We start from the raw sequence: 275,196 nt of genomic DNA on the forward strand, positions 1-275,196 counted from the left end.
GCAAACCGGAGGATGGAAGATCTCTTTCCCTCTCTTTATGGCTCTGCCTTTCAAATAAAAAAAATCTTAAAAAAAACTGAATTTAAGGCAGTTTTCTGGCAAAATTTGGAATTTGGTAAAATTTCCCTGTTTCCCCAGACTCCTGGTTCATTTTCCTCCTTGCCTTTCCTGTCCCCAAGGCCAAGCGATTCTCCCTGAACTGCCCCACCCCCCATCAGTAAACTTCCCTTCTGATGCTCTCCTTCATGCTGACCAGAGAAATAGTGAACAAACACCGTGACAGTTTCTCTCAGAGGCGTCCACATGTTAGCTAAAACCCAAAAGGCAACCAGGAACCCCGGTTCCCTGCGCCACCCCAAGGCCAGGCACTTACCGCATGCAATCTCCTCCCACTCTCTCCAAGCCCGGGATAGTAAGCACTGCCACCCTCCTCTCTTACGCTAGAAAACCGAATCCCAGAGCACAAGACAGCTAAGTGTGTGGACAGCCAGGGTTCGAGCCAGTCCAGCCTGGATCTGTGCTGCTGTTCACACCGTTGCCTCTCTAGGAGCTGTGCCCTCCTCCCTGGCATCCTGAAAGCACCCCCCCTCCCTGTTACTTCACTCCTGCTCTCTGCTCCCACACTGCCTCACCACAGTGCCTTTGTACACCTGCTGTTGCCTTTTCTGTCCCCAGTGCTCAGCTGAAAGGCGCCTCCTACAGGAGTGCCGCCACATCTTCCCACCTCTCCTTAATCACCACTCCCTTTTGTGCCTCGAGGGCTCTCAGGGTATTTTGTCCCATGGTATTGCATTTGCTTCCTCTTCTTTGGGCCACAACTGCACGTCTGTTGCCCCCACTTTATTCCATGTTCTTTCAGCCCAAAGCATATCTGATTCAGGCCTGCGGCCCCGCAATGTGCTTGGCATACAGGACGGCCCCAGTTTAGGTTGTTTAAGTGAAGTAAACTCACATCAGTGATGTCCCTCGGTCCCAAACTGGTAACTCCACACAGGTCTGCAGGACTGAGGCTGTGACCAGGTGTGCAGCCCTAGGACCTGTGGTCCAGAGCTCAGCCAAACACAGCCCCAGGCCAGTTCCCCAATGACACCACTAGAAAACTGAGCCCCAACAAGCAGGGATTTGTCAAGCTCATGTCAAGGGGCTGCAATGGGTTAAGCCACCGTCTGTGACACTGCTGTCCCATATCCAAGGACTGGTTTGAGTGCCAACTGCTCTGCTTCTAATCCAGCTTCCTGTTGATGTGCCTCAGGGGCAGTGGATGATGGCCCAAGTGCTTGGATCTCTGCCACCCACATGAGAAACCTGGATGGAATTCTAGCTCCTGGCTTTGGCCTGGCCCAGCCCTGGCTTCTGGTGGGCACTTGGGAATGCAGAGAGCAGCCCTCGCCAGACACGGAATGCCACGGCCTTGATCTTGAACTTTGTGGCCTCCAAAACTGCTAGAAATAGATTTATGCTCCTTATAAATTACCCCCAGCCTCAGGTATTTTATGATAGGATCACAAATAAACTAAGACAGCCACAGTGCCCAGATATTTTTAAACGTTATGTTCCTGTGAGGGTGTTTCTTTTACTGGAGGTGGGGGGTGAGATTAACATTTAAGTCCACAGAAGTGGAGTGAAGTCAATGCCCTCCCTAATGTGGGTGGGCTTCGTCCCATCAGCTGAAGGCCTGAACACAACAGACTGAGTCTGGACTTGAGCGTCCACTTTGGCTTCTCAGTGGCTCTCCAGCCCACTAATCATATGAGCCACACTGCTTAAAGCACACACATCCATATACATACATGCACACACATGCACACAAATACAGGCATGCGCACATGCACACATATACACACACAAATACATACATACACACATGCACACACATATGCACATATACACATGTCCTATTGGTTCTGTTCCTCCAGAGAACTCAAAAAGACAGACACCCTCGAAGTCCTGCCTTCTTCCAGGGGGAAGCATGGCCACAGCACTTTCTTTGTGCCTCTAACACAATACATCATAGCTATCTTGTCCTATCTACTGAGTACAAAGTAGGAAAGAATATGTATATACTGAGTACCAGCCATGTGCCAGGCACTGTACTGGGGAGCGTGCGCCCATCCACTCATTTATCCACTTGTTAATGCACTCGGTGCGGATTCACTGAGCATTTGCAGGGTGCCTGGCAGTGGTCTGGGCCCGGCGTTCGCTCGCGGTGGCCCACAGACCAAAGTCAGCCTCCTCACTGCTTGCTTAAGGAAAGCTTTGTTGGAACGTAGGCGTGCTTGGGTGATTCCCTACGTCCACGGCAGCTTTCCTTTGGGAATGACGAAGCTGTGTTGTGGTGACAAGGTCCTCTGCTCTGTAAAGCAGGAAGGATTTTCTGTCGGATCGTTTATAGAAAGTCTGGCTCCATCCCGTCAGGGCGCTGGGAAACTTGCACTGATGAAAACACCCGCACCTTCCTGGGGCCCCATTCCACTGGGGCTGGGGTCGGAGGTGGGCATGCAACACAAAACCACCGAAGAGTAGGCAAGATGCCCGGGGATACGGGCAGTGGAGCAGAGGGGAGGGGCGGAGTGCAGCCTGTGCTGGGGCAGGGGCGGGGTGCTGTGCAAAGATAAGACGATAAGACGGGAGGCAGTGCCCGGTGCAGACTTGAAAGAGGTGAAGGAGTGAGGGGCCGGGAGGGCAGGGCAGGCAGGGACAGGGGCGGGGCGGAGGGAGCCACCAGGTGGAGAAACCAGAGACACCAGGCCACAGTGGAATACAAATGCGTGTTAATGCCACGCTGAGCTCCAGGTACCAGTGCCCTTCAGCTCTTTCCCTGCATAATCTCAGTCCCCTCCTTAATGGTGCTTAGCTCATCACACGCTTAGTCTCACCAAAGCAAGGTCTCAATATATTTCTGTCACTCGTACTGTAGAGCGCTTCCCGCTGACAGTATTTGTAATCATGATGTTTGCCTAAATTTTTTTTAAAGAAAGATTTATTTACTTATTTGAAAGGCAGAGAGAGAGAGAGAGAGAGAGAGAGAGATTTTCCATCCTCTGGTTCACTTCCCAAATGACTGCAATGGCCAGAGCTGGGCTGACCTGAAGCCAGGAGCCAGGAGCTTCTTCTGGGTCTCCCACGTGGGCACAGGGACCCAAGCACTTGCCCCATCTTCCACTGCTTTTGCAGGCACATTAGCAGAGAGCTGGATTGAAAGTGGAGCAGCCCGGACTCAAACTGGCACCGATATGGGATGCAGGCACTGCAGGCAGAGGCTTGGCCTTCTGTGCCACAGCGTCAGCCCCTGCTTGATTGTCTAACAGTTCCAGCAGGCTGGTGACCATGTTCTGGAGTAGCCAAGGGCCAGCAAGTTCTGGTCATCTACTCCAAGTCACAGAGCCAGAGAGAGCTGCAGCTGGACAATGAATCCAGGTGTGCCTGGATCTGGACAGCTTTGGAGGCCAAGGACTCCCCCTCAAGGAATGTCTTACTCATCACCTCCACTCACAGATAAGCCAAATCCTCCAAAGGACAGATGTGTTGGAAGGAACTGAGTTCTCATCGTTCTTCCAGACAACAGCGGTCAGATCCACTGCCAAAATCAGACACAAATGCAGACACTCAACCTGTGCCTTTGTCCTGGAACCCAGGGCAATGTCCCACACAGAGCCAACCCACAGCAGCTACTGGAAAAGAAGTCCTTGACTGAGAGGGTGAGTCTTGCTGCTTTTGCTTTACGACATTTATAGAAGGTCACTGCTTATGAGTTGATGGACTTCGTTAGAGAACCATCAATTCAGCAGCTATGTATGGAGAGTCACTACATGCACAACCCAGCCAGCAGGGCTGGAGGTAAAAAGGGTATGGCCTTGCCCTCCAGGAGCTAGCAGGGTAGCAAGGGGAAAGAGATGAATGTTTTGTATTTGCTACATGACCTACTGTGTGCCGGGCATCACGCCAGCCAGGAGCACTGTCATTCACATGAGTAATAAGAATGGCAAACACAGGACCTGTACCGTGTGCAAGGCACTGTGCTAAGCCCTTCATGTGGGCCAGCCCACTTCATCTTCATCACAGCTCCCGAGGCAAAAGTCACTACTATTTTAAGGATATGGGATCTGAAACTCAAGGAGATTGAGTAGGAAGTCAGAGAAAAAGAGAGGATTTGCATTCAGGTAGGTGTGCCCCATTACAAGACACAGATGTCAACAGGAGGGTCCCTGCCAGTGAGAGCTTCAAGGAAGAGCTCCTGTGGGTGCCACTGAGGGGCCAGTGCTGTGGCATTGAGGATAAAATGGCCACCTATGACATCAGCATCCCATATGGGCACTGGTTCAATTCCCGGCTGCTCCATTTCTGATCCAACTCCCTGTTAATGCACCTGGGAAAGTGCCAGATGGCCCATGTGAACTCCTGGCTCTTGGCTTTTGCCTGGCCCAGCACTGGCCATTGCGGCCATCTGGGGAGTAAACCTGCAGATGGAAGATCTCTCTCTCTCTCTCTCTCTCTCTCTCTCTGTAACTCTGTATTTCAAATAAATAAATCTTTAAAAATAATAATAAATAAGAGAGGGTGTCATTGAGCTGTACCTGGCACCAAGCAAGGGATTGTACAAATGTGACGGTGATGAGATGGTGGTGATAGTTACAGGGATTGGTGACCACAGTCTAATTCTGAGGAATCTTGATTTAAACAGAGTTCCAGCCACCTTTTGGTCACCAGCCATCCTAGACTTAAGCATTGAACAAGCACAGCAGAGGTGAGCTCTGGGCCTGGAAGAAGGGGTCCCTGAATATAGGAAGGAGTACACATCCCAACAGTGGGGACAGAGTTCTTGTAAGCCGGAACATCAGCGGCAGGTTGATGCAGATGAGGGAGCCATGGGGCCCAGGGTCAGCGTGGGAGAGCAAGAAAACACACATGGGTTGAAGGCAGGTGGCATGCTTCCCATAGCATCTCACATGGCACCCCCACAATACCCTGGGAGGTGCTGCTGTGAGTCCTGTCTTACTGATGAAAGAATGGCTTCTGGTTTGCCAAGGTCACACTTGCCAAGGGATGTGGCTGGGTAGCTTCCAAGCCAAAGTCTCTGGACTACAAAACCGTCTTCCCAGCCCCAGGCCAGTCTGGGTGGGCCAGGCTGGGATAAGGGTACATGACGAAGGGACGGGGGTCCCCGTTACCTGCTCCCTCCCACACTGTCCCGATCCGGGCTATTATAGGAGTCTCCGGCCAGGCCCCCCTCCCATTCTGATCCTCCAATCTGAGCACACACCTCTGGCAGAGAAACGCTGCTGACACGAGCTGGCCTGGCCTGACAGCCTGCCGCTGCTCACCCTGGGCAGCTCCTGCCTGCGGTGCCAAGAGCACATGTCCGCACTTACAGCATCTTGTAAAACGCCCAGAGGAGTCGGGGGTGGGGGTGGACAGAGACTCACTCCTCACAGGAGGAGTTCCAATGGTCTCAAAGACAGGAGCACACACTCCCAGCCCGGCCCAGCAGCGATGCCCCCACCCCCCACCCCGCCGCCGCCGCCGTACGTTCACCATGCCTGGTGTGCTCTGGGCCCTGCTCAGAACTCTGTTAGCCTTCCTCCTCACCCTCAGAGCAGCTCACTGGGCCTCTGATCAGAAAGCCCTCCCCCTCCACTGGGCAGCCCTGGCAAGCGCCTCCCTGTTCTTCAGGGTCCAAGTCCATCCGGGGGATGCATTTCACCTTCCCCGGCCCTCGGGAGGCTGCTCCTCCAGCGTTTTGCTGCTCCCTCCTCACAGCTTGTTGCCACGGGGCGCTGTGCCCACCCTGTTGAGAGACAGCCTCTCCAGGAGGCTATGAGCTGCTGAGGCCAGGGAGGGCATCGTTGGCACGGGCAATGCACACCCAGAGTCCGTCGTGGGGCTGGGCTGCGGGCACGGCTGCGTCCTCAGGGCAGGTCACAGGCTGAGAGGCAGACAACCCACCCTCTCTTTCATCGGCTGACACAGTGAAGCAACGGTGGCCCCCTGCGCTGAGCCAGGCCTCCTGCTCCAGGCTGAGGATACAGAAAAAAAGCGAAACCTGGGCCGCCCGCCAGGAGCTCTCGGTCCGGCCAGGGGAGTCCCCCAATGCCTGCTCTGTCCCCAGGGCCGGGGCATCCAGGCAGCTGTGGGATCTTTTTCTTTTCTTTTAATGTTTACTTATTTGAAAGGCACAGTGACAGAGAGAGAGAGAGAGAGGGAGAGATCTTCCATCTGCTGGCTCACTCCCTAAATGGCTGGAATGGCCAGGCTGAAGACAGAAACTCCACCTGGATGTTTCCCACATGGGTGCCAGGGGAAAAGCACTGGGCCATCTTCTGCTCCCTTCCCAGGGGCATTTTCAGGGGCTGGATTGGAAGCAGAGCCGTGACTGGAACTCAGGCACTCCAATACGGGACATGGGCATTCCAAGCAAGGTTTTGTTTTTGTTTTAAGATTTTATTTATTTATTTGAGAGGTAGAGTTACAGACAGGGAGAGGGAGAGACAGAAAGAAAGGTCTTCCATCTGCTGGTTCACTCCCCAAATGGCCACAACAGCCAGAGCTGGGCCAATCTGAAGCCAGGAGCCAGGAGCTTCTTCTGGGTCCCCCACACAGGTACAGGGGCCCAAGCACTTGGACCATCTTTCACTGCTTTCCCACGCCATAGTAGAGCGCTGGATTAGAAGAGGAGCTGCTAAGACTCGAACCCGGGGCCCATATGGGATGCCGGTGCCAGTGCTTAGCCCACTAGGCCACAGCACCAGTCCCCCAAGCAGTGTCTTTTTTAATTACTTTATTTATTTGACAGATAGAGTTAAATAATGAGAGAGAGAGAGACAGAGAGAAAGGTCTTCCTTCCGTTGGTTCACCCCCAAAATGGCCATCAGGGCCGGAGCTACGCTGATCCAAAGCCAGGAGCCAGGTGCTTCTCCTGGTCTCCCATGCGGGTACAGGGGCCCAAGCACTTGGGCCATCCTCCACTGCCCTCCCGGGCCATAGCAGAGAGCTGGACTGGAAGAGGAGCAACTGGGACAGAATCCGGTGCCCATATGGGATGCTGGCACCGCAGGCAGAGGATTAACCAAATGAGCCATGACACCAACCCCATGCAGTGTCGTAAGCACTGTACCAAAGCCAATCCCTCTCATTTTCTTTGTGATGACTAAAAAGTAAGTGAATGAATGAATTTATCTGTGTGGGGGTTTTTCTTGGTGTGGGGAGACTCATAGGACTTTGCTTATGAATGAGCTCCGATAAATCACTGGCATCCAATAAACTGCTGCTTACTAGACTGGTGGAAAGTTTGCAGAGGAAGGTGGTAGCAGCCACAGAGCTACATCCTGATCTTTATGACCCTGGGGTCTTCAACACCAAGGACTTTCTCAGTGGGGAGCAAATGTCCTGTGACCATGGCAGCCTTGGCGGGGGCTGCAGACCCACAGCAAAGTGCAGCTCGGGGCCAGCCTCGGCCTCCCGAGGGGCCGTGAGCACGAATTAGTTACCACTGGCAAGTGCTCTGAAGATGCAGGGTGCACAAACCCCACAAGCCATTAGGTCTCTCCACGCTGCACTACTCCACAGCCCAAAACAGCTAATTGAGAAATAATTAACACCTCGGGGTGCGGAGGACGCCGCCTGGCTTTTCCAATATCAGAAGGGATGTGTGTGCTCAGGGAATGGGGAGAGAGGGAAGGCTACTTTGACTACGTGGGTCCTAGGCATTCGGAAGACTGTCCCGTCCCCGAAGGCGAGGAGTGGGTGCATCTGGCAGAGGAAGCCTCAGGCACTGGGCTCCCCGGGCAAAGGGAGCCACAGTGCTTCTGTGCAGGACAAGCCAGGCTCTCAGACACAAATGGCTGTGGTCCACCCCAGCCCTCCCCCAGCTGCTAGCTGGGAGGCAGATGCCAGCCATGCACTGCCCCTAAGAACAGCACGCTGCGCCATGCGCCCCGGCCCCCTCCCCAGGCTGTCAGGTGCCTTTCCTGAGGGTCAGCCATGGAACTCAGGTGTATGTTAGACTCATTCTGGAGCTGGGGCTGGCGCTGTGGCGTAGTGGGTAAAGCCACTGCCTGCAGTGCTGCCATCCCATATGGGCACCAGTTCAAGACCCAGCTGCTCTACTTCTGATCCAGCTCTCTGTTGTGGCCTGGGAAAGCAATAGAAGATGGCCCAAGTCCTTGAGCCCCTGCCCCTATGTGGGAGACTCAGAGAAAGCTCCTGGCTCCTGGCTTCAGATCAGCGCGGTGCGCTGGCCGCAGTGGCCACTGGAGGGTGAACCAACGGCAAAGGAAGACCTTTCTCTCTGTCTCTCTCTCTCACTGTCCACTCTGCCTGTCAAAAAAAAAAAAAAAAAAAAAAGGAAAGAAAACAAATTAATAAACAGAGGGTTTATTTAAAAAAAATCATTCTGGAGGGCACCCTAAACTACTGAGGCCTGGGGTGATTAAGGGGAAGGGTGCGCATGGCGAGTCAGTGCAGTCAAGGTTGAGAACCACAGCTCCGGTCTGTGTTAGGAGCTGTAAGAAATGCAGATTCCTCCCTTTCTTCCTTCATTTCTTTCTTTTCTTTAATATTTACTTATTTATCTGAAAGGCAGAGTTACAGAGAGGCAGAGGCAGAAAGAGGTCTTCTATCTGTTGGTTCACTCCCTAGTTGGCTGCAATGGCTGGAGCTGGGCTGATCCGAAACCAGGAGCCAGGAGCTTCCTCCGGGTCTCCCACGTGGGTGCAGGGGCCCAAGCACTTGGGCCATCTTCTACTGCTTTCCCAGGCCGTAGCAGAGAGCTGGATCAGAAGTGGAGGAGCCGGAACTTGAAGCAGCGCCCATACGGGATGCGGCACTGCAGGCGGCGCCTTCACCCGCTTTCCTGGCTTCAGATCCGCCCAGCTCCAGCCGTAGCAGCCATTTGAGGAGTGAACCAATGGATGGAAGACCTTTCTTTCTGTCTCCCTCTCACTGTCTGTAACTCTGATTTTTAAATAAATAAATAAAATCTTTTTAAAAAGAATACCTGCAGGCATTGGCAAGGTACAGTGTGATGTTTCAGTCGATGTGCACCATGTGTGGGACAGCACAGCCGCCGAGCCTTTCTTGAGATGCCCACACCCCATCCTGGGGTGCTGGGTTTGCATCTCTGGTCCCGATTCCACCCATCTGCTGCTGCAGACCCTGGAAGGCAGCAGGCGATGGCTCAAGTAGGTGAGTCCGTGTGAGAGCCCCAGATACCGTCCCCAACTCCTAGCCGACCCCTGGCTATTTCAGGCACGTGGGGAATGAACCAGTGGATGGGAGATCTCTGTCTCTCTGCCCTCCAAATGTAAAAATAAATGTTGCTGAGGGAGCCCAGGACTAAAAGCAGGCCAGACTAGCGCCACCCACAGCTCCTTCGCAGCAGTACACACTAAACAGAACAGGGGGAAGCCCCTTGTGACAAACGCTTATCAATGATGACAAGATCTAGGTTTCGGTAAGAACAAGCTAGAAAAGGCTCCGTTAAGACTCAGCCTTGGCTGGCGCCGCGGCTCAATAGGCTAATCCTCTGCCTAGCGGCACCGGCACACCAGGTTCTAGTCCCGGTCGGGGCACCGGATTCTGTCCCGGTTGCCCCTTTTCCAGGCCAGCTCTCTGCTGTGGCCAGGGAGTGCAGTGGAGGATGGCCCAAGTGCTTGGGCCCTGCACCCCATGGGAGACCAGGAGAAGCACGTGGCTCCTGGCTCCTGCCTTTGGATAGGCGCAGTGGCGGCCATTGGAGGGTGAACCAACAGCAAAAGGAAGACCTTCTCTCTCTCTCTCTCTCTCTCTCTCTCTCTCTCTCACTGTCCACTCTGCCTGTCCAAAAAAAAAAAAAAAAAAAAAACTCAGCCTTCAGGGGCCGGCACTGTGGCGTAGCAGATACAGCCATTGCCCGCAGTGCGGGTATCCCATATGGGAGCCGGTTTGAGTCCGGCTGCTCCACCTCTGATCCAGCTCCCTGCTAATGCTCTTGGGAAAGCAGCGGAGGATGGCCCAAATGCTTGGACCCCTGCACCCACATGTGAGACCTAGAAGAAACTCCTGACTCCTAGCTTCAGATCAGCCCAGCTCTGGCCGTGGCGGCCATTTGGGGAGTGAACCAGTAGATGGAAGACCTCTCTCTCTCCTCTCTGTGTGTAATTCTGACTTTCAAATAAATCTTTTTAAACAAAACAAACAAACAAACAAACAAAGACTCAATCTTTACGGTAGCCAATGTGTAACCACTACCTTTGCTCCTTGGAGATGACGTGGTAACCACATACACACACCTGGAGACTGGGAGACTTTGTTCTTCTTACCTAAAAGAACCTTCTCTTCTACTTCTCTTCTGTCGACACCAGGGCCCGGACTCGGACTCTCTCACCACTTCTGCAGCACCACCAGGGCTCGGCTGCTCATCGGTTCTTGTCTCTGTGCAAGAAAGATGCTGGACGCAGACAGAGTAGTGGTAAGTGAGGCAGCCAAGTTTAAAGAAGAGAAACAGTGAAGGAAGTCCAGCTGACAGACCAGGCAGGCACCTCAGTGAAGACCTGGGAGCCCAAGCTGCACCCCGACCACAGCTTACAGGGATGCCACCCGTGGGCCCTCCTCCTCCTCCCCACACCTTTTCTGAGGCGTTGCTGCGTGGAGGACTTTCTGGGTGCGAAGTCTCCCCCAGCACCTCACTGATCTGAACCCCGGAGGTGTTCTATCCACAGGAAGTACGTGGCCAGTGAACGAGCAGACGAGAAGGCGATCTGAGCATGGTTTGTTGGAAAAAGTGAAGAGACAGAAATTCCTTCACCTCATGGACCAGGCTGGCGTCTCACTGGGGGCCCAGTCTGCACTCAGACCAGGGTTTTTATGGACATGAGGGTGGGTCCCTGTTTCTTCTCCCCTCCTCCCTCTTCTGGGAAGGTGTGAGGGGTGGGTATGTTGAATTCCCCTAAACAGAACCCTCTGGACAAGAGTGGCCACCAGAGTTCCTATCTATCGGAGAAGCAAACGACTCCTACAATGCAGGGATTCTAAGCTTGCAGGCCAGCAGCATCACTCCCTCAATTCACTGAATTCCTTTTGATCAAGGACAGGTAAGGACACCTTGGGCTGGGGGGCACAGACAAGAGGCCGGGCCCTGCTTTCAAGACTTGTGTCCTTGGGGCCGGCGCTGTGGTGCAGTGGGTTAACGCCCTGGCCTAGGGTGCCGGCATCCCATATGGGTGCTGGTTTGAGACTGGCTGCTCCACTTCCGATCCAGCTCTCTGCTATGGCCTGGGAGGCAGTGGAGGATGGCCCAAGTCCTTGGGCCCCTGCACCCACTTGGGAGACCTGGAGGAAGCTCCTGGCTCCTGGCTCCTGGCTTCGGATCGGCGCAGCTCCAGCCATAGCGGCCAATTGGGGAGTGAACCATCAGATGGAAGACCTTTCTCTCTCTCTGTCTCTCCTCTCTCTGTGTAACTCTGAGTTTCAAATAAATAAACAAATAAATCTTTAAAAAAAAAAAAAGAGGTAAAGGAGCAAATGCAGGATGTTAAAAAAAAAAAGACTTGTGTCCTTGTTCCATTGCACATGGTTATTTTCTTTAAAACTTCTCATTTTCTTTGGCTCCTCTTACACACATAGGCTATTTTCTACCCAGCTACCTTAACACCACTAACAATCCAGCTCCCTGCTAACGCACCTGAGAAACCACTGGAAGCCAGCCCGAGTGCTTAGGCCCTGCACCCGTGTGGGAGACCCAGAAGAAGCTCCCATGTCCTAGCTTCAGTGGATGGAAGATTTCTCTTTGTCTCTCTCTCTCTCTGTAACTCTGCCTTTCAAATAAATAAATAAATAAATAAAATAATCTTTTAAAAATTAATTGTATTACACAATACTGTTTACCCTGATCATCGAGTTCTTTAAACTCAGCCCTGCTTAAATATCACTGTATTGTCTTATTGGCTACGTCATCTCTCTAGATGCATTGAATGCCGGCATCTTGTCTTTCTGCTCACTATTCACAGGGTCCACAACAGGGATTCATACACAGAAGGAGCTCAAAAAATGTTTCGTGCATTAAAATTTGGATCGTGTTTTAAAGATGTCTTGGGCATTGTAATAAAGGTGCCTTTTCCCAGCTAGTCACAATTTGAGTTATTTATATTGACAGTCTGTTAAGGCAGCGTGGATTAGAAAACGCGTTCCCAGGGCGTTGTCATGGTTACACAAGGCGGCAGCCGACACCTATTCAGAGTGGGCGGGGCCTGACTCAAATACTGAGAAGTCGGCTTTGACCACAGAGTTAACACCTCCCTAATTCCTAGAGGGCACTTCCGGAACGGTAATTCCTCATGGCTGCCCAGAGGCCGATCTATGATTCGGGTCCTCTCTCTCTTTGGCTAAACTTCCGGAAACCCTCACACGGGTTTAGAGTACGGGCCCCAGTGGCCCCGCCCCCGCCCCGTGAGCCGGCCTTACTATTGGCGAGAAAAACGGGAGGTGGGGCTTGGGGGCCTCTGGCGTCTGCGCACTGGCCCGGCGCCGCGGTCGCCGGGCGGTGCAGTCGGTGAGCCTGGGCCAGCGAGAGGCGTGCGAGACGGGCAGGGCGGCGGGGTGAAGGGAGCCTGAGCGGGAGACCAGGCTCTTCCCGCGTGCGTCCCTTCCTGGCACTGGGGCGGGTGTCAATCGCGTCAACTCTCGAAAGTGCTCCTCTCTCTCCTCTCGATTTCCTCCGTTGTACCCGCGCTTCCGCGTGGTCTGCCGGGCGTGAGAGTCACCTCGGGGATCTCTGGTGCCTGAGCCGACTTCCCGTTTTACGTGTGGGCAGGCTGAGGTCCGGAGACTGGAGTGCCTGGACCGGGTTCTCACAGGGACCCGGGGATGAGGTTTCTAGTGCTGTTTTACGCAGTGTGCTCCGGGAGGGAAACTGGCATTTGGAGGCGGGAACTTGCGTTGATGGTGTGCCCCTGCCCTCATTGGCTGTGGCACCTGACACACCTTTGAGAGTTGGGCATAATAACAGCAGTTTGTGCAGCTTTCGTGATTTGCTCGAGGGGCACCGTGATCAGAGAACCTTCCTAACACGAGCGGGCGTGCAGGGGTGACAGGCTCGCACAGAGGAGGTGCTTGCTAGAAATGGTAGTGATCGAATGACTCGGGCTCTTTGCCAGTCTGAAGCGCTGGACTCTTGAGTTACTCTTGGGTGTGTGGTCTGTGCAAAGCCTTGAAAACGTAAGGTGATGCAAGTTCTGTGTGTAAACCGAGGAGTCTGAGAACAGGGCTCCAAGCTCTTATTTAAATTATTCCAGTAATTATACCATTGCAGTCATTTGCCTTGCTCGGCAGGAAATATAAAGAATGTAAATACTGTGTGTTGTGCCAGCTCCTGAAATGTAAAAATGTACAAAACCCCGTGAACTGGTAGTTTGCTGGAAGGCAAAGACACAGAACGCTCATTCCCAATGCCTGGTGCACACAGCTTCTCACGTAGTTGGGAATTACTGCCAACCTGTCCCAATACAGGCCACCATACAGGTGTGTGTGTGAGAGCACAGGGAAAGGGGTGCCTTCTGTGTTGCAATGGGTTGGAGAAAGCTTCTTGGGATAAGTGAGGCTTGAAGGATGAGTTCAGGTTGCTGGTGTTGGGGAAGGCTGGCATGTTCCCAGAACAGTGAGCTGTTTGGGGCATGTTAGTGCAATGGCGGGATAAGGAGCTGGAAAAGGTGTGTTTGGATCAAAATATGAAAGGCTTTGCTGCCATTCCAAGACAGTGATGGTGGGGAGCCATTAATGGAGTCTGAGCTGGGGAGTGGTTGGATCAGTTATCTTTTAGCTGTGATATGGAGACTGGACTGACAGGGTCAAGAATTATTCAATTCATTGTTCACAGAGTGTTTATTGAGAATGCTCCATGTCCAGACACTGCTGGAAGCTGCAGATACAGCTGGGAATAAAATAGACATGGTCCCTGCCCTCATGGAGTTTACAGTCTAAATCCGTGCAGGTGCACACATGGGCTCCTGGCCTGGTAGTGCCTACACGCCTGGGAATGTGTTAGAAATACACATTTTTCTGCCCACAGCCAGGCCTGGTGAACTCTGGAGTTGGGCTGCCCCACCAGTGGCTGTGGTGCTCGGTTACATTCCAGGGTCGCTGGGCTGCCATAATGCAGCAGGTGGTACTGGAGGGTTAACCCAGGGTTGAGGCAGTTAGGACCAGCAGGGAGTCAGTTTGAGGGAGGTCTTGAACAGGGTCACTTGCTTTAGGAGTCAAGGGTGAAGGATTTGCTGGCTTGGGGTCTGTGGTTGGACCACAAGTGCAGTTGGATGGTGGCAGGCGTGAATCTGCTGTGCGTCTCACCTCTGTGGCCCAGACTTTGCCACGAAACTGCACTAGGCAGTGCCTCCCCAGTTCCTAATGTTTGTGCAGTGCACAGAGGAATTGGATGGGGTCGCATGAGGTTCGAGGGGGCCAGCCGGAGGCCCCAGGCAGCTGAAAGCTGACGGTAACCAGCTAGGGGCCCAGCTCCCAGAGCTGTGACGATCCGCAGCCATTCTCAGCACTGCTGGGGAACTCTGCTCCGTGGGCTGTGCTGGGAGGCAGAGGGACTCCTCTGTTTGGCAACCCAAATCAAGAACCTTAAATGAGTTTATACCCTGTGACTCAATTCATTCCATTCCTGAAGATATCTCCCAAATATATAGCAAAAGAGAAGCCTTCTGTTCATTGTAGATTGTGTACAACAGAGAAAGCTGGCAACTCTGTGGTAGGAGAATCATTTCTGATAGCGTATTGCTGTTAGACACGTGTGGCTATTCGGTGCCACATGGAGGAACATATGCACTCACTGGACAATGTCATGTGCTGAGGATACAGGGGGAGGAAGCTGGAGGTGGTCTTTGCCTGCACAGAGGAGCCTGTGGGGAAAGACAGGCAGCCTGATGAGCAGCCCACCCCAGGGACAGCTGGGAAGGGACTGGTAAGTGACAGTGGCTGTGCAGGAGGAGCCAGGCTTCGGGGGCTGGGGAGTGGGACAAGGAAGGGTTCTAGAGCCCAGGATGGTAGCCCTGAGGCCTGCAGGATGGCTGGATGTGTTCTCTAGGGGGTGAGTGGTCAGAGGAGGCTTGCTCAGATGGGGCTGAAGTCAGAGGCTTAGGCTTTATTCTAAGAGCAACAGAAAGCTGGTTTTTCCCTCCTAATTTTTAGAAAACATTTATTTTCATTTTGTATTTAAGGGCAGAGAGAGACCTCCCATTTGCTGGCTCGCTCCCCAAACGTCTGCAACAATTGGGGCTGGGCCAGGCCAGAGCCAGGTGCTCCCAACTCCATCTGAGTCTCCCACTCAAGTGGCAGGGACCCAAGTGCTTGAGCCATCTCCTGCTGCCTGCCCCCCGCCCCGCCCCGTTTTCTGTAATAGTAACAGTAGCCAACACTGACAGTTAAGTGCCAGATACTGTTCTGAGAACTTTCCCCAGCACTCTGAATTCCCACAATAAACCTTCATCTTTGCAGATGAAGAAACAGCACTGAGCGGAGTCCCAGGCTACCCAGGGAACAGCCAGAGGGAACCCTGCCTGGGACCCAGGCTGTCTGATTCCAGAGCCTCTGCAGTCACCACACAATGCTGTTTCTCCACAGCGTGCTAAGTTGTCTTTTTTTTTTTTTAAGACTGGTTTATTTGGAATGCAGAGTGACAGAAACAGAGATATTCCATATGCTGCTTTGCTCCCCACATGCTTGCAACAGCTGGGGCTTGTTCAGGTCAAAGTCAGGCATCAGAAACTCCATGCGGGTCTCCCATGTGGGTGCAGGGGCCCAAGCACTTGGGCCATCTTGTGCTGCCTTCCCAGGCACATCTGTAGGGAGCTGGATCAAAAGCAGGGAAGCAGGATTTGAACTGGCGCTCCAGGATGGGATGCAGGCTTCCCAAGCTGTGGCCTAACCTGCTACATCACAGCGCCCAACTGTTGTTAGGTTTTTATTTTTTAAGATTTTTTTTAAGGTTTTTTTTTTTTTTTTCTGTTTAAAGACAGAATTACAGAGTTTGGGGGTTGGGGGAGACAGAGAGAAACCTCCCATCTGTTGGTGTACTCCCCAAATGCCCACAACAGCCAAGGCTGGACCAGGCTAAAGCCAGGAGCCTAGAACTCCATATGGGTGCAGGGGCCCAAGCACTTGAGCCATTTTCCGCTGCCTTCCCAGGCACATCAGCAGGGAGCTGGCTGGGAAGTGGAGCAACCGGGACACCAACTGGTGGTCATATGGGATGCCGGATCACAGCAGCAGCTTGACCACAATGCTGGCCACTCGATGGGTTTCTATAATAGAAAAATACTGAGTTTTCTTTTAATGGAAGTAAGAGGCTGTGAGAAGTAAGTAAAGCTGTGACCTGATAGGATATTAGAAATGGGAGGGTTTGCCTCTGCGAATCGGTGGCTGTCTTCAGGTGTGCTGGCGCCTTCATGGTGTTGGAACCCAGTTACGTCATTCCCACGTGGCTCTTTTGCTCCAGGTGCAGTTCCTCTCCTGCTGGGCTGTCATGGAAGGGCTGCTAGCAAGATGCAGAGCGTTGCCCACCCTCAGCGTCCTCACTGCTTGCAGCCGCCAGCTCTCAGGACGCACGCCCTGCAGGTCTCACCACTGCGGCCCAGGGAGCGGGCAGCGCTTGCTCCTTTCTCGCATCTTCCAGCCACAGAACCTGCGGGAAGACCAGGCGCTCTCCCTGGAGAGCAGATCTGGTGAGCTGACCTGCAAGAGCCAGCGGCTGATGCTGCAGGTGGGCCTGATCCTCCCGGCAAGCCCCGGCTGTTACCACCTCCTGCCCTATACCGTTCGGGCCCTGGAGAAGCTTGTGCGGCTGATAGACCAGGAGATGCAGGCCGTCGGGGGGCAGAAGGTCAGCCTGCCCAGCCTCAGCCCGGCGGAGCTCTGGCGAGCCACCCAGCGGTGGGACTTGATGGGCAAGGAGCTGCTCAGACTTCAGGACAGACACGGCAAGGAGTACTGCCTGGGACCCACTCACGAAGAAGTCGTCACAGCCCTGGTCGCCTCCCAGAAGAACCTGTCCTACAAGCAGCTTCCGTTCCTGCTGTACCAGGTGACGAGGAAGTTTCGGGACGAGCCCAGGCCCCGCTTTGGGCTTCTCCGGGGCCGGGAGTTCTACATGAAGGATATGTACACCTTCGACTCCTCCCCAGAGGCCGCCCGGCAGACCTACGGCCTGGTGTGTGACGCCTACTGCAGCCTCTTCAGCAGGCTGGGGCTGCAGGTCATCAAGGCCCAGGCCGATGTGGGCAGCATCGGCGGCACGATGTCGCACGAGTTCCAGCTGCCGGTGGAGGTTGGGGAGGACCAGCTGGCAGTGTGTCCCAGCTGCGGCTTCTCGGCCAACGTGGAGACGCTGGATTCATCGCAGACAAACTGCCCCGTGTGCCAGGGCCCGCTCACAGAAACCAGGGGCATTGAGGTGGGGCACACGTTTTACCTGGGCACCAAGTACTCCTCCATCTTCAGGGCCCAGTTTACCAATGCCGAGGGCAAGCCGTGCCTGGCCGAAATGGGGTGCTACGGCTTGGGTGTGTCCCGGATCTTGGCTGCCGCCATCGAAGTCCTAGCTACTGAGGACAGCGTTCGCTGGCCGGGCCTCCTGGCCCCTTACCAGGTCTGCCTGATCCCCCCTAAGAAGGGCAGCAAGGAGGCGGCGGCCACAGAGCTCACGGAGCGCCTGTATGACCACATCGCAGAGGCGGTGCCCCAGCTGCATGGGGAGCTCGTGCTGGACGACAGGACCCACCTGACCATTGGAAGCAGGCTGAAGGACGCCGACAAGTTGGGCTACCCCTTTGTGGTGGTTGCGGGCAAGCGGGCCCTGGAGGAGCCTGCCTGTTTTGAGGTTTGGTGTCAGAACACGGGGGAGCAGCTCTTCCTCACCAGAGAGGGAGTCCTGGACTTGCTGACCCCAGTGCAGGTTGTGTGAGGCCCCGGGTACAGCTGGGCACTGTGTACGCCTATGCTTGCTCAGGCTCACCGACGAGGAGACCATGTTCGCAAAACCCACTCAGAGCCAGTCACTGGTCACATTATTCCTATCGCAAGTCCTTACCTGATCCCCCTCTCTGGACTCCTGTGCTGACAGGTCCACTCCTTTATATTCCACTGTCGAAGTCTCTGTTGGGAACTGAGAGCTTCCCTTGTGTATGATGGCAGAGGCTTATGGCCAAAGGGACCCCCCCCCACACACACACACACAGTCTTGTCATGGGCTGTTGGCTGTATTCGGTCTGGAGAGCAGGCCCTCCAGGCCCCCTCCACTGAGAAGTTGAGCTGAGTGTGGGAGAATCAGGTGATCTGACTGCCGCCAGCTCGCTGGTGACTTGATGCAGCCCCTCCCTGCCTCAGTTGCCCCATCTGGCCACAGCCATCAGTGGGCACACCTGGTCCCTGTGACCCTGCAGCATCTAAGCTTTCCAGAGAGTCGAGAGCATTGGTTGATGGCTCCAAAACCACCTCCACAGGCCTGGCCCCGCCGGGGCGGCCTAGCACCGAGATTTCTATGCGTTTCCAATAAAGTCAGCCCATGGCATTGTGCCTCACGTGTTAATTTGCAACAGTGGCAACACCTGCCATTTAACTAGAAACTGGAAGTTAAAGCTTTCCAGGTGGTTCTAGAGTGCGTCAGAATCGAGACTTCCTACTCCCACTCTTTCTATGCTGCCCAACACCCCCCCTCTCCTCCCCAGAAATTTTCACGGTTGGGAAAATGCTTTTAGCTGTCTCTTCCCACAGGAAGAGCAGCAGGCCTCAGCGGGTCTGGCCCTAGGTGCTGAGCTGGATCCGCAAGCTGTGATGGGGACAGTGTTCTGAGCTGCTCTCTGCCTGATTTCTGTGGGAAGCTGGGAGTGGGCTGGAGCTGCCACAGCGAGCCGCCCAATCCCGTCGCAGCTCCACGGTAGTCCGACATAACCAGCGTTCCCATCTTTGCGTCTCTGAGGTCTCTCAACATCCAAGTCTAACAAGAATCTGTCAAGGTCAGACTTAAAAGCATGGCCTCCTGGTGCCTGCCCAGCAGCTGCGGCACGTGGCTTCCTCTGCCTCCCTCGTGGAGCCCTGCCCGGGTCCTCCTCGTCTGACGCACACACGGCCCGTCGGATGCCACTGCAGCCTCTTGTCCTTGCTGGTGAGCCTCCCTGAGGCCAGGAGCTCGAGCTGCTTCCTAGCACCCCCCGTTCTTGTCTTGGCCAAAGCTTCCTGGCAGCTTTGTTAACTCTGAGAGTAACGCCACCCCCACCAGCTTGCCCAGTGCAGAGCTCTGGGCCCAGGAATCCCTTGGATACTTTAGCTTTTCAGGCCAGGAGACGAGGATTCTGAGTGAACCCCGAAAGGCAAGGCCGCTGGGCAGAGGCACCTCCCCCTTACACACAGGAATCACCCGGGGCCCACCCAGAGGCTCTGGGCAGCATGGAATGCTCCGGGTGATTCTGGACTGCCGCTTCCTCCAGGCCCACTGGGAGCTGGGCATCAGCAGAGGATTCGAACTCTGCTTTCAGTAGCCTGGTCCTGTGTATGTTGAGGGCCTGCCACGTGTCGCTGTGCTGTGAGGCCCGTTTATATGCAGTTTCCAGGCCTCAAAGCTGAGCAGGAAACAGGCTGCATTTAAGGAGTTCACGCAGGACACATGGCTGTTAAGGATCAGAGCTGGCATCCGGGCACTGGCCAAGACCGAGCCCTTCCCACTGCACTGCTTGGCTGTGCCTGGGCAGGAGGGATTGTAGCAAACTTGGGATTCAGTGGATCTGTCTGTTAGCCTCCAGTACGTGAGAAACCAGAATGCATGCAAATGGTGCTTTAAATTATGTTTTTTTAACTTTAAATTCAAGCTCCAGAAGCTTGTGTATTTCTGGAAGGCCAGCCTAATGACACTTAAAAAAACAGATTCCTGAGGCGGGAATGAGCTGTGCCATGCCATCTGACCGGCAAACGCCGCCTGTGAGCTGCCAGGGCTCCCAGGTTTGCTGAAACAGGTGCCTGTCCTGTCACACAACAGGGAGACGAATACAAGGAGGGCAGTGATCTGCCCGAGGTCACGCTGAGTAAAAGCCAGGTATCCTGATCACTAAGCCCAGGCTGCTTCTGATAGCCAGAGGGAAAGATCAGAGCCTCGATTCTCAGGGACCGTGATCTGAGACAAATGACTTGCCCTGGGGCCAGCGCTGTGGTGCAGTGGGTAAAGCCATCGCCTGCAGTGCTGGCAACCCATAGGGGTGCTGGTTCGGGTCCCGGCTGCTCCATTTTCCATCCAGCTCTCTGCCATGGCCTGGGAAAGCAGTGGAAGATGGCCCGAGTCCTTGGGCTCCTGCACCCGTGTGGGAGACCTGGAAGAAGCTCCTGGCTCCTGGCTTAAGAATGGTGCAGCTCTGGCCATTGTGGCCAATTGGGGAATGAATAGCAGATGGAAGCTTGCTTGCTCGCTCGCTCACTCGCTCACTCTCTCTCCCTTTCCTTTTCTATGTAACTGACTTTCAAATAAGTCTTGCCTTCTGTGTGGCACGTTCGTCACTCGAGATGCCTGTGGTACCTGCTTCGCAGGGTGGTCTGGGGCTTTGCCAAGCCCATGTGCATGAAATGCTTAGTCCTTGGCCTGCACTTGAGAAACTCTTACAACAGGGCAACTCGGGACAGCCTGGCCCTGGGAGCTCAGGTTCTGCAGGTAGCTTTGTTGTCTCAAGACACGGAGCTTGTTCTCTGGATAGGACGTTTTGCCGCCTTCCCGGGGACAGCCACGAGCAAGAAGTAGGTAAGGCATGCAGAATGGGTGGCGATCCTTAGAAAAAAGCCGTTAGCACGCACACTGTGTATCTCTTGCTGTAACCTGATGCAGTGAGGGTCCTGGCAGAACAGCAGGTACAGGGCTGTCTCCACTGCCTATCCCTTGGGGCGATGCTGCAGGAATCAATACTTGGGGACAAAGGCTGGTGCGTAACAAGTGTAAATCAGGCTTAGAATGTAAATCCAGGGCTCCATTAATATTCTGTGTTTTAATGGAAGAAACACTTGCTGAGCTATCAATAAAGGAGCTTTGCAGAAATCTGCTGACAGTGCCGTTCCCTTAACTGTTCCAATGCCAGGTCTCCAAGGAGTTCCCGCAATATAGTTCTAAGAGGCCCCAGCACTTTTTAGAATGGATTCTAACACAGCCAAGGCTGTAGAAGGCTTTGTTTTGGAGTTGGGAGGATTCTTAAAGTTTTCTATGTAGAAAATGGGGAAATGTTTTCATGATTGCAAGTTTAAATGACATTAGCAAAAAAGTAAAAGTATTTTACTAATTTGAAGAGTGACAGTGTGGGGTTGGCGCTGTGGCGCAGTGGGTTAAAGCCCTAGCCTGCAGCACTGGCATCCCATATGGGTGCTGGTTCAAGTACCTGAACCTGGCTGCTCCACTTCCAATCCAGCTCCCTGCTAATGTGCCTGGGGAAGCAGCAGAGGATGGTCCAAGTGCTTGGGCCCCTGCACCTGTGTGAGAGACCTGGAAGAAGCTCCTGGCTCCTGATCCGGCTCAGCTCCGGCTGTTGCGGCCATTTGGGGTGTGAACCAGCAGATGGAGGATCTAACTCTTTCAAATAAATAATAAAAAATAAATCTAAAAAAATAGAAGGACAGAGTGACCTGTAAGAGACAGAGTCAGACTGCCTGGGACACTGGAGGGCCATATGACCTTGCACAAGGCACTTCCACAGTAGCCCACTCCCCTGTAGGTAGCACAGGCCTCACCAGCCCCCTGCAGAGCACCCAGCTCCTGGGCCCACTCAGTCCTCCCTCCTGGCTCTGGGAGACTCGCTGCAGCTGCAGGGCCTGCGGACTGAGGCTTTGGTGCTGTGGGTGTGGCCAGGCACACTCACTAAGCAGGCTGTGGCTGGGTGTGGGGCACACTTGGTCCCAGAAAACTTTTCGTCCTTCCCTCTGCAGGGCCTTGCCCGTGAGGAAGCCCAGTGTGGAGGGAGGTCCTGTGCTAAGCACGCCAAAATCAGAATGCCAGCAGAATTCAGAGGAGGCACAGCCGTGGGCTGGGAAGGCCAGGAGCCTTCCTGGAGGAGGTGTAAGGTGGCCATGTTGGGCTTGAGCCTGGGAACGCTGTTGCTGATTAGCAAGTGAGGGCCTAGGATTAGGACACTGGTTTATTTTATTCTTCCAATCACTAGTGCCTTCATTTGTTCACCCCTCCATCCACTCAGTGCACCGTCAGCACACACACACTGAGCTCCCACTGGGTCAGCTGCCGGGCAGCTATCTGGCCCCTAGGGTGGGGAGCTCCCCTGCTGGAGGGGGAAGCGTCTGGAGGAGGGGGCTGGTGCACGAGAGGGGCCAGCTCTCCTGGCAGGCGGGGCACACTTCTCAGATAGGTGAGTTTGGGGTGGGAGCACGGGCAGAGTGAGGGCAGTGTGCTGTTAGGGGACTGTGGTCCGGTCTGTGTGGGCAGTGGGGAGGAGGAAGCCGTCAGTGGCCAGGGTTGGGCAGCACCAGCATATGTGGGCACACTGCCTTCAGAGCAGCCCTTCACGTCCTGGGCGGAGGATTCAGCTCTCGCCTCTCTCTGAGCCCTCTAAGCAGCAGTTGTGCCGACCTCGGGGACGCCGTGCCCAGCAGCGGGACCTCCCCAGGACCCTGCTTCCGGCCTTCCTCCCCTCCTTCTGGGGCACGCACATCTGGGCAGTGCTTCTGTTAGGCGAGTCTTAGGGAGGCACTTGCGCAGCCCAGGCCGGTGCTGGGCCCCTGGAGCATGCTGGGCATCAGGCTAAGGCACGGAACGTCCTCATCTCACACAGGCATCAGGGCACTTCCCGACCCCCCATGTTTCCCTGGTATTTTTGCTTCAGTTTACAGACTGGGGCTCACAGCGTTAAGTGACGTGCACACAGCCCTTACGCGGCAGAGCGGGATATCAAGACCCAGGCTGCGCGCTGGCTGGAACCCTGCCTGCTGGTGAGGGCTTACACCTCCTGCTGCTCAAACAATGGCCCCTACAGAGGGGCGGTACTTTCTGGTGCACTGTCCCCATCTCTTAGAGGGACGGACAGAGGCCCAGAGAAGGCAGGTCCTGAGCTGGCCCCATCAGCAGGCCCTGGACCTCTGGCTTTCTACCCAGGACTCACATGGGGCCCATCTCTGCAGCTCCACCTCCGGGACTTGGGGTTTCAAGAGGTGACTCCTGAGGGCTGAGTCCGCTCATGCAGAGGCCCGCCCTGCATGGGGCCATAGAGCCAGGAAGGCTCCTCCTCCAGGGGTGAACTTCCCAGGCAGTGGGCTGTCCTGGAAAAGTGACCTGAGGCAAAGACTAGTGCTAACTGAGCATTAACACCAATGCGGTGCTAGCCATTTCCCCCTCACAGCCGTCCTCTGGGCAAGTATACAGTTACCCCTCCTGATGGATACGGAGACTGAGGCACAGGGCGCTTAAGGAGAGCACTCAGCGTCACACCGCTGTCAAGGCGAGGCCTGTTGTGCTGCCCGAGAGCCCGTGCTCTCCACCACTACGTCCCAGCGGCCTGCAGTGGCAGCATCCAGAGTTCAGATGCGGATGGCCCCGTGCCTACCAGTCGCTGCCAGCCACAGGGGCTGCGCCACGGGCAGCGGCTTTCCTCAGTACACTGTGGGCTGCATCCAGAGTGGTCTCCTCCCCTTCCACTTCACGTGGCGCTGCCTGTGCCTCCTGCAGCCCGGCACTGCTCACCTTGTCCCAGCAGGGGAGCACCTTAGCGCATGAGGCTGCCTGGGTAACCAGACGTGAGGTCCCCTGTGGCAGGCTTCTGGCCCGGCAGCTGAGACACCTAGATCCCAGACTGCTGTGCCTGGGTTCAAGTTCTAGCTCTGCTCCCAATTCCAGCTTCCCCCTAATATGTACCCTGAGAGGCAGCAGGCGAGAGCTCAAACATTTGGATGGCATTCCCAGCTCCAGCCCCAGTCGGCCAGCCACTGTGGGCATTTAGGGAGTAAGTCAGCAGATGGGAACTCTCTTTCTCTGTGTATCTTAAAAAAATTTTATTTGAAAGGCAGAGTGACAGAGAGAGGGAGACACAAAGGTCTCTTATCTACTGATTTACTTCCCAAATGTCCTTAACAGCTGGGACTGAGCCAAGCCAAAACCAGGAGCCTGGAACTCCATCCAGGTCTCCCACTTGGGTGGCAGAAGTTCAAGTACTTGGGCCATCTTCCACTCTTTTCCCACGCTCATTAGTAGGGAGCTGGATCAGAATTGGAGCAGCCAGGACTCAAATTGGCACTCCACGATGGGATGCCAGTATCCAGTGTTGCAGGCAGAGGCTTAAACCTGCTGCACCACGATGCCAGCCCCTGCGTCTTTCAATTTTACAAAGGGAGACAGGTGAGGAGGCCCTAGCCAGGCAGTGAGAGAAAAGGCCCAAGTGTGGCCAAAATCAGGCTCGGGGAGGCTGGACTGGCAGGGCCCTGTGCCTAAAGGCCAGCTGCATGGTTCTTGGTAAATATTCCACAGCCAATTTCTCTTCCCCAAACATACGTAACAGAAACCCCCTACTTAGCCCATCTTAAGGCAGGCAGCTGGTTTGAGTTTAATGATGTTTTAGTCAGATTTGCTATAGTAACAAACAACCCCCAAATCTCGGTGCTTATTAACTTCTCGTTCATACCACACCCAGTGGCTGCAGGCCACTGCTGCAGCTCAGATCCACTGTGGCACCCAGCTGAAGGTACAGCCCCTATGTGGGAAACGTGCACAGGGCAGAGGGCACCAGCACGAGCCCACCACAGAAACACTCTAGCTGGTGTGGACTTGGCAGGGCCAGCAGCCCTCTACACTTGAGGTAGGCAAGAACACTCCCTCTGGTGGGGGGAGTGGACACTGCAGGAGCCCCGGGGACTACACGAGGGTGAATAAAATCCTCCAGGAAGGAACAGACGGCTGCAGACAGAAAAGCAACCCATGACCATGACCACAGGCAAAACGGTTTTTAGCTTAAAAGACATAAAATCCTAAAATGTAAAAGCTGGGCAGGAACTCAGAGGCCAGTGCTTAAGTCTGTCCAGTTCTCTTCACTGCAAAGATCAGGGAAATGGGCACACTTCCCAGGGGTGCCAAGGATCCTGGTCCATACGGTCTTTAGAGCAGAAAGATGGGGCAGCCCCATCTCAGTCCAAGGCTTCCACAGCGCCCCTAGACAGCCTTCTCTGTGCTCAAGAAATGATCAGGGCCAGGTCTCGCGGCCTGCAGGCAGCTCGGGGGGCAGCTTCCCTGAGGTGTCGTGGTACTTCAACACGGGATCCTGAGTCAGTCTCCACAGCGGCGTGACCACTGCTGCAGAGGGTCCCCTCAGAGATGGAGTCCAAGGACGCCAGGACCAAGGCACAGAGTTCTGTCAATAGTTTGGCAGAGAGGCTGCAGCTCCACCCCTACCACGATGCCAGGACGGACTGTCCCCAGGGCGAGAGACACAGAGCGCAGGCCTCGAAGCGTGTGTCTGGCTGATTCAGGTGCAACCAGTTCCTGGCTGAGGAAGGTGAGCACAGAGATCCAGGGCGCCTGGCTCCACTGCCGGGCTGGGTCACTTGACCTGGTGCACCTTCCTCCCTCGGAGGTAATTCTTGCAAAATGGAGAGGATCCAACAAACACCAGAAATGCTGGTGTCAGGGCTTTTACAAAGTACCTGTGGTGAACCCAACACAAGAAAGGGGCTTAGCTGAATTACAATCTTTATCACCCATGGCCTTCCCCGCAACACTCAAGGTGGACCGCTGGAGGCGAGAAGGCAAGTGTGGCATGTTTGCTGGTTTGGTTGGTTGTAAACCTGGCAAATGAGCATGACATCCTCCTTTACAACTTAGCTGGATCCCTGCCGGCAGCCCTCAGCATCCTGTGTGTCCATGACACCCAAGCAGGCTTTCACTCATGCATTCAACACTGAGTGTGCAGGGCAGGCCAGGCCCTGTGCTGCAACACCGAGATTAACAAATGAACAAACAAGAACACTGTCCTTTCCCTCAAGCTCAGTCCTGGGGGGAGGGAGATAAGGAACCAATTAACGACAGCAATGCACGACAGCAATGCACAACTGTAGACACCTCTGTGAACTACAGTGTTAACCCCAGGAGGCACAATTCCCTCTATGGGGAAGCAAATCAGGAAAAGATCCTTGGCAGATGCCATGTCTGAACTTGGCTTTAATCTGGGGAAGGGTGAGGGTGCGGGGGCCAAAGCCAGAAGGTGCAGTCTGCTGCTGCTACAGCAGAGAGCTAACACAGCAAGGCGGGCAGGTCTGGGCCTCCGGGCCTGCCCAGTGGGCTTAGTTGTGAGCAGGCTCCACTCAAGTTAGGGTCTAGAGCCTCCAGAAACTCATGCTGGAGAGCCTCTTGCCTGTGTTAGTAACTTAAAAAGCGATCACTGCCAACAGCATGCACTGGGTTTCCTCCACAGATCAGTCTGTTCTCTGTTTAGATCTCTCTTCATGTTTTGGAGATGGGGTAGGATGAACCTCAGGCCTTTAAAGAATTCTCGGTAATTTTCTAACAATGGAGAAAATGAACAGCTGAAAAAATGACTGTAACTAACAGAAGAGACCTGGGACCAGAAGGAGAAAATACCACCAAGAGAGGTGCTGATCAGATCTGAGAAACCTTCCCCGCCTGCCCACCAAGCCAAAGCAGCGGCAGCTGGACATGCGAACCCATCAGCCGGCGCCTCCCCTGCTCCCACCCCCGCCGCCTCTCTCCCCTCTGCAGTCCAGCCCTCTCTTCCCCACCTAACGACCTCAGGCCTCACCATGGAGCTCCTGACCCACCTACCATTCTACACTTGACCTAAACACCCCGCGACCCCACACAGCCCTGTGAAGATGACCTTCAAGCTCCTTGGCGGGGCATTCGAGGCTCTGGTGCGTGCTCCCAGTGAACGACTCAGCCTCATCCCCTGCCGCACCACACTCCCCTCCTTCCCTAAGACTGGGGGGCGGGAAGCATTTGCTTTGCCCAAAATTAGGGAACCCAGAATGCCCAAAGCTGCCGAGGGGAACAAGCGCCAAACCCAGCTTGCAGCCCCCGCTCGTGGCTGAGTTGCCCCCTTACGGCGGGACTGCCCCACGCAGCTGAAAAGCACCTTGGCTGCTGCTCCGTGTGACAGTCAGCTGTCAAACCTGGGAGAAACCATCCCAGCCTAGAGCTGAGCAGACAGCCCCGCCCCTGAGCCAGAAAAGGAGGGCGGCTCTGCCCTCCCTCAACAAGGCACTTTCCTGCGGCAACCTCAAGGGACGCGGCTACAACCAGGAAGAGGAGGCTCAGCCCAGCGGTCTCGGGTACGAAGCAGGCAGCTGTTCTCTGCTCACACCAGCCCCCTCCACTTCATCTGGGCTGGCATCACACTGCAGCCTGATTGGCCAATGGTCCGGGGCAGTCTGTGGTTGCTGTCTGTGCCAGGGCAGAAGGGAGAGCACACAGGGGCAGAACGAGAAGCTGGCCAGATGTCTGGGATGGGGCCTGAGCGTCTTCCCAGGTCCCTTCAGCCCTGAGGGTCACTCACCTCGGGTGCTGCAGCACCTGCAGCAGGGTGCTCTTGGGAGGTACCCGGTAGAGCTCTGCCCTGTCCTCGTCCTCAAAGTAGACCTGCAAGATTAGCAGCGGGAAAAGTCACACAGCCAGGGGCTTCCGCAGCACGAGGCCCCTTCAGGTGCTGCAAGCTGAACGCCCCCTCAGGAAGAAAAGTTTTCCAATGACACAGCCATGGCTGAGAAGGGAAACATCTCGCCAACGTCACCGAGAGTAAACAGAGGAGCTAAGACCCATGCCCAGGCCTAGGTCACCTGCCTGTCCTAGAGCCTTAGGTGTGGGGAGAAGAAGCCGTGTGGCCCAGAGCAGAGGAAGCACCTGAGTAGGGGGAGAAGGGGTTTGGCAGGGGGTCAAGGCCCGTGCAGAGCAGGAGGCCATCTGCACACGGGACTGGCCATGGTGGGAGGGTGTCGGAGTGGGACCAGCAGAACAGGACATCCATACTGGGAGCCGCCAGCTTGAGCAGCGTGAAGAGGGCTTCCAGGGTGGGCATCAGAGCCCAAGAGGGCTGAGGGGGTAACCATGCCTGGGGACATCCAGTATAGGGTATCAGGGTCCAACCAGGGAGAGGGCAACCTCCTGGCAGCAGGATGAGGACAGTCATGCTGGGTGGCTGATACTGTGGGGTGCTGGGGTCTGGTCTGCTAGACTGAGGAAGGCACCCAGGCTGGGGCACCCTAACATGGGGAGACAAGAGTCCAAGAAGGGTGTGGAAGGTGCTGCGTGGACGAAGGGCCAATGTGACACTAGGAGAGTGATGGGGCAAACACAAATAGATCAGGAATCACGAAGGCACTGGTACAAACACAGAAAGGGAGAAAAATCCTGCAGTGTTGGATTAAACTGGAGATGCCAGAGTGGGCATGTGGCCCACAGTTTAGACACTGGCTGGGATGCCCACTCTGCACATCAAAGTGCCTGGGTTTGAGTCCTGGCTCCACTCCCAATTCCCAGCTTCCTGCTAACGCACGTCCTGGGAGGCAGGTAGTTGGGTCGTTGCCATCCACACAGGAGACCTGTACTAAGTTCCCGCCAACAGCCCCAGCTGTTGTGAACCAGGGGAAGGGTGATCTCTCTCAGGATGTCTGTCTCTCTGTCTCTCTGCCTTTCAAATAAATTTTTTGAAAAAGAAGAATCAGAAAGGCCAGTGAGACCTCAGCTATTTACACACACACACACACACACACACTCTCTCTCTCTCTCTCTCTCTCTCTCTCTGCCCCTAAGCTGTGAGGCACTGAGAAGGCACTTGAACAGTGAGGCCATCCTTAGCGTTAAGCAACAGGCCTGCTGCACAGAGATCTTGCATCCTAAGCACCATTCTCCACTAACAACCAGGACTCCTTGGAAGAAACGGCTGGCTGCAAATCCGGGCAGGCAAGCACAACCTAACTCCAGTCCATCCTGTGCAGGAGACAAGTGCTTCCCAGTGCAGACCAGCCCACAGGACACAGAAACAAACTGCAAGGGGTTCCCACTGGCCTAACCCGGGATGATGTGAGCACAAAATCCACAAGCCTAGTAAGAGAGCATAACTCACGGAATAAAGTCACTGACGTAAACAACTGTTGAGGGTCTGATGAACGATGGCTATTCACATCATTTCAAAGAACCTCCCTCAAAACATCACTAATCTGAAGGGGAAGGAGTAAATACGGCAGAGCAGCTTCGTAGGCCCCACCTCCGCCGGCGACCAGAGTGCTGGCACCAGTCATGGGGCACGTGGAAATCCCGTACCACCTGATGGGATGCGAGGGAATACAGCCTCCTCTCCGTGGTATTCCTGCCAACCACAGCCTATCCCGATCGGTCACATGGAGACAGACAAGCCCACGCTGACCAACATCCCACAGAGTCTATCGCCTACAGCCGCCAAAGTTGTGGAGACCACGCAAGTGGAGGAGAGACCAAGGAACTCTTCCACACTGAAGGGAACCGGAGGGCTGTGGTCACTAACAGTGCGCGATTCTGAACAGGTCCTTCTGCAATGAACAACGGGACTAGGACAATTTATGAAGCCTGAATGGAGTCTGAGGGCTTCACGGGCAGTGTGCCAACATTAGCTTCCTAACTCCGAGGGCCACTCGAGGATGGTGAGGGAAACACCCTTGTTTGTAGGCACTCACACTGAAATACTCAGGGCCGACGGGTCACATTCAGCTGGCGTCCTGCTCCCAAATGATTACAGGCTGATCAGTTCTTGATGCTGTAAGTTACCTGTGGGTGCTTTACATCCACAGTGGAACAGTATTCCACCTCAGAAAGGAAATTCCAACACACACTACAGTGTGTGTGAACCCTGAAGACCCTACGCTAAGTGAAGTAACAAGCCAGACACAAAAAGACAAATACTGCATGACTCCCCTCTTTTGAGGGACCTATAGGAATCAAATTCAGAGTGACAGAAAGTAGCACAGTGGTTGTCAGGCACCAGGCCGGGGGAAATGAGGAGTTACTGTTCAAGGAGCACGAAGTTCTGGGTCAGGAAGACACCTTACCTCTAAATTAGCAGGGCAGTATTTTTGCTCCAAGTCCCAAGAGGGCGTTTCACCAAACATCACCATCAGGTGGTCAATAAACCTAAGGATGTAACATGGACTTTTTGAGCTTCAATAACTCATAGTCTGTTTTCCCACATCAGTCCCCAGACAGTAATTCACAGAGAAACCAAGAATGTGCAATGTGAAATGCAGGCTTAATCCATTTTGATAGCAGTGCCCAAAGAAGGTATTACGGGTCTTTTAAAAGTTTATGGAAAATCAGTATTATGAAAAAACTGTCTGAATTTCCAAAATTTTTACACTTGGGACAGGTATTGTGGCACAGCAGGTTAATCCCTACTGGAGTGCCTAGAATTGAGCCCACCTCCACTTCCAATCCAGCTTCCTGCCCTAAGAGGCAGCAGGTGATGGCTCAAGTATTTGGGTCCCTGCCTCCCATGTGGGAGACCTGAATGGAGTTCCTGGCTCCGGACTTCAGCATGGCCCAGCCCCATTTGGGGAGTGAACCAGTGAACAAATTCTCTTTTTATTGCTCTTTCAAATAAATAATACATCAATTTTTGCAACAAAATAAACATATCTTTTAATTCCATGTTCCAGGACCTTTCAAAAGTATTCTCCTATGTGTATTACTTGTCAGAGTATAACATAATTTTATATAAGTGGACTCAGACTTAAGAAATATGTCTTACATTAGCCATGCTCTAAGCATTAACCCTATGAAGTAATACATTAAAACTGCAAGTTATGTTTTTCCTAACGAATACACTTAAATGACTGTGCACACACAACCTAAAATGACTTCCTATCTCACCAGCAGTGTGTGCCACTCTCGGGCAAACACAATACTGAGTGTCACTGGCACAGGCAGCTCAAGAGGAGACTGCATCTGTCACTGCAGTTCAGTCAGCTAAGGGTGGAAGGGTGGAGAGGTGACATCAAGCCAGACTGAGACCCTCTGAACTCTTCTCTCCCCTCCTCAACCAAAAATCCACCTGTGTCTGTCGCCAAGAGAGCATGAAAGAGCAGAAGGCTCACGGGCAAGGAAGTACCTGGAATCCTCGTGAAAAGCAGAGATGAAGTCCGACTGGGCATGCTCGGGATACAGAAGGAGCACAGGCCAGCTCAGCCTGCCCTGGTCATCTAAACTCAGCCGGGCTCCGTAGGGGTTCTCAGAGCTGAGTCCATCCAGGAAAATCTCCCCTGGGCCTTCTGAGGCCGAATCTTCATCCTGATTCACAGCTTCAGAAACCAGCCTGATGTTCCTAGCCTAGGTTAAAGACATAAATATACATACACACACACACACACTTTATTATGTAGGAGGCTGCAAACCCACGTCACTGAAATTGGGAAAGCCTACCAATTTGAGCTCTTTGAGGGCCAGCTCCACACGATTCATCTTCACTATCCCTGAGGCCTAGCACACAGGAGGCACCACTTGTTTAACTCGCCTTCACTACCGTGTGCCAGACCCAGTGTCACAGAGATGAGCTAGACATGGGGCCCAGTCCTCAGGCCTCCACTAGTTGGGAGATAGCTACGGGGATAATTAGATAAGGTAAGGAGTTGAGCTACAAGAACTGCAGACAGTAGGATAGTTAGTTAGCTTGGGGGCTGCAGGTAACTGGGAAATGTTCAAAGACCTTGCCAAGCAGAAAGCTCTAGGGGGCAGGTAGAGCATTCTACAGCACGCACAAAGGCATGGAGAAGAGCCAGAGTGTGGCTACAGAAATGCCAGACACTTCAGTTCAGCCAGGCCATGGGATACGAGTACCGTGCATTAACTTAATCCTATCTCAGGGGGATGAGCTAAATCAAGGGTCTGAAGTACAGGGTCACCTTTCATGTATGCATGTGGGGCTTCCTAAGTTAGAGTACAAAGGGAAACCACATCCATTCGGAATGACCTTTGATGATAGCCCCTAAATCAGGGGTGGCCAAACTTTCTCCTAAAGGGTGGGGGCAGATGGTCTCTGCTGAAATTAGCTAATCACCTCTGCCACCCTAGTGTGAATGCAGCAATAGATAATATACAGACAGGCAGGGCTGTGTTGCAATGGTTTGCTGACACATGTCTTTACCCATCAGTAAAACACAGCTTGCATGGCTTTGTGCACTGTTAAGAGTAAATCAAATGAAAGTCTAAAATGCAGGGTTGGACTCAAGAAGAGCTAAAAAAATTTTAAGTCGTATGCAAATGTCTGAGCATTCCAATATCCTTCATTTAAGAAAATGACCAAGTCCCATATGGTGAATGAGGATTAGATGGAAAGTCTGCAGTACGGGTTGTTTAAGCTCGTGCTACCTGGTTCACGTAAACAGCTGCCTGTCCTGAGCCCAGCTCAGTAGTGTTTAGTTCTCAAAGTCAACAAGTGACTCAAATGGATGTACAATTTAGCTGAACAAAGGGTGAAATCAAAAACCTACTGCACAATCTCCCAGCACATATCCTCTCCCTGTGAAGGGCAGGCAAGTTCAGATAGGTGACTTGCAGGGCATCGAGTTAAAGCAGCCTTGGATAGATGGCATCCATTTCAAAATGCATGAGAGACAGGGAAGGCGAGGCAGAGTTTTGCGCTCATAGTTTGAGGCGCAAAGTCCTAAAATTCAGCCTTTCTCAGGAGGCAGTACAGCACTGTGGTGAAGAGCAAGACCTGGCTCTGCCACGCATTTGCTGCATGAGGCTTCCTCCCTCTGACCCTATTTCATCACCTAGGAAAAGAGGAGCAAGACCTCGTTCAGACGGCCGCATGATGAGTAAGTGAGGCGAGGCTGAACTTGGAGCAAGTGTTCAGTGTGCGTTCCTGAGACCAGCACATCCACACAGTTCACTGAACTCAGGAACTTTGTCCCACTGCGGCATGAAAGCAGGAAAAAACAAGCACATCCATTCAGGTGAAGCATCCCAGCAGAGGTTCCCAACAGGCTCTGCAGGAGTACTGAGGGGGTCAGCAGGGCTGCAGGGGCCCAAGCATTGAGAACTTACCTTGACGGCCTGCAGCAAAGCCTCATTCTGAGTCTGTTCCTTCTTCTCTTTCAACTTGGCCTTCCTCATATCCCTTTGTTCAGTTCGCTGAAAGAGATCCGACCCATCAGCTCCAGGGAGCCGGCTCCCAACCTACTACCTCTGGTCTCCAGCCAACACATGCTCCTGTGCCAAGGGATGCCAGCTCAACAAACTACAAAGCACACGTTTAGGTTACCCTAGGTTGTCGGGTCTAGAAGCAGTGTAAATTTATACCTAGTCCCTGCACCCAAGAGTTCAGAACCTACTGGGGTACAGACCAGTGAAGAGGTGTGTTGCACATTACTCTGGTAGTGTGAACAGAGTGCAATAAAAGAGAAAGAGCATTCTCCACCGAAGGATTGGCACCAGGATACACAAGTACACTATGGTGAACCAGAACTTCTCTGTTGTGGCTAGACAACAGGACAACACTAGAAAAACCCAGGGCAAGAAGCTATCAGAGGCACTGCCTTTTGTGCAACTATAACCCACAAGAGAAAGGGACCATCCATCTACTCAATCTGCCCGAGATATAACTGATCTTGCTCTTACTCTCAGAACTGTGAATTGATAGGAGTCAGCAAACATTTTCTTCTATGCAGGGTCAGGTCACAATTATTTCAGGCTTTTTGGGTTGCATATAGTCTCTGTGGCATATTATCTGGTTTTGCTAGCTTATTACCATTTTATAAATGTGCAAACATACTTAGTTCACAAAATATACAAAAATTACTGGATTTGGTTGACGGGTCAGTTTGTGACTCCTGCTCTAATGAATGCCCTGAAACATCCCTCCTCTTCTCCCCAAGAGCCAACACAGTTCCTTTCTTGTAAAAAAGTAACCCTTTCAGGGATACAAGCTGACACTTCTTGGCCATTCCCTCGCTGATCCAGTGTGCCAAGGGAGAGCTGTGCAAATCCTTCCTGAGGCCAGGGAGTTTGGTCACACTTTCAAGGGTGACTCACGACAAGGAACTTGTAGGATCTCGTCCAATTCTGCCTCCCAGCTGAGCTAGACCTGCCTATGGTGTCTGCTCCACATCAAAGAATGATGAGGATAGATGACTAAGAAGGACAGCTTAGACACTGTCCCTCTGTCCCAGGTTCTTTTCACTCTGATGTACAGGATGCAAGTGGGTATATACAGCTTCCTGCTACCTCATGTGGAATTTGGGGTTTCAGCAGGCCCCCAAAAATGAAATGTCCACCCATTCAGAACCTGAAACTGGGGTATGCTTTTTTTTTAAATTCAATGTTGTTGAGGTATGATTTACAGAACAGTTTTAAGTACAGTTGGATGAGTTTGTATACACTTGAGTCTACAACATGGCAATCAACAGAGAACATTTCTACCTTAGAAACCTCCTTCAGGCTGGCGCCACGGCTCACTAGGCTAATCCTCCGCCTAGCGGCGCCGGCACACCGGGTTCTAGTCCCGGTCGGGGCGTCGGATTTTGTCCCGGTTGCTCCTCTTCCAGGCCAGCTCTCTGCTGTGGCCAGGGAGTGCAGTGGAGGATGGCCCAAGTCCTTGGGCCCTGCACCCCATGGGAGACCAGGATAAGTACCTGGCTCCTGCCATCGGATCAGCGCGGTGCGCCGGCCGCGGCGGCCATTGGCAGGTGAACCAACGGCAAAAGGAAGACCTTTCTCTCTGTCTCTCTCTCTCACTGTCCACTCTGCCTGTCAAAAAAAAAAAAAAAAAGAAACCTCCTTCATGTTTCCTTCCCCCTCCCATCAAAAAGATAAGTGTCTTTTGATTGCCAAGTAATATTTCATGGCATGAATATACCACTATTCGCTGATCACTCCCTTGTTGCTAGACCCAAGAGTTATTTCTGGGTTGTGATAAAGAGAACAGGCTACAAATCTCACACAAGTATTTTGTGAACATTGTCTGCATCTCCTTTAAGTAAATACCTTGAAGCGAAATTGTGAGGTCACAGGATAGGTGTACAAAACTGCAAAACTGATTTCCAAAGTGGCAGCACCATCTTCCATCCCATTGGCAATGCAGGAGAGCTGCAGCTACTGCACACCTTCAACAAAGTTGCTGTATCAGTCCTTCTAAAACTTTAACCACTTTTAGTGGCTGTGAATTGGGATCCCACTGAGGTTTAATGTGCACATCCCTGATGATTAACTATGTTATACATGTTTTCATGTCCTTATTGTAAATCTTCTTTTGAGAAATATTTGTACATTTTGCCATAAAATTTTTAAATTTTAGTTTGTCCTTTTTGTATGGAATTGATTCCTTTATGCATTCTGGATATAAATCCTTTGTCAGATATCAGATTACAATTATTTTCTCCCACTCAGTGGCCTGCATTTTAGTTTTCTTAACAATGTCTTTTGTAGAGCAGAAGTTTTTATTTTTCAGTAAATCCCATTTGTGATAAATTTATGGTTAGTATATATATATGTATATATACTTGAAATCTTAATTGAAACGAAATTCAGTGTAACATAAAATTAATTGGCAATTCAGAGATTCCCAAGAATCCTGGAACTTTTCAGTCACTAAAGAATCTCGTTTCCCAGCTTTTTCTTTTAAGCTTTCCAGTAAGCCTATTGTTTCCCCCAAACTGTTATCCACTGTCTCAGCGAGCCGCCATCTTAAAACAATCGTTCCAACTGTTTCTGACAAATAACCCCACTTCCTCCTACCTCGCCTTTCTCCTCAGCCTGTGTGAACAAGCTTTTCACACTGGGTGAGCCACAAGTCAGGTTATATAGTCTATGAGTGGGCTTCCAGGAAACCACCAGAGTATCAGATGACAATAGTTTACAGTGACCTACAAAACACAATCTGGAGAAGGCTAATTAATGGTAATTAGCAATGCCAATTGGCTGCTAACAGTCACCAACCTTCAGCTTGTCTGCTTTGGCCCTCACTTCCAGAAGCTTCTTCTCTTTGGCATCTATCTGCAGCCCCTCATCGCACCAGTTCACAGCCTCAGCAAAGTGTTTCAGTTCCAGATGGCATAAGGCACCTGCAGAACCCAAAATCCTTAGGATCCAGTAACAATACACATGGAAAAAGCCTGCCTTGAGCAGGACCTCCCACCCCTACCAGCCACCAGTGGCCACTCTGAAGGGAAAATGGAAGATAAAGCCCCTTATACCACAGTTCCCAGACAGGGAAGAATTTTTCCGTGTCCCAGATCACAAGGACACCCAGGGCCCATTCAGCTCTAAACGCCTGTAACTGTCCCTGGCATTAACAACTCTCAAAGTGGTGAAGGCTGCAGCTGGGAGGCAAAGAGCACAGGCTTTGGAGACAGATCTGGGCTGGAAACCCAGTCCTGTCGTTCACCAGCTAGACCCTAAACAACAGGCTCAACGCCCCTCACTTCAGGTTTCTATATGCAAGCGGCAAAAGTAAAGCCCATCTCAGATGACTTCTCAAGAGAAACAAAGCAGAATTTGCCTGAGCAAATTCATCAAGGTAGCAGCAAGACAAAGTCTATCTTAATGCTGTGCTTTATGGCTACCAAGTCAAGCTGCCTCTCCTTCCTATTAAGGTTAATTTTTCTCTGGTTAGCCTCTTTGCACTTTCCACATAATTAAAAATATAACTGTATGGGCTTAGACTTGAGTTAGAACCTAGCCCATCTTCCAGAGATGAGCAAAGTAAGACTGAGTGTCTTGCCAAGATCACAAAGTGAGATAAAACCGAAGCTGAATCAAGGACTACAGACTCAGACTGCGTTCCACGGGGCCACACTCAATGCATCTGGCAAGCTTTAATCAGCACCGCCCCTCCCTAGAGCTGAGGGACATGGAACCACTTACCAGCCCCTAACTAGGAACATCTAAAGAGGCTTAACTTCGATAAAGCCTTTTAAGCTGGTCCGTGGAGATGTAAGGAAGATTAATATGTGATGAATAAATTAAAGTTTGCAAAGCACCTCTGAGCATCTCAAAGAGAAGGTGAAGTATAAAAGTAATAAAAGCACTATTATTACATAGAAAGGTCAGACTCTGAGAGGAAAAAATAATCGGGGAACATCTCAGCATTAGAGTTATCAGCAAAGGTCCCATAACTTATCTTTTAATTAACATTAACGTGGCATTTGAAGATCTCGCCTTTCAATCAGCTAATTTGGAAAAAAATCAGAATGTGGCTTTTGGAGCTGCTTTGTTTAATTAATTTTATTCCTTATTAATTTAAAATGAGGAATTTCAATTTCTCTACAAAGTCTTAAAACATAAAGGGTTAGCTCACTGTATGAGAAATTATTTTTAAAGTGGCATATGCTATTGATAAAGAGCAGGGAGTTAATATCAAGATTGCAAACACAAGGCAACTTCATTAGTATCCTGAAACCTTAATAGCAGTGCTTAAATGTCAATTTTTGGTGCGAGTGCCACCTGTCCCACAATGACAATCACACTGTAGTTCTGTGACACTTACCTCTTATTATTGCTTTGAGGTGGCAAGGTTTCAACTTTCTGGCAGCTGTCACATCATTGAGAGCAGAGCGAAAATTGCCTACAGAAACACCATTTAGTGAGAGAGACAAGTTTTGAGATCAAATGTTTCCAAAAGTTTGTAATGACAAAGACACTCTTGTTCAATCTTGGAGAAATAGAAATCAGGCTCTTGAAAAAATTTGATTGTGCTCAACAAGAGCCTCTGAGAAATTTACAACCTCAGGCAATACACAGAACTGTAAACAGCACATGTGGAAAACTGTCCACCACCACTAATGATTAGGAAATCCAAATGACCGATATGAAATCAGCGAAACTTAAACAACATCCAGTGAAGATCTAAAAAAGGCCACTTAGGGTAAATTAGATCTAGAGCAAATTAGCCAGCACTTTGTACATATATGCTGACACAATTTTCTTCTAGGAAATTATCCTTAAAAACACTTGTACAGATATGCAAGAATAAATATAAAAGCATATTAAACACAGCATTAGTTAAAAAAAGAATGAAACAGGTCTGCATGTAGGAGGCATGGTAGGATGTCTGTGCTACACTGTTTTAAGTGGTGTTTCCATGTATTTAACAAGAGCCTACTTTTGTAAAACAAACTAAATATATACATACATGTGTCTGTCTACATGTGCATTTTTTTAAAATAATGCAATCTCTCCCTCCCCCTCGACCTCTCTCTCTCCCTCTCAAATACACACACACACACACACACACACACACCAGTTATCCAACCTGGGAAGAGGGCATGAAGTAGACTTCCACTTTCTAATATAAAGACGATTTAATGGTTTAGTATTTACCAATCAAATTCACTTCCAAAACTCTAGCCCAAAGGTCAGTAAAATTTTTCTGTAAAGAGCCAGAGAGCAAACATTTCAAGCTTTGCAGGCCACATGTGGTCCATTGCATATTCCTGTTTTTTTTTTTTTAATTAATTAACCTATTTATTTTATTTACAATGCAGAGAGAAGGAGGCAGGCAGGCAGGCAGAGAGTTCCTATCCACTGGTTCACTCCCCAAGTGGCCACAACAGATGGGCTAGGCCAGGCCAAAGCCAGGAGCCAGAAATTAAATCTGGGTCTCTCACATAGGTGACAGGAACCAAAGCACAGAAGTCATCACCTGCTGCCTCCCAGGGTGCGCACTAGCAAGAAACTGGAATTGAAGTGAGGCCAAGGGGCCGGCGCTGTGGAGCAGCAGGTTAATAACCTAGCCTGAAGTGCCAGCATCCTATATGGGCACCAGTTCTAGTCCTGACTGCCCCACTTCCCATCCAGCTCTCTGCTATGGCCTGGGAAAGCAGTGGAAGATGGCTCAAGTCCTTGGGCCCCTGCACCCACATGGGAGACCCGGAAGAGGCCCCTGTCTTCGGATTGGCGCAGCTCCGGTCGTTGCGGCCAATTGGGGAGTGAACCAGCGGATGGAAGACTCTTTCTCTCTGCCTCTCTTCTCTGTGTAACTCTGACTTCCAAATAAATAAATAAATATTAAAAAAAAAAAAAAAGAAATGAGGCCAAGACTTGAACTCAAATACTCTGATATGGGATATGGGCATCCCAAGCAGCATATTATCCACTAGGCCAAATATCTGCTCCCCCTTCCTTTTTAATAATCCTTTTAAAAAGTGAAAAAGAGGCTGGCACTGAGGCACAGAAGGTTAAGCTCCACCTGCAATGACAGCATCCTATATGGCTGACCTACTTCCCATCCAGCTTCCTGCTAACGTGCCTGGGAAAGCAGTGGAAGATAGTCCAAGTACTTGGGACCCTGCACCCACTCCACTCCCACTCCACGTGGGAGATCCGAAAGAAGCTCCTGGTCCCTGGCTTCAGCCAGGCCCAGCCCAACATTAAGTCATTTGGGGAGTGAACCAGTGCATAGAAGATTCTCTCTCTCGCCTTCTCTCACTGTGTCTCTGCCTTTCAATTTTAAATAAATAAATAAATCTTAAAAAAACAAAACTAAAAAACATTTTTAGTTCACAGCGAGCCAGGAGCCAGACATGGCCTGCAAGTCACAGTTTGCCAAATCCTGCTTTCATCTAAAGAATAAACAGAATTACTGGAATAACTTCATGACAATCTTTGTTCATTTCTGCATTTTTTAAAAAGACTAAAAATGAAAGAGTGGCACTGTGGCACAGCAGGTAAACCTGCCACCTGCAACGCTCACATCCCATATGGGAGCTGGTTCAACTCCTGACTGCTCCACTTCAGATCCAGCTCTCTGTTAATGTGCCTGGGGAAGCAGCCGAGGATGGCCCAAGTTCTTGGGCCCCTGAGTCAACTGGAAGATGCAAATAAAGCTCCTGGCTCCAGGCTTCAGCCTGGCCCAGCCCCAGTCATTACAGCCATTTGAGGAGTGAACCAGCAGATGGGTGATCTCTCTCTCTATCTCCCCCCGCCCCCGTAACTCTGCCTTTCAAATAAATAAAATAAATCTTCAAAAAAAGAAAAACAGAAAACTAAAAGCAGCTTATATACCCATCAGTAGTAAATAGCAAAGCAAATAGCATAAATAGTGGTGTGTTCACATGAGGCAACTTTAACTATTAAAACAATATGCACAAATCACTTTTAATGACAGGTGAAACTTATAAAATAAAGCTGAATACAAAATTGGAAGAACAGCATGATCTCAACTATGTGGGGAAAAATGCATCTTAAGGGGATGCAAGGACTTCTGGTTAAATGCAGCAGCCTTAAAACAGACATTTGGCCAGCGCCGCAGCTCACTAGGCTAATCCTCCGCCTTGCGGCGCTGGCACACCGGGTTCTAGTCCCGGTCGGGGCGTCGGATTCTGTCCTGGTTGCCCCTCTTCCAGGCCAGCTCTCTGCTGTGGCCAGGGAGTGCAGTGGAGGATGGCCCAAGTCCTTGGGCCCTGCACCCCATGGGAGACCAGGAAAAGTACCTGGCTCCTGCCATCGGATCAGTGCGATGCGCCGGCCACAGCGCGCCGGCCATTGGAGGGTGAACCAACGGCAAAGGAAGACCTTTCTCTCTGTCTCTCTCTCTCACTGTCCACTCTGCCTGTCCAAAAAAAAAAAAAAAAACAAAAAAAAAAACACAGACATTTAACGCAGCCTGTGTCCCTCCCCTCAAAAAGCCACAAACCCACAAAGAACACAGAACACAAGCTCCAGAGTTGTACTGCAGGCACTACAAAGTGCTCGGCCCGACAGCACTGGGTGCCCCGGGAAGCGGGCTGAAAACCTACCCCAGCAGCACCCACACGCCCGTGTTCCATACGCCTCTGCTGCAGTGCCCCTCCTCCCGTGGCACACTGGCGGTTTACTATGCAGTCAGTAGACAGAGGCCTCTGCACTGTGACCCCAGGCACAATGGTGAGTCAGTAAAGAAATTCTAAATATCAAGCCCTTAGCTCTCTTCCACTACTTGGTTCCCAAAACACCAGCAGCCAGGATTTCCACACACACACACACAAAAAAAAGTTTAAGAATTTCAGGAAATTTCAGAGACACACAAGTTTCCATACAGAAAGGGTTCCCTGACTAACCAGCACACAGGACCCTACCATGGCACAAGGTTGTGAAATTTCAGCACATTGGGGATAAGAAAGAAAATCCTAGAAGCCTCAAGAGAAAAAAAGAGAATGCCATTCAAACGATCAGGAATCAGAATAGTTCCAGGCTTCTTAACAGCAATACTGGAAGTTAGAAAACACTATGTATCCAAGTACTATACATTGTGAAGGAAAACGATTCCCAACTGAGAAGTCTGTACCCAGCCGAATATCAGTGAAGTGTGAGAGTCAAATAAAGTATGTTCAGACACACAAGGTTTCAGAGAATCTACTAACGTCTCCCTTCTCAGGCAGCCGCTCAAGAAATGTGTTCCACCAAAACACCGAGTACCCCAAGGAGAGAAGTGCAGGAGCCAGGACACTGGGATCAAACACTAGAGGGAAGCGACTGAAATCCCCCATGAAGGAGAGGGGTGATCCCAGGACAACAGACGTGCCCCAGCACAGGGGCAACCAGTCCAGACCGGACCAGGTCAGAAGGCTCCAGAGACGTCATCAATAAGGCAAAACCAGTAGAGCACTTGATGAGGCAGGGAATGAGAAATAGGGGGGAAGCACAGGGCTCAGTCAGTGATAATCAGCACAATGAAAACCAAGAAATGTACTCATCAGGACACAGATTAACTTAAGAAAAGCACAGGTTTTGTTTATTTTAAAGAAAGAAAATGATTGAAACAGTCAACATGGCTCAGCTGTGAATAATATTTACCTAGTCGTAATAATAAAAACATTCAGGGCCAGCGTTGTGGTGCAGCAGGTTAAGCCACCACCTGTGATGCCGGCTTCCCATATAGGCACCTGTGTGAGTTCCGGCTGTTCTGCTTCTGATCCAGCTCCCTGCTAATGCACCTGGGAAAGCAGCAGAAGCTGCCCCAAGTGTTGGGGCCCCTGCACCCATGTGGGAGACCAGAAGGGGTTCCAGGCTCCTGGCTTCAGCCTGGCCATTCAGAGAGTGAACCTGCTAATGGAAGTCTGACTCTCTCTCTGTCACCCTTTATCTTTATAATTCTGCCTTTCAAATGAAAAAAATCTTTAAAAATAATATTAATAATAAAAACACACAAGACCACATATACATGAGGGCAGGGTGGAAGGGTGGGTGTGCAACTGTGGTGGCAATGGTCAGAGCAAAGTGCTCACTTCCACAGTGGGAATCAACAAATGGATAATGCCCCAAACCGAAAAATCAAAGTAGCAGCATTGAAAATCTGTTATTGGGGCCGTGCTGTGGTGTAGCAGGTAAAACCACTGCCTGCAGTGCCGGCATTCCATATGGGTACTGGTTCAAGTCCCGACTGCTCCACTTCAGATCCAGCTCTCTGCTAAGGCCTGGGAAAGTAGTACAGGATGGCCCAAGTCCCTGGGCCCCTGCACCAACATGGGAGACCTGGAAGAAGCTCCTGGCTCCTGGCTTCGGATGAGCATAGCTCCAGTCACTGCAGCCAATTGGGGAGTGAACCAGCAGATGGAAGACCTCTCTCTCTCTCTCTCTCTCCCTCTCTCTACCTCTCTTTCTCTCATTGTGTAACTCTGACTTTCAAATAATAAATTTTTAAAAAATTAAAAAAATAAAAATCTGTTATTTACTATCTGATAGTATATATGAAAAGAGAGAGCTAAACAGTTGGGTGTGCATGTCCCTGGGTGGAGGGAAATGGTAGGAGAGCCAGTCAGGGGACTGATGTTTTCCTTTTTTTTTTTTTTTAAAGATTTATTTATTTCACTTGAAAGAGTTACAGAGAGAGAGAAGGAGAGGCAGACAGAGAGAGGTCTTCCATCTGCTAGTTCACTCCCCAGATGGCCGCAATGGCTGGAGCTGTGCTGATCCGAAGTCAGGAGCCAGGAGCTTCTTCCAGGTCTCCCATGTGGGTGCAGGGGCCCAGGGCTTGGGCCATCTTCTACTACTTTCTCAGGCCATAGCAGAGAGCTGGATAGGAAGTGGAGCAGTTGGGACTCGAACCAGCACCCATATGGAATGCCGGCACCGCAGGCGGCAGCTTTACCTGCTACGCCACAGCGCCAGCCAGGACTAATGTTTTCCTAACAAGCCTTACAGAACTACTTGACAACTTAACCTAAATAACTATGGTGCAAACCAAGACCAAATTTAAATAAATATGGCCAGAAATATCTACAATGAATGCACAGTGGCCACCTGTTTGTGGGATTATGGGTGATTTTACTTTTTTTTTTTTAAAACCTTTCTGTATTTTTCAAAGTTGTTACAATAAACATTACTTCTTCTGAATTTTCATTTACTTATTTTCATTCCATCTGAAAGGTAGACAGAGAGATCGTTCCATCTGCTGATTCACTCCCCAAATGCCAAAGACGGCCAGAGCTGAGCAGGCCAAAGCCAGGAGCCCAGAACTCAGTCCAGGTCTCCTAGGTGACTGGCAGGGACTCAAGTACTTGAGCCATCACCTCTTGCTTCCCAGCGTAAGCATTAGTAAGAAACTGGATTGGAAGCAGCTGGAAGCAGAGGCACTAGGACTAGAACAGGCATGCCAATATGGGCGGGTGGCCATCCCAAGCAGCATTGTTTTATAAGATTTATTTATTAGTCTGCAAGCAGAGTTACAGAGAGAGGACAGACAGAGATCTTCTATCCACTGGTTCTCTCCCTAAACAGCCGTAATGACCTGGGCTGTGCCACACCAAAGCCAGGAACTTCCTCTAAGTCTCCCACATGGGTGCAGGAGCCCAAGGACTTGGGCCATCTTCTACTGCTTTTCCAGGCCATTAGCAGAGAGCTGAATTGGAAGTGGAGCAGCCAGGTCTTGTGTCAGCACCCATATGGGATGCCTGCACTGCAGGTCGTGGCCCAACCCACTGCACCACAGTGCTATCCTCCAAGCAGTGTCATAAAAGCTACACCAAAGAGCTGCCTCTGTATTACTTTTTTAATAAAAGTTACCAAAATACGCGTATGTCCAACTCAACAGCTAACAGTCCTAGATATTTTTTAATTAAAAAAATTTTTTTCACTTGAAAAGCAGGGAGACAGAGAAAAAAAGACAGATCTTTCTTCCACGGGTTCACTTCCCAAATGCCTGCAACAGCTGGGCCTGGGCCTAGGAGCCTGGAACTCAACCTAGGTCTCCCACATGGGTGGTATGGACCCAAGTGCTTGAACAGGCACTGCTGCCTCCCAGGAAGCTGGAATTGGAACGCAGCCACTCTGATAACAGGATGCAGGCAGCCTAAGCAGCATCTTACCGCTGCACCAAACACCTGCCCTACAGTCTCGGGTTTCAAAAGCAGACATCCATGCATATGAAGTTACGGTCATGCACCCTGTACAATAAAGAGCAGAACTACATTCACAAGATAAGCAAGACTGGCAGCCCAGGGCCAGTTTTACAAAAATACTCACAATCATCATCTGGATACAATCAGATGGGAAACCATTTAGTCACCCTCTCTGCGGTAGTGACTTTTCCTTGAGATCTGTTCTTTACACATAGTATTTTGATACAGTATTTTCCAGGTTGCCTCAACTCTTCCTGATCAATCTCTCTTTTGGGCCACTTCATCCACCACTTCCCTGTTGGCGATTCCTATAGTTTGTTCAGCCACTGTTTTTTTTTTTGTTTTTTTTTTAAGATTTATTTATTTATCTGAAAGGTAGAGATACAAAGAAAAAAGGAGAGAGAGATTTTCCATCCACTGGTTCACTCCCCAGATGGCCACAACCTGGGACTGGGCCAATCCAAAGCCAGGAGCCAGAAGCCAGGAGCTTCTTCCTGGTCTCCCACATGGGTGCAGGAGCCCAATGACTTGGGTCATCTTCCACTGCTTTTCCAGGAACATTAGCAGAGAACTGAATCAGATATGGAGGGCTGGGACTTGAACCGGTGTCCCTATGAGATTTCGGCATTGCAGGCGGAAGCTTAACTTTATTGTCACAGCCTGGCCTCCATCTGCCACTGTTCTTTCTCCCCGTGTACCTTCCCTGGGAAGTTTCTGGCCACTAGGCTTCACCATCTCCAGGCCAAGCCTTTCCCTTACGTTTCCCATCAGTCCATCCAGGTGCATTCTGGACTCTCCATCATGACAGCTCATAGGTACCTCAAACCTGACATGTCCCAAAGAAACTTAATAATATCACTCATGCCCACCCTGACTTCCTAAAAGCTGCTCCCTCTAGACTCCCTATTTCTAGCGGCGGTATACTCTCTTCCCACTGGAAACCAGGAAGTCATCCCCAATCCCTCCCTAATTCAACATGCCCAACCGCTTTGACCAATGTCACTTCTCCCAAATCCATCTTTTATCTGCATCCTCTCTGCCACTGCTTTCCTCAAGGTTTTCCTCTTCAAATCCACCCCCCACCCCGCTCCGCAACATGCTAAGGTGGTCCGCTGCAAATCTGCAGAAATGCAATGGGACACCCACCAGAACAAGGCCTTCAATGGCTCTTCCCTGACGATGCACCAAGTCCAAACTCCTCAACACGGAACCGATCTCCATGACCCAGCCCTGCCAGTTTCTCTAGCTGATCTCACAGCTCCCTACCTTGCTCTTCTATTTGGCAACAATGATTTTCCTGAATTTCTCTAAGCACTGCTCTCTTCTGATGGAATGTTTCCACCACCTGCTTCTACCTGATTAATGCCTATTCTTCTTACAGTCTCATTATGGGGTCACTTGCTCCAGGAAGCCTGAAGTAGTGCACCTCATGCATACTCTAGAAATGGTCCCTGTCTCTACACTGTGCATGCTATATTGTAACTCTTTCACTGCCAACGTGACTTTGCATCCTGATCCCAGCACCAAATACACTTAGAGACAATTTATTTTTCTATAATTACTATTCTATTCTACAGTTTCTGAATCCATTGTCTAGAAATACGCCACTAACCTCACCTACCTCACATAGTTGCTACAAGGTCAAGTGAGACAATGAACACGCAGTGCTTTGCCAGCTGCACCAGTGACACATCAATGAAGGAAAGTATGATGATCACACATCTGCTCCTCTCGTATTACACACACACACATTTCTTTTTCTGGAGGGGCCGACTTTGTGGCATAGTGGATAAAGCCACCACCTGCAACACCTGCATCCCAGATGGGAGCTGGTTCAAGTCCTGGCTGTTCCACTTCCCATCCAGCTCCTTGCTAACGGCCTGGGAAAGCAGCAGAGGATGGCCCAAGTGCTTGGGCCCCTGCACCAACATGGAAGACTCTGAAGAAGCTCCTTGGCTCCTGGCTCTGGCCTGGCCCAGTGCTGACTGTTGCAGCCATTTGAGGAGTGAACCAGTGAGTGGAAGACCTCTCTCTGCCTCTCTCCCTCTCTCTGTGTAACCACCTTTCAAAGAAGTAGAATAAATTAGGGCCGGCACCACGGTTCAATAGGCTAATCCTCCGCCTGCGGCGCCGGCACACCGGATTCTAGTCCCGGTCGGGGCGCCGGATTCTGTCCCGGTTGCCCCTCTTCCAGGCCAGCTCTCTGCTGTGGCCAGGGAGTGCAGTGGAGGATGGCCCAAGTGCTTGGGCCCTGCACCCCATGGGAGACCAGGAGAAGCACCTGGCTCCTGCCATCGGATCAGCGCGGTGCGCTGGCCGCAGCACGCCAGCCGCGGCGGCCATTGGAGGGTGAACCAACGGCAAAGGAAGACCTTTCTCTCTGTCTCTCTCTCTCACTATCCACTCTGCCTGTCAAAAAAAAAAAAAAAAAAGTAGAATAAATTAAAAAAAAACATACATTCCTTTTTCTTGCAAGGCATTTTGGTATTATTAGCCCTATAAACCACATCTGTAAGCCCCTCATCAGAAACCAAGTAGCTCTTGTTTGCAGGATAGTATCTAACAGGAGGTAAGAGCTTAAGACACAGTTCCTGATCGAATAAATAAAAGAACAAAACAGCTTTTGAGACAGGCCAGGACTTACTCATTTCTACAATGCCAGAGCCTAGCAGAGAACAAAGTCCTGTTTCTCTACAGAATGAAGGAAATGCTCTCCCCCAGGAGTAAGAGACCAAGTTTCTGGTCCAGGTTCTGACACTAATTAAAAGAACCTTTTCTGGGCCAGCACCGCAGCTCACTAGGCTAATCCTCCGCCTGTGGCACCAGCACCCCAGGTTCTAATCCCAGTTGGGGCGCAGGATTCTCTCCCGGTTGCTCGTCTTCCAGTCCAGCTCTCTGCTGTGGCCCAGGAATGCAGTGGAGGATGGCCTGAGTCCTTGGGCCCTGCACCCACATGGGAGAACAGGGGGAGGCACCTGGCTCCTGGCTCCGGATCGGCACAGCACGCTGGCCGTAGCAGCCATTTCGGGGGTGAACCAACGGAAAAGGAAGACCTTTCTCTCTGTCTCTCTAACTCTATCTGTCAAAAAAAAAAAAAAAAAAAAAAAAAAAAGAACTTTTTCTGGGCTGATGCTAAACCAGAGGTTAGTTGGCCCCAATAATCTATAAGGTCTGTATCCCTCTGACTTTTTAAAGTCTTAGAATGAAACAGACTAAGGGAGAAACCACTTCAAGCACACTGTGGCTGGAGAGAAACTGCTGAAATGGTGATGAGTCCCATGGACTCACTGTGTTTACACTGTAGGCCCTGTTCCCTATCAGCCCCTCAGAAATGCCTGACATCACACCTAGGTCCCCTGAACATTCTGTGGTAAGAAACACAGGTCTAACACATAGTTTTGAGCCCTGGCTGCTTCACTTCCAATACAGCTCTCTGCTAATGTGCCTGGGAAAGCAGCGCAGGATGGCTCAAGTGCTTGGGCCCCTGCGCTCATGTGGGAGACCCGGAAGAAACTCCTGGCTCACGGCTTTAGTCTGGCCCAGCCCTGGCTATTGCAGCCATCTGGGGAGTGAACCAGCAGATGGAAGATCTCTCTCTCTCTCTCTCTCTAACTCTGCCTTTCGCATAAATAAATAAATCCTAAAAAAAATTTTTGAGAGAATAGAAACTTGGACTCAAAAATCTCAAATCATACTGATTCAGGTATCAAAGACCTTTGTAGGTCACTGATATGTCACTTATCTGGGTTCAGGCAGGAAGAATTATACAGTCCATCCTGCTTTCCTTTTTACCACATCTATCTGGAAGGTCAGAGCTCAATCAGAATACACTATCTTTAGGTTTCTGGGAAAAACAGCACCTCTTTCTCTGATACTCTCAAGCTTTCCATTAGCCCTCATAGTGGCTCTGACTGTAAGTTAATTCTTCAGATCACTCACTAATGAAAGAAATTACCCAGATAGTACTGTGCTGCTGCCCGGTTCGTATAAAGGACAGCATTCAAATCAGGATCTGCACATTTCTTCTTCAAACCTTCCGTGTACGAAATCACAGCTTTCTTGTAGTCTTTTTCTTTAAAGTAATCGTTGCCTTCATCCTTATAGGTTTTGGCCTGTTCTGCAAAGAAGAGGAGAAGTAATCACTACTTCCTACTTTTTAAAAAAGGCTCCCCAAAAGTCGCTTCTAAACCAGGTAATAAGGTAATACATGATAATCCTAAAGAAGAAACCCAATATTGACCAAAATTAATGTTACAATAAAAATGGGAGTCAACATGGAGAAACAAAGTCATGCAAACTTAGTGATGTAATCAATTTCAAATGCCTGGCAGGGGAAATTACTAAGTGCTTACCCCACCTCCAAAAAAAAAAAAAAAAAGCATTAAAAAAAGAACTATACTTATCCTAAAGAAAGAGGGGGATACTATATTGTTTTTGTTTATTCTGTGGAGTGAAAATTCTGTGTGTCCCCCATCCCCTCCCACCAGGAAGAACCCACAAAACTGTCAAGACTCAGTTCAGATTTCCGGTCCAGTGTGAACCTACTCCTGCCTTTCTGTGTTCCAACTGCACTCCCTACAGTCGGAGTACACAGCCACATGTCGGACCGACCACACACACACCTCTCCTGATTCCTCAGGATAACATGGCTTCTCACTGGAGCCTGCCCTTTGAGGCCAGGAACTATGTCTTTTTTTTCTTTTCTTTTCTTTCTTTCTTTTTTTTTTTTTTTTTTTTTTTTGACAGGCAGAGTGGATAGTGAGAGAGACAGACAGAGAGAAAGGTCTTCCTTTGCCGTTGGTTCACCCTCCAATGGCCGCCACAGCTGGCGTGCTGCAACCGGCGCACCGCGCTGATCCGATGGCAGGAGCCAGGTACTTATCCTGGTCTCCCATGGGGTGCAGGGCCCAAGCACTTGGGCCATCCTCCACTGCACTCCCGGGCCACAGCAGAGAGCTGGCCTGGAAGAGGGGCAACCGGGACAGAATCCGGCGCCCCGACCGGGACTAGAATCCGGTGTGCCGGCGCCGCTAGGTGGAGGATTAGCCTAGTGAGCCACGGCGCTGGTCATGGAACTATGTCTTATTTGTCTCTGTATCCCCAACACCTAGTAGGCATCCAAAGACGTATGAGTGGGATGAAATGTGACAAGTTAGCTCAGGCAACTACTTGTCATCTTTAAGAACTTTCTGACTCACACTTTATTTCAGCTCCATAGAAACACACAACAAGGGTTAGTCATGCAAGATACCTTCTGGAGATCGCTCCTCATCAAAAATAATTGACTGCAGGCAAGCCAAGTCGGGATTCTCCTTGGGGTCAATTTCTGCAGGCGCTTTCTTCATAAACAGGGGGATCTTTTCAAATTCCTGGAGATCATTAAGAAATGAATGAATGACATGAACAAGATCTTCAATTAGTAGATGCGATTTCATGACTCATTATCAACGTTTTCTTTCTCACAATAAATTTTTTTTTTGACAGGCAGAGTTAGACAGTGAGAGAGAGAGACAGAGAGAAAGGTCTTCCTTTTTCCGTTGGTTCACCCCCCAAGTGACCGCTATGGCCAGCGGCCGGCACTCTGCACTGATCCAAAGCCAGGAGCCAGGTGCTTCCTCCTGGTCTCCCATGTGGGTGCAAGGCCCAAGGACCTGGGCCATCCTCCACTGCACTCCCGGGCCACAGCAGAGAGCTGGACTGGAAGAGGAGCAACCCGGACAGAACGGGCGCCCCAACCGGGACTAGAACCCGGGGTGCTGGCGCCGCAGGTGGAGGATTAGCCTACTGAACCACGGCGCCAGCACATCATCATGATTGCCTATCTCCACAGGCCTCAGTTTCCCTTTTGTAAAATGAGCATGGATGGTAACAGCACTTGGCATAGCAGGTACAGCCACCGTCTGCAGTGCTGGCATTCCATATGGGTGCCAGTTCCAGTCCCAGCTGCTCCACTTCTGATCCTGTTCTCTGCTATGGCCTGGGAAAGCAGTAGAAGATGGCCCAAGTCCTTGGACCCTTGCACTCATGTGGGAGACCTGGAAGAAGCTTCTGGCTTCAGATCAGCCCAGCTCTGGCCATTGCAGCCATCTGAGGAGTGAACCAGCAAGTGGAAGACCTCTCCCTCTCTCTCCCCCCCCCCACCTCTGCCTCTCTGTAATTCTGCCTTTCAAATAAATAAACCTTAAAAAAAAAAAAAGAGCGTGTAAGGAATAACCTAATCTACGATCCTATCGAGTCTCATATCCTATAGGTGTTAGTGGCTGCCACTCTGGGTGCACTTACACACCCACCATCTCATTTCATCTCTGCCACAAGCCTAGACGATTAGTGCTCTAGGGAGAGCAATTTTATAGAAAAGGAAACGAAATCAGAATGCTAAGTACCTTACCCACTATCAGAGCTGGGGGGGGGGGGGGGTCATAGACCTGACCCCAAACCCGGGACTCGCTAACGTACCAACGGCTTTAGACTTCTCACAACCTCGAGGCCTGTTTTTTACACTCTACTACAAACCACCCATCTGCCGGCAGCAACAGAGATCTGGGCGTGAGAGAGTCACGCCAAACCAGGGAGCCTCAGGGGTCGGGACGACCACCCCAAACGCGCGCAGAGACCCCCTGGGACGCCCACCTCCTCCCACTGGTCCTCGTGGAAGCCGCCACGGTAAGGCTGGCTCTGGAACTTTTCCAGGAACGAGTCCATGGCGTTGTCGTCGGCAGCGTCCGGCTCAGAGCGCTCCATGACAGCTCCCCAGTTCTCAAGCGCCGGTCGCGAGGTTAAGCAGCGCGCGCTCCTTCCGGCAGCGGCGGGCGCCCTTCCCTCAATCCTCCGGGCGGCTCCGACCCACGCGCCCAAGGTTCCGCCGGCCTGGGGGCGTGGCCGGCCCGCGCGCCTCGGCCCCGCCCCTCCCGCGTCCGGGCCGTCCCTCTGCTGTGCCTCAACCCCGCCCGCCCCACGCCCACAAGTCCCCAGGATCGCTGCATCCGCTCCGTGTTGTCACTCAACACATATTCAAGCTCCCGCTGTGTTCCCGGCGGGTTACGTCCAGGGGTGGACCTGGTGGGGAAAGCAGAGAACAGGGCCTGTGGGGAGATCCGCGGGCGAGAGTCACTGGGGCAAAGTTTACTCGGGCCGCGAAGGCCGAGGCGCCTGGGCGTGCGGCGCTGGACGGCAGCTCTCCCCGAGGAGGAAGCAGGTGGGGCAGCTGGGGGAGGCCGGGGAGATAAATCCTGAGGCCTTGGTGTTCGGATGGGATGCGACCTTCGGCAGTGTTTTCAGGAAGAAATGACTGGTCAGTGTGTCCGTTTCTGAACTTGACCCCCAGCCCCACCCCCAGCTGAGATGGAAGCAGGGTCTCCAGTCCAGGTGAGGCAGCGCCCCCGACCCAGCCGCTGCGGCTTCCTGCAGCCACCCTTACCCAGCAAAGGGCTGCCTCGGCCATGGGGAGCGCCCACCCTGGGCTAGAATGAAAAGTGCACAGGCAGCAGAAGCAGCCAAACCAGCACCCGGTCCCAGTGCGCACAGCGGACGACCTGGGACGAGAGACAGATTTCAAAACGTTCATGAAAAATGGAATTAAATGATAAAGATTTTTTTAAAAATTTTATTTATTTGAAAGAGTTACACAGAGGAAGAGAGGGAGGGGGAGGGAGAGAGGGAGAGAGAGAGAGAGAGAGAGATGTCTTCCATCCACTGGTTCACTTCCTTAAATGGCCACACAGCTGGGGCTGGACAGGCTGGAGCCAGGAGTTTCACCTGGGTTTCCCACATGGGTGCAAGAGCCCAAGCACTTGGACAGTTTTCCGCTACTTTCCCAGCACATTAGCAGGGAGCTAGATCAGGAGTAGAGCAGCCGGGCCTCAAACTGGAGCCCATATGGGATTCTGGCCTCACCGGCAGTGGCTTTACCCACTACACCACAACACCGGCCCAAAAGATAAGGATTTTTGGTGCAAAAAAAAATTGAGATCCATGCATGGTTTTTCCATAATATGCATTTTCCATGAGTTTTTTTTTTAAAGATTATTTATTTGAAAGTAGAGTTACACACAGAGAGAAGGAAAGGCAGAGAGAGAGAGAGAGGTCTTCCATCCACTGGTTCACTCCCCAGTTGGCTGCAACGGCTGGAGCTGCACTGATATGAAGCCAGGAACCAGGAGCTTTTTCCAGGTCTCCCATGCAGATGCAGGAACCCAAGGATCTGGGCCATCTTCCCCTGCTTTCCCAGGTCATAGCAGAGAGCTGGATCAGAAGTGTAGAAGCTAGGACTTGAACCAGTGCCTATATGGGATGCCAGCACTGCAGGTAGCAGTTTTACCTGCTACACCAAAGCGCCAGCTCCTTCCATGAGCTTTTTGAAGACCCTTCTTATAAATATATCAATTTTTCACATTGAAATAAATTTATATATTTTTTAAAAATATTTATTTTTCATTTATTTGAAAGGCAGAGTTACAGAGAGGGGGGGGAGAGAGAGAGAGAGAGAGAGATCTTCCATCCACTGGTTCACTTCCTAAGTGGCCACAACAGCTGGTGCTGGGCCAGGCTGAAACCAGAAGCCAGAAGCTTCTACAAGGTTTCCCACGTGGGTGCAGGGGCCCAAGGACTTGGGCCATCTTCTGCTGCCTTCCCAGGTGCATTAGCAGGAGCTGAATCAGAAGTGGAGCAACCAGGACTTGAACCAGCACCATTATGAGAGCCAGTGTTGCAGGTGGTTGCTTAACCCACTATGTCACAGAGCCTGCCCCAGGCCCACCCCTCCTTAACCTATTAAACTGTGTCCTTGCTATAGAAAGTAAGCAAGAGAACTGGCCTGCTTCCTCATAATCCATCAGGCTATGGTGAGACATTGTGGGTCTGCTTGGCCATGGAAAGGGTTGTGGGAATGGACCACCCTACTTTTGACTCCCTCAGGCAGAGAATCCCAATGGCCTTGACCTACTATTTATTGGAGGATGGTTGTGGGACCAGCATCATGGGTTCCTCATGCCCGGCAGGGGTTTAGATGAGGTGCTTCTCAGGCCAAGATCTCTTGTATATGCTCCAGGGAGACCTCAGCCTCACCCCCACCCCCACCCCCAAACACAGGTGAACCCCACATCTGTTTCCATCTAAGTGCCCTCCGCCAACCTCCAGCCCTGCAGCCGTCTTATTCAAATTGCTGTCATAGAACACCTTAGACTCTGTGGCTTATAAACAACACACATTTATTTCTCACAGTTCTGGAGAATGGGAGTCCGAGATCGAGGCGCTGACAGTTTCGGGGTTTGCTGAGGGCCTGTTTCCCGTCTTTTCGCTGTGTCCTCACGTGTCAGAAGGGACAGGGCTCTCCGGAGTCTCTTTCTTTTCTTTCGTTTTTTTTTTTTAAAGGCACCCATCATCATTTCAATCACTCCTGTTCCCTTTTATTTTATTTTATTTTTGACAGGCAGAGTGGACAGTGAGAGAGAGAGACAGAGAGAAAGGTCTTCCTTTACCGTTGGTTCACCCTCCAATGGCCGCTGCAGCCAGCACACTGCAGCCAGCGCACCGCACTGATCCGAAGGCAGGAGCCAGGTGTTTCTCCTGGTCTCCCATGCGGGTGCAGGGCCCAAGCACTTGGGCCATCCTCCACTGCACTCCCTGGCCACAGCAGAGAGCTGGCCTGGAAGAGGGGCAACCGGGACAGAATCCGGCGCCCCGACCGGGACTAGAACCCAGTGTGCCGGCGCCACAAGGCAGAGGATTAGCCTATTGGCGGCGCTGGCCCCGGAGTCTTTTTCATAAGGGCACTGATCCCGCTCCTTAATCCCTAATCACCTCTTAAAGGCCCCTACCTGCTAATACCATCACTTTCAGGATTAGGATTTCAACATAAGAATCTTAAGGGGGCATAAGTATGCAGCCGAAGCAGCAGGCAGCCAACCAGCATGTTGCACAAGTCCCCCAAACTCCTCCCCTCCCCCTGCTCCCAGCCAACCTGCACCTGGTCCAGGGTTCACAGCTCAGTGTGGTGGCACCATGGCTCAGTCACCCACCCCGAAACCTGTATGCTGTCCTTGACACCACCCCTTCCCTCCTTCTTCCGTTAGCCAAGAGGTCCTGGGCTCCCTTCCTCATTCTCCCACAGATCCAGTCACCCCTCCGTCACACCCTGCAGGGCCCAGGTCACCCTTCCTTGGCAGTGTGTGGCCGGGTCAGTCCTGGCTGTTGTCCACCATCACCACCCAGCCCTGTTGCCACACTGCAGGCTACACTTTCTTCTGCTTTCTCTAGTTCACAGACTTTTTTGTACCCCAGAGCCCTCCTCCCTTCTGGCTCGGCCCTAATCAGTATTCTGATGTGATTCTAAGTTTGTGACTGTGCTTGCCAAATGTGAATCCCTCTGTGGACACAAGTGCCGTAGACTTTTTACTCCGCACCTGGTCTTAGATCCCGTCCACGGTGACACCTGTACCCCCACGGCCTCTGACAGCTGAGTGGGACCCCCAGCATTCACTCCACCAGGACGAGTTCCCAAGCTGCCTTCTCTCCAGGGCACTACAAAGAATGCTGAATAGACTTCATCATATTCTCTCTCTCTCTCTCTCTGCCTTTCAAATAAATAAATCTTTAAAAAAAAAAAAAAAAAAGCGAGGCTGGCGCCATGGCATAGTAGGTTAATCCTCCGCCTGTGGCACCAGCATCCCATGAGTGCTGGTTCTAGTCCTGACTGCTCCTCTTCCAATCCAGCTGTCTGCTGTGGCCTGGGAAAGCAATAGAAGATGGTCCAAGTGCTTGGGCCCCCGCACCCATGTGGGAGACCAGGAAGAAGTACCTGGCTCCTGGCTTCGGATCGGCATTGGCACAGCTCCAGCTGTTGTGGACATTTGGAGAGTGAACCAATGGAAAGAAGATCTTTCTCTCTGTCTCTCCCTCTCACTGTCTGTAACTCTACCTCTCAAATAAATAAATAAAAATCTTAAAAAAAAAAAAAAAAAGGCAGGCATCTGCGCCATCTCTCCCAGGTTAGCAGCCCGCAGGCCTTCCCAATATTTCCCGGTGAAGTCGTCAGTTTCCTCTGCACCACCTACAGGGTGGCAGTGGCCTTGGCCTCCTCTCCTCTCTCACACTAGGCTCCATCTGCAGCTGATCCTTGGGCCCGTGTGTCCCACTCCCCTCCACACATGCTCACCACAGGATTGTCTTTCCAAACCTCCTGGTGCGGGGGTGGGGGGGGGGCTCTTCCCTGGGACGCCGCTACCCAGCCCCCTACTGGCCTGTGTGCCCCTCTGGACTCCATAGCCCCCATGCCTCCCTACAGTGCTCTTGGTGTCTTTATATGGCTCTGATAAATGAAGCCCAAGTCTCTCTGCCTCAGCCCTTATGCCATCTGACTCTTGGCTGCAGGGGCTGCGCTGTGCCTTGCAGGGTACTTAGCAGCACCCCTGGCCTCTGCCCACTAGGCGTTACTAGCACCCCATGCCGACACTGCCTGAAGTGTCTCCAGATGTGATTAAACATCCTGGGGGCTAAGTCTCCACTGGTGGAAAACCTCTGCTTCAGACACCTGTTCAGGGCCTGGGCTGGGCTCGCCCGTGTCTGGATCCCCAGAGCCCAGAAGCGGCCACCCAGGTCAGGTACTCCGGGAACAGTGCTGGAATCCATAGTGGCCTTGTCCCAGGGGTGGGGCTCAGATCAGGTTCTGGGATGTGCTGATGTCAGGGGAGGGAGGGAGTCCCTCCTTCCCCTCTCCTTTCCTTCCCTTCCAGGTCACCCAAACCTTCACCCCCTTTTGTGCTTAATGGGGAAGGACTTATGGCAGACTCGCTGTGTGGCCCTGGGCAAGGCCCTTGTCCTCTCTGAGTCTCGGCCTCCCCACCTGGACAGTGTAGACGCAACGGTCTCTGTGCCTCACTCAGCATTGCCTGAGCCAGCAAATGAAGGCCCTGCTCCTCCTGGATTGGTTGCATGGGGTGGGGCTGCTGCTGCAGAGCCTGTAGCTTCCCCCGAGAGGACACACTCCTGCTGGAGGGGTAAGCCATGTGGCGTTTATAGCAGGTGTGGCTGGGCGTGGGGCCGTCACTGCTTCAAGGAGATCTTCCAGGAGCTCAGGGCCTGCAGGATCCAGGAGCGCCGCTGGTGGGAAGTGGGCAGGTCCTCACAGCTGGGGCTCCAGCGGTGCGTGGTGGCCGGGTCGCACACCCACGCATCCCCATGCGGCAGTGGCCAGGAGTTCCGCCAGCAGCTGGCCAGGATGTGCTCCTGGGCCTGCGCCGCACAGATGCACACGGATGCTTCCGGGTCGTGTCTCAGGTTTTCCAGAGCTGCCTCGTGGAAGGGGAGAAGTCACCTGTTCAGACCAGGTCCCCACAGGGCTCTCCGGCCTCATTCTTCCTTCCCACCACTAGGCCTCGGCTTAGGCATCCTCTGCCCAGCATTGCCTCGTCGATTTTCCCTTTCCCCCTTCACACTGTTCACATCTTTCAAAGGCCTAAAGCCAAACCTGCCTCCTAAAGGAAGCCTTCCTGCACTGTGCCAGCCTAGGTTCCTGCCCCTACCAGCTTCTCCGGTTACAAAGTGAATCTGTGCCCCTGACAAGTCTGAAGTACTTGCCTAGCACTAAATGGTTTGGGGTCTTATTTGGAGCCTCCCTTCTTAATGAGACCGTAAGTACCACAGCATGGGCCATGCGTTCTGTCTCTTATAACCCTGCAGTAGCTAATGTCGTCATCACCCTGGATGAGGACGGGGCACTCAGCTGAGCTGAAGACCTTTGCCTGAGCATGCCCTCCCCCCACCCCCCGCCCCCGTGTGTACTCTGCTCTAGGCCGCAGCAGCCGGGCGCACTCACCAGTCTTCACTTCGTTCAGGCGCTCTTCCGTCATTATGCCCTCCATGCAGGGGACCAGGGACCCTGAGCACAACCCAAGAGGTCAGGGTATTCCCGCCGTGCCACCTCAGCCCAGACTTCCCAGAGAAGTACCCCCCAGCCCCTTCAGCCCCACACATAAGGACACAACAGGGGAACTCATCCCTAGGGCAGAGTCCCCAAGACGGGTCCAGGGGGCAGTGATGGCACCAGCACAGGGGCAGGATCTGGGCAGCAGCCGGCTCTGATGGTGCAGCCCTGGGCTGGTCTCTCAGTGGCGACACAGGGAGATGCTGCCTTGGCTGGCCACTTCTCCCAGGAGTTTGAGCAGCCATAACTTGGAGGACATGAGGCACCAGGCCCACCTGTCAGGCATGGCTGTCAGTGGCACCTCTGCTGGGGCTGACCCTCAGCTGGGCTGGGTACAGGATCTGCCACCTCGGATCCCTTGGCCACGCTGCTCTGCCCTGCCTGCTCCAGCCTGTGCCCTGGCTCCCGGTGCCCACAAGGCCTGAATGAGCCTGATCTCACTTCTCCTCCTGGCCAATTCCTGTTTGTCCTCAAATCTCAGGGTAACAGGTGGCTCCTGGGGAAGATCCTTCCTGCCCCGGCCCCAGGATAGGTTAGACGTCTCTCTGGGATCCTGGAGCATCTGAGCTTTTCTCTGTTGACCCTGTGTTGTGTTTTCCTTGTGATTTATGACTCTTTGTTTCCCACCATATCAGAAGTCTCTTCACCCTGGTGCCAGTGGGGAAGAGCTTGGGAGGAGTGTATCCCTCCCAAGGATACACTAAAGTGGCAGGGGAAATCGTTGGCATATATGTACTTCTCAGGACCCAAAGGAGGTGAGAGTTGGTGCATTGCACTGGAAGCTGTCCATGGGCAGACTGGGCTCTCCTCAGCTCTGCTGCCCCAGCCCCAGCCCTGGCACAGAGAAGATCCCAGGGTGTGAGACACTAACATTTTGAGGAGCGATTAACGTGGAGCAAGAGTTAAAGAAATTGGGGGCTGGCGCCTTGGCTCACTAGGCTAATCCTCCACCTGCGGCGCCGGCACACCGGGTTCTAGTCCCGCTTGGGGTGCCGGATTGTGTCCCGGTTGCTCCTCTTCCAGGCCATCTCTCTGCTGTGGCCCAGGAGTGCAGTGGAGGATGGCCCAAGTGCTTGGGCCCTGCACTCGCATGGGAGACCAGGAGGAAGTGCCTGGCTCCTGGCTTTGAATCGGCACAGTGTGCTGGCCGTTGCAACCATTTAGGGGGTGAACCAATGGAAAAGGAAGACCTTTCTCTCTGTCTCTCTCTCTCTCACTGTCCATTCTGCCTGTCAAAAAATTAAAAAATTAAATAAAAAAAGGAAGAAATTGGGGCCAATGCTGTGGCATAGAAGATTAAGCCTCCACCTGCAGTGCCAGCATCTCCTATGGGTACTGGTCTGAGTCCCGGCTAATGAGCTTGGGAAAACAATGGAAGATAGACCAAGTGCTTAGGCCCCTGCACCCATGTGACCCAGATGAAGCTCCTGGCTTCGGCCTGGTCCAGCCCTGGCAGTTGTGGCCATTTGGGGAGTAAATCAGTAAACCAGTGGATGGAAGACCTCTCTCTCTCTCTCTCTCTCTCTCTCTTTCTCTCTGTAACTCTGCCTTTCAAATAAATAAAATAAATCTTAAAAAAAAAAAAAGATTTAAAGAAATCAGCCTCTAGGAAACAGGTGCACTCCCCAGCTTCTTCCCGGGGAAGCCACCTCAGAGCCACCCCCTATCCTGAGAGTCACCCCTGTGCCCCATCAGCATCACCTCCTGAAGACTTTGTTTCTCTAGCCCCACACAGAGTAGGAGTCAACCAGTGTCTGCTGAATGGTGGATGCATGAGTGACCGAGGGCATGGCCACAGCAGATGAATCGGGGAGGGGTGCTAACAGACTCTTCACCTGGCAACAAGGTGTCCAGGTCCCTGGTGAAGGGCATGTGCTCTGTGGGGGAGGGGCCTAGGGGATGCTGGGGGGATTCCAGGCAAGGTGAATCTGCTATTTGTTTTTTTTTTTTTTCCCCAGAAAGGCAGGTGCTGGAAAGTGGGAAATAAAAGAATGAAGGTGGCTAGCATGGTGCACCCTGATGTAGCAGGCGCCACCTTTAAAACCAAAAATCCTCATCCAGTGTGTGGAGCAAGTGTCAACCCCCATCTTACAGATGACGAAACTGAGGCTCAATGGGAGCCCCGCAGAAAGGAGATCCTAGGGCTGAGACTCTGCTGCCAGGCACCTGCTGGGCTCGAGCCCATGCTGCTCTCTAGGGCCAGCAGCAATTCCGCTGCACAGTTGCCAAGGCTGGAGCTGCACAAGGGCTTCAGGCTGACTGTAGCCTGTGGCCCACTTCCTAAGCCATGTTCTAAGAGGAGAGAAGACCATCCTAATCAGGGCACCATGACTGTCCCCAGCCTGTGAGGAGGCATCCACCCGGGTCCCTGCAGGGCTGGCAGCCTGGGAGGCAGCAAACTGAGGAACAGGCAGTGTCTTAGCAGCAGGACCAGAGACGCCAAAGCCGCTTACCTATGAACATGACTGAGGACTTGCGGAGGGAGGCCCGTGGGCTCTTGGCGTACTCCAGACTCTGGCTGAGGAATGTGAAGGCACTGTCTCGGTGGGCGTTCACCTGGGACAAAGAGATCCCCACAAAGTGTAGCCCCCAGAGGAACTAATCGCTGCCCCCCACCCCCGAAGCTAGGAAGGGTGACACTGCCAGCAGCCAGGCCCCGGCCCCTGCCTCCTAAACATCTCTGTTGCGCCTCCCTTGGCCTGAGCTGAAGGTGACAGTCACTGCCATGGCCTTCCTGCCCTGGGTGTCTCCCCTTCTGATCCATGCTCTGCTGCAGCTGGAGGGAGAGTCTAAACTACAGGCCCAGCCTGAGCTGGGAAGGGACAGGGCAGGCGAGGGACACAGTAAGTAAGGGGACACGGCCGACTGGGGCCGAGGACTCGAGCTGTGGAGCCATGGGGAATACACCAGAGGGCTGGGGTCTTAACAGCCCTGAGAGCCAGGCAGGAATGGGGCTTGGAAAGCAGGGGGCAGTGACGAAGCAGGGTTTGGGGCACCACAGGTAGACAGACGTGGCCCAGTGGACTACTGGGAGGCAGTAGTCCAGCTCAGCTCAGAGACTGAACCCCTGTGTGTTGAGGTCTCAACTCCCAGGCCTGGTCTGCAAGGCCCCTTCCCAGCCTCCACTCCCCCTGGCCTCCTCTTGCCAGGAACACGTGCTCCGTCTACTCCAAGGACACGGCCCTGCCGTCCCCAGATATGTATCCTGCCCAACTCGTGGCTCCTGTTTGGAGCGCCCTCCCTCTCTTGTTCACCTGGTGAATTCCCTCACGTGTTTGCAGCCTCAGCTCAGATGCCACCTTCTCCCTGAAGCCTTCCACAGCCCTAAGCAGAGCCCATCCTATCACCCTGGCGGTTCCACACATGTCCCTGTCACAGTGCCTAGGACACGTGTTATGACTACCAACACCATCTCTCCCACTGCAGGAGAAGGGGCTGCCTCGCCCAGCGCAGAGTTCTCAGGGCCTGGCCTGGAGCAGGTGCCCAGCAAGTGTCAAATGAAGGAACGAACAAACACATGAATATGTGACTGACTCCTTCTCAAAGCTAGAGCTAGAGGTCGTCCTTCAGATGAGCAAAGCTACTGGCAGCTTGGAAAGCAAAGAGGAACTGAGAATCCAAAGGGGACTATTGCAGGAGGTCAAGAGCTGGCGGCCATAGGCCCAGTCGCCTGCAGAGCAGTGACCAGCACAGCGTTTTAAACAAGCTGTATTCATTTCTATTAAAGTCATAGTCTTTCCTGTACGGCTGGAGGACCTGGCTGGTGCAGGCTGTGTGGTGAGCTGGAGCTCCCTCCTCCTGCCTCCCTTGTCATTTGTGATTCCTGTCTGTCTGGCTGGGCACTGACCACTGAGAGCATATGAATTAGTGACCCTGGCAGAACACTTCATCCAGATATCTTCTGTCCTCTGTAAAGTGATGGTAAGGGGCAGGCGTTTGGTGTAGCCGTTAAGACACTGCTTGGGACACGTACATCCCGTGTTGGAGTGCCTGGGCTCCACTCCTGATTCCAGCTTCCTGCTAAGGTGTACCCGGGGAGGCAGCAGGAAGTGATGCTGCCACAAGGGAGATGATAGCTGGAGTTCTCAGCTCCTGGTTTCAGCCTGGCCCAGCCCAGTTACTGTGGGTATCTGCGGAGTGAATCCAGAGATGAAAGAGTTCTCTCTCTCTCTTTCTCTCTCTCTCCTTAACTGTCTCTGTCTCTCTGCCTTTCAAAGAAATAAAGATTTTTAGGAGTCTGTGAGATCTACTGGTTGGCTGGATTCAGGGTCCAGTGCAAGTGGTCCTTGGCCTGCAGTCAGGGTGGGAAATCGGAGTCAGAATGGTTTAGGATACTGAAGATGGACAAATGTGGAGGGAGAGGAAGGACCCAGGATGAGTCTAGGCTTCTGCTTTGGGAATCTAGAAGGACAGAGTGGAATGGAGAGGGAAGGCCATCAGGTGGCATTTGATACAGCAGTTAAGACATCACTAGGGGCCCACATCCCTTATAGCAGTGCCTGGGTATCAGTCTCAGCTCTGCTCCCCATCACAGCTTCCTGGGAGGCAGTGGGTGATGGCTTGAGTAGTTGGGTCCCTGCCACCCACATGGGAGACCCAGATAGAGTTTCTAGCTCCTGGCTTTGGCCTGACCCAGCCCAGGCTATTGCAGGCATTTGAGGAATGAACCAGAGAATGGACTCTCTCTCTCTCTCTCTCTCTCTCTCTCTTTCTGAATTTCAAATAAAATTAAAATAAGTAAATAAACACTTTTAAAGAAAGAAATGGGGGGCTGGCCCGGTGGCATAGTAGGCTAAACCGTCTGCAGCACTGGCATCCCATGCGGGCACTGGTTTGTGTCCCAGCTGCTCCTCTTCTGTCTCAGCTCGCTGCTGTGGCCTGCAGGTGTTTGGGCCCCTGCACCCATGTGGGAGACCCAGAGGAAGCTCCTGGCTCCAGGCTTCAGATCAGCCCAGCTCTAGCCATTGTGGCCATCTGGGGAGTGAACCAGCCGATGGAAGACCTTTCTCTCTGTCTCTCCCTCTCTCTATCTAACTCTACCTCTCAAATAAAAATAAATAAAATCTTTTTAAAAAGAAAGAAATGGAGTGCCATAAGTTTGGAAGAGACAGTGCTGCACGTGGAACAATGTGGGCCTTTGGGGAAGAGTGCCGGGAGCCACCAGAGCGAGCCTGGCAGTGGGGAGAGGAATCGGGGGTAGAGATGGCAGTGCTGGAGCCAAGACTGTGAGGTGGGAGCCGAGCCGGGCGGCCAGCACGGGGCACAAGGTGAGGGCAGAGGGGAGGACAGAGCCCCCTCCGCAGCCCAGGGGCACTCACAAGGTACTTGCAGATTTTGGTCACGGCCTGCTGCTGGTTGTCCCAGGGCTTCCGGCTGTAGGCTCTTTTCGGCAGCTCCCATGCCATGAAGTAGGAGCAGCGGAACAGGGTCTTCACGCATTTCTGGGGGAGGCAGTAGGAAGAGAACACCAGAGCCATGCAGTTCAAGGGCGGCCATAACGTGGACAACAAAAAGAACATGTGAGAACTGGCTCTGTGGAGACCTGGCGCTGTGGTGCAGCGGGTTAAGCCGCTGCCTTTCTCCCAGCCTCCCATACAGGCACCGGTTCAAGTCCTGGCTGCTCTGTTTCAAACCCACGTCCCTGCTAATGCGCCTGAGAAAGCAGCAGGAGATGGCCAGGGAGTTCATGGCTCCTGGCTTTGGTCTGGCCTTGATGCCATTTGGGGAGTGAACCAGCAAACAGAATCAATCTCTCTCTCTCTCTTCCTTTCAAGTAAATGAAATAATTTTTTTTTTTTTTAAAGAAAACAAGCTAGGTTGAGGAAAACCCATTCCCCTTGAAAACAGGCAGGGATGGCTGTGGGGAGGAAGACTGCTGTGTGGGGTGTCTGGAAACACGTGGCAGGAGTCACTTTGCAGCCGTGCTTGGCCGCCCCGGCTTGCTCCCTGCAGGGAGGCCCAGCCGCAGGGGGAGCCGGAAGCTGGAAGCCGGTGCGCCACACTCACCTGGCCCACCTTGGCGTTGCCCTCCTGCATGATGAGTAGCAGAGGCACCAAGGTGCTAAGCAGCTGCTCCTCCACGGCCTGCGTGCGCGGCGAGCGCAGCTTCTGGACCACCTTCCCGTACAGGTTGATGCAGGAAGAGCGCACGTCCTCTCTTGCCTGGTGCAGACCGCAGGCTCAGTGGCGCTTCTCCTCCCGGAAACCCTCATTCTGCAGGGCCCACAGGGCACCAGGGACTCGCAGGTGAAGAGCAGCCGAGGCCACAGTGGGGCTGCTCGGGACCCCTGTCGCCCTCACCCAAGCCTCGTCTGATGGTTTCGTCCCTGTTCCCAGCCAAAGAACAACTAACCTGAACGGCGCCTGAGTTCCTAGCAGAAAAGTACTCCCTTCTGCTGGGACCAGGAAAAAAAATATGTGGACCCATCGCCCTGAGACACCTTCTCCAGGGAGCCTCGGTTACCGAGAAGAGCTCCCTCCATGAGAGGCAGTTAAACAAGGAAGCGTCTGTGCGAACATAGACCAGTTGGAATGAGGGGCCATTCCCCTGGGCTGGCTTGGCCCCGCCCAGCTCCCAGTAGGGCGTGGCACGTATTCCTGCTCCCAGCACGGCGAAGGACCACCCCACCATGTGCCACTGGGTCAATCCCTGCTGCCCCCCTCCCCGCGGGACTCCTTACGTCACTGAAGTGGGGCAGCAGGACCTGCAGCATCTCCACGTAGACAGAGCTGTCTGCCAGCTTCCGGTCCTGCCCCTTGAAGATGGCCTTCAGGTTGTGGACTGCCTCCACCACCAGCATCCCATCCATGCTCTTCAGCCCTTTCACCATGGAGGGCAGGAGGGCCTGCACCTTGGCCGTCTGTGGGCCAGGAGCATTTGGGTTAGCAGGTGGGAGACCCGGCCTCAGAGCCATTGAGATGAACTTAATGGCCCAATCCCACCCCCAGGCCTTTGCCTATGCCATCCCCCTGCCTGGAAGCCCCCGCTCAAGCTCCTAAAGCCCTCCCTGGCCTCGCTCCTTTGTTGTTTGGTCCCCTCCCTGGAACCAGGCGGATGGTACCCTGTGTTGTTAGCTCCCTATGTCCTGTCCCTGCACCCTGGCTACATAATGAGCTGCAGCAGTGCCTGGGAGAGAAAAACAAAGCACTTTTTTAAAGTGCAAATGATGTACCATCTAGCCCTCAGTTTCTTGATCTGTGAAGTGGGAATAATTCTGCCACCCATGCTGTTCTTACACTCATCACCTTTAGGATTACTGCAAACAACTTGGAATACAAACTATTGAACAAAGAATAGCATATTTAGGAATTATTAAGCCATACCAATTTTGCATATGGAACCACTGAGGTTGAGATAGAAATGGGCTCTCGTTCCAGCCCCCAGCCTCTGAACCATGGGGATGACCAATCTCCTCCCGGTCTCCAGCCCAGGGCCGGCCCTTCTCAGTCCTTTCCACGCACCTTCTCAGTCCTGCGGGCCAGGATCACCAGGCCTCTGATGGACAGCACCTTCATGATGGGGTCGCGGTGGCCCAGGCCTTCTGCCATCCGCCCCAGAGAGTACTCCTCGGGGATCCGCCGCACCTGCTCCATCTGGAGGAGCTGAGAGAACAGACAGCAATGACTCCCAGTGGCTTCCCCCGTCCTGGGGGGTGCATGTTGGATACGTGGTAGGCTCAGCCCCTACCCAGAGCTTCAGCCCGGAGACCGCCCCAATGCCCACCAGTGAGAGCCTGACTCTGAGCTCCCTGTTACAGATCCTGATAAGTGGCCTGGACCTCCCCAAGTGACAACCATCAGGTGATTAAGAGAGTGAGTTCTAAAATGGCCACCAGCGGGCGAGTGGATGAGCGATGTGGAGTGTCCGTACACTGGAACATTGTTCAGCCTTAAAACACAGTTCTGACATGTGCTACAGCTCAGGGAAAAGTTGGAGGCATCGCAAGTGAAATGGCCAGACCCAGAATAGGACAAATAGTGTATGAGCCCACATCTGTGGGGGCCCTAGGACAGGGAATGTCATAGAGACAGGAAGTAGAATAAAGGTGCCGGGTGGGGAAGGGGGAGTAGGGAGTGAGGGGTCAGAGGGCACACTGTTCTGGGCGGGGAAGATAAAACGCTGGGATGGAGGGAGGGGACGGTTGCACACAATGTGGACACACTGAATGCCACTGCACGCATAAGAATGGCTAAAATGGCGAGGTTTATGTTGGGTCTATTTTACCACAATTTCTTAAAAGACCAAAGAGAGACTGAGGAGCAGCACGGTATCTCATAGTGGCACTGACTCCACTTCCCATCCAGCTCTCTGCTAATGCACCTGGGAAAGCAGCAGAGGATGGCCCAAGTGACTGGGCCCCTGCCACCCCTGTGGGAGACCCAAATGGAGCTCCTGGCTCCTGGCTTCAGCCTGGCCCAGCCCTGGCTGTTTCAGCCATTTGAGGAGTGAACCAGTGGATGGAAGATCGATGTGTGTGTGTGTTTGTGTGTGTGTGTGCGTGTGTGTCTGTAACTCTGACTTTCAAGCAAATGAATAAGTTTTTAAAAAGAGAAAGAGGGAAGGGGGTGGGGCGGGGAGAGGGAGAGAGAGAAGGGGGGAGGGAGAACTTAGAGCTCAGATGTCTGAGTTTGAATCCTGAATCTGCCATCTGAGAGGCGTAGCCGGGGGAAAGCTACTTCAACCTGCCCTCCGCTTCCTTCTCCCCATCAGGGCGTGAGAACTACCTGAGGGGGATCAGTGGGAGGGTGAAGTGAATCAGCATGTGGAAAGCTCAGGAACGTGCCTGGGTCCATAGCCAGAAACCATTGCATCTGCTACTGAATCGCCCCTGCCAACTTCCCCTAACTCGTCACTCCCAGCACCCACGAACACCAGCACCAGGGTGGCTTCTGTGTCCCCTGCCACACCAAGAATTCCTCGAGGCACGGTGGTGTCAAATTCAGGCTTGTCTCTCTGGTGCCTGGCACACAGAGGCACCCAACAAAGGTGGTGCTTGCCTGGGCACCGGGGCAGCCTGGGCAGAGGAAGGGGATGGAAGCCTGGAGAGAGGAGGGGAGAAGGCGGTGGGTTGGGGGGCTTATGGGGAGTCCCCATTCAGGGCAGCCATGTTCCTGGAAAGGTTTTGATGGCTGAAAGGTGCCGTCCGCACAGTGGTGTGGACAGAGGCCTGTGAGCAGCCCGCCCTGCGCCTGGAGCCCAGTCAGTACCTCCACAAAGAAGGCCGTGGCCGTGATCTTGTGCTTCTCGTCACCGTGCTCCAGCAGTGGGATGAGCAGGTAGAGGATGCGGCACAGCTCCTGGCAGGAGTAGTGCACCATGGCCCTGGGGTGGGAAGGGCGAGCAGTCCCTTCAGGCTCTCCAGCCCGGGGGGAGGGGCCTGCTGAGTGGGGGCCCCACGCCAGGGCACCGGGTTTCCCACAAGAGGCCCTCTAGTTGAACCGCTTCCTTTCACAGAGGCACAGAGACCCAGAATGAGCAAGTGACTTGCCCAAGAGCACAGAGCAAATCGTAAGACAATCAAAGAGCCCAGGCTACACGCCCTTTCAGGAGGTAGAAACAGGAAAGAGGGGATGTGAGAGCCACGCACACAGCCGCAGGTGGCAGCCACACGGTCCACTTCCTCCCTTCAGAGCAGGTTCCTGTCATTACCCCCATTTCATAGATGCCGAAAACAGAGGCTCTGAGCACGAACCACCCCAGGTCACAGGGCTGGAAAGTGGCAGAGCTGGAGCCCCAGGGCTCCCCAGTCCAGCTGCCTCGCTCCTTCTATTAAGCCACCCAAGCAACTAGCAGTATCGGCACTGCCTGGGAACTTGTTAGAAATGCATGTTCTCGGCCAGCGCCGCAGCTCACTAGGCTAATCCTCCACCTTGCGGCGCCGGCACACCGGGTTCTAGTCCAGGTCCAGGTGCCGGATTCTGTCCCGGTTGCCCTCTTCCAGGCCAGCTCTCTGCTGTGGCCAGGGAGTGCAGTGGAGGATGGCCCAAGTGCTTGGGCCCTGCACCCCATGGGAGACCAGGAAAAGCACCTGGCTCCTGCCATCGGATCAGCGCGGTGCACCAGCCGCGGCGGCCATTGGAGGGGGAACCAACGGCAAAGGAAGACCTTTCTCTCTGTCTCTCTCTCTCCCTGTCCACTCTGCCTGTCAAAAAAGAAAAAAAGAAAAAGAAAAAAAAAAAAGAAATGCATGTTCTCAGGCCTCCAATCCAGACACGCAGGGGAGGGGCAGCAGCCAGCGTTTGCCAGGCCCTGCCGATGACTCTGAGTGTGCTCAAGTCACGTGCTCCCTGAACCAGCAAATCCAGCCAGGCACGGCCACAGACAGGCAGGCAGCCTAGAAGGAGACAGCTGGGTCCCAGCACCGGCGGTGTGATCTGGGGCCGTCACTTACCATCTCCCAGGTCCTCGTGTGGAACACTGGGATAGGAATGGTCTGTTTCATTAGTCCTGGTGAGGGTTGGCCTGGATCACCACATAACACCTCTGCACGATGCTTAGAGCACAGGGATTGCTCAGCAGAGGGGGTGGCGTGCTGAGACCCCCAGGGAGATCCTGGGTGCTCAGTGCAGGGCTGAGCAGCAGGCCCTCCTGTGGGAGTCACAGCACCGGAATCAAGGTGCATCCTCCACGGCCCCACGGGAGGCTGTGCGTGGTCAGGGGAAGAGCTCCGCTCTGGGCCAGAGGCCATTCCCCAGCTCTGCTGCTTCCTGGCTGTGTGACCTTGGGGTCCTGCCTGGCCCTCTCTGCACCTTTGGGTGCTACTACACAAAGTGCCCCGCCAGTCACCATAATGCTAGTCAAAGCCAATCTGTGGCCTGGTGCTTTCCAAGGGCTTTGTCTTCCCACCCTGGCCCTCGGAGGTGAGCCTCGTCATTTCGCTGCTCCTGAGGCAGAATGGAGAGCTGGCGACGGGCAGAGGCAGCTTGCCCCAGCTCAGCGGGGATCCAGATGCAGGCGTGCCATTTCCAAGGCCACACTTACAAGTACTAGGTTATGCAGCTCTTTCTATATTAGTATGGGGATGAAATTCATGGTACTTAAGTTCCATCTCTCACATGTGTATGATCCACCTCCTGGGCAGAGAAGAGGCAACAGGCAAAGGGCGAGAGGGATGCAACCCAGGTCTGTGGGCAGCTCCACGGGGCCCCCGCCTCCCACCCCGAGGGCCCGGGCTCACCTTGCCAGCAGTGACACTCCTCGGTGGTGGTTCTCTGCCTGCCCCATGAGCTCCCAGCCCCCCTGGTCCTCCAGAAAGGTGGCCTCGTACGAGCAGCCCATCTTCAGCAGTAGGGTTTTCACCACCTTCACCACCCAGCTGCCAAGACAAGGGCGCAGACCCCTCAAGTGCACCTGCAGGCCAGGCCTCCCTCCACCCGGCCTCTCCCACCGAGGCCACAGCCCAGGCTCGTAAGCTTCTCTCTACCGTGTTAATGGTGAGACTGGGGTGGTCGGTGTGTCCACCAAAGGTGGCCTTTCACACATAACCTTGGCTCTGAGAACAGGTAGAGGAACAGAAGCAGAGCTCACCCCTCAATCCCTGCCTGCCCCTCCATTTCTCCTGAGCCTTATTCACTGGGGGAGAGGGAGGGCCTCTTTCCTTTCAGAACACAGAAAGTGTAATTCCCAAACTGGGTGCCCAGCAGAAGCCCCTGGGGAGCTTCTCTCGCTGGGGGCTGACCAGGGCTGCAGCGTGAGCTCAGGAAGCGCTGCCCTAGGGCACTGCCACTTCCTGGCATCCTACCGTGTGCCTGGCCAGGCACTGGGTGTTCACGCATGCAAGCAAAGCGAATCTCAGAGGGAGCTCTGTGGCTCTGCAAACCTTGACTAAGATAAAAACTGAGTGTGTGGAGTAAAGTTTACATGGCAACGAAGTTTTCCGGAAGCCTAAACATTTGCTTGGAGAGTTTACGATGTTCTTGTGTGGACGCACACATCCAGGTGACACTGAGGACTGGGGGTGGGATGGGGTGGGGGTGGGGTCTCATGATTCCAGACCAAGCATTTTGGAAATTGGTTAATCCTGTAGCTGGCGCAGTGGTGCAGTGGTGCAGTGGGTTAAAGCCCTGGCCTGAAGCACTGGCATCCCATATGGGTGCCAGTTCTAGTCCCGGCTGTTCCTCTTCAGATCCAGCCCTCTGATATGGCCTGGGAAAGCAGTAGATGATGGCCCAAGTCCTTGGGCCCCTGCACCTGTGTGGGAGACCTGGAAGAAGCTCCTGGCTCCTGGCTTCAGATCGGCACAGCTCCAGCCGTTTTGGCCATCTGGGGAGTGAACCAATGGATGGAAGATCTCTCTCTGTGTCTCTACCTCTCTCAGTAACTCTGTCTTTCAAATAAATAAAATAAATATTGTTTAAAAAAAGGAATTGGTTAATCCTTAGGATTGTTCTTCAGTTTCATGCTTTTGCTTTTTCGGTGGCAAGGATCCTGTGTGGCCCAGAGGCCGGGGCCATGGGGAGCATTCAGCCTCCGTACTGATTCTTGGAAACTGTGCTGTTGGTGACCTCCCCTAGCAGCAAGGTCTCCCGCATCCAGGGTTACACACAAAGGCAAGGAGAGGGAAGCAGGCCCCAGGAGCTGTCCAAGCTCTCCCATGTCCCTCCAAGGTCAAGTGCTGAGTGACTCAGCTGAGATGTCAAGGCTTCTGTTTGGAGAAGAAAAGCTATTCTCTTCCACTTCCAGCATTAGCACCTTCGACACAGGCAGCACGAGCCGCCCGTGCATGCTCTGTGCGTGACTTGAGGTCCCAGGAGCAGTGGCCTGGGGACAGCACAGAGCTCACAGGGAGGAGCACACACGCAGGCCGGGCTTCCGAGCACAAATCCGCAGCATTCCTAGCGTCTCCTCTCCACTCTTTGCCCTCACTTCCTCAGTTGGGCTCCAGATTTGGACAAAACTGACCATCCCCAGGCCCTTCCCAAAGCTATACCTGTAACTGGCCCAAACAACAGGAGTCAGAGGGGAAGGGACTGAGGAACTTGGCTGAAGTTTCTGCAGAGGCCGGACTGAGGCTTTGGGGAAGAAGGTGGTGGTGGTGCGATGTCTTTTTCAGCTCCCAAAGCCCCACACTGCAAGTGTCCCCCTTCCTGGAGGTTTTCTCAGTGACCTGGAGCAGGGGACGCCTTGAATTCTCATTGACTCTTGCTGCCCGGGGCTGGGGGGGCCGGGCCAGGAATGCAGCCTGGAGCTGTTTCCAGGCGGTGTTTGGGGGTCAGGTGCAGCAGTGCATCCTCCAAACCCACACCAGGGGCAGCGGGGCTGGTGTCTGCAGAGCTAACTTGGCACTCCCTGTGGTGCCCCCCGCCGCCCCTGTGTGCACTGAGGGCCTCTCCATCTTCTCACTGGAGGCTGGAACTCCAAAGACTCCCCTGGGCCCATGGAGGGGGCCATATCTTGGTGTGTTGGCTTCTGCTGGCTGCTATACAAATCACCAAGGACTGGGTGGCTTCAAACAATAGAGGTGTATTCTCTCTGAGTTCTGGAGGCCAGATAGCCAAAGTCTAGGCATTGCACCCTCTCACGCTTCTAGGGGAGGATCTGGCTCACCCCTCCCAGCTTCTGCTGCTGGCAGCCTCACTGCTCACCCCATGTGTGCATCTTCACAGCCTGCACCCTCGGGTCTCTGTTTCCTCTCTTCTCCTGTGCACACCTGCCATTGGATGCAGGGCCTGGCCGGTTAATCCAGGATGCTCTCACCCTGAGATCCTTAACTACATCTGCAAAGACCCTTTCTGCAAACAAGGTCACAGTCACAGGTTCCAGGCAGACATATCTTCGGTGGGGGGCACTGCTCAGCCCACTGCAGCCAGGCAGCGCCTGTGGCCTTTCTGGTCCCCTCAGCCTGGACCTCACCCGCCTCTACTTTTTCTGCTTCCCAGGTGTTTCCATGACACAGAGCTGAGATGGCCATGCAGGCTCTCTTCCAGCCCCTCCTGTGGTCCTGGCGGAGCCAAGCTGTCCATGCTGGAAACCGCGGCCTGCGTCACTCCACAGAGAGACCTCTCCCACGATGTGCCCGCGCCCTTCCTTTCCTCCTGTTTGGTTTTGCCCAGCGTTATCCACCCCCAGCTTTCTGAGTCAAGGGCGCTGCTCCCCAGGCAGCACTTAGGAGCGTGGGGGGGCCCAGAACCAGGCCACACGGCCAGCACGTGGTGTAGCACTGGGACACCGTCCTATTTGGCCCTTGTGATTTTGCTCTGGGGCAGGAACCACTCACTTTCATGGGCAAGAAAATCAACTGCCAAGGGGGTGAACTCAATTCACCCAGAGTACAAAGCACGAAGTCATCGACTTGAACCCAGGGCCTTCTGACACCAAGCCCAGCTGTGCAGCTGCTTTCTCTCTGACCTTCTGAACACAATGTGTGAGCCTAACACACAACGGGAGTCAGAGAGGAAGGGACGGAGAAACTTGGCTGTGTAGAAAGCTAGTTTCTGGGGGCTGGCACTGTGGCATAGTGGGCTAAGCCTTTGCCTGCAGTGCCAGAATCCCACATGGGCACCAGTTCAAGTCCCGGCTGCTCCTCTTCCAACCCAGCTCTCTGTTATAACCTAGGAAAGCAGCGGAGGTTGGCCTAAGTGCTTGGGTCCCTGCATCCGCATGGGAGACCTGGAAGAAGCTCCTGGCTCCTGACTTCGGATCTGCCCAGCTCTGGCCATTGTGGCCATCTTGGGAGTGAACCAGTGGATGGAAGATCTTTCTTTCTCTCCCTCTCTCTGTAACTCTACCTCTCAAATAAATAAATAAAATCTTTTTTTTTTTTTTTTTTGACAGGCAGAGTTAGTGAGAGAGAGAGACAGAGAGAAAGGTCTTCCTTCCATTGGTTCACTCCCTAAATGGCCGCCTCAGCCAGCGCTGTGCCGATCTAAAGCCAGGAGCCAGGTGCTTCCTCCTGGTCTCCCATGCGGTGCCGGGCCCAAGCACTTGGGCCATCCTCCACTGCCTTCCTGGGCCACAGCAGAGAGCTGGCCTGGAAGAGGAGCAACCAGGACAGAACCGGCGCCCCGACTGGGACTAGAACCCAGAGTGTCGGCACTGCAGGCAGAGGATTAACCTAGTGAGCCGCGGCACCGGCCAATAAATAAAATCTTTTAAAAACAAGAAAGCTGAAGTTTCTTAAGGACAAAAGAAGACAAAATAATAAAATAATTGCAGGTTAAGAGATCAACACACGGAAATAAAAATGCCCAGTCTGTTGCCTTCATATATAAAGAGCTCTCACATATCACTAAGAAACATCCCCAGCAGCCCTATATGAAACTGGGCAAGCGCCAAGAACAGATTGTTCACAGAAACGGAAACACAAATGCCGTCAAAACCTTGACCTCACTCAGATGAGAACTGCAAACTAAAACTTCAGCTCAGATTGGCAAAGATAAAACTCTCTCAGGACCCATTGTGCTGGCCAGAGTGCAGGGAAGTGAACACTCTGGACCCTGTAGGTGGGGGTCCCCCTGGTGTGCCAGGCGCTTCGGGAATTACTTCCTCTTCCTCTTCCTCTTCCTCTTCCTCACTCAATGGATGAGAACCTTCCCAGCATGCATTGCCATGCCACCCTCACACTTTATGCAGCAGCCTTTTGCTGTGCCCATTCTGCTTTCAGGAAGTTTCCCACATACACAATCACGCATGTGCAGAAAGCAGAAAAACTGGCTGTAGCATTGGCTGAGAGTGCGGGTGGCAGGGGAGCCTGGTTGGATGCAGTAGGTGCACTGGAACTCTGTACCTAGAACACCACAGACAGCTCTGCAGCAGAGATTTCCAAGATACAGCATGTGATAAAAGCAAAAATGTGTAGCCAGCTAAGGTACGCTACCTCTGGTGTAAAAAATAGAGAATATAGGGGCCAGTGCTGTGGCACAGCAAGTTAAAGCCCCAGCCTGCAATGCCAGCAGCCCATGTGGGCACCAGTTCAAGTTCCAGCTGCTCCACTTTCATTCCAGCTCCCTGCTAAATGCACCTGGGAAAGCAGTGGAATATGGCCAAAGTGGCCGGGCCCCTGTACCCGCATGGGAGACCTGGAAGAAGCTCCTGGCTTCGGATCAGCTCAGCTCGGCCATTGCAGCCATTTGGGGAGTGAACCAGAGGATGGAGGATCTCGATCTCTCTCTCTCTCTGTACCTCTCTGTAACTCTATCTTTCAAATAAAAATAAATCTTTAAAAAAAATAGAGAATATAAGTGCAAGCTCTAATCCCTGCATAGGCCATCTCCGGAAGGGCATGGAAGAACAGGGTCTTTGGGCAAGGTCACGGGGAGGTGGCATACCGTGGTATGAAGGGAGGGTCTCCCCCACAGGTTTCTGTATTAGACCCTGGCACCACTGTGAGGTATTAGGAGGGTGGGCACTTAATGCCATTGTGTTCCAGTCACCAGGGTGTGGCCCCCAGGACTGAACAAGAGAGGAGACACACACTCTCCCGCCCTGCCAGACGATACCTGAGCTACCTTGGGTCTCCACCAGCAGGAAAGCCGCCCCCAGGTGCAGGCCCTTGTCCTTGGACTAGAACTGTGAACCAAAATCAACCTCTCTTCTTTATAAAGTGGTTCGGCTTCAGGTGTTTGATTACAGTGATGGAAAACAGACACACACGGGACAGGCATGGAGAATGCCTTCCCAGCTTGCACCAAGGCGCATGTTGCCTATTCCAATACTTACTGACAATGAGATGACACACACCTGACGCAAACAGCATCTCAGGGCAGGTGCTACGGTGCAGTGGGTTAAGCTGCTGTTGGGATGCCCACATCCCACATCAGAGCGCCAGTTCAAGTCCTGGCTAACTCCTTTCCTGATCCGGCTCCCTGCTAATGTGCCTGGAAAGCCAGAGGAAGATGGCCCAAGTACCTGCCATCCACATGGGAGGCTTGGATGGAGCTCCTGGCTCCTGGTTTCAGCCTGGCCCAGATAGTTTTGGACATCTGGGGAGTGAAGCAGTAGATGGAAGGTCTCTCTATCTCTCCCCTTCCCTCTCTCTCCATCAGCCTGCCTTTCAAATTAATAAATAAATTAAATAAATTCTTTTTAAAAATACAAACTCTAGGGGTGGAGGATAAGAACTTCAATGGCTGTGAGCTCCTGGGGGAGGGGAGCTCCTGGGGGAGGGGAGCTCCTGGGGAAGGGGAGCTCCTGGGGAAGGGGAGCTCCTGGGGGAGGGGAGTTCCTGGAGGAGGGGAGCTCCTGGGGGAGGGGAGCTCCTGGGGGAGGGGGAGCTCCTAGGGAAGGGGAGCTCCTGGGGAAGGGGAGCTCCTGGAGAAGGGGAGCTCCTGGGGGAGGGGAGTTCCTGGGTCCTGGGGGAGGGGAGCTCCTGGGGGAGGGGAGCTCCTGGGTCCTGGGGGAGGGGAGCTCCTGGGGGAGGGGAGCTCCTGGGTACTGGGGGAGGGGGAGCTCCTGGGGGAGGGGAGCTCCTGGGTCCTGGGGGAGGGGAGCTCCTGGGGGAGGGGAGCTCCTGGGTCCTGGGGGAGGGGAGCTCCTGGGTCCTGGGGGAGGGGAGCTCCTGGGGGAGGGGGAGCTCCTGGGGGAGGGGAACTCCTGGGGGAGGGTTATTCTCTCAGCCCAGTGGCAGGCACACAGAGCAGGTGCTCACACATTGTCTCTCCCTGGTTGCCCTCGCTGGCGCACGCCCTCCCCAGCTAGCAGGATAGAGAGAGGGAAAGGAGCGTACCGCACAGGGACGAAGACAGGAGGCTGTGCTTGGCTCTTGGCACTCTTGGCGTCCTTGTGGGCAGCCGCACGGCTAGGCAGGTTGAGGCCAATGTGGTAATGCACCTGGATGAGCAGTGCCAGGAGCAGCTGCGGGTAGATGCGCCTCACCCGGCCCATGCAGCTGTTGACGGACAGGAGCTCACACAGGCCGCTGGCTGCCTGGGGGCAAAGGGGAGGCTGGGGGTGCTGTGGGCCCACCTTTCCGGCTCTCCTGCCTGGGGCAGGGTGCCCAGCCCCACCTCCAGGCCCCTGACCCCTGGCTCTCTAGTGGGTCTTGCCCCAGACCAGTAATGAAAGCCCCCTCTCTTAGCTATGGCCCAGGGCTGGGACCTTAGAAACCCTGGAAGAATCGCAGTGGAGGCCCCCCCGCCACCGCCCCATCCCACTTAGGGAGAGGTGAAAAGGCCTGACCCTATTTTGCAGGTGAAGAGGGTGAAGTGACTGCCAGGATCACCCAGACCCCTGGGGACAGAGCTGGAACTCAAACCCAGGTTTTCTGTTGTCCTGCTCCCTGCTCCATCCTCCTTGACAGCACAGGCACAGAGAGTATGGGGGGAGGGGGTGCCAGGCCGGGCTCCTCGCCCTGGGCTGCTAAACTACACTGCCCTCGCCCCAGCAGCAGGGAGAAGCAAGTGCCAGCCTGAAGCGGGAGCCTGGCTCAAGTCCTAGCCCTGCGCTCGAGGCTGGGTGACCTTGGGTAGCTTCTCCATCTGTCCCTCTAACTCCAGGTCTGGCCTGGCTCTGACCTTCACACTTGGCCCCTCAGGTCCCATCTCACCCACCAGCATGGAGGCTGGGGATGGCAGGTCAGGCGCACAGGGCCTGAAGGAGTGCTGAGGGATGAGTAGAAGTTAATTTGGTGGGGACCATTCTAGGTAGAGGGAACAGATGTGCAAAGGCCCTGTGACAGAAGATAACACAGCAGAGGTATGACGTCTGGACCAAGACCTGCGAGGCTGGCAGAAAGTGAGCAAGGAGACCCTGGAGTGTGGCGAGGCTCTCGTGGGGCGCAGGGCCTGGCAACACAAGTGGTTACACTGGAGCTATTGAGGGGAGCAGACTCTGGGCTTTGGTACAGGTTGGAGGGGCAGGAGCGGGAGCAGCCAGCTGACGTGGGCCACGCTGGTGTGGGGCCAGGCAGAGAAGAGGCTTCCTGACCAGGAGCCGCCCTTGGCCAGGCGGCCAGGAGCACTTCGCCAATTTGTATCACCTGAACGAAGGAACGAGTCATTTCCTTTAACCTCCCCAGCTGCCATGCGGGGCCCATACTCTTGTTTCTCTTTCCAGGAGGAGAGACTGGGCCTCAGGGAGGTGCAGTGACTACCCAGGGCACAAAATAGTAACACAGCAAAATCAGGACCTAGACTAAGGTCTGGGGCTGCCTGCCTCGGGTTCCGTTTCCACCATCCCAGGCTGCTGCTGTCACCACAGGGGGCACTGACACTAAGGTCCACTGAATCACAAGCAAGAACCCCGAGGGCAAGTCCTTGGCCAAGTGCAAGGCCGCTGGCTCGCTGCTGGCTGTGGGCGGGGAGGGACAGGAAGTCAGGTGCACTGAGCCTGGCGGGAAGGAGGAGCGGGCGCGGGTGGAGAGACAGTGGTGGCAGCAGGCAGCCGGGTCCTCACCGCGAGAGGCACGATGGAGGCCCGGCCCTTCTTAGTGACGGGCTTCTCCTTCAGGCTGGTCAGCAGCAGGTCCAGGAGGTCTCGGACGTCACAGCTGGGCTTGCGCAGGATCAGCTGCCGCCACATCTCTGCCCCGTTGCTGCCAAGTGGTGGAGTGATGGGGTTAAGGGGCACCAGGGCAGTGGGGGCCCAACCAGCCCCAAGACGGTTTCTCAAGGGGCAAGCTAGGAAGCCAGTGCAGTGGCATCCACGGGCAAGCCAGCAAGGCATGCTCCAGGAAGCCCGGCCCCAGAGGCAGGGGGCTAACAGTGATTGAAATCCTATTTCCCAGGTGCTTCACACACGAGTTCTACTTCAGCAAAAATTTATGGAGCAGCTGCTGTAGACCAGGCGGCAGGCAAGTCTCCGGGGACATGCAAGGCCGCTGGGTTCTCACAATGACCCTCAAGGTGGGTGTTGTTATGTGCAATGTGCAGATGTGGAATGGAGGCTGAGAGAGGTACAAGGAGCTGCGGGGCCAAGACGTGACCAGATCTGCTGCCTCCCAAGCCTTTGCTCCTTCCTCTACGCCAAGGAGCAAAAGAACCGAGGCCACCACCCGCTTTGGGGCCTGGATCTTGCCTTCCTCGCCTGCATCAGGGAACGCCCACCACTGTTCCACAGAAGGCAGCACCCCAGCCGGCCAAAGCATCAGGCCCACAAAATGCCAGCCTGCAGCACTGCCATCACAGAGAGCAGAAAGTACTGGTCGGGCTGTGTGCTAAAGGGTTCATTAACAAAGCCCTTCCCCCACCTTCCCCTAGAAACCTGATAAAGATAGGTGTCAACTATGTTGCTAGGCAACATTGCTTCCAGCAAAAATGACCGCTTCACACCAAGCAAGGTGGTGAATGGGTACATTGCATCGGGCCAGGGAGGAGCTGTACGTTAACTCCAAGAACCACTAGGGGCAGATGAGAGCCATAAGCGTTGAGGAACCTGGGACTCCTACAGCTGGATTTGCCTCTGTGGGCACCAGGGAAGCAAACCCTCCAGAGTCGTGCTGAGAGATACCGGTCTTGGTGAGGCCTGTGCCAATTTGGCCAGCTCAGCGCCCGCACTGTCTTCCCTCACACTCAAGCCCAAGACACCAGTTTCCAGACCCAGGGCCAACACCAGGGTAAGGAAAGGGAGCCAGGCAGCGCAAACTTTAAGGAGGCCCTCGCTCCTCCAATGCCAGACCCTGGTGCCCAGCTGGCCTCAGTCCTGTGCCTGCTCTTCCTGGGACAGCTGCAAGGAGGGGCTCCTGACACTGGGTGACTGTGATGCCAAGTGTGCCCCCTGGGAGGCTCTGGGAGTCTGAGTATTTAGTGGTGGGAGGAAGCACACCCCGGGCAGGTGGTGCTATCAGAAACAATGATTCTCTTGCAAGCAGGAGGACTGGCGGGGGGGTGGGGATCAGTGGGGCCCTCTCCATCCCAAGTGGTCATCTTGGTTTCTACGTACAACGTCACTGTCCTTACTGCACACCTCGGGTGCACAGCTCTGCACACAGAGCCTTTACATTGACTCTCAAACAATCATTCCCCAGTGTGCCTCCCCCACTGCACTGTTTCCATCAGCCAAAGAAGCTGTGGGAGCCCTTCCTGGGCCAGACAGGCCACATCAGGCCCATGGCACCACGAGCTCCCTTAGGGCAATGGCGGAGGAGGCGCCCCTGCACAGTCCCAGGCCTGGCCATGCGCCGGCCCAGCTGTGCCATGACTGCTCTCTGGGTGGGAACATGGGGATCATTTTCTCCATCTGCCTATGGGAGAAAACTCTCTGGGCAGGCAGGCTGCCCAAGACCACCAGCAGGGTCAGGACACACCCTCAGCCTGCTTTCAGCGACATCACTGAACAGGCTCCAGGCTGGGAGTCAGTCAGCTTAAGTTTAGGTCCTTGCTCTGTTGCTTGCTCGATGAGTGCTCACAGCAAGAAACAGTTTCCTCGTCTGTAGAACGGGGCTGTGGTGAGGAGGAGCGACCGGGCTCAGGCTCAGCACTGACACCCAGCAGTGCTCAGTGGTTGAACACGCCCTGCAGATCATGGAGGGGCACTCTGGAAGGGCTACACGCTTCTCTGGGCAGGAGGAGGTTTGCCAGTTCAGGGTGGGGCTGCTGCTACCCTTGGACATGCAGTGACTGGGAGCCCCCTCACTTGGTACCTGTCCAGCGGGAGGGGGCACATGAGCAGGGCCACCACGACCTCGGTCATGAAGGAGCTGGCCAGGAGGGAGACGGGCAGCAGGGCCACCTCGCGGGCCCGGGGCTCCTGGATGTGGCTCAGCTGCACGTAGATGCCCTGCATGATTTCCGGGATCTGCAGCAGAGCCAGGGCAGCCGTGAGGGGCAGGAGGGAGACATGGGGGGAAGGGAATGACAGAAGCAGGAAGGGAGACAGGGTGGTGGTGGCAGAGAGGACCTTTGCCACCCTGCCCTGTCCCAGTCATGCCAGGAGTGCAGTTTTGCGAGCTATGGTCAGAGAAAGAAACCTGCAAGGCAGGAGTGCCAGCCAGTTCCCGCCCGGGTGCTCCAGGAGCCCACAGCCCCACCACGATGCCAGGGCTGTCCCACGTGACAGCAGGGGACAGGAGCGTGTGTGCCAGACCCCAGTGACAGCCCAGCCCCCGGCCCCGGGCCTTACCACCTCCAGCGCCCTGTGGCGGTACCACTCCAGGACGGAGCTGAGCGTGACCTCCGAGGCCAGCTGCACCGTCTCTCCCGAGTCCTTCCCCCGCGCCTCTGCACTGCCCTTCAGCCCTTCCAGGGCCGCCAGCAGCAGGTCCTTCACCTGCTGGGGCCCCAGGAAGTCTCCAAACTCCTGAAACAGAGGCACAGAGGTCCTGCCGCTGAGGGCCAGACCCCACCTGGCTCCCTGGAGCTACAAAACTAGGGGCAACGAGGGCCCTACCCTCAGAACAGTGGGAGGATCGGGGGATAGGAAGCCACCGTGCCCTGGCACCGCCTGCAGGAGGGCGCCCTCGTGCTTGTGTGGTGGGGGAAGGTTTCCAGCACAGGCCCGGGGTGCCCCCCGCCCCGCCCGACAGTCACCGCGATCACACGCAGGATGTTCTGACACGGGCTGACGGGGTTGTAGGGCCCCAGGAAGCGCTTGTTGCTCTCATACAGCTCCTTCTTGTTGGTCTCTTCCTTATCTCTGGCTCCTGCAAGGAGAGGACCTTCTCAGCGAGGCCTGGCCACCCTGGAGTTCATTTTTTAACTTCTCAGTAAACCTGGCGCCCAAACCTTGCGGAACCAGAGCAATCAGTTCCTTCAGGGAACACCTCCAGGTGGCCGGCGCCAGGTCAGCAACCAGAGCCCGCTCGGCATCCCAGAAGCCCCTCCTGGGTGTCCCTTCTGGTCACGGTCCCACTCCCGTGCCCAGGGCAACTGCTAGCCTGGTTTCTCAACCCCTGGATAGAGTTTCCTGCTTTTGAACTTAACATAAACGGACTTGTATACTATGTTCTCCTTTGGATCTGCTTCCTCTGCACAAAACACGCCAGGGGATGAGAGGTATCTACACGGCGGCACCCGGTCTTCATTCATTCATTCCTTTATTCATTCTTAATGCCATACCATTTGCATGGTCTGCGGACATGAAAATATACACATCCGTTCTACCAGTGATGGACAGGGGCTGGCAGCCATTCTGCACGGTGCAGCTGTCAGCGTTCGAGAGCGTGTCTTTCGGCAAATCTCTCTACACTCGTGTTCGTTACACTCCTAGCAGTGGAAAGGCCGAGCCGTAGCACAGGCATGGGCTCAGCTTCAGGAGCTGTTGTTGAGCCATTTGCCACAGTGGGAAGCCATGATGTTCCTATTGGCTCTGAATGAGGGTCCCTATTGTCCCACATCTCGGCCATGCGTGGCTCTAAGATTTTATCCTCTAGTGGATGAGACCGTCTTTGGACTGTAATCTCCTTACCCCCAAGCAGTCCCAACCCCCTCCTCTGCCTTTTTGCTTTAGTCCTTATCTCCACCTGACTTACTGTACATGTTACTGTTCGTTTTGCTCACTGTTCCCTGACAACAAGAACCCAAGCTTACCAAGGGGAGGGGGTGTTTCCTTCATCTTTTTTTTTTTTTTTTTTTTTTGACAGGTAGAGATATCAGTAGTGAGAGAGACAGAGAGAAAGGTCTTCCTTCCGTTGGTTCATCCCTCCAAATGGCAGCTACAGCCGGCGCTGTGCCGATCCGAAGCCAGGAGCCAGGTGCTTCTCCTGGTCTCCCATGCGGGTGCAGGGCCCAAGCACTTGGGCCATCCTCCTCTGCCTTCCCGGGCCACAGCAGAGAGCTGGACTGGAAGAGGAGTAACCGGAACTAGAACCCAGCACCCATATGGGATGGCGGTGCCACAGGCGGAGGATTAACCAAGTGAGCCACTGCGCTGGCCCCGTCCTTCATCTTTTTTCACTACTGCATCCCTCAAAGCACCGGCATCTGGTGGTGCCACATCTTCTGATGAATGTAACATATCTCAGGAACACTTGCTCAGCCCTTGCGATAGCCTGGTCTGGGTCCCACCTGGATCTCCTCCGGGTATGCAAGACACAGGTGCAGCAGAGGGCCACGAAGGCACCCACTGTGTGCTGTTTGGACAGGGAAGGGGCATGAAACCCAGAATTAAGCAGACCTAGGCTCAAATCCTAGCCATGCTGCTTTCCACGGCAGAGGGACCTCTAGGAGCCATGTCACTGCTCCAGGACCTCACGGTGCGGGGTCGGCCAGGGTCGTCAGATAAAATACAGGATACCCAGTTGAAGCTGAACTTCAGGTAGACAAATAAGTTTTGGTGCAATGTGTCTTAGCTATATTAAAAGTTATTCCTTATGTATCTGGGGTTTGAATTTAACCAGGTGTTGGATAACTCGGTCATTACCGTTCCTCCCCTCGAGGCTGACGACTGTGCACCTTCACTCAGGAGGCACAAGGCGCTCCCAGCCCTGCGGATGACAGCCCAGAGCCCAGCTCTCCGGCCCCATGCGAAAGATCAAGGAGAGCAGGGCCACCACTCGGCGCCCTGCAGGTCAGAGGAATGGCGACAGGGAATGGGGTTTGACAAGTGCGTACACTGCGCCACACGGCACAGGTTTCTTTATATGTGCTCTCACCTACGATCTCATTGAACAGTTCACAAAGCCTACGCGTGATATGCATTCTGGAATACGCTTTTCACGGATGAGGAGATCCGGGCCTAGATAAGCAAAGTGCTTGCCTGAAGTCACACGGCTAGGAAGGGCTGGAGCCAGGTCATGCGCCCTGGTCACTCTGCTACCAGAGTCAGTGGAGTATAAATAAAAAGTATAGAAAAAGTTTATATGGAGCATAAACAGTGATGTATAAACAAAAAGCCAAGCTCCTTGGGGTTTGGGGCCCAGCTGGGAGAACTCTGGAGAAATGGAGACAGGAAGGCGGCGAGAGAGCCGAGCCTGTGCAGCTCTCGGTGCAGTAGCGAAGGGCACCTGTGTCAGCCGTCCCACATCAGCAGCTCCCTCCCGGAAGCTGCAGGTACGAATGCTCTCCCTCCTACATCAACAGATGCCCACTGAGTCCCACCATGTACCAGACCTGGAAAAGCAGCCATGACCAAGACACAGCCCTGCCCTCCTCTTCTGAGGGGAAGAGAGACAAGAAAACAAGACATTTGGGCCATCACACCTGGCATACACGGTGCCGTGGAAATGTGAAAGTGACAGTCACATTGGAAGCTTGAAAGGATGAGCTAGAGTTCAGGCAGAAAGAATCGCTTATATCCAAACGGGCTTGTTGGCAGACTCTGCCCCCTGGTTCTGTGGGGACAAAGGCTTCCCACCAGCCTCCACGGTCCCCACCGAGCCCTGCGCTGGTGTCCTCCCACTCCGAACCGTGCCTAGGGCAGCCAAGGCTCCAGCTGACTCCCAAGCCTGCCGCCGTGAGAGCTTACGTTTCTGCAGTTCCAGGATGGTATAGAGGATGATGATGCCGTCCAGGGCCTCCCGGCCAATCTCCTCGTCAGGGTCTCCGATACGGAGGATGAGCCTCCCCAGGAGGACACCCAGCGCCGGGAACCCCGAGGACATCTGTGGGTGTCACAGTCTTAGGGATTGACTCTTAGGGGTTCAATCATGCTATATACAGTGAGCAGCCCCAGGCAGTCTGCCCCAATAGCACCCTCTGAGCTGCAGGCGTCTCCTTAGGGAGTCCGTCCCTCCCAGGGGTCACTCACAAAGAAGGGCAGGGTCAGAAGCGTGTGGTTGAGCACAGAGACGTTGCTGTTGACAGCCCGCGCTCGCTCGTGGGCCTTCCCAGAGTTCATCCAGGGCCCCAGAGGCTGTGGGGACAAGGGCAAGACTTAGAACTGACGTTGGCTGCCAGCCCCTGCTGCTGGGCGCTGGGGGGACAAGCCAGCCTTTGCCAGTCAGCAGGAGGGGCCTATAGGCAACTCAGCATGGCCCTCCTCTTCCTGGGGCTTGGGGAGGGGCCAGGGTCCCAAGAACCGAGATGAGCACTAACCAAACCGGAAGAAGGCAGTCAGTGAGGAGGGAGGGAAAAGACAGAGAGCAATGAGGATGGAAGAAAGAGCCAGGACAAGGCTGGCGCCACGGCTCACTAGGCTAATCCTCTGCCTTGCGGCGCCGGCACACCGGGTTCTAGTCCCAGTCGGGGCTCCGGATTCTGTCCCGGTTGCCCCTCTTCCAGTCCAGCTCTCTGCTGTGGCCAGGGAGTGCAGTGGAGGATGGCCCAAGTGGTTGGGCCCTGCACCCCCATGGGAGGCCAGGAGAAACACCTGGCTCCTGGCTTCGGATAGGCATGGTGCTCCAGCCGCGGCGGCCATTGGAGGGTGAACCAACGGCAAAGGAAGACCTTCCTCTCTGTCTCTCTCTCTCTCACTGTCCACTCTGCCTGTCAAAAAATTAAAAAAAAAAAAGAAAGAAAGAAAGAAAGAAAGAAAGAAAGAAAGAAAGAAAGAAAGAAAGAAAGAAAGAGACAGGACAAGGTGGAGAGAGTGGAGACACCAGGGCAGCTGCAGCTGCGTGGGGATACAGAGCTTGGAGGGGTGGGAGTCTGCGCAGGCCCAAGAGGACATGCTGAAGTCAAACCAGTCCTGGGTGCAGCCCCCCGCTGCTCCTAGCCTGCTCCCCATTTTCCTATGCCCGCTCTCCCCTCCTTCTCCACCGAAGCCCACGCCCCACCCCTCGCACCTCCAAGATGCTCTTCAGCCCAGCCGGAGTGGGGTCCTCAATGAAGAGAGCATTGAGCAGCTTCTGCAGAGCGTCCAGGGTCTGATGGTAGAGTGTCTGCGGACAGGAGGAGCCCAGGCTGCTAGGGGGCCCCGGAGCCCACGCCAGCCCCAGACAACCCCTGCGTGTGACAGGAGGGGAGGGGGCACTTGGACCCAGGAGGGCTGCTTTCTGGCCCCACCTCTGAGAGCAAGCGAATGCCTGACATTGGGCAAATAGCTTCCCTCCTGAGGGCTACAGCTTCCTTACTGAGAAATGAGACACAGCGCTTGCAGCTCCCACCTTAAAGGCATAGCACGTACTGAGACCTGCTAGGGGACACAGGAGCACGTGCCTGGCAGCACGCACAGCCCCATCACTCTGTCCTCAAACTTTTTCTCACTTTGCAAGCGAAGAGGTACTTGTCCACGTTCGTGCCACAAAGAAGTTCCACAAAGAAGGAATGATTTAGGGGTTGGAGGGGAAAGGCTCTAGGACAAGGAGAGCTAGCTGAGGACAGGGTCAACCTCACGTCCATCATCTCCCAGGGGAGTACTCTGACTCTCCGTCGCAGGGCTGCTCCTAGACCCAAACAGATTTTCCAAGTTGCCTTTGAGGGAGCCTCCCTCCTCTGTCCAGAGCCCACATCCTTGGGCCACACCACCTTCCTGGAATTGTCTGTCGGGCGCAGGCAGCAGACACAGGCTGGGCAGCGGGTTTGATGCACTCGGGGAAGACCCTCTCTCCTTTGCCTCCCCTCCCTCTGCCGGCCCCCAGTCTGTCTGCTATGCTGTCACTGACCAGGCTTCCATAGTCCGCACACCCTCTGAAGCTAAAACGTTCCAACACCCCCACCGCGCAAACCTCACTGCCAGCTACGACCTCCAAGGGCCGCTGATAGCTGTGCGGCACTGGCCTCTGCTGGCCAGACCTGGAACTGCAGCAGGCATGTCCTCCCCCACTGCAGATTCTCTGCATTTTTCGCAGGTCTTCACTCAGCGCATGCGCCCCAGAATCCAGCCGCCTCGTGTGTGTGTGTGTGTGTGTGTGTGTGTGTGTGTGTGTGTGTGTGTGCAGGCTCGCTTCTCAGAATTCTCGCCTCGCGTGGACGAGGTCACCACGCAGCCCGTGCCCACAGGCCTCTGCCTGCAGCACTCCTTCTGCCAGCCCAGCTAGTTAGCTCTTCTTTCACTTTCCGCTCCAGCGTGGTGACCCCTGGCACCATCTAGGCCATGCCCCCTCCAGGCTCTGTGCAGCACGGAGCATTTGTCTTGTCTGGGACGTTCACCCCTGGGACGATTCTGCACGTATTTGTGAGATTCTTTGATTATATCCATTTGCACCATCTCCCTCCTACTGTTCCACCCTCTAACTCAGCATGATTGAAGACGCCCCACCCTGACCTGAGACCCAGCTCGCTCCATCACCCCACTGGCCCCAGTCCGCCCATCCTCTGCCCATTGCTCCGGGAGGACCCCCAGAAGTTGGAAGATGCCCATGCCAGCGGTTTGAGGCTCTGCTTCTCTGGTCTCAGCCCCTTCCTGTGGCCTCCCTGCCCTGGCCACCCACTCTGGCCATATTGGCCTCTGCTAGCCTACCGCTCATAGGCAGGAGGGGGCGGCTATCAGATGGAGGGGACTGACCCAAGGCGACACAGACCCACAGCTCCTCCCAGAGGCCTTTGCTGCTCCTGGCCAGCCTGTCTCTCACTCTGACAGCACCGAGGGCCCTGAGGGCCCCCTCCCCGACAGGACCCCGCCTCACCTGGATGACCTCAGCTTTGGCCTCGTCCTTCTCCTGCATGGCCTGCACAGAGGGCAGGGAGAACACGCTCTGCACACACGTGTTCACCAGCTCCGACCGCTCACGCACACCCAGGATGGGCTGGGTGTGACTGCCGAGAGACAGAAAGCCAAGGTGCCCGGTCGGGGAGGGGCTTGGGCTGAGGATGCGAGGCTGGGACAGAGGCACTGGGTGTGGGCCTGGGGCAGCCTGGGGTTCAGATCCCCAAGGGGACAGATAGGTGGGGAGAGTGGGTGTGGAGGGCGTGGCCAGGAAAGGGCGCAGGAGCAGGGTCCAGGGTACAGAGGAGAGGCCTAGAAGAGATAGGCAGGGCCCCGAGAAGAGGGAAGAGGTCGGGGGGGGGGCGGGGGACAGAGAGGGGCTGTGGGCACCTCAGCTGCGTCAGGGTCTCCATGGCCTGGCGCCGCACGGAGCTCGAGAGGGAATCCAGCGGCTCCTCCTGGATCTGCCTCTGGACAGGGGGCCACAGAGGGGCCCATGACGGGGGGTACTGGTGCAGACCACCCCGTCACGGCAGCCTGGGCGGAGCTCCCATCAGCTCCACATCCTGCCTGGCCCTCCCCAGGGGCCTGAGAGCCAGCTCACTGCCAGAACCCCATGCTGAGCCCTCGCCCAGAACACCCCAGCCCTAGCCAGCCAAGGCCCCAGAACTGTCTCCCATGACCTCACGGTGGGAGGCGTGTTTAAAGTACAGCCTGGCCCCAAGCGAGGGACACCAGGCACAGCTTTTGAGAACTGCTTGGATACCTAGAAAAGTGTCCTTCAGATCCTCACCGTTGATCTAGTTCCTATACACAGTAGTTAGGGAAATGAAGGTAGAGGGGTAAGGATTCTTTTTCCTCTGTCTCTTTGAGAGTCACAAAGCCAAGTGCAAGTTTGGAAAGCTCAGAGGTTATCCCTGCCCAGCTACTCTTTGGATAGCTGGGCAGAGACTGTATTCAGCAAGGGGATGAGGAAGGAGGAATTTCCGGGATAAGAATAATAATAACTGCTCAGGTGCACAAGGATTAGCAGTGCGATAGCCATTGGGCTGTGTTCTTCCAACACCTGTATGACACAGGTACGTCATACCCCTTTGTGAGATGGGAAGAGTGAGGCTCAGAGAAGAGTCATCCAACTTCCTCAGGTGGGTGGAGGGCAGACGGAGTGGAGCTGAGGCTCACGTCCAGGTGTCCTGGCTCCCCATCTCCCTTTCTGTCCTCTTCCCACCTCACCCCCCCCCCAGTCTCTTCAGTGGCTGAACTTGAGAATTAGCCCCCTTTCCACCCCAGCGCCACAGACCCGCATGTGGCTCCCGCACCATCATCTTCTTCATCATGGTCTTCTTCTCTCCCCCTTCCAGCGGATCCTGATTCTTCTGGAGGGTGATGCCCTTCTCCACCTTGGGGGCGGCAGAAGGCGAAACCTCAGGATGTGAGCCCCACTGAGCCCACATGCCCTTAATTATCTGGCACCTGTGGGCAAATGAGCCCTAGATGTCAGCCCCGACTTGGGGTGGGATGAGGACTGGGGAAAATCAGGGTAGGGGGAATCCTGGAAGCCAGCATGTGGAAGAGGACCACATATGAGGGGCTGTAAAGCACTCCCTCTTTTCCAGGTAACTTTAGGGAGGGACAGAAAAGGTCCCTACCCCTCAATCTGAAATTCCACCAGGAGCAACACTTCTTAAGGCTTTCAAGTGCTCACAAGACAGACCACAGCATTCTGCCATTGAGGGAGGGAACATGTTAATAATGGTCTATTAGTTCCCATTATCTTACAGCAGAAGGCCAAAAGATAGCCAGGAAACAAGCAAATCAACTTCATTTAGTGGAGAAAGTGAAGCAAGTTAAACCCATGGAGAGTGTGGGGTTAGAGGCAGCCATGAGTTCCATCCCACTGAGGGAGCCCAAGCTAGGCTCTGAAAGAATGGAAGACCGTGTGGAAAGAGGCCCTGGAAGGTGAGGGGTCATCATGGATGTTCCAGACTCCCCCCACTCCACCCCAGGTGACCTCAATCTATACTACATGGAGCAGAACAACCACCCTGCTGAGCCCGGTGGACTTCAGACTCCAGAGAAATTGGGCCCCTCTAACCCTGACTCCCCCAGTAGTCACAGTGCCAAGTTCCAGTGTAGTTTGTTAGGCAGTAACTGACAACTGAAACTGCAAGAGAGATGGAGGAGAGTGGCTGACTCAGACTGAATTGGTCCAGGAAGGCCTCTCGGAGGAGGTGACTTTTAGACTGAGTCCTGAGTGAGTAGAAAGCTAGCCACATCAAAGACAAGGGAAAAGACTGGAATGGCAGGTCACTGCTGTATCCTGGGTGCCTCAAACAGTGCCTAGTATATAGTAGGCGCTCACTAATGTGTTAAATGACAGTAATAATCAGTCTCGTCTGTGCAGGCACCATGCATTACCTAACGCAGGCCTCACTTCAACTTTTCCGTGCCCGTTTGATGGGTGAGAAGCAGCTTCCTGGCAGAGGAGACAGGTGCAGAGTCCCAGAGGTAGGAGTGAATCTGGTGTGTGAGGAGCAGGAAAAGACCAGAGTAGAAGAGCAAGGCAGATGACTAGAAGAATGCCAGGGGGTGGGGACAAATGCCGCCCAAACGCAGGGTCTCTTACTCCCGCCAGACTCTCCCCAGCCCCCGTCCTGACTGCTCAAGACTGGAGCTTGTCTCTGAAGCAGCCTGGGGACAAGGCTTCCCTCCCTGAGCCCTGGCCTGGGTGGATCCACCCGCCGTCCACCAGCCGATCTTGTCCTCAGTCCTGTGGGTCACTCCTGCTGACCGGCTGCTCCAGTCTGCCCCTGGCCCTCCCCAGTGTGCCACTGCCTGGCCCAGGCTCTGGCCACCCAAGGCCTCCTGTAGGCATGGGCCTGATCTGGGGTGGGTCTGACTGTGTCCTGAAAAAGTTCAGTTCCAGCCGTGGTGTCCTTTCCAGGGCTCACCCACGATCTTTCAGTGAGCACCTACTATGTAGCCAGCACTGTCCTCGAGGCTGAGGATACAGCTGTGACTGCGACGGACAGAAACCCCTGATCTAGGGAGGACACGAGTCAGTGCAGGCGACAAGTGAGAAGTTGGAGGGTTTAGTGACAGGTCAGGGCCACAGACGGCAAAGAGCACTGGGGGGGTGGGGGTGGGAGAGGAGCTGGGAACTCAGGGCTAGGGTGGGGGCTCCAGAGGAGATGTGCCAGGGCCCTTCCGTTACCAACCTCTCTCTTGTCTGGCCCCTTCGTCAGGCGCGAAGTCACTTCACTGAAGGTTCCTGAGCATCACGTCCGGAGGAGGAGAGGGGAGGGAGGGTAAACAGTGCGCCCAGGGTGCCAGAGCCCCAGCCCCTCCCCCACCGGACCCTGCACTGCTCCCTCCCGCAGCAGCCACACCGAGCTTAGTCACCCCCCCCCCACCAAAACCCTCCCGTGGTACCCACTTCCTGCAGTGTGAAATGGGTAGGGGCTCCGGGGTGGGGGGGGGCCTTCACTGTGGGCCCTTCCTAGTCATCCCTACCGCTCCCCATCTCCCTCCCCAGCGTAAGCCCTCGCCCACCCCCAGCAACCCCCTCAGGGCCCTGCTGCACAGGGGGTCTCCTATACCTGGGCCTCCACTGGCCTCCAGGTCTCCTCCCCTGCCTGCCACTCCTCAGGGAGGCCCCTGCTGGCCTCCAGGCTCGGCGAGGCCCACTGCACTGCCCCCACACGTGCCTTCTTCCCTCTCCCAGCAGCTGCAATCCCTAAGTAAAGCCCGGTGAGGCATGGGCTGGTTGTCAGCCTTGACCTCCTCTGCTTTCTTCCAGGAGGCTGCCCATTCCATGCAGCCGGTGAGGCTGAATCCTGCACGCCCCGCCCACCACTCCTCCTCCACAGGGGGCTTGGAACCCATGATTGGCCATGGTGACTGGTCCAGGGACGGGCAATTGGCTGAGTAGGACCAGGAAAGCCCTTTATTTAAGGGTTGAGAGGGACCCCAAAGAAGAGCCGGTCTCTCCCTCTGAGGTCAAGTTCACGAGGGCCTCCAAGTGCCTGGAACTCCATGGTCATCTTTGCCACCGGACGCTGGCAGAAGATGGAGCCCAGAGGACGAAGTGAGCAGAGCTAGAGCCAAGATCTTGGCTTCTCAACCCATCCTTGTCTGAAATGAGCCAGGCTCCTTGCAGGGAGTGCCCAGGAGGAGTCTGGGACCTCTTGTACCGAAACCGAGGGAGAGGGCTCCAGGAATGATGGGGGCCGTGTCAAAGGGGAAGGGGCTCCCCTGATCAAATGGAAGACAAAGGGAAGCAGCACAGGGTGGGCCACTGAGTGAGGCAGGAAACCACTTGTCTACCGACGCAGACGCAGATGCACGAACGGAACGTCGGATGAGCAACAGGGCCTCTACCCAGGGCGGGACAGGGCTTTCCCAGTGAGATCAGCGGCAGCAACCTTCTCCCCTATGCTATGAACACCAGCAAGGGCACAAAGCAGCCGGGACCGGCAGCTGGGGCGGGTGCAATAGGACCACCTGGCCTCGAAGCGCATGGCCCGGCTCTGGTCACCAGGACACCTGAGCAGCCCCAGACCCAGGCACAGGGAAACAGTGGCCTGTGCTCTGCAGTCGTGTCCAGGACACGGAGCCAGGCCTGGAGGAGGCCGGGCGCACGGGACCAGGGGACATTGAGACGAGAGAGGCGGATCCGGGCCTTCAGCTCCAGCGAACATCGCTAGGAAAATGGGTGATGGCTGAGTGGGGGCTGAGGGGTAGGTGGCAGCTGTGTACTGAGAGCAACTTCCTGACGGGGGAATCTGTTTCTTCCTTCTGGTGCTAAGAAATACTGTGGGGCTGGTGTTGTGGCCTAATAGGTTAAGCCACCGCCTGCAATGCAGGCAGCCCATATGGGTGCCAGCTCAAGTCCAGGCTGCTCCTCTTCCCATCCAGCTCTCTGCTGTGGCCTGGGATAGCAGTGGAAGATGACCCAAGTGCTTGGGCCCCTGCACCAGTGTAGGAGACCCAGAAGAAACTCCTGGCTCCTGGCAGCCTGGCCCATCCCTGGTGGCTGCAGCCATTTGGAGAGTGACCCAGCAGATGGAAGACATCTTTTTCTGACTCTCCCTCCCCCTCTCCCTCTCCCTCTCCCTCCCCCTCCCCCTCCCCCTCTCCCTCTCTCTCTCCCTCTAACTCTGCTTTTCAAATAAATAAAAAAATAAATCTTAAAAAAGGAAGGAAGCCGGCGCCACGGCTCACTAGGCTAATCCTCCGCCTTGCGGTGCCAGCACACCGGGTTCTAGTCCCGGTCGGGGCGCCGGATTCTGTCCCGGTTGCCCCTCTCCCAGGCCAGCTCTCTGCTGTGGCCAGGGAGTGCAGTGGAGGATGGCCCAAGTCCTTGGGCCCTGCACCCCATGGGAGGCCAGGAGAAGTACCTGGCTCCTGCCATCGGATCAGCGCGGTACGCCGGCCACAGTGGCCATTGAGGGGTGAACCAACGAAAAAGGAAGACCTTTCTCTCTGTCTCTCTCTCTCACTGTCCACTCTGCCTGTCAAAAAAAAAAAAAAAAAAAAAGGAAGGAAGGAGGGAAGGAAGGAAGGAAGAGAAAGAGAGAGAGAGAGAGAAGAGAGAGAGAAAGACTCTGAAATTCATGGGTGGGGAACATCATCTGGCTACTTATTCTCATGTGATCCAGGAAGAGCAAAACATTTTATCCAATACTTTGAACTTTTCTGTAAGTTTTTTCTTTTATTTTTTAAGTATGTGAGAGAGAGAAAGAGTGAGAGAGATCTTCCATCCACTGGTTCACTCTGTCCCCAAAGGCCCACAATAGGCAGGAGTGGACCAGGCCAAAGCCAGGATCCAGGAACTCAATCCAGCTCTCCCACATGGGTAGCAGGGACCCACCTAGCTGAACATCACCTGCTGTTTCCCAGCGTGTGCACCGGCAGGTAACTAGGACCAAGGGCAGAGGTGAGACTAGAACCCAGGCACTTGCTCTTATCTGTTGCACCAAATGCCCGCCCTAGTTTCTTTTCACAGTTAAGCAAATACTTATTAAGCATCTGCTATGTGACGGGAACTCTTCCAGGTGCAGTTAGCAAAAGCGAACAAAATTTTTGCTTTTATGGAACTCACAGTCTAATGGGAGTAGGCAGACAGATCAATAACGACCAAAAACATACATCATGCACCAGGTGAGGGTAAATGCTGAGAGGAGGCAGAAAGAACAACGCACATTCTTACGAGATTTTACTGTTTAAATTCTGAAAAAGAATGAAGGACAAAACTTGAACTCGAAAGAGTCTTCCATTAGCAAAATTCACTAAAGGAAATTCGAAAGGGCCTACTTCAGACGGGGAAGAAGTGAAACCCTGGTGGAGAGTCTGAGATGCAGTAAATGGTGAAGGGAAGGAACGAGGTTAACACTTGAGTGAATACAAGAACACTATGTAAGATAGTAATCGGGCAGGCATTTGGCCTAGAAGCTCAGACACCCATATCCCATACCCAAATGCCTGGGTTTGAGACCCAGCTGCTCCTCTTCCCATCCAGCTCCCTGCTGATGGCCTGGGAAAGCAGTAGAAGATGGCCCAAGTGCTTGGGCCCCTGCACCCACGTGGGAGACCTGCAAGAAGCTCCTGGCTCCTGGCTTCAGATCAGCTCAGCTCTGGCTGTTACAGCCATCTGGGGAGTGAACCAGTGGATGAGAGACCTCTCTGTCTCTCTGTCTCTGTCTCTGTCTCTGTCTCTCTCTCTCTCTCTCTGAAGACTCAGAGAATCGATTCATGATTGCCTAGGGCTGGGGTCTTGGGTTGGGTGATGTCTAAAAGGTACAGGGTTTCTTTTGGGGGTGAATAAAATGTTCTAGGGGCCAGCATTGTGGAGTAATGGATCAAGTCACCACCTGCAATGGGGGCATCTGATATGGGCACCAGTTAGAATCCCAGCTGCTCTACTTCTCATCCAGCTCCCTGATAATGCACCTGGGAAGGCAGCAGAAGATGACCCAAGTCCTTGGGCCCCTGCACCTACATGGGAGACCTGGAAGAAGTGCTTGGCTCCTGGCTTCTGATTGGCTCACTGACGGCAGTTGCAGCCATTTAGGGAGTGAACCAGTAGATGGAAGACCTCTCTCAGTACCAAGTAGGAATTGTCTTAGAAAATAAGATATGATTCATGACAGCAGAAAAACATATCATATCTAGGATTAATCATCAGAAAATGTACTAGACCTTTATGGAGAATTTCTTTCAATTCTAGTAAAGCAAATATCCTGTGTAAAGGAAAACTCAAATAGGCAGATAAATGAATAAAATTCTAATAAAAATACCAGCAAGATTTTTTGAAGACCTAGACATCCTAAGATGTGTTTGGAGGAATGAAGGTCTATTAAGAGCTAAGTCAATTTTGAGGAGAATTTGGAAGAGGAATTCTCACCCTAGCAGATAGGAATACAATGTCACAAAACCACGGTCACTGTTTTAAAATCACCGTATGCTATTGGTGCATGAACAAACACGAATGGACTGGTGGAAGATAGTCATAGCATTGGAAGCTGCCAGGGCATTAATTTATAGCACTCCTGCATGTCAGGAGTGAGGCGCGGGCTCTAGACAGGGCCTCATCAGGTGAGAACCTCCAAGACCCAGCAGACGTGAGCTGAGCCTGCAGCCTGCCTGCTCCACTGCTCAAACTTTGGCCAGAGGGCCGGGGCTGTGGCACAGTGGCTTGACGCCCTGGCCTGAAGCACTGGCATCCCATCTGGGCGCCGGTTCTAGTCCCGGCTGCTCCTCTTCCAATCCAGCTCTCTGCTAATGCACCTGGGAAGGCAGCAGAAGATGACCCAAGTCCTTGGGCCCCTGCACCTACATGGGAGACCCAGAAGAAGCTCCTGGTTCCTGGCTTCAGATTGGCGCAGCTCCGGCCATTGCGGCCAACTGGGGAGTGAACCATCAGAAGGAAGACCTCTCTCTCTCTCTCTCTCTCTCTCTCTCTCTCTCTGCCTCTCCTCTCTTTGTGTAACTCTGACTTTCAAATAAATAAATCTTTTAAAAAAAACTTTAGCCAGAGACATGAGGTGTGAAATTTACCCAGAGAGAAAGAAGTGTGCACTTCGAATGGAAGGCCAATAATTTGGAGAGAACAGAAGTATTATCATATGTGCTATCACTGCTAAGGAAGTTAAAGCTCAGAGAGGTTTAGTAGCTTGCCCCAGGTCACAGAGCTACCAGCAGGAGAGTGTTAGATCTTTCCCTTGAAATAAACATGCTGACATGCTGTCTGTTATCTGTGGCCTGCTGTTCCCTTCTCTCCTCTCTGTTCCCTTCCTTGCCCCATAGATCTGAATGCAGATTTCTAGGGCTGTCGCCCACTCATGCCTAACTCACCATCCGGGATGCTTCGGAAGGCCATGGTGTCTCTGTCCCCAGCGTGGGTGGTGGGGAGCCCCAGAGGGAGATGGCCCACCTCCACACTGGCCCTCTCACCCCAGCTCTCCAGATTGTCATCAAGGACCATGGTGCGGATGCTGTTGTCCTCGGAATAATCCTGCTGGCTGCTCAGGGTCAAGGTCGAGGTGTCACTGAACATGAAGCTGGAGCCCACGCTGAGGGTCTCGTTGGAGCCCAGGATCAGAGTCATGCAGGAGGGTGGCGAGAGGGAGGCGATGGGTCCTTGGACGCTGGAGTGCAGGCTGATCCCATCGCTGGAGCCAGGGATCAGGGTCACACACGAGGCCTGGGTGAGGGTCATGTTCAAATCGGATCTGGAGTGGCTGTTGGAAGTCACATCGATGGTCCCCTTGGAACTTGAGCTCCAGGTTGCACCAAAGGCGCCTCGGGAAACAGACCCGGAGAGGTTATGGGCAGCCAGCGTGACCGTCTCACTTGAGTCTGGAGCTCTGTTCAGATCCAGCTTGGAGACGTTTCTTGAAGCCACACTGAGCCGCTGTGTGGAGTTGGGATCCAGAGAAGTATTTGAGGCTGGCAGGAGGAGTGCTTTGGAGCTTGGCCGGGAGATGCAGTGGCCTAGCACCAGGGCCTCTCCTGAATGGGCCCTTATGAACGGGTTTGATTCTGGTCTGGAAGGATTGGTGTTACTCTGACCCAAATCGAAATTCCTGCTAGAGAGGCACTTGAGGGCCTCCTCTGCACTTGGGCCAGAGAGGATCCCTGAGCTCTGAGCAGTGGCCTCAGGGGAGCCAGAGCTCAGAACGGGGCTGGAGGCGGAACAGAGGGCCCCCTGGGAGTCGGACCCTGAGGCATGATTGGAATCCGGGACCTGGGCTTCACCAGAGAAGGAACTGGCGATCTGGAAGGAGGCTGGAGCCACGGCCCTGCTGTCGTCAGCGCTGGGGTTGCTATCACACTCCAGGCCAAGGGCCCTCCCTGAGACAGGAGTCAGGGTGGAATTAAGGTCTGGGATGAGAGCCGAGCCAGGACTTGGAGGTGGATTCAAGATAGGAATGAGGGCCACGTCTGGGCTGGCCCCAGGGACAGTGCCGGAGGCTAAGTCCAGGGCCCCACGGGGATGGACACTTGGTGGCACCATTGGCTCTTCAAGCTCCAGACTTGCCCCTGGACTCAGAGCCATGTCCAGTCTGGAGGTCTCTCAATGCCACTGCCCCTTTCTCTTCAATAGCCAACTGCTGCGCTCCCTGCAGTACTCCTGGAAGGGAGGAAAAGAAGACAAATGCAGCCAGGCACCAGCTGTGGACACGGTGCTGTGGCTCTCCACTCTCCCTAGGCTGAGGGCTCCCACACTGTGACAAGGCCCTTGGTGACAGTGTCCAGCTCACCTCCCCAGCCTCTTCCCACGCCCCTCCCCTCCTTGATCTCCAGGGCTTTAGCCGTATCCCCTGAGCTCCCCTCCCTGGACCACAACCTGCTCCCTCTAGGCTGAGGGCCCGAGGCGAACGCAGCACCCTTTGTTTGGAACATCTTCCAACTGCCTTTTGCCAATTCCTGACTCCTACAATGTCAAGAACTACATATAGGAGTGTGGGGCATCTTTTTTTTAAAGATTTATTTTATTTATTTGAAAGGTACAGTTATAGGGGTAGGGGGAGATAAATCTTCTATCTGCTAGTTCACTCCCCAAAATGATTACTGCCAGAGCTGGGCCAGGCCAAAGCCAGGAGCCAGGAGCTTCTGATTCTCCCACATGGCTGCTGGGGCCCAAGCACTTGGGCCATCTTCCACTGCTTTCCCAGGCGCATTAGCAGAGAGCTGGATCAGAAGTAGAGCAGCTGGGACTCAAACTGATGCCCATATTGGATGCCAGCATCGCAAGTGGCAGCTTAACCTGTTATGCCACAACCCCGGCCCCTAGAACTATTGTGCAAGAGGCCATGGCACTAGATTCTCAAAGCCAGTGGCAGAGCTGCCTACAGCCCTTAGTTGTTTACCTGTTCCAGGTGAGGCAGACCATGCGCAGAACCCTGGGCAGTTGTCAAAATCTGAGCCTGCCTCAATCTAGCACTCTAGCTGCTGGGTGACGCCCCTCCCCAACCTTCCCATCATCCCCCACCGCAGCCCCCGGACCCTCCAGCTCACCTGCGTGCATGGTGTTCTCAAGCAGGAGTAGGGCCCTGGGAGGAGAGGCAAAAGGAAGTCAAGTCAGGGGAAGAGCAGCTTTTTTGTTGAAAAAGTCTATGGCCCGGATGTGCACACCTGTTAACCAACCCCCACCTACACACACCATATACACATCCACCTGCCCCATCTCTGAAGAGAGTTCAAGGACAGGAAGGTCACCCGCCCTGCTGGCCCTCTGGGCACCCGAGATCATCTGCACGCCCCCACGATTCAGTCATGCACTGTCTCACTTAGTGGATCCTTTCATGTGCAGTTTGATGTGTAACTTAAAGCTGAGTTTTGGAAAGATTTGGAGACATCTAGTCCTGAGTGCAAATCCCACCTCATCCTCCCACTAGTCTGAGTGAACGTGGGCAGGAGAGACGCCCCCACCCAACCCCACCCCCGGCCTTGCCCTCCTCATCTCTACTCTAGGAGGCATAAAGCCTTCCGCCCAGGGCCCTGTTGCCCCCCTGCCTGGCGCGGAGCACGTGGCCCACCGACGGCCTTAGCTAATGTCTCTGTCTACTGGGCACACAAGTGGTCACACACAGCTTTGCATCTGCTAGGGAAGCAGGAAGCATTCACCTACATCCGTGTGTGATTTTACCCTGACGCTAAGGAAGTAAACATTTCAAGGCGCCTTATTTCACGGTCCCCTTCCAAAGACCCTAGACTGAATTGCATGCTAGTAATTTTTGCTTCTTTTATTTAAAGGGGGCCTGGATTCTCCCATGTTCATCGCGCCCACCTGTGCACACAAGTACACACACACACACACATATAGACCATCATCATCAGTGAGAGGCCTGTTGGACTTGAAAAAGATGCAGCCCACGAGGCGGAGAGTATGACCTTGGAAAACCTGATTTGGGCTCTGGAAGACAAGAACAGGGCCTTCCCCCGGACCCAGCAGGCGAACACCATCGGGAAACAGGCAGAAGGCCGCAGGTCTCAACCCTGGCTGACCTCCCTCTTCTCTGGAGAAACCAGAGCTCCCTCCCCAGGCTCTCCTGTTCCCTTCGTGCTCCTCCCCATCCACCTTGCAACCAACAAGTAAGTCTTCAGTGCTGACTGACAGTGGCTGGGGCCACCCAAGGCTTGCCCACCACCAAATGGACACTGTGCAGAGAGAGCAATGGTGACTGATGAGGGCCCAGGAGGAAGCCAAGGGAGCTAAAGAAGCCCATGACTTGCTAGCGACAACCACAGCTGCCCACCGGCCTTTGACCCCAAGTCCTGGGGTGCCGAGTGGGGGAGGGCAGAGCATGGCCATGAGACAGATAGTCCTGGCCAAGACTGCAAGAATCACTGACTGACCACGTCCTCGCTCCCCAGCCTTAGTGAACACCCGAGCCTTCAGAAGACAGACACATTAGTCACCCAGGGAGTCTGTGTGTACACACAGCACCTGACGCTAGGGCAGCTCATACCCAGAGACTCCCAGCACAGAGTCTCCACACACCCCCCCCCCCCCCACCTACTCTCATGGCAAGGAACTGGCAGCACCACCCAGACCAGAAGCACAGTGTCGTGGACTCCAATCTTTCTCACTTGCTGCACCTGCATTCTGCCAATTCTGACACTAAAACCACTCTCAAATCTCTGCCCATCTCTCCGTCTTCACCGCCATACCCCAGTCCCACCCCCATTTCTCAGGGATGGATCTTGGAGTTTCTCACTCAGTAGGAACCCCTGTATCCAATCAGCTCCCAACAAACTATTTTCCAAGGGTAGCCTCAAAGATCTTCAAGACTGCATGCAATGGGGGCTGATGTTGTGGCGTAGCGGGTAAAGCTGCCGCCTTCAGAACCGGCATCCCATACGGGCACTGGTTCAAGTCCCAGCTGCTCCACTTCCAATCCAGCTCCCTGTTTATGCACTTGGGAAAGCAGTGGAGAATGGCCCAAGTGCTTGGGTCCCTGCACCTGCATGGGAGACCCAGATGAAACTCCTGGCTCCTGGCTTCAGCCCAGCCCAGCCCCAGCCACTGCAGCAATTTGCAGAGTAAACCAGTGGATAGAAGATCTCTCTCTCTCTCTCTCTCCTATCCCACTCCTCATCCCCCTCCCCCCTTCCCTCCCCCTCCCCATCCCTCTCCCTCTCCCTCTCTGTCTATAATTCTGCCTTTCACATAAATTTTTTAAATTTTTAAGGAAAAAAAAGAAAAGATTTCACATAGCTGGTGGCAGGTGTAATGGAGACAGTGGAATGAATTTGAAGAGGGGGAAGAACAATGAGGAAAGAATAATCTCATCAACAAACGGTACTGACATGAAAAAGTGGGAAACTGGACTCCTGCCTCACGCCAACGTGAAAATTAGCTCAAAATGGATTAAAAGCCTCAAGTTAAGAGCCAAAACTACAAAACTCTAGACAGAAAACATGGAGTAAATCTTCATAACCTCAGATTTGGCAACAGGGTTTCTTATATATGACACCAAAAGCATAAGCAACAAAGAAAAACATAGATTAATTGGACGCCGCCAAAATTTAACTTTTGTGCATTAAAATATAGCGTCAAGAAGCAGAGAGACAATCTACCAAATGGGAGAGAATATTTGCAAATCACATACCTGATAAAGGTCCAGTGTCAAGACTGTATAAAGAACCCTAGAATGCAACAACAGGAAGACAAAACCCAGCCAAAACCTGGGCAAACAGCTTGGAATAGACACCTCATCAAAGATATATACAAGCGACCAGTGAGTATATGAAAAATAAGTTGAATGAAGGTCGTCACTGGGAAATGAACGTCAGAACCACAAGGGTAAACCTTCCCCTGCCCACTTAGGAGGGCTGGGCTTCAGCGGACAGCAGTGAGCGTTGATGCGGATGTGGAGGGGCGAGGCTCCTCACACACTGCAGGTGGAACGGAACGGTGCAGCTTCCGCAAAAGCCGACTGGGTGGCTCAGCCCCAAGGGAAACCGAATCACACTATGACCCAGCACATCCACTCCAAGTTGACCCCAGACGTCTACTCTAAGCTCCAAAAGAACTGGAGCTCTGTGTCCCAACAAAAGCCTGTACACAAACGTTGATAACAACAGCATTCACAGAGCCAAAGATAGACACAGACCAAACGCCCATCAACAGACGAACAAAATACGTACCCACACAAGGAGCTAGTCAGCCACAAAGAGCAACGAAGTATGTGCACATGCCAAACTTGAATAAACTTTGAAAGCATTATACTAAGTGAGAGAAGCCGGCCACAAATTATACTAATATTATATGAAATATCCAGAGTGGCCAGATCTACAGAGGCAGGAAGCAGACTGCAGTAGACAGAAGCAGGTCAGGGAAGGGGAAGTGACCACCCAAGGGCCCAGGGTTTCCCTGTGGAGTGGAAGTGGGTGGTGGTGTGACGATTGCACAACACGAGTGTCCTGTGTGTGCAGCAGTTTTATTCTATTTACTTTGTGCCACAACTTGTAAGGCAAACGATGGACAAGAGTGTACATTGATTCACTTTTCTCTGCTCCTCCCTTCTAAGATCAGCCAAATAGTCTAGAAATAGTTCGACAGACTACCATAAAAAGGACTGTGAAAGCTGAAAGGAGGCAGCAGACTGGGGGAAGGACGAGAGAGAGAGAGAGAGAGAGAGAGAGAGAGAGAAAGAGAGAGTTCCCGGGTTGCATTTTGTTTGGCCTGCAATGCAGAGCTGCCGAGAGCACAAACACACATTCAGAAGAAGAAAAGAAGCCTGCTCTCTCCAGGCAGGGGACCAGGAACGTGGAAGCCCAGTGGAGAGGGAGCCCCAACCCCCAGCATGTGCCCAAGCCCTACTCCTTCCTGGGGCAGCCCAGGCCGATCTACCAACAGCGGCAGTGTCATCAGAGCCCTGCATCTCCAGGCCTCCATACAGTGGCCGAGAACTTAGCAGACGCCACAGCTCCTGGGCCGCCGGAGCCAGGAGGCAGCCCGGGAAAAGCCTTCTGCCCCTGCAGGCAGCGCCAGCAGGGCCGAGTAGGAGCCAGCCCTGTTGCACCAGAAAAAATGATGCAAACCGGGCCTCTGAAAACTGTCGCTGGAACCACAGTTCACAAAAGTGGGCTGGAACCTGCACATTGAACTTTAACAGGTTGAGGGTAAAATAGATTTAAGCAGGAACAAGAATATCTTAATATAATACCTGTTAGGAAACTGGCACAGTTGGCCGCATGGCCCAGCTACCTGAGCCAGGCTCCACCCCCATCCTAATGGGATTGGCTGCTCCTGCTTCCCTGCCCGCCCTCAGGCAAAGTTTTAAAAGGGCCTGTTCCTGAACACGTGCTCTCTCATCCTTCTCTCCCGCTCTATCTCTGCTCTGCTCCCTGCTCTCTCTTGCCCCTTCTCTCTTGGCCCTTTTCTCCTGCTCTCTCTCGGTTCCTCTCTCTAGCCTCCTCCTCTTGGCTCTTGGCTCTGCTCTCCTCTCTCCTCTGCTCTCTTCTCTCCTTGCTAGCTCCTCTCCTCTCTGTTTCTCTCTTATATTCTCTTTCTCCCTTTTTCCTTCACCGCCCCTTCACTCCGGTCTGTAGGTTGTTCCCCAATAAACCCTTCCCCTTACTCCGGTGTCCGGTGTGCTTTGTGACGGCTAACATTAAGATATAACAATACCCACAATGCCAGGATGCAGTAAAAAATCACCTATCATACCCAGAACTAGGCAAATCTCATCTTGAGAAAAGATAATCAACACTGACACAGATAATCAGATATTTGTGACCGGGATTTTCAAGCAGTCATTATGAAAATGCTTCAATAAGCAATCGCAAATCATCTTGAAACAAGGAGGGAAAAAAACAGAAAATTTCAACAGAGAAATGAGTTATTTTTAAAACAGACATTAATTGACATTAAGTTATTTAAAAGACAATAACAAATTTTTGGTTTCATTGAAGGATAGTTGATATACCAAGAAATTGTTCATATTTAATGTATACATATTAGTGAGTTTAGACATATGCATACATGCACAGTACTATCATCACAATAACCATAGCACTCCCCAAAATGTCCTTGTGTTCTTTTGTGTTGTTCACGTGTCTGTGTGTTTTTGTGTTAAGAATACTTGGCACGGGGCCAGCACTGTGGTATAGCTTGTAAAGCCACCGCCTGCAGTGCTGGCATCCGATATGGGTGCTGGTTCGTGTCCCAGCTGCTCCACTTCCAATCCAGCTCTCTGCTATGGCCTGGGGAAGCAGAAGAAGATGGCCCAAGTCTTGGGCCCCTGCCCCCACATGGGAGACCAGAAGGCTGCTCCTGGCTCCTGGCTTCAGATCAGCACAGCTCCAGCTGTTGCAGCCATCTGGGGAGTGAGCCAGCAAATGGAAGACCTCTCTCTCTCTCTCTCTCTGCTTCTCTGTAACTCTGCCTTTCAAATAAATAAATCTTTAAAAAAAAAAAAAAAAAAAAGAACACTTGGCACACGGTCTAGGCTCTAGACGTACTTCAAAGTGCACAGTATCATCTTGTTAACCACAGGCACCATGTCATATAGGTCTCTACAGCTTACTCATCTTGCATAGCTGAAACATGATAGCCACTGAAAAACACTTCATCCCTCATCCCTCATCCTAATAACTGACTTAAAAAAACAAACCTGATGGATGGGCTCAATAGTGGAGATGACAGAGGATAGAATCCATAAAATTTACTGAATGTAAGCAACAAAAAGAAAATGGAAAACAACCCAGAAGCTCAGGGATCTGTGGAACAATGGGAAAGTATTTAAATCCTTATTATCAGAGTTCCACCAGGAGAAGAGAAAGAGTGATGAAAAACATTCAAACAAGTACTGGCTGAAAACTTCCTAAAGTTAGTCAAAGATGCAACATGTAGACTCGGGAAAATGAGCAAACCCCCAAAACGAGGCAAACCTAAAGAAACCCACGCTGAAACATTTCACAATAAACTGCTTACAACTAGAGACACTGGAAAACAAGCAAACAGGTACCTCTCCGAAACAGCCAGAGAGCATTACCCAGCAGGGAGCGCCCTATTTGAATGACAGCCGATTTCTTATCAGAAACCTTGGAGGTCAGAAGGGTGCCTGGGGAGGGAGGAGCTGTAAAGGTCTTCGCAGGGGAAGGAGGAAGTCACGGGGTCTGGCCGTGATGTCCCCCTCTTACAACCCTCTGTGACATCTCTCAGGTTCTCAGGCTTAGAGGTGCGGGTGCTGCTTATATTTCCCCAACAGTAGACTTCCAGGCCCCACACTCAGAGACCTCACGTCCTGTCTCTTTGATCAGCCCTCTCCCTATCCGCCCTCTCCCAAAGGATAACCACAGAGCTGGTGGCCAGGCCACCGATGGCGGCTTGCTGATCTGCAGTCTGATATCTGGGCTTCTCTGGCCTGGGCTCTGAGCCTAGAAGCCTAGCGCCTGCCATCTCCCCAGCCACATCCACTTCCTTCCCTGCCCTTCACCCCACAATGAGACCACTCTGAACTTCTCCCAGCACCTCAAGGGCATCGGCAGCCCTACTGCCTGGGGACCTTGGCAGCTCCTCTCCCCTCTCCTTTCAGCACTGGTTTAGCTGTGACCTCCTCCAGGAAGTCTTCCTGGGACCTCCAAATGTGGGTGAGGCCCCCTCCTCTTGCAATCCCTTTGTGTCAGAGGATCACTCTGTTTTACTTACAGGTCTCCACTCCAAAAAACCAGTGTGGTGAGTGTCTGGCTATGTTGCTAGTGCTATTTTCCAAGAGTATAGCACAACACCTGGCATATAAGGGAGGTTCAAAAAACATCCACGGGGTGAGGCAATGAATGAGTGAAAATTCTTCAAGACAGATATCATCATCCTCCTCCACTGGTGGGTTAATTCCAACTGTGTAAGGGTCTAAAGTCTCTTGAATTTTGCAGAGTCCCTGGCAAATGGCAGTGATGGGATTCAAACCCAGATCCTCTAAACCCACAGCTTCCCACATAAGACCACAGAGATTCACAAATCTCTCCATGGAACAGTGCCTCTTGGTCCTCATCCTTCATACATCATTCCCTCTGCCCCTCCCAGACCCCTACCCTAGAGGAAACGTTCGCTGGAAACAAGACAGCTCTCCTGGTGCCCAGCCTCGGTGCCACCTCCAGGGCTGGGCAGTCAGCCAGGCCTGGCTCCCACACCTGCTCTGTCTCTCAGCAGCAGCCCTGTGGGCCCGGCAGGTGGCCTCACCATTCTGAGCATCCGTCTCCACATTTCAGATGGGACGATGTTCACCCGTGACGGTGACAGCCGCGTGGGGCCCAAAGCAGCCTCCACAGGGCACCCTCCCTACCTCCCCTTCCTCCCTCTGGGTGAAGGAGGGGGGACTTGAGAGGAAGACAGAGTCTGGTTTCCCGTTTCTCTGCCTTCTCACTGCCTCCCTGCACACCCTCCTCCCTCTCGGCTCCCCCCCCAGCCCCCGCCCACCACACCCTAGGGCCTTGCCAGCGGGAACTCTTCTCTGTGAGCCTTGAGCTGCCCTTGTAAAGGTCACCGCGGGTTACCTCCACCTGGGAAGAGAATTCAGCTCTAAGCCAAAGGTATGAAGTTCTAACCTTGGGGTTACAGCCAGAGGGGGGAGAGACTTCCACACGGAGGGGTGGGGTCCAGGTGGTAATAGGCTGTGTTGGCTGCCCCCACCCCTGGGACTTGCTGAGAGCCACCTCTCAGCTTACCTAGGTCCCCGCACCCGGGCTGGTGGGGTGCTCTTTATGAAGTCACCATGAGCCCCAAGTCCCAGCCAATGAGGCCCCTCCTGCTCCTGCCCGCCAGGGCAGGTGTCCTGGAGAAGGAGGCTCTGTCTCTAGACCCTGCCAACCGCCTGGAAAGGAGATGCAGGTGGAGTTCTTTGCCTGGCCTTCCAGGCTTCCCCCTCAGAAGCTCTCGGACCTCAAAGCTCTGTTTATCCCAAGGTGACAGAGGCTTGGGGATCAGGCAGTCCGTGGAGGAAACGGAGACCCACAGAGGGAACCTGCTGTCCCAAGGCCGCGAGCCCAGAGGACTATCTGTGTGCCCAAGTCCTCGGCCTTCCGTCTGCTCCGCCTTGCCTGCTTATCCAGGCGCAGATAAGAGTCGGGAGCAGGCTAAGGATGGGGCCGGAGGGTGGGGTAAGCTCCACTCCACGATAAGACAACCAGGACTCTGCAGCTGTCGTTCTCCAGAGCCCGATCTAAGTTGATTACGAGTGCCAGGGCCTGGATGGGGCCGCTTCACTGGGCGCCATTTACAAACGAGAGTGGGGCTGTGCAGGAAGCTGCGCCCCCACTTACCCAGGTCAGTGAGTGGGTCTGGACAGTCTAAGTCCTCAGCCCTGGCGCTGGTTGGCACTTGGCGGGGACCTTGCGTGAGCAGGACACGGCTGACGGCCACTCTCCTGCAGTCCTTCCTGTCCGTCTGACCTCTCCCGTGCCCCTCTGCTGTCCACACCTGGTCCCAGAAACTCAGTTCCCTCCGACTGCATCAAGGGCCTTGTGCATCAACAGCTCCTCCCCACTGGCTTCTTCCCTGTGCTCCACAAACCCGGCCAAGTTCTCCGTCTCTCGGCACAAACCCTGACCTTGAACCTGCTCTTTCTCCACAAGCCTCTCCCTAGGACCCAGTCTGACTCCTCCCTCTCCTTCCCGGGCCTTCTGCAGGTAATCAACCACCAAGCTTCCGATTTCACCTCAAATCTGCCCTGTCCTTCCAGTCCCGCCCTCTCAGCCCCAACTCGAGTCCTCCTCGTTGGAGCTCAGATTCTGGCCAGTCCGCCAAGTAATGCCCACAGGGAGGGACTGTTCTCTCCTGGCCACCTGCATCCCGCGCATTGTGCCCCATCGCCTCGCTGTCTGCCCGCTGCCTTCTGGGTCCCATCCGAGCTCCGTGGTCTGGCATCAGGGCCCCTTCCCACTCTGCCCCTGCCCACCTAGCGGCTTGGCACTGCGCCCTTTTCGAGTTTTTGACTTGTACTGAAGTATCATACGCATTCAGAAAGATGCATGCATCATGCCAAGTTGGGTGAATTTTCACCTGGTGGGCGCACCCATAGCTAGAAAGAGGCATTACCAGGACCCTTCCTTGGCCCTCTCGCAGTCTCACAATCCCCCCAAGGGCAACCCCTTGCTGACTTCAAACACCATAGTTTAGAGTTGCATGTTTTTGTTCTGAATGCAAATGAATTCTACAGCAGTTCAGTCTGACTTCCTGGGCTCAGTGCTGTGTCTGTGCAAAGTCACATCTGCTTACACCGCGTAGCTGTCCCTGCTTCCAACTGTTGGCTCCCCCTGGTCTCTTCCAGCTTTTGCGTTTTATCCAGAAGCGACTTGGCCATTACCAGACACACAATCTCTTCTTTCCCACTTTTATTTTTTCTCAGTCCCCGCTTTGTTTTGGATTACTGCATTCTCACTCCTTCTCCTTTCCGTCTTGGAAGTCACGTAGTCTGTGTCTGTTTTTGAGGGCTTCTGTAATCATTTTAATATTCATATAAGTATTTTAGATAGCAAAGTCTAAAATTAATGAATAGTGAAATCCTCTTGTGTAAAATAAGCAAATTAGTAACACAAGCACCTGACAAGACTATTTCCAGTTGGCCAGCTCCCAACTCTAGGTCATTGTTTTTCCTTATTTTAGTCCTCTTCTACACTATAAACACCACCAATTAGATACTATTATGATTTTTTGCAATCAATGTTTGTTTCCATTTAACATTATCTCACCAATATCTTGACTGACGATTTTAAAAATCAATTCTTAGTCCTTCCAACTGGGATCAATTTCCTTCTGCCTAAAGTGTCACATTTATAATGTCCTCAATAAGAATCTTACTAAGGAGCCAGTGCTGTGGTGTAGTAGGTAAAACTGCCACCTGTGATGCCAGCATCCTCTATGGGCACCAATTTGAATTTCAGCTGCTCTACTTCTGATCCAGCTCCCTGCTAATAGCCTAGGAGAGCAGCAACAGATGGCCCAAGTGCTTAGACCCCTCTCACTTGGGAGACCTGGATAAAGCTACTGGCTCCGGGCTTCGGTCTGGCCCAACCCCAACCACTGCAACCATTTTGGGAATGAACCAGCAGATGGAAGATCTCTGTGTGTCTATCCCTCTATCTGTAACTCTGCCTTTCAAATAAATAAAATAAATCTTTTTTTTTTAAACAAAAGAATCTACTAATGGTAAGCTCTTTTAGTTTTGTTTGCCAAAAAGCAAAATTCTTTGCTTCATCCTCATTCTTGCAAATATTTTCATTACATGCAGGATTCTAGAATGCTGCTGTTTTATGAGTACTTTAGGATATCAAAGTTAATATCCCACTGTCTGCTGAGAAGCCAGTCTGCCACATTTTAGTAATCAATCTATTCTCCCTGACAGCTTCCAACTAGTGTTCTGCAATTTTCTTTAAGATTTATTTTTCTTTATTTGAAAGGCAGAGATACAGAGAGAGGAGGGGGAGAGAGAGAGAGAGAGAGAGAGAGAGAGAGAGAGAGAGATTGAGAGAAAGAGAGATTGAGATCTTCCATCCTCGTTGGCAGGAGCTGGGCCTATCTGAAGCCAGGAACCAAGAGTTTCTTCCTGGTTTCCCATGTGGGTGCAGGGGCCCAAGCAGTTAGGGTGCTGCTTTCCCAGGTGCATTAGCAGGGAGCTGGATTGGAAGTAGAGCAGCCAGGACTCAAACCAGTGCCCATGTGGGATGCCGGTACTGTAGGCAGAGAGTTAACCTTCTACACCACAGTGCCAGCCTCAATGTATTCTGCAATTTTACTGTGCCATATATAAGCATGGATTTCTTTTTATTTTTCCTACTTCAGATTCACTGTGATTCCTAAATTTGGGGATTGGTATTGGTCAATCATTTTTAACATTTATTTCATAAATATTGAAAAATATTTTTTTTGACAGATAGAGTTAGACAGTGAGAGAGAGAGACAGAGAGAAAGGTCTTCCTTCCGTTGGTTAACCCCCAAAATGGCTGCTAAGGCCAGAGCTGCACCGATCCGAAGCCAGGAGCCAGGTACCTCCTCCCGGTCTCCCACGCAGGTGCATGGCCCAAGCACCTGGGCCATCCTCCATTGCTTTCCCGGGCCATAGCAGAGAGCTGGACTGGAAGAGGAGCAACCAGGACTAGAACCTGGAGCCCATATGGGATGCCAGCGCTGCAGGCGGAGGATTAGTCAAGTGAGCCACTGTGCAGGCCTTGTTTTTTTGTTTTTTTTTTTTTTATTTTTTTTTATTTTTTTTTTTTTCCTTGTTTTTGTTTTTAAAGATTTCTCGGGGCCAGCACCATGGTGCAGTAGGTTAATCCTCTGCCTGTGGCACCAGCATCCCATATGAATACCGGTTCTAGTCCCAGCTGCTCCACTTCCAATCCAGCTCTCTGCTGTGGCCTGGGAAGGCAGTAGAGGATGGCCCAAGTCCTTGGTCCCCTCCACCCACGTGGGAGACCAGGAAAAAGCACCTGGCTCCTGGCTTCAGATCGGGCACAGCTCTGGCCATTGCAGCCAACTGGGGAGTGAACCAACGGAAGGAAGACCTCTCTATCTCTCCCTCTTTCTGTAAAGCTACCTCTCAAATAAATAAAAGTCAGAATTAAAGAGAGGAAGAGACAGAGAGAGCTCTTCCATCCACTGGTTCACTCCCTAAACTGCCACAAGTCAGGGCTGGATCAGGCTGAAGCCAAAAGCTAGGAGCTTCATCTGGGTCTCCCAAGCGAGTGCAGAGGCCCAGACACTTGAGCTGTATTCTGTTGCTTTCCCAGGCACATCAGCAGGGAGCTGGATGGAAGTGGAGCAGCTGGGACTTGAACTGGCGTCCACATGGGATGCCAGTGCTGCAGCCGGCAGCTCAAACTGCTATTCCACAGCGCTGGCCCAGAAAATATTTGCTTTGCCGTCCTTTTCTGCTCTTCTGCAGCTCTGATGAGATACGTGTTAGTCCCTCCCTCTAGTCCTGTCCTCTTTGTCTCTTAACCTCTCATTTTCCACCATTTTGCTTCTCTATGCTAATTTCTAGACATCATTTTCTGTTCTTATCTAATTCTCTAATCACCCGTGTCTAATGCTAAACCCCATCATTGTGTTTTTAATTTTATTTTTCATCTCTAGAAGTTCTTTTCAGCTCCATCTCAAATCTGCTTGATAATTTGCTATAGTCTACTGTTGTTCCTTATATTTTCAAGCTTGTAAGTTTTTTCACTAGATATATTACCCTAATCATTTGGATTAAGTCAGAGAGAGGGAGAAACAGAGAGAGAGAGATCTCCCACACACTCACAACAGCCAGGGTTAGGCCAAATCAAAGGCAGGAACAAGGAACACCATACAGGTCTCTTGTGTGTGTAACAGGAACCCAATCCTTGGGCCAGCATCTGCTGTCCCCCAGGTGCATTAGCTGGGAGCTGGATTGGAAGTAGAGCAGCTGGGACTCAAACTGGCGCTGATAGGGATGCTGACGCTGCAGGCGGAGGCTTAGCCTACTACCCACAGCGCGGGCCCCTATCCATTAGTAATCACTAAAAGAATTTTTAAAATCCCACCAATCATCTATACCAAAATTGGTCGGTAGGTTTACTTCTCTTTAACTGTCCGCAGGGCAGCACCTCCTGTGTGACAGTGTGTCCTGTAAGAATCTCTACTTTGAAATGGGTCCAGGCTCCACTCTCTTGCCAAGCTATCCTGAATAGCCATCAGCCGGAGGCCAGGGACCAGGGCTCAGGTCCGTGCCACTCCTCAGGACAGAAGTCAGGCTTGGCTGTGGCCTACCTCTCAGGGCTCCTGCTTCCATTTGTGGGTCTTTACTATATATACGAGCTGGGATGCACTTGAAAAGAACATTTTTATTTCACCCTGCATTGTTGTGTTGGGAGGTCTGCCCATTGCTTCAAGTTCACTGCCCTGCAGGCCTTGGTCCCCAGTTCCATTGCCTGTCATTTTCTCCTGCCTGATTTCCATTTCCAGAATACAGAAACACTTGGGTGATGTATCTGCCCCTGTGCTTTTTCTGTTTATGAGGTTCCTTCCATCTAGGATGCCCTTCCCTTCCGTTCTTCCGACACCACCTGGTAAACTCTCACTCATCCATCAAAACCCAGCAGTATCCTCTCCAGGAAGCCCTCCGTGATCCCATCCCCCACAGCTGCACTAGCACTTCCTCTGCTGCTCTTGCAGCATTTATGGCAGGGGACTACCAATCTCTGGGTCCCTGCCTATTTCCCCATGACACTGCGAACGTTCTAACAGGGATCACTTTGTAGTCATCCTTGCACACCTGGCGTTAAGGCAGCCAGGTAGATATTAGCCCATGAGTGCAAAAGGGGCTGAAGACAAGTTCTAAAGGAAACAAGTGTATGTGCGATGGATGGAAGAAGCGAGTCCTGAACGCAGGCCCCAGCCTCTGGTCTGTCTCCCCCAGCCCAGGGTCTCCTTGCCGGTCCTTTATCCAGAGGAATTCACGGACTTGCAGGAGGGCCAGAGCTGGGCAAGGTGCTGATCACTGGACCGAAGGAGCCGCTTGCTTCTCCGTAGATAAGACGGCCGGTCTTGTCGGGAGAGGTTTGCTTAGGGGTGATTGATGCACAAAGTTATTGATCTTGCGCTATAACCCTGTGAGCTGGATTTCGGCCCCCTCCCTGCAGGCAGCTCAGGCGAAGCCCATCTGCCCTTCCCCAAGGGAACTGCTGAGGCATTGTGGGAGAGAGCCCATGCCCAGAGAGCCCCCCACCCAGGACTACCCCAGAGCAGGTGTGGCAGGAGGAGAAACCAGGACCCATCCTCAGGTGCCGAAACAGCCTGGGCTCTCCATCCCTTACTGAGATGCTGGCCTGGTCCCTCCACTTTTCCCAATAAAGTTCTTTGTTAATCAGCTTCTTCGTTAATCTGCTCCTTCGCTGGCCTCATACTCCCAGGCTGAGTCCATCTGCTCCCGGCAAACCCTGCATCTCCTCCCGCCTCCCTGCTTCCATCAGGATTTCTGGAATTTCAGCGTTGGGCTGCAAGCCCCCAGCACGGCCTCTTGACCTCGCTCTCCCCCTCCCCCTCCCCTTCCTCTGCCTCCCGTAAGCTGCTTCCCAGGTAGTAAAGCTTCTTACCTGCACTGCACAGGTGCCCCCTTGGCGTCTTCCCTGCCCCCAGCTAATTCCAGTTGCCTCCTGATTTTCTAGCAAGAACCACTTCACCCGGCCCCTTCCCTGATCCAGCCCAGCGCAGTCCCACAATGCTGTTCACTTCTCTAAAACCTGTCAGGAACAGGTGTTTGGCCTGGCGGCTAAGCCACCACTTGGGATGCCTGCATCGCCTGCTGCAAAATGCCTGGGTTCGAGTCTCAGCTCTGCTCCCAGCTCCAGCCTCCTGCACCCTGAGAGGCAGCAGGTGATGGTTCAAGTCCTTATGCTCCTGACACTCATGTGGGACACCTGAATTGAGTTCTGAGCGCCTGGCTTCAGCCTGGCCCCGCTGCAGATGTTGTAGGCATTTGGGGAAGGAAGCAGCAGATAGGAGCTGGCTTGGTGGCTCACTCTCTCAAATAAATGAAAGTGAAAAAGTAAAAACCTGCCTGTCACCAGCTGACTCTTCCAAGCTTGGAACCAACCCCACTCTCCACGCTTACCTCCCACATGTGTCCACCCAGGCCTCTTGCTTGACACGTGGGCCTTGTCCCCCATCTCTGTGCAGGTGCCCCAGCATTTTGTCCTCCCGCCAGTGGCCTGGAGTGGCTCTGTTCCTTCCTAGCCTCTCTGGGGTCAACCCCACCCAGCATGGGCAGGGCAGCCCCAGGTTGGCTCCAACCCTTTGCAATGAAATTAGGCGGCAGATCCCAAGAGCCTCACACGTACACTGGCCCTTTGACCCTGTCACTCTGTTTCTGGGGAGCTCACCTAAGGGTGTGATCGGGAGAGGGGCCAGAGGCGCTCAGTGGAGCGTTCGTGTGATCCTGAGTGTGCACAAGCCAGGTGTCCAACATGGTAGGCAGAGGTTTAACAAACTGCCAAGACAGCCATGGTGGGAGTCATGGCACGTCCACTAAAAAGAGAACTTCCACCCTGCAGGGGACTCCTGGGAGGAAAGCCGGAGCCCAGCTCACAGTTTCTGAGTTGTGAGCACCTGTGCAGTAATGACTCCTCCTTACCCAGCAGCTCCTATGCGCCAGGTGCCGTCCTGAGACATCTTCGTGGCTTAATTTATTTGAGCCGCTAGACAACCCTACAAGGGTATAAAGGAGGAAACTGAGGCACAGGAAGATGAAATGCATGGCCCAACTCAGCTGGGGAATATCAGGAACCCAGGCATCCCAGGGCCTGCACACTCGAGCCGTGCTGCCCTCCCCGCACAGCACAGCCTTAACCACTCAGAAAGGGGAACAGAAGCCAAGCTCACTGGGGTGGGCAGAACACCGGTGCCCAAAGATGTCTATATCCCGGTCCTGTGAGCCTTGGCTGTGTGACTATACACGGCAAGGGAATTGTGACATTTGCCCCTTTAGGATGAGACCCCCCAGGAGTATAGGGGGGCTCAGCATAACCATAAGCCATCTTTAAGTGGAAGCAAGAGGCAGAAGAGAGCCAGAGAGATGGCCTTGTGAATGGCGCTGGGCACAGCCTGCCTGGCTTTCAGATATAGGACTGAAGGGTGGGCACTTATGGTTAAGACACCTGTTGGGAAGCCCTTGTCCCATAGGAGAGCCCCTGGGCTCAAGTCTCAGCTGTGCTGTGTCCTCCCACTTCCAGCTACCTGCTAGTGCACACCGGCAGGCAGCAGGGATGGCTCAAGAAGTTGGGTCCCTGCCACCCACGTAGATCTGGATGGATTTCCTGGCTCCCAGACATTTGGAGTGTGAACCATCAGGTGGGCACTCTGTCTCCACATCTCTCTCCCTCTCAAAGTAAAAAATAATAATAATAAATAAAAAATGCAGGGGTTACAAATATAGGAATGAGAGGTGGGTGTTTAGCACAGAGGCTAAGACCTCGCTTGGATGCCCATATTCCACATCGGAGTGCACGGGCCCGAGTCCTGGTTCTGCTTCCAACACCAGCTTCCTCCTAACGCACACGCTGAGAGACAGCAGGTGAAGTGCTTGGTTCCCCGCCACTCATGTGGGGGACCCAGAGTGAACCGGTCGATGGAAGATCTCTCTGTCTCTGCCTTTCAAATAAGAAATACATAAATTATTATTAGTATTAGTAGTAGCAGTAGTAGTAGTATAGGAATGGGACCCCAAGCCAGAGAGTGCAGGCAAACCCTAAAGACTGGAAAAGGCAGGGAAACAGAATATTCCCAGGGCCTCCTGCAGGCACTCAGCCCTGCTGGCAACTCAGTCATAGCCCAGTGACGCCTACTGCAGACTGTGAGCTCCAAAAGTGTACGATAACAAATCTGTGCCGTCTGCACCACTAGGTTTGGGATAATCCGTTAGAGCAACAAGAGGGAATTAATACATCCACCAAAAAAAGCACAACCAAGCAAAAAGACCAACAATAAGCGTGCACAACAAAATGAAGACAAGTGGCACGGGCATGTGCTTCCATCCCATGTTGGAGAGCCAGCTGGAGCCCTGGCTACCAACCTTCTGATCCAGCTCCCTGCTCATGCGCCTGGGAAGCAGCAGAGGATGCGCCCCTGCTCCCACGTGGGAGATCCAGGTGGAGTTCCTGGATCCTAACTTTGACCTGGCCCAGCCCTGACTGTTGCAGCCATCTGGGGAGTGAACCAGCAGATGGAAGACTGAACCAGTGGAAAGATCTCCTCTCCTCTCCTCTCCTCTCCTCTCCTCTCCTCTCCTCTCCTCTCCTCTCCTCTTTCTCATTCAAATCTTTTTATTTTTTAACGATTTATTTATTTATTTATTTGAAAGGCAGAGTTACAGAGAGGCAGAGAGAGAGGGAGGTCTTCCATCTGCTGGTTCACTCCCCAAATGGCCACAAGGGCTAGAGCTGTGCTGATCCAAAGCCAGGAGCCAGGAGTTTCTTCCAGGTCTCCCACATGGGTGCAGGGGCCCAAGGACTTGGGCCACCCTCCACTGCTTTCCCAGGCCATAGCAGAGAGCTGGATCAGAAATGGAGCAGCCAGGACTCGAACTGGCGCCCACATAGGATGTTAGCACTGCAGGTGGCGGCTTCACCTGCTATACCATAGTGCCGGCCCCTCAAACAAATCTTTTTAAAACATAAAAAGAAGTGGCAACTGGTTAATGGGATTTTTTGTTTATTAAAAAATTTTCCAGTACCATTTTTGTACCTCTTTTAGTTATGTTTTAGTTTTGGTGTTTTTGTTTTATTTTGTTTTGCTTTTTGCTGCCACAAACCACACCAAACACTGGAGTTAGAGGAAAGGCTGTCAGGTGAAGGAAGCCCAATGGGCAGGGGGGAGAGGGCGAGAGAGTAAGAGAGAGAGAGAGAGAAAGAGAGAGAGCATGTCCATCCTTTACAAGAAGAAAATCTAAGCTTTTATTTTCCCTGGAGGAGATCCTGCCCATCTTTCTTCATTTTTTTTTTTATATTTTATGTATTTATTTATTTTATTTATTTGAAAGGCAGAAGACAGAGATCTCCTATCTGCTGGATCACTCTGCAAATGCCCACAGCAGTCAGGGCTGGGCCAAGCCAAACCCAGGAGCCAGGAACTCCATCCAAGTCTCCCTGTGGGTGGCAAGGACCCAAGTACTTGAGACATCGCTTGTGGCCTCTCAGGGTAACAGTAGCAGGAAGCTGGAATCGGAGTGTAGTCAGGACTGAACTCAGCCCACTGATGTGGGACGCAGGCGTCCCAACCGGCAGCTTAACCACTGTCCGTGCTTCAAGGTGCAGATAAAACAGCACCTCCAGCAGGAAGCTGCCAGGGCTCTGCTCCCATGGCCCTAGTGTTGCAGATGGATTCCAAAAGCCTGAAGGAGCAGGGTCTATGTCAGACTCTCCCCAGGGACCAGCAGGCCCCAAAGTGTACGTGTGAAAGACCATGAACTGGGCTGGGGAACCATCAGCCCTGTTCCCCACTGAAGGAACGCAGGCTGCATTGCATCCCCCCTCCCCACAATGGGCTTCTCCAAGATCAGCAGAGGGCAGGCAGACGGGGAACACAGCCTCTCGGGGCCAGGTGGGCGGGCCTCCTGCGGCACCACCACTTCGAGACACTTCACATCAGAGCTGTTGGGAGCTCCTTTGTTTTGTTGTTGTTTGCTTGTTTGTTTGTTTTTAAGATTTACTTTATTTATTTGAAAGGCAGAGTTACAAAGAGGCAGAGGCAGAGAGAGATCTTCCATCCTCTGGTTCACTCCCCAAAAGGCCGCAACAGCCTGAGCTGTGCCGATCCAAAGCCAGGAGCCAGGAGCTTCTTCCAGTCCCCGACGTGGGTGCAGGGGTCCAAGCACTTGGGCCATCTTCTACTGCTTTCCCAGGCCATTAGCAGAGAGCTGGATCAGAAGTGGAGCAGCCAGGACTTGAACCGGCACCCATATGGGATGCCAGCGCTGCAGGTGGCGGCTTTACCCACTACACCACAACGCTGGCCCTGCTCCTTTGGTTTTGTCTCCTCTCTAGCATGTTATGGAATGGGGATGGGGTGTACCAAAGTAACCTGGGTAACAAAGCTGAGACCGAGCTTCCACAGGCCTTTGGGGCTTTGGTGCCATGGTGGGAGGAGTCGTGTGGTTTCTGGGATGCAGGCGTGGGCTGTGCTAAATTAGCAGGACGACCCGGCAGGGAGGGGCAGCCAGGCCTTCCAGCTCCCAGAATCCCCTTCCCAAAGCAATGCTGAACACGAGCTCTCCCTCTCACCCGACAGGGCATGGCCCCCATCTCCTGTAGCCCACGGCCAAGCTCTTTGATCAGCCCAACCCAGATCTGCTCAGCATCCCAGCCGCTTCTCCTGCCCCCCACCCCCTGACCTGCCTGGCATCAGGCTGTCTGGGTCTCACACCTCGCCACCATTCCATGCTCGCCAAGTCAGCCCAGGCCAGGCCTCTCCCAAAAGCCCCTGGCCACCCCGGGAGGCTGGGTTCTCCTCGGCGCTGCTGATGCCCTTGTCTCCGTGGTCCCGTGAGCCCCACCATGCCCACGGTCATTCTGCAGGCCTCACGGCCTTACTGGCAAGAAGCCCCCACCCAGGGCATCGGCTGGGCCCCCCACAGCTCCTGGGTTCTCCTCTCCAAAGAAACACTAGCTGGGGGATCCCTAGAGCCCCGTGCAGAGAGTGGCAGAGGCGGGGAGCGCAGGGGCTTAGCTGTTTCTGGCCCAGCAGAGAGACCTCAGAGCATGGAATCCTTGCAGGCAGGGCTGCCTTCCTTCCAGAAACCAGAGGCAGAGGAAGCCCTGACTCCAAGATACAGCCTTAGAGGGAGACGGCAGAGCTCGGGGGCCCAGAGCCACGGGCCCCGCTCCCACAGGGGCCTCCCTCGCACCCAGCCCCACGGCAGCCGGATCCTTTCTGGGAAAGGGGCATGGTACTGCCTTCTTGGTCAGAAATGATCCAACCCCCTCCCCTGTGGCTGTCCTGACCCCCTACCCCCCACTGACTCCTCCCCCTTTCTGTAGCCAGCCGCCCCCTGGGCAGCTCTTCAGGGAAAACCATCGCTGCCAGGACCCCACGTGGCCTGGATCTCTCTGACCTGACCACTCCTGCACCCCGTTTCCCTCCAGCTGCCCCCGCCCCGGGCGGCATTCCAGTCTCTCTCTCACACATGCACACACACACACGCATGCACACTCACTCTCACACTCACACTCAGTCCCCAGGCGCCCTGCTGGCTTTCCATGCGGACTTCCAGGAGCTGAGGTACCTGCGCACATTACACACAACACTGGCCTCACTCATACCCGAGGGTCCCTGGAGCCTCGCGCTTGGTTCCCCTCCCAGAGCCCCCTCTGCCTGCACGTGTGACTCAGCCCCCAGCCGTGGACTCCCTGACCCAGGCGCTGTTCCAGGAGTATCCGTTCCAATCTCAGGCAGATAGTCTATCAGCCACATCCCTCAGGCAGATCTAATCTGTCCTTGTCACTAACCCTTGCCTGGCCCGGGATTACAGGGGCAGGGCAGAAAGGCCTGGAGGCAGATGAGAAAAGGCGGCAGAGATCACCCAGCCGGCTGCCCCCTTTCCCACGGGGCAGGGGTGGGGGAGGGGGTAAGTGGCCCAGAGAAGGGCAGATGCTTGCTCCAGGCCTCCAGGAAAGCAGGTAGAGCCAGGCTAGATCTCTGGTCTCCCAGCTCCCGGGGAGGGCAGGCAGGCAACAGGCAGGCGAGGGCTCAGTCCGACACCTCCGCCTCCTTCTAGGGCGCTCAAAGGTCATTCTGGGGGGTGGCCAGATTTTCTGCTTGACCTGTTAAGATCCTGGGAGGCGGGGGAGGGCAGGGGGGAGGAGGAGCTTCAGGAGGAGGGGATTTAGGAGAAGGGGCATTCGGGTTGCGGGCGCTGCATCCCCCACCCCATCCCAGCTGCAGCCAGCCACAGGGGCTCTGGGCTGCGAGGAGCTGAGACCGTCCTGAGAGGGCATCATGGCTTGCAGGAAGCAGTGCTCGGACAGCTCGACCAAGTGGGCGCTCGTCGGCGGCGGCAGCGTGGCTCTGGTGTTGACCATCGGGATGGCCCTGGGCTTGACGCTGTCACGCGGCACCCAGCCAGGTAAGACCCGCCCCTGTGCCATCCTCACTGGCTCCCCCTTCCTCCGTTCCTCACCCCCACTGAGGCTCTGGCGCCACTGACAGCTCCGACTGGCTCTCCTGTCCCCCCACAAGGCCCTGCTTGCCTCCTCTGTCCCCAGTCACACCAGGCTTCACCCCAGCACACGACCACGCTGGCTGTGTCTCTTCCGGTCAGCTGCTGCCATCTCCAAAGCTCAGCCTGCAGCCCAGACCTCCTCCCGGTGCCGTCTTGGGGATCGTGGGGACTCTTCAACCTCGGCAGGCTGTGCTGAACCCGCCCCCTTCTCCCACACCTGCTCCTCCCTGCACCTTCTCTGGGTGAACCTGGGAAGCTGCACTCTCACGGGAACCTGGGAGTCACCTCCACTCCTCCCTCTGCCTCGTGTTCTTCAGTCCCGAGCCTCCTCCCCATGGCTCTGCCCTCTGAGGCCCATGTCCCCTCTGGGGCCCCGCGTGGCTGTTCCCCACCCCCCCCACCCCCACACACAGTCCCTCTGCCACCAGCCCACTCTCTCTGCAGCCAGCAAGAGCTCTCGCAACACGAATCCCACTCGCTGCCCCAGCACATGCTGCCCAGTTCCTGTGCTGGTGTTCACGGCCATTTACAACCTGGTCCCAGCCCTCCTTCCAGTCCTGCCTACCTACCCCATTTCTCTCTGTTCCATCTCTACCCGACAGTGGCCGTGCCTTCGGGCAGACCACCATAGCTTATGCTGTTCCCGGTCTGAGGCGCTCTGTTCCCTCTTCTCTGTCGGATGCACCCCCATCCTTCAAGGTCCCCTTAAATGTCCCTTCTCTGAAGTGCCCCAGGGGTCCACGCAGTCCCCTGTCTCGCAGCACTGGGCCTGGGTCTCGCTGTCTCTCTTGCCAGATCAGGTATTGGACACACGGCGGGAGCCCAGGGTGTCGTGGGCAGGGGCAAGGACTCCCTCGAACGGCTTGTCCTTCCTTGCAGGCTGTGAGCACGATGAGGCCTGCCGCCCTGACGCGGACATGCTGGACTACCTGCTAAGCCTGGGCCAGATCAGCCGCAAGGACGGCCTGCTGGTCACCTGGTACCACGCGGCCAACAGCCAGGAAGAGATGGGAGCTGCCCTGAAAAGTGAGTGCAGCCGTGGGGACTGGGGACTGGGGCAGGCTGGGGCTGGGGCGGTGACAGGGAAGAAGGGAGCGCAAGGCCAGGGTGAGACCCTAGGGTCACAGTAGCAGTGTGATGGCCACTGCCCAGAACCCCCATCCTCTGTGGGAGGAAATGGGGGCTCAGGGGCTACACAATGGCCTCAAGGTTGGACCAATATCGGATGCCAAAGTCAGCTCCGTGCCTGCCCTTTCTGGGCCAATCGGGACCAACATCCCTGATAACGCAGCCTTTGTCCCCCAAAGCCTAAGAAAGCCGGGATATTAACCCGAGGCCCAGCCTCTGGAGCAGTTCCTGTTAAGTCCTCTGGGTGCAACTCAGAGGCAGCAGGCAGGCAGGGCTCGCCGCGTGGGACACGCGTGTTCCATGCAGGTTCTCCTGGGGCATCCTGTAGCCTGTTACAGAAGGAACATGGGTCGGAGAAGTTAGGTGGATGGCTCGAGTCGCCATGCTCTGAAAGTGGGCGAGCCAGCTCAGGGCCCTGGGCCCCCTGCGCCCTGCAGGGAGCTGCCCTCCCTCCTAGACTGGTGGGATGCTCCACACCAGAGTGCTGGGAGACCCTGATGCAGCAGCTATGAAAGCTGCAGGGTTTGCAGGGAAGGCCTGCAACTTGAGGGAGCTTCCGAGTCAGGGATCCTGGAGGAGGCCCAAGAATCTGCATTTCTAGTAAGTGCCCAGGGGATGCTGATGCAGCTGGCCCCGGAACCCACAGTGTAAACCATTGCTCAGTCAAGAAGAGGAAGCCAGAATCCAGCATGGGGGAGGGTCTTCTTGTCCAAGGTGATGCAGGATGCCCAAACAGAGCACATCCTGGGGACCAGTCCTGCATGCTTGCTGAATGAATGGGTGGCTAGGGAGGGCTTCCTGGAGGAAGCAGGCTTGGGAGTCAGCAAGGGAGGAGCCATTGAGTGTGCAGCCGCTTCGGGATTTCCTCCATTTGGGAGGCTGAATGTTGGCCCTTGATGATCAGGAGGACAGAGCCCTCTCCCCTGCAAGGGAAAGCAGGCAGGCGAGGAGGACTCTTATCTGGGAGAAAGTGCTGGAGAGAGTGCAAGGACCAGCCACACCCAGCTCAGCCCGGGGTAGTGGGGGAGCAAGCAGAGCTCCATTGAGCTCAACCCAGCAGTGGCCAACAGCAGTGACCATGGAGAGCACCAGTGGCTTAGCTCCAGGGGTCCAGAGGACCAAGGCCCAGTTTTCTCCCCGAGGGTTCTGCCAGGTCCCAGGGGCAGGCCTCTGGGAAGAGTGTTGTGCTGGACTGAGGTGGGGACCCTGAGGGGGGTGATGGCAGAGTTCAGCTGACAGAGCCAGCGTGGAAGAGGAGGGGCCCGGCACAGGCCTGGGAGGCAGCAGGGAGACTGGGGAGCAGTGGCTTCCCCAGGCTGCAGTTCGAGCTCCCCCACACAGAACATGGACTGGCAGGGACCCTGTTGTCTGTCATCCGAACCAGAGCACCTCCGATGGTGACAGAGGTCATTAGCAGCCATTACGCTGTGACAGCAGAAATACCCCAGATTGTCCAGGTCACTCCCTGTTGACAATCATTAACACCTGCTCAAGAAGAAACAGAGGCCGGAGGGCCACGTGTGAGGGCTGGGGCGGGAGGCCGCAGCGCGGGCTCCAGGGCTCCTCGCTCAGCCTCCGTGCTCCCCTGCCTCTCTCCCCGGGGATGGAGCGCAAGGGCCTCAGGGCCTGCACAGCCGCTTCCCACTGGACATCAGCATTCCTTCCCTCCCACCTGGGCCCCAGGGCCAGGGCTCCCACTGCAGCCATAGGAGCCCCACCCTGTCACTGGCTCTAGTTCCTTCTCCACTGCCCCACCCCAGCAAGTCAGCCCCTGGAGTCAGCTGTTTATGTGTTAGAAAGGCAGAGATAGAGAGAAAGGGAACTTCTATGCGCTGGTTCACTCCTCAGATGGCTGCAGCCAGGCTGGGCCAGGCCAAAGCCAGGAGCTTCATTCAAGTCTCCCACGTTGGGGCAGGAGCCCAAGCACTTGGACCATCTTCTGCTGCTTTCCCAGGCAAATTAGCAGAGAGCTGGATGGGAAGTGGAGCATCCAGGACAAGAACTTGTGCCCACATAGGATGCCGGCCCTGCAGGCTGCGGCTTTACCTGCTGTGCCACAGCGCCCACCCTGCAAGGAACAGCTTTAAAGTCAACAGCAGAGGCTTCTCCTGGAAGAAGCTGGGTCCGGGTGGCAGAGCCACTCTCAAATGCAGCTTCCGTCTGTCCTCCTGGAGCTTTGGCTGGGCCCCTGCTCTATGTCAAGCACAGGAGGAATTTTCTGGAAAGAGTAAGGCACGACTCTGTCCATAGAGCTCACAGTGTGGGGAGGCAGCAGCTTTGGAAGGTCACTGGGACCCAGAAACCTGATGCCCCCTGCTCCCCCAACATACCCTCTCCTCCCCCAGACCAGAACTGATCCAATCTCTTTAAAATATATATATTTAAATTTATTATATATATATATATATATTTGAAAGGCAGAGTTAATAAACAAAGGGAGAGACAGAGAGGTCTTCCATCCACTGGTTCACTCCCTAAATGGCCACAATGGCCAGAGTTGTGTCATTCCAAAACCAGGACCCAGGAGCTTCTTCCAGGTCTCCCGTGTGGGTGCAGGGGCCCAAGCACTTGGGCCATCTTCTACTGCTTTCTCAGGCCACAGCAGAGAGCTGGATGGGAAGTGGAGCAACTGGGATTTGAACCAGCGCCCATATGGGATGCCAGCCCTGCAGGCAGCAAATTTACCCTCTGTGCCTGCACACCGGCAATCGTTTTTTAAGCACCTGAAAGGCCTGGTTCCATCGGGGCCCCGGGAGAGTCCAGGGAGGATCTTTTCAGACTGGAACCTGCTCTCCCAGAGCTTGTGCTGGGCAAGCACCCAAAGGAGATGCTGGGGCGCCCCCTGGAGGAAGTGCTGTTTCAGCCCACACTGAAGGAGGAGCAGGAGGCGGCCTGGCGAGGCTGAGGGAAGAGGGCTGCAAGGCAACAGCCACGGGGAGGGGCCTGGAGACTTAGAGCGCGGCTCCTCCACGTGTGGTCCAGGGACGGGAAGTGCCGGCATTGGAGGCAGAATCTCAGTCCCCGCCCCACACCTCCCCGTCAGACCGGGTTCCAAGGGCTCCTGGGATCCACGCACTCATTAACCCAGGGATGCTGGAGTGGCTGGAACCCAGGGAGCGCGGGACAGAGGGACCCGAGATGAGACTGGAGAACCTGGCAGGGCCAGACCGCGCATGAGGAGCTGGGAGTCCGACTCTCAGGGCAGGGGCGGGTTTTCAGAGTCGTGCTGTTTGGAACAGGAAGTGGCATGATGGGCACACGATTAGGGCATTCCTCTAGTGGCTCTGTGGAGAAGGGACAGTGCTAGAGGGAACAGCCAGGAGGCTGCAGCAAACCCAGAGAAAGGCTCCTGCTGACGCCGCCTGGCTGATGCTCATTCTGAGCCAAATCTCCCTCTCCCTCCCTCCGCCCGGGACACTGCCCCAGCCCCAGCGCCCCTTGCCTGGTGCCCCGGACCCCCTCCTGTGGCAGATCTGAGATCCCTTCTGGCCTGAACTTCTGAGGGCAAGCATCAGATGACACATCCACCTGGTGGGGCCAACTACATGACATTAAAAGATTTTTAAAAAAAATGCTTGCTGTTGGTGATGATGCATTGAGCTGGGCGACTCTACTTACTTCAGGCAGGAGCACGAATCAACAATTTTCTGGAAAGTAATTTTATACTTGGACTTTAAAAATAATCCTGTGTTGCCCTGACTCATTCCACAAGGAAGAACCAGAAATAATCAGAAAATCAAGATAAAATATGCATCATTATTTATTACCAGCAGAAGACTAAAATTATTAAAATGTCTCAGGATAGGGAATGGTGCACTAACCACATTGTGTGTGCACCCTTGACCAGAGCATTTGAGGCTATTTTTTAAGTGAGTTGTATAAAAAATGTCACAAAGTTGAAGAAAAATGTTAAAAATTGCAAATACAATGGGTTCTCAACTGTGCAAAATCTGTGAATAGATGAAAATACATCAAAACATGAACTATAACAGAAATGTGAGTGAAGGGGCTGGCATTGTGGTCCAGGAGGTTAAGCCACATCACATCAGAGTGCCGGTTTGAGTCCTTCCAATCCAGCTTCCTGCTAATGTGCCTGAGAAAGCAGCAGGTTAATAGCCCAAGTACTTGGGTCCCTACCACCCACATGGGAGAACTAGATGGAGTTCCTGGCTCCTCCAGGCTTCAACCTGTCCCTGGTTTGGCTGTTGTGGGCATTTCGGGAGTGAACCAGTGAATAGAAGCGCGCTCTCTCTCGCTCTCGCTCTGTGTGTGTGTGTGTGTGTGTGTGTGTGTGTGTTTGAAAAGAAATGTGAGTGAATATCCCCCCTCTCCCAGCTTCTCTGTATTTTTCAAATGTTTCATAACATGTGAACTTTTATGACATGGAAGACTGTTTAAAAAGAAAAGGATCTTGGCAAGTTTTGCCTCTCCCACAGGCGACGCCATGGTCTTGGAGGCTGATGTTACTGTGGAAGGACTCAACACAGCCAACGAGACAGGAGTCCCGGTCATGGCCCACCCCCCGGCCATCTACAGCGACAACACCCTGCAGCAGTGGCTGGAAGCTGTGCTGGCCTCTTCCCAGAAGGGTAAGAGCCCCTGGGGCTGCCTCCCCAGCACCCCCCCGGCCTCTGGCCCTCGGGCAGGGATCCTACCCCTGGGAGGCAGTCCAGGCTCCAGCACCAACATTGTGGATGGCCAGGCTCCAGGAGGGACTGTGATGTGGGAGACATGAGTGCATGGGGGAGGCAGGGATGTGGAAGTGCCGAGTAATCTACAGTGTGTGACAACTGTTCCAGTGTGCCCTCCTGAGTCTGCAGAACTGGATACAACAGGTTCAAAGTCAAACTCCATCCTCCACCTGCCTGTGCCTTTGCCAGGTGGTCAGATCCCAGGCGTCATCTGTATACTCCCCCTCCCTCCTCAGTCAGTGCATCAGTGCACCTGCTGACCCTAACCCCTGAGCTACCCTCATGCCGTGCCAGCCGCAGTCTCTTCCAGACCTGCAAGCCAGGCGCCTCTCATCTTCCCCGGTCACCACCGCAACCACACAAGCCTCCGGGGATTCCTTCCCAGAGGCCCGGGCTCCCAGGCCCCTCCCCTGCTCCCACCTTCCGCGGCTCTGTTGTCCTCAGGACCAGCTCAGTCACCAGCCGCCTCTGACTTCCCAGCCTCCTATAGGACGGCTCTTCACTCTCAGCGGGGCCTTCCTCTGCCTCCATCGCTCCCTCTTCTCACATGCCCCTTCGTGGAGGCCGAGTGGCACTGCCCACAGACGGGTGGCGCAGGACCCTCTGAGGCTGCCCTGGCCTGGAAATTACAGCTGGATCCCTGCTTCCCCCAGCCCCAGGTCCCGAGCCCTTAGCTCACCTGCTGGGGCCCTGCAGGGGAAGGGAAGTCAGGGTTCCAGGGGCAGGCTCCTCTCTGGTTGGCGCTGCCTGCTCACGCCTTCCCCCGGCCCCCACCAACCATGCCCCTACCTGCTCTCTGTGCCCATGGAGCCCCATCTTCCCCAGTCCCTTGCCAGCTCCCCAAGCCTTGTCCCCTTCCCCACAGGCATCAAACTGGACTTCAAAAGCATCAAGGCTGTGGGCCCCTCCCTGGACCTCCTGCGGCAGCTGACGGAGGAGGGCAGAGTCCGGAGGCCCGTGTGGATCAATGCTGACATCCTAAGGGGCCCCAACGTGCCCCTGCCCATCGAAGTCAATGCCAGCCAGTGAGTGTCCGCCAGTCTGCCCAGCTGTGCAGCCCTCCCTGTCATCGTCTAGACAGGAAAGGGACCTTAGGGCTTTCCAGCCTCAGCGCATGCTCTCACCCCTGAGCCCAAGCTCTTCGCCCGGCTACAGATGCCTCTCCCGCCTTTCCTGATGAACTTTTGCCGACCACTTCCTCCTGGAAACTTCCCGACATCCCACCCTGCCGAGGTGCCTCCTCTGGTCCCTTGGCCCCCACACTTCTTCCGGCAGCCCCGATTTTCTCGGCTGTCACTGTAGGTTTGTGGGTTTGTCAACCCCGCTTCACTGCGGACTCCTGGAGGGCCAAGTCCTCTTTGTAGCCCCAGGCATGAGCACAAGACCTGAGCTGCTGGAAAACCCCAAAACACGGTCTCCTCCCCAACACCGCCACTAAGAGCCCTGTCGCACGCGGCAGCACGGTGCTCTACAGGTGCAAAGAAAGGAGACAGCATATCTGATCTGGTCCCTACAGAGCACTGCCAGGCAGTGATGTATTTTTCTGCCCACTTTGCGATGAGAAAGCTGGAGACGGAGGCTAGTCTGCTGAATGCTTAGTGTGTCCCAGGCACAGTCTTAAGCACTGTCCATGCACGATGCCGTTTAACTCACAGTGACAATGAGGCTGGTGCCCATATTTCATTTTATTTATTGAGACAGGAACTGTCTTACAGAAGCTAAATGACCTAAGTGTGGTCAATGGCAGAGCAAAGACTGAAATCCAGGCTCCTTACCGTGCACGCCTCCCTCCACCCATCTGTCCACCAGCCGGCCAACGACCCGCCCATCACCCAGCGCTGTGCTGCTTCTCCAACCGAGATGCAATTGGAAAGCGGCAGTGGGAGCCATGTGGTCAGTGGTCAGTGGTCAGTGGCCAGAGCCAGATGCGCTGCCTTCTCGGGGGATTTGGTTTTAATAGGGGGCATCCTTTTAACATCAGAGCAAAATTCAAATAAAACTGTGGAGGAAGAGGTGGCTGAGATGCCCACACTCAGTCTCCCGCCCTGCTCTGGGGGCACAGAGGCTGTCTTTGAGAACCACAGAGACTGAGTGGCCTGCCCCAGGCACAGAGTTAGGAGCTGAACGCGGCCCTCTCTGGCTCCCAAGCCCTCCAATTTTGGGGGATCTTGAACGGCCACTTCTGCACTCTAGGACTCTGCTTCTGTCCTCATGTCATAGCTTCAACAGCCCCGCCCCTTCCTGGCACTGAGACAAGACCCCAAGAGGAGGAAAGGGACCAGTGTGGCTCTAAAAGACCAGCATCTCTCTCTCTCTCTCTCTCTCTCTCTCTCTCTCTCTCTCTGCAGGTTCCTGGCCCTGGTCCAGGAGAAGTATCCCGAGGCCACCCTGTCTCCAGGCTGGACCACCCTCTACCTGCCCCTCTTCCCCAACAGCACGTACACCCGTGCCATGGTGGAGGAGATGCAGGGGCTGGTGGGAGCACTGCCACAGAGGGTCACCTTCCCCGTGCGGGCTGTCATGCTGCGGGCTGCCTGGCCCAACTTCAGCTGGCTGCTGGGGCAGTCGGACAGGTAAAAACGCCCAGGATCCCGGCTCGGCCCTGCTGGCTCCACACCCACGCCCAGGCACTGATGCGCCCAGACCAGATCGCCTTGTCCAACCCCACTGGTGCTCACTCTTTCTGCTTGTATGCCTCTGGTGATGGGCTGCTCACTACCTCTCAAAATTATTCATTCTGAGATACAATTTGTCTCCCCATAGCTTCCTCCCCAAGACAGCCAGCCGTGCCCCTGGGGCTGCATAGATTGTGCCTGCAGCCTTTGCCCCCGGACAGCCTCTAGGGATTCAGGGGTCCCCTAAACACCCCCACGACAGCTCCCCGCTCTCCTGGCCCAGGTACAGCCTGACGCTGTGGCAGGGGGCTTCAGACCCCTTGTCAGTGGACGACCTCCTCTACGTCTGGGACAACTGTGCCGCCCACCAAGTCTACTACGACCTCTTCGAGCCTGTGCTGTCGCAGTTCAAGCAGCTGGCCTGTAGGGAGCGGGCCCGGGAAGGGTAGGGGTGGTGTGGGCCGTGCTCTGCACAAGGCAGCCTCAGCGGGCACTGGGGAAAATCCCGGGTGGGACAAGGGGATTGAATCCCCCTAGCAGAGCTGTGTGCCAGACCCTGGCATGGCCTACTGTCTACGCTTACCCCTGACATGAAGCAGGGGCTCCCGTTCATAGACAGGGACAGGGGAGGCACTGCTACAGTCACAGCTCAGACAGAACCCGGCCAATTCCGAAGGCCACACGCTGCTCCTCGTAGCTCGGCTCCCCTGTGTGTCACCAAGGCACTTCAGAGCACAGCCCTTTTCTGTCCCTCTCAGTCAATGACCCGGATGCTACTGCCCAAAGCCCCTAGAGGGCCTGCAGCGAAGCCACCTCCAGGGGACCCATCAGACTGAGGGGATCACCTGTGGGAGGGGAAGGATGCCAGCTCCGGGGCCAGATACCTGTGGGCCTGTCCAGATCCAGTCGCAGCAACGTTCCTGGGTATAGGACCCGGGGAAAATCATCTCTCCCAGCCCACCATGCGGGCAATGGCAGCTGTCTGGCAGGACGTGGCAAGCCTTAGCCAGCACGGCTAGCGCCGCGGCATACAGAAGGTACTCTGTGAATGGCAGCCACTTCATCTTGGCATTTTGGGGCCCACAGTGAATGATACACGGAAGCGAATGTACTACTCGGGAGGCAGCCTGATCCCTGTCCTCCAGTCGGCCGGGGGCGACGGCCTGGGCGTGGAGTGGCTCCTTCCAGACATCCAGGGCCACGGAAGATCGGCAACAGTCACCCTCCCAGGTAAGGCCTGCTGCCAGGCTGGTGGGATGCCTGGGGCTGTTACCATGGCAACAGGGATCCGTTGAAGTTGCATACTGGATGCTAGGTGCATGGGGGGGTGGAAGGAGGGAGCAGTGTCAAGAGCACGGGGTCCTGGCCATGAGGCCTGCGGCCCCCTTGAGTCTGCAGCTGCATCGCACTGTGGGAGAGGCAGTCACAGGCTGCAGGCCCATTTACTCCAGAGCTAGCCGTTTACCACGTCGGTCTGACAAGCACCAAGCACATCACCAGGAGCCCAGTACCAGGCCAACAGAGCCCAAAGAGGCAGGGCACCGGCTCCTCCTCTTTGGCTGCCCCCAAAGCCCCCCAAGGGGACTCTGATCCCCACTGGAATCTGAAGTGGAGATGCTGTCGCCTCTTCCAGACAGAGAAGGCATGATCCTGCTGAACGTCGGCCTCCAGGAAACTGCAGCCGGCGACCCCGTGCCCATCGTCCATGCCCCGGGCGACCCCGTGCCCATCGTCCATGCCCCGGGCGGCCCTGCCCTCACGCTGGAGTCGTGCCTGCTGCAGCTGGCCACACGCCCCGGGCGCTGGGGAGTCCACGTGCACATCACGGAGCCCACAGCCCTCCGGCCATCCCTGGCCATCCTGGCACACCTCTCTTCCCTTGGCCACCTGCGTCGGCCTGTGTGGTTTGGGGCCACGATCTCCCACGGCAGCTTTGTGGTCCCTGGCCACGTGGCTGGCACAGAGTTGCTTGCCGCCGTGGCTGAGGTTTTTCCCCACGTGACTGTGGCTCCGGGCTGGCCTGAGGAGGTACTGGGCAGTGGCTACGGGGAGCAGCTGCTCACAGATATGCTGGAGCTGTGCCAGGGGCTCTGGCAACCTGTGTCCTTCCAGGTGCAGGCCGGGCCCCTGGGCCAGAGTGCGGCTGGAGCCGTGGCCAGGCTGCTGGCGGCCTCCCCCAGGGCCACTGTCACGGTGTACCAGAGTGCTGCCGGGGGCAACGACGCAGCCGTGCGGGCAGGACTGCTGGCAGCCAGGGCCGAGGACAGGACCCGCGTCTACTATAGGCGGTTCTAGGAGCACCGCCCGGACTCGCTGGCGGCTGCTGGCACAAACTCATCACCCAGGGTGCTGGGCCTGCGGGCCCCTGGGGCAAGAGACAGGGAGCAATAAATGTCACTGCCTTCCTCCACACGCTGTCCGTGAGTCCTCGCGGCTGGGCCTAGAGGGTCTGGAGGCTGGGGGCCAGGTCACTGCGGTTGTCCACCAGGAACTGCTCACAGGCCTTAAAGGTGGCGGAGAACTCGGATGAGAGGCCCGTCACGTTGGTGGTCACATAGTTGAGAAAGCCGGGGGTGGCCTGGTTGTAGTAGGACACCTGTGGGGAAGAGGCCACCTCAGGGCGGCTGAGCAGGTGCCCGGGGCACCAGGGGGCCTGTGGCCTCAGCCACAGGAGTCGGCCCCGCTGGCCTTCCTGGGAGGGCAGCAAGCACAGCCCCACTCACTGGGGTCTTGGAGGTCAGCTAGGGAGCCAGGTTCCTGGCAGGGATGCCCTCCTCCAGCAAGGTTCCCTGGCCACCCTGGGAGCTCTCCACCACGCAGACGGCACCACCATCGGCGTTGTCCCCACCAGCCACAGGGCCCTGCAGGGCAGTGACTGAGTCACCAGAAGCCAGTACCAAATCCTGTTTAAATGGAGGTGGCTGGGACCAGCCCTGTGGCACAGCAGATAAAGCTGGCGCCTACAGTGCCAGCATCCAATATAGGCTCAAGTTCAAGTCCTGGCTGCTCCACTTCTGACCCAGCTCCCTGCTAATGGCCTGGGAAAGCAGAAGATGGCCCAAGTCCTTGGGCCCCTGCACCTACATGGGCGACCCAGAAGTTTCTGGCTCCTGGCTTCAGATCGGCCCAGCTCTGGTCATTGTGACCATTTGGGGAGTGAACCAGTGGATGGAAGACCTTTCTGTCTGTCTCTGCCCTGACTCTCTGTAACTCTGTCTTTCAAATAAATGAATAAATCTTAAAAAAAAAAAAAAAAAAATGGAGGTTCCTGAGGGCCCAAGAGACACGCAAGACATGCACCCAGATATGGTCCTGAGAAGTGCGTAGGGCCATACACATGAACTCAGCAAACACGCTGTGCTCCACTGCGTCGATGCAGGGGGCGCCAAGGAGGGGTGGCCGCACTCCCCCCCTGCCCCTTGCTGCCTCACCGCCACCTCCCCGCGGCTTCCAGCAGCACTGGCAGCCCTGCTGCACTTCAGAGCCGCACCCAGCCTTCCGGGCAGGCGGGCTGCACCCGTGAGTCACGAGCAGGGTTGCAGCTCAGGACCCGGGCCTCCTGTCCACCCTGGGACTTCCGTCCACACAGACCAGATCCTAGTGAGCCTCGTTTGCAGCCCCTGACCCTCTTCCACTCCCCCAAGCTCAAGCTGGAAGAGGGAACCTGCTGGAAAGGGCCATGGGCAAGCTGGATACACACATGCACGGTGCTGGGGGGAGGGACCCCAGGCCTCACCTTGGTCAACTGGTCCCCCTCGCGCCAAAGGCAGAATCCTGAGCAGAGCGTCTCCCCGCGCCGGTACTCTGGGGTCTCGGGGTGCGTGGGCAGCGTGACCGACCTCAGGGCAATGATGTAGGGGTCCCTGGAACACAGGTGGGCAGGGACAGTCACAGAAGGAGGTGAGGACCTGCTCTGCCCAGCCAAGGCCCAGGCCCCAGGGGACCTGGCACTGAATCCTTCATGGAAACCCGACCGCCAGCTCAGGCCGGGCTGGAGAAAGGCACCGTGGGTCCACTCGGCTGGATTCGCCGGAAGCCAGCACGACCCCACTGTGGATGATCTGGCAAAGCCCCGCCTCTGTGGCCGCTCCGGGCAGGAGTCACGTGCATTCAGGTCTATCCTCTGTCTTGCATGTCCTGGCACACCCACACGGTGCAGCTGGCAGGCCCACTGCCCACCAGTCTCACGGGGCTTTCAGAGGACAGTGGCCAGGAAGCATCGTGTCCGTGACCACCCCAGGCAGGCCCTGCTTTAGGGCACAGAGGCTCCAAGAGAAGTGTGTGCCCTTGTCTCCTATTCTGCCCACACTAAAACCACAACAGCCCAGGAAAGTCCAGTGGGGCCCGGGGACCCACAGCTACGGAAGGAGAGCTCGACCCTGGGCAGATGCCCTCCCTTGGGAGGGGAAGGGAGCTGAGATCTCCTGCCACCGCCCCCCATGCACCCTTGCCCCTTGCAAGCAGGCACTCACCCGTTGTCGCATGGTTTGCGGCGTGAGGCCAAGATCACGAAGTCCTGGGGCTTGGGGTCGCCACCAAGAGGGGGGCTGATGACGTGGCAGATGGCATCGTCCTCATCCACCTGCTGCACGACCTCCACGCTCCTGCAGGGAGGCCGGAACTCAGGGCCCGAGCAGGTCTGCGCAGCCTCCCTAGCAGCTGCTGTGCTGGGCACTGGCCTGTACTAGAGGTGGCCAGCCCAGCCAGGCCAGGCACATGTGCACATACAGACAAAGACACGCACACGTGGGCAGGGATACACAATACACACGCATGTGCACACAGACACATACAAGCAAACAAACACAGACATGGGAACAAAGACAGCCACAGACACAACCACATGTGTGTGTGTCGACCTGTCTGCAGGTGCACACACGCCCCACAGAGACACAAGACTGTTCAGTAGTTGTACCTGATGTTCAGTGAGCACCCACTGTGCACCAGTGTTACCTCACTTCAGCCCCACAAAGCCACAGGGCAGGTACTCTGCATGGCCTCATGTGAGAGATGAGGGGGCTCAGGCTCTGCCCACGCCATGGAGCTATCAAGGTGGCAGGGCTGGGACGTGCTCAGGTTGGTGGCAGCGTCATGCTCCCAGGCCCGGCACACATATGCCCAGGTACATACGTGTAGTCTCGCACCAACGCACACAAGGCACATCCGCCAGACTTCCAACCACGCCCACATCACTACCTGCGTCCCACTTGCCCTGCACTCAGAGGCTGCCCTGGGAGTGGGGTAGCTGTGGGGAGGGTGGGCAGAAGCAAGCTGGGGGCTCTTTTCCCTCAACCCACTACCCACAGAAAACCATCAAGTATCAAGATCTGAGGCAGCCTTCAAGGCCCACATCAGCCCACCTCCTCCAAGAAGCCTTCCTACTACAACTAAAACCCCTTTCCCCACTCAACATCCGCCACCAAATCATCCCTCTGGCTTCTAGAATACACCATCAGGAAGCTTGGGGTCACCTAGACCAGGTCTTTAAAAAAATGCTTGGAGGAGGGGCTGGCACTGTGGCATAATGGGTAAAGCTGCCACCTGCAGTGCCAGCATTCCAGTCCCAGCTGCTCCACTTCTGGTCCGGCTCCCTGCTGATGCACCCAGAAAAGCAGAGGAGGATGGCCCAAGTGTTTGGGCCCCTGCACCTACAGGGAGACCTGGGAGAAGCTCCTGGCTCCTGGCTTTGGCCTGCCCCAATCCTGTCCATTGCAGCTATTTGGGGAGTGAACCAACAGATGGAAGATCTCTCCCTCTTTCTTTCTCTCTCTCTCTTTCTCTCTTTCTCTCTTTCTCTCTCTCTCTCTCTCTCTCTCTCTCTCTCTCTAACTCTGCCTTTTAAATAAATAAATCTTTTTTTAAAAAATGTTAAAAATGAAATGCTTGGGAGTTTTTTTTTTTTAAGTATTTACTTATTTGAAAGGCAGAACTGTAGAGGGAGGAACAGATGGAGATCCTTCATCTGCTGCCTCACTTCTCAAATAACCAAAATGGCCAGGGCTGGACCAGGCTGAAGCCAGGACCCAGGAACTCCATCCAGGTCTCCCACATGGGTGCAGGGGCCTGAAGAGTTGGGCCTTCTTCCATTGCTTTCTCAGGCACATCAGCAGGGAGCTGGATGGGAGGCAGAAGTGCCGGGACTTGAACCAATGCTCGGATGTACCTTGACATGGCCCCTGCGCCAGCCCTTTCTGCAAAGAAAGCACGTGTGTACACAGCTGGGATGGGTCTGCTCTGATGAGGTGAGACAGGGCAGGAAGGTGGCCGACTGGCCAGCAAGAAGCCGCCACGGGGTTTCCTAGGACACGGGCCCTCCTTTGGGAGACACTTGGGAAGGCAGCTCCTCGTGCTCTGCCACTGGAGAAGCAAGCAAGCAACCTGCAGAGGCCAGCGCCGGAGTAACAGGAAACCCAGGGTAAACTCTAACCCTCCCATATTAAACACCGACGTTTTGGCAGTTTTTCTAAGAAAAGAGTTACTGGGGTCAGCATTGTGGCACGGCGGGTTAAGCCACAGCCTGTGATGCTGGCATCCCATATGCATGCCGATTCAAGTTCTGGCTACTCCACTTCCGATCCAGCTCTCTGCTAATGAGCCTGGGACAGCAGTGGAAGATGGCCCAAGGACCCTGCCACCCATGTGGGAGACCTCCAGGTGGGGTTCCAGGCTCCTGGCCTTGACCTGGCCATTGTGACCACCTGGGAAGTGAATCAATGGATGGAAGATCTCTTTCTCTCTCTCTCCACCCCACCCCCTTCTCTACCTCTGTCATTCTTTCAAAAAAATCCTTAAAAAAAAAAAAAAGAAGAAACTTACTAAATTCAAGAAGATATTCATATGAAGAATTGGGGGAACAAAGGTATTCAAAGGAATAATTCATAGTCATTTGCTATATTCAAAAATAACATATTCACATGCAAATTCATAAGAGGAATCAGCAAACTTGGTTAATTCGGCAATTCCCTTCCATTAGCTGGCCTGAACCTGGAAGGGACTCCCACCCCTTCTCCCCTTCTGTAACACTGACTCTCAAATAAATGAGTCTTTTAAATTGGAAAGAAAAGAAAAATCACGCATCTATCCCTGCATGCAAATCCATGCCCCAGCCCCCACACGCCCATTTAAAGAGGAGGAAAGCCAAGGGCGAGGAAAAAAAGGTGCAAACACAGGCCCCCAACTCCAGTTCCAGTAGGCCCATGACCCTGACCCCCCACCTGACACGTGACCTCAGCCCACCCCCACTGCCACCGCACCTCCGCCCCCACTGAAGGCTGGGGCTCAGCAGAAGGGGGCGCTCACCGGTAGTGCCTGTCCCACTCGGGCCTCCGGCGCAGGTCCGAGAGCAGCAGGAAGGCCTGGGCTGCGTCCACGTGCACCGTCATCTCCATGTGGAAGGAGAGGAATTTGTCGTCCTCCAGGGTGTAGAGGCGGACCTGCAGGACACAGCGCGCCTCAGCCTCAGCCCTGCACCCTCCCTGCGCTGTGCTGGGGCGGGGTGGGGGACGGGGACAGGCACAGGAAGCTCAGGGCTGCCACCCATTGGCTGTGACTGTGACCAAGGGACTCCACCTCTCTGAGCCTCAGTCACAGCCCCAGGAAAATGGGCACACAGGGACAAAGGTGGCTGGCGGCCCCTAGGGCTCGCCACGGGCCACCCAGTGCTGTGCGGGTGGGGCCGGCTACCTGATCGCTCTCCGAGGACAGCACCCAGTTGTCCTTGGCCACAAGCATCTTCAGGGAGGAGACATTGTTGTAGCTCAGGTACACCTGGGGGACACACAGAGACACTGGTCTGCCCTGCCCGGAGCAGTGCTGGCGGGTGGCAGGGGAACCTGGACCATTAAGTGGATGGGTGCCGTGGAAAGGGCGCTAGGCTCGGGGAGGGAGGTCCAGGCTCGGCCAGGCCTGCTGGGTGACCCCGGCTAAGTCATGCACCTACCCACAGTCTCAACTCCCTCCTGCCCAACAGGGTACCAAGCCCTCTGTGGACCATAGGTACGGAGATTTGGCATTAGCACCCCCACTTTCCTCGGGCCTCCCTCCCAACCCACTCGAGCAAGCAGGGAAGGGCCGGGGACCCCGCCAGGCCTGAGGACTGTCCCCTTGGAGGAAAGGGCTTACCTGGTTGCTTGGGTCCCAGGGGACAGAGAGGGGCACCTCCGCCTGCTTACAGGACACGATATATTTCCTAGAGGGCGGGAAGGGGACATGTTGGCGTCCCTAGGAAGCCCATTGCTGTGGATGCACTTCACTGCCACCCGCGGGTGCCAGGCCCTATGCTGTGCCCGGCAGGCTGGGAGCCTCCTGCCCCAGCTAAGACCCGGCTGAACACACAGGAAACAGCAGCTGGGAGCACACAATCCTGGCAAGGTTGTAAACCAGCAGACCGGCGCCTGCTCAGAGGCTGGGAACAAGCCAGCAAGGGAGGGCGCGGGTTTGAGGCTCAGTCCCCTCCTGGCTGAGTGACTCCAGCCTTATGCCTCAGTGCCCTCATCTGTGAAATGGGATCAGTAGTGAGACCTGCCTCAGAGACTCCTGGGCCCCTGCTCCAGGCTCAGACTACAGCAAATGTTGCATAACCACACTCTTGTCTTATTCGCCCTGGCTTTCTGAACGCCGTGTGCTCACCGCACTCTGAAGTTTGTAAAACATTTTTGCAGCAGTCAGACACACCAGGCTTACATCTTAGTAACCATGGCTCCTGTCCAAGCCGCTCCCTCCTCACTTGCCCACCGGGTGTCACAGTCAATGGATCTAAAACCAGCCAGACCCAGCCAGGCTCCAATTCCAACTGCTGATCAGACTACCTGGCCCTCAGCCACACTGTCCTCATCTGTAAAATGGGCCATACGACCACTGTGCAGGGAGGCCAAAAGGGGAGGCTGCTTGGAGTTAGAGGCCCCAGCACACCGGTAGCCCTGAAAAAATGCCAGTGCTCCTGGGGTCGGCATGGCCAGATAGCCATGACCGGGTGTCCTCCCCGCTCACCTGTCCAGGCGGATCTTCTTCCTGGCACTGGCCTCCCGGTACCGCCGCTCGCCATCCTGGGAAGGATGCAGGAACAGGTGTGGTGTGGGCAAGACAAGCAGCTGGCCCTGCCCCATCCCTGCAGCCCCGAAGTGGGGCCTGGGGCACCCTGGGAAAGCTCTTCCTGGCCGGGGAATGAGATGCAGCCCCAGCTCCCTTCAGACTCCCCAGGTGTCCCAGGAACCCCTCCCCTCCCTGGACCACAGTCTGGAGATCCCTCCTGTAGAGTGGGTCTCCTTGGAAGACACAAAGGCAACGCGACTCCACACTGCCGGAGCACCTGCCATGCGCCAGCCACCCTTTCCAAGGGTTTGCTGTGCAAAATTCCACACCCCACCACCACAACCCCCTGAGACTGGCACTGGTCCCATTTCACAGAGGCGGAAACCAAGACCCAGGAAGAGGGAGTGCCCTGCCCAGGGCCACAGGGTGACTGGAGCCCACCTTCTCTCCCACCACCTCTAACGTCCCCACGTGTGAGCACAAGGCCTGACAAAGCCGCCGGGGCCATGGCTCCCACCTGTGGGCTCCCAGCATGCCGGCCACCACCTGACTGCCCACTGCAGAGTTCCCACAGCCCGGGCGGCAGGTGAGGCAGGTGGGCGGGGCTGAGGACCCTCTTAGAGAAGGGGAGGGGCCACCTGGCCCACAGCAGCAGACACAGCCATTCCTGAGATGGCCTTTGAGCCAGGCCCCTGCCGCTTGTCCCTGTGCCCCTTGCTCTCTCGCCATCATCCTGACAGTCAACACTCACTGAGTGCTCCCAGGGCCGAGTCAGGCGCTGGGTCAGTGCCCCGTGAGCCCTAGTCCTGCAAGGCCAGGCCTGCAGACACACCCATTTTATAGATGCAGATGGAAAGCTCGCAGAGGGCACCCCCTAGAATGTGGCAGACGTGGGGTTCTGACCCACATCTGACCCCAAAGCCAGAGTCCTCCAGTTGTGCAGGCTTGTAGGGACCCATTAACCCCCACTGTAAGCTGGGCCTGCATGTGCGCACATTCCACAGAGGGCCCACCTTGCACAAGGGGCACCCCAGCAGGGCACAACCAGGACCCCCGAAGTTGGCTGGGCCCCAGCAGAAGGGCAGGGCTGGACCCCTCGCTCCCCAAGGCCTGCAGGGGCTGGTGCTGGGACCTGGCACTTCTCCCACTCACCCCAGGCTGGGGCCGAATCCAAGGCAGCAGCTGGGGCTGGTCATCTGCATCCAGGACAACGAAGGTCATGAAGGCGCTGTTGATGTGCCGCCGGTGGGTCTCAGCCTCCTGGCGATAGGCCTCCACGCACACGCCCACCTCCATACTGACGGGAAAGCGTGTGGTCATGGGGACAGTCCTTCCCAGGGCCACACCTCCTGACAACACACACACACATGCATGCACACTGACCTGCTCACTCACACATGCATGTATGGGATACTCATACACACACATACATGCACACACACTCATCTGCTCACACTCACATATACCCACAAACTCACCCACAGGCACTCACTCATATACACACGCACACACATGCCCGTATACACGCTTATCTGCACACACTCATACATGCATGTACATGCATACAGAGGCCCACATGCACACTCATATATACACACATGTACATGCATGTGTGCCCACTAGTCTGCACACACTCGCACATGTGTACACACTACACTCATCCGCATGCACACACTCATATATACACACGTGTACATGCATGTATGCCCACTCGTCTGCACATACTTGCACATGCATACACACTACACTCATCTGCATGCACACACTCACATGCCTGTGTACATACTCCTCATACACGGTCACGCACACATCTTTGTACACACACGTACCTCCACACATGCACTCCCACAGCTCTCCCAGCCACCTGGATCAGAGCTCATGGGCAGGGCACTCAGAACTGTCCCCTTCCGTCACATTTGCAGGGCACCTACCATGTGTCCAGCCCTGGTGGACACAGAAATGAATAATCCTGTCCTGTCCATGCCTCGTGGGACAACAGCTCGGGGAAGGGGCGACACATAGGAAAGCAAAGACCTCGATGACCAGTGACGACCCGTACACAGATTTGCGGCACGGCAGCAGCCAGGTCACTGCACCATGCATCTGTCCCCCTCTGTTGGTTATAAAACAGCAGCCCATCTGGAGCCTGTCATCAGACCCACAACAAGGCAATGACAGGCCCAAGGTCACGTGACCGCCAGGACAAGAACCTGGACCAGGAGCCAGGCCTCTCAGGGCCAGGAGGGGGCGTTCCCCATACAGCAGCAGGACATGGGCGGGTCGGAGGGCAAATACAGCAGCAGTGCGGGTTGGCCGGTTCCCACCAGTGAACCAGAGTCCTCGCAGCAGTGCGCCAGTCATGGTGAGTGAGCCCCCGTCTTAAGGTGAAGGCGCGGAGGCTCAGAGGAGTTAGGGCCTGCCCAAGGTAACAGAGACGGGGAGAGGCGGGGTCAGACTTGAACCCAGGCAGCCTGGCTCCAGATCCTTCACGTCTAACGACCACACTACAAAGTCACGACAACGTGTGTGGTGTGTGGTGTGTGTGTGTAAGCTTTCATAGCAGCAGGTGTAAGAACTCACCCTAGAGTTAGAGGCTCTGGGGACCAGTGGCTTTAGGAGATGGGTAGAGAAGGATTTGATGAACAACTGAACACTGCCGGGATCTGAGCACCCACAGTGCGCAGGCCCCAGGGCCAGGAGCCAGGGAGAAGTTGGAGAGCCACAGACTCTGGGGGAGCCCAGAGGAGGGGTCCCCGTCCCAGGCAGGTGCGTCCGGAGCGGGTGCCGGGGAAGGCTTGCAGAGGAGGGAGGCTGAGAGCTGGATGTGGGTGAGGGTGAAGGGCCTGGGAGTCAGGTGGTGGTTTCGGCCTTGTATACAGGGTCCAGCAGGCTTGCTCGCTGTGGGGCAGAGTGGGCCCGGCCCCACCCACCCGGCCCCTCACCTGTGTTTGAAGGCGTTGTTCACTATGGCCTTGAGCACCAACCGGTCCCCGACCTGGGACGGGCCTCGGAAATGGAACATCTCAATGGCCTTCAGCGTCGGATGGGAGCGGCAGAGCCGGCTGAGGACACGGGGCGGGGGGGGGCTTTCAGCCACCACCCGGGGTCAGCCTTGTCCCTTCCCCCCCGCCCCCAGCCTCGAAGCCTCGAGCCACACACACTGTCTGCCCTTAGCGAACCCAGTGATGGCTCTGCTCAGAGGCACAGAGCTAAAGCCCCATTTCACTGCTTAGAATACTGAGGTCTAGGTATGGAGTTTGAGATGACAGAAGAACGCCTAAGCTTGGGGTAAACCCTTCCCCATGTCCCTCCCGACTTTCACACCTTACTGTGTGCCATGCCCACTACCTGGAAGCCCTCCCCTTGTCCAGAGCCACCTGTCAGTCGAGGACATGCTGAAGTGCTCCTCCTCCAGGAAGCCTTCCCTAACCATCAAGGCTCCCACACTCCTCCGGCATCTCTGGGCACTCACAGCTGGGGCTGCCCACCACGGCAGTGCTTGTGCACTGTGTGCCATGGGTTTACACCGGGGAGGGTTGCTGGAGCCAGGCTCCGAGGGCTGAGGAAGAACCCACCTGCTAGGTAAGGGTGTGAGTGGGAAGGGGCAGAAGGAAGAGCAAGTTCAAAGTCATGGAGATGCAAGGGTGTGTCAGTTAGTGACTGCCAGTGTGTCCTGAGCCTAAAAATACCCTGATGTTTAGGTAGCATGAACCCCAGACGGGCACCTGGGAAGGGGGCAGGCAGAGGCAGCTGTGAGGGGAGATGGGCGGGACATGGGCAGCAGTGCGGGGGATGCACAGCAGGTGCTTACACCAGGAGCAGGACCAGGGCTGGGGAAGTGGAGGCAGGGGGCGGGAATGGCAAATGCTTGGCTGGAACGGACAGTAGACACAGGAAGAGGGCAGACAGGGCCACAGCAAAGGGGAGAGGAGCTCGGTGCTTCCCGGGTAGGTGACGGGGGCCGGGGGCCCTCTTTGAGAGGAGGAGGGAGGGAAGGCTCAGTTCATCAGAAACCATTTCTCTCTGGTTCTCTGGGTCCAGGTGCCCCTAACAGAGCAGCCGAGCCTCTGAGACTTTGAATGCCAGCCCCAGGCCACGCTTTCTCCTCCCGGGCTGGGGAAGCAGCCAGAGAAGGAGGAGGAGACAGAGGCGGCGTGCTCGCCCCTCACCTGGCTGCAATGGTGGCCACGTTCTCCATCCAGGCCATGATCTGGCCCCCAAAGGTGTTGCCCTGGTGATTGGCGTGGGGGGGCAGGACCAGCTCCACGCTCTCCACACGGGTCTTCTCGGCTGGTACCATGCGGCTGCAGTCTCTGCTCTCCAGATCTGAGCAGGGACAGGGCCCAGGGAGGTGAGAAGCTGCCCAAGGACAGACCCTCCCCGGGCAGCCCTGGGACCCCCACCACTCCAGCCCCCCCGGTCCTGGTCCCTACTCAGCACCAAGTGTGCTTGAGGCTCAGCTGGCCCTGCGTGAGGGGTGGGAGGACATGGGCCAAGGCGGTGAGCCTGTCACAGGGCAGTGGGCAGGACGCCAGCTTTGAGACAGGCCACGCCTGCTCTGCACCCCACCTCCAGCCCACACGGGCTGCCTACCTCGGACAAATCAAGTGACCCCTCTGGACCTCAACTGCCTCCTCTGGAAGGGGCAGACGTCAAACCTGACCCTGCGCAACTACTGGGGGTGAAACACAGTTCTAAGTGTGCAGCTCCCAACTCAGAAAACACACCCAGGAGGGTTCTTCCAGCCCCTGCCCTGGTCCCTGGCTGCCATGGCATGGGGACATCCCCCGCAGGAGAAGTGGATGGGCAGACGTCGCATGTCCCCCCAGCCCGTGGTGGTGCTGCGGTCTCCCGTCCTCTTCTGGGAGGGGCCAGCGGGGACGGGCGTTTCCCCTGGCCTGAGGCAGGTGGGGGCAGAGGGGCTGGCAGGAAACTCCCAGGGTGCAGTGAGGCCCCGGCTTAGCTGGAGCTGTAAAGGGGGAGCATCCGTGAGGCCGAGTGGCAGGTCCTAAGGCCCGGATGCCAGGCAAAGGCAGGGACTGACCCCTGCACAGAGGGGCTGTCGGACGGGAAGGGTCTGGGGAGGCTTAGGTGGGCTGAGTGCATCCAAGGGGACCTCCATGGTTGCAGAAAGGGCTGGGCCCTGCCTGGCCCGGCCTCCAAGCCCTGCTTCCGTTGGGTACATGGCATCAGAGCACCGCCTGCTGTTGCCCTGTCGGGTGGGCGAGTTCAGCCTGCTCTCCGCCCGCTCTGGGCAGCTGAACTGCACTTTGTTCTCAAATCCCCTCCTTTAGGGAGACCCTGCAGACTGTTAACTGGATCTAAGGTCCGAGCCTGGGCCCTGGCCCAGACTATGCCCTCTGTCAGGAACTCCTTTCCTCCACGATCAAAGTCCTATCAAGTCCAAGGTTGATCTCTGTGTCCTGAGATGGAGCCACCTTCAAGATACACTCTCAGGGTAGGGCGACACAAGGCACAGGAAGTGGGGAGGGGGGAACTAGCACTGTGGCACGGCGGGTTAAGCCACAGCTTGCAACGCCGGCATCCCACATTCCTACACTGGAGTACCGGATCCAGTGATGGCTGCTCCGCTTCTGATCCAGCTCCCTGCTAATGCGCCTAGGAGGTAGCAGAAGATGGCCCAAGTACTTGGGCCCCTGTCACCCATGTGGGAGACCCAGACGGACTTCCAGGCTCCTGGCTTCAGCCTGGCCCAGCCCCGGCCATCGCAGCCATCTGGAGAGTGAACCGGCAGTTAAAAGGTTCTTTCTCTCTCTCTCTCTCTCTCTCTCTCACTCTCTTCCCCTCTCATTCTGCCTTTCAAATAAATAAATAAATAATACAAGATGAGGCTAAATAACACACACTGTGCTTAAACAAGGAGGAGTTGCTTCTGGAAAGACTTCTAAAAACAAGGAACAGGAGCTGCCTCTGGAGAGGGGACCCGGGCTCTGGGAGAAGGAATCTTGCTCCTCACTGGGGTGGGGGAACACACATGTGCACATGCGCACACATGCATATGTGCACGGACGTGTTGCACCTCATGATGCAGATCTATGCCAAGAACTGAGTCCTCGGGCAGCTCTCTCTTTGCAGGCCCATTGTAGAATGTGCTTACACAAACCCAGATAAGCCAAAAAAATAAAAAATAAACCAGATAAGCAGGAAAAAAATAAGTGGACGTGACTCTCCAAACAGTGCTCCTCCACTTTGTTGGCACAGCGACTCAAGGCCCCTGTGGCGTGCCCTGGACCTGTGCACCCAGAGGCTTGCAGGCCCTGACTGGGGGTCCCACTGGACCAGCTCCTCGGGGGTTTCCACGTGAGCCTGCCACGCCGCCCCAAGGAAGACTGTGGTCCTGTCCTAACAGCCTGGAAAGCCAGCGCTGCCTCGGCCCCTGGGCGTCCTTCCAGGCATCCCTTGCCAGAACCGGAAGGCTCCACAGGTGCCGAGGGTCTGCCCTGGCAGTCTCTCCCCGCCACGATCAGCCGACCTGGAGCCCCTGGCGTCTTCCGCTCTCACATCAGCCTCTGCACACTCACTGCTCGTGTAAGGAGCAATGACTCACTGCCAGCTACTCTCTGCCGTAGCTGGCAGTAAATTAGACAGCACGTGGGCCCGTAGTGGCTGTCACAGACCACAGCATTGACACAGGGCACGTGACTCAGATGCTCCCATATGTCTCTTCACAGCCCCACAGCCTTCAAGGCCTGGCTCAGTCAGGCCACTCCAGACAGCCTGGCTCCCAGAAACTCCCGGGCACGCTGTAGACGCCAGACGACTCCCGAGTGTCCTCACTCTGGCTCAGAGTTCCTGGGAGCTGCCCGAGAAGCTCCAATGCTCCCTTTTCCCTGGACTACTCGAGACAACAGGCCCGAGGACACCAGTCAGGGGAGGTCCCTCCCTGGGGGACTCCGCTCCCCCATCTGCCAGGCAGCGCCTGGGCCCCCAGCTGCTCACTGTCCTGGATGGCACAGTTGGCCAGGAGGTCCTTGATGGTGTCGGCGTAGACCAGCCGCATGCGCCGGCGCTCAGCTGCCACGCTGTGCTCCGTCTTCTCCTCCTCTGTCCGCGGCGTGATCTGCTTCAGCTTCACCTGTTGGCCAGCACGCAGGATGAGGGTGCTCAGGACATGTTTCCCGAAGCAGCACAGAGGCCTGAGTGGGCCCACCGGAGGCCTGGGGCCACTCGTGGGTCACAAGGCTCCTTCCCCACCTTCCTGCTTCCATCATGACCTGATGCATCAGACTCCTCCTCCACGTGTCCCAGGGAGAGGGAAGGAGAGGGCAGGTGCCTGGAGGTCAGGGGGTCAGGTCACAGTTGGGGGTGGGCCTTCCTCTAGTGGCTGTGGCTTTCCCGCAGCACCCCCTCCTCAACCCCAGCCCAGGCCCCGGTGTCAGGTGCCCAGGTGCCAGAGCAGCATCAAGCCAGCAGGTGCAGCCACTGACCTTGGAGAGCTCCCGGTGGGCCACAAAGGTGGCTAAGGCCTTGCACACAGTCCACTGCTTCTCAGAACACAGGTCCTCGGAGGTCACCTGGATGCCCACCTGGAGAGGAAGAGAAGGTGGGAGGACTGAAGAGGGGAAACAGAACTCACTGATGGGACGGGAAGTCCCCTCTAGCCCACCCCAGGCCAGGCCCCTGGTACGTCGACCAGGTCCTGTGGGTTCAGAGACCTGGGGTCGGTCTGGCTCTGACCCGGCTCCCTTGGAAACCTTGTGCAAGTCACTTCCCTTCCCTGGGTCTCCGTTTCCTCATTTGTAACCTGGGAGTGATCATACTTCCCCTTGTGGGTGACCAAGAGGCAGATTTAAAGAACGGGCACCTAGGAGTGCCCGGGAGACACCTGGGAATTTGTGGGGTGCCCAGAGGCCTGGAGAGGATTCACTCTTCCGGGCCCCAGGGGTCCATCAGGAGCCACAGGCTCAGCCAGGTAAAGCCGCCTGGCCTCAAGTCCACGTGGACAACGTGGAGCCCCTCAGCACTCACAGGACCCTCCAGCAGATCTCCAACAGCCCTGTAATGCAGGGATCATGCTCCCACTCCACAGATGGGCAGACCAAGGCCGGGGAAGGTCAGCTAATGGGCCACAGTCCAGTGTTCTGCCCCAGCCCCTTGGCCTCCAACCCCACAGCCCCTTGGCTGCTGAACAGGAGGGGCTGGGAGTGCAAGTCAGGCCTGTGTGGTTCAGTGCAGCAGAAGCCCTGACTGGTTGGGACACCTGAACCCTACATCAGACTGTACCACTCCCGATCCAGCCTCCTGCTAATGAGCACCCTGGGAGCCAGCAGACGATGGCTCAGGCTTGGTTCCTTGCCACCTACATGGGAGTCTCAGTCTTCCCTTCTGTGTCCTGGGATATAGGACAGAAGATGGCTAAGCTCCGCCCAGCCCAGCAGCTGAGCTCTGCTGCCCTGACCAGGATGGGCGTGCCTGGGCTTCTTCGGGTGAGAGGAGGAAGAGGCCCCACCGCGCCACCCCCAGGAGTGCCCGCCCCACACACCTCCATGCTGGAGTTGAAGGCCCGGTTCACCTTGGCCTTGATATTCACCACTTGTCCAACACTGGAGAGAGGAAAGCAGGAGGTGAGCCTTCCAGAGGGGACAAGGCGGGGGGTAGGACCTCAGCTGCTCCCTGCACCTCTGCGGGGGCCTGGGGGATGGCAGGACGACGTCACAGCCCACAGAACTTACTCACATCTGTGGTGCCACCACGGGGGAGGGGCACTGCACCCACTGCACAGGTGGGGAAGCCAAGGCTGAGAAGGGGTCTGGGTTCATTCCCCTCCCCACTTTGCCCTGCTCCGCTTGTCCAGCTAATGCCTGAGCTCCTCTTCGCTCTTGGCTTGAGCCTACCTTCTCAGGGAAGCCCCGCCCTCCAGAAGTTCCCAGAGCTCAGCCTCCAGCCCCTCTCCCAGGGCCCTGACCACTGTCTCCCCACAACCGCTAAGCGCCCCATGCTTTGCGACTCCCCAGGGCTGGCGCATACTATGGGGCAGGTCCTCCCAACAGGGGCCCACGCATGAACGGACTCCACTTGATGGAGTGCCTCCTAAGGGCAAGGGGCTATGCGGAGAGCGCACACGGGGACCTGGAAACAGGGGCCAGGGCGGGACACCACCCATCTGAACCTGGCCCGGAGCCTAGCAGGTGCGTTGGGGGAGGCAGTTGTCCAAGCTCCCACAGCTAAAATGTGGGTCAGGAGCCTGCCAAGGGCACCAGCCTCATGTGTCCTGGCTGCAGCCTGTGCTTCCTGCATCCCCAGGGAACACCTAACCTGTGCAGCACCAGGGGAGGCACCCAGAGGTGGGAGAGGGCAGGGGGCTGGCATGCTGGCCGCCAGCTGTGTTCTGTGACCTTGAGAAGACCTTCACCTCTGTGCCTTGCCTCAGGAACACGGAGAGCCCAGGGTGATTTCTTCCTCACACAACTCAGCCCCCTGCCCCAGCCTGGCGAGAGCCCTTGGCGAGGGGTGTGCCGGTCGGGGGCCACACTGAGCCCAGGGGGAAAGCTACCAGGTCTGGGATCCAGTCGCGCTGTGCGACCTGGGGTGAGCCACTTTGCCTCTCTAGTCCCCGTGTGTATGAGTCCCAGGGACAGGTGAGAGGGAGGACGACACAGCCTGGGGCCAGGCCAGGCGCTCTTCCAAGAACACGAGTGCCCGTCTGCCAGACCTGAGGATTTCTGTTCATTTCCGTTAGCACCGCCACCGAGTGACACCACATATACCAGGGTAAGAAGGGCATGATCACAGCAACTTACTTTCAAATGGCTCCAAAGAGGAGGTGGGGTGGAGAGAAATGTACACTTGGCGATGCTTCTCTAGATCAAGGCAGTTTAGCAAAATCTTACTTTGGATCTCGGCACAATTTTCCATGTCTGAAAGTTTCCACGATCACATAGTGAAAACCTCTATGGTCGCTAAATACGGTAGCGCCCCCTCATCCGAGGCGTCCTTTCCACAGCTCCAGCTCCACCGTCTACGAGTATTGAATAGACAACTCCAGAAATAAACAAGTGCACGTCTTACCTAACTTAGTAAGCTGCATTGTTGTACTTGTTATTATTGTTGTTACAGATTTCACACTGCACCTAATTTATAAATTAAACTTTTTTTTTTTTTTTTGACAGGCAGAGTTAGACAGTGAGAGAGAGAGACAGAGAGAAAGGTCTTCCTTTCCATTGGTTCACCCCCCAAACGGCCGCCTTGGCCGGTGCACTGCACCGATCCGAAGCCAGGAGCCAGGTGCTTCCTCCTGGTCTCCCATGCGGGTGCAGGGCCCAAGCACCTGGGCCATCTTCCATTGCACTTCCCGGGCCACAGCAGAGAGCTGGCCTGGAAGAGGAGCAACCGGGACAGAATCCAGCGCCCCAACCAGGCGGAGGATTAGCCTAGTGAGCCACGGCGTTGGCCTTATAAATTAAACTTTATCATAGGTATGTACAAGGTACTTCAGAAAGTCCATGGAAAATGAAACTAAAAGACAACTTTATTCCAGTGCAAAAAACTGAATTTTTTTCATGATAGACATTTTCCATAAACTTTTAAAAGATCTTTCATATATGCAAGAACAAAACATAGTATACAAGAGGGGAGTATTTACAGATTCTTTAAAAAAAAAAAAGACTTAAGGCTGGCGCTATGGCATTGAGGGTAAAGCTGCCACCAGCAGCGCCAGCATCCCATCGAGTCCCAGCTGCTCGGCTTCTGATCCAGCTCCCTACTAATATGCCTGGGAAAGCAGCAAAGGATAAAGCACAAGTCCTTGGGTCCCTGCACCCATGTGGAAGACCCGGAAGAAGCTCCTGGCTCCTGGTTTCAGATCAGCCCAGCTCCGGCCATTACAGCCATTTAGGGGAGTGAACCAGTGGATGGAAGACCTCCCTATCTCTATCTCTCTCTCTCTCTCTCTCTCTCTCTCTAACTCTGCCTTTCAAATAAATAGATAAATCTTAAAAAAAAAAAAAAAAAGACCTAAGTCCCAGCTCCCCTTCCACTTCCAGACTCTTGTAGGCAGCAGATGATGGCTCAAGTACTTGGGTGCCCAGCCATCCACATGGGAGACCCAGAATTGAGTTCTTGCCTCCTGGCTTCAGCCTGGCCCAGTCCCAGCTATCGCAGACATTCACAGATCTCTCTCTCTCTCTTTCTCCCTTCCTTTCAAATAAATAAATAAAAATTTTAAAAAGACATAGACACAGCAGTAAATTTTATTGTAACCATATTTGCATCCTGACTTGAATAAGGAAAATAAAATAAACAAAGTAAAAGCAAATTCACGGGACCGGCACTGTGGTATAGCAAGTTAAGCCGCCACCTGCAATGCCCATTTGGGCCCGGTTTGAGCCCCAGCTGCTCCACTTCTAACCCTGCTCCCTGCTAATGCACCTGAGGAAGCAGCAAAAGATGGTCCAAGTGCTTGGGCCCCTGCACCCACATCGGAGACCCAGATGGAGTTCCAGGTTCCTGGCTTCAGCCTGGCCCAGCCCTGGCCATTGCAGCCATGTGGGGAGTGAGCCAGCAGGTGGAAGATCTCTCCTTCTCTAACTCTGCCTTTCAAATAAATGAATAAAATAAATACAAATTTAAAAAGAAGGTCTATATTTTAAAAATCTGTAAAAGTTAAAAAGAAAAACAAACTCATGAGACAGTGTGCGCATTCGAACACTGACTGGACACCGATGCCCGTGAGAAATGATTTCGTTTCTGAGGTAGGGTAATGGTGCCGTGGTTATGCTTAACAAGAGCCCTTCGCCCCAAAAAATACACTCGAAAATACTTGCAAACGGCAAAAGCCAACACAAAGCTTTCCTCCCAGCTTACCCTCCTTCCCGGATGCTCTCTGCTCTCTCGTCCACACACGCCCACCTGTGCCCAGGCTCACGGTCGCTCTCCACGCCCTGGGGCAGGGCCTCCACCATGCAGCCCTCTCTAGTCCTCCCTTCTCTGAGGAGCAGAGCCTGTGTTGGCAGCAGGCACCCAGAGCAGGCCCAGGCTTGGCTCCACAGGCTTCTGCAGCGTCATCACGTACAGCGCTGACAGTACCGGAGTCCACTCAGACACCTCCCCCAGGAAGCCCCCATGACCACCCTCTATGCCTGTATACCCACCCCAGCCATCTAGGAAATGTAGCCCGTTGGTAAAGAGCCAGGGCTCTGGGGGCCACACTGCCTGCCGCCTACCTAGTCATATATCCTGGGCTCACCACAGCTGGGCGCCCTTAAACGAGGTGGCTCGCTTCTCTGAGCCTTGGCTGTAAAACGAGAAACTAACAGCATGAACGCATTATGCTATTCTGAGGATTAAGTAAACTACGGTATTTAAAAATCATTACGGGTAATATATCAGTATTGGTTCAGTGAGGTGGGCGTTTGGCACAGCGGTTGAGATGCGGTTTGGTGTCGACACCTGCGTCCCATATCAGCATGCCTGGGTTTGAGTGCCAGCTCCACTTTCAATTCCAGTATCTGGCATATGTGCACTCTGGGGGGCGGCAAGTGGTGGCTCAAGTACTTGGGTCCCTGCCACTCAAATGGAAGACCCCAAACGAGGTCCTGGTTCCTGGCTGCAGCCTGATCCAAATAAGACAAACAAGAATTTTTAAAATATACATTAGAGGGTCCGGCATTGTGGGGCAGGTTAAGCTGCCACCTGTGACACCCGCACACCATATCAGAGTGCCTGTCCAAGTCCTGGCTGCTCCACTTCCACTCCAGCTCCCCGCTGATGTGCCTGGGAAGGCAGCATAAGATGGTCCAGGGCCAGCGGTATGACGCTGCAGGCTAAAGCCCTGGCCTGAAGCGCCAGCATCCCTGTGGGCTCCGGTTCTAGTCCCGGCTGCTCCTCTTCCAAACCAGCTCTCTGCTAATGGCCTGGAAAGCAGTAGAAGACGGCCCAAGTCTTTGGGCCCCTGCATCCACATGGGAGACCCGGAAGAGGCTCCTGGCTCCTGGCTTTGGATTGGCACAACTCCAGCCATTGAGGCCATCTGGGGAGTGAACCAGTGGATAGAAGACCTCTCTCTCTGTCTTTACCTCTCTCTGTAACTCTTTCAAATAAATAAAAATAAATCTTTTTAAAAAAAGAAGATGGTCCAAGTGCTTGCGCCCCTGTCACCCACGTGGGAGACCCAGATGGAGTTCCTGCTTCTTGGCTTCAGCCTGGCCCAGCCCTGGCATGGCTGTTGTGGCCATGTGGGGAGTGAACCAGCAGGATGGAAGATCTCTCTCTCTCTCTCCCCCCCCCTTGCTGCTTATCAAATAAATAAATAAACCATACGTGTTCATTGTGCCAAAAGTATCCTAGGATGGTAAATGTCAATCAAAGGGGAACTGGGTGTGGGATATACCGGAACCATCTGTACTGCCTTCGGAGATACATCTTTCTGTAAATCTAAAACCACTCTAAAGCAAAAACAACCGGCAAAGTAGGACAAGCACTCCTGTCAGACCACATCTGTGTGGCACGGCAGTGATGCCCCTCCCACCACCTCCCTGCAAGCAGGGGCTGCTGGGTACACAGACTGTGCTCCAGTGGGCTCCGTGCATGGGAACCTGGTGCAGGCCCAGGTCCAGGAAAGGCACTCAACCACTACTAAGTAAGAGTGGACGAATGAAAGCCTGAGCGTGGGCAGGGGCCGGCCCAACATCCTCCTTAACTGTGACACGCGGGCCCCCGGGCCCTCCTGAATGAGCCTGGGGTCCTGGGGCTCTGAGGCAAGTGTAGGAGCAGGGTCAGAGACAACAGCTCTGGCTGCAGCCCCTGCAGCCTGTCCTGGGCCAAGGGCATGCATGGCCTTCTCCTCGGGACCCAGAAGCAGGGCAACACCTGTAGGTAAAGCTACCTGGGGACAACAGTCAGTACAGGACAACACAGAGCTTCCTACCAGGATGGCCATTGTCAGAAAGGAAAGGCAAGGCCAGGCTTGGGAATGAGCTCCCCGTCCCTGGAGGTATGTGAGCAGAAGTGGAAGACATCTTGCCTAATGGCTTCCCTACTGTCCGTGACCAGGGACCCAGAGAATGTCCAAGCTCAGAAAGGCATTCACTGATGAAGCTGAACCTCTTCGACTTGCAGATAAGATAACCAAGGCCCAGAGAGACAGACTGACTTCCCCAACGTCACACAGCACCCACAATGCTGCCTCGGCAACCCCAACTCCACACCTGCAGCCACTTCTTCGGCCCCACCCTGGCAGCCAGCAGCAGGCAGGCTTCAGACCTGGAGGGCAGGTCCTTGCCCCCCAGCAGCTGCCCCCACCCCACTCCTAAAGGCCCTTGGTCAGCTGAGTCAGGTTTCAAGCAGCCACAGGCTGACCGGGCTAGGAGAGGGGGAGGGGCCCCAGGCTCGCGGCAGGCAGGGGTCACTCACCTGATGGTGTGCTCAAAATAGATGTCATCCATGGAGGCAGTGACGCAGGGGCAGCCGGCGTGCCTCTCCGCTGGCACAGAAAGACGGTCGGACGTTAGCAGCCGTCCCATGTCACACGGGCCTCGGATCGGATGTCAGCTCCGCAAAAGACTGCTCCAGCTGCCCGGGCCAAGGCCACCATGCACCCCCCGCCCCGTACCCCACCCCTGCTGCTTTCCAAGCCGTCACTGCAGCGGCCATGCCCTGGCCCTCGCCCTCCAAGGGCTTTGCATCCATGGATTCAACCAACCACAGGCAGAAAATACGCAGGGAGAGGGGGGGATTTACATCTGTGCTGCCCACGTGAGGACTGCGGTCTTGTCGTTAGCCCCTACATGTCGTCTAACTGCGTGCCGAGCTTTTGCCTTGTGTGAGCTTGACCTGAAGTGTACAGGAGACCTGGCACTGTGGCTCAGCAGGTTAGGCTGCTCTGCTTCCAGTCCAGCTCCCTGCCAGTGTGCCGGGGAGAGCAGCACAAGATGGCCTCCATGCCGACCTCCCACCGCCACGGGAGACCCAGATGGAGTTCTGGGTTCCTGGAATAGCCCTGGTTGTTGAAGCCATTTGGGGCGTGAACCAGTGGGTGGAAGATCAGATGTGTGTGTGTGTGTGTAATAAACAAATCTTAAAAAAAATAATAAAGCATACGGGAGGTGTGTGCAGGTGACAGCACTGTATATAAGGGGCCTGCGCATCTGCAGAATTTGGTAACTGCAAGGCAGCCCTGTATCCAACCCCCCGCAGACCCCAGGGGACACCCGCATGGGTTCTGTCTGCCTGTCCGCGCTCCCTTCCACTAGACGGCAAGTGACCTGAGGGTGCGCGCAGGCCTGCACTCTGGTCTACGGTACACAGCAGGCACTTGGCAGCTGTCAAACGTGCAGGCAGCCAGGCCCCGCTGTCCGGTGGGGCTGGAGAACACAGGGACAACCAAAGCAGCACAATGAACTCCAATCAGCTCCGCTCAGCCCGACGTGGGAACATAGTGGGACAGCCACGGCCATGGTCGCTGTCCAGACAACTCCAGGCCAGCCTTGAAAGGCCCCATTTAAGGCTGTGCTGTGTTGAAGCAGAGACTTAAGGCCACAGGACCAACCCCCAGGGCTGGGAGGGTCTGGGGGAGAGGGGTTGCACTAAGGATGGGGAGCCTGGGGAGGCATTTCAGGCAGGTGGGCCGAGGCGAGGCTCCAGGGTGGCACTCAGCCAGCACCGGGCCAGCTCTGAACATCGTGGCCTCTGCTCTGAGCCTGTGGGCGGGTGGCTGGGAGGGAGGGGCGGGGCCCGCCTCACCGGACAGGCAGGCGGTGGTGTCGATCCACTTGAGCAGCTGCCCCACGCTCAGCTCGCCGCGCTGGTTGGTGTGGCAGGGCAGCACCAGCTGGCTCATCTGCACCTCCGTGGGGTTCCGGTAGCCCTCACCATCCGCCATGGCGCCGTCAGCATCCCTGGCTCGTGAGGCTGACTTCCGGGATGTACGGCTGGAGAAGACAGAGGCGAAGCCCTGGGGGACAGGCGGGGACAGAGAGGTCAGCTCACTGCTCGCTGCAGGGTCTCCAGGCCGGGCAGGCGCGGGAGTTCCAACTCTCAATGCCAATGTGGCCCCTTCCCTGTGTGGGGTACAGGCCCAGGCCCAACCCTACCTCCACTGCTCTTTCCTGCCACATACACAGAGCACAGTGCCACACACTGGACACAAGGACGGGTCACCTCCCAGGCTGGCCCAAGGGAGACAGCGGCATCACATGCGATTTTACACTTCTGAACTTTTTCATTTCTGGAGTTTTCCCATTTAATATTCCGGGGCCCTCACTGACTGCAGGTGGCGGAAACAGCAGAGTGAAAGCACAGCCCAGGAGGGGTCACCGGATACAGAACAGCAGCACCGCAGCTCCTTCCAAGCACTTGATCCGTGCTCACCTGACAGCGCACAGCAAGCCTGGGCGACAGGGACATCATCATCCTCCCTGTACTGAGGAGGACACTGAGGCCCGGGGAGGTGGCCAGGCCCAGCTGGGACCCCAGAGGTCTGGCTGCACAGCCTGAGCTCCCGCCCATCCTATGACATTGCTGAAGGGCAGGGTGACCCCACGGTGAGCCTGCTGCAGCTGCACAAGGGGGCGGGCAGCTCTCGTGCCAGGGTCTCTACTCCTCGCACGACCCCTTCCATGTGTCTCCCGGAGCTAACTGAAAATAAATTCCAGACACACGGAGCTGACGCATTCAAGGTCACGGACCCCTAAAGGGTGGAACCAGATCCATCTAACTCAGAACTGCCAGGGTTCCCAGGGCTGCAGCTGAGAACCAGGCATGGTACTGGGCACCCTGGAGAGGTGGCTGGGGTGCCAAGCTGTCAGGCTCCAGGCTCTCATGGGCGTGGAAGGCTGCTGTGGTCCAGGCACCAGACCTGTTGCCATGGTAACCACTGCCAAAGTATGGGAGGCCGCAGGCTGTGGGTGGATGGCTTTTTGGGTATAGGAACAGGTGGAAGGAAGACACAGGCAAGCTCCATTCACCCACACTCTTCTCAAACCCCTCTCTCAGCCGGGAGTTCTAGGAAGAATGTTCCAGAAAGAAGCCCTGGAGAGAGACAGAGAGATAGGAGAGGCAAGTTGAAGTGGACCCCATCTGGGGTCTCTGGGAGGTCTGGACATGCACACAGGGAGGCCACACACAAGGCCCCCATTCCCCAACTTATTCACATCCATAGCCTCAAGGAGTGTTGACCCATTTTACAGACAAGGAAACTGAGAACAGAAAAATCCCCGGGCCAGCAGTCCAGATGCCTGAGTCCCAGTGCTCTCTCTCTGCCTACTCCCAGGAGCCTCCTATCTCACTCTGTGGAACGGAAGCCCCGCCTTCCTGGGACACTGTGTGCCTGCAGACAGATCTCTGCCTCGACTGTTGGTTCACGTGTTCATTCACCGAGCACCCTCACTGCACGGGGCCCTGAGCCAACCGCTGAGAATACAAAGACAAGCCGGGTCACATGGGGAACATCACATTTCTCTCAGCGGGGCTGTGCTCTTGTTCCCACCCCCCGGCACCACACTGCCCCTGCCCCCCTCCAAAAGAAGGGATGCAGAGCCCCTGGGCTCCCAGACGCTGCCTGTCTCCCTCCCTGGGCTCAGGCATTGTGCCTGTATCAGGCCAGGCCAAGCCAGGCCTCCCCGTTCCAAGGAGGGTGGGCAGCCAGCCCAGGAGGCAGGGGTGTGTGCAGCCCAGGCAGGGTTTGGCCAATGAGGCCCCAGAGCCGGGCCACTCCTCCTCGGGCAGGCATGGGAGAACAGAGGCCCTGGATGGAGTCACAGCCTGCCTGGGGCATCCAGGCGGCTTGGGCCAAGACAGCTGACCGGGAGGCCAAGCACTGAGGCCGGAGGGGCACCTGCAGGTCAGAGACGTGGCTGCTCAGACGGCAGCCGTGCCAGGCGCTGGCCCCCGGCCTCAGCAGAGCTGGCCAGGCTTCGTCATGCGGGACTGGGTCCTGCCCTGTGTCCTTCCTCCTGGTCAGAGTCATGTCCCTCACCTGCTGGGTCAGAGCAGGGTCAGAGACCAAGGTGGCCAGGAGCCGAGGGAGAGGCCTGTCTGGCGAGACCCAGCTGGGGCATCCAAGGAAATCCGGGGTCCTGCAGGCTCACTTATTCTGCCTGTCCTCCCTCTGCAAGCACCCAAAACGCTTGGCCTACCCCACTGGCCTGAGCACCCGGCCCCGGCACTATCCCCACGGCTATCAGAGGCCTCGGGTCGCTCCACCTGCTTCCAGTGTCCCCAGCCCCAGAGGGACCTTCCCAGAGAGGCATTCGCAGGCAGACCTGGTCATGTCCTCCTCATTGCTCCTCCACACCCCCACCCTCACACACAGGACTCACACGAGCCTCCCCAGCGCCTCCCCTGCTCAAGACTCCTTTCTGGCTCCCCTCTGCTCTCAGAATCAGAGTCCAGCCACTGCAGCCCCGCCACAAGCCCCCACAGCCGCTCCCCCAGCTCCAGACCACATGCGGCTGCTCTGTGCCCCTCACCCACTCCTGCTGTTCCCCCTCCACGTAGGCACCCGCCCGGGCCCTGCTACCTGCCCCGTCTGCTCTGTGGTCCTTCCTCCTCCCCTCTCCTCCCACTTCTGCCCAGGGAAGGTGCAGCCTCTGAGGCCGCTCTCAGCACTGACCCTGCGGGGCGGCCCTTGCCTTCACGGCCTCTGCGGCCGTCACACAGCGGCTCCTGCAGGACAGGAACCCAGGCTCGGAACAGAGCCAGTGCCAAGCGCACAAACCACAGAGCTGAGCCCTGAAACACCAGGAAGGTGTGAGGTGCAGAGAGAAGCGGCGAAGAGGAGCAGGTGGGAAAGCGGGGCACCCGCACAGGTGCTGGCGGGGGCACAGGGGTGCCACCAGGGGCTGGGCAGCAGGACACAGGAGGCCACAGAGACCCTGGCAGACCCCTGGAGAGAACGGGACCTACGGCGGTTACCCAGCTCAAACTCCAGGGCCTGCAAACATCACCTGGGCCAGCAGGCGGCGTGAGAAGGAGATGCCCACCTCCGCACGAGCTGGCACAGGCCTTCGCAAGAGTCCGGCTCCAGACAACTCACGGGACCTGGGGCAAGCAACTCAGCCTCAGCCTCCTCATCTGTAAACATGGGGTCACAGTAGCTACCTGCCAGGGTCCGTGTGGCAGCGACAGAGAGGGAGCTAAGTACCCAGCACTCCTGGCATGTACCTGCCCCTGGTGAGCATTTGCTGGGAGCTCCGGTTAGTGTTAGTGGTTAGCCGCACGGAGCCAACCTCAGGCTCCTACACAAAGGTGGGGAGCCCCAGCCAGGGTCCGCACTGGACGTCCCCAACAGAACCTGGCTGCCACCCTGCGCCCAGGCCAGGCCACACCCCCATGGGAAAGGTTCTGTGGGAATTCAAAAGCCACCAATTATGGCCACATTCCCCTCTCCCACCGCTGCCTCTTCCAAGGAGTGTGGGGACAGGAAGGCAGGCCCCCGAGGAGAGGGGGAGGGGAGGCCTGTGGGCCACGCTCAGAGCCGCTGGCCAGGCCCCCCGAATGGCCTCGTTGTCTGTGCCAGGCCATGCTGAGCACTGTGAGGGACCTGTGCCCACAGCACCTTCCCTGGCCCCTCAGGGGGGTCAGAGCCACAGCAGCGCAGCCTCCAGCCAGCTCCCACCAGCAAGGCAGGAGCGCCCGTCAACACCGCAAGCTCCCTTCCGAGCCTGGCCCCTGCCTTCTTCCCAAAAAAGGTTGAGGCAGCCGTGTACATGCACGCACGCGCGCGCACACACACACACACACATGCTGGGAGCCAAAATGAAAAGCAAACACACCGAGCTCAGGAGCCAAATAAGGGTGGAAGGCCTTCGGGTAGGCAACCAGCTGCTGCCCGAGAGAACTGCACTGGCCTCGAGGTTCCCAGCAGACGAGGCAAAAAGGGGTAGCAGTGGGTGCCAAACTCTCAAGTTCAAGAAGGGGCATTCACCCCTGAGCCAGGCGCCAGGCGCCAGGCTGTCCTGTGACATCAGGTCACATCTTGGGTTCTTGAAGCTCGGTCACGCCTCCCAGCGCCTCTCAAACATCTAAGTCTGCTTCTAGGTGCAGAACGTGTTGGCCCTTGACCTTTTCAAAATGTGGCGGTTGGAAGGGTAGAGAATTGAAAAAATATTTCCTGGCAAGCACCCTCATAGGCTATTCATTTGGTGAGCATTTAGTGAACACCTATTAAGAACCAGGTCCTGTGCTAGGAGCTCTCAGGTGTACCATCCTAGCAACTCTTGGGTCTCTCCTGCAGGCATTATTATCCTATATTTTCTATATTATTCTATCTATTTGATGAGCAGACCAAGGCTGAGAGAGAGCGCGCTGCTTCTGAGCAGCACGGAAAAGTGCTGGCGTTTGGGCCAAGCCCAGACCAGCCACCTAACATCCAGGCTTACGTCTCGGTAGCCCTGGGGAAGGAAAGGGAGAGAGATTCTCCCATCTGAGGCTCCGGGAAGAGCAGAGACGCAAACCATCCCAAGTCGCCCGGTCGTCAGTGACGGAGGAGGCGGCAGAGCCGGGGCCCCACGCCACACCTGGGGCGGCCGTCCAGCATCCCATTTGAGTGCAGGTGCAAATCCTGGCTGCTGTGCTTCCGATCCAGCCCCCTGCTAATGCTCCCGGGAAAGCAGCAGAAGATGGCCCGAGTACGTGGGCCCCTGTATCCACGTGGGAGACACAGATGGAGCTCCCGGCTCCTGGCTTTGGCCTGGCCCAGCCCCAACCATTGCAGGCATTTGGGGAGTGAACCAGTGGATGAAAATCTTTCTCTCTCTGCCTCTGCCTCTGCCTCTCTGTAACTCTGCCTTTCAAATAAATAAATAACTCTTTAGGCCAGCACTGTGGCATAGCAGGTAAAAGCCTCTGCCTGCAGTGCCAACATTCCATATGGGCACCTATTCAAGTCTCAGTTGCTCCACTTCCAATCCAGCTCCCTGCTAATGCACCTGGGAGAGCAGTAGAAGATGGCCCAAGTGCTTGGGCCTCTGCACCCATGTGGGAGACCCGGAAGAAGCTCCTGGCTCCTGACGTTGGCCTGGGTCAATTCTGGCCACTGTAGTTATTTGAGGAATGAACCAGTAGATAGAAGATATCGCACTCTCTGTGTGTGTCTCACATCTTTCAATATATAAGCCTATCAAAATAAATAAATAAATAAATCTTTTTAAAAACGGTTACCTTTATGTTGCATGATTTTCATCTTGAAAATGTTTTTTAATTCTTAGGAGAAAAACATTTTAGACGAATGTCAGGTCAGTCTGTTAACTTAAAATAAATTTAATTTAAATGGCAATTGTGTTTTAAGAAGGAGAGCAACAGCAGAACAGAGCGCTCGGCTCAGTGCCGGGCCCGTGCTGCGTGCTTCTGAGAAGGCAGGTTCATGTAGCTCCCGGGCCTCCACGAGCCCGTCTGCCAAATGGACACTTGACCAGACAGCCTCCAGGACTTCCGCCCGCAGGGAAGGTGGGGCTCACGGGAGGAAGCCCTTAACAAGGTTGCCGGAGGCTCCGCGCTCTGGCCTTCTCTCAGCTCCTCACATGCAGCACACTGACCGCTGCCCCAGGGCCTTTGCCCGTGCCACTCCCTCTGCCTGAAGCACTCTTCCTGCCCGACTTCACTCTAGGCATTGCTCAGCTCCGGCCAGCATGCCCCTCACCTCTGTGGTGCTGTCTACGGTGGCAATGCGCCCTGAGCGGTGGCTGTATTTGGGTGACACCAAACCAGAAGCCCCCCAAAGCAGGAGCGCTCTCTCTCCACACCTGGTGTCCAGCTGGCTGTGGACCCCAGGCATGATCTGCTGAGTGTGTCCCGACCTCCATCAGGGTCACCCTCCACAGGCGGGGAGGACAGTGCCCATTGCCATCCTTGCCCCTCGCCCAGCCGCCAGGAGAGCACCGGCCTCCCTCCACCCCCACGGGTAAAAATAGCCTCCTCTGAAACCCAACACCTGCTCTCCCGCTGAGTCACTCTGAAGAGCCCCAGGGGCCCAGAACAAGTGGGGAGGACTTTCCCTGCCACTCACCACTCCTATCACAGCCGCCCCATGTGCAGCTCGCAGCTCCGAGGTGCTGGGTGCTGGCCGTGGTGGGGTGCCCAGGGCCCTGGAGCCCAGAGAAGTCCCCAGTCCCGCAATACAGGCTCCTGCGTCTGCCCACCCCGCTACCCCTGTCCTCGGCACCAAGACAGGGAGAGAGACCATGCACACTGGCCACAACTGCACGGGGAACCTGAGGCACGGGGCCTCCCATCCAAGGTCTTAAGTGAAGGGCAAACAATGGAGAAGCTATTTCGTCCTGGGGAAGGAAAACACAGCGTGCGCCCGCCCACTTCCACCCGGGAGGGCTGAGCGTGAGCCCAGGGTGAGAGGTGAGGGGCTGGGTCCAGGTGCGGCAGCAGGGCCAGCCGGGAGTGCGTCTTCCCTCCACCAGCAGTCACTGCTTCTCACCGTGAGACACAGAAATGGCAAGAAGGGAGGCAGAGCAGAAGGGATGCCTCGGGCCTCCCAGGGACCTGCCCCCTCACCTGCCAAACCAGAACCGTGAGGACCTCACAGGGGCGCCGTGGGGTGCACAGCGAAGGGGCTTTGCACACCCCAAGGGTTGTACCTTCCTTTCATTCTGGAATTGACTGACAGGCAGAGCCGGTGCACAAGCCCCAGTGGCTCCAGCTTCCCGGAGCCAAGGGCTTAGGGGCATGGAGGCGGAGCCAGGGCTCACCTGGGAGGTGCTGTCCAGGGGCTGTGGGAGAGTGGGCAGAGCCCCAGCCTGTGTGGGGACTGGAGCCAGAACCTGCAGGACAGGGGACGGCCGTGTGGGTCACTGTCCCTGCGCTGTGGCCAGGCCAACCACCTGGGGACACAACAAGTGTGTGGCTCAGCTTCCTCAGTTTGCAAACCCGAAAGTGTAGGGGAGGTTTGCAGGTGAGATGGGGAGCAGTGGTCCCTCTGCAAGTGTTTCCCATGTGCCAGGCCAGGCCAGCACCTGCTCCACACTGCCCCCCCCACCCCCGCCCCCGCCCCCGCCGCCCACCCCGGGTCAGCATTCCATAACAATCTCTGGATTGCAGCAAGGCCCTGCGAGGTATTCCCACTTCACAGATGCGGAAACGGGCAAGTAACCTGCAGAGACACACATACAAAATCCCACAGCCTGGAAAGGGCAGAGCTGGCCTTGACCCCAGCTCTATGTACCCCAAAGGCTGAGGCTCTTGGCCACTCGGCTCTAGCTGCTTCTCCTATGGTCCCTGCTGCAACCCAGGCATCGCTGACAGCCACGGCCTCTCCTTACCCAGACCTGCCGGGCCAGCTCCAAGCCTGGAGCCGGGACTCGAAACAAGTTCCCCAGTGATGGCATCAGCCCTTCGCCCAATTCGGGCCAGGGGCCAGCACTTTCCTGCACACTGTCCCGCTGGGCCGCCCTAGCGAGGGCACGGCAAGCTCTGTCTCCCGATAACCCGCACTTCGGGAATCCTCGGCTCCTGGCAGTGGGAGGACCCTCCCGGCTGACTCAGCGGCAGCTGCCACACCCCCTCCAGTGGCATCCAGCAGCTTGCTTGTCCCCAGAGACAGAGGGCTCGCGCCCTTCTGACAGAGACCCTTGCACTGAGGAGCAGGGCTTCCTGACCCAGTCCTCCCATCCCCCAGCCCACTCAGCTGCTCCCCAATCCCTACAGGCAGCAGACCCCCAGAAGGGGCCTGGAGGAGTTGGAACCAGGTGGCTGAGCCAGCTCTGACAGTATCTAGCCCAGAACCCACACTCACAGGCAATCAGCCCTGTGCTGGGGCCCCTGGCGGTGAACTGGGACAGTCGGAGGCCATGCAAGGGCAGACCGGGCCTCTCACCTACCAGACAGAGGCCTTCGTGTTCTCCCACCATGCAGCCAAGGCTGCTGCCTGCCACGGGGCTGGGTCACCATGGCAACGGCGGCCAGGCAGTGGGCTGGGCCCTGCCATCCCACAGGCAACCTCATTTACCCTGGAGCTGGGCGCAGCAGCTACGGGCATCACAGTTCCCCCCAGAAGAGAGAGAGAGAGAGAGAGAGAGAGAGAGAGAGAGAGGAGCAAGAGCAAGGGAGGAGCAGTGAGAGTGATTATGGGGCTGGGCTGGGGGGAGGGCAGAGTCAGGGGGAGGAGAAAGGAGAGAGAAGAATGGAGACAGGATGAGGTCAGAGGAAAAACAGGAGCTGGTAGGGAGCAGAGCAAGCAGAAGAAAAATAAACACACAGAGAAGTAAGAGAGGCATGAAAGGGCTCCCTCCCAACCTCTCTCCCCACCCCCACCCCGCACACAGTCCTGGGGCGGGATCCTGGCCGCAGCAGGGACTTCCTTTCCCAGGAAGCTGACAGCCCAATGGGCCCCTTCAAAAAGCTGCTCCTCCGGGTCCCTGCAGAGGCATGGTGTCCTCAGCCTCCCCAGAACACGGGTCCCTTCTCCCAGCCCCTTGGGCCCACGCAGTGGCCAGAGCTCTCCTGCTCCCCCCTCATCCTGCCCACCGTACCCAGTTCTCCCTTCCATGCGTAACTGTGTTTTTCCCCAAAGTGCTCCAGAAACCATTCCTAAAGAGAGCGGCGGGAGCCGGCACTGTGATCGCCTGTGCCATGGGCTTCCCTGACCTTGCACAAGGAGCAGAGCAGGCCTGGGAACAGGTCTCAACGAGGCTGCACGGTGGCTTCTCAGACCCAGGCTGTCACACCTGAGAACTGGAGCCACGGAGCTGGGCCAACACAGCTGCTGGCAGAGGCCACAGTGCTAAGCAGGGCGCTAAGCAGGTGCACCAACATGACAGCGCCCAACTGTGTCCCAGGAGCCTCCATCACTCCATGTTCCTCTGGCTGCAAAGTGGCCTCTGGGGGCCGGCGCCGTGGCATAGCAGGTCAGCCACCACCTGCAGTGCCAGCATCCCATATGGCCGCTGGTTCAAGTCCTGGCTGCTCTGTTTCCAGTCCAGCTCTCTGCTACGGCCTGGAAAAACAGCAGAAGATGGCCCAAGTCCTTAGGCTCCTGCACCTGCCTGGGAGACCCAGAGGAAGCTCCTGACTCCTGACTTCAGATCAGCCCAGCTCTGGCCATTGAGGCCATCTGGGGAGTGAACCAGCAGATAGAAGACCTCCCTCTCTGTCTCCGCCTCTGCCTCTCTGTAACCCTGCCTTTCAAATAAATAAATAATTCTTAAAAAAAAATGGCCTCTGCACACCTGCCCTAGTCCCCCATCAGTTCCCTGTTTCCTCAGTCTCTAAGAAACCTGGGTCCCCAAGAGGGAAACACAGAGAACTGTGGAGAGAGGGGAAAGAAAGGAAAAGACAGGAAGGGTCAGGGCCAGCAAGAGGGCAGCAGCAAGGCCCGACGGGCCCCTCCCCAGCTGGATCCTGGCCCTGCTTCTGTCTGGCGGGGCAGCCCTGAGCTATTCATTGAGCCCCTTGGAACCTCACTGTCCACATCTGTAAAATGGGAATAAGAACATCACAGTGAGGAGGCAGTGAGATTATGCATGTAAAGGGCTTACAACAGGATCCGACCTGTAAGAAGTGCTTGCCAACTGCAGCTCTGTGTGTCAGGCCCCTGCCACCCACGCGAGAGACCCAGATGGAGCTCAAGGCTCCTGGCCGCCACCTGGCCCAGTCCTGGCCTGTACCCCACTTGGACAGTAAACCAGCAGATGAAAGCACTCTCTCTGCCTCTGCCTCTCCCTCTTTATAACTCTGACTTTCAAATTAAAATAATAATACAGCCAAGGCAGGGGCAGGTGTTAGCCTGTCGGTGAAGATGCTGGCATCATACACGGCAGGGCTAGGGCCTGAGCTCCCAGCTCCAGCTCCCTGCTAGCCCAAGTCCTGGGAGGCAACAACGATGGCTCAGAGTAATTGAGTTCCTGTTGCCCACATGGGAAACCTGGACTGAGTTCCCAGCTCCTGGCCTTGACCCAACCAGGACTGGGCCACTGGGGAGTGAACCAGTAGATGGCAGCTAACCTGTTCTCTCTCTTTCTCTGCTTCTCAGATAAGTAAATTTTTAAAGCCAAAGCATTGTGAAAGGACACAGGCAACCATCCAAGCGAGGAGAGGTCCCAGGGGTCAGAGGCGTCAGCTGTGCCGGCCAGGCAGCCTTTGCAAGGCTGCAGGGATCAGGTGGGGCCTGCCAGTCCCAGGCCATGACAATGACATTCACCTTCCCTTCCAACATGGCCAGCTGGCCACGCAATCTGTCCTCCACCAGGGCTTCATTTCAGCCAAGAACCAAGGTGTTGACCAGGACAGAGTCTGTGGCGCTCCGCGACACCACCCACAGCCACCCGCACCAGGTCAGCCACTCGCAGGGCTGCTGGGAAAACTCTCATCCCCCAGCCCCCGACAGCTCTCAGACCCTCAGGGAGGAAACAGATTCTGGGGACAGGAGGGGAAGTCACTAGAAGCCAGTTGGGTGTGCTGAGAACGAGGTACAGGGGGGCCACTGGGCCAGGAAGGGACATGGTTTGCATCTGTATAGTTCCCAAGACACACACACACACACCCCTCTGTGAAATGGACCCTGGGAAGTGTCTGCAGTGGGGCACACAGCAGCCTGCTCCGCCTGAGATCAGCTTGACCAAAGGCCCTGGTCACGGCGGCCCCCTGGAAGCTGTCCCACGGAAACACAGGTCCACGCAGATGAAAGGGAGGCCGGCCCGGCAGCCTGCGTTTGGGCTCACCCGCTGCTGTCATTCTGTTTGCGTGCCGGGGTGGCTCTGGTGTAACAGTTGTTTATGCAAAAACAGCCACAAACTCCACAGTGACAAGCCCTGCTGTACCCAGCCGGGCCCTGCGGCTGCGGAAGGCCTCAAGCTGTGGCAAGGGGTGGGAACCGAGGGGGCCACTTAGGGAAGGAATGACTCAGGGAGTGGGGAGAGGAGGGGAGGCTGGGCGTGGCCCCAGGTTGGGGTTTTGCAGGCAGCACGAGGCCCAGTCCTGTGAACCCAGGGGACCAGAGGGAACAGGGAGTGGCCAGGACCAGGATGGACAATCCAGCTACTGGAGGGGAGGCCAGGGGCCGAGCTGTGGGAGCCGGCCAGTCTCTGGATGCAAATGGGGTGGGGCTGGCTGGGGCTGGGAGCCAGGAGTCCCAGCAAAGCATAAAAACCAAAACCATGGGAGAGGGGGACAAGGTTAGAAGGAAGCCAGTTCTGGCTGGGGATGAAGATCAACCTTTTTAAAAAACTCCCACTCATTCCTTCAAGGTGCTGGGACCACAGCACTGAAGACACAGGCAGATGATACACACCAAAGCAACAAGAGCATGTGTGTGAGAGTGCAAGGAAGACAGCAAACACACAGGGGATGTGACAGAGGGAGAAGGCGGTGGAAGGGGAGGGGCTAAAGTTTGGGTACCCAAGAGCTTCCTGGCCCCGAGCTGAATGAAGGAGAGGAGGAACAACTGAGCAAGGCATTGGGAGTGTTAGGGTGCTGGAGTGCAGGCCAACCTGACGCTGACCGTGAGACAGAGGACTGGAGCCTCTGAGAAGGAGCGGCGGGTCTGAGCCACCCCGTGAGCTGGCTCTGCTGCTGTGTGGACGCAGCAAGAGACGGAAGCGGCAGGAGGATTCCCCAGTGGGCCCCTGCCATCCAGGGGAGAGGCGGTTGGACTCGCCAGAAAGGGGGGCTCCCCGTGCCAGGGAAAGAGAGAAGGCCCCAGGCACCTGTTACTGAGCTGGAGAAGCCCAGTGGAGAAATAGTGGGGAGTGAAATCAAGGATTTGTGAGATCCTGTGAAGCGTTTCAAGAGGAAAATCACAGCGTGCAAGTTGGAGCTCACCGGAGAGGAAGCCGCTGCACCCAGAGACCCCAGCACACAAGGACGCTTAAGATCCGGGGACTCTGCGGCCCAGCAGCAGGTCAGAGACGGCTGCCGAGGTCTGGCTGCTCCTCCCAGGGACAGGCAGAGTCTACTCCCCCAGCCTTTGAGTCCCAGTCACCTTTAGGGACCTGTCTGTCAGGGACCCTGAGACCAGGTCATAAGGAGCCCTGGGAACGCTGGCTCTGCGGGAAATCTGACTCTCCTGAGACCTTCAGACAGAAGATGGCCATCCGGGTGGGTGCTCGGAGTGACAGCCCCAGCCAAGCCACTCCCACCAGGGCCCTGGGGAAGCCATCTCGGCCTCCTCAATTATGCTCACACACCAGCTAAATGCCACCAGTCACCACCATCAGCGCCCCGTAGAGCAGAAGCCCCGCCCAAATCCCAGACCCCCAAAGTCACCAGACACAGTGAGACACTGTGAGCTTGGGGTAAGGAGGGTGGGCAGAAGGAGCAGCCTGCAGAGGGGGCGGCAGCGAGGAGGGAGGAACCCAGGAGCTCTCCACAACCAATGGGCCCTACTGCCCGGTAGGCTGAGTCCAGGCAGACAGGGGCAGGGGAAGTGCTGACCACTGGAAGGGAGTGGGAGAGGGAGAGAGCAGAGAGGGGTCCAGTGAGAGAGGATAAGAGGACACAGGGCACCTGGGGACGGGAAGGGAAGGGAAGGGCTTCATGTGCCTGGAGGCTGGGAGATGGCAGAACTCCTAGGTCAGCTCGCGGCCAGCAGGAGGGGTGTCCGGAGCCCAGAGGTGCCTGCAGGACAGGGGCTGCTCACGGCCGGCACGAGGGGGGCCCAGAGCCCAAAGGTGCCTGCCAGACAGGGGCTGCTCACGGGTCCCTCTCCAGGTGACGGCTGCCCTTCCTCACGCACCTCCTGGTGCAGGCCTCATCCTTGGGCCTTTTATTCTCAACTCCACTCTGAAGCAAGAACCCTCCTTTTACAGGGGACCAGGAAACATGGATGGCAGGGATCCTGGAAAGAGCTCTGCTGCCAGAGCCCCAGGGACAGGCCCTCTCTCAGCCTTCCCAAGTTCCACCTTGAACTTCCCTGGAGCCGGGAGGGTGGGGCCCCAGGAGGCTCTGGTGGGAGGGGCTCTCCCCTCCGGGCTCTCTTGGGAGGGGCCCTCACCTGGCCCCAAACTCTTTTCATCCTCTGTCCCCTTTGTCTCTGGGGCCCCCTGCCCTTGCCCCTCCCTGCTCCCAAAGCCTGCAAGGGCCATTCGACCCCTTAAAACTTGTCTTCTCCCTGCAGTCAGCCTGGCGTTAACCTGCCTGGCACTGGGTAGGCCCAAGTGACAGGGACTATTATACACCCCACACACACACACTCTCGTTAGCAGTGGGGAAACTGAGGCTGGCATCTTGTGGTTCCAGACCTCCCATCTGCCCCATCCTCCCCCTCCTCTGCTCCCAGGGGCTGCAGCCCCAGACAGGAAGGAAGAGAGGAAGGAGAAGAGGGGCAGCGGTTCTCCCAGCCCTCCCCCAGGTGCCCCAGGAAACAGACCCACCTGGCTCGGCTGGACCCTGGGCAGTGCAGAAAATGACAGGCTGCCTGGAGGGTGGCCCCAGGGCCATGCCCCTTCCTGACCTCTCCCAGGCCCAGGGCCACACCTGGGCCAGGCCACGCCCTGGGGGCAGGCCACAACCTGCTCCAGACACCACAAACGGGGCCAGGGAGTGAGAGCCGGGAAACCCAGCACCACAGCCTCCCCCCGCCCCGCCCCCCCCAACATCCGCAACCCTGGTCCCTGGCCCACGTGTTTCTGGATGCCAGGGCAGAGTCCTGTGAGACATGGCGGGGCCGAGGCTTGCACTCTGTGACTGCCTGAGCACCTACTATGTGTGGGGCCCTTGCAGACATTAGACCCTGGTTCTGCATCCAGAACATTCTGTAGCCCTCCCCAGGACCCTCTGAAGCGCAGGAGATGAGTGCCCGGCCAGTGAGTGCGGCCTGGGCTCTGCCCCTTGCTCCCAGAGCTGTTTCTAGCTGGGCTGCCCTTCCAAAAGCAACTCCTGGCAAATCACCACTACCAAAGACGACCGGGACAGGAGACACATATTACACAGACACGGCTGTCCTCAAGGGGTCCCTGCCAAAGTCCCCCATCATTTCTTAACCCTCCCACACAAGTCACTGTGCCTAGCTCTCGCTCCCCTACTTGGCAAAGTTTTTAAGGCCATCACCTCCTCCAGGGAGCCTGCCCTGACCCCTCAGCTGGAAGGGGCCGGCTCAGGACTTCCCTCTGGCACAGCTGGCTGCACTGTGCTGCCACAGTCACCTCGCTCCTCTCTCTGCATTCCTCAAGTGGGGGATTCTGGTCTTTTCCATCTTGCCCTGATGCTACCTTTTACCTGCAAGGAGGACACTCCTGGGAACAGCAGGACACAAGGGCCTGTGGTGAGGGAAATGGCAGAGGACCAGCTGGCAGCACCATCTGTCCCTGGAGCCACAGGACAGAGCAGGCACAAGGCAGAGGTGTCGGCTCCTTGGTGCGGCCAGGTCAGGCTGGGGCAGGGAGAGGAGCCCTGGTGCCAGCTGGAGCCTGGAGCTACACAGACCTTGGTACCCCTACCTGACCCATGGTGAGTCCCTGCCTGGCCATGGCTTATCTGTAAAGGCAGAGCCACATCAGCAGCCTCGCCGCTCAGTTCACAACAGCTAAGATATGCAATCAACGCAAATGTCCATCAGCTGAAGACGCAATGAAGAGATTACGGGATACGTATATCATGGAACACTACACAGCAGTAAAAGAAAAAATGAAATCCTGTCGTTTGCAACAAAATGGATGTAACTGGGAAACATCATACTTAGTGAAAGAAGCCAGTCCTAAGAGGGCAAATACCCTGATCTGTGGTAATTACTAGAGCACCTAAAGGTAATCTATGAAGTGAAACTGACACTTTGAGATGTGATGACTTTGAACAGCTGTTGTCTCAACTGTCGAGGAACAGGTTTTTTTTCATACTATTTGAACCCTTTACGCAGTATAGAGTTCATCTTCAGTGTATAAAGTTAATCAAAAATAGATCTTCGTAAAAAATAAGAATGGGAATAGGAGGGGGAGGAGGAAGAGGGGTGGGAGGGTGGGTAGGGTGAGAAGAATCACTGTGTTCCTGAAGTTGTATTTATGAAATGTGTGAGGTTTGTATTCCTTAAATAAAAGGTTTCTGGGTTAAAAAAAATACTAGCAGCCTTCAAAGCTAATTGGAAGTTTAGGTATACCTGGAACTTAGTAGGTACTCAACAGAAAAGTTAGCTTTTACCATCTCGTCTGAGCAACCAACCCATCACTAAACCATTAAGGAAGGACCAGCACTGTGGGGTAGCAGCTAAAGCTGTCCCCTGCAGTGCTGGCATCACATATGGAAGCTGGTTCGTGTCCTGGCTGCTCCACTTCCGATCCAGCTCCCTGCTAATGCACCTGGGAAAGCAGCAGAGGACGGCCCAAGTGCTCGGGTCCCTGTACCCATGTGGGGGACCCAGAAGAAGCCCACGGCGCCTGGCTTTGGCCATTGCTGCCATCTGCAGAGTGAACTAGAGGATGGAGGATCTCTCTGTCTGTTCCTCTGTGTAACTCTGCCTTTTGAATAAATAAATAAATCTTTTTAAAACGAGCAGATAAATAAGCCACTAAGCAACTTTGACATCAGATGAGATGAAACAAAAAGGAACTTATTTACCTCGGCCAGTGCTGTGCCAAATCCTACCCTCCTCCTGCCGGCAATCTGGGAAGATCTGCCACGACAGAGCTGGCTCATGGGTGAGGACACAGGGGTGAGTCAGCGTTGCTAAGGCAGCGCTCCAGGCCAGCCCGCCATCCTGCAGAGCAGTGGGCAGCCCTCCAGAGCCCCGGCAGTGCTGGCTTCACCCGGCCTCCATCCCAGACACAGGCAGGGCTGTGCCGCAGCCCCCTGGCCGCCCCGGGGGGGTGTGGTGGGTCAGCTCCGCCAGCCTGGGGCCCCAAGTCTGCCTGGTCGGTGTGAGAGAGTGGAACAGTGAGGCCACTTCTGGGTTCACACAGCTCCAGGTGCCAACCTGGCCAAGACCCAGACAAGTGGGGGTTCTGAGTCTCCCCAGCTCCACACGCCCAGGCTCCTCCTTTCACTCCTCCATGCCTCACCTGTACCAGGGCACTGGTCCTATACCCACTGCCCCATCCGGAGAGACCAGGGATGAACGGGACCGTCACAGCGCTGGCCGCTCTGAGAGGAGGAGGTGCAACCATGAGCTCACGGAGCTCGGCAGGCAGGGACTGCACACCTGGGCACCAAGCCTGGGGCCCGGAGAGCCGCCCAGCAGCTCATGGTCCAGCGGGCAGGGCCATGCAAGCCACGCTGCTGCAGCCCCCAAAGCCAGCCTCCTCGTCTCTGCCCCTGGCAGCCTGCGCCTTCATTCTGCAGCTCACACTCAGCTCCTGCACCACCTGGGAGCCTGCAAATGACCCCTGTTCCCTCTGCCTACAGTGCTGCCCTCCCAGGTCCTCCCACGGCTGTCTTCCCAGCAGCTGGGTCTCTGCTCGCTGTCACCTGTCCCTAGCTCTCGCAGATCCCTCGAGGCCACATAGCCTGAGTTTAATACCAGCAATGCCACTTGCTAGCTGTGTGACCTCAGACAAGTTACTCAGCCTCTGTTTCAGCTTCGTCTTCAATACGGGCAGCATAACACCATCCACTCCCCAGAGAGGCTATCAGGAGTGACTGGCGCATGCCAGCACATAGCTAGCACCCACGTGGCACTGGCTCTTATCGTTATTATGGTTCACAGCACCTACTACAGACTCTCATTGTTATTTATTCCGCTCCCTTCCCACTGTCTGTCTCACACTCGCTGCAGCTCCATGAGACACCGAGGGGTGTGGGGCACCCACCTGCCCTGGGTGAACCCCTCAGTACGTTCCTAGGAGGGAAACAAGAGAGGTCGGTTCAGTACCCTGAGGAGACGCCATTCACCCCTGGGCAGCTGGATGAGGTTTTGCAGGGTGAAGAAGAGTCCTCTGGACACTCAGGCACACTAAGGGAGGCTGCCTATGTTTGAAACTGGGCTTCACATGTGGTTCCTGAACGCGGACCGCGGCTGAGAGTTCGAGTCCTACTGTTCCTCCAGGAAGCCCTCCGGGAGCACCGCAGCCCCTCTGAGCCCCCAGCACCACTCATTCACTCGGCAGTTCTTGAGCTCCTGCCAAGGGCAGGCACACCAGCTCCTCCGTGGTCTCCTCCCCGCACGCACAAGGCAGGCAGGGTCATCGCAGGAGGTGGGCCCCTGCCTCTCACCCTCAGGACTGCCCTAAAGGGGGGCACAACCCTTTCACAACATTCCCTTCCCACCAGGTTAAGGCCGCTGGGCCCTCAGGGACCACCCAGAACACTGAGGCCCAGAGAAGAAAACCCCAGGGCCCATAGAGACTAGAGCAGCCGGGACTTGAACCTGCGCCCACATGGGATGCTGGCACTGCAGGTGGCGGCTTTACCTGCTACGCCACAACGCTGCCCCCTGCTCCACTTCTGATCCAGCTCTCTGCTATGGCCTGGGGAAGCAATAGAAGATGGTCCAAGTCCTTGGGCCCCTGCACCCTCATGGGAGACCCGGAAGAAGTTCCTGGATCCTAGCTTCAGATAGGTGCAGCTCCGGCTGTTGCAGCCAATTGGGGAGTGAACCAGCCGATGGAAGACCTCTCTTTCTCTCTCTCTCTGCCTCTCTGTCACTCTGCCTTTTAGATAAATAAATAAATAAATATTTTAAAAATAATATAAATAAATACAAAACAGCTTGGGTACCAAAACCAGAAAGCATTTAGAAACTCTCGTATCTCCCAGAGGGGCTGAGAATTCAAGAAGCAGCCAGGGAAATCCAAGGATTCCTGCCAACCAGGCAACAGTCCAAACGTGGCTGTCAAGGCCAGCGTGCTCTTGACTGACACGAGGCGCTTGTGGCCTCACAGCCCAGCTTCGACGCCCTGCCCCACGGAGGAGAAGCTGAAGGCCAGCTGGGCTTGGGGTCAGGACTTGCGGGTTGGAACCCAGCTTAAGCAGCGGAGCCTTGGGTTCTTTAAGAGTTCAAACTCTGAAGCCAGACGGCCGAGCCCAATCCCAGCTCTGGCATTTCCCCACAGTGGGACCCTGGGCGAGTCCCCGTGCCTCTCTGAGCTGCACTCTCATGTCTTATCCAGGAGAGGACAACAGTCCCTCCCCCGCAGAGAACAGACTGTGCTACTGCAGGCTTGCTGTGGCACGGCGCCTTGCCCAGTCCCCAGTAGGCGGTGGCCCTCTGTAAGGATGCTGTATCGCTGTCATCTTTGTGAGATGGGAAATCCTACATCCCTCCTGCTGTGACCACTGAGCATTAGTGGGAAGAGCCACTAAGGGTTAACTCCAACAGGGCTTGGGGAGAGGAGCAAGGGGCCCTGGGGCTCAGATCCCAGCCTGGGCCTCACTGAGAAGCCACCCGCCCCATTCATTCGTGAGCATTCCCCTGGACTCTGGCCGAGCTGCTCTGTGCACCAGGGACAGCCCTTTGGAGTTCACCGGCTTGTGGGAGAGACGGACGTGTCTGTGGAGAGCACGATCCAGCGTGAGAGAGAGAGAGGGCTAAGTAACCCAGAGGCTCCCTGGGCCATGAGAAAGCTGGGAAGACTTCCCAGAGGAGGCAGCTCCTGAGCTGAGCTCGGAGGGCTCAGAAGGAACTTGCTAGGGAGACAGGCACAGGGCGGCTGAGCGTAACTGGCAGAAGGCACAGCATGGCCAGCAGCAGCGGAGCTGTGCTCTGTGGCAGGAAAGAGCACCCGGCCGGGGCGGGGGGGGGGGGTGCAGAGAACGCAGGGGCGGGACACAAGCAGGGGCGCACAGGTATCTGCGGCGACTGCCAAGATCCTTAGGGCTCAAGTGAGGAACGTGAAGGTCAAGCCCAAGGCCCCAGTCACCTTGACATTTTAGGAGCTACTGGAGGGGGCTGGGCATGGGGCAAAGGGACCTCAAGGGCCCCCGAGGATGAGGATGAGGATGCTGAGCTGAGTGGCGGTGGGGGCAGGGGCAGGGGCAGGGTGGGGAGAGACATTTCTCTATTTGCTCCAGCCCCTTGTGAAAAGGCTTTTGCTGAACACGTCTTCCGGGAACAGCCACCCCATGCCCCGCACAACTGCGCCTGTCCTGAACTCTCCTCCACTGCCCGGATCTAAGGACACTGCCCGTGCCACCAAGCGCCTGGGGCTGTCTCACACTGCCCTAATCTCAGCTCCAAAGTTCCTACTGGGAGGTTCCAGGGAAAAGTCGCCTCCAAGGTCATCTGGCAGGACACTCCCCCACAGCCCCACGCAGTCCTGCACTTGCTCTCCTGCTTTGCTTCACCCTGTGGCGCTCACAGCCACACACACACACACACACACACACACACACACACGCACACACCCTGGAACTGCCTGGAGCCCGGAGCCTCCAGCAGAAACCCACACAGACATGCCCCGGGGGAGCCAGCACTCCAAACACACCTGCTAGCTGCAGAAGTCAAGAACCTGCTGAAGGCGATTCCACTCCACTTGGCCAGCCCTGGGGGGTTGTCTGGGCACTGCTGCATGGAGTACCCTGGCCCAGGGGTGCTGCGCCCGCTCCCTCCACAGAGAACTGGGAAGCGGCCCATGGGGAGCGTGAAACCAGATGCAGAACCTGGGACTTGCAACGGAAGTTTCCTCTGCGTCCCCAGCCACCAGTGCCCGGCCCTGGCCGCCGCTGCCACCCTCCGTACCCTTCGCAGGTGACTGCCGACGGTCTGGATCATCGCGGCCGGTCCGCTAGCTGCGTCTGCCGGGCTGGGGAAGCAGCGCCCTGCCAGACAGACGCCGGTCACCCAGCGACCGTTCGAGCTCCAAATGCTGCCGCCGCTGCCTCTCCTCGCCTCTCCTCAGCTCCTCCTCCCCAAGCTCCCGCCCTCCAGGCCAGCTGTTATCACCCCTGCCCCCCTTCTCCTAGCACCCCTGCTCAGAAGGCTCCGCCAGATGGCCAGATGGCCAGGCGGTCACCCAGCCGGACACTCGCTCTGCTCCAGCCCCAGCCAAACTCCAGGCACTCCCATTTCCAGCCCCTGTCACCGTCCCCACGGGATCTCTTGACTCTGGGATGGTTCCCAGGGGCTGGCACTGGTAGCTCCAGTTGCCCAGCTCCAGCCTGCTAGACAAACGGGCAGCAGGTTTCCATCTGTCCACCAGGGGTCAGGCTGGAGGCGGCAGGCAAGAGGCCGGGCAGCTGCAGCGCCTCCCAGCGAGCTACCAGGCCCACCTGCTAGGAGTCTTCATCCAGGAAACACGGCCGGAACGCGGCCTCTCGCCCCACGCTCAGGGCTGCCAGCTCCAGCAGCTGCTGGCCAGCGACACTGCACACCCTCACTTCCTTATATAGGCAGCGTGACTTCTACACGCAGCGCCGAGGGCCCCCAGCCCAGCCCCTCTGTAGCCGTCCCAGGATTTTCCCCCCTCCTCTCCCTGCTGCAAGAGGCTTGAGGACCAGGTCTTGACACTCACGCCGGACTTGACACTCACACTGCACTTAGGACAGGAAGGAAGCCGGGGTGGGGGGGGGGGGAGATGACAAGCTCTCCATAACAACCAGCTGCCCCCCCCCCAGCACCGGACCACCTGCTGCTCCTCATGCCACCCTCACGGAAGGTTCCTGGGGAGGGAAGGTGCATTGCCCCAGGAGGTGAGTACAGAAAGCTCTGGAACAGATTAGCCCGATTCAGCAGCCTCTGCCCCCTTCCTCGGTCCCTCACTGCCTCTGGTGCACCAACCACAAATCTACCGGGATGTCCTCCAGGCCCGGCCTACCTGAGAGGCCTGGGTTCTGAGCCTGGCTCGCTCTCTCATTTCTTTATTTATTTGAGAAGCAAAGCGAGGGAGAGGGGTCCCCTCCCACCACCACCTCCCCCGCAATGATCCGGACTGGACCAGCTCGAAGCCACAGTCCAGGGTGGCAGGCACCTAACTCCTTGAGCCATCAGCTGCTGCCTCTCAGTGTCCACAGGAGCCACAGCTGTGTACGGAACCCGAATATGCCGATGTGGGAAGCAAACACCTTCAGTGCTGTGCAAACACCAGCCCAGGGCCCGACACTCTCACTAACGTGTCGTGTCGTGCGACTCTGGGAAAGTTCTCTCCTCTCCATGGGCCTCCTTTGTCTAGATCGAAGGCTCTAACGGCCCTCCTTGTGAGCCCAGGCCTTGCCCTCAAAGGGCTGATCACCCATTGGTATTCTATGTCTGCAAATGAGAAATTAAAGTCCCGCCTTAAAGACTGCAACATAGTACACAGATGGCACTGAGGGCTGGGGCAACCTGGAAGGCTCCCTGGAAGGAAGTGGTGCTAGAACTGCCTGGAAGACTAAACAGGTGAGGCAGAGCAGAGTGCAGTCAGAGGCAGTGAGGAGTCTAGTGCTGCAGGAGAGCTGGGGCCCGAGAGTGAGGAATGTGCTCACCATGTTGAAAGCCACCGGAGGCCAACAGGACAGGTGTCACAGGATCTCCTGGACTGGTAGAGAAAGCAGCTCAGACCAGGGACAGCTCATTCCAGGGGTGCCCTGAGGTCACCCGACGGGCAGGCCGCCAAAGCAATGTCAAGGTCCTCACTACCCGGGCCAGCGTGGTGGCACAGTGGCTAAGCCTCCACCTATGGTGCCAGCGTCCCATGCAGGTGCCAGTACTAATCCTGGCTGCTCCTCTCGCTATGGCCTGGGAAAGCAGTAGAAGATGCCCAAGTCCTTGGGCCCCTGCATCTGCGTGGGAGACCTGGAGGAAGCTCCTGGCTCCCGGCTTCAGATCGGCCCAGCTCCAGCCATTGCAGCCATTTGGGGAGTGAACCAGCGGATGGAAGACCTCTCTCTCTGCCTCTACCTCTCTCTCTCTCTCTCTCTCTCTCTCTGTAACTCTGCCTCTCAAATAAATAAATAAAACCTTAAAAAAAAAAAAAAGCTGGCGGCACGGCTCACTAGGCTAATTCTCCACCTGTGGCGCCAGTACCCCAAGTTCTAGTCCCAGTTGGGGTACCGGATTCTGTCCCAGTTGCTCCTCTTCCAGTCCAGCTCTCTGCTGTGGCCCGGGAAGGCAGTGGAGGATGGCCCAAGTGCTTGGGCCCTGCACCCGCATGGGAGACCAGGAGGAGGTACCTGGCTCCTGGCTTCGGATCGGTGCAGTGCACCGGCCACGGCAGCCATTTGGGGGGTGAACCAACGGAAGGAAGACCTTTCTCTCTGTCTCTCTCTCTCACTAACTCTGCCTGTCAAAAAAAAAAAAAAAAAAAAAAAAAAAAAAAAAAAAAAAAAAAAAGGAACTCCTCACTACACAGGCAAAGGAAAGGAAGCAAGAGAACATGTGGCACCCAGCCCCGCCCTCTCTCCCGAGAACCATAACGGCCCAGTTGCAGCCACATCAATACAGCCGCTGCCCCACAGAGATGTCCAGGGTGGAGGGTGAGCATGTCGCCTGGGACCCCCCACTCCTGATCTCCCGTCCAGAGAACTGTCCGTCCTGCCCCACAACAAGGCATCAAGTGAGAGGCTTCAGTTAGACTTCTGAGAGGACTTCCAGCAAGGCTGGATAGGTGTTGCGGTCAGGAGTAGGTGAGCGAGTCCAGATCTTCCGGTGGCCGCCCCTCCAGCTCCCACGGGTCTCTGGTCCATGCAGTCTATCACTCTGCTCCAATGGATGCTCCCACCGTGTCTGCTCCTCTTCCCAGCTCACCTGGGAGGGAGCTCCCGAAGGGCTGGGACCACCTTTTCCTCACCTCTGTGCCCCTCCCCCAGCCTCTGGACAGGCGCTTGAAATACACAGAAGAAAGGTGGTAGAAAGGGCCGGCTCTGTGGTACGTTAGGCTGAGCCTTCACCTCCGGCATCCCAGGTGGGTGCTGGTTCAAGTCCCAGCTGCTCCACTTCCAATCCAGCTCTCTGCTGTGGCCTGGGAAAGCAGTAGGAGATGGCCCAGGTCCTTGGACCTCTGCACCCATATGGGAGACACGGAGGAGGTTCCAGGCTCCTGGTTTTGGATCGGCCTAGCTCTAGCCATTGTCAGCAATTTGGGGAGTGAACCAGCAGATGGAAGATCTCTCTCTCTCTCTCTCTCCCTCTCTGTAACTCTACCTCTCAAACAATAAATACACAAATAAATCTTTTTTAAAAAGAAAAGAAAAGTGGTGGGGGAAAGGTCCTAAGTGCCAGGTGGGTCTGAAGCTCTCCAAGGTCAGCTGTCCACGCGCACACTGCGAGACCCAGCACTGACGCAGCAGGGCTGGCGCAGAGCCGAGCACCCGCGCTTCCACAGGACCCCTCCCCAGCAATGCCGCTGCTCCAGGGCCGCACTTCGAGAAGCAAGGAGCGGGCACAGCCTCCCATGTCACCGGGGGAAGGAGGCCCAGAGATTTAAAGACAGAACCAACAAGACAGCGCTGTCATCACCACCCCTGCCCGGTTAGCAACCACTGTGGTCACTGTCATTGTAGCCTTGTCACCGGAGCCCTCGGGCCTCCGCCTGAAAGGAACACAGGGGGATGCCCCTGCGGAGGCAGAGTACTAAGTCAGAGTCCAAAATCACCCGCTGATAAGGGCTAGGCTAGTGTCAGGACCTGAACCCTGCTCCAGGTCCAGACCCCACAGGCTTAACCAGGACTCGCCACAACCCACTTACAGCTTACACCAACCTGCCAACAACTTTCCTAGAGAATTCCAAATCCAGCAGTCTCATTCCTTTTTTTTTAAAACTTCTTTATGGGTGAGGCAGAGAAAAACAGCAAATAAGCTCCTAGGTGCTTCTTCTTTTTCTTCTTCTTTTTTATTTGACAGGCAGAGTTAGACAGTGAGAGAGACAGAAAGAAAGTTCTCCTTCCGTTGGTTGACCCCCCAAATGGCTGCCACAGCCAGCACGCTGTGCCTATCCAAAGCCAGGAGCAGGTGCTTCCTCCTGTCTCCCATTGGGTGCAGGGTCCAAGCACTTGGGCCATCCTCCACTGCACTCCTGGGCCACAGCAGAGAGCTGGACTGGAAGAGGAGCGACCAGGACTAGAACCTGGTGCCTATATGGGATGGCGGCACCGCAGGCGGAGGATTAACCAAGTGAGCCACGGCACCGGCCCAGTGCTTCTTCACTATCCACATGCTCACAGCAGCCCCCGCCAAGGTCCAAAGCCAGGAATCAGGAGCTCTATTCAGGTGTCCCCCGCGGGTGGCAGGGGCCCAAGCATGAGTCAGGAGCTGGAGCCAGGCTTCGAACCTGGGTGCTGCCATGTGAGACGGGGTGTCCTAAGTCAGAGGCTGCATGTTCACTCCCCAGCATGGAGGACAAGCTCGCAGCACCCTCAGCCTAAAGGCCCCAGGCGGCCTGCCTTCCTTTCCCCACACCACAGCCAGCATCACCGGGCCCTCCTCGGGCCTCCCTGGCTGCAGAACAAGTGCCTGCATTAATCCTGCATGTCCACACCACAGCTCTGCCTCCCCAACCCAGGGACAAAGGACAATGACATAAACTCCATGTGTACCCCACAGTGACTCTGGGTTGGCACTCGCAAGCAGGGTCTGTCTCCCCCATCAGACTGGGAAGTCAAAGAGCAGTCAGTCAGTCCCCAGCACAGGGCCTGCCCAGAGACAGGGTTCGGTGCCTGACTGGTAAACGAATGCATCCCTGAATCGGTGTGCAGGCGAATGAGGAAACGCAACGAGTGAATTCAGGAACTCCTTCTGCTGGGCCTTCAGCCCTCCCAGATGGGACCACCAGTTGTTTGGGCAAGAGGGGACCACTGACATCATCCGCTCAAGCTTCCACTTCCAGCAGTCCCAGCTGAAGCCCTCCAGGAGCCAGAACCTACTATAGCTACACACACACACACACACACACGCACGCACGCACACGGCCCCTTATCTCTCCTGAGGCTTTTTCTTTTAAACTGGCTGAGCTGTGCTCCTTTCCCGCTTTCGGCTTTGAGCAAGAGGGCAGCAGAGAAGAGACGGAGCCCCCAGAGCATCCTGCCCGCGCCCCACTGGGCACGCAGAGCCTGGAACACCGCAGATACCCAGCGAGCACCCAGAGAATGAATGAACGGGAGCTGAGTGCAGAGGCACAGGGAAGCCGCGCGTGCGAGAAGGGAGGAAAGGCAGGTGTGGAAAGGCAGGATCAAAGGCAGGAAGGAGAAGCCAGGTAAGCAGGGGCAGGTCACCCCTCCCGCGCCCCCAGCGGGACGCCCGTGCTTCCTGCTTCGGGGCACCCTTGGGCAGTAAAGGGAAGTTGTGAGCAAAGTGGGGGAGGGAGGAAAGGCAGAGGAACAAAGGGGCGGTGATGCCAGGAGGAGAGGAAGTGGCGCTGACCTGGCCCAGCCACTCCTTTAGGAGGCAAGGAGGGAGCGAGGGGAGCCGGGAGAAGCCAGGTAAGCAGGGAGGAGGTCAGCGCCGGGGGCCTGGACAGAGCGGCCATGGGGGCCAAACTCAGGGCGGAAGCCCAGAGGAGTGGCCCTAGGCAGCTGGACCCTGAGCCCCAGCCCACCCAGCAAAGTTAGATATGTCCTCCCTCTCCCCTCCACCCAACTCCTCCTGCCCAGTCGGACTCTGCTTCCCCCACCACGTGGCCCCGGGGCTGCGGGTCTGCACCTTGCCTAGTTCTTGGACTTGGCCCCTGCCCAGGAACTGCTCACAACCAGGGCTCCTGTTTCTCTCTCTCTCTCTCTCTCTCTCTCTCTCTCTCTCTCTCTCTCTCACACACACACACACACACACACACACACACACACACACACACACCACTTCCCAAGGGAATCTGTGCAGGCTGCACCCTACACACTCTGAGTCTTGTGCCCCTGGGGCAAGCTTCTGCAGCCAGTGTGGGACCCCATCCCAGCCAAGCGAAAGGCCCGCCCCCTTCAGGCCCCAGCGGCTGCCTGGGGCAGACGTGCCTAGGGGGAGTCCTGGGGCGGGGCAGGGGACGGAGCAGGAGCCAACCCGGAAATGAGGTGCTTGCGGCGCGAGGCAGGGGCTTACCCTGGCGGTGGGAAACTCCAGGCCCTACGGCCGGAGGACCCAGCCCCGAGCGAGTTCAGCGAGTTCTCGGCGAGAGGTTCGGGACCCGCCTCCGGGGTTGCAGAGGAAAGTGTGATGGAGGAGGCGCGGCAGGCGGAGGCGAAGGCGGGAGCGGCCCGGCCAGTTCCGGACCAGGCTGCTCTGGCGCCCTCCCTGGCGCGGGTGGGGCGGCCCCGGCTGCCCGGCCTGCGGATCCCCAGGGCCAGGCCCCCGGCCCGCCACGCTTCCGCCCCCGCCCAGGGCAGAGGGAAAGGCAGCACCGGGCCGGGCAGAGCGCGCCCTAGCCGCCTCCCTGTTACTGCTCACGCAGCCCCTCGTAGAATCTGCTTTGTCCACACCTGTGCTGAGCACCTACTATGCGCCCAGCCCCGCGCTGGGGGCCGGGTTGAGGTTCCTAACCGGACACGGCTGCCCTGGCCCTTTCTGGCGTTGATAGAAAGAAGATAAAAATGCATGGCTCTCTACAGCACAAGAAAATGAAAACCACTCCTCTCCCCACCTACCCTCCACCTCCCACACCCCCACCCCCACCCCACCCCCGCGCACGGCTCATAGAGGGAAGCTCTGTTCCGGGTCTGCAGGGCTTGAAATTTGCGGACTTGGAGGACCAGGCTGGGGCCCCTCCCCCATGTGTGCGGGCAGGGCGCCTTACACACGAAAGAAATTACACACACACACACACACACACACACACACTGAAGTCATGGCAGGAGTGCGCCCCACCCCACCCCTCAGAGAGGCAGGGCTCACCCTGGCCCAGACACCCTGGAGAGAAAAGGGCAGTTGGTGAACAGAGAGAGCCACTGTGCTGAGCCACGCGGAGCAGCCCTCCTCAGGGGACCTCTGTGTCACAGAAGTGGGGACCCCTTTATCTCTTGCCTCAGCCACACTCTTAGGCGGGGAGCAGCAGGGTGGGGATGGTGAGCGCCCCACACCTGGGTCTGCCCGGTTGGCCCTTATCTGGCCCAGCTGGCTGTGCTGATGCTGGAGCCACCGTGGAGCAGAGGCCCCAGGTGTCAGCAACAGCAAATGACCTCCAAGACCACTTCCAGGGGCCAGCGCTGTGGCCCAGCCAGTTAAGCAGCAGCCTGCAGCGCCAGTCCCAGCTGCTCCATTTCCGATCCAGCTCTCTGCTACGGCCTGGGAAAGCAGTGGAGGATGGCCCAGGTGCTTGGGTCCCTGCACCCACAATGGGAGACCCGGAAGAAGCTCCTGAATGCTGGCTTCAGATTGGCCCAGCCCCAGCCATTGTGGCCATTTGGGGAATGAACCAGTGGAAGAAAGACTCCTCTCTCTCTCTCTAACTCTGCCTTTCAAATACATATATAATCTTCCAAGTTTCCACGGAAACAGATGCGACTGGTGGGCTCTGCAGGAAGGGTCTTCCCACACTGGCAGGATGGCTCTGGCTGGCATAAACCGCAGTTTAATCTAATGTGATAAAGTGGTCAACCCCAAGATGTTTGGAGTAACCTTTGAAAAAGGTGACCATGGGGCTGGCATTTGGCCTTGCAGTTCAGACTCTCGGATTCCAGCCCTGGCTCTGGCTCCCAATTTCAGCTTCCTGTTAACACAGACCCTGGGAGCAGACCCTGGGAGCAGACCCTGGGAGGCAGCGATGGCTCAGTTGATTGGGTCCTTGCCATCCACACAGGAGACCTGAATTGAGTTCTGGCTGTAGGCTTCAGCCGAGCCTAGTCCTAGCTGCTGCAGGCACTTAGGGAGTGAGGCAGAGGATGCACACTCTCTCTCGTCCTCTGTCTCTGTCTCTGTCTCTGTGTGTCTGTCTCTCTGTGTGTGCCTGTGTCTCTCTGCCTCTCAAAAAAATGTTTAAAGTGACCGTCATGGAACATTGTTTCATAATCTAGTATTTCTCCCAGTGATTATCAGAACCCTCCATGATTTTCATTGCTATGTAGTATTCTCCTTATAGATCCTTAAACTTACTTTTAAAATTCTGGGTGCCGCGGTTCAATAGGCTAATTCTCTGCCTGCGGCGCCGGCACCCCAGGTTCTAGTCCCAGTTGGGGCACCGGATTCTGTCCTGGTTGCTCCTCTTCCAGTCCAGCTCTCTGCTGTGGCCCGGGAAGGCAGTGGAGGATGGCCCAAGTGCTTGGGCCCTGCACCTGCATGGGAGACCAGGAGAAGCACCTGGCTCCTGGCTTTGGATCAGCGTGGTGCGCCAGCCGCAGCGCGCCAGCCGCAGCGGCCATTGAGGGGTAAACCAACGGTAAAAGGAAGACCTTTCTCTCTGTCTCTCTCTCTCACTGTCCACTCTGCCTGTCAAAAAAAAATTCTTTCTGTCTTTCCAGTTTCATTGAGATACACAGTCTTCCCTTAGTACCTAAGGAAGATTGGCTTCAGGACCCCTTTAGATACTGAAATCCACAGATGCGTGTATCCTTTATGCAAAGTGGCACAGTGTTTGGTGGGCATTTAGCCTGGGGCTTTAGATGCCACTTGGGGTACCACCATTGCATATGGGAGTGCCTGGGTTCAAGCCCTAGTTGTGCCCCCAATTCTAACTCCCTGCCGATGTGCACCCTGGGAGGTAGCAGGTGATGGCCCCCATACTTGGGTTCCTGCCGCAAATGTGGGAAACCTGAATTGACTTTTAGGCTCCTGGCTTCGGCCTGGCCCAGCCCCAGCTATTGCATGCACTTGGAAAGTGAACCAGAAGATGGAAGGTATCTGTTTCCGTCTCTGTCTCTCTGTATCTTTCTGCCTTTCAAATAAAATTAAATCTTGGGGCCAGTGCCATGGCACAGTAGGTTAATCCTCCCCCTGCAGCACTGGCATCCCATATGGACGCCAGTTCTAGTCCCGGCTGCTTCTCTTCCCATCCAGCTCTCTGCTATGGCCTGGGAAAACAGTAGAAGATGGCCCAGGTGCTTGGGCCCCTGCACCCACATGGGAGACTGGGAGGAAGCTCCTGGCTCCTAGTTTCGGATCGGTGCAGCTCCACTGTTGCGGCCATTTGGGGAGTGAACCAACAGAAGGAAGACCTTTCTCTCTCTCTCTCCCTCTCACTGCCTGACTCTACCTCTCAAATAAATAAATAAAATCTCTTAAAATTAAATCTTTTAAGCAAATGAATACATTTATAAAATTAAAAGATAAGCTTATTTTGCTACAAAATTTTTTGAAATTTATGAATGTAAGGTGGTCTTTAAAAAGCTCCTGGAGAGAGCCAGCACTGTGGCTTAGTGGGCTAAGCCTCTTCCTACAGCGCCAGCATTCCTTATGGGTTCAAGCCCTGGCTGTTCCTTTTCGCATCCAGCTCTCAGCTATGGCCTGGGAAAGCAGAGGAAAATAGCCCAAGATACCCATGTGGGAGACCCCAGGTGGAGCTCTCAGCTCCTGGCTTCAGCACTGGCCATTGCAGCCATTTAGGGAGTAACTCTGCCTTTCAAATAAAATAAACAAATCTTTAGAGAAAGAAAACACAGCACAGATTATTGCAAATAAATACTGAAAAGATACTTAACATCATTTGTGAGTTGTGGGTTGAAATCCATCCTATATCACTATGAGTCCACTGCAATGGGTAAGATTAAACCCGCCGACCGTACCAAGTACCGGTGCAGATGTGGAGAAACTGGAGTTCTCACGCGCTGCTGGCAGAAATGTAAAAAGAACCCTAGCATCCTGCAAAAATGCTGGCCATTTGAAAAATGTCTGTCTTCTGACCTGGCCGTTCTATTGCTGGGTATCTCCCAAGAGAAATGAAATGTGGCCACACATGGTTTTGAACACAAATGGGCATGCCAGCTTTGCCTGTCCACTGGCCCGAAACTAAAACAGCTTACCACCTGTGACTCGGTGAGTGGATGACCAGACATGGCACATCCCGGTGGTGGGACGCCACTCAGCATGGAAGGGACCTGACTGCGGATGCCAATGGCAACATCCATGAGTCACAGGCCCGTGGTGCTGAGTGCCCCGAGCCAGACGAGAGAGGCCGCGCGCTGCAGGGTCTCACGCCTGCAGAACTATCAGAATGCGAGCTCATCTCCGGGGACAGAGGCAGGTCACTGTTCCTGGGGGTGGGGCCACGTGGAAGGTTTGGGGGTGATGCATATCCTCCTTACCTTAATTGTGATGATGTTTTCAAAAATGAGAGTACCCCCAAAAGTGGGTGGAGGAGCCGGCATTGTGGTGCAGTGTGTTGGGCCACTGCCTGTGACGCCAGCATCCCATGTGAGTGTGTGTTCATGTCCCAGCTGCTTCACCTCTGATCCAGCTCCCTAAAATGCACCTAGGAAAGCAGTGGAGGATGGCCCAAGTGCTTGGGCCCCCATCACACACAGATCCTGATGGAGCTGCAAGCTCCTGGCTTCAGCCTGGCCCAGCTCCAGTTATTGCAGCCATTTGGGGAGTGAACCATCAGATGGAAGACCTCTCCCCCCACCCCCGTATAACTTTGACTTTCGAATAAATAACTAGATCTCTAAAATAACTAAATAAATCCTGATGAAAAATGGACTTAAGAGATGCTTGCTGCAAAAAATTTGAAATCTATGCATGCAAAAACTCTTCAAACAGTTCATGGAAATGGTAACTATGAAAAAACTATGCAGAAATTGAAGAACTTTGGCACCAACATAAAAACCCTTGAATTTCATTTTACTATGAATTTTGTTAAAGTGTCCTTATATACCAAAACACTATGTTCACATCCAAACGAAAGGATAAACAGATTGGGGGAGGGGGGCCACACACTCAGAGGAATAGAACACAGCCGCGAAAAGGAAGGACAGCTGCAACGTGGACAACCTTGAGGGCGCTGTGCCACAAAAATAAGCCCGGCCCAAGCAAGCCGTCACTGTGCAATTTCGCTGTGTGAACTGGAGTAGTGAATTCAGAGCCAGAGTCGGGGTGCCAGGGACCGGAAGGAAGGGGAAACAGCCGAGCTGTTCAGTGGGTGCAGAGTTTCTGTTTTGCAAGAAGGAAAATACTGATGACTGGTTCCCTAGCATTATGAATATATTTAGCTGTACTCACTGTTGACTTAGAAATGGTTAAGATGGGGACCCAGCGCTGTGGCGTTGCAGGTTAAGCTGCTGCCTGCAGTGCTGGCATCCCACATGGGCGCCAGTTTGAGTGCCAGCTGCTCCACTTCTGATCCAGCTCTCTGCTATGGTCTGGGAAAGCAGAAGAAGATAGCCCAAGTCCTTGGGCCCCTGCACCCACATGGGAGACCCGGAGAAAGCTCCTGGCACCTGGCTTCTGATCGGTGCAGCTCCTGCTATTGTGGCCATTTGAGGAGTGAACCAGCAGATGGAAGACTCTCTCTGCCTCTCCTCTCTCCGTGTAATTCTGACTTTCAAATAAATAAATAAAAATTTTTTAAAGAAATGGTTAAGATGGTAAATTTTATGGCATGTATTTGTGACCATAATTTTTTTGTTTGTTTGTTTTTTGACAGGCAGCATGGACAGTGAGAGAGAGAGAGACAGAGAGAAAGGTCTTCCTTTACCATTGGTTCACCCTCCAATGGCTGCCGCGGCCAGCACGCTGCGGCCAGCGCACCGTGCTGATCCAAAGGCAGGAACCAGGTACTTATCCTGGTTTCCATGGGGTGCAGGGCCCAAGGACTTGGGCCATCCTCCACTGCACTCCCAGGCCACAGCAGAGAGCTGGCCTGGAAGAGGGGCAACCGGGACAGAATCCGGTGCCCCGACCAGGACTAGAACCCGGTGTGCCGGCGCCACAAGGCGGAGGATTAGCCTAGTGACTCACGGCGCCAGCCATAATTTTTAAATAGAAGGTTATTTTAGTGTATTCTGGTTCTGTTGGATATGTTTTCCAAATGTTGTTTCCAAATCTGTGGGTCGTCTTTTCATTTTCAGAGTTGTATCTGTGGAAGAGTAAACTTAAAAATTTTAATTAAATCCAATTTATTGATTTTTAAAAATTTTACAGCATAATTTTTTGTGTCCTAATCAAGAAATCTTTTCCAGGGGCCAGCGCTGTGGTGTAGTAGGTTAAGCACCTGCCTGCAGTGCTGGCATCCCATATGGGCCCTGGTTTGAGTTCCAGCTGCTCCACTTCTGATCCAGCTCTCTGCAGTGGAAGATCACCCAAGTGCTTGGGCCCCTGCACCCACGTGGGAGACCCAGAAGAAGCTTCTGGCTCCTGGCTTCATATTAACTCAGCTCCAGCTGTTGCTGCCATTTGGGGAGTGAACCGCAGATGGAAGATCTTTCTCTCTGTCTCTCCCTCTCTCTGTCTGTATCTCTGCCTCTCAAGTAAATAAATAAATATTTAGAAAAAAAGAAATATTTTCCAAATCCAGGTCTCTAAGATTTTCTCCTAGAAGTTTTTTAGCTCTTACAAGACATCAATCTATTTAGAGTTAATTTTTGTATTTAGTAAGAACACAGGTTCTTTAAAAAATATATATGGCTCTCTGGTTGTTCCAGCACAATTTTTTTTAAAGATTATCATTTTCCCCAATAAACTGCTTTGGCACTATTTTCAAGAGTTGATTGAGGGTCTGGGCTGGTGCTGTGGCATAGCGGGTAAAGCCACCGCCTGCAGTACCACCATCCCATATGGGTGCTGGTTCGAGTCCTGGCTGCTCCACTTCCAAACAAGCTCTCTGCTATGGCCTGGGAAAGCAGTAGAAGATGGCCCAAGTCCTTGGGCCCCTGTACCCATGTGGGAGACCTGGAGGAAGCTCCTGGATCCTGGCTTCAGATAGGCCCAGTTCTGGCCGTTGCAGCCAATTGGGGAGAGAACTAGCGGATGGGAGACCTCTCTCTCTCTGCCTCTGCCTCTCTGTCACTCTGCTTTTCAAATAAATAAGTAAATCTTTAAAAAAAGAGTTGATTGACCATGTATGGGAGCCTTTTTGGAATTTCTGCCTTGATCTGTTAATCTATATGTTCATCTATGTATCAATCTATATTTATCTATTTTTAAAATATTTAAGGCCGGCGCCACGGCTCACTAGGCTAATCCTCCGCCTAGCCGCGCCGGCACACCGGGTTCTAGTCCCGGTCAGGGCGCCGGATTCTGTCCCGGTTGCCCCTCTTCCAGGCCAGCTCTCTGCTGTGGCCAGGGGGTGCAGTGGAGGATGGCCCAGGTGCTTGGGCCCTGCACCCTATGAGACCAGGAGAAGCACCTGGCTCCTGGCTCCTGCCATCGGATCAGCGCGGTGCGCCGGCCGCAGCGGCCATTGGAGGGTGATCCAACGGCAAAGGAAGACCTTTCTCTCTGTCTCTCTCTCTCACTGTCCACTCTGCCTGTCAAAAAAAAAATTATTTATTTATTTGAAAGTTACAGAGAGAGAGGGAGAGACAGAGAGAGATCTTTCATCTGCTGGTTCACTCACTCCCCAGATGGCTACAATAGCAAGGATTGAGCCAAGCTGAAGCCAGGAGCTGGGAGCTTCATCCTGGTCTCTCACATGGGTGGCAGGGGCCTAGACACCAAGGCCATCTCCCACTGCTTTTTCTAGGCCATTAGCTGGGAGCTGCATTGGAAGCAGAGCAGCTAGGACATGAACCGGCACCAGTGTGCACCCATACGTTAATGCACCAGGGTCAGCAGTGGAGTTGGCAAGACTCGAATCAGCCACTCTGATGTGGGATGTAGGTGTCCCAAGGGGCTGCTTAACTCACAATGCCCGCCTCTGTATTTCTTATCTTAAAGCTATGACCACATTTTCCCAAACTCCATAACATATAACAACTCCTGAAATCAAGTGATGTAAGTCCTCCAACTTGGCTTTTCTTTATCAAAATTGTTTTGATTGGTTTGAGTCCTTTGCATTTCATTTAACTTCCAGAATCTGCTTGTCAATTTTTTTTTCTTAAGATTTACTTATTTATTTGAATGGCAGAGTTACAGAGAGGGAGAGAGAGAGAGATCCTCCATCTGCTGGTTCACTCCCCAGATGGCCACAGGAGCTTCTTCCAGGCCTCCCACAAGGGTGCAGGGGTGCAAGCACTTGGGCCATCTTCCACTGATTTTTCCCAGGCACATTAGCAGGGAGCTGGATTAGAAGTGGAGCAGCCGGGACTAGAATTGGAGGCCATATGGATTGCCAGCATCGCAAGCAGCAGCTTATCTAACTATACCACAACACTGGCCCTGTCAATTTCTTTTTTAAATTCCACTTGGATTTTTTTTAAGGATTTTATTTATTTACTTAAGAGGTAGAGTTACAGACAGTGAGAGGGAGAGACAGAAAGAGAGGTCTTCCCTCCGCTGGTTCACTCCCCAGATGGCCACAACTGCCAGAGCTGCACCGATCCGAAGCCAGGTGCCTCCTCCCAGTCTCCCACATGGGTGCAGGAGGCCATGCACTTGGGCCGTCTTCTACTGCTATCCCAGGCCATAGCAGAGAGCTGGATCAGAAGAGGAGCAGCCGGGACTAGAACCAACACCCTTATGGGATGCCAGAGCTGCAGGCTGAGGATTAACCCACTGCACCACGGTGCCGGTCCCCAATTGGATTTTGATTGGAGTTGTATCAAATCTGTAGGTTATTTTTAGAAGAACTGATGTTGATACTATTTAATCTTCTGACCTGGGAACGCGGTATATCTCTCCATCTATTTAGGTTTTCTTTCATTCCTCATTGCAATTCTGTAATTTTCAGCAACAGTTTGTACACATCTTCTGTCAAGTTTATCCCCATGTATTTCATGTATTTATACTATTTTAAGTTTCTTTTCGCATTTCAATCTCAGCTAGAACATGGCCAGCACATAGAAGCCCAGCTGACTTTTACACCCTAAGTGTGTGTCTCAAAACTGACCGAACCCCCTCTAGTGATATTTTGTTGATGTTCATGCTGTCTGCCGATGAAGGCAGTTTTAGCTCTTTGTTTCCAATCTGTGTCTTTATTTATTTATAGATGTCTTCCAACTTATGAATATTTGATTCATCCCGTACAGATGAACACTCTCACCTCGCCCCACCACTCCTCCTTGATTCTGGATTCCATTATCACTGTTCCATAGAGTCTTGTGCTCTCTTGCGCTGTCTTACCTGAGCCCACGTAAAACCCATTATCGAGGGAGACTTAGAGAGACCTAGCTGGAGACTGGGGATTTCGCTATAACGAAGCACCAGGCAGAGCCCTTACAACACCCTGATAGCGATGCTGCTTCCAATGAGAAGCTCAGAGACAGAATTCAGAGTAGCTGGGATTTGAACCCAGGCACTCTAGTTATGGGATCTGGGCACTGAGCCACGTGCCAGCCCCAGGGATAAGTTTGTTGTAGATTCCTTTATCAGGTTGAGGAAGTTCCATTCTTTGTAGTCCTACTTTGCTGAAAGTTTTTATCTTGACGGATACTAGATTTTATCAAATGCCTTCTCCATATCTATGGAGACAGGCACTTGTTTGTCTTTTCTAGTCTGTGAATGTGGTGGACTGTATTGCTATATTTTCAGATGGTAAAGTAACTGTTCATTCCTGGAATATTATATTGTATAGTGACATATTTTACATTTTGTATATTGGTGTTTATGATTTGTTAAGATTTGGCTAAGAATTTTTACATCTATTTCCTTATGACTGTTGTTCTACAGATTTCCTTCCTTGTGATATTTTTACCTGGTTTTGATTTGAGAGTGATGCCAGCCACCTAGAAGGAGTTAGGAAGTGTTTCCTTCTCTTCACCTTTCCAAAAGAGATTCTGAATCTTTTATTCCTTAAAATAGAAGGAATTTTATTTTATTTTGGTAGAATTCAGCAGTGAACTCATTGTTATGTGAAGTAGGTTTATGGGAAGCTTTTTCTTGAGAATTATTATTTTATTTGAAAGGCAGAGTTATATAGAAAGAAGAGGGTTGAGAGAGAGAGAGAGAGAGAGAGAGAGAGGTATCTTCCATCCCAAATAGCCACAGCCAGGAGCTTCTTCTGGGTCTCCCACATGGGGCCCAATTATTTGGACCAATCTTCCATTGCTTTTCCAGGAGCCGGATCAGAAATGTAGCAGCCAGGACTCAAGCTGGCACCCATATGGGATGCTGGCATTGCAGGCAGCAGTTTAACCTACAGTGCCACAATGCCGGTCCTTTTGTGGAAAAATTTTTTAAGATTAATTGTTTTTTATTTATTTGAAAGACAGAGTTACAGAGCTAGAGAAGAGAGAGAGAGAGAGAGAGAGAGAGAGAGAGAGAGAGAAGTCTTCCATCCACTGGTTCATTCCCCAAATGGCTGCAACAGCTGGAGCTGAGCCGATCCAAAACCAAGAGCCAGACGCACCTCACCTAGGCCATCCTCTGCTACTTTCCCAGGTGCATTAGCAGGGAGCTGGATTGGAAGTGGAGCAGCCAGGACTTGAACTGGCACTCATTCGGGATGCCAGTGCTGCAGGCTAGGGCTTCAACCACCTGCACCACAGCACCAGCCCCTCTAGGAAACTTGTAAACTAAACATTCATTTTCCTTAATATATACAGAGCTACTGAGTTGTCTATTTTTTTCTTAAATGTGCTTTGGTACTTTGTATCTTTCTACATCTCATCAAAAGACTCTAAGGGGACGGTGCTGTGGCGTAGCGGCTAAAGCCGCCATCTGCAGTGCCGGCTTCCCATATGGGCAGCGGTTCAAATCCCAGCTGCTCCACATCCGATCCAGCTCTCTACTATGGCCTGGAAAAGCAGTAGAAGATGGCCCAAGTGCTTGGGCCCCTGCATCCATGTGGGAGACCTAAAAGAAACTCCTGGTTCCCGGTTTCGGATTGGCACAGCTCCAACTGGGAAGTGAACCAGCGGATAGAAGACCTCTCTCTCTCTCTCTCTCTCTCTCTGCTGCTTCTGCTGCTGCTGCTGCTCTTTCTCTGTGTAACTCTGACTTTCAAAAAATACATAAATCTTTGAAAAAAATAATCCAGGGGCCAGTACTGTGGTGTAGCAGGTAAAACCGCTGCCTGTAGTGCCAGCATCTCAAATGGGCGCCAGTTAGAGTCCCAGCTGCTCCACTTCCGATCCAGCTCTCTACTGTGGCCTGGGAAGGCAGTGGAGGATGGCCCAAGTCTTTGGGCCTTGCACCTGTGTGGGAGACCCAGAAGAAGCTCCTGGCCCCTGGCTTCAGATAGCGCAGTTCCGCCCATTGGGGCCATCTGGGGAGTGATGGAAGACTTCTCTCTCTCTGCCTCTTCTTTTCTCTCTCTGTAACTCTGTCTTTCAAATAAATAAACAAATCTTTAAAAAAAAATTTTAAATCCAAATATATTGATGTGATGTTATTCATAATATTCTCTTATTCTCTAATGAATATCGATCAAACCTGTAGTGCTCTCCCCTCTATCATTTGTGAGATTGGTAAATTGGGTCTTTTTTCTTTTTCTTGATCAGCCTGGCTAGAGGTTGATCTATGTCATTAATCTCCTCAAAATATTAGATTTTTGTTTCACTGGCTTTTCCTATTGCTTTTCAATTTTATATTTATTAATTTCTATTTTTATCTTTGTTACATCCTGTCATCTGCTTACCTCAGTTCAGTGTGCTTTTCATTTTCTGGTTTCATAAAAGCAGAAGTTTGGTAATTTATGAAAGACCTTTCTTTTTTCTAATATAACTGCTTGACACTATATATTTCCTCAAATACTGCTTTAGCTGCATCCCCCCAAAAGGTAATATTGTGTTTTTGTTTTCATTCATGTTGAAATATATTTAGATGATTTTTTAAAATATTTATTTATTTATTTACTTGAAAGAGTTACACAGAGAGAGGAGAGGCGGAGACAGAGAGAGAGGTCCTCCATCCACTGGTTTATTCCCCAACTGGCCGCAACGGCTGGAGCTGCACCTATCCGAAGCCAAGAGCCAGGTGCTTCTTCCAGTCTCCCACGTGGGTACAGGGGCCCAAGGACTTGGGCCATCTTCTACTGCTTTCCCAGGCCACAGCAGAGAGCTGGATTGGAAGTGGAGCAGCCGGGACTAGAACTGGCCCCCATATGGGATGCTGGTGCTTCAGGCCAGGGTGTTAACCAGCTGCGCCACAGCGCCGGCCCCCCATCCACTTTTATACTCCCAAAATGGCTGCAAAGGCAGGGCTGGGCCAGGCCAAAGCCAGGAATCAGGAACTCTATTCTGATGGGTGGCAAGGACCCAAGCACATGGGCCATCATCCACTACTCTCCCAGGTGCATTAGCAGGGAACCCAACTGGCAGTGGAGAAGGGACTCATATGGGATGCCAGCATGGCAGGCAGCAGTTTAACCCACAATGCCGGCCACAGATTGAAATAACTTCTCATTTTTCTTATGACTTCTTCTTGACTTACTTAGAAGTATGTTGTTTCATCTTAGGAGAATATTTAATCAAGGAGGTGAAAGATCTGTACTCTGAAAATTGTCAAACACTGATTAAATAAATTGAAGAAGATATAAATAAATGGAAAGATATACCATGTTCATAAACTGGAAGAATTAATACTATTACAATATCCATATGGGAACTGGCACTGTGGTGTGGCAAGTAAACATGCTGTCTGTTGAGGCTGGCGCTGTGGCATAGCGAGTAAAGCCGCTACCTGCATTGCCAGTATCCCATATGGGTGCCAATTCGAGTCCTGGCTGCTCTACTTCCGATCCTGCTCTCTGCTATGGCCTGGGAAAACAGTAGAAGTTGGCTCAAGTCCTTGGAACCCTGCACCTGTGTGGGAGCCCTGGAAAAAGCTCCTGGCTCCTCGCTTCAGATCGGTGCAGCTCCTGGCTTCAGATCAGTGCAGCGCCGGCCACTGTGGCCAACTGGAGAGTGAACCAGCAGATGGGAGACCTCTCTCTTAGACAGTGAGAAATAGAGACAGAGACAGGTCTTCCTTCCACTGGTTCACTCCCCTAAAGGCCGCTACGGCCAGCGCTGTGCCGATCCGAAGCCAGGAGTCGGGTGCTTCCTCCCGGTCTCCCATGTGGGTGCAGGGCCCAAGCACTTGAGCCACCCTCCACTGCCTTCCCAGGCCACAGCAGAGAGCTGGACTGGAAGAGGAGCAACCAGGACAGAATCCGGCACCCCAACCGGGACTAGAACCTGGGGTGCCAGCGCCACAGACGGAGGACTAGCCAATTGAGCCACAGCGCTGGCCAAGTTCTATAAAAATTCTAATGATATTTTTCACAGAAATAGACAAAAATCTGAAAACTTACACAGAACCACAATAGACACCAAACAGCTAAGGCAATCTTGAAAAAAAGAACAAAGAGGGAGAGAGAGAGAGAGAGAAAGAGAGAGAGAGAGAGAGAGAGAGAGAGAGAGATTCTCCATCTACTGGTTCACTCCCTAACTGGCTGCAACAGCCTGGTCCGGGCCAGGCAGAAGCCAGGAGCCAAGAGCTTCTTCTGGGTCTCCCACGTGGAGTACTTGGGAGCATCTTGGGCCATCTTCTGCTGCATTCCCAGCCTTTAGCTGGGAGCTGGATAGGAAGTGGAACAACCAGATTACAAACCAGTGCCCACATGGGTTGCCGGTGTTGCCAGCAATGGCCTAACCTGCTGTGCCACAATGCCAGCCCAGGCACTGAAACTCCTGAGGGGACTTGGTGTGGAACAGAGAGTGCAAGAAGACGCTGGAAGCTGAGGCCGGACCTTTCTGTGGCTGCTGGAGATGCGGCCAAGGAGGATGACGGGAAAGGCAGAGCCTCCTACAGAGCCCTGCAGCAGAGAACAGTACAGAGGGAGCTACTTCCGGAAGACAGAATCTGAGCCTGCCGGAAGGGTACACCCCAGCTCCACGCAGGGGGCCCTAAAAAGCGCCTGCCTGCTGGAATTTCAGGCCCACTGTCTGCTGCCCCAGGTCTCCTGTTCTTCTCCCTTCTAGAAAATAGTAGACCATTTACAGTAGCTAAGGGTGCAGCAGCTATGTCTCTCTCTAGTTCATTTCTCTGGCTAAAGACAAGTCAAGACCTGCCCTCGGTGCACTGCCAGAAACCCTGGCTTTGAACTTGGAGCTGTAGCTGAAAGAGACGCTCAGGTGTCTGCCTGGGTGGGGGTGGGGCTTCCGTATATAAAATACGCCTTGTGGGCAGGTGAACTCCCTTTGGAGACGAGAGAGGTGCACTATTTCAACAGTTGCTAAATACCTGCAGACACTTGCAGACATGGGCATGCCCGCACGTCCCTACCCTCTCTGAAGTTAGCAGAGCCCTCTCACTCGCTTTAGCCAATCAGCTGTGAGCGGAAGCAGCGTGTGCTTCCGGCGGCTGGTCTCTGAGACCTGCCAGCTCCCCCTGACTTGAAACGGCGTGGAGAAGGACACTCGTGCCTTCTGCCAAAGCCTTGGGACCTGGGGGCTGCACGTCACGGCAGCATAGCCGAGCCGCTCCTGGCTAGCACAGCCATCACCCCGGCGTCTCTCCTCCCTCTGCTTCTCCGCTGAAGCCCCTGTTTCCTGGATTAAGAGAGTTTTCTCTCTGGATTTACTTTGTTTTTCTGAAACATACCCGCAACAACATAAGACCACATGTGGGAGGTAAATTCTCTATGTCCTTACGTATTTGACAATCTTTTTCTTAAAAAAAAAAAGATTTATTTATTTATTTGAAAGACAGGATTGCAGAGACAAAGAGGAAGAGAGAGAGAAGGCTTCCATCCACTGGTTCACACCCAAATAGCTGCAATGGTCAGGGCTAGGCCAGGCCGAAGCCAGGAGCCTGGGACTCCATCTGGATCTCCCACATAGGTGCAGGGGCCCAAGCACTTGGGCCATCTTCCCTTGCCTTCCCAGGCACATTAGCAGGGAGTGGGTCAGAAGTGGAGCAGCTAGGACTTGAACAGGTGCACATATGGGACGTCAGCATTGCAAATGGTGGCTTTACCTGCTGCCACAGTGCTGGTCACTATTTGTTTTTAACAACTCTCAGATGCATAGAACTGGATAAATCATAACTCTGGCTTCCAGACACCATGGCTGTCTTATATTTATGTATTTCTCATTTGTGCATCCATTTATTTATCTGTAATTAATATAAACTACTTTTAGCAGTTTTACAGTTACCAAAAAAACTAAGCAACACATGTCCCCACATGTTCCCTGCCCCACAAGTTTTCACCAACAGTAACATTTTGCATTAGTAGGGGACATTTGTTCCAATCGATGAGCTAATGCAGACACATGATTGTTAACTACAAACCAGAGTTTATATTTAGGTTCACTCTTTTTTTTTAAGATTTATTTTTTATTTGAAAGGCAGAGTTATAGACAGAGAGAGGAAGAGAGACAGAAACAGAGTTAGAGGGAGAGAGAGAAAGTCTTCCATCCACTGGTTCACTCCCCAAATGGCTGGAACTGCTGGAGCTGCGCTGATCCGAAGCCAGGAGCCAGGAGCTTCTTCCAGGCTTCCCTCGTGGGTGCAGGGGCCCAAGGACTTGGGCCATCTTCTACTGCTTTCCCAGGTGCATTGGCAGGGAGCCGGATCAGAAGTGGAGCAGCCAGGTGCCCATGTGGGATGCTGGTACCACAGGTGGAGTCTTGACCTATTATGCCTCAGGTTCACTCATACATTCTATGGGTTTTTTTATTCTTTTATATTAAAAACATTTTTATTTACATGTGACACTTGTACATCGTTATGTGGTACATTGCAATATTTCAACCCATATGCACAGCATGAAGTGATCAAACTGGCATTTGGAGCCTGTGGGCTCCTCCCTTCCAGCTCTTTCTACAGGAGATGATTCACTCCTGTGAGCTGCAGTCACTTCTCTCCAGCTGTGTTTTATCAGAGTTCCTTGTTCCCTCCCCCTGTTGTATGCGTTTTGCTTTCCTGGGACAGTGCAAAAACTGGCCTGGGGTGGGAGGGACTGGGTTATGGAATGGGGCAGATTATTTGGGTGTGATGCCTGAAAACTTGGGCAGTAGTTCAGTCTTCCTTCTATAAAAAATAGGGGCAGCAGGGGGCAGCGTTGTGGTGTAGCGGGTAAAGCCGCCACCTGTAGTGCCAGCATCCCGTGTGGACGCTGGTTCGAGTCCTGGCTGCTTCACTTCCAATACAGCTCTCTGCTGTGGCCTGGGAAAGCAATAGAAGATGGCCCAGGTCCTTGGGCCACTGCACCTGTGTGGGAGACCCGGAAGAACCTCCTGGCTCCTGGCTTTGGATCATCTCAGCTCCAGCCATTGCAGCTAATTGGGGAGTAAAACAGCAGATGAAAGACCTCTCTCTCTCTCTCTCTCTCTCTCTCTCTCTGCCTCTCCTTTTCTCTCTCTCTCTCTTTCTGCCTTTCCTTTTCTCTCTGTGTAACTCTGACTTTAAAATAAATTAATTAATTAAAAAAAAAAATAGGGGCAGGAGCCGGTGCCGTGGCTCACTTGGTTAATCCTCTGCCTGTGGCGCCAGCATCCCACATGAGCACCTGGTTCTAGTCCCGGTTGCTCCTCTTCCACTCCAGTTCTCTGCTGTGCCCCCGGGGTGGGGGGCAGTGGAGAATGGCCCAAGTGCCTGGGACCCTGTGCCTGCATGGGAGACCAGGAGGAAGCACCTGGCTCCTGGCTTCGGATCAGCGTAGTTCCGCTGTGGCAGCCGTTTGGGGGGGTGCACCATCGGATGGAAGACCTTTCTCTCTGTCTCTCACTGTCTGTAACCCTACCTGTCAAATAAATAAATAAAATCTTTAAAAAAAAAATAGGGGCAGTGGTTTGGCTTAGTGGTTATCTGCCCACCACCCACACGGGAGTGCCTGGGTTCCACACCAGGCTCTGGCTCCTGACTCCAGCTTCCTACTACCACAGATCTTGGGAGACAGCAGGTGGCTCCCAGCCTGTAGGAAGTAAGTAATTCCTGCTGCCCATGTGGAAGACCCGGATTGAGTTCCCGCCTGCCTTTGACCCTGGCTCAGTCCTTGCCATTATAGGCATTTAGGGCGTGAACCAGGGCGCTCTCTGTCTCTCTCTGTCTTGCTCTCTCTCTGTCTCACCTGGAACCCCTGCTGGCCTCTGCTACTCTTCAATCAAGCACACGGTTCTCCCCGTCCCCCTGCAGGCGGTCTCCCCGGTATTCTAGCCTCTGTCTCAGCTCCGTGGTGATTTCTTCCCAAACTGTTAGTCTAACCTCTAACTGTCTGCTTCTTCTCCCCCTCTTCTCTCCTCCCCTTCCTATTAGAAATGCTTCTTGAGGGTGTGGGTCAGGCCTGCCTGCTCTCCACAGTCTCCTCAGTGTGCAGCCCCAGCGGACGATCGATGAATTCTTGTTGGATGGGTGAATGAATGAACGAACGGGATCTGAAAGCGTCTTGAGCCGCACACACGGATATTTAAATGAATTAAAAATAAGTAAGTCAGGAGTAGGTGTTTGGCGAAGCACTTAAGATGCATCCCGGGACACCAACATCCCACATGGAAGTTCCTGGTTCGAGTCCTACCTACTCCACTTCCAATCCAGCTTCCTGCTAATGCGAACCCTAAGAGGCAGCAGGTGATGGCTCAAGTACTTGGGCCCCTGCCAGCAACCCAGGAGACCTGTTAGGTAGGCAGTTAGAAATTAGCCTATGTGTGTGAGGCGGCCCGAGAGAAATGCAGTGAATGGGGCATCTGCAGAAGCAGCCCAGCATCTGCTCTTCAAAGTGCTGCCCAGACCCTGATAACCTTCCAGGTGGTCCCAGCCCTTCCCCCAGGAGACTTCTCTGGCCTGATAACAGTGAGCAATAAAACCTTTGCAGGCACCGTAGGCCCGGCGCCAGGATGCCCACACACACCACCACCCCGTCTGATAATACTGAGTAGTAAACCTGGAGAGGAATCTCCTAATTTATACTCAGGAAACCCTTTTTCCTGAAGGAGGAGGAGGGGAAGGAGAAACCTGGACCCCTTATCCCTTATAAGCCCCAGTCTAAACAAAGACTGCGCGCTCAGCTCTGCTCTCCTCTGAACCGCCCACCTGGCCCGCAGGCATATTCTCTCCATTTAACCATGTAACCTTGCACTCTCTCTCTGTCCCTCCCATTCTGACAGATGCCTGTCCCCAATAAAACCTTGCTACTTGGCTCTCTGTCACATCTGAATTCCTTCTTGTGTGAAGACAAGACGCCCCCAACTTCTCTCTGCAGACACACCTAGATTGAGTTCCAGGTTCCTGGCTTCAGCCTGGCCCAGCCTTGGCTGTTGTGGGCATTTGAGGAATGAACCAGCAGGTGGGAGAGATCTCAGCACTCCCACGGTGCTGTCCAAATAAAATGAAAAGTAAACACATAAATAAATAAACACAAGGCAGTTCCCCAGTTGTGTGGGCCACATTTCAAGTCACTGCACATGGCCAGGGGCTACTAGGGAGCAGCCCAGATAGAGCGGCATCATCATTTCAGAGCACGACCCGGCCACCTTAGGGCAGAGGTGGCTGACGAGGGCACCTGGAACAGCGGGCACAGTGTGCACCAGAACCTGCCCGTGTGACGGCGAGGGACGGCGTGCCCCGGAATAAAGATGGGGTTCAGCACCCATCTTCACAGCCCACTGGTTGTCAGGAAGTTCGGCTGAGAGCAAGGAAGACCGTCAGGGCCAACAGAGTCCTCTGAGACCCCCCTGGTCCCCTGTGTATCCTTATTAGAGGCACAGACTGTGGCCCAGAGAGGGAAAGGGACGTGTACCCCAGGTCACAGAGAAAGCCGCATACATGGGGCCAGACCCCAGGCCTCCGGGCTCCCAGGGCGTAGAGTCCGTTTCCCTGTCCCAGGTTCATGGGCGCCTCCTCGCTCCTTCCCAGCCTCCTCTCCGCACCCCCACAGCAGGCCCTCAAGCTGGCAGAGCGCCCCAGGCTGGTCCCCCCAATCTCCACTGGCTGCAGCCATCTCTCCCTCCAGCACACCCCCAGCATCTGACCCTTAGAAATTTTAGACATCCCAAGGAGAATAGCTGCTTATAACCATTTGCTAATTACACGTATGGATGTCAATTAATTCATTTAGCTAATTAGCCACTCGATGAGCACCACGCACCAAAGAACTGTAAAAGACAGGCATATGGTGAGAGAGGGGGGTGGCGGGCGCTCATGCAGCACGCGGGGATTGGGGGGCGGGCAGGGGCCCAGCTCCTCCCCACCCCCATGAGTGGAGGGAGGCAGCTTAATGGCTGTGGGAACAGAGCGCGGCTGCTGTTGCCATAAGGCGTAATGACAGCTTTCCATGAGGAGTGCTAGGAGACGCACACACGCATCACGCCACAGCCAAGCACACGTGCGTACACACACACAGAGCCACACTCAGGTACACACACAGCATGCCCATGCCTGTAAGCACAGCACACGCGCACAAACACATGCACACACACACACTTATGGACATGTGGGTCTCAGGAGATCGATCCATGGAAGTGGCCGAGTGTCACCCTCACAGAGGTGGGCGGGGGGGGATGCTCTTTCACTCCTTCCACTTTGTGCCAGGCGCTGTGCTCGGCCTGTCCGCACACAGCGGCCACTTCCTCTCCACGTAACCCCACAAAGAACGGCTACTGTGGGAAGGCTGGGCCACAAAGGAGCTAAGACCTTTGCCAGGGGCCACATAGCTGGACACAGCTGGGGTGTGGCAGAGGCAGGACAGTTCCCTCCCCCACCGCCGTGACCCCCTGCAGCAGGAGGCAAAGGAGGGGACAGTCCTCTCCACCTGCGTGTGGCTGGTGCGCTTTGGGGACTGTTGTCTCTGTAGGGGACCAACAGCTCCCAGGCTCCGTTCCACAAGCACGTAGCCTGATGAGAAAGCGGATTGATAGGAGGTGAGAGAGCGACACAGTCCCAGCTCAATCGCAGATGTCATTGTCACGAGCAAAGGAGTCCCCAGTCAGCAATCTCCACCTGTGCCAGGCCCAGCGCTCGGGACGCAGGGTGAGCCAGAGCCAGCCCGCAGCCAGGTGGGGCAGACAGAGGCTGTCAGGAGAGCTGTCACGTGGAGACCCCCACGTTTTCCCAGGGCCTTTGACCCCTCTCTTCCCACACTTGGGAGGGCTGAACTGAGATCCCTGGAAGCCCCTGCATGGGCCTCTGCTCCCGGGGTCACAGCCACGTCTCCATGACAACAGCAGGGCCTGTCCTGTCCTACAAGGCAAGAATGAATAGCCTTCATTTTGTTTTGTCTTAAATTCTCTTTCTTTGAAAAGTAGGGGGACAGAGAGAGAGATCTTCCATCCACTGGATCACTCCCTAGTGACCACATCAGCCAGGTCTGGGCCATGCCAAATCTAGGAGCCAGGAATTTCTTCCAGGTCTCCCACGTGGGTAGTAGGAGACCAAGCACTACTCATCACCTTCCAAGGCACATTAACAGGGAGCGGGATCAGAAGTGGAGCAGCCAGGACTCGAACCATCACTCATATGGGATGTGAATGTTGCTGGTGGCAGCTTAATCCGCTGCACCACAATGCAGGCTCCATATTTTGGGTTCTAGGGGGAAAGGCAAGGTTCCACAAACTGTCCCAGCCCCCACTCCCACCTCCCTTCATTTCCATTCACCAAAGTGATGATAGGGACTATGGGCAAGAGGCAAGGTTATTATTTTTTATATAATTTATTACTTTTTTTCTATTTATTTATTTTACAGGTAGAGTTATAGACAGTGTGTGTGAGAGAGAGAGAGAAGGTCTTCCTTCTGTTGGTTCACCCCCCCAAATGCCGTTACAGCTGGCACTGTGCCAGTCCGAAGCCAGGAGCCAGGTGCTTCTTCCTGGTCTCCCATGTGGGTGCAGGGGCCCAAGGACTTGGGCCATCCTCCACTGCCCTCCCCCCTCCCCCCTCCCCAGGCCATAGCAGAGAGCTGGACTGGAAGAGACGTAACCAGGACTAGAACCTGCGCCCATATGGGATGCCGGCGCCACAGGTGGAGGATTAACCAAATGAGCCACGGCGCCGGCCCCAGGCAACTCATTTGTTCAAGCACCCCACAGCTCCCCACAAAATTCCTCTGGTTGGCCGGCACCGCGGCTTACTAGGCTAATCCACCGCCTGCAGCGCCGGCATCACGGGTTCTAGTCCTGGTCGGGGCGCCGGATGCTGTCCCAGTTGCTCCTCTTCCAGGCTAGCTCTCTGCTGTGGCCCGGGAAGGCAGTGGAGGATGGCCCAGGTGCTTGGGCCCTGCACCCCATGGGAGACCAAGAGGAAGCACCGGCTCCTGGCTTCGGATCGGCGCAGCACCGGCTATGGTGGCCATTTTGGAAGTGAACCAGCAGAAGGAAGACCTTTCTCTCTCTCTCTCTCTCTCTCTCTCACTGTTTAAATCTGCCTGTCAAAAAAAAAGATTCCTCTGGTGGAGGGCTGGATGGTCTCACATACAACCCTGTAAGCGAAAAACAAAACAAAACTCCCAAATCCTGCAGCTCATGTCCCAGCTCACGTCAGCACCGCACCCTCAGCCGCTGAAGTCTGCTGCGAGTGGCAGGAAACCCAGCAGAGAGGAAAGGCATGGGCCAGGTGCCCTGAGTCGTGGCGCTGGGCGGCTCCGCCGACGTGGACACATCATCAGGACGGCCTCTCCCCAGCAGCTGCTCCCGCTCACTTCCGAGCGCCGGCCCCGCCCTAAGCCTCTCCACCTGCGACAGGGCACGGTGGCAGCTTCTCCAGCTTCAGACCCCACAGTCGAGCCCAGCAGGAGAGAGGAGCTTTTCCAGGAGCTCCCGCAGAACCCTGGGGATTCACTCTGGTGGGACAGGCTCCAACCTCTGCACCAACCACCAGTGGCCCAGGGCATGCCGCACTCAGACTGGGGCCTGACTTGAGTCCTCTCCACACCCAGCTAGTCTACGCTGCCTGCTGCCTGGGTCCTGGGCCGCCATGCACACCCTCCTTCCTCCCCACCATCGAGTCCTCAGGAGCACAGGATCGGTGTGTGCAGGAGCGAGGCCAAGAACGTCTCCAGAGGCCTGGTCAGAGGTCACCGCCAGGATCCCCAGGCAGCCACCCCCACAGCGCCGCTCTCTCAGGCCGAGCTCCTCTCCCAAGCTCACAGGACTCCTCCTCTCCCTCCCTGTCGGAGTCAGAGAGCCCCCTCGCTCACCCACTACCCGTGGCCTTGGAAACCCTGGGAAGGTGGGATGAGGGAAGATCTGGCTTTATGACTGGTCAGGCAAGACCGGGGGACAGGGGGCCTTCTGCATGCCCTAGAATCTGCAGGACAACAGACACCTCAGTCCAACCACAGCAATCAGAGAGAGAGAGAGAGAGAGATGCACGCGTGTTTGATGCCACTGAGTTTGGGGCTAATTTGATACACAGCATGAAATAACCAGTCATCTCCTATCTCCAAGTGCACTGCATTTTATTTATTGATTTATTGATTTTTATTTAGTTGAAAGGTGAGGCAGCAGGTGGGGAGAAAGAGAGAGGTATCTTCCATCCATTTGGTTCACTTCCCAAATGCCTGCGACAGGGCTGGGCCAGGTAAAAGCCAAAAGCCAGAAACTCCACCTGGGTCTTCCACATGGGTGGCAGGAGCCCAGGCACTTGAGCCACCATCTGCTGTCTCCCTGGCGATGCATTAACAGGAAGCTGGGTGGGAAGTGGGGCCGGGACTCGAACCCAGGGATGCAGGCTGTGCCACATGCTCTCCCCTCCGAGTGCTGGCCCTGCCTGGGTGACCGGCTCGCTGCAGTTCTGTCAGTGCAGTCTCCTCCTCCTGGGGGAAGAAACATGCGTGGAGAGAGGCTGAGGGTGCTCTCTGCGACACAGGTTCCACTACCCGGCCCAGAGGCAAGGGGCCCCCTACAGCCTACACTCACACCTGTGCCTTTTGTCCTCCTCCGGCCCCCCAGCTGCCTGTGCACAACCCCTAGTCCCTGCTGTTTTCTCAACCTCTGGCTCTCCACCTCACCCTCCACCTCCAGCATCTGGGAATACACAGGCACCGGCTACACACAGAGCCTTCTCGTCCAGCCTCCACGTGTGGCAACACCAGCTGAGGCTGGACATTACAGCTTGTCCCTGAGCTAACCCTGAGTGGCAGTGGCAGGCAAGCCTCAGGTGGGTAGGTTGAGGAGGGCTAGGCTGGGAGGACAGGTAGAAATCTATTTCTTTTTTTTTTTTTTTTTAAGATCTATTTATATATTTGAAAGGCAGAGTGACAGAAAGAGAGGGAGAGACAGAGACAGAGAAAGGTCTTATCTATGCTGGTTTATTTCTCAAATGCCTGCGACAGCCAGGGCAGAGCCAGGCCAAAGCCAGGAGCTCGGAATGCCATCCAGGTCCCCCACATCAGTGGCAGGGGCTCAACTACTTTTGGGCCATCATTTGCTGCCTCCCAGGAACATTAGCAGGAAGCTGGATCAAAAGCGCGGAGTAGGTGGGTGGCGAAGCAGTGCACCAATACGGTGTGCAGGGCCCCCAGGCAGCAGCCTAGCCCGCTACACCGCAGCGCCAGCCCTGGACTCTCCTCTCTCTTGAGTTTGGCCACCCTGGAAGGCAAGCACTGCCCCATGCTTAGACAGAAAGGAGGTTGTCGTGGGAGGCTGCAGGGACAGCCTGCAGCACGGGGGAGCCTGGCAGGAATGTACACGGTGGCTCCAGGGCTCTTGGTGCTGGAACATTACCCGGATTTTACCCTCGGCTTCAGACTGGAGTCAAGTGCACCGGCACTTCCTCCATGCTGTCTGCATTCCTTTCTCACGATCCCGCATAATCAGCAAGACATTTCCACTGGGAGATGGGAAAGGGTTTTGAAGCAAAACGGGAAGCCTGGAGCCCCACAACTCTGCCTTCTCTCAACCCCCAGCCCAGCACTCCAGGGCATGCCCTTGGGATGATTTCTCAGACCTTCCTGCTTTGACCCAGCGTCAAACACTTTTCAGAGCTGGGGCCAGCGCTGTGGCATAGTGGGTAAAGCTGCCTCCTGCAGTGCCAGCATCCCATATGGGCACCAGTGCAAGACCCGGCTGTTCCACTTCCAATCCAGCTCTCTGCTGTGGCCTGGGAAAGCAGTGGAAGGTGACCCAAGTCCTTGGGCCCCTGCACCCACATGGGAGACCCAGAAGAAGCTCTTAGTTCCTGGCTTCGGATCAGCTTAGCTCCAGAGGTTGCAGCTAATTGGAGAGTGAACCATCAGATGGAAGACCTCTGTCTCTCTCTCTCTCTCTCTCTCTCTCTCTCTCTCACTGTCTGTCTCTCTCCCTCTCCTTCTCTCTCTGTGTAACTCTGATTTTCAAATAAATAAATAAAAGTTTTTTTTTTTTTTATTTTTTGACAGGCAGAGTGGACAGTGAGAGAGAGAGACAGAGAGAAAGGTCTTCCTTTGCCGTTGGTTCACCCTCCAATGGCCGCCGCGACCGGCGCGCTGCGGCCGGCGCACCGCGCTGATCCGATGGCAGGAGCCAGGAGCCAGGTGCTTTTCCTGGTCTCCCATGGGGTGCAGGGCCCAAGCACCTGGGCCATCCTCCACTGCACTCCCTGGCCACAGCAGAGGGCTGGCCTGGAAGAGGGGCAACCGGGACAGAATCCGGCGCCCCGACCGGGACTAGAACCCGGTGTGCCGGCGCCGCTAGGCGGAGGATTAGCCTATTGAGCCGCGGCGCCGGCCAAAAGTTTTTTTAAAAAAATGCTAGAGTCAGGACCTGTGCAAGATCCAGGCCCAGGGGCTAGCATCCTGGCATAGCTGGTAAAGCCGCCAACTGCATGACCTACATCCCATACGGGCGTCAGTTTGAGTCCTGGCTACTCTACTTCCAATCCAGTTCCCTGCTAATGCATCTAGGAAAGCAGCGGAGAATGGCCCAAGTCCTTGGGCCCATGTGGGAGACTTGAAAGAAGCCCCTGGCTCCTGACTTCACCCTGGCCCAGCTCCGGCCATTGTGACCACATAGGGAGTGAACCAGCAGATGGAAGATTTCTAGCTCTTTCTCTGTAACTCTGCCTTTCAAATAAATAAATAAATCTTTTAAAAAAATCCAGATCCAGGGGTGACAGCTCCCTCACTGGCCCAGCTGCACCACCCGGCATGAGTGAGCGTCAAAACTGCCCAAGGCTGACTGCCTCCATGTGGCCGCGCAGGTGCCTCCAGACAGCACGGGTACCACGGGTGCTCTTTGCTCTGCTCACCGGCACTGGAGACCGCCCCCACACAGGCCAAGGCTGACAGTCACGTTCACACCTCCCAAGCTGCACCATCCCGGGTGACCAGGACTGGCTCTCTTCCCTTAGCAATTTCCGGAGCTTCCCGAATGTCCAGGACCCGTGGGGAAGTTACTGCCCGCTAGGAGCCCAGAAAGTGCAAAGCAAAGCACTGCGGGGACAGAGAGGACTAATCGCGCAGAAGGAGGAGGCGGGAGTGAGGGCAGGCGGGCACGGGGGACACAGAGGGTCCAGCCCCAGCGCATGCAGCTCCAGGAGAGGCCCTGCCTCCTTTACATGCAGTCTTTTCTTGATTAAGCTGGTCCTTGGTAAATGCACAACCAAGTGGAGGAAATTTCGTCCTTCCAATATGTAAGATGTGGAACAAGCACCATGTGTGAGGAATGCTGGAGGCTTGTGGGGAGCGCACCCCAGGAGTCCGGACACATCCCCCAGGGTGGGGGCGGACGAAAGCACCCGCTGCTTCCACCCACCGCCTCGGTCTCCACGCCACCCCTGCCCGTTACCGCCTGTCTCAGTCTGGTCCAGTTACTTCTGCCTTCAGTTTCCTCATCTGTAAAATGGGAATGACTATGATGGCCCCTCCCTCCATTGTGCTGAGGATTGGAAAAGCACCCAGCAGTGAGTGCCTGTTAACCAGCAACCCCCTGCCGAGGGTCACAGGGCCGGCAGAAACCAATAAGGAGGGGGGCCGGTGGAGACTTGTCTGTGTCAGTGGTCAGGGAAGGCTGCTCTGCGGACATGGCTGAGAGAAAGGCAAGGCTTCGGTCATGCAAAGGGAGGCACAGCAGGTGCAATGGCTGGGGAGGTGAGAAAAGGGGGTGACAAGGAGAGGGGAACCTCAGGACAGACAGCCGAGTGAGGGCCCAGGGGAACAGAGGCATCCAACTTGGTTGGCTGTAAAGTTCTTTGCTACGGGGGGTGCACAGACAGAGAGGGCCTGGCCAGCTCGGCTTTCACCTGCAGGCCAGCCCGCGTGCTCATCCGTGCCACCGGGTGATCGGGTTTTCTTGGTGGCAGGACTGGGGCAGCGCAGATCAGGGACGTTCTGCATTTAAGGTGGAACAAAAGCCAAAACAACAGGTATAAGGCACCCCCACTGGGGTCCCTGGCAAGCCCCTCCAAGCCTCTCCTACCGCAAACCCAGCCCTTCCTGAAGATCCTCACCAGTACCAAGGCTTCCAGGTTTCCCCCAGCCAGCAAGGAGCTGCCCATGATCCTGATCCAGGAGTGACAGCTCCCTCACTGGCCCTGTGTCCACTCTGGCCCACCTGCACCTCACGGCCTGAGTAAGCATTAAAACCACCAGCTGGGCTCTGTGACTCCTTGGCTTAGCCCCTCGTCACCCAAGACTGACTGCCTCCATGTGGCTGCACAGGTGCCTCCGGACAGCACGGGTGCTCTGGCTCTGCTCACCAGCACTGGAGACCGCCCCCACACAGGCCAAGGCTGGCAGTCACGTTCACACCTCCCATGCTGCACCATCCCGGGTGACTGGGCCCCAAAACCCAGTCTACCACGGGCCGCAAAGCCCCAGAGGTCTCCTCGGTGACCTACACGGAGGGGCAGGGAGTTCTGGTTTGGGCATCTGTGTGGCAGACTGGGTCTCAGTCTTCGCACTTGGATCCCGGGTACCCGAGCAGGTCACCCAACCACTGGCTCTAAAATTGGCAGGAAGAGGTGCAGGGGCAGGGGAGTGAGTCTGGGCACCGTGTGACAGGTGTCAGCCTCCAGAGGCCATGTCTGTCACCCTGTGTCCCTGTGTTGGGGCAGGGGTCAGTGGGGCAGCAGCCTCTCCACCATACCCATGGCCAGCTGCCGTCCATGGGGTATGCTCTAGGCACCAGTCATGCGCTAAAGAGAAAAAGAATGAAGACCCAAAACCCAAAGGATGAGCACTGAACAGAGCAGCTCCATTGCTGGGCAGGTGGCCCCATGTGGCACAGAGTCCAGGCTCCAGACACTGCAAGTCTGGAGAGAAAAAATGAAGTAGGCACCAAACACTGTCTGTGCCAGGTGTGAGACGGTGGAGCCCCTGCGCTGAGCCTGTGGGAGATGCGGGAAGCCCCAGAGGCAGGTGCAGGGCCTGTGGAGTCCACGTGCCTCCGTTGTGCACAGGGCAATCGGGGCCTAGCGCCACACTACCCAGGAGGTGTGCCCCAGAGGCAGCAGATGCTGTCACTGTAGAGAGACCGTGTGTCACAAAGACCCACACGACAACCCCACGAGACCCTGCTCCTTGTCCCCATGTAAGGCAGGACTGACAGCAAGTGTTGGGCTATGTGGTCAGGCTGCTTGGGGTGCCCACCGCCCTAACACAGTGGCTGGGTTCAAGTCCAGGCTCTGCCTCTGATCCCCGCTTCCTGCTGCTGCACACTCCAGGAGGCAGTAGGTGATGGCTCGAGCACTTGGTCCCTGCCACCCCACACGGGAGACCCACACTGAGGCCCCAGCTCCTGGCTTTAGCCTGGCCCAGCCCCAGCACTTGTGAGCATAGAGGATGAGAAATACCTTAATATCTCTCCCTCCCCTCTCTCCCTTTCAAATAAATAACTTTTTAAATGGGGAACTGAGCCCCAGAGAGCGCAGGGGTTCCTCAGAGGTCACAGTTAGAAGATGGCTGGGCTGGAGTTGGAACCGAGATCTGTGTGGCGGCAGAGGACGTAACTGTCACATAGAGCCACAGAAATGCTGGCTTTGGGGAGATAGCAGCAGGCGACAGGCTGAGCACAGACTCCTGGGGGGAACCGGGACAGAATGTGGGCCCCTGAGGGTTGAGGGAAGGCCCAGAGAGAAATGTGGGGTTCACAGGCAGGCCCTGGAGGGCAGAGCTGGTCTCCGCCTCCCCTCCCAGGGCCTCCCCCCCTCCCCCCACCCAGGGGCTGACATTTCAAGCCAGACTCTGCACCCTCACCCCTCCCAGGTGTCCCGCCTCCTCGCTCCTTCCAGGAGTGGCGGGAAGCCGCAGTTCCTCTGCAGACACCCCCTGGTGGAGACAGCTCATTATGGGATAGGGAAAATGTGCTAGAACATTAGCTTGATAAATCAAACGTTCCCGGAGCCCGACAGCCGCTGCTCAGAGAGGTTGGGCCAGGGCGCCCACGCTCACCAGAGGCGGGGCGGGGGGGGGGGGATCCAGAATGCCACCTCTTCCCTCTCGGCCTGCAGAGCCAGGCTCTGCACACACACCCCCTTGCAATTGCCTCCCCACCAGCTATGCAGCCTCTGTTGAGAGAAGCTTTGGGTCTCCTGGGTTTGAATTTCAGCACTGCCACCTGCTAACCTGAGACCTGGAACCTGGGTCTCCCCAGAGCGTGGGTATCTTCCTCCCTACCTTGAAGCACTACTGACAGAGGGCCAGCTAAAAGCAGGTGCCTTCCAGCCCTCCCCATAGCCCTGAGAGACACAGGCGGCCTGGCCTGGGTCCCAGAACCGGGAGACTTCGGGCTGATTTCCGGGTCCACCTCCCCTCCGCCCAAGGTCAGCCCCAAGCCAGTGCCCCTGCCGCATGCCCCTAGCAGAAGTAGCTGCTGGAAGCCAGGTCCTGCAGGCTGGCTAGACCTGCAGAGCCACAGGCCACTCTACCGTTCCAACCTCTCCCAGCTAAGCAAACTCTAACCAGATGTCGTGGAAAAGGGGCTGCCTGCTACCAGGCACCCAGGAACTCCAGGCTTTCTACAAACCGGGACTGTGTCCTTGCTAAACACCAAGCCCTTACCGGCCCCTTCCCCACCTTGCTGGGGCCACGCAGGAGTTGGCTGGGTGCCTGCTGCAAATCTGCTTCGCTGGGCCTCAGCTCCCTTCTCTGTACAAGCCTCAGTCCTGGGGGTTCTAAGGAGAGTCCGGCTTCCACTCTCCCAGCCGCCTCCCTCGTCGCTGGCCCATGAAGGGGAGGGGACGCACCAGCAGAGCCCTCAATCAGGAAAAGCCCGTCTACAGAGCTAATTCCTCCAGCTCTCTGGGGGTGGAGAGAGGGAGAGGGGAAAAAAATCCAATTACCAGACCTTCTATTTGTCAGCTCCTCCCTCCCCGTTGACTTCATTTTCTCCAGCCAGGCCCAGAGTCTGGAAGGCAGGAGGAGTGAGCCTCGGGCCCAGAGAGCAAGGAAAGAGAGCAGCGACAGGGACAGGGAAGCAGGCCTCAAAACAGACCCGGGGACAGGGCTGACTGGGCACACACCAAGCCAGGAAGTGTCACTTGGGCCAAGCATAAACAAGCAGCCCCCAGAGAAGAGGAATGGTAATCGTGTGTCCAGCCCTACTCAGGGGCTCGGAGCAGTATCACTTCCTCTAGGAAGCCTTCCTGGATCTCCCAGGCTGGGTTAGAAGTCTCCTCAGGCTCCCACATCCTTTTGGTCTCCACTAATGCCACGCTGATATGATCTGTACACTTTCACTCATTTATACCACAACTACGCAAATTTGTGGAGCATCTCGTATTTTCCAGGTTAAGTGCTGGGAACAGAGCTGGAAACAATAACTATTATCTACCAGGGCAGCCTGACAATAAGTATAAACCTGTTTGGATTATCTACTGCTGTGTAACAAATATTCCAAACCTTCCAGCTTGAAATAACAGCAATCATGGTCTTATCTCTCACCACTTCCGTGGGTAAGGAATTGGGAAAGGGCGCAGCCGGGCGCCCTGGGCTCAGGCTCCCGCATGCACTGAACTCACCCAGCAACTGGAAATGGAACAGCACAGGATGACTGGCAGCTGGGAGATGGCTTAGCATGGTTCTCAGATTCGTTCCCAGACTCATCTGCAAGATGTCCCCCAACCTGTCATAACACTAGCGTCACTTCTGCACACTGCATTGGTTGCGGAGATTCCACAGGTCCACCCAGCTCAAAGCAGGGCTTCGGATCTCTTGATTTGGTTGCAGGAGTTGCAAAGTCACACCAAAGAGAAGCGAGTGGAACGAGAGACATAGAGGTCCTTCAAAAAGTGATGGAGACTGGGCCAGCGCTGTGGCTTGGCAGGTAAAGCCACTGCCTGTGATGCCAGCAACCCATATGGGCACTGGTTTGTGTCCTGGCTGCTCCACTTCTGATCCAGTTCCCTGCTGGGAAAAGCAGCAGAAAATGGCCCAAATGCTTGGGCCCTGTACCTACATGGGAGACCCAGATGAAGCTCCTGGCTCCTGGCTTCAGCCTGGCCCAGCCCTGGCTGCTGCGGCCATCTGGGAAGTGAACCAACACATGGAAGATTCTCCCTCCCTCCCTCCCTCTCTCTCTCTCTCTCTCTCTCTCTCTGGAACTCTGATTCTCAAATAATTTTGTTTAAAAAAAAGTGATAGAGAATAGTTAAATTTGGTGCCAAAAAATGTGAAATTTGGGGCTGGTGTTGTGGCTCGGGGGGGTTAAGCCACCACCTGTAATACCAGCATCCCCTATCATAGCACTGTTTCAAGCCCCAGCTGCTCACTTCTAATCCAGCTCCCTGCTAATGCACACCCTGGGAGGCAGCAAAAGATGGTGCAAATAGTCGCGTGCCTGCCACCCACAGGGGAGACCTGGGTTGCATTCCAGGCTCCTGACTTCATCTTGGCCCACCTCAGGCTGTCGCAGGCATTTGGGGAGCCAGCATATGAAAGATTCTCTTTCTCTCCTTTCTCTCTCTCTCTCTCTCTCATAAATAGAAAATAAATTTTAAAAAATTTAAAGCAGTCAGCATTGTGGTACAGAGAGTTAAGCCACTACATGTTAACACCTTCATCCCACATCAGAATGCTGGTTCAAGCCCCAGTCACTCCACTTCCAGTCCAGCTCCCTGCATCCCTGGGATGCCCTGGAAGGCAGCAGAAGACAGTCCAGTGCTTGGGTCCCTGCACCCATGTGGGAGAGCAGAATGGAGTCTCATTTCCTGCTAGTGGGTGTGCAAGATGGCTCAGCCATTCCAGGAAGCCACCTAACAACATGCAGGAAAATGAAGTAGGTGTGTGTCCCACAGGGCAGCCATTGCATCCCGGCTCTCCCAGGGAACTCTCCCAAGGGTCCACAGTGAGTGGGGACCAGCGTGCTCGGCCAAGGACTCAGGCATGAGAGGAAGAACCAGGAGCAGCAGCGATGCCCCTGATGGGGAGAGCAGGTGCAGTGAGGACGCTGCACAGAGCTGGGGGCGGCCACAGAGGGACGGGCTCAGGTAAGGGAATCCATCACAGCGGGCGTCACGGGAAGCACAGACTAGGAGCGGGCAGGGGGAGAGAAGGCAGGAACACAACGTGTGTTATGTGCTTGCTGTGAGCAGGGCACCAGGCTCAGGGCTGAGCGTCAGCTCCTCCAATCTTTGGTAGGTTCTATTAATAGCTCCATTTTTTCAGATGCACAAGCTGAGGTTTCGAGAGGCTGCTCCATTCCCCAGAGTCACCCTCTGGGCGTGGGCTGAGTGGCGGTGCCAGGTTTTGACCCAGGTCTCGGTCCCCATGCTGGCCTCCTCCTTGCCTGCGTTCACCCCAATGCCAGCTCTGCAGAACAGAGTTTGGCTTGTCCACCTGATTCGGGGGCCATGGCCCCAGCTTCCACACAGCCTCCACCTTCCCTCTGTGTATCTCCCTGCACCCCAACAGCAGCTTGAGCCCCTCCAAATCCAGCCCAGCACTGGCCAGCAGCCACCAACTCCCGAAGCCGCCAAGGCAGGGCTGTCCGAGAGTCAGTGGCTCCCACCTGCTGGGACACCATCTCCCATTCTCCTGGGGCATTCCAAGCCCTCCCCAACTGGACCCAGCTGCTCTGGACAGCCTCCCATTCCCTCTCTGGTTTTTGTTTTAAATATTTATTCATTTAAAAGGCAGAGTTACAGAGAGAGAAAAAGAGTCAGAGAGAGAGGCAGAGACAGAGAGAGATATCTTCCATCTGCTGTCTCACTCCCCAAATGGCTGTGATGACTGGAGCTGGGCTGATCCGAAGTCAGGAGCCAGGAGCTTCTTCCGGGTCTCCCACGCAGGTGCAGGACCCAAGCACTTGGGCCATCTTCTACTGCTATCCCAGGCTACAGCAGAGAGCTGGATTGGAGCAGACATAACTCGAACCAGCGCCTATATGGGATGCCGGCACTGCAGGTGATGGTTTTACCCGCTGCACCACAGTGCTGGGCCCCTAATTATTTCTGTTCATGCTTCTCCCACCAGCTCTGCACGCTGTGGACGTGCACGCTCGCCTTGACAGCCTTCGCTGGAGGGACCACTTCCTCCTGGGAAGTCTTCCTGAGGCCGTCCCGGTGACACCAGGGACCAGAGCACAGCATGGCCAGCCGTGGAGGGCTATGGACACAGACCACACGGGGCAGGTTCTGCTCCTGCCTCTCACCAACTGGGTTCACTCACTCTTTAAAATAATAACAAACAGCTTTATTTCTGAGTTTTCTCAGACATAAGTACCATACGCTTTAGTCTGTGTGTTTTTCTAAAAATCGATGTATGGGGGAGCGGGTATGCACCTCACAGTCGAGACGCCCACCATCTGTGTGAGGGTACCTTGGGCTCAGGCTCTGGCCCTGGCCCTGACCAGGCTCCTGCTAACGCAGACCAAGAGCAGCAAAGATGGCTTAGGTGATCAAGTTCCTGCTGCCCACGTGCGAGACTGCAATTGCATTCCCTCAGCACAGCACAGCCCTGGCTGTCAGGCATCACCCACCCGATGGGAGCTCGCGTCCTCCCCCACCCCCACCCCCACCCCCCATTCCTCTGCCTCCCACATAAACAAACAGGCTTTTTTGTTTAAATGACGTATGATCTTCAAGCACAGGAATCTGCCGAGTTTTGACAGATACCTTTGTCGTTACTCATCAGAGTCACAGTTTCCCCATCTACAAAATGGGCTGACATGGAGCTTCAGGGCTGTTGTAAGAGAGCAAACTAACAGGTGGTGAGGGGCAGGCGGCCAGTGTCTGTCACTGCTGTCACTCACAGGCGGTGCACGCGGTCTGCAGCACTGGGTAAGGGCAAGAGGGAGGTTAAACTGCCGTGATCAAAGATGCACAAGGCCTTCAAAGGGGGACACAAACTCCGCTTGGTGGCTTCCTGGAGAGAGGGACGCCTCGGTGGCACCCCGAACAGGCCAACATCGCTGGGAACAGGTTCCTGGGCCAAGCAATCGGTGCAGGCCACGGACCTGAGGGGTGCAGGGACACTGTGTGCTTGGGGACCTGCAAATGACTCAGCCGGCTGAGGGGCCGTGGAGGGCTGTGGATGGAAGGGGTGGGAATGGCCACGGAGCAGGCCACGACTGAGGCAGGAAGCCAATCAAAGGCTGCAAGCAGGACTACAGGCCTGCCCCGGGGTGGGGTCCACCCGGAAGTTCCCTCCGTGCTGTCTTCCTCCTGTCTAGACCCAGCTACTTCCTGTCCTGTCGGAACAGGAGCCTCATGGATTCTTCCGCAGCCCTCCTGGCCCTTCACAGGGTGAGGGCGGCACTGGATTTCAGTCAAATTCAGTGGCTCAGTTCTGGTCCCAGTGGCTGGCTCCCAGAGACAGGGAGGCTGTTCCCAGGGGACACCCCAGGCCAGGGCTCAGAGGCCATCCCTCGGCTCCTGGGGGCCGCCTGAGTCTCACCACTGTTTCACCTCACACTTGAGCCACACTGTCCTGTCATCCCCACGACGGTCCAGCTCCGGTTCATCTAGCACCTGCCTGCAGTGGTCACTCTTCGGCACCGTCTGCCCCGTCCACCTCTGTGTATGAACCAATCCCTACTCTTCCCTCGGGACTGGGCATGAGCATCACCTCCAGGGAGACTTCCCCCATCCACCCACCCCAAGAAGGGTCCGCTTAAGACCCCATTCATTTTTTTAAGAGTTATTTATTTACTTGAGAGGCAGTTGCAGAGAGAGAGAGAGAGAGAGAGAGAGAGAGAGAGAGAGAGAGAGACCTTCCATTGGCTGGTTCACGCCCCAAACGGCTCCAGAACTGGGCTGATCCAAAGCCAGGAGCTTCTTCCAGGTCTCCTGAGTGTGTACAGGGGTCCAAGGACTTGGGCCGTCCTCACTGCTTTCCCAGGCAAATCAGTAGGAAGTGGATTGGAAGTGGAGCAGCTAGGACACAAACCAGTGCCCATATAGGATGCCAGCCCCAAAACCTCATTCTGCTAACAATACCCCCTGTTTGCTGTGCAGGGAAGGGCTGTGGTGTGGACCTCAGTCTCTCCAAGGCCTGGCAGGTGGGCTTGACTGTATGACAGCCTGGGCAGTCACACGCAATGTCACAAAGACTCTGGTCACAGCGGTGCAGGTGGTGAGGATGGCGCAGGGAGGCAGCAGGACAGGCTCGGGGGGCAAGAAGGAGGATCAGAGGGACTGGTCTGGAGTCCCGGGGAGACCAGCAGGTAGGGGACTGTGATTCCAGAAGCTGTTGAGGGATGGAGAGAAGGAAAGGGCTGGAGATACTGAAGGGGAGAGGGGACGGAGCTGGTGCCACCGGGTAGCTGGAGGGCAGTGGGAAGAGGGAGGGACCCAGATGACTCCCACGTCTCTGGGGAGAGAGGGAGGCAGCCAGCAGCTCGCTCGGACACCAGTTACCCTGGACACAAATCGCCTCCAGGGACCTGGACCCTGCCAGCTCCGAGCTGCAGCCTCCGACTGCGGCTGTGGCGGCAGCAGCCAGCAGCCCCCCCACCCCATCTCCCTAGGGACTGACTTGCCGCTTGGCTGGCTCCCTGCCCACGGCTCCCTCCCGCAGCCCGCGCTGCGCCTGCCAGGAGCGGAGGGGAGGGGCGGCTGCGGGAGCCCGGCAGGGAAAGCAGGAGGGGGGGAGTGGGAGCCAGGCTGGCAGACCCCAGAATCCAGAGGGAGAGCGGGAGAGGGCGTGGCAGGCAGGAGTGCAGGAGCCCCCCACCCCCCCCACTGTGGTCACCAACCCCAGGAGCTGCAAGGCACCTTCTCCAGTTCCTTGCCACCTCCCCATTTCAGAGATGGGGACACTGAGGCCCAGAGCCAGCAGCTGTTGAGTGGCTGGACCCCGATTTTCAGCAAACCCCACCCCCCCGCGGGCCCCCCCCTCCAGGAGTGGAGAACGCGGCAGGGAGGGGTGCAGAGCACAGGGCTGGGCTGCAGCGTCCCTTCGGTCCAGAAGGCTGTACCCAAGCACAGGGGTGAGTTCTCAGCTAACTGAGCAAGGCGGGTGGCTCTGGTACTCCACTGGCACCATGGGGCTGATAATGCTTTTCTCAACAAGTCCTCGCCATGGGGACGAAAGACAACTGAACTCCCAAATCCACGGCACCCCAGATGGAAACCAGGACTGGGGTCAAAGCCACGACCCTGAGCACGTTGCTTCTCACGCTGGGCCTCGGTCTCCCCGATTGCCCACTGAAGAGACTCTACACAAACATCTTAAAGGCCAGGCCTATCGTTGAGAGCCTGCAGATGCACCCCATATACTCTGCCCAATTTCAAATTCTAGGGCAGAAATACAAATCCCATCAACCGTAATATGGCCCTCGTCCCCAAACCTGGCGCTCGAGAGGTCCACACGGTGGTCACTGCGGCCGCCGCAACGCTGCGGACACAGCACCCGGGACCAGACCCAAACCCCAAACCTTCGAAGACCCCTCACCGCCCCGGCTACGACGAGCCGCCTCCAAGGGCCCCTAGGGGGCAGTGTTGCCCCGAGCTTAGGCTGCGCCGCCGCCGTCCCCGCCCCAGCGAGCGCCCGAGAATACCGAGTTCTGGGAATGCGGGCCACCCCCGGCACACTCGCCGCCCCCGCCGCGCCCCAGCCCCGGGGGCTCCCGCGCCGCGCGCAGCCCGCTCGGTGCGGGCCGGCTGCCGGCGGAACGCCGCGCGCGGGGACCCCGTTAGTGTTTGGGTCTTTATTGCAGGGCTGGGGGCACTTTGCAGCCCAGGCGGCTCGCGCGGACGGGGTGGGTATGGCTGTGCTCAGAGATCCGTGGGAGAAGCTGGCAGGGCGCAGCGGCTTGTTCTCCCGAGAACCTGTCAGCGGCCTCCCCGTCACCTCTATATCCCGCAGTGCCTCCCCCAGACCTATCTCCAGGAACCCTCCCCTCCCCGACCGCTCCGAGACGCGCCCCGGGGCGAGGGGTCCAGGCTACAGCGCTCAAGGTTCCCGACCCCACCACCTACCAGCAACGGCAGCAGCCTCGCCTTCCCCAACCCCAGAGGCCGGGACGCAGCCTCGACCTGAGGGGGCTGCAACTGGGGGCGATTTGTGCTGTGCCCACCACCCCCCACCGCTCCCCCAGTGGGGGAGCCATGGTCAGGGGCCGCAGTGGAGGCGGTCAACGGAGGGAGAGCCCCGCTCAAGTTTGCTCCAACAGTTTGGGGGGGGGGATTTTAAAACCCCGGGCCCACCGAGCAGACTTTTTAAAAAATCATAATTGAAAACATCTCGAAGTCGGGGCCGCCAGAAGCGGGCCCGCTCCCCGCCCCCCGCCCCATCCCCCTCCCCTGCTCCCCGGAGTCCGATGAAGTCATGATAAGTAGGCTGCAGAAAGAAAAAAAAAAGTGGGGGGTGGGCTGCAGGGCCTGGGGGGCACGGGGGTCCCGGGCTGGGGCCCCGCGCGGACACAGTTTGGATACTATGGTTACGCGATCCGACCCAAACAGCGAAGGCGCACAACAATAGCGGCCGCCAGAGGAGGAAATTCCTTCCGGGGTGGACGGCGCGGGGGGAGGGGCGCCTGGCTGGAACGCCGAGGCGGCGGCTCGGCCAATCAGCGCGCGGCCGCCGGCGGTTTCAAGGTGCCCCGCGCCGCGCTGCCCCCCGCCCCCCGCGCGCTGCGCTCGGGCGCTGGAATTGCTGAGACGTTTCCCCGCACGCGCCCGGGTAACCCTGCGGGGGCTGCTGCCCGGGCCGCCCCCCGCCCGCCGAGCCCGCCGCCCTCGGAAGGCCGAGCGTTCCGCTGCAGGAGCTGCTGGAGCTCGGGGGAGGGTGGGGGGGGGAGAGAAACCCCTACACACCAGCCCCTGCCTACGGGCTGATTCCTGCACAAGCCTGTTTTCTATTTTAAAGCATGTCTCAAGAAAAAAATGAGAGAGGCAAAGAGAGAAGGGAGCAAGGAGGGCCACCCCCAACTCAGGACTCTTGTGAGGCTCTGATCCCCGGCTCGCTGGTCTCGGGGGCTATTACAGAATGAGCTGGGTTACTGATAGTGGCAGTTTTGCCCGGGCATCCGGGGTGCAGAGGTGCAAGGGCGAAGCTGACATTCGCAAGCCCCCACCACCGTCACATTAATGTGACCTGCCGTGGAAGGGGCCGCAGGAACCACGGGCTCTGCCTAGCCCCTGACTCGGGGTTGATGGCAGTGCTCAGTGGGGAGACTGTGCCCGCTTCCCCCCCACCTGCAACGGACTCTGTGCCCGAGACCCCGGCCTGGCACGCGGTGTTTTCCTGCCCCCTGCCAATACCCTAAGCCGGCCTGCTGGGCACTGGGAGCACCCGATGGGTCCTGTTCCTGTTTGAAGCTCCTGAACCAGGTTTCTGCTTCCTGCTGCTTTCTGGGCACGGAGCACCACTTCCATGAGCAGTGCGTGCCTTTTCACTCGGTGCGTAGTGAGAGCCTCTGGAAAGATCTCGTGTTCAGAAAGTATTTTCCGCCCTCCCACTTTCTCTCTCCCTCTCTTCATATATAATGGGGATAGCCCTAATTCTCCAGTTCCCCGTGTGTCTCTTTATAAATAAAGAATGAGATTTTATTAATTATGCACGTACAGTATCTGCAAGCAGATTGCTCTGTCTCTTGATGCTTAATAAAGAAAAAAAAGGGAAAAACCCTCCACACTGAAGCTGGGTTTTTTTTCCCCTGCAAGCAAACAAAAACTTCAAGGAGCCATATGTCCTCCAAGAGGGGAGAGGAAGGCAGAAGTTGGAGAGAGCATGGTGGGAGGGATGAGGAGGGGGCGCTTTGCAGGTCTTCCAGGCAGCTGAAGGCAGATTTCCAGTTGCCTGCCTCAGGTTTGTGTTTGAACTGCCCGTCTGAAAACACACCAAGGCTGGCCTGGGCATTTGTGCGCGGGGCGGGATGGGCAGCTGTTAATAGTAAACAGGAAACCAGCGAGCAGAGAGCTGGCGGCAGCCCCATTCCTCCTCTCAGTCCTGCCCCTCCTCGGAGCCCCTGAACCCCAGAGCTCTCAAAACACACTTAGTGTCTGGGCATTCGTGCCCGGCACAGTTCCTGGCACACACTAAGGGCTCGACCCCTGTTTGCCCATGGAATGGTTGGATATGGAAAAGGAAAAGGGGCAGGGGAATGCTTGCGCAAGTGGTGGGGGCTCCGGCTGGGGCTCCATGCCTAGGAGGGGCAGGAGTTGGAACTTCTCTCTCTGATGAGCCGGTCGGGATGGGGGCCCCTAAGGTTTCTGGCCAAGGAGATGAGCCAGCAGAGCACTGCAAAGCTCCAGGGGACCAGAGAGGCACAGGCACATCAGTGAGTAGGCAGAGCCCCTGTGGCCAGAGAGACACACACAGAGGGGAGGTGGGGGCGTGGCACACGGAGGGCAGGGGGTCCCGGGAGAGTTTGGGTTGAACACATTCTGGTTCCAGTTGGGAACAGGGACTGGAGTGACACAAGGACTTCTGCAGACTGGGCACCTTCAGCTGACGTTTGCAAAGCAGGGGAAAGAAATTCAGGACCCCACAGGAGCTGCCTAAAACTTCCCACAGAGTGCTGCGTCCAAGGCGATCGCAGGGCTGCCGAAGGTCAGGGGCCAGCCAGGGGTCCCGCAGCCAGGTGGCTGCTGGGGGGCCGGCGGGGGTGGGGGTGGACGCTCCATCCCATGGTTTCCGCACCACAGCCCCTCGCGGGGACAGACGGCCTCTCCCCCAGCCTGGGGCCCACCAGGCTTCCCGAAAAAAGGGTGAATGACACTGGGTGTGCGTTGCGCAAGCTCAGAATGTTTTTCTGAAGGGAAAGACTGGATGCGGTGTCTCCTGCCTATGAGAGGCCGTGTTCCACCGAGGAGCTGAAGCACACGGGCGAGATGGTGCTGGCTGTGCTTACCACACAGCAGTCAAGCTCGGTCTTGTTGCCCGAGCCCTGGCATCCGCGCTGTAATTTGGGGAGCACTTAGTCTCCCGACCGTGGGTGGGGGCGGCTGTCTGACTTCTCTATGCATCCTCCTAATTAAAAAGAACCAGGATCCTTTCGGCCGACGTGTTAAAGGTCATCTCCTGCACTGAAGGAAACACAGGCGTGCGATGCTTTCGGGGCTTGGGGAGCTGGGACCCAGATAGAGCATGAGCCCACCAGTCGGGAAGAGTCACGCCCTGATATGTGACCTTGGGCCAAGCCCTTGGTCTGCCCATAGACCGGAGGCTGGGTGAAGTTCAAGGACTTTCTTGTTCTGTCATTGTAAGTGATGGGCCCAAGGGGGCCTCGGGTCACTGGAGTTGGTGCCTGACCCCAAGCCAGCCACCATGCCTGTGTCCTGCCCCACTTCCGGTTGTGAATGGAAGTCCCAAACAGCAAACCACCTCTAGACCACGAAGGTCCCCAAATAACCAACAGGTCATTTCCCATAGACAGCGTCCAAGCAGCAACACCGTAGGGTCAGAAACTACCCAGGCTGGAAGGCCACCAGGTCCAGAGCACTGAGGATCTACCCAGGCCCTCTTCAACATCCCAGGCTAATGTCTATCCAGTCCCCTGCTTGAATGCCACAAGTGACAGGGAGCTCACTACCACCAGTTATAAACACTTTAAAAAATAGATTAATAATTTATTTGAAAGGGGGAGAGAGAGAGAAAAAAAAAATCTTCCATCTGCTCATTCACTCCCCAAATGGCTACAACAACCAGGGTTGGCCCTCTGGAATCAGAAGCTGCATCCAGGTCTCCCATGTGGGTGGCAGGGGCCCAAGCACCTGAGCGATCACTGGCCACCTCCCAGGGTGCACATTAGCAGGAAGCTGGCTTGCAAGCAGCACAGCTGGGACTCCAACGGGCACTCCCATATGGGATGCTGCCATCACAAGTGGTGGCCACAACACCTGCCCCACCTATGAACTCTAGCACAGGCCATCCCAGCTATTTGCTGCTCGCGTCTGCCAAGATGTCCTGCAAACCACTCAAAGTCAGGGTGCGCTCAGATGGAACTCTTGATGTCATTAACAGTCCTGCGTGTCCCTCTTCTTGCTAGGCGTGCTGGCTCGGAAAACTGGCACCTGCAGCCAGAAACTTGGGAGCTGTACTTGAACCCCTCAACCTCTAGCCCGCCAGTCTCCAAATCCCAGCGTCCACCTGCTTACCAAGTCCCTGCAGCTGGTCCCCATTCATCCCCGTGGCCCTGCCGTCACCCACCCTGCCTCAACTGCTCTTCTCTCCTTAGTCCCTTACAAATCATTCCCCCACTGCCTGCAGGAGGGCTCCCTCTGAAGCCTGCACCAGAAGACAGCATTCCTCTGCTTATAAATACACAATGACCCATGTTGCCCACACAACCCAAGCCCAAATTCCTTAGCACATTATTCAAGGCCTTTCTTGACCTGGCTCCAGGTACACAAGCAACCCCACTGCTCACTCTTCCCAGCTGACTTAGCCTCCGCTCCAGCCGCACCAGAGGGCTTGCTCTTCCTGAATGTTCTTTGTTCTCGCATGCCTGTGTGTCTTTGTTCATGCTGTGCCCTCTACCTGGGGGCAGCGAAGAATGAAAGAAATGAAAACTGCAGGATGCCTGCCCTGGCAGAGCCCAGCTCCGGAGTGGCCCCATCCGGTCTGGTGACGCCTACCTTGCTGGTGTGCACGAGAAATCCCCGCCACGTGGCCAGTCCAAGTGTTAGGGCCGCGAGTGCAATCCACCTGCCAGATTGCAAAGACCCAGTGTCCAAAATCATGCGGGCCAGCCTGCTGACTGTGGCTTTGTGTTGATCAGCTAGGTGTGATATTTGGGATCTGTTCGGTTTAATAAAGTCCATTATCAACAGTCATTTCACCTGCACCTTTTCTCTCTGTAAATGGTGACTGCTAGAGGATTGGCAATGACACATGTGGTTTTCTGATGTGACTGACACGGGGTCTCCAGGACAGTGCTGTGAAACCCAGAAGTTAGGCTAACAGGGCAGGAGACACACACTGAGCATCAGGGCAGCAGGGTGGGGAACCAGGCTGCAGGAAGGACCAGTCAGCGTGTGCAGCGCCACCGTGAGCGCATGGAGCAGTTCAGGCCCTGCTGTTACCAGCCGCTTTCTCTGTGGAGCCTGGGCTGGGCCTTCCTGGGGCCCCAGCCCCTCCACGTCCCTGTGCCCTCACTGATCAGTCTGCGCGGCGCGCCCCTTCCCACGCTGCCCCCTGCCTGGGCCTCGAGGGCAGTGCCCGCTTCCCCGCAGCTGTGTCCTGGGGTCTGGGGCATGGGCAGAGTGAATGCCTTTGTTCGGCAAACCTTTCCCACGACCTTTCCCACCACTTCCTTCCGCACCCCCACGCGCTCCCAGGCACGCCTGTCTCCAGCCTGGGTTTCACCCTCTGAGCACCGCTCAGGGCAGCACTTAGGTGTTGGGGTATCTTGTCTACACCTCTGCATGCTCCTGTGAGGTAGGGTCTACGTGTCTCCATTTTCATACCGTGAGGAACCTGAGGCTCAGAGGTGCAGTGACCTACCAGAGGTTGCACAGCAGGCCCTGCAGCCCCCAGGCCTTTGCAGGTTTTCCTGAGGACACTCCCAGGTGACCAGAACACTCTCTGCGCACCCCCCCCACACACACACAAACACTGGCTCCCTGCCTTGTCCTCCCTTGAGGCCCCTTCTGCTGTGAGAGGCCACAGCTTCACTCAGACCCCAGCGGCAGGGAGGGCTCCCTGCCCCACAGGCTGTGAGGGGAAGCACCCCCTCCCTAGATGCCGCCCAGCACCGAGCACCCCGCCCCCAGCCTTGGAAGGGAGCTGGGAGGAAAAGAGAAACCCACCGGGGCCTCTGGGGCACAGCCCTGGAGGAGCCCCGGTGTTTGGTTTCAATTAGGAGGACAAATTCCAGGAAGCCAGGCCAGTGCTGGGGGATGGGGGTGCACAGAGCAGGGCTGAGAAAGGGGAAGCTCCTGGAATCTGGCCTGGGCCTTGGGAAGAGGCTCCCGTAGGGCTGAGGGGCCACACGGGGAAGCTGTGTGGCCTGTGGGGTGAGGCCGGAGTTCCAGTTCACGGTCACCACCTAATGGCACACTGCATGGTGGGAAGAGTGTGGGCAGGTGTCTGGTGCCTACTGGGCTCTTAGGGGCACCCCAGCCCTGGGGCCAGCTTTGCTCGGCTCCGCCTTAGGCTGCAGGCAACAGTGCCACAGGCTCCATACCCAAGACACACAAGCCAGGGGCCTGTGGACAGCCCAGGAGCATCAGGTGCCGACCGGCAATGCTGCGCAGTGTGGCCGGCATGAGGGCACCTGCAAGAAGCCCAGCAGAACGGGAAAGCAGACTGGGAAGGACGCCGTCTGTCCGGGTCACGCCTGGCACACAGGAAGCTCCCCCTAGGTATTTGCAGAATTAATGGGTAATCGCTCTTCTGGGAAATTTCAGAGAAAACGTCTTAGAAATGGGGGCCGGCGCCGCGGCTCACTAGGCTAATCCTCCGCCTAGCGGCGCCGGCACACCAGGTTCTAGTCCCGGTCGGGGCGCCGGATTCTGTCCTGGTTGCCCCTCTTCCAGGCCAGCCCTCTGCTGTGGCCACGGAGTGCAGTGGAGGATGGCCCAGGTGCTTGGGCCCTGCACCCCATGGGAGACCAGGAAAAGCCCCTGGCTCCTGGCTCCTGCCATCGGATCAGCGCGGTGCGCCGCAGCGCGCTGGCCGCGGCGGCCATTGGAGGGTGAACCAACGGCAAAAGGAAGACCTTTCTCTCTGTCTCTCTCTCTCACTGTCCACTCTGTCAAAAAAATAAAAAAAAAATTAAAAAAAAAAAGAAATGGGGTGCAACTAAGCAGGTTTTAGGAAACGAATAAAAGCCCAGAGACCCAGAAAAGAATGGGCATTCCACGGAGAGGGAACAGCTGAGGCAGAGACAAGGCAGCAAGAAGCAGGTGGCAACAGCCATTGATTCATTCATTCAGCAGATATCGACGGCCTGCCCGTGAGGTTCCAAGCACTGTGCTCAGCAGATCACTGTGTGGACTGGAAGGAGATAAGCTGGAGGGGTAGGCAGGGGCCAGGCCATGGTGGGGGTGGGGGCGGGCCTGTGTGTCTTGCACAAGGGAGCCCCATCTCTGCCCCCAAGCTGCGGGGAGGTGGGGAGGAGCACTCTCTCCTGGGACCCACAGCTCAGTCCTGCTTTCCTTTGCCAGGTGGCTTGGCTACCCACTGGGCCCAGCTTCTCAACTGGCCCCACCTCTGGTCAGAAATCCTGGATGCCTGGGTTGGTAAATGACCTTGAGTGTGTCTTGTCCTGGACAAAAGGGCTGGGATGGAGGCAGTCTCCCGATGTGTGGGACAGATATATCCAGCAGGATGGGAGATGAGATCAAGGAGTCCACAGACCTGGCCATACAGAAATGGAACCTCAGGGCCAGTGTTGCAGGCAGCAGGTCAAGTTGCTGCTTGTGACACTGGCATCCTGTATCAGAGCACCAGTTTGAGTCCTGCCTGCTCCGCCCCTGATTCAGCTCCCTGCTAATGCGCCTGGGAAGGCAGCACGAGACGGCTCAACTGCTTGGGCCCTGCACCCATGTGGGAGACCTTGATGGAGTTCCTATTTCCTGACTTCGGCCTGGCCCCGCCTCAACTGTTACAGTCATTTGGAGTGAATCAGTGCGTGGACGATGTCTCTCTCTCCTTTCTCTGTCTCTGTCGCTGTGTCTTTCAAATAAAGAAATAAATCTTAACCTCAACCCCATCTGCATCAAAGTAATTCTGGTTAAGTGAAAGACGGAGAAAGGTTCAGCTTGGGCTGAGCACCGTCTTTAGCACTTGTGGCTCTGCATAACAAACAGGACGGCCTCTAGAACTGGTTCATTTTCCCTGCATTTATATTTACCTTGTTTCTAGAAATCCATACCAGCTTCCCATTTAGAGCACTGACACGGCTTCCTTGTTAAATAAAGTTCTGCAAAACTGAGTTAAAGAAAAGCTCCAGGTAGAAGAGACAGCGGACAGGGCAGCAACATCGAAGGTGGTACCAGGACCAGACTTCGGGCAAGCACCACGCAACAGCACCTCTGACTCCTCACATCCCACATCCGTCACTTTCCTAGGATTCCGACCAGAGACTCAGACTTTCTCTATCTTTTCAATTTTCGATTGTTGAAAGGTAGAGAGACAGAGACAGATCTCCCATGTGCTGGTTCACTCCCTAAATGCCCACTTCCACAGAACCCGGGCCAGCCAGAAGCCAGGAGCCTGGCTTTCAATCTGGTTGTCCAACACAAGTGGCAAAAACCAAAGTACTGGAGCCATCACTTGCTACCTCTCAGGGTACACATTAGCAGGAGGTTGGAACTGGAGGTAGAACCAGGACTCAACCCAAGCACTGCAGTACAGGATGCAGGCATCCCAAGCAGCATCTTTTTTTTTTTTTTCTTAAAAAAGATTTTTTTTTTATTTGAAAGAGTTACACAGAGAAAGAGAGGCTGAGAGAGAGTCTTCCATCTGCTGGTTCATTCCTCAATTGGCCGCAACCGTCCAAAGCCAAGAGCCAGGAGCTTCTTCTGGGTCTCCCGCATGGATGCAGGGGCGGCCCAAGGACTTGGGCTATCTTCCACTGCTTCCCCAGACCATAGCAGAGAGCTGGATCGGAATGCCGGTGCTGCAGGCGCTGGCTTTACCTGCTACGCCACAGCACCGGCCCCCCTAAGCAGCGTCATAACCACTGCATCAAAACCCCACCTAGGGTGTCTTTTAAAACAGCAAGAATATAGGCATTTCACAGGGCATTTAATGATGAAACCAACTGTTCACCAAGGAATTTTCCTTCGCAAATTTCAATGCCAGCTGCAACGGCCACACCTGCTGTGAAGCAGAGGTGAGGAAGGAACCCAAGCTGGGGTGGGGGGGCCTAGGACATGGTCAAGCTCATCTGATTCTGGGGGGCCTTTAGGGACGGAACTCTTGAGACTTCCGGGAGCCCAGAGTTGACAACAGCTGTCCGGAGGCCGCTGAGCAGAATGGCCTTCCAGGCATTAGGGAGTGGCGCTGATGACACCAAAGACCAGTGAGGACCCCCCTCACCCTGGGGAAAAGGTGGAGCTGCTTGGGTGATGGCCAGGGTTCTTTGCCATCTTCCCCAAGCTGTCTGTCACGGGCCCCATCTATCTGGCTGACTCTCTGTGGGTTCCCAGGGACCCTGAGCCGTCCCTGGCTGACGGTGTGCCTATCTTCCCCCAGATGGAGAGACAGGGGCACGAGGCCTGGCACCAGGGAGTGCTCTATGCAGCCTGGCTGAGTTGCAGAGGGTGCAAGTTGGCACACATGGGGGTGATGTCCGCTCTGATATCCAGCTTGCATGAGGGCCCGCTTCCTCCGCTGAGTCTCCTGTAGGCGAATGTGCCCCTGAAAAGCTTCGGGGGTGGGTGCTGTGGTGCAGCGGGGTGAACTGCTCCTCAGGACGCCCCGATCGCTCACTGCAGTGCCTGGCTGTCCCAGCCACCCCACACTTCCAATCCAGATCTCTGCAGACGTACCTGGGAGGCCGCAGTGGATGCTCCAGGCCTGGAGCCTCTGCTACCGCCGTGGGAGACCCAGATGGAGTTCCTGATTTCTGATTTCAGCCTGGCCCAGCCCCGTCTGTTGCGGTCTTTTGAGGAGTGAACCACAGGGTGGAAGATTCTCTCTCTCTCTCTCTCCCCCCCTCTTTCTCCCCACCTTTCAAATAAATAAATAAATCTTTTAAAAAGAGAAAAGATCCCTAAGAGACAAAAGACAGGCTGAGACCTAACACCAGGTGGATGTGGATTCGAACCACATGAGTATCTGGCTGATTCCTGAGCCAAGCATCCCAGGCAGTAAATGGCGATGCTAACCTCCACCACGGAGGCAGACTGGAGGCCGACCGGGGGTGAGGGATAAAGCAGATACTGTGCGAAAAGCAGCAGCCACAGGGCAGTGCCACACTCACTCGTTAAGTTATGCACGAGTTCAAAGTACAGAAACAGGAACTCACTCGAACCAGGGCAGGGAGGCAGGGAGGGGACCGTTCTTGCGCAGGTGCTTTGGAGTTAGGCTTTGACGAGTAAATAGGAGTTCCCCACTGGATTGCCATGAGGAAGCTGAACAAGGGCCTGGGGGTCCTGTGGGGAGAGCTCTCCCAGCCTCTGCGTGCAGCCGGAGGCTCTGTTCTCTTCCCCTCCCTCGCTCTCTTCCCTGCACACAGACAGAAGGCAGCAAGAACTCTGGAGAACAAAGCAGGGCCCTCCAGAGCTCTGGGAAGAAGTTGACCAAAGGTGTAAAGTGACCTTCGAAGAAGAGTCAAGGGCCCCTTCACCATCAATCAAAAGGTCAGCCGGTTCATCCGGTGTGGCTAAGCCGCTAGGCTCCTTCGACTCCTTCTCCATCCCCAAACCCGCTTCCTTTGTGCTAGGAGGGAGCCCCACCTTGTGTGAGCCGGGGAGGCCCCTCCCCGATTCCTGGCTTTATGTCCAACAGGCTGGGCCGTTGGCCAAGCAGCCCCTTCACTCCCCCTCCAAGGTCCTCCATCTCCCCCTGCAGCTCTGACCCCAGGGCACCAATGCCAAATTGAAAAACAAGGCCCCTTTCCTGGGCCTGGAGGGACAGAGGAGGCAGGGCCCATTTTCTAGGTCAGAGCTCCTTGCCCTTACCCCTCCCCTCGCCCATGTTTTTCAAAACTAGACCTTGGGGAGAGAGGAGGAGGGAGAGTGTGGATGCTCACGTCTGAGCCTGGGAGAGTGTGTGTGTGTGTGTGTGTGTGTGTGTTGCCTGTGGAGAGAGAAGGGGAGAGAGGGAGGGAGGGAGAGAGCACAGAGCCTGGGAGTGTGTGTGTGTGTGTGACTGCGTGATTGTGCAGGAGAGAGACTGTGGGGTGTGTGTGTGTGTGTGTGTGTGTGGAGCTGCAGCACAAGCTGTACCTTAAAGGCACAGCCCCTGCCTCTGCCTGCTCCCCTCTACCTCCACCCCCAGCCAGAGCCACCTCCCCACCAGCATGAGCCAGGAACCACAGCAGGGCCTGTCCCCAGCGACTGGAGCCAGCCGCAGGGAGGCCAGCCCAGCCCGCTCAGAACCAACCTCCCCTCCCCACTCCACGGCTGAGGCTGAGCGCTCAGGCATGGGTCCTGTAGGAGCAAGCAGGAGAAAGGGGCTTTATTCCTGAGCAAAGCCGGCCTCCCCTGAGAATGGGGGCTGGGGCCAGAGGAGGCCCAGCTCCAGGCAAGACCGCCAGGCTGCGATGCCCGCCCTGGGCTTGCTGGGGTGGGCCGAGGCTCCAGCAGGGGCACAGAGCTGCTTGCCTTCCCGTGGGGGCCCTGGAGGGTGTGGGTAGAGGCCCGGCAGCCACCAGGGTCCTTGCTCAAAGGCTCCTGCCTGGGGCCCAGCTCTAGGTAGCTCTGAAGACAGGGCTGTTTTCTTCTCCCAGCAACCCGCCTCCTCCCCTGATTCTCAAGCTGGGTTTTGGCCCCCAAGTGGCTGGCAGGAGGTGAAAGGTGGCACGCTGGGCTCCCACTCCCGGGGTGTGACCCTGACCAGGTCCCTCTACCTCTATGGGCTGCGGTTTTCCCTCTTCACTTTGGAGACTCCACCAACAAACCCAGCCGACGGACCCCGAGCCCACGGTCCCCGATCCGGGGCTCCACCTGCATCCTCCCGGCCCTATCCCAGAGCCACAACAGTAGCGTGGGCTTAAGTATCCGTGGAAATCTCTGGGGCCAAGTTCACAGCAGAGGAAACTGAGGCAGGAAGGGGCAATTGGAGGTGGTGAATTTCCCAAGAAGCCCCGGGGGTCAGAGCCCAAACCCCGACAGGAGCCCGGGTGCCCTGGCCCCAATTCCAGCTCGGCAGCGCAGCCGCAGCCGGGGTCGCACAGGGAACAGCGGGGGAGGAGGAGGAGGAGGAGCCGGGGCGCAAGGCAGGCCGACCCCGAGGGCCCCTTCCGGCCCCTCCCCCAGCCTGCGCACCGTCCCGCCACCTGCTCCCCCGCCCGCCGGGGCGGTGCCGCCGCCCCCGTCCCCATGGCAACGCGCGGCCCCGGCCGGCCCGCCTGGCCTCGCAGCCGCCGCCGGGCAGCCCATCTGGCCCCAAGCCCGACCCAGCTGGGCCACCCGAAGCCGGGCTCGCCGGGGGCCCTCACAGCCCCGTGGCGGCCAGAATCAGGGAAGCCGCGCCGGGCGTCGAGCTCCTCCCGTAGCCGTCGAGATGGCTCAGAAGCCACTCGGTCTTCTAGGACCTGGCATTCTAGCGGTGGAGACAGAGTAAGCCCGGCTCAGTGTCCACCCACTGTGGCCAGGAAGCAGCATCCCCACAAGTGTGACCCTAGGCATTTGGCTTAACCTGTTAGGTATCTAAAAAAATGGAGATGGTCTTACAAACTGCCGAGTTTGCACTCCATAAATATCTGCCATTATTATAACCGCAGGCTGCCGGTCTGCCCCTAGAGGCAGGAGTGGGAGGGTCCTACCCAGCCTGGAGGCAGCACAGGGGGCTTCTTGGAGGAGGGGATGCTGGTTGGAACCTAGCCGTTAGAAGCCAAGAAGAAAAGGAACAGCATCTGCGGAGGCAGAGAGAGGGAAAGGGGGAGGTGGCCAGGGAGCGCGGCAGAGCCTGGCGGTGTTGCTGGCGTGTAGAGGGGCTTGGCTTTTTGTGGAGGGCACTGGGACAAGAGGGATTGAAGGGTTTTACACGCAGGTGACATGCGGCCCCTTGTTTTTCCAGAGAGCATGCTGGGTACCCCATGGGGAATGGCGGGGGGGGGGGGGGACAAGGGAAAGTGGAGACAGGATCCTACAGGAGACAAGGCAGCACCAAGACAGAGGGGCTGCAAGTGGGGTGGCCCATGGGGCTCAGGTGCTTGGTGTGGGCAGAGGCGGGGGTAGAAGACTGGGCTGGGCAGCAGGATGATGGGGGGGGGGGAGCCATCCAGTCCCGGGACACTTCATTGTGGAGCCGGGAGGCCTGGGTTTTGGAGATCTGCGTGGGAGATATTGAGGCTGGGTGGGGAAAAGACCCTCCAGGGGCAGCAGGGTGTGCAGGCCCTGGCCGGGTCACCTGCCACCTCCACGGAGAACAGTGCTGGCCCCTCCTGATGCAGTCGCAACCTGAGGGCCCAGTCTGTCCTGAAGGGACCCAGGAATCCGGAGCCAGCATACACATGGGCTGTTACCTCTTCCTGAGCTTCTTGGGGCTGGAGAGGGTTGCTTGGGGGTGAGGAAAGGCAGAGGGATGAGGAAAGGAGGGTTTGCTGCAGCTCAGCTGTCTGAGCCCAGACGCTTACCAGCTGCAAGGACCCAGGAGGTCCTGGTATCCCCGCCCCCCCCGGGGGGGTGGGGCTCCCTGGGCAGGGCTACTATGAGAACTAACCTGGCTGCTGGACCCTGAGCTCCCAGCCTGGCCTCCGGCACAAGTACAATGCAAGGTCCAAGATCCTGCCCCAGGAAGAGAAAGAGGAATATGGATTTCCCGAGTGGGCCCGGGAACCCAGGAGTGAGACTGGCCCTCCACTGGCTCAAAGGCTGCGGCTGCCCACCTGATACAGGCGCGCCCTGGCATGGCAGCCCGGGCAAGGGTCACCAAGGCAGCCCTCCCACCAGCTTCCCCTCTCCCCAGTGACTTCAACCTTCACATCCAGGGTTCTGTGTAGACACGTGTGGACCCTGGCCCTGTGTCCGGATCCTGGCCACATCTGTTCCTGTTCAGGCACACACCTGTGGCACAGCCCCTTGGGAAGAGTCCCAGGGCCTAGGAGTGGCTCAGGGCCTGGGGCAGGGAATTCCAGATCCCCGGTACCTGGAACATGACCTGGAATGGTGAGCTTGGCTCCCAGGAAGCTACAGCCCCCTGGCCCCTCACACAGCTCACTGGGGCCACAGTAGGCCAGGCATGGGGGAAACCCGCAACAGGGCTCAGAACACGGCACCTGCTGCTCTTCCTGGGTACCCTCCCCACCGAGGCCCTCAGGGTAGCTCACGGATTCCCAGCGGCCACATCATCGGGCTGCAAGCCACAGTGTCCCTCTGTCTGACCGGCTGAGGTCACCTCCAACTTCGTCTCTGGCTCCAGCCAGCCTTGGCTGGCCCCACGGAGGCCAGCCACCTCCCCCATTTGTCAGAGCAGTGTTATGATTCTTTTTTTTTCTAATTAATATATTTATTTGAAGGACAGAGTTACAGATAAAGAGAGGGGCAGAGGGGGAGAGACAGAGAGAGAACTTCCAAATGCTGCTTCATTCCCCAGCGGCTGGGGCTGAGCCAGGCCAAAGCCAGGAGCCAGGAGCTTCTTCCGGATCTCCCACTTGGGTGCAGGGGCACAAGGACTTGGGCCATCTCCTGCTTTCCCAGGCACTCTAGCGGGGAGCTGGGTTGGAAGTGGAGCAACCATGACTCAAACTAGCGGGCATAGAGATGCTGGCACCGAAGACCGCGACTTTAACCCTATGAGCTACAGCACAAACTCCCATTATCCCCTCCCCTTTTATTTTAAATAATTTATAGAGTTTTCGTTGCTTATACTACTTCGCACACCTGGGGTTAGTTCTCTAGTTTGCATCTAGTAGCAGATTCTCCAGGGGTTTGGGGACCGGTTACTTTTTTTTAAAAAAAATTTGTTTATTTGAGAGGTAGAATTATAGATAGTGAGAGGGAGAGACAGAGAGAAAGGTCTTCTATCCACTGGTTTATTCCCCAAATGGCCGCAATGGCCAGAGCAGGGCGATTCCAAGCCAGGAGCCAGGAACTTCTTCCGGGTCTCCCACACGGGTGCAAGGGCCCAAGTGAGTGCTTGGGCCATTGTCTACTGCTTTCCCAGGCCACAAGCAAAGAGCAGGATCGGAAGAGAAGCAGCCGAGCTCCCATATGGGATTCTGGTGCCACAGAAGGAGGATTCAACTGTGCCACTGCGCTGGCCCCTTGTTTCCTTTTTAAAATGAAGAAACTGATAGGTGTTTGGTGCTGCAGTTAAGATGCCTCTTGGAACACCACATCTCACGTGCCAGTGCCTGGATTCAAGTCCCAAGTATGCTTCCAATTCCAGCTTCCTGCTACTGGGCACCCTGGGAGGCAGCAGATGGTGGCTCAAGTACTTGGCTCCCTGCCACTTACCTGAGACCCAGATGGAGTTCCTAGCTCCTAGCCCAGTACCGGCTGTTGCAGGCCTTTGAGGGAGTGAACCAGTAGATGGAAGATATTTCTCTCTCTCTCTCTCTCTCTCTCTCTCTAGCTCCTTTCTTCTTTCTCTGCCTTTAAAATAAGTAAAAATAAGGCCGGCGCCACGGCTCACTAGGCTAATCCTCCACCTTGCGGTGCCGGCACACCGGGTTCTAGTCCTGGTCGGGGCACCGGATTCTGTCCCGGTTGCCCCTCTTCCAGGCCAGCTCTCTGCTGTGGCCAGGGAGTGCAGCAGAGGATGGCCCAAGTCCTTGGGCCCTGCACCCCATGGGAGACCAGGATAAGTACCTGGCTGCTGCCATCAGATCAGTGCGGTGTGCCAGCCGCAGCGCGCTGGCCGCGGCGGCCATTGGAGGGTGAACCAACGGCAAAAGGAAGACCTTTCTCTCTGTCTCTCTCTCTCTCTCTCTCACTGTCCACTCTGCCTGTCAAAAAAATAATAAATAAAAATAAATAATCAGAAAAAATAGGAAACAGAGGTTAGAGAAGGTACAGGGAGGAGCTAGCATGTTTGAGCACCTACTGAATGCCAAGCACGAGCACGGGTGCCTTTAAAGACTTGATGTGCACACCCGACAGCCAGTTGGTAGCTCAGGCAGGAGAGGGGATGCCTGTGCCCAGCAGGGAAAGGCTCACCAGCTGATAGGAAGCGGAGCTGGGATTTGAACTCATGCCAATCAGATCCAGCCTGGCCCCAGGGTCCCCCAGGAGGCCTTCAGTACGCATGGCCAGGAGTTGAACAGCTGGAACCCGGGCCTGCCATTCCCAGTGAGGTCCACGGAATGTGAGGAATGCCCACCCCCAGGGCTGGGCCGAGGACAAGGTGACCTTTGGGAGATAAAGTCGAATTCCAGGCCTCGGAAGTAAGACAGACCTGGGGTGGTACCGCCAGGGACCAGGCCCCAGCCTCCTCCCAGATGCCGCAGTTAACACTGGGGCACAGGGCGGGGGTGCCAGGAGGGGAGGATGCTGCTCACACCTCAGCCCCTGCCATCCCCGCCTCAGGGATCTGCCTCCTCCCGCTCTCTGCCAGTGACATGCCAGTTGCATGAGTCTAGCGCTGTCCCCAGCCGCAACCTGCACAGCCACACCTGGAGAGCACTGGAGAACCTCAGCCTTAAGCGACCCAGAGCCAAACTTCCCACACTCCCTCACTACCCTCCCCCCAAAGCTCCTCCCCGGGACTGCCGCCTCCGTGGCCTGCTGGACCACGAGTGGGTCCAGGTGCTGGCCGTGCCTCCTCTTCCTCGCACTGCATGACCACCCGCCATCTGCTAATGCCTGCAGGCTCTCCCTGCGCCCACCCAGCCTCCAGCCCCTCTTCCCTTGCCTGCAGCCCCCCGGGCTCCTGCTGTCTCTGGCAGAATTAGCCTCAATTTCCAGATGAGGGTGTGGCCACTCAGAAAGGAGAGGGGACTTGCCCAGCTGCCAGGAGGCCTTTAGAATTCAATGTAAAATTACATTTGAACTCAGCTAAATTTGAATTTAAGATAAACCAGGCATCAATTGTCAGTGTCCAGTGTATCCCAACCATTGTATGGAATATACTGAAACTAAAAATGCATTTGCAGTTATCTATCTGAAATGTAAATGTACTGGGTATCATTTATTTCACCTGGCAACCCTAAGCCGGTTCACTTGAAACGCTCCTGTGGGTGGGCTGGTGTTTGGCTTAGCACTCAAGTCACTGCTTTGGATGCCGGCATCCCAATCCTAGTGCCTGAGTTCAAGTACCAGCTCCCTATTTTTTGTTGTTGTTGTTGTTTTAAAGATTTATTTATTTATTTGAAAGGCAGAGTTACAGAGAGTCAGAGAGAGAGGTCTTCCATCCGCTGGTTAACACCCCAGATGGCCGCAACATCTGGAGTCGCACCAATCCGAAGCCAGGAGCCAGGAGCTTCCTCCAGGTCTCCCACATCGGTGCAGGGGCCCAAGGACCTGGGCCATCTTCTACTGCCTTCCCAGGCTATAGCAGAGAGATGGATGGGAAGTGGAGCAGCCAGGACGTGAACTGGCACCCATATGGGATGCCGGCACTGCAGGCAGTGGCTTTACCCACTACACCACAGTGCCGGCACCCCACTTTTATGTTATTTTTTCAAAGAATTATTTATTTGAAAGGCAGAATGAGAGAGAGAGAGCTTCCATCTACTGGTTCACTCCCTAAATGGCAACAACAGCCAGGCTGGGCCAGGCTGGGCCAGGCTGAAGCCAGGAGCCAGGAACTGCCACTTGTGTGTCAGAGGCCCAAGTACTTGAACCGTCATCTGCTGCATTTCGAGGTGCATTAGTTGGAAGCGGGAAGGGAAGCAGAGCAGCCAGGACTTGAACTAGCTCTCCCATATGGGTGCTAGCGCCCCCAAGCGGCGGCTTAACCTGCTGCACCACAGCACTGCCCCCTAGCTCCACTTCTGATCCTGCTAATGTACACCCTAGGAGGCAGCAAGTAATGGCTCAAGTAGTTGGGTTCCTGCCACCAAACGGCGGATTGAATTCCCAGCTCCTGGCTTTGGACAGCCAGCTGTTGTGGGCATCTAGAGAGAAAATCAGCAGATTGGAGATATTCATATTCTCTCTCTCTCTTTTCTCTCTGCCTTTCAAATAAACAAGTAAATAAAGCTAAGCAGTGCATGTGGGAGGATTTGGTCTACAGTTAAGCTTCCAGTTAGGGCACCTGCATCCCACATCACGGTGCCTGGGTTAGAGGCTTGGCTCTGTTCCTGACTCCTAATTCCAGTTGTTTTTTTTTTTTTTTAAGATTTATTTATTATTTATTTGAAAGTCAGAGAGAGAAAGAGAGAGAGAGAGAGAAAGTCTTCCATCCGCTGGTTCACTCCCCAATTGGCCGCAATGGCTGAAGCTGCTCCAGTCCAAAGCCAGGAGCCAGGAACCAGGAGCCAGGAGCTTTTCCGGGTCTCCCATGGAGGTGCAGGGGCCCAAGGACTTGGGCCATCCTCCACTACTTTCCCAGGCCATAGCAGAGAGCTAGATCAGAAGTGGAGCAGCCAGGTCTCAAATCAGCACCCATATGGGATGCCCCAGCACTGCAGGCCTTGGCTTTACCCACTACACCACCGTGCCAGCCCCTTCCAGCTTCCTGCTAATGCACACCCTGGGAGGCAGCAGGTGGGTCCCCATACGGAGCTCCTGACTTTAGCCCCACCACCCCGCCTCCTGCAGGGAAAACTCTCCTGCTAGAGCCCCCTCCCCCACTGGTTCCTCTCTGCCTATCTCCTGCTACCCTTCAACTCTTCAAAAATCACTTCCTCCAGGAAGCCTCCTGAAATGGCCCCAGGCTGCGTTATGGTCACTCTGGAATGTGTGGCTTTCAGACCTCCCTTCTCAGAGCTTTGAGTGCCCTGCCCTGCTGCCGTCCCCATCAGTGAGAGCTCTGTGCTCGCCCTGCCCCTGCAGGCTTACCTGGCATTTAGAAGAACTCACTGTGGAACCCGGATAAGCTCACTGCCCTCTCTGAGCCTCAGTCTCCCTCGAGATGAGAAGGGGGCATCCCAGATGGTCCATGAGGCCCCCTTCCCGCTGATGCCCGCTCACCTCAGCCTGACCCTGCACTTGCACCCCAGATTCCAGGCAGGGGCAGAAGACAAGACCCAGCCCTGCCTCCACGTGGCCTTGGCAAGTCCCTGCCCTCTTGCAGTCCAATTTTCTCCTGCGCAGGGCCCTGTAGGAATGGGGGTCCTGTGCATGCCTGGGAAGGCTGTTCGGAGGGGCAGCAACAGCAGAACTGGGCAGCACAGCAGCACGGGCACAAAAGCTGCTCCAAGGCCTGGCTCTTCCCACTCTCCTGCTAGCCTTAGGGTCGGGAGGGGCGCAGCCAGTGGGAGCTGCAGGAGCTCCACGGGGAGGGGGAAGGCTGGGCTGGGAGCGTTCAGGCAAGACTTTAAATCTGGTCTTCACTTTATTTATTTATTTAGTTTTAAAGGACCTGAGCATCTTCTGGGAGAGCCCCAGCGATCAAGCCCGCTGACTGGAGGAGCCACCAAAGGGATTCCCTCATTAGAAGAGTCTCCACGTTCTGCTTAATGGAGAGCGAGCAGCACTTTGGTGGAGGTGGAGCAGCCAGGGGGCCAGGGTCCAAGGAGACCCCGAGGTGAGGGCCTCTGTCCAGCCTTGGGTCCACCAGGTATTCCAAATAAACACAGAGCTCGAGTGAGAGGAGGGTGCTCACCAGCTTTGAGATGAGTTCTTCCACCTCCACCTGCTCGTCCCTGTGGCCAGCGGGCTGCCCTGCCCTGAGACGGCTCTGCCAGTGCGTGGCCAAGGCCTCCCAGGCCCTGGTCCAGCCTCCTCACCTGGGCAGTATGAGACAAGAGGGGGCCCTCCTTCCACGACAGATGGTCGGAGGCGGGAAGTGGTCTCTCCCAGGTGCAGAGTCCCCCGGAAGTGGAGTCTTGCCTCTGAACAGGGGTCTTAAAAGACAAAGCCCTGCCCTGTGCCTTTTCCTCCAGCTGGTCCCTGAGCCCCTCTCCTACCTGCCTCCCAGCCCAGCTAGGCTACTTCCTGTTAGCCGTGAAGCCAGCCAGCCCAACCCCCAGGCCAGAGAGGCAAGAAGAGGAGGGAGGGACGGAACTAACCATCACTGAGCACCTGGCCAGTGCGCCTGCCTGGGCCTCTGTGGCTCACAAGCAGAGCCCATTTACACAGGAGACAGCTGCTCTGCAGGAAGCCACGCAAGCATGGGGAGCCAGCTTTCCTGCCTTCTCTCTAGAGCTCCCAGGTGGATCCAGAAGCTTCCACTGGCCCTGGAGAAGACTTTGCCTCTCGCTGAGGCCGGAAGTCCTAGAGGTGGCTCTGTCATTGGGAGACTGATGCCACTGGGCTGGCCAGACCCTGTCCCGAACCTGCAAGTGAACTTAGGCAAGTCACCGCACCTTCCCAGGCTGCCTCTGTCCCTTTGCCCTCTGACCTTTCCCCCCAGGGTGCGGTGACAGTGCTTGGGCTAGGAGCTGGGAGCTAGACTTGATGACAGATTCCTTTCTGCTGTCCCCTGGCTGGGTGGTGAGAGTCCAGCCACTCCCCTCTCTGCATGTCACTCCTGTCCCTGTAAAGTGGGGGGATGGGGCCATCCCCACGGGCTTTTCTGAGGCCTGGGAGAGGATGGCACAGAGGGTGGGTGAAAGTGGGGAGAAACCCGAGGGGCAGTGAGTGTGAGTCAGCGCCCACTCCTAGGCAAGTGACTCTCCCCCACCCCAACCACTGCCTCTGAGGCCACAGCACGCCCAGGCCACCTCTCTAGACTCCTCCCGCCCTCCTGTATCCTGGCAATGCAGAGCTGCAGACCCTGGGCGCTGCTCTTCCCTTCCTGGGCTGGGGCTCCCACCCCCACCCCACCCCCAGAACAAAAGGGACATCTGACATTCTTTGTCACTCTCTGCAGCTGGGACCTGCCACCTTCCCCCTAGTCCTGGCCCAGCTCTCTGGGGAGGCTCTGCAGACAAGAGGGAGGGAGGGGCCTTAAAGGAGCAGAGCCTACTTTCAGACCAGGCTCCCCACCCCAAGATCAGAATTAGCAGGAAGGAAACCAGATGGGGGACTGTGGCAAGAGCAGGGGTCCCAGTCACATACTTTGTCTGGGGTTGGGTCAGGGCTAAATTGGGGCTGAACCCCCTCCTGCTGGCTCCCAGCCACACACTCGCTTCATTAACGGACTTCTCAGTCTGTTTTACAAGAAGCAGTCCTAGCCCTGTCCCTTCTTGCTATGTGGCCCTGAGTGAGTGCCTTTTCCTCTCTGGACTTTGCCTTGCTCTTGTGAACTACGGGGAAGAACCGGAAGGTCAGTTGCATGAGAGATGTCCTGAGCCAGGCCCTAGCCAGTTGCCAGGGTGCCAGAGACAAGCCGCGTGCCCAGCATCTAGCTCTTGGGGTCCAACAGAGAGAAGCACAAAATCACTCCTGAGGTCAGAGGCTGTTTCCGCTAGAGTAGGGACCCTGAAATGATGGACAGGAGCCAGTCTCCCTCTCCTGCACTCCCGGAGAATCTACAGGGCTTTGACCGCCTTCCTCTAACACCAGCTTGGGAGACAAACAAGAGCAGAGAGACAAGCCCTTACTTTTATAGAGAATCAGGCTACAGGCACACAGGGGGTGGCGCTGACCAGCCTTGGGAGCGAGGAGTCTGCCAACTGATGTCTCGTGGAACGAGATGGAATGGGGACCATGGGTGTCTTCACCCAGCACCGATGGGCTGTGGTAACGCTGGGGTGGTGGGGAGGGGAAGACAGCTGAGCAAGGGAGGATGCACAGTGCCACCAGGCTGGGCTTCAGTTTGGCTGCGGCTGGGGTGAGCCTGAGCAGAGGAGAGCGAGCGAGGAGACCCCCGGGTCTTGGCTCCTGGCTAAGGAGCTGTCGTGTGGGGGCAGAGGAGCCACGGGAGGAGTCTGTGGCCAGCAGTGTTTATTCACTTCTGTTGTGGTCCAGGCGATTGGGGGGGAGGGGGCGCAGAGACCACAGACGCTGGACAGGTTGCTTCCCACAAAGGAGCCACACGCGGCCTGGACTCGCGGTGGGGGCAGGGCGGGGCTGCACGGTGGAGCCCAGCAATATTCCTCCCGGGGAAAGAGGGGAAGTGAGCAGGGAGATGAAGCAGGGAGAGGAAATGAAAGATTAAGTGCATAAAGGCCAGAAAGCTCAGCACCGTCCAGGCCGGATGCATCCCGCTTTATAGATACATTTACGTCCTAGGAGGCCCCCCAGGCCTGATGGACCAGCGAGAGCAGCCACCCAGGGAGGCACCGGGGACCCTGGGTTACAAGGGACCCCTCGTGCCCTTGTGGTCTCTTCTTGGCACCCCCTCACCTCGCCCCAGCTCCTCCCCACTGGCTGCCAGCCCAGCTGGAAGCAATTGTGGGAGCCCCCAGCCTGGAGAGCCGCATCCCGCAAAGGGCCCTGGTAAATAGCAGCCCACACCCCAGACGGCCTGCAGCACCCCCTGCCCCCCTTGCAGCCCCCTGCCCGGAAATTTAAAACAACTGCTCGACATAGTCTTAAATCCTCCAGGAAGGCGCTTGGGTTGGCAGGCGGGAAGCGTGAGGCTGGCCAGGGCCCTGCCTGGAACTCGCTCCCCTCCCCAGCCCCCACTCCACTCCCCTGGAATAGCCAGCCCCCTTCCTAAAGTCTTGCCATGGCTCCCCAGCCCCTGGGTTTCCTGTGCTGGAGTTCAGTGCTGGGCACTGTGGCTGTCGTTTGTCTGAACCGGCAAGCAGAGCGTGAACTTTGAAAGCCCAGGCCAGCCATGGCCTTGACCCTGCGGAGTCTGCCGCAAGGATGCACAGTGTGCATATGAAGAATGAATCCGTTCTGGGACCCTGGTCTTTGGGTCTCAGCTTCCTCATCTGTCAGATGGGCACTGTAGCTTCTGCCCAGTCTGTTTCCCACCGCTGAGAGAGTTAAGGAAGAACAATTGTGCAAGCTAACAGATCCCGAGGAGGCCCACCTTCCCAGCCTCAGTTTGCCTGTCTGTACAATGAAGAGAGCTAACCCGACTGTAGCCAGGCTGCCTTCAGCTCCTTCAGCGCTAGCTAGGTGGGCGGGGGTGGCGGAGGCATGCTGTCGGGGCAAGAGTCCAGCCTGGGACTTGGAAAGCCACCGTTTTAGCTCCAGTGTGGTCCCTGACTCGCTGCGCGGTATCTTCTCTGAGCCCCAGTTTCCAACTCTGTAAAATGGGAATGGTGCACAGGGCAGGCCTGGAGCAACCTCTAGCGTTCAAGGTCTCCGATGACAGGACAGCACGTGGAAGGCAGTGGGGAGCCCCTGGCGGGCAGGGGACAAGGGTGCCTTGATCGTCCTGTTTCAGACCAGAGTCCTCACCCTGGTAAGCGTGGGACAGAGGTGCAGTATATGGGTGGAGGGGGGAGGGGTCTGGAGCCTGGAAACCAGGAAGGGGCCGTTGCCTTTGCCCAGGCAGCAGCAAATGGTTCCTGGTTCCATACTTGGTTCTCTGCCTCTTTCCAGTATCTCCTACTCTGTAAAACTCACCCAACTTTAAGGACCACCTCCTGCATGAAGTCCTCCAGGAGATCTCTGATGGTTAATCTCCTCCACTGTCCAGTTTCCCAGATGTGTACTGATATACAGGCCCAGTTCAGATGACTGAGGTGTGTGTGTGTGTGTGCGTGTGTGTATATAGACACGCATGTAGGTGCCCTGGGCTGTGGACGCTGAGGTCACCCCGTCATCTCCACCTGAGCTGGCCTCAGGACCTGTGTGCTCGCAGTCCACCCAGCCCCAGCAGAGGCTCTGTCTGGCCACCCAGGGACTATCCCCGTTTTCCATTCCCAGATCAGGACTCTTGGCTCCTTGGGCTCCTTCTGCGGCGCCTCTGCTCATACTCCCTTTCCTGTGCCCCAGGATCATGACCAGCTGTGAAGGGGTGATGCTGGCCAGAGCCCCAGCTCGCTGAGATCCCCACCCCTGGGTCCTACACAGCGGCCTGAATGGCATCCACCCCCCGCCCCTGGGGAGGGACCCGCCTCTGTCCCCTGCGCCCTCCTGCCAGGCCATCCTCCTGGGGCCAGTTTGTCCTCCCTTGAGAGGTGTGCACAAGAGGTGTCATCAGCCCCCCAAGCAGATGGATCGTTCCCAGCCCTTCTCTGCCCCAGGCAAGTCCTGGACAAATCGGCCAGGATCCCTCTCCACTGCCCCACCCCCCGGCCGGGACAGACCTCAGCCAGCAGCCTCCTAGCTTTGATCAATACAGGGCAAGCAGCCAAGACGGCTGCAGGCTCCATCCTCCCAGGAGGCCCCAGCTCAGCCGGGGTCACATGGGGGAGGGGGGCCCAGGCCTGGCTCCAGGGCAGTGGGGGGTGGGGCGGGGCAGGGGAGAGCAGGAAAGGCAGGCATCACACAATCATTCATTCCTGCACCCACTCAGTGCCGCACACACAATTGTTTAGTCCACAAATATTTAGTGAGCACCAGCTATGCACCAGGCAGTGCTGTGGGTGCTGGGTACACAGTAGAGGACCAGACGGCAGCCCTGTGGCACTCCTGTTCCAGTGGACGAAAGGGACACAAATGAGCAAGCAAACACAGCACGAAGGCAGTTTCAAAAGGCGATAAAAATCACATCGTGTGGGGGGACCGAGGGACCGGGGATGGTACGTGGGCAGGGAGCGTGGAGTCTGATCAGCTGACCCTCACGGGGCCCTGGAGCAGAGTCGGGCCCTGGCACTGCAGCGCCGAGCGGCCGCTGGAGGTGGCCGCCCCCACGGAGGGGGCTGTCACTCTGGGAGCTGTGGCTGTGAATGCTCAGTGCTGCGGGAATGAGGATCTCACCCCAAGTGCAGATCCCTGGTGGCACCCACAGCAGTGGCTCGCGTGCCACCAGTGGAGGAAAAGCTTTCTGGACAGAGGGAGCAGCCAGTGCAAAGTCCGAGGCAGAGATGAGCTTGGCCTGTCTGGGCATGGGAAGGGGGAAGGCCAGCATGGTGGGCATGGGGGCGGGCAGAGGCTGTGGCAGAAGTGCCTGTGCCATGCCCTTTCTGCTGAGCGCAGTGGGCTGCGAGAGAGTGACCCAGAGCTCCTCTCATCAGGAGTGTACCTGCTTTCTCGCGGGAAAGGGGGGTGCTATGGGGACAGAGAGAGCAGGTGGAGGCTGGGGAGGGGCTCCGTGGTGGATGGTGGTTTAACGAGGGCAGGACAACGGTGACTCAGAAGAGTGCCAAAGTGATGGGTGGCCTGGGTCCTGTGGGGACCCTCCACTTCTTGGGCTACCGTGGGATGCTGGGGTTATCAAAGCAGGTGAAGCTGGCCCAACACTGTCACAAAGTGGCGGGTAAAACTGTAGCCCATGACACCAGCATCCCATATGGGCACTGGTTCACATCCCAGCTGCTCCATTTCTGACCCAGCTCCCTGCTCATTATCTGGGAAAAGCAGTGGAAGATGACCCAAGTTTCTGGGCCCCTGTCACCCATGTGGGAGACCCGAATGAAGCTCCTTGCTCTTGGCTTCAGCCTGGCCCAGCTCTGGCCATTGCGGCTGTCTAGAGAGTGAACCAGTGAATGGAAGATCTCTCTTCTCTCTCTCTTTCTCTTTCTCTCTCTTTCTCTCTTCCCCTCTCTTTCCCTCCCCCCCCGACCCCTCACCCCTGCTCTGTAATTCTGACTTTCAGAATAAATGAATATCTTAAAAAAAAAAAAAAAAAAAAAAAGCGTGGGCCAGCGCTGTGGCTCACTAGGCTAATCCTCCACCTGCGGCGCCGGCACACTGGGTTCTAGTCACGGTTGGGGCGCCGGATTCTGTCCCGGTTGCCCCTCTTCCAGTCCAGTTCTCTGCTGTGGCTCGGAAGTACAATGGAGGATGGCCCAAGTGCTTGGGCCCTGCACCCGCATAGGAGACCAGGGGAAGCACCTGGCTCCTGGCTTCAGATCAGCGCAGTGCACCGACTGTAGCGGCCATTGGAGGGTGAACCAACGGTAAAGGAAGACCTCTCTCTCTCTCTCTCTCACTGTCTAACTCTGCCCGTCAAATAAATAAATAAATAAATGAAATAAATAAATATTTTTTTAAAAAAAGTGAAATCGACTTTTCCTAAGCTTAAGGTTCTAGAATTCTGTGGGAGGTTCTAGAATTCCATAAGGAGGAAGCTCAGAGCTCCTGGCTCTGCCCCCCAGCCTGGGCAGGACTCTCCTTTCAGAACCAGTGACCTGAGAGCATCACCTCCGGCTGCGTCTCATGCAGGTGAGGAGACCCCTCCACCAGCCATCACCCCGCCGGGGTTCCCGGAGCGGCTTCCTCGCAGCAGCAGCTCGGGGCCCCTGCGGCGCTGTGGGCCACGCTGATCACCTCTGTGCTCCTGTCTCCACCTGCACCACACAGCATATTGGCCTGTGAGTTATTCTGGGGAGGCTCTCAGATGGGGCCCTTCCCTGCCCCAAGCCTGGCCCCTGTCAGCCGGCAAACATTGCTGTGAATTGTGTCTGGCTCCAGAAAGGTAGAGAGCGAAGTCATTTTGTAGAGTCATAAGGGAAGCACATTTTCCTCCAAGGCCTGGTGCATATGGAGGCATGAGCAGCCTGGGTGTTAGCAGAGCTGAGTTTTGTTTGTGGATATGAACTTGGACCCGTCCCTTCCCATAGCTTGTTCTCTGTTAAAGGGGGATAACCAATTAGATGATATTTTTAAAAATGTTTGTTTATTCATTTTTATTTATTTGAAAGGCAGAGCAAGAAAAGAGGGGGGTTGGCACTGTGGCATAGTGGGTAAAGCCATCACCAGCAGTGCCAGCATACCATATGGGCGCCAGTTTGGGTCCCGGCTGCTCCACTTCCAATCCAGCTCTCTTCTATGGCCTGGGAAAGCAATGGAAGATGGCCAAAGTCCTTAGGTCCTTGTACCCACATGGGAAGACCTGTTGGAAGCTCCTGGCTCCTGGCTTCGGATTGGTGCAGCTTTGGCCATTGCGGTCAGTTGGGGAGTGAACCAGCAGATGGAAGACCTCTGTCTCTCTCTGCCTCTTCTTCTCTCTCTCTCTCTGTGTAATTCTGCCTTTCAAATAAATAAAATAAATCTTTAAAGAGAGAGAGAGAGAGAGAGAGAGAGAGAGAGATTCCATTCACTGGTTCACTTCCCAAATGCCTGCAATAACTGAGCCTGGGCCAAATCGAAGCCAGAATCTGGGGAGTCCATCCGGGTCTCCCTTGAAGGTAGCAGGGACTCAGTACTTGGGCCGTCATCGTCTGCCTCCTAGGCACATTAGCAGGAAGTTGGAGCAGAAGCCGCGGAGGAGGCAGGACTCTATTCCAGGTACTCTGATACGGAATGCGGGCATCACAAGTGGCTTCATCCACCGCACCACAATGCCCACCCCTGGATGGCATTTAAGAGCTGTCTAGAGGCTGGCGCCGTGGCTCACTAGACTAATCCTCTGCCTTGCGATGCTGGCACACCGGGTTCTAGTCCCGGTTGGGGCGCCGGATTCTGTCCCGGTTGCCCCTCTTCCAGGCCAGCTCTCTGCAGTGGCCAGGGAGTGCAGTGGAGGATGGCCCAAGTATTTGGGCCCTGCACCCCATGGGAGACCAGGAGAAGTACCTGGCTCCTGCGATCGGATCAGTGCGGTGCGCCGGCTGCAGCGCACCAGTCGCGGCGGCCATTGGAGGGTGAACCAACGGCAAAGGAAGACCTTTCTCTCTGTCTCTCTCACTGTCCACTCTGCCTGTCAAAAAATAAAAAATAAAAAAAAGAGCTGTCTAGGACCAAAATATCATGAGTGCACATTGCCCTTGTTCATTCTTCAAAACCTGAGCCTAGGGATTTTCTGCTTTCTTTTTCTCTGACTCCTGGTCAGAGAATTCCAGAATCTTGGGCTGGAGAAGCCCCTAAAAGTCTAACCAACACCCCCAGCCCCACACCACCAGCTCTGCTGCAATTCCCTTCAACATCACCATCAGTCGATTTTCTGTCTCCAGAACTTGTATACCTCCAAGCATAGGACTCTCACTACCTTCATTAAACCGCATTGTCAGAAAATTCTTCAACGATGGGCCAGTGCTGTGGCGTAGCAGGTAAAACTGCTGCCTGCAGTGCTGGCATCCCATATGGGTGCCGGTTTGAGTCCCGGCTGCTCCATTGCAGCTTCTGTAACTCTGCCTTTCAAATAAATAAATGAATCTTAAAAATAAAGAAAATTCTTCAATTAAACACAAAGATTCTGTGATGATTTGATAAAGGACTTTGTGACTCTTTTCTCACTGTAGGTCTGCCTGTAGTACTGAAGGGAAAAGAGGTAGGAAATAAAACCAAGAGAGAGGAGAGGCCACCTGGCAGGACCACCCGGGACTGTGGAGATGGGGTGAGAGGCCCTCTGCCTGGGGCCTCCCATTGGTCGAATCCACAGGGAACCAGAGGCAAGGTGATACAGTGGGTAGAAGTCAGACTTCTGGGGTGCAGAGCAGGGAGGAGAAAGATAAAGAGCAGGTTTGGGGGAGAGAGCGGTGCCAGCCGAGAATAACCAAGGCGGGGAGGAAGGCAGTGTGTTAGCTGTCCAGGCCAGTGGGGTGTGGAGCCATGGACGTGAAGACAGAACCGTAAGTACTGTATTCACGCTTTAAGTACGTGAAGGAGGAGCCCGGGGAGGGTTTGTGGGGAAGTACTCACATGGAAAAATCCGGAGGATACACAGGCGTTTGGTGGATAGAGAAAAGCGAGAGAACATTCCAGTCCAGCACATGCGAAGGCTAGAGGTGAGTAAGAACAGAGCCTGTTGGGCAGGGGTGAGCAGCTCTGAGGGGCTGCAGAGTACTAGGAAGATTCCAGAAGCCTATGGAGGGAAAGCTGGAGATGGAGCTCAAAACAAGACAAAGCCACGATGTGTCCATTAATTTATTAAAAATTCATGCTGATCGACCACCTGCTCTTCACCAGGGACTATTCCAGAAGACGGGATCGTGGCTGTTAAAAGCACAGTAAGGGTCCGGATCTCCTGGAACTTACCGTCTAGTTAGGGAGTGGGCAGAGACCAAAGAAGGGGCTAACTGCAGTTGTGATCAGTGCTCAGTGCTGTGAAGAAAAATGGAGATTTTCCTCCTGTAACAACAAGGGACAGACATTGATGGACACTGGTAGTGTAGTTTTTTATTGCTTTTTTAAATTGAAATATAGCTTACAAACATTTGGTTTCCTCAACCTTAAGAGTGTGTTGATCTCTACCACAGTTTGAGTTTCCCGTGTTTGAAGTCTTCATACAAATGCTCCTCAATTTACAATCCAGTCACATCCCAATAACTCCATCGTACGTTGATAATGCATTTAATACACCTGACCTACTGAACCTCAGAACTTAGCTCACCTTACTTTAAACGTGCTCAGAACACTTACACTAGCCTACAGCTGGGCAAAAGTCAGGTAACACAAAGCCTTCTTTATGCTAACGTATCGAGTGCCTCGCGTCATTTGTTGAATGCCTGTGTCTCAGAAATGCTGACGACACAGTATCAGTTGCTTCCCCTGTGCTTGCCTTGCTGACTGGACGCTGGGTCGCGCTGTCGCTGCCCACATCACGAGAGAGGCCTATACCCAACCCAAGAGAAAGAGCCACACTCCAACCTGAGGTATCCCTTCTACTGGACAGGCATTGGTCTCACATCATCACGAAGCTGACAAAACCTTAAGGCCAGCCATAAGCCAGAGACCATCTGTATATAGAATCACAAGGCACAAACAGCACAAACTTGTGTGTGTCTGGCTTCTTGTACCCAGCAGCCCTCCAGGAGAGTCATCTGTGCTGCTGCAGGTAGCAATCTTCTGCTCCAGCGCAGGGCTCTAAGGTACTCCACAGTGCGGATGCACCTGCTTCCATGTATCTATTCTACTGCTGGTGGACATCTGAGTTGCTTCCGATTTTTGGCTATTAGGAATACATGCTGTTAATAGCACTGTCCATTTCTACACATGTCCCTTCTTTTTTTTTTTTTAAGATTCATTTTATTTATTTGAAAGACAGAGTTACAGGGGTGTGTGTGGGAGAGAGAGAGAGAGAGAGAGAGAGAGAGAGAGAGAGAGAGAGAGAGAGTCTTTCACCTGTTGGTTCATTCCCCAAATGTCTGCACTAGCCGGGCTGTGCTAAGCTGAAGCCAGGAGTGTGGAATTCCATCTGGGACTGCTCAGTGGAAGCTGAATTGGAAGCTGAACCAGCTCTCATATTGGATGCTAGCATCACAGGTGGTGACTTAACCCTCCGTGCCCTGCCACAATGCCGGCCTCTTATTCATATCTATTGGTGGACAAATACACACTCATTTCTTCGAAGTTTATTTATTTATGTTTATTTATTTGAAAAGCGGAGTGACAGAGAGAGGGAGAGAAAATCTTCCATCTGCTGGTTTACTCCCTGAATGCCTCCAACAGCCAGAGGCTGGCCCAGGTCAAAGGTAACAGCCAGGAACTCCACCCAGGTTTCCTACATGGGTGGCAGGGACCCCAGGACTCGAGACACCATCTGCTGCCTCCCAGAGTGTGCATCAGCAGGAAGATAGATCAGAAGCAGAGGCAGGGCCAGCATCGTGGCGCAGCGAGTTAAGCCGCAGCCTGTGACGTTGGCATCCTGTAGCAAAGCAGCACCAGTTCGAGTCCCAGCTGCCCCTGTCCTGTTTCTGAACCAGCTTCCTGCTAATGTGCCTGGGAAAGCAGCAGAGGATAACTCAACTAGTTGGGCCCCTGCCAACCATGTGGGAGACCCAGATGGAGTTTCAGGCTCCTGGCTTTTGCCTGGCCCTCGAGGTCATTTGGGGAGTGAATCAGTGAATGGAAAATCTTTCTCTTTCTGTCTCTCCCTTTCTCTCCATCACTTTTTCAAATAAGAAAATGCATCTTTTAAAAGAAGAAGAAGGGCAGCAGAGGCGGGCTCACTCCCAGGCATCCGAATCAGCAGCTTAGCTGGTTGTGCCGCAGTGGCCCCTCCTACCCAGTCATTGCTGTTGGATGTGTGCCCGGCAATGGAATTCCCGGGACAGGATGTGCTGCGTATATATTTAGCTTTAGTGGACACTATCGGTTTTCCCAAGTGTTGCACCAATGTGTGCTCCTACTAACAAATGTATGAGAGTTCCACTTGCTTCACGTCCTTGTGAACACTTGAAGCTGTCGGCCCTTTTCATCTTGGCAGCGCTGGTGGACATAGGTAGTATAGTTCACTGTGGTTTAGTCTGCCTTTCGTTGATGAGCAGTGATGCAAAGCCTTACTGATGACTTGGGAAGTGTCTGCTCGAGTCTCCTGCCTAGCTTTTTTAAAGTAGGTTGTCTGGTTTTCTTTTCTGGATACATGAATTCTTTAAATACCCTGGCTATGAGTTCCTTTTTGAGTATCTGCATTGCAAAGATCATCTCCAGTCTCTGGCTTACCTTTTCCCTCTGAATATTATTATTATTTTTTTTTTTTGACAGGCAGAGTGGACAGTGAGAGAGAGAGACAGAGAGAAAGGTCTTCCTTTGCCGTTGGTTCACCCTCCAATGGCCGCCGCGACTGGTGCGCTGCAGCCGGCGCACCGCACTGATCCGATGGCAGGAGCCAGGTACTTCTCCTGGTCTCCCATGGGGTGCAGGGCCCAAGCACTTGGGCCATCCTCCACTGCACTCCCTGGCCACAGCAGAGAGCTGGCCTGGAAGAGGGGCAACCAGGACAGAATCCGGTGCCCCGAGCAGGACTAGAACCCGGTGTGCCAGCGCCGCAAGGTGGAGGATTAGCCTAGTGAGCCGCGGCGCTGGCCCTTTTTTTCTTTTTTCAAGATTTATTTACTTGAAAGGCAAAGTAACAGAGAAAGAAAGAAAAACAGAGAAAGAAAGATCTTCTATCTTCTGGTCACTCCTCAAATGGCTGCAACAGCCAAAGTTAGTCTCCTGGAACTCCATTCTGGTCTCCGATGAGGGTGGCAGGAACTCAAGTACTGGGATCAGCACCCGTGGCCTCCCAGGCACATTAGCAGGAAGCTAGATTGGAGGTGAAGAGTAGCTAGGACTCAAGTCAGGCACTTGGCTATGGGATGCCAGCAGCCCAAGCAGCAGTGTGACCTGCTGTGCCATAATGCCTGCCCCTAGTATCATCTTTTTGTTTTTTAAGATTTATTTATTGGGGCTGGTGCTGTGGCACAGCAGGTTAGGCTGCAACATCAGCATCACACATGGGTGACGGTTCAAATTCTGACTGCTCCACTTCTGATCCAGCTCCCTGCTAATGTGCCTGGGAAAGCAGCAGAGGATTACCTGGGTGGTTGGGCCCCTGCACCCACATGGGAGACCCAGATGAAGCTCCTGGCTTCGGTCAGGCCCAGCTCCAGTAGTTACAGCCATTTGAGAAGTGAACCAGCAGATGGAAGGTCTCTATATCTCCCTCTCTTGCTGTAACTGTACTTTTCAAAAATATAAGTAAATGTAAAACAAAACAAAACAAAAAGCTTATTTATTTGAAAGGCAGAGTGACAGAAAGGGAAAAACAGAGAGAAAGATCTTTCATCCTTTGGTTCACTCCCCAGATAGCTGCAATGGATGAGGCCAAACCAGGCCAAAGCCTGGAGGCCAGGACCCCATCCAGGTCTCCCATGTGGGTTTCAGGGACCCAAGCACTGAAGTCATCATCCACTACTTTCCCAGGTGCATTATCAGGGATCAGGACCGGAAGTGGAGCAGCTGGGACTTGAACCAGCACTCTGATATGGGATGCCAGCATTGCAAGTGGTAGCTTAACCTTCTGTGTCACGACTTTGGCCCCTACCTTTTTAATTTTTTAAGACTTATTTATTTGAAGCCGGCGCCGTGGCTCAATAGGCTAATCCTCCACCTTGCGGCGCCGGCACACCGGGTTCTAGTCCCGGTTGGGGCGCCGGATTCTGTCCCGGTTGCCCCTCTTCCAGGCCAGCTCTCTGCTATGGCCAGGGAGTGCAGTGGAGGATGGCCCAGGTGCTTGGGCCCTGCACCCCATGGGAGACCAGGAAAAGCACCTGGCTCCTGGCTCCTGCCAGGATCAGCGCGGTGCGCCGGCTGCAGCGGCGGCCATTGGAGGGTGAACCAACGGCAAAGGAAGACCTTTCTCTCTCTGTCTCTCTCTCTCACTGTCCACTCTGCCTGTCAAAAAAAAAAAAAAAAAAAAAAAAAAAAAAAAAAAAAAGACTTATTTATTTGAAAGGCAGAATGACAGAGACAAAGGGAGAAAGAGGGAGAGAAAGAGAGAGAGTGAGAGAGAGCTGCCCCAAAAGCCCCAGGGCCGGGCCAGCCCCCAATCAGGAGCCAACAGCTCCAGGAATTCCATTCAGATCTCCCACATGAGTGACAGGGCTCCAAGTACTTGAGCCATCAGCTGCTGCCTCCCAGGGTGTGCATTAGCAGGAAGCTGGGTGGAAAGTGAACAGTCTAACATGGGGAGCAGGCGTCCCAAATTCTATCCTAAGTGCTGTGCCACAATGCTTACTGCAGGGTGCAGGGGCCTGAGGACTTGGGCCATCTTCTACTGCTTTCCCAGGCCATAGCAGAGAGCTGGATTGGAAGTGAAGTAGCCGGGACTCAAATGGGTACCCATACGGGATGCCAGCACTGCAGGTGGCAGCTTTACCCACTACACCACAGTGCTGGCCCCCAAGAGATATTTATTTATTTATTTATTTGAAGGGCAAAGTGGCAGAGAGACAGAAAGATCCTCCATCAGCTGGTTCATTCCCTAAATGGCCTAAGCTGGGAGCCAGGAACTCCATTTGGATTTCAAATTGGCACTAAGACATGTGCCACAATGCCAATCTCTTGTAAAAATTTTTAAATTTATTTTCTATTTGCTTGAAAGGCAGACAGAGAGACAGGGGAGACAAATCTTGCATCCCCAAATGCCTGCAACTACCAGGGCCAGGTCAGGCTGAAGCCAGGAGCCTGGAACTTGAACTGGGTCTCCCCCGTGGATGGCAGAGACCCAGCTACGTGAGCACTCATCTGCTTGCTTCCCAGGATGTGCAATAGCAGGAAGCTGGGTCAGAAGTGGAGCCGGGACTCAAGCCAGGCCCTCTAATAGGGGTTGCACATGTCCCAAGTGGCATCTTAACTACTGTGCCAAGCACCTGCCTGCACTGTGTCTTTAGGTCATTTTGAGAAGACTTGGCGCCCTAACAATACTGAATCTTGCAACTCATTAGCATGATATACCTCTCTGCTCATTTAGGTCTTCTTTTACATCCTGAAGCAATAATTTAAAGTTTTTGTTCTAAGAGTCTTACACATATTTCATTAAATTTACTCCTAGGTAATTGATGTATTGATTTTTTTTTTTTTTTTTTTTTTTTTTTTAGGCAGCATTACAGCCAAAGAGACTGCAAGATCTTCTAACCGCTGGTTCACTCACCAGATGGCCACAGTGGGCGGAGTTGGGCTCATCTGAAACCATGAACCAGAAGCTTCTTCCAGGTCTCCCACACAGATGCAGGGACCCAAGTACTTGGAGCATCTTCCACTGCTTGCCATGTTTATTAGCAGGGCGCTAGATCAGAAGTGGAGCAGCTGGGACTTGAACCAGCACCCATATGGTATGCTGGCACCGCGGGTAGTGGTCTTACTCACTACACCACAATGCTGGCCGCCAAGATAACTCAGTTTTCTAAAATGAGCAAAGGATCTGAATAAACATTTTTCCAAAGTGATACAAAATGACCAGCAAGCATGTGAAACAATTCTTGACACCACTAGTAATTAAGAAATGCAAATTGAACGGGCTCTGTGGCATAGTAGGGCTAAGCCTCTGCCTGCTATGCCGGCATCCCATATGGGCGCCAGTTCGTGTGCCGACTGCTCCTCTTCCAGTCCAGCTCTCTGCTACGGCCTGGAAAAGTAGCAGAGAATGGCCCAAGTGCTTGGGCCCCTGCATCCACGTGGGAGACCAGGAAGAAGCTCCTGGCTCCTGGCTTTGGATTGGTGCAGCTCCAGCCATTGCAGCCATCTGGGAGTAAGCCAACAGATGAAAGACCTTTACCTCTGTCTCTCCCCCTCTCTGTCTGTAACTCTACCTCTCAAATAAATAAATAAAATCTTTTTTTTTTTTTAAATAGCAAATCAAAACCACAGTGAGATACCATTTTGAATCCAAAAGGGGTCCATATGGGATGCCAGCATAGCAGGCAGCAGCTTTGCCTGCTACACCACGATACCAGCCCTGGTAATTCATGTTCTTGATGCTATTGTAAATGCTATTGTTTTAGAATTTCATTTTATTTTATAATCACTTATAGCTAATATATGAAATGAAATTAATTTTAAGGGATAAATTTTTAAAAGATTTATTTATATATTTATTTGAAAGGCAGAGTTACAGAGAGGGGGGAGAGAGAAAGAGAGAGAGAGAGAGAATCTTCATCTGCTGGCTCAATCCCTAAATGACCACAACAGCCAGGGCTTGGCCAGGCCAAAGCCAGGAGCCAGAGCTTCTTCCGGGTCTCCCACGCAGGTACAGGGGCCCAAAAATGTGGGTCATCCTCCACTGCTTTCCCAGGCCACAGCAGAGAGCTGGATCGGAAGTGGAGTAGCCGGGTCTCAAACCGGCGCCCCTATGGGATGCCAATGCTTCAGGCCAGGGCATTAACCTGCTGTGCCACAACACTGGCCCCAATATAACTGTAGGCTTTTTTAAAAAATATATTTATTTATTTATTTATTTGAAAGTTAGAGTTACACAAAGAGAGGAGAGGCAGAGAGAGAGGTCTTCCATTCGCTGGTTCACTCCTCAGTTGGTCGAAATGGCCGGAGCTGAGCCGATCTGAAGCCAGGAGCCAGAGCTTCTTCTGGGTCTCCACGTGGGTGCAGGGGCCCAAGCACTGGAGCCATCTTCTGCTGCTTTCCCAGGTGCATTAGCAGAGAGCTGGAATTGGAAGTGGAGCAGCCAGAAACAAACAGGTTTAACCCACTGTGCCACAATGCCAGCTCCAAAGAAGAAATTTTTTTCAAAAAGATTTGTCTCTCTTTGAAAGACAGAGAGACGGGAGTGGCGGGGGGGGGTGTGTGTGTGTGTGATTTTCCATCTGCTGGTTTACTCCCCAGATGTTCACAACAGCTGGAGCTGGGCCAGGCTAAAGCCAGAATCCAAGAATTCCATCTGGTCTCCCATAAAGGTGTCCAGGAACTCAAGAGCTTGGGCCATCATCTGCTGCCTTCTAGGTACAATGACACGAAGCTGGACAGAAGCAGAGCAGGCACTCGATCTAGGAGGCAGGCGTCCCAAGAGGCAGTTCCACCTATTGTACCACAGCACCCACCCTAAGTTATTTTTGTATATTTTACTTACATCTGGCAACCTTGACAAATTAATCCCAATGTTTATAAGTATTTTTGGAATTCATATGAACACAATCATACCATTAAAAAAGAATAAAGATTTTACTTCTTTTTTAAAAAAAGCATTTATTTATTTATTTGAAAGGCAGAGTTTCAGAGAGGGCAAGAGACAGAGAGAGAAGTGAATGAAGAGGGTGAAGTGGGCAGGACTTGGTGATTAGCTAGATTAGAGGGCCGGCGCTGTAGAGCAGTGGATGAAGCCAGCATACCGTGTGGGTGCCACTTCAAGTCTCAGCTGCTCCACTTCCCACCCAGCTCCCTGCTAATGCACCGGGGAAAGCAGCGGAAGTTGGCCCAAGCACTTGAGCCCCTGCCACCCACATGGGAGACCTGGAAGAAGCTCTTGGCTCCTGGCTTTGGCCTGCCATTTGGAGAGGGAACCAAGTGAAGAATCTCTTGCTCTCTGTCTCCCGCCACCACCGTAACTTTGGCTTTCAAATAAAATAAATAAATATGTTTTTAAATTAGAATTGAGATTCATAATCAAATCGGAGCTTCTTATGCGGGAGTCTGAGTGGTTGATGGTGGTGCCATCCTCAGGGAAGTGTGGGTTTTCTTTGGGATGCATCAGAGGGGTGGTGGCCTTGCAGGACGGGAGCTGGGGCGGAGAGGGGGGAGATGTTGACATGGGTGATGACAGAAGGAGGATGCAGGGAGCAAGGCCTGAACACAGTGTTGTCTCCTTGTTAGCTCTCTCTTCTATCCATGTATCTCTCTGGAGGGGCCTGGGATTGGGGACAGAATTCGGGCTTCCATTTGGAACCTGATAGGGTTATCTGTGAGTTCCTGAGCCACAAGATTCATAAGAAAGAAAAGAGATAGACCTGGCTTTGACTCCCTTTTATCTTCCCTGGCCCTCTGCTTTCTTATCTGTAAAAAGCAGGACCCTCCCTGCCCTCAGCAGGGAGTCCATCCATGGAAACCAAAGAGCAACTTTAAGAAGTGAACTTCCCAGTGATGTCAGAGGCAGTTAACAAGGCTCAGCCCCAGGAACCTTCACACCGGCAGCATGGTGGGTGCCCCCTTTCTATGCAGATCTCTGAAAAGTGGGGCATGAGTGTAAGTGAAGTGGTCGGTGGAATGTTCTAGAAGCACTAGGGCAGGGTGGCAGCACCCACATTGCTGTGTGCGGCATGCATTCCCCCTTTCCAGTGGACAAAGCCTGCTCTTCCTCTCAGGACCTACTCCACTTTACTGCTGGTTCCCGCGAGGCTGGCCAATTATCTCCCGCACAGCGACTGGTCCTGTGGTGGTCACATGATGCAAGCTGGGCCAATAGGAGAAAACCCTGGAATTCTCGGCAGAGTCGTTAGGAGAGACTTGCTGCCTTTTTCATGGGAATCCCTGGGCAGAGAGAGAGAAAGAGGTCTTCATCCGCTAGTTTACTCCCCAAGTGGCTACAGGCCAGAGTTGGGCCAATCAGGAGCCAGGACTTTCTTCCGGGTCTCCCACGTGGATGCAGGGGCCCAAGGACTTGGGCCATCTTCCACTGCTTTCCCAGGCCATAGCAGAGAGGTGGATGGAAAGTGGAGCAGCCGGGATACGAACTGGCGGTCATATGGGATGCCGGTGCTGCAGGCAGCGGCTTTACCCACTGTGCCATGGCGCTGGCTCCCTTTTTGGTCTTTCTTCAACTGCTTTTCTTGTTTTTATTTTGGTTTGGTTTGGTTTGGTTCAGTCTTATTGAATACCCACAGCAACCCTATAAGATAAATAGCATCACTGACCAATTTTAAAGAGGAGAAAACTGACATTTAGAGGAAAAAGTAACTTGGACAAATTTGGAATCCACTGACTGGAGGCCAATGTGGCATAGTGGGTAAAGCCTGTGAAACCGACATCCATATGGGTACAGGGTCATGTCCTGGCTGCTCCTCTTCCAATCCAGCTCTCCCTAATGCACCTAGGAAAGCATAGAGCCCCTGCACCCGCGTGGGAGACCCAGAGGAAGCTCCTGACTCCTGGCTTCAGATGGGCCCAGCTCAGTCTGTTGCGGCCATTTGGGGAGTGAGCCAGCAGATGGAAGACCTCTCTCCTTCTCTCTGTCTGTGATTCTTCCTATCAAATAAATCTTTTAAAAAAAAAATAGTAAGACAAAAGGAAAAAAAAAAAACCATGATTGTTAATGGCTACAACTGTTCCATGATAGGACTGGTGCATTATTAGTTTATTTATGTGTAACTTCCTGTGATTAGAAACCTTTTCCTGTACATCTGTTGTGAGATCCTCTCCTGATGTGAGTGTTCACTCCGCTGGTTGTTTGTTCAGATTAAATCTCAGAAATGTACCTGGAGCCGCTGTGCCCCTCAGCAGGACTGGGCCAGGTGCGGTGCCAGCAGCACGGCCAGGCCCCACAGCCTCTCCAGCACGATTGCATTCCCTTTCCTTTTTTTTTTTTTTTTTGTTTTTTAAAGATGTATGTATGTATTTAAATCAGAGAGAGAGAAAGCGAGAGAGAGAGAGAGAGAGAGAGAGAGAGAGAGAGAGAGAGAATCTTCCATCCACTGATTCATTCCCCAAATGGCCGCAACAGTCAGGGCTGGGCTGATTCAAAGCCAGGAGCCAGGAGCTTCTTCTGGGTCTCCTGCATGGGTGCAGGGGCCCAAGGACTTGGGCCATCTTCTACTGCTTTCCCAGGCCATAGCACAAAGCTGGATCAAAACTGGAGTAGCCGGGTCTCAAACCGGCATCCATATGGGATGCAGGCACTGCAGGTGTCGGCTTAACCAGCAACGCCACAATGCGGCCCCTTTATTCCCTTTCTCTAACGTAATGAGTGCCACATCCACACGTCCCCATCTTGTGCAGAATGTGAAAGGCCTCAGATGAGGATAGGGTGGCAGGCTTCTCACTTTCCTGTTATTTTCTTTATTGCTTGCCATTTGGGCATGGGGCCTCATTATAAATCTAATCCATAAGCTGACAGTAGATGAAAATCCAAACGTGATAGAGCAAATGGAAAAAGTAATTGAGAAAATAGGGAAGAGCAAAGAGCTGCTAGCAGAGTGCGCACTCAGGGAGGTGCATATTCAAATCACAGTTCAGGGCTGGCCTGGGGCGCAGCGGGTTAAGCCTGCCTCCTACAACATCTGCATCCCATACTGCAGCACCAGTTCAAGCCCCGGCTGCTACACTGCCTATCCAGCTCCCTGCTGATTTACCTGGGGAAGCAGTGGAAGATGCTTGGGCCCCTGCACCCGCGTGGGAGACCTGGATGAGGCTCCTGGCTCCTGGCTTCCTCCTGGCCCAGCTCTAGGCATTGGGACCATTTAGGAAATGAACCAGCAGATGGAAGATACCTTTCTCTCTCTCTCTGTCCCTCTTCTTCTCTGTAACTCCCCCTTTCAAATAATAAATCTTAAAAAAAATTAAATAAATCCAAATAGTGGGGCAGGCATTGTGGCGCTGCTTGGGCTACCACTGCCCATATCAGAGTGGCAGTTCCAGGTCTAGACGCTCTTCTTAGGATCCAGATCCCTGCTAGCAAGGCTGGGAAGGCAGCAGAAGATGGCTCAAGGATTTGAATATCTGCCACCCACCCATGTGAGAGACCTGGATGGAGTTCCTGGCTTTGGCCTAGCCCAGCTCTGACTGTTGCAGCCATTTGGAGAGTGAATCAGTTAATGGAAGATCTCTCATCTCTCTCTCTCTCTCTCCCTCTCTCCCTCTCTCCCTCTGTCTCTCCCTCTGTCTTTCAAATAAATAAATAAATAAATACATCTTTTTTCAAAAATTCCAGAGAGAATCAAGATTTTGGCATAAATAATGAAACCATGAAGTTCCAGAGGAGAACTTCAATGAATTATTTCTGAATCTAGGAATGAGCAAAGAGTTGGGGGAATGGCATTAACCTCAACACTATAAAAGAAAATAATGATGAATTGGAGAGTATAAAAAACTTCAATTTCCATATGGCAAAAACATTGTAAGCAAAGGCAAAAGACAATTAGTATAGGTGGAAAAATAAGTATAAGTTATTTTGAACACAAGGCCATTTCATTAAAACAGAAATAATCTTCATAAGTTAATAAGATGAACAAATGTCAAAATGGATAAAGCATATGACCAAGTTGCTTGTATAAAAAGAAATACAATAAACATAGCAAAAGGAGGAACAATCTCACTTATAATTAAACTAATGCAAATTAAAGCAGAGATTCCTTTTCACCTATCAGCTTGTCAAGATTAAGAGGGTTGTTAGAACATACCCAGGACAGGATAACTGGAGCACTGATGCGTTCTTAGTGCTGTAGAATTTTAGAAGGCTATATGTTCACTGATATTATGGGATGCTGTTAAAAAGAATGAGCTGTGTCTATTTGTAATACTAAAAGATGTCCAGAATCTATTGTTAAGTGGAAAAAAAAAAGCAGTTACAGAACAGCATATAGAACTTGAATTTGTCTTTAGGAGTGTGGAGAAAGGAGTCTGGTGCTGTGGCACAGAGAGTTAAAGCACCAGTTAAAGTTAAAGGACCGAGTTGAAGTGCCTGCAGCACCAGAACCCCATATGGTTCATATCCTGGCTGCTGGCTTCCGATCCAGCTCCCTGTTAATGGCCTGGGAAAGCAGCAGAAGATGGCCCAAGTTCTTGGGCCCCTGCACCTGCATGGGAGACCCGGAAGAAGCTCCTGGCTCCTGGCTTCGGATCAGCTCAGCTTTGGCTATTGTGGCCGTCTGGAAAGGGAACCAGCACATGGAAGACCACCACCCCTCCTCTGTAGCTCTTTCTTTCTTTTTTTTTTTTTTTCCCCTGTAGCTCTTTCAAGTAATAAATAAAATAAATCTTAAAAAGAAGTGAAAAGGAGTCAGGAGTTTGGCGTAGCAGTTAAGACATCACTTGGGATGCCGGTGCCTTGGTTTCAGTCCCTGCTCTGCTTCTGATCTGGCTCCCTGCTATCGTGCACCCTGAGAGGCAGCAGGTGATGGCTCAAGGACCAGGGTCTTTGGGAGAACTGGATTGAGTTCCTGGCTCTTGGTTTTGGTGTGGTGTGGCCCTGGCTATTTTGGGCATTTGGGGAGTGAGCCACCAGAAGAACCCTGTCTGTCTGTGTCCCTTCCCCTTCCCCTGCCCCTTCTCCTTCCCTCCCCCTCCCCCCCACCCTCTCCCCCTCCCCCTTCCCACCTGCTCCTCCTCCTTCTGCTTGTCCTTTTTTTCTTTTTCTAAAATATTTTAGTTTATTTGAGAGGCAGAGTTAGAGAGAGAGAGAGAGAGGTCTTCCACTGGCCTACTCCCCAAATGGCTGTAAAGGCTGGAGCTGGGCAGATCCAAAGCCAGGAGCTTCTTCCGGGTCTCCCACATGGGTGCAGGGGCCCAAGGACTTGGGTCATCCTCTGCTGCTTTTCCAGGCCACAGCAGAGAGCTGGATCAGAAGAGGAGCAGCTGGGACTTGAACCAGCACCCATACAGGATGCCAGCATTGCAGGCAGCAGCTTTACCCACTATGCCACAGAACTAGCCCAGTAAAAAATGTTTAAAGAAATAAAAAGGGAGCCGGCACTATGGTATAGTAAGCGGTAAAGCCATCACCTGTGACACCGGTATGCCATACGGTTCATGTCCCGGCTGCTCCACTTCTGATCCAGTTCCCTGCTAGTGTGCTTGGGAAGCAGTGAAGATGGCCTAAGTGCTTGGGCCTCTGCACCCATGTGGGAGACCTCGAAGAAGCTCCTGGCTCCTGGCTTGCTTCAGATCAACTCAGCTCTGGCCGTTGTGGCCATTTGGGGAGTGAACCAGCATATGGAAGACATCCCTCCCTCTCTCTCTCTCTCTCTCTCTCTCCTTTTCTAGTAAGCAAATCTTTAAAAATAAATAAATAAATAGGATATGCGCATAAATATGTTTAGAGAAACACGGAGCATATTTGAGGGTGTGCACAGGGAACTAAGAACTGCAAACTGTCAAGTTCACCTGTAGGATCCAACCCGGGCTGGCACCAAAGCTCACTAGGCTAATCTTCTGCCTGCGGTGCCAGCACCCTAGTTCCTAGTCCCGGTTGGGGTGCCGGGTTCTGTCCCGGTTGTTCCTCTTCCAGTCCAGCTCTCTGCTGTAGCCTGGGAAGGCAGTGGAGGATGGCCCAAGTGCTTGCACCCTGCACTCACATGGGAGACCAGGAGGAAGCACCTGGCTCCTGGCTTCGGGTTGGCTCAGGGCCACAATGCACCAGCCGTAGCGGCCATTTTGGGGGTGAACCAATGGAAGGAAGACCTTTCTGTCTCTCTCTCTCACTGTCTAACTCTGCCTGTCAAAAAAAAAAAAAAAAAAGGATCCAACTGAGCTCCCTGACCCCTTCCCACTGCCCTCCACGCTCCTTTGTGGTTTACTTTGCTGATTCCTTGTCTACCGTCCACACGTTTCCCATCTGCCTGGTGACTCCTGCACATCCTTCCAGACCCACCCGGGCACGCCCCTCCCTGAGCAGTCTTTCCAAATTTTCCATAATAAAATCCTCCCTCCCTCCCTTGTTTCACCTAGTGTGGCCCCCACCTCAGTCCTTATAATCTCCTGTTCAACTTTAGATTCTCACCCGTCAGCTTTCCCAGACTTGGAGCCCCTTGAGGGTAGAGAAAGCCGACCCCAAGCTCAGCCGATGCTCACGGACTGAAGGCACCAACGCATGCCGTCTCATCTCCATTCTACCAGTTACCTCTTCCTGCGGAGACATCTCCTCGTCATGTTTCTCTAACAGCGACCCTTGGAAGTGTCTGTGGGCCCATTGCTGTGGAGGAGAGCTGACCCCAGTTTGGACATGTGTGAACATACATGCACATGTGCACACATACCTACACACAGTCTTGCATTTCACTGTGTGATTCCATCCTGTGCCTGTAAACTCGTGAAGCCCACCATCAGGGCCAAGAGCAGATCCCCCCCTTAGACAGTCGACCTCTGAGACTCTCTTATAGTTTGGTACAGGACTTTTGATGAGAATGCAAGTATGCCTTTGTCACTGCCAGACAGATGAGAGCAGGTGGACACTGGAAGCCCATGCCCTCATAAGACATGCCTTGGCCCTCCCATGTTGCCAGAAATACCACAGATGGCACAGGTGCTCAGAGAAGCAGTCAAGACCTACGTAGCACCGGCGCCGTGGCTCACTAGGCTAATCCTCTGCCTTGCGGCGCCGGCACACCGGGCTCTAATCCCGCTCGGGGCACCAGATTCTGTCCCAGTTGCCCCTCTTCCAGGCCAGCTCTCTGCTGTGGCCAGGGAGTGCAGTGGAGGATGGCCCAAGTGCTTGGGCCCTGCACCCCATGGGAGACCAGGAGAAGCATCTGGCTTCTGCCATCGGATCAGCGCGGTGTATCGGCTGCAGTGCACCAGCCGCGGCGGTCATTGGAGGGTGAACCAATGGCAAAAGGAAGACCTTTCTCTCTGTCTCTCTCTCTCTCTCACTGTCCATTCTGCCTGCCCCCCCCCCCAAAAAAAAAAAAAAAAAAAACCTACGTAGCCCATATCAGAGTGCCCGGCTTCCACTCCCAATGCCAGCTCCCTATGACACAGACCCTGGGAGTTGCGAGTGGTGACGGCTCAAGCACTTGGGTCCCTGCCACCCCTCTGGGAGGCCTGGATGGAGTTCCTGGTTCCCAGCTCCTGCCTGGCCCAGTCCCAGCCATTCAGGGCCTTTGGGGAGTGAACCAGGGATGGAAGCTCTGTCTCTCTGTCTGTCTGTGCCTCTCAAACAAACACACACCACAGGGAAAACTGGCTGTTATTGCCCTCAGCACTTTTGGAGTTCATTTTATGATGCCATGCACTGCATGCCTTAGGGTTTTTTGGCCTTAAGTGACCGAATCTGACCTCAGCTAATGCGAGCCCAAAAGGAGCCCATGGGAAGGCTGTGGTGAGGCATCCGGAACCGAGACAACAACCACACCCCTGGGTCTTGGCCAGGCACCAGGGAGCCGTTCTGGAAGGCCAGGTGGCAGGCACCAGCACACAAGCTTCCTGGGGCCCGTGTCAGCCGTCTCCGGGCCTGGCCCCACACCTCACGGCACCCCTCTTCTTCCTCCGTGGTCTCTCCTTGTTGTGTGGGAGTCAGCAGTGTCAGTGGCAGCACGTCACAGCCTGCAGCCTCTCACTTCCTGCTCCCAGCTTCCCTGACACTGCCCGCGCCGGTGTCTGTGGGTCCCGGCTGGGCACTTGCATCTGGGAAACCAGGAAAAGCCATGTACTCATCCACTGTGGACAGGAGCCGAGGGACACCCACCTCTCTCTCACTCCCACCCCCTCCAAGACGGCTCTGGGACTCAGCCTCTATTCTAGAAGTTTCCAGTGGGCCGGAGCGTCCAACTGGATAACCCCTGTGTTTGAGTCCTTGTCCTTGCTCCTCTCCCCTGCTCCCTGGAGTCACTTCCCAAATGCCCTTGCTGCTTGAGTCCTGTCTCAGGCTCCAAGTTCAGGGGAGCCCAGGGAAGACAAAGCTGCATTTGGGGATGAGCCACTGACCGTGGACAGCAGGACAACGAAGCACTGATCCCCCCGTCATGGTCTACCGTCTGGTCAGACCAATGGCTGCCCCCCCCCCCCCGCCATGTTATCCAATGGCAGAGAGACAGCCCCAAGGCAAATGGAGATGCTACCTGAGGGCAATGGGTACCTGCAATGTGTCCCTCCCACGCATCACATCTAAACTCGGCTCCTGGCTCCCATAAAACTTCTTTGTTCCACTTTCTCAGTACATGGGGCCTCCGTCCCTCTAAATGCCCAGGCCTGCAGGCGGAAGGGACCTCATCCCCTCTCTTCTCCACCATGGCCAAGGGTTGAAACTGCCAGGCTGGGGCCAGGTGGGGACCAGGAACCTGGAACTCGATCCAGCTCTCCCCTGTGGGTGCAAGAGCCCAAGCACTTGAGCCACCCCCTGCTGCTTTCCCAGGCACTTTATCAGGGAGCTGGATCGGAAGTGGAGCAGCCACGACTCAAATGGGCACCCATATGGGATGCTGGCAACACAGGGGGCGGCCTAACCCACCGGGTCACAACGCCAGTGGCAGGCGCATGTCAGGCCCAGCAGGTCCAATAGGAGCCTGGGCAGGGACACAGGGTTTCTTGCCCTTGCTATTTGCCAGCTCACCGCCACGGCCTCACCTTATCCACTGGCCCTCTCCCCGGGCGCCCTGGGCTCACTCGTGTGCTCTCACTCTCCTGCCCTCATTGCCCTAGCGACTAGTGTGCTCTGTCTCGGGGATCCTTTTCAACAAACCAGTGCACTCCACGTGGGCTCCCCGGTGCCCTCAACATGAAGTCCTGGCCCCTTCCATGGCACCTGCCCCCACCCCAGCCGCTCCCCTGCCAGCTCTCAGCACTCCTCCCCACCCAGCGGTAGTCAGGGTGCCCTTGGCAGAGACCAGCAGGAGGTGCACTCTCTCCCTTGGCACAGAGGCCACACAAGCCCCAAGTGCTATACCACCAGGAACTCAAAAATGTCCAGGAGCCAGCTCTTCCTGTCTCCTTTCTCTGCCCACCTTGGGCTCAGATTCATTCTCAAGTGGGATCCCCTCGGGCTTGGGAGGCCTTGGTCGCGGATTTGAATTTTAACCCGGAACCGCCAGTATCCTTCGGAGGAAACACGCAGTCTCTTTCTCAGGTCACAAAAGCTTTGCTCAGGAGCTCCCCAGCACAGTCCCCTGCCCCTCACATTGGCCAGCTGCGGTCACACACCTGGTCCTAAACCAGCCACCAGCTACGGCTGGCATTGTGGTGCCATGATCTAGGCCTCTGCTTGCAACGCCAACATCCTGTGTGAGCACTGGTTCCTACAGTTCATACTGGTTCATACAGCTGCTCCATTTCCAATGCAGCTCTGGGAAAGCAGAAGCAGATGGCCCAAACACTAGGATCCCCACTCCCTTGCCACCCAAGTGGGAGACCAGGATGGAGCTCATGGCTCCTGGCTTCAGCCTGGCCTAGCTCCAGCAGTTTCAACCATTTTGGGACTGAACCAGTAGATGGAAGAGTTATCTCTCTCTCTCTCCCTCCCTCCTTCCTACCCTCTCTCTCCTACCCATCACTCAGATTTTCAAAAAAACACAAATAAATATTTGAAAGAGGGTGACTGCATTATGGTGTAGTAGGCTAAGCCTCTACCTGCAGCGCTGGCATCCCACATGGGTGCGGGTTCATGTCCCAGCTGCTTCACTTCTGGTCTAGCTCCCTGCTTATGGCCTGGGAAAGCAGTGGAAGACGGCCCACGGACTTGGTCCCTACCATCCACATGGGAGGTCTGGGTAGAGCTCTGGGATCCTGGCTTTGGCCTGGGTCAACCTAGACCATTACAGCCCTTTAGGGAGTGAACCTGCAGATTCAAGAGCTGCCTCTTTCTCTCTCCCTTTCAAATAAGCAAATCAATTTTGTTCAAAGGAGGTGTTATCTAGATCCCCTCTCCTGAACGTAGGTGAAGCTGTGCTGAAGCGACAGCTTCTGGGGATGGCGCTGTGGCATAGTGGGAAAAGCCACCGTCTGCAGTGCTGGCATCAGGCACCGGTTCGAGTCCCAGCTGCTTCGCTTGTGATCCAGCTTCCTGCTAATTGGCCTGGGAAAGCAGCCGAGGATGGGCCAACTGCAGCTCCTGGCTCCCAGCGTCAACCAGGCCCAGCCCCGGTTATTGCAGCCATTTGGAGAATGAACCAGTGGACAGAAGATCTCTCTCTTTGTCTCTCCTTCTCTCTCTGTGACTCTACCTCTCAAATAAATAAATACAATCTTGTTTTTAAAGATTGTATTTATTTATTTGAAAGAGTTACACATAGAGAGGAGAGGCAGAGAGAGAGAGGTCTTCCATCCGCTGGTTCACTCCCCAGTTGGCCGCAACAGCGGGAGCTGCTGCGCCGATCCGAAGCCAGGAACCAGGAGCTTCTTCCAGGTCTCCCATGCAGGTGCAGGGGTCCAACGACTTGGACTGTCTTCTACTGCTTTCCCAGGCCATAGCAGAGAGCTGGATTGGAAGAGGAGCAGCTGAGACTAGAACTGGCGCCCATATGGGATGCTGGTGCTTCAAGCCAGGCCATTAACCCACTGAGCCACAGCACCAGCCCCAATAAATACAATCCTTAAAAAGAACCAAAACAACAATAAAACAACAACCAGCCGCCAGCAGCGTAAGTGAGGTGGTGATGGCAGAAGGGGCGGGCCTCTGGGGCGGCGCCCTGCTCCAGTCATTCCTCTTCTGTTCTTCTCCGCACACAAATGTCAAGTGCTCTGGAGCTTCCTGTCTTGCATGTCTCTGCCCCGCCAGCAGTAGGCTCTTAGTGGGAGCTGCCTCTCACTGCCTCTGTCTCCCAATGCCTGGCCCCGGGCTGGCCAGCGGGAGAAAATCAGTGGCACAGACACTGGCCACCCCTGCCATGCCCTGTCCAAGGCCCAGGGAATCCCTGAATGCCAACCAGCAACAATTGGTTACACAACAATAGAACCTGGAGTAATGGGAATTTCTCTGATAAAAAAAAAAAGTATACACATTTTAGTGGTGGGTGTTTGCTGTTTTTTTTTTTTTTTTTTTTTTTTTTTTTTTTTTTTTTTTTTAATTTTTGACAGGCAGAGTGGACAGTGAGAGACAGAAAGGTCTTCCTTTGCCGTTGGTTCACCCTCCAATGGCCGCCGCGGCCGGCGCACCGCACTGATCTGATGGCAGGAGCCAGGTACTTATCCTGGTCTCCCATGGGGTGCAGGGCCCAAGCACGTGGGCCATCCTCCACTGCACTCCCTGGCCACAGCAGAGAGCTGGCCTGGAAGAGGGGCAACCGGGACAGAATCTGGCGCCCTGATCGGGACTAGAACCCGGTGTGCCGGTGCCGCAAGGTGGAGGATTAGCCTAGTGAGCCACGGCGCCGGCCTTTGCTGTTGTTGTTAACATGTCCCTTGGAACACCTGCTTCCCATGTTGGAATGCATGGATTTGAGTTCTGGCCACTCTGAGTCCAGCTTCCAGCTAATGCACAGACTGGGGGCTGCAGGTGATGATTCAAGTACTCAGGCCCCTGCCACCTCCTGACTTTAGCCTGGCCCAGCCCTGGCTGTTGTGGCCATTTGGGGAATAAATAAGTAGATGGGATATTTTCTCTCTCTCTGCTTTTCAAGTAAATTAATTTTTTTAAAAAATACACAGTTTTACACCTTTTGATTCTTAATAAATTTTTTAAAGATTTATTTTTATTTACTTCAAAGACAGAGCTAGAGAGAGAGATAGAGATAGAGAGAGAGGTCTTCCATCTGCTGGCCCACTCTCCAGATGGCAGCAATGGCTGGAGCTGTGCCGATCTGAAGCCAGGAGCCAGGAGCTTCCTCTGAGTTTCCCACATGGGTGTAGGGGCCCAAGGACATGGGCCATCTTCCACTGCTTTCCCAGCCCACAGCAGAGAGCTGGATGGAAAGAGGAGTAACCGGGACTAGAACCGATGCCCATATGTGATGCTGGCGCTTCAGGCCAGGGCCTTAACCCGCTGCGCCACAGTTCTGGCCCCTAAGATTTGTTTATTTGATAGGCAGAGTTACAGAGAAAAAGAGAGAGATCTTCCATCTGCTGGTTTACTTCCCAAATGGCTGCAATGCCCAGGGCTGGGCCAGGCTAAAGCCAGGAGCTTGGAACTGCTTCCAGGTCTCCCATGTGCATGGCAAGGGCCCAAGCACCTGGGCCATCTTTTGCTGCTTTCCCAGGAGTATCTGCAGAGAGCTGGATCAGAAGTAGAGCAGCCAGGACTTGAACCGGCGCCCATAGGAGAAGCTGGAGTCACAGTGGCTTACCTGCTGTGCCACAACGCCAGGCCCAACTCTATAACAAATAGTAAATTAAACGTTTGTAGCTTAATGCAAGAAGCCCTTGGTGAACTTGGAGCCATCGCTCATCGACAGAAGGAAGGGGTATGTCTGGGCGTCACCTGGAACAAGCTTCCCGGCTGTTTGCTTCAGACGCGGTCCCTGCGCTGCCCTGACTGGGGGAGTCAAGGCCCAGGTTCCGGGGCCGCGCGTGGGCAGGATGTGCCTGAGGAAGACAGGGTAGGACAGAGGCGGAGCCGCCCTGCCACGTCTGTAACCACGGCATACACTGCGCAGAGAGCCTGGAGTCGGGGTGGTCCTTCCGAAGGGTCCTAAGGGAAAGCAGGTTAGCAGCTGCGCAGTGCAGCCCCAGAGGAGGCATCACCGGGCAGAGGCAGGCCCTGGGAGAGACACTGACCGGAGCGGCACAGGACAGGCACCGGGCTTTGCTTACAGCCCGCCCCCCTGCGCGGCCCTGCCCACTTGCTTCTGCAAAGTCCCGCCCTTTGGGAACGGCTTCTTCAGGTCTCTGGATTGGTTTGTTGGGAGCCCAACAGAGCGGGAGGGCTGAGGCAGAGGATGGTACTGGCTGCAGAACAGACTCAGGGCCTTGGCTGATGCCCGTGGGCACCTTCCTGCAGCATGCGGCCCCTCGCCTTTTGCAACTTGCCCCGGGGAGACCCAGATCCCCAGTGGTGAAGGGGTGGGGCCCTGGGTTGTGGTGCTCCGCTCAGGCCGCGGCTGTGCTTCTTGTCCAGGTGCCAAGGAAACCAGGCCTGGTAGCAGCAGAAGGCACCATGCGTCCCCCCGAGCCTGGCCCACGCTCTCCTCTGCTCTTGTCTCCTGCGGATGCCCAGGCGTAACGACTTTCACCGCAAGGCAAGTTCTTTCCTTGCTGAAGGCCTGTGACCAAAGGGGTTCAGAATGCCCAGGCAGCAGCCGGGCTTGAAAGTTCTGTGTCCCCTGATGTGAACTGTTCCCCTCCGGGACTCCAAGACCCTCAGAGCGGGGCAGCTTTGTGTGACACAGCGGCCCCTGCAGCCACAGGCGGTTCCTCAGAGGAGTGCCCCCGGGCGGCCCCAGACACGTGCCCAGGGCATGGCCGTGAAGCCACACCACAGGGCCCACTGCACCACTGGAGCTTTTTTTTTTTTTTTTTTTTCTTGACAGGCAGGGTGGACAGTGAGACAGAGAGACAGAGAGAAAGGTCTATCCTTTCCTTTGCCGTTGGTTCACCCTCCAATGGCCGCCTCGGCTGGCGCGCCGCGCTGATCCGATGGCAGGAGCCAGGTACTTCTCCTGGTCTCCTATGGGGTATAGGGCCCAAGCACTTGGGCCATCCTCCACTGCACTCCCTGGCCACAGCAGAGAGCTGGCCTGGAAGAGGGGCAACCGGGACAGAATCCGGCGCCCCGACCAGGACTAGAACCCGGTGTGCTGGCGCCGCAAGGCGGAGGATTAGCCTAGTGAGCCACAGTGCCGGCCTCCAGTGGAGCTTTAATTGCCTTCCCACAAGATGGGGACACCAAGGGCCTCCTGGCACAGATGTTGGGAAGGATGTGAGCTAACGTATGTCAAATATCCTCAAGGTGAGCTCAACAGACATGAGCTTCTCTTTCCTTCATGTCAAGAGCTCCAGAAGTGATCATGTTTTCCTTTTTGCTTTGGCCTCCGGGGAGCTCATATCTGTTTTTCTTCTTTTCCTTCTCCTTCTTCTTCTTCTCCCCTCCCCCTCCCCCTCCCCTTCTCCTCCTTCTATTTTTTGGGACCAGTGCTGTAATGTAGGAGGTTAAGCCACGGGCTGCAGTGTCGGCATCCCATATGGGCACTGGTTCAAGTCTGGCTGCTCCACTTCCAATCCAATTCCCTGCTAACGTGCCTTGGATAACAGCAGAAGATGGCCGAAGTGCTTGGGCCCTCACCACTCATGTATGAGACCTGGAAGAAGTTCCTGGCTCCTGGCTTCAGCCTGCCTCAGCCCTGGTTATTGCAGTCATTTGGGGAGTGAACCAGAGGATGGAAGATCTCTCTCTCTTTGTCTCTCCTTATTTCTCTCTGTAATTCTGCCTATCAAATAATAAATAAATAAATCTTTTAAAAAATAAATAAAAGATGTCTTTACTTTGAAAGAGTTACACATGGGTGGCAGGGGCCCAAGCATTTGGGCCATCTTCCAGTGCTTTTCCCAGGCCGTTAGCAGGGAGCTGGATTGAGAGTGGAGCAACTGGGACTTGAACCAGGACGCTTTTATTTTCAGTCTGTGCTCATTCACATGAGGCGTGTTCTTCATTTCCATTCTCTTCTTTTGTCCTTGGTCCTCTTGGTTTCTTTTTTTCTCCTCGACCTTGAACACAACTCCTTCATGGTGAGCTCTTTGAACTGGAACCCTGTTTGCTGAGAAGCCGGGATAAGTCGGTGCCCAGAGAGGAACTCGCTACTCTGGAGTCAGCTCCTTCTCCAAGAAGGACCAACGCCTCGCCTAGCGTGCCAGCCCCGCACCCAGCCCAGACCTAGCCAAGCACTCACTCCCGAGTCTTGGATTTGTTTTGGCATCTGCTGTCCCCCGGCACCTGGGTGTGGGAATCTCCCTGCTCCGGAGCTGACTCAGTCCCGACAAGTTGGAGGAATACACGCAGGTACCACAAGGGCACTCATGTCACCGAGTCAGCATCAGCTGCAGGCACTGCTGGGGGTCTTGCTTCTCGCCATCTTCCCAGAGGTCCTGGCCGCCCTGCTGCCCGCCGTGTCAGCTCAGCCAGCAGCCCCACCCTGCTGCTGGGATCCAGCCAGCAAGGGGACAGAGCAGGTGTGGTCCAGACGTCCTGCCTGAGCTGCGTCCTCCACTCCGGGCTGCCCACTCAGTTGGCCCCAACCTCAAGGCATCCGGGGTATTCGGTTGTGGAGTCGGCAGACTCCAGGTGGGCCCGGCTGGGCCGTCTGCCTGGAGATCCCTTCTCTGTCTCCAGGACAATCCCGGGAGCTCCTGTCCCTCACCTCCACAGGCGGCCTCCGCGTGCCATGCCTGCCGCCCAGGTCCCCCGAGGCTGGGCAAGATGAACACTCACAAACAACGCTCCCTGCAGATCACCTGAGCACCTTCTTCCGACGCGTTCCGGCTCTCGGCCTCCTCCACCACGTTCCCACTGCTGTGGCTCTGTGACAAGCTCAGGGCTGGGAAGAGCTTCAGCGGTCCTGGACGAGCCAGCTGCTGGGCCTCCCAGTCACCTGCTTCCTCTCGGAAACCGACACTGCCTGGCAAGAGTGAGCTCACGAGCGTGTCCGGGGGAGACTGAAGGGCTGGGCGTGGTGTCTAGGGAGAGACCGCTCCAGTGACAGTGAGGATGCTGAGTGAGAGGCTGGAGTCGGGACCAGCCCCCAAGCCTCTCTCTGCCGCCTGCTGGCTGGGTGACCTGATGAACCACACTTCCTCTCCCAGCCTCAGCTTCCTCCTCTGGGAAGTGGGTGAAATAATACATACTCTTTCTTAAATTTAATTATTTATTTGAAAGAGTGACAGAGAGGGAGAGACAGAAAAAGATCTTCCATTGTTCACTCTCTCAAAAGGTTGCACCAGCCACGGCCAGGCCAAAGCAAGGAGCCAGGAACTCCACCCAGGTCTCCCACATGGGTGGCAGAGACCCAGGTATTTGGGCCATCTGCTGCTTTCCCAGGAGCATTAGCAGGCAGCTGGATCAGAAGTGTGGAGTAGCCAGGACTCAAACCAGCACTCTGATATGGATGTGGCCATCCAAAATGGTTATTTAACCTTCTCTGCCCCAACACCTGCTTTGAAAACGGTAGCGGGGGCCAATGTGGTGACATCTGGAAAACCAGTACCATGAACCACTTCCTGATTACACGCTGGCTGTCATCTCGTTTAATCTGCCAGTGAACCTGAAGAGTTCGTGTGAAGACTCCCACTTACAGATGAAGAAACCGAAATTCACAGAAGGTCAGTGACCTGTCAGTGAGTGGCTGGCCCAGATCCCACACTTAGGCTTCTCCGACCCCAAAGTTAGCACCCTTAACCAGCACACAGGATGCGCCGCCAGCGCTGGTGCGGAGCCTGGCACACTGCAGGTGCCTCATCCATCTTGACGCATGTTCCCTGGCAACTCCTCTGCACCTGCAGAGAACTCAAAGTGATCACTCACTGTCTGGGGCTCTGTCTGTCTTTCCCCTAAATAATGGCATCAAGACCCCCATTTTCCAAATGAGAAAACAGACTCAGCAAAGCTGAATTACTTGGTCAAGGTAACACAGTAAGAGCTGGAAGGGCCAGCCTTGTGGTACAGTGGGTTAAGCTACACCCTGGTACTGGTTCGAGTCCCAGTTGCTCCACTTCCAACCCAGCTCCCTGCTAATGCACCTGGGAAAGCAGCAGAAGTGACTCAAGTGCTTGGGCCCCTGTCACCCATATGGGAGACCTGCATGGTCCTAGTTTTAGCCTGGGCCAGCCACGGCTGTTGGCAGCCATTTGTGGAATGAACCAGCTGATGGAAGATTTCTCTCTCTCTCTCCTCTCTCAAATAAATCAATAAATCTTTTTTTTTAAGAATTATTTATTTTATTTATTTGAAATACAGAGTTACAGAGAGAGGTAGAGACATACACAGAGAGAGAGAAAGATCTTCCATCTGCTGGTTCACTCCACAAAGGACTGCAACGGCCAGAGCTGAGCCGATCTGAAGCCAGGAGCCAGGAGCTTCTTCCAGGTCTCCCATGCAGGTCAGGGGTCCAAGGACTTGGGCCATCTTCTACTGCTTTCCCAGGCCATTAGCAGAGAGCTGTATTGGAAGAGGAGCAACTGGGACTCGAACCAACACCCATATGGGATGCCGGCGCTACAGGCTGGTGCTTTAACCCACTGCACCACAGCGCTGGCCCATAAATTTCTTTTTTTTTAAGAGACAGAGCTGAGTTTGAATCAGGTTTCCTGTTGGGCTTTCTACCCACGCCTCCTCGTTACACTGTCTCTCAGTTCGAGGCCATCCACAGGGTTGGTTTCCAAGCCTATGCAGCCTCTTTCTCTGAACTCCCTAAATGCTGCCGCCTCTTGCTTCCGGGAACTAGAAACCTCTCTTTCTGGGCCAAAGTCTCAGGCAGGTTCCTGGAGAAGTTGCATGGTGACCAGGGTCACACCAAGGCAGCAAGGGGCTGGGCACAGCACCTCCTCTGGAGGAGTCATTGGAAGGGCTGTCCTCTGGGGTCCTGCTGCTGGGGGGAGGGGAAAGGGGGGATGCACTGGGCAGAGGGAAACAGTGACTTGGGAGCCAGCTGGAGGCATCAGAGACAAGTTGCTGACTCAGCAGTTTTGCTGCGGGCCGCCCACTGCCTGGTCCAGTTTATGATGGTGACAGGGGGCAGGGTGGGCGGCTCTGTGAGGGTGGAGCTGAAGGCTTCAAGTGAGGTTTCCTAAACCCACCAACCTAGGGAACATTTACGGAAAAGAATGCCACAGATGGTTATGTGTGTGTGTGTGTGTGTGCACGCGGGTGTGGGTATGTGGAAGAGAGAGGCAGAGCCATGAGAGAGGGGGAGAGAATGACAGAGATGGAGCAAAAGACATAGGAGACAAAGAAAGAAAAGCAGAGAAAGCAGCAGAAGTGAAAAGATCCAGGAAACAGGATGGGGGGAGAGAAATGGACAAAGAGGATCCACTTAACAAAGGCCTAGTGTGTGCCGGGTGCCATCCTGGCATTGGGGTGCAACCGTGGATAAAACACAGTCTCTGCCCTCCTGGGTCTGCCTAATAGGGGAGTAGAGACCAGAGAGAAAGACTGAGCGAGACTGCACAGAGACAGCCAGAGCCAGAGATGAGCCAAAAAGCAGTCAGACAGGGATGCAGGCACAGAGGGAGCAGTGACTGCAGAGCCCGGGCCCCGGGAGCATGGGCAGTGGCATCAATGTTCTGGAGACAGAAGCAGAGTCCTGTGGACAGGGCTGGGAGAAGCTCTTGGCTGTGCACCCACTCTGGGCCAGCGCATGAGTGATCCTGGGTGGTTCCAAAGTCCTCTGAGACAGGACCCTAGCCCTCAAAGACCAGGATGTGTCTTAGGTTCCAGCGACACCAGGTTTAGGCTGTGCCAGGATCGAGTTCCCCCCAGACCCTCTACTACCACCACTCCCCAGACCCGTTGTTCTGGGCTTCCTTGCCCTGAGCGGGCAGGATCCGAGGTGCTCAACAAGCACTTGTGGACTCAGGTTCTGTCACCTGGGTAACCGGAGGCCCAGGCTAACAGGCAGAGCACAGCACTGGGCGCCGGCGATGTGCTCCATGGCGTGTGTGGCCCCACAGTGGTGCTGTCTGTAAATCTCCTGAGAGTAAGTTTCGGAGGAGACCTGTGTTTGAAAGCCGGGACTTTGACGGTCGTCGATGTCTGTTTCCGTGGAAACGGCAATCGAATCAGAGAATGTGCTTGCAAGCTCTGCTCTGGGTGCCCCAGATAGCTGGGGTGCGAGGGCTGCTGCCTGGCACACCACTCTGCTGCTCCGGCAGTGGGGCCCTGGGGTCCTCCCAGCCCCGCCCACAGCGGCAGCTTTGAGCATGGGGCTTGGCAGGGACACCCCCCCCCCTCCACTGGGCAGCCTGTGCTAACCCCGCAGCCCCGCCCTGCACAGTGTCTGGGAACAGAAGATGAGGAGGAGAAAACCTTGCTATCTCTAGAACATCCATCCCCAGGTTAGGATGATTCTGCCAGGCTTTTAATTAATTAATTAATTAGAACGGCAGAGTTATATATAGAGAGGGAGAGATGGAGGGACAGATCTTCCATCTGCTGGTTCGCTCCCCACATGGCTGCAATGGCCAGGGCTGGGCCAGGCTGAAGCCAGGAGCCTGGAACTCCATGTGGGTCTCCCACTCAGGCCATTCTCTGCTGGTTTCCCAGGCACATTAGCAGGGAGCCGGATCGGAAGTAGAGCAGCCAGGACAGACACTGGTGCTCCGATGGAATGCTGGCATCACAGGCGGTGGCTTAACCCACTGCGCCACAGGCCAGCCCCTGATTCTGCCAGACTTTGCCATGAAACGTGGAGCCTTCCTTTATCCGCACGGGTGGCAGCCAGGTCCTGGGCAGCACAGAGATCGGGACAGCCCTTGCTCCCCTCAGCTGGGCTCCAAGCCCACAGCACTCATGTAGAGGCGGCCAGCAGCTCTCGACGGCCTCACCAGCCTCACCCCTCACCACACCCTCTGGGGTCCATGCACCACCCCACCTGGCCATGGAGCTCTGACCTATGGGCTCCCCCATGCCTCTGTGCACGTATTTCTCCTGGCCTGGGGTCCCGTCACCACCGCTGCTGCCTGCCAGCACCCTCCCATGCTCTGAGTCCATTCCTTGGGGGGCCAGCCCTGCCCTGGGAGGTGAGTGCCCAGAGGTGCTGCGCAGTGAGAAGGCGGTTCTCCATCTGTGCAGGGCGGGAGGGTGGGGGCAGCGCACATGGACCTCTTGCTCACACACACACACACACACACCCGGCATCCAGGACAGTCCCCTGCTGCAGAGGGGGGCAGAGGCCCATGAAGGGCCTTGAATTTTTTTGTGACAAAAACTGGGCTTCATCTTGTATGAACTGGAAGCCAGCACAGAGGTTTTTAAAAATTATTTGTGTGTTGGCCGGTGCCGCGGCTCACTAGGCTAATCCTCCGCCTTGCGGCGTCAGCACACCGGGTTCTAGTCCCGGTCGGGGCATCGGATTCTGTCCCGGTTGCCCCTCTTCCAGGCCAGCTCTCTGCTGTGGCCAGGGAGTGCAGTGGAGGATGGCCCAAGTGCTTGGGCCCTGCACCCCATAGGAGACCAGGAGAAGCACCTGGCTCCTGCCATCGGATCAGTGCGGTGCGCCGGCTGCAGCGCGCTGGCCGTGGTGGCCATTGGAGGGTGAACCAACGGCAAAAGGAAGACCTTTCTCTCTGTCTCTCTCTCTCACTGTCCACTCTGCCTGTCAAAAAAAATTATTTGTGTGTTTTTTTTTAAAGATTTTATTTATTTAATTGAGAGGTAGGGTTATAGACGGTGAGAGGGAAAGAGAGAAAGGTCTTCCATCTTCTGGTTCACTCCCCAGTTGGCCACAACAGCTGGAGCTGGGCCAATCTGAAGCCAGGAGCCAGGAGCTTCTTTTGAGTCTCCCACGCAGGTGCAAGGGCCCAAGGACTTGGGCCATCTTTTACTGCTTTCCCAGGCCATAGCAGAGAGCTGGATTGGAAGAGGAGCAGCTGGGACCAGAACCAGCGCCCATATGGGATGCTGGAACCACAGGCAGAGGCCACAGCACCACAGTGCCAGCCCCTGTGTGTTTATTTGTTTGAGAGGCAGAGACAGAGACAGATAAGCAGAGACAGCTCCCATCTGCTAGGTCACACCCCCAATGCCAAAGACAGGAGCCAGGAACACATTCCAGGTCTCCCACATGGGTGGCAAGGACCCAACTACTTGAACCACCACCTACTGCCTTCCAGGTATGCATTAGCAGAAAGCTGGAACTGGAAGCAGAGCCAGGATTCAAATCCAGCACTCCCATGAAGGATGGACAGGTACCAAGCAATGTCTTCGCCACTGTACCAAATGCCCACAATACAACGCCCCACACTGAACACCTTTCACTCAGCCTAATAATACTTGGTTGCATTTCTTTTCCATAAAAAAAAAACTGTGGTAAGAGACATGTAACATGAACGTCACCATTGTAGTCATTTAAAAAATGAGTTATGTATTTGAAAGGCAGAGTTACAGAGAAAGAGAGAGAGAGGTCTTCCATCCGCTGGTTCACTTCCCAACTGGCCGCAACAGTTGGAGCTACACTAATCTGAAGCCAGGAGCCAGAGCTCCTTCCGGGTCTCCCACACTGGTGCAGGGGCCTGAACACTTGGACCATCTTCCACTGCTTTCCCAGGCCACAGCAGAGAGCTGGATTGGAAGTGGAGCAGCTGGGACTCGAATTGGTGCCCATATGGGATGCTGGCACTGCAGGTGGTGGCTTTCACTATGCCACAGTGTCAGCCTCATCGTAGCCATTTTTAAGTGTGAAGTTCAGGGACATGCAGGGCAATCACATTGGTATGTGACTGTCCCACCCCTGTCTGCAACTCTTCCATCTTCCCAAACGCAAGCACTGCCCTCTGACCTCAGACTCCCACTCCCTCTCCCACCAACCCTGGCAACCACCATTCTTTTTTTTTTTTTTTGACAAGTAGAGTTATAGACAGTGAGAGAGAGAGAGAGAGAGAGAGAGAGAGAAAGGTCTTCCTTCCGTTGGTTCACCCCCCAAATGGCAGCTATGGCTGGCACTGCGCTGATCTGAAGCCAGGAGCCAGGTGATTCCTTCCGGTCTCCCATGTGGGCCCCTCCCGGGCCACAGCGGAGAGCTGGACTGGAAGAGGAGCAACTGGGACTAGAACCTGGCGCCCACATGGGATGCCGGTGCCGCAGGCGGAGGATTAACCAAGTGAGCCACAGCATCAGCCCCGCAACCACCATTCTTTTGCCTCTCTGAAGTTGAGTCCCTGGTGGATGTCACATGGGTGGGACCACACAGTATTTGCCTTTTGTGCCTGGCCTGGTTATTTCACGAGGTGGCTCCAAGGGTCACCCATGCTGTAGCAGGCATCAGAACCACATTCCTTTTTCAAGGCTGAATAGTGTACGCCACGTTTTGTCTATCCACCCATTTGTCCGCGGTTGCTTGGGTTGTTTCCATCTCTTGGCTGCTGGGAATAATGCTGATATGAACACGGAACCCAAATATATCTTCAAGACCCTGCTTTTGCTTCTTTTTTTTTTTTTTTAAAGTTTATTTTGCTTATTTTCATCCATTTGAAAGACAGAGGGAAAGCAAGAGGGGGAGAGAGAGAGAGAGAGAGAATCTTCTTTCTGTTGATTACTTCCCAAATGCCTGCGCCAGCCAGGATTGGGGGCCTGTGTCGTGGTGCAGCAGGTTAAGCCACTTCTTAGGATGCCAGCGTCTCCCATCTTGAGTGTGTTTTAGAGTCCCGACTACTTTGCTTCTGATCCAGTTCCCCACTAAAGTGCCTGGGAAAGCAGCAGATGATGACCCAAGTACTTGGGCCGCTGCCATCCATGTGGGAGACAAGGGTGGAGTTCCAGGCTTCTGGCTTTGGCCCGGCCCAGCCCAGTGTTACAGCCACCGGGGGAGTGAATCAGTCAATGGAAGTACTCTCTCTCCGTCTCGGTCTCTCCCTCTCTCTCTGTTGCTCTGCTTTTCAAATCAATCAATCAATCAAACAACAACCAAAAAGGGCCAAACGGTGCCGTGGTGCAGCAGGTCAGGCTGCCAGCTGTGATGTTGGCATCTCCATGGGAGCGCTGATTCGAGTCCCGGCTGCTCCTCTCCTTCTCCTTCTCCTTCTCCTTCTCCTTCTCCTTCTCCTTCTCCTTCTCCTTCTCCTTCTCCTTCTCCTTCTCCTTCTCCTTCTCCTTCTCTTTCTCCTTCTTCTTTTTTAAGACTTTATGTATTTGAGAGACAGAAAGGTTTTCCATCCGCTGGTTTATTCCCCAAATGGCTGCAACGGCCGGAGCCGAGCCAATCGGAAGAGAAGCAGCCTGGACTAGAACTGGTGCCCATGTGGGATGCTGGCTCTGCAGGCAGAGGCTTAGCCCACGATTCCACAGCACCAGCCCCTGCTCTACCTCTGATCCAGCTCCCTGCTAATGCACCTGGGAAAGCAGGGGACGATGGCCCAAGTGCTTGGGCCCCTGACACCCATGTGGGAGACCCATATGGAGTTCTGGGATCTTGCTTTCGGCCCAGCCCTAGGCATTGTGGCTGTTTGGAGAGTGAATCAGCAGATACAAGATCTTTCTGTCTCTGTGTCTCCTTCCCTTTAAAAGATTTACTTATTTGAGAGGCACAGCGACAGAGAAAGAGGGAGAAGCAGAGAGGGAGGTCTTCCATCCGCTGGTTCACTCCCCAAACAGCTGCAATGGCTGGGGCTGGGCCAATCTGAAGCCAGGAGCCAGGAGCTTCCCCTGGGTCTCCCACGTGGATGCAGGGGCCCAAGGACTTGGGCCATCCTCCACTGTTTTCCCAGGCCATTGGCAGGGAGCTGGATTGGAAGTGGAACAGCTGAGACTTGAACCATTACCCATATGGGATGCCGGTACAACAGACGGAAGCTTAACCTACTATGCCACAGTGCCAGCCCCAAGATAAATCTTTAAAAACACAAGTGTCAGGACCAGGCTAGGCCAAAGGCAGGAGCCTGGAAGTCCAGTCGGGTCTTCCACATGGTGACCAGGGCCCAAGTGCTTGAGCCACCTTGTTTTGCCTCCCAGGATGCCTTTGCAGGGAGCTGGATGGGCAGTGGAGGTGCCGGGACTTGAACTGGCACTCTGATGTGGGATGCGGGAGTCCTCAGCAGTGGCTTAGCCCACTGCGCCACCACGCCCACCCTTCTGCTTTCCATCTGGCCAGTGCACACCTACAAGCAGGGTTACTGGCTGCTTCGACAATCCAAGAGGAACATTTTGAGGAAGCAGCACAGTTTTGGTGGAGGCTGTGCTATGTGACATTCCTGCCAACAGTGCACGTGGGCTCCGAGCTCTGCATCTTTGTCAGCACTTGATACTTTCTGTTTTTCAACTGGTTCTGTCGACAATAGCCATGAACGGCCAGGTGCAGAGTGGCCAGCCCGGGTCTGAGCCTGGTCATCATTACAGTAACCTGTTTCCTGCTCTGTTACCTGACAGCACCTCCCCCGAGAAACCAGGGCAAGGGACGTCTTCAGAGCTGCAGGGCACTGCTCCGGACAGGAAGACCAGCCGCGAGTAACTCCACCTGGCAGAACTCCCTCCCCGGCCCTGGACATTCCCACACTCCCTTTACAGTTCAAATGTCACCTCCTCAGGGGAGCCCTCCCTGACCACCACCCCTCCCCCGCCAGGTGAGTTGGGCTGCTGTTTGCTCTTAGGGCATCCCCTACAGATTGTTCTTAGCACTTGGCACCCTTGGTAATGGCATATTTTTCACTCAGCCTACTGCATTAACCCTGTCTTTTCCGCTGGGCTGTGAGCTCCGCACAGGGGCTGTGATCATCTGGGCGCTTAAATTCCAGTGAGGGAGAGAGGCAAGAAAAAAATAAACACATACTATGTCAGGTGGCGTTGTTGCTATGGAGAAAAACAGAACAGGATGGGGGCAGGTGCAGCTCTGGAGAGTTCCTTACTGAGGGGGTGTGGGGGTGTGACCCGGAGAGGGGAGGGGCCAGGAGGGAAGCCCTCACCTGGGGGAAAAGGCACCGGGCAAAGGTGTGGCAGCAAAGGGAGCCAGGGCTCCTCCTGGCCTGGTTGGGGGCAGATGGAGCACTGCCCTAGGAGCTCACAAGGACTAAGGGGAAACTCAGAGGCCAGGACCCTGGAGAGGAAGGCGTGGCAGCGCCAGAGACAGGGACAGGGTCTGGCCTGGTACTCCCCGGTGCTTCCCGGCGCCCCGGGCCTCAGGCTGAGCGCATGGTAGCAGTGGCTTTCTGGATAGAACCAACCCTGTTCTCTGCCTGAAGCCTGCTGTGCTGTGACAAACGGCTCAGGACAAGCAGGTGCCAGTGGAAGTCACTGCAAACACTGGATTTTCAGCTTGAACCCACCTGCTTCTTCCCCGGCACTTCTGGCTGCCTTGCTACGGCAGTCACACCGGGAGCCCTCACTTTTCCCTTTACAAAGCACTCCCCACTTGCTGGTCTCTGCTGAGCCCCGCAGCAGCCTCGCGAGAGGTCTCCGTCCGTTGTCCAGAGGGGTCCAGGCCCGTGGGCTCAGCTGGCACTGACTGACTGCCCACTGGGGGCTGAGGCCCTGTCAGTCCCTCCTCTCACCCTCCCAGCCTGCCTGCGGCCCTGGCATCAACATCCTCATTGCCCGGCCAGGACGCTAGGTGCAGAGAGGTGATGTCACTTGTCCCAAGTCCCTGGGGGCTGGATTCTGCCTTCTTTCCATGGAAGCGCTTGGAGCTGGCGGGGAGACTTCTGCTACCAGCGGGCTCGCCAGCCTGGGCCCGAGCCTCCTGGGGGGAGCAGCCTGAGGTCTGATCGGAGGCGTCCCTGCCTCTCCAGGGCTGGGCCTGCTGGGGCAGGAGGAGGACGGGCTGAAAGCCCAGCGTCTGCCCCAACAGCCCCAGCCTCTCGGCAACTATGAGGGACACTGAGACAGAGCTGCAGCCAACCAGGGACAGGGAACAAGGCAAATGCAGACTTCTGGGTGGGGCTTGCTGGCCCCAAGGCCCCTTCCCTCAGCGGCTGCCCACACACCTGCTCCGGGAGCTCAGGGCTGCTGTGGCCCCAGTTTCAGGCAGCACAGACAGGAAGAGGAACAGCCGCTCCAGCCTGAGCTTGGAATTCACCTCTCCCGCCTCCCCCCCAACCTCCCAGCCTCTAACCCTCCAACCTGGCCCCTCCTTCTGTCACTTTCACTATTGCTACTGAGCACCAGACAATAGTGGGTCCCTGACCCCAGGAGCCACCTTCCCAGGGTGGGGAAACACACAGTCGGCCCACCCCTGTGCTGTGTGGGCCAGCCCATCAGCCAGGCAGGAGGCAGGGCCAGGGCCAGGGCCGCACACCTGCTCCACATCAGGGGCCCCTGGGAGGCTCTGGGGGAGATGCTCCCGCCCAGGGTGGGGTCCGGTGCAGCAGAGGAAGGGACCTTGGGCAGAGGGCTTCACCATGGCGGGGGCTCCATGGGTGGGGGTGTGTGTGGAAGGGTTTTCCTTTGGTTTATTACCCAGGTGCTGGGTACACAGGTGTACACAGTAGGTGTTCAAAAGCCAGGACCTTAAAGGAGGACAGGAAGGGAGGGAGAGAGACCCTGGTCATTCAGTTTCCAGCACCAGGTGTAGCTCAGGTGGGTGGGGCCGGGCCGCGGGGGAGTGCCTCTTCGAAGCCCTTTGTCGAGTTAGCTCCCCACGGGGTGTAGGGCTGGTTTGGGGCTCCCCGGGGCTCCTGCTGCCTACAGCGAGAGTGTTAATGTACACGCAGGTATCTCTCTCACCTGCGCTGGCGCCCAGATGACTCACCACGGAGCCTGCTCCCAGGCTGGTGGGGGAGGCAGACGGTAAACAAGTGGCGACACCACGGGCAGGAGAATGGAGAGCTGCTCCGGAGGCTCCCGAAAACCCGGCCAGAGGGCCAAGGGTGGAGGGGTGGGTTTTGCTGCAGGCGAGAGAGGCAGTGAGGTCCTCCTGGAGGAGAGCCCTGGGGCGTGTGTGTGTGTGGGGGGGGGGGGGGGGTGGTTAGCCTTAAAAAAAGGTTCAGGCAGGGGGCTGGGGCAGGAGGTTTTGCAGGCAGAGACAAATCAGGGGCCCCAGATGTGGGAGGTGGAGATGGGGGGCTCAGGGGACAAAGGGAGGTTGGGGCCTTGAATCCTATTCTGGGTGTTTGGATTAGCTTCTGATCCAATCACAGTGCCAGTGGCCACACACCTAGTTGGGGCTGCTGAGTGGCTCTGCTTCCAGGGCACCCAACAGCTCCCTTCTTGTGGGC

At 55.2% G+C, this 275,196-nt stretch overlaps 5 protein-coding genes and 2 long non-coding RNA genes across 27 annotated transcripts; 4 read left to right on the forward strand and 3 right to left on the reverse strand.

Annotated features, from left to right (window-relative positions):
* The first annotated feature begins 12,452 nt into the window (after positions 1-12,452).
* PARS2 (prolyl-tRNA synthetase 2, mitochondrial) lies at positions 12,453-21,040 on the forward strand. Of its 2 annotated transcripts, none has more exons than XM_002715962.5 (2): positions 12,453-12,523; positions 16,469-21,040. In XM_002715962.5, exon 2 carries the CDS (start codon positions 16,496-16,498, stop codon positions 17,930-17,932), a length of 1,437 nt encoding a protein of 478 aa, XP_002716008.1. In that variant the 5' UTR covers positions 12,453-12,523; positions 16,469-16,495; the 3' UTR covers positions 17,933-21,040. The 2 variants fall into 2 exon arrangements, with proteins under 2 accessions (XP_002716008.1, XP_008263428.1); XM_008265206.4 differs by having other exon boundaries at positions 12,490-14,935.
* Positions 21,041-24,908: 3,868 nt separating this feature from the next.
* TTC4 (tetratricopeptide repeat domain 4) lies at positions 24,909-51,167 on the reverse strand. 3 transcript variants are annotated; one of them, XM_070078457.1, is made up of 10 exons: positions 50,908-51,167; positions 49,529-49,646; positions 48,233-48,394; positions 37,449-37,526; positions 35,900-36,024; positions 33,011-33,097; positions 31,074-31,291; positions 30,019-30,100; positions 27,495-27,577; positions 24,909-25,629 (listed from the first exon to the last, which is right to left on the reverse strand). In XM_070078457.1, the coding sequence occupies exons 1-10, from the start codon at positions 51,016-51,018 to the stop codon at positions 25,527-25,529; spliced, it is 1,167 nt and encodes a 388-aa protein (XP_069934558.1). In that variant the 5' UTR covers positions 51,019-51,167; the 3' UTR covers positions 24,909-25,526. The 3 variants fall into 3 exon arrangements, with proteins under 3 accessions (XP_069934558.1, XP_069934557.1, XP_069934559.1); XM_070078456.1 differs by having other exon boundaries at positions 24,909-27,382; positions 50,908-51,153; XM_070078458.1 differs by lacking the exon at positions 48,233-48,394 and having other exon boundaries at positions 50,908-51,141.
* Positions 51,168-53,465: 2,298 nt separating this feature from the next.
* MROH7 (maestro heat like repeat family member 7) lies at positions 53,466-103,751 on the reverse strand. 9 transcript variants are annotated; one of them, XM_051856440.2, is made up of 25 exons: positions 103,593-103,751; positions 96,054-96,088; positions 93,987-95,166; positions 88,751-88,803; positions 86,852-86,932; positions 85,923-86,002; positions 85,513-85,642; positions 83,731-83,826; positions 82,755-82,859; positions 82,473-82,608; positions 79,598-79,710; positions 79,191-79,367; positions 78,712-78,866; positions 76,527-76,665; positions 74,860-75,059; positions 69,387-69,458; positions 68,374-68,511; positions 66,404-66,518; positions 64,658-64,798; positions 63,877-64,056; positions 63,203-63,358; positions 62,515-62,637; positions 59,650-59,752; positions 57,089-57,151; positions 53,466-56,561 (listed from the first exon to the last, which is right to left on the reverse strand). In XM_051856440.2, the coding sequence occupies exons 3-25, from the start codon at positions 95,089-95,091 to the stop codon at positions 56,317-56,319; spliced, it is 3,906 nt and encodes a 1,301-aa protein (XP_051712400.2). In that variant the 5' UTR covers positions 95,092-95,166; positions 96,054-96,088; positions 103,593-103,751; the 3' UTR covers positions 53,466-56,316. The 9 variants fall into 9 exon arrangements, with proteins under 9 accessions (XP_051712400.2, XP_051712396.2, XP_051712398.2 ...); XM_051856436.2 differs by having other exon boundaries at positions 93,888-95,166; XM_051856438.2 differs by lacking the exon at positions 103,593-103,751 and adding an exon at positions 103,483-103,526 and having other exon boundaries at positions 93,888-95,166.
* On the forward strand, positions 103,466-127,560 carry FAM151A (family with sequence similarity 151 member A). 2 transcript variants are annotated; one of them, XM_051856450.2, is made up of 9 exons: positions 103,466-103,577; positions 116,505-116,620; positions 117,596-117,742; positions 122,281-122,433; positions 123,401-123,560; positions 124,884-125,108; positions 125,434-125,573; positions 126,237-126,380; positions 126,784-127,560. In XM_051856450.2, the coding sequence occupies exons 2-9, from the start codon at positions 116,581-116,583 to the stop codon at positions 127,443-127,445; spliced, it is 1,671 nt and encodes a 556-aa protein (XP_051712410.2). In that variant the 5' UTR covers positions 103,466-103,577; positions 116,505-116,580; the 3' UTR covers positions 127,446-127,560. The 2 variants fall into 2 exon arrangements, with proteins under 2 accessions (XP_051712410.2, XP_002715652.4); XM_002715606.5 differs by lacking the exon at positions 103,466-103,577 and having other exon boundaries at positions 116,375-116,620.
* On the reverse strand, positions 124,203-176,180 carry ACOT11 (acyl-CoA thioesterase 11). Of its 9 annotated transcripts, none has more exons than XM_051856447.2 (16): positions 175,939-176,180; positions 149,880-150,090; positions 148,551-148,620; positions 142,684-142,744; positions 141,629-141,727; positions 141,141-141,276; positions 138,350-138,506; positions 137,123-137,242; positions 135,333-135,477; positions 134,139-134,194; positions 133,272-133,338; positions 132,834-132,917; positions 132,450-132,583; positions 129,623-129,754; positions 128,887-129,013; positions 124,203-127,746 (listed from the first exon to the last, which is right to left on the reverse strand). In XM_051856447.2, the coding sequence occupies exons 2-16, from the start codon at positions 150,016-150,018 to the stop codon at positions 127,591-127,593; spliced, it is 1,683 nt and encodes a 560-aa protein (XP_051712407.2). In that variant the 5' UTR covers positions 150,019-150,090; positions 175,939-176,180; the 3' UTR covers positions 124,203-127,590. The 9 variants fall into 9 exon arrangements, with proteins under 9 accessions (XP_051712407.2, XP_069934553.1, XP_008263434.2 ...); XM_070078452.1 differs by having other exon boundaries at positions 149,937-150,090; positions 175,939-176,178; XM_008265212.4 differs by lacking the exon at positions 175,939-176,180 and adding an exon at positions 169,681-169,951.
* A 33,851-nt stretch (positions 176,181-210,031) lies between these two features.
* LOC103350177 (uncharacterized) lies at positions 210,032-211,395 on the forward strand. The gene is made up of 2 exons (XR_518258.4): positions 210,032-210,290; positions 211,139-211,395. It is a non-coding gene; the product is annotated as an uncharacterized lncRNA (long non-coding RNA).
* A 12,567-nt stretch (positions 211,396-223,962) lies between these two features.
* On the forward strand, positions 223,963-231,342 carry LOC127493455 (uncharacterized). The gene is made up of 2 exons (XR_007923628.2): positions 223,963-224,247; positions 231,087-231,342. It is a non-coding gene; the product is annotated as an uncharacterized lncRNA (long non-coding RNA).
* The last annotated feature ends 43,854 nt before the right edge of the window (positions 231,343-275,196 follow it).

Source organism: Oryctolagus cuniculus, chromosome 7 (assembly GCF_964237555.1).
Source record: "Oryctolagus cuniculus chromosome 7, mOryCun1.1, whole genome shotgun sequence".
NCBI lineage: Eukaryota > Metazoa > Chordata > Mammalia > Lagomorpha > Leporidae > Oryctolagus > Oryctolagus cuniculus.

Coding starts and splice junctions, on each gene's coding strand:
- FAM151A (XM_002715606.5), top strand. CDS start 116,494: ATGGCTTGCAGGAAGCAGTGCTCGGACAGCTCGACCAAGTGGGCGCTC. Junction 122,434..123,400: donor GCTGGCCTCTTCCCAGAAGG/GTAAGAGCCCCT, acceptor CCTTCCCCACAG/GCATCAAACTGGACTTCAAA. Junction 125,109..125,433: donor CTGCTGGGGCAGTCGGACAG/GTAAAAACGCCC, acceptor CTCCTGGCCCAG/GTACAGCCTGACGCTGTGGC.
- MROH7 (XM_051856436.2), bottom strand. CDS start 95,091: ATGGCTCTGAGTCCAGGGGCAAGTCTGGAGCTTGAAGAGCCAATGGTG. Junction 79,368..79,597: donor ACATCCTGCGTGTGATCGCG/GTGACTGTCGGG, acceptor CCTCTGTTTCAG/GAGTTTGGAGACTTCCTGGG. Junction 63,359..63,876: donor TGCTGCCCCACTTCAGTGAC/GTAAGGAGTCCC, acceptor GGTCTGCACCAG/GCAAGAGAGGACGTGCGCTC.
- ACOT11 (XM_051856445.2), bottom strand. CDS start 165,704: ATGAGCCAGCTCTGTCGTGGCAGATCTTCCCAGATTGCCGGCAGGAGG. Junction 141,728..142,683: donor CCTTCAACTCCAGCATGGAG/GTGTGTGGGGCG, acceptor CTTCCTCTCCAG/GTGGGCATCCAGGTGACCTC. Junction 133,339..134,138: donor AAGAAGATCCGCCTGGACAG/GTGAGCGGGGAG, acceptor CCCGCCCTCTAG/GAAATATATCGTGTCCTGTA.
- TTC4 (XM_070078456.1), bottom strand. CDS start 51,018: ATGGAGCGCTCTGAGCCGGACGCTGCCGACGACAACGCCATGGACTCG. Junction 31,292..33,010: donor CTTTGCTGCAGGCCGTCAAG/GTAAGTTCTCAA, acceptor TCTTTAACCTAG/GCTAGGAACATCAGGCTGGT. Junction 27,578..30,018: donor ACTGCCCTGCTAATTTAGAG/GTAAGGTGTCTT, acceptor CTAATCTTGCAG/GTCTACTTTGAGGACGAGGA.
- PARS2 (XM_002715962.5), top strand. CDS start 16,496: ATGGAAGGGCTGCTAGCAAGATGCAGAGCGTTGCCCACCCTCAGCGTC.